At 33.7% G+C, this 288358-nt stretch overlaps 8 protein-coding genes across 17 annotated transcripts; 3 read left to right on the top strand and 5 right to left on the bottom strand.

Moving 5' to 3' along the window:
* The first annotated feature begins 51206 nt into the window (after positions 1-51206).
* LOC129004356 (hemocyte protein-glutamine gamma-glutamyltransferase-like) lies at positions 51207-85592 on the top strand. Its single transcript, XM_054432921.1, is given in 15 exon segments — positions 51207-51230; positions 60937-61146; positions 68654-68784; positions 70825-70963; positions 72307-72533; positions 73631-73808; positions 75430-75566; positions 77484-77604; positions 77818-77986; positions 78828-78925; positions 80056-80222; positions 81250-81373; positions 81638-81798; positions 84398-84534; positions 85120-85592. Coding segments are annotated over 14 exon segments (2136 nt in total). The 5' UTR covers positions 51207-51230; positions 60937-60944; the 3' UTR covers positions 85265-85592.
* A 949-nt stretch (positions 85593-86541) lies between these two features.
* Positions 86542-91461, bottom strand: LOC129003013 (syntaxin-18). Of its 3 annotated transcripts, none has more exons than XM_054431204.1 (3): positions 91285-91461; positions 88918-89653; positions 86542-87393 (listed from the first exon to the last, which is right to left on the bottom strand). In XM_054431204.1, the coding sequence occupies exons 2-3, from the start codon at positions 89644-89646 to the stop codon at positions 87142-87144; spliced, it is 981 nt and encodes a 326-aa protein (XP_054287179.1). In that variant the 5' UTR covers positions 89647-89653; positions 91285-91461; the 3' UTR covers positions 86542-87141. The 3 variants fall into 3 exon arrangements, with proteins under 3 accessions (XP_054287179.1, XP_054287178.1, XP_054287180.1); XM_054431203.1 differs by having other exon boundaries at positions 91300-91461; XM_054431205.1 differs by having other exon boundaries at positions 91317-91461.
* Positions 91462-103883: 12422 nt separating this feature from the next.
* Positions 103884-173293, top strand: LOC129001961 (excitatory amino acid transporter 1). Of its 3 annotated transcripts, none has more exons than XM_054429411.1 (11): positions 103884-103979; positions 112987-113054; positions 138813-138980; positions 139650-139961; positions 140322-140364; positions 140687-140756; positions 142088-142271; positions 143598-143831; positions 144454-144648; positions 145596-145730; positions 165295-173293. In XM_054429411.1, exons 2-11 carry the CDS (start codon positions 113026-113028, stop codon positions 165467-165469), a joined length of 1545 nt encoding a protein of 514 aa, XP_054285386.1. In that variant the 5' UTR covers positions 103884-103979; positions 112987-113025; the 3' UTR covers positions 165470-173293. The 3 variants fall into 3 exon arrangements, with proteins under 3 accessions (XP_054285386.1, XP_054285385.1, XP_054285387.1); XM_054429410.1 differs by lacking the exon at positions 165295-173293 and adding an exon at positions 152125-152684; XM_054429412.1 differs by lacking the exons at positions 103884-103979; positions 112987-113054 and adding an exon at positions 125070-125160.
* On the bottom strand, positions 165948-169994 carry LOC129003348 (uncharacterized protein K02A2.6-like). The gene is made up of 2 exons (XM_054431641.1): positions 167481-169994; positions 165948-167378 (listed from the first exon to the last, which is right to left on the bottom strand). The coding sequence occupies exons 1-2, from the start codon at positions 169992-169994 to the stop codon at positions 165948-165950; spliced, it is 3945 nt and encodes a 1314-aa protein (XP_054287616.1).
* A 6953-nt stretch (positions 173294-180246) lies between the features above and the next one.
* LOC129004141 (immediate early response 3-interacting protein 1) lies at positions 180247-185051 on the bottom strand. Its single transcript, XM_054432578.1, has 3 exons — positions 184820-185051; positions 181070-181171; positions 180247-180425 (listed from the first exon to the last, which is right to left on the bottom strand). The coding sequence occupies exons 1-3, from the start codon at positions 184908-184910 to the stop codon at positions 180370-180372; spliced, it is 249 nt and encodes an 82-aa protein (XP_054288553.1). The 5' UTR covers positions 184911-185051; the 3' UTR covers positions 180247-180369.
* A 4348-nt stretch (positions 185052-189399) lies between these two features.
* Positions 189400-231603, top strand: LOC129002460 (proteoglycan 4). 6 transcript variants are annotated; one of them, XM_054430282.1, is made up of 14 exons: positions 189400-189507; positions 195725-195777; positions 212428-212503; positions 214991-216601; positions 217292-218434; positions 220625-220829; positions 222089-222275; positions 223172-223297; positions 223787-223954; positions 224465-224707; positions 226718-226855; positions 227106-227234; positions 229851-230168; positions 230871-231603. In XM_054430282.1, the coding sequence occupies exons 3-14, from the start codon at positions 212473-212475 to the stop codon at positions 230922-230924; spliced, it is 4353 nt and encodes a 1450-aa protein (XP_054286257.1). In that variant the 5' UTR covers positions 189400-189507; positions 195725-195777; positions 212428-212472; the 3' UTR covers positions 230925-231603. The 6 variants fall into 6 exon arrangements, with proteins under 6 accessions (XP_054286257.1, XP_054286262.1, XP_054286260.1 ...); XM_054430285.1 differs by lacking the exon at positions 189400-189507 and adding an exon at positions 192952-192973; XM_054430283.1 differs by lacking the exon at positions 189400-189507 and adding an exon at positions 193036-193162.
* A 2088-nt stretch (positions 231604-233691) lies between these two features.
* Positions 233692-241406, bottom strand: LOC129004269 (uncharacterized). Its single transcript, XM_054432785.1, has 2 exons — positions 241270-241406; positions 233692-234578 (listed from the first exon to the last, which is right to left on the bottom strand). The coding sequence occupies exon 2, from the start codon at positions 234567-234569 to the stop codon at positions 234303-234305; it is 267 nt and encodes an 88-aa protein (XP_054288760.1). The 5' UTR covers positions 234570-234578; positions 241270-241406; the 3' UTR covers positions 233692-234302.
* On the bottom strand, positions 238506-241217 carry LOC129004268 (methionyl-tRNA formyltransferase, mitochondrial). Its single transcript, XM_054432784.1, has one exon. The coding sequence runs from the start codon at positions 241001-241003 to the stop codon at positions 239837-239839; it is 1167 nt and encodes a 388-aa protein (XP_054288759.1). The 5' UTR covers positions 241004-241217; the 3' UTR covers positions 238506-239836.
* Positions 241407-288358: the final 46952 nt, after the last annotated feature.

Below are 288358 nucleotides of genomic sequence, written 5' to 3'. Positions count from 1 at the left end.
TATGGACAGAGTTTGTTTTACTGAAGAATGATGTTTAATCAGATTTCAGTAGTTATTGGTCAAGGCCAATAGCTCATTGTTCTTGCCTCTGTTTATTATAGAATAATCTTCTGCTTAACAAGATCATAAAGGTTGTTAATACTTATTATATGATTATAAAAGTAATGATAATTTTAGAAAATTGTTTAAAAATTTAATAAAATAAACATAAAAGTTATTTATGCGTCCCTAGGTAATATTATGTGAATAATAAATAAACGGTATCAGCATTCTGACACATACTTTCTCCCATAAGATTGTCAACAACCTTTCTCATGAGTAAGCGGTGAGAGTATATACGGAAATGGGATTTGTACAATTTTCTTCAGAATTTAAAGGACTATAACATACTAAATTTTTATCAAAATCGTTCTAGCCAATTTTGGGAAAATTCGATTTTCCGTTATTTTATGGGGATTTTTATGGGAAAATAACATAATTTACCATAACTTTTGAACCGTAATTTTTACAGAAATGGGATTTGTACAATTTTGTTTAGAATATAAAGGACTATAACATACAAAATTTTTATCAAAATCGTTCGAGCCGTTTTTGAGAAAATCCTATTTTTCCAGTTTTTTATGGGGTTTTATGGGAAAATCTCCATTAAAAATAAAATTTTCTAAAAAATGGCAAAAACTATCAAAATTGTAAGGATCATAACATACTCTGTTAAATCAAAACCGGATTTTTGTCTAAAATCCTATTTTTCGTTATTTTATGGGGGTTTTATGGGAAAATAACATAATTTACCATAACTTTTGAACCGTAATTTTTACAGAAATAGGATTTGTACCATTTTGTTCAGAATTTAAAGGGCTACAACATACTAAATTTTTATCAAAATCGTTCGGGCCATTTTTGAGAAAATCCGATTTTTTCCGTTTTTTATGGGTTTTTATGGGAAAATCCCCATAAAAAATCTAAATTTCAAAAAAATTAAAAAACGCCTGGAGATACCACGGATTAGAACCTACATACCAAATTTCATTGAAATCGGACCACAGGTGTAGTCCCTAGCTCTGTACACATCCAGACACACAGACACACAGACACACACACAGACACCCACACACACACACAGACATCACTTCAAAAACCACTTTTTTGGGTCCAGGGGGACCCAAAACGAATATATCCACTCAAAACTCAAACTCGAAAATTTTGACAAAAACAATACTTTCTCCATATACTATGGTATAGGGGGAGAAAGTAAAAATTGACCATCCACGAGTTTCTGTAAACAACCACGTTACACATTGTTAAATAAACAAACAAATTGTAATTTGTCTCTGAAATTAACTATTATTTAACACCGTTAAAATATTTGTTATATAGTACAAACTGTTTCAATGTACATCGCAAATATTTATCTATGCTGTAAATTTTTATTCATAAAATATGGTTCATCAACATATTTTTATTCTGAAAATATGTAAAGAAAAAACGTAAACCAAATATGTATTTATTTATTTATTTATTTATTTATTTATTATACGGTAAACACCATTTTTACAAGAAATAATACATGAGGGCAATACAATAAAATATTTATAAATATATATAAGTCAGATTCAGATTCATCTTGCTGAAAAAAAAGATTGCTAACATGAAAAAATGACACCAACAGAATTGTCCAAAAATGCTTTAACAAAAATTGGATCATGCGTTTTATAAGTCCTAGTTAACAAGCATAAACATTTTTAGAGAAAAATACGATTACCAAAACTAGATAACAATTGATAAATATTTCAATATAATAACAATAACAAGCAAAAATATAAATATATTTGACAGACAAGACAAAAAAAGAGAAAAAAATGACAACAATTAATAACAGTGACGTAAACTAAGTGAAAAATTTTAACAGTGCAATACAAATTTATCTGAATGTGCAAACAACAAACAAGGTGCAAATTCCGGACAGTGATCTCAGGGCAATTTCTCATCAACAAAATAACAATAACAATAACAACTTAAACTATGATATTTTTTATGGCTTTCAGTTTGCAGGTGAACACGTCAACATGTTGGCATGCTTGATTTCCAATTCTGTGGAGCCGTGGAATTGTACTGTGGAAGGCGTAGTTTGTAGAAAAAGAAGCTTTGTTGAAGAGTTGAATGTGCCTGAAGTGTCGAGGAACGTGGAAATTAATTAGGCGAAGTATTTCTGGAGCATCAACTTCGCCGTTCAACAACTTCCAGAGGAAAGACAGGTCTGCAGATTGTCTACGGTCACTCAGTCGAGGAAGGCCCATATCGATGCGAATATCTTCAATCGGCACTGTATAGAATTCATAGCCCAACTTGACGCCAATAGAGCGAAGAAAGCGATTCTGAATTTTTTCTACTCTTGATATGTGGCTCGATCCGATTGTTGACTGTGGGGAGTTCCCCACTACTTGAAGAGCTTCGACGTCTTTTGATGTCATGGCTCATGGACTAGTTGGGCCGTCTGCCCTGGTAGCTCAGCTACCTGTCAGTGGTTGATTTGTTTTGGTGTCTCAGTCGATCATCTGGGGGCGAAGTCGAGGAGTGGGCTGCTGGAGGAGATCCCTGATGTGGTCCCATGGTGTCACATCTGCTGTCTGTTGGAGTCTCGCTGTCTGGGTGTCGACAAACTGCCTGATAGTCGGGATTTGGGCTGAGGTCCGGATGACGATGTTCCGAACGAACCAAGGAGAGTTGGTGGCGCGCCGGAGGCTCCTGCTTTGGATTGTAAGTAGTTTCCTGCGGGATGTTCTGCAGGTAAGATGATACCAGGCCGGTGCCGCGTAGGTTATCACCGGTCTGAGTAGGGCCGTGAATAGTCTGATTTTCGTCCGGACGGGCAGTCGCTTGGCGTTGAACAGCGGGCCGAGACTTCCAATGCCTTTGGAGGCGAGCTGGCAGACTCTCTCTACGTGGGGCGTCATCGTCAGTCTCTTGTCCAGTAGAACTCCCAAGTACTTTACTGTCTTCTTCCATGGTACTGGTCGGCCATCGATGGAAAGATGGTGTCCATCTGCCTGCTTTCTGGTCCTTGTGAAGCTGATGGCTTCGCACTTGTCAGCGTTTACCTTGATCCTCCACTTTTCCAGCCAGGGTTGAAGAAGATCCAGCTGCCGTTGAACGTAGACACGCGACATCCTCAGGTTGGCGGAGGTGGCGGTGAACAGCGCGTCGTCTGCGTATAGTGACAGCTGGACTCTGGGAGCAAGTGGGACGTCGTTAGTGTACCACAGGTACAGAATCGGGCCCAACACTGATCCCTGTGGCACACCGGACGAGATGGGCCTGATGGATGAGGAGGTCTGGTCGACTCGGACGCTGAAGCTGCGTTGGTGGAGGTAGCTTCTCATCAGCTTCCAGGTGCAGCCAGGCAGTGGGGAAGAGGCCAGCTTGTAAAGAAGTCCCTCGTGCCACACTCGGTCGAAGGCCTTACTAACATCAATCAGGACAGACGTGGCGTGGAATTTCTTCTCCAGAGCTCCGGCGATAGTGTTGACTACTCGACGAAGTTGAAGAGTGGTTGAGTGACCTCTTCTGAAGCCGTATTGCTCTGTCCTGATTGAGTTGAAGAATTCCTCTGGAAACCTGGCCAGGATAATTCTCTCGAGCATCTTGGAGAGCACAGGCAGTAGGGAGATGGGCCTGTGATTCTCCGGGAAGAGGGGGTCTTTTCCAGGCTTGGGGATCAGTATCACCGTAGCTTCCTTCCAGGTGGACGGGAAATGCGAGAGGCGCAGACAGGAGTTCATGACTGCGGTGATGAAGACGATGACCCAAGCTGGCAAGTTCTTCATCGCTGGTGTCCCATGATTTGATGTGGATTCCATATCAAGCTGCCATATTCCAGCACAGGCCTAACCTGAGTCATGTATAGAGTTCTCAGAGCATTAACATCAAGTCCGTATCTACCACATCTAATGACAAAACCTAGAGCTTTAGAGGCTTTATTGCAGATTGTATTTATGTGCAGGTCTGGGTTTAAATCGTATGACATTAAAACTCCTAGGTCTCGTATGGCACTCTTCCGTGGCAGGATGTCATTATTCATCGTGTAGTAGAAGTCAATACGCTGCTCGGTACGGTGATAAGATACCACTGCAGACTTTGAAACATTGATATCCATGCTGTTATCCAGGCACCAGTTGTCGATTGAGTGCAAACATTGTTGAAGGGTGGAACAGTCTGCCTGAGATTTTATACACTTGAAAACCTTGATATCGTCAGCAAACAGCAAGCACTGAGAGTCGATACTATCCACAACATCGTTAACAAATATATTGAAAAGAAATGGACCTAGATGAGAACCCTGGGGGACTCCAGAAACCGCAGGGAAAGGGATTGACTTGGCTCCTGCAAACTTGACAGCTAAGGTGCGGTCTTTAAGATATGATTCAAACCATCGCAAAAGGCTTCCGACTATGCCATACCCTTTTAATTTTGCCAAAAGATAGTCGTGGCTGATGCAGTCGAATGATTTACTAAAGTCAATATAGATACAATCTAGTTGCTCCTTGGATGAATATGCTGTGATTATGTGATGTTGCAAAATAAGAAGATTAGTGTTTGTAGATCTACCCTGCATAAAACCATGCTGAGCCACACTTAACAAGCTCTTGAAGGGAAAACTAATTGCATCAAGAAGGAGACTCTCAAAGATTTTTGCGAGTGCAGGCTGAATCACAATAGGTCTATAGTTTTTTACTTCCTCTTTAGACGCAGACTTGTGTATTGGTACTACGAAGCCCATTTTAAATTCAGCAGGAAATACACCTGATGCTAAGCTGTCATTGTAAAGAACAGTTAGCTGGGGAGCAATGAGTTCGCTACAGTGTTTTAGAACGGATGGAGGTATTTCATCAGGCCCGATTCCTTTGTGAGATCCAGTGACTTCAGTTTCTTCAAGACATCTTCAGGGGATAAGACGCAAGATGAAATGTTGAGATGAGTGTCGAATGAATACACTGGTGGTGGAGTTGAAGGTTGTCTATATACAGAAGAGAAATAGTTTGCGAATAGATTACATGTTTCAGCTGGATCAGACGCATGCTGTCCATTGAATGTATAACTGCATGCCGAGTCTCTATCACGCTTCATTTTGTTTACAAAGCTCCAGAAGATTTTTGGGTTACTAGGCACAGAAGAGTTTATATGGGCAACATAATCAGAGAAGCATTTGTCAGCAAGTATTTTGCACCTGGCTCTAGCTCTACTGAACTCCTCGTAGTCGGCGCGTAGCAATGAATATTTGTACCGAGCATGAAGTGACTTCTTGAGCACGACTAGTTTCTTCAACTCGGCATTGAACCAACATGGAAAACGTGTGGCCCCGAGTTTCTTCATAGGTGTGAACTGTAGAACTGTAGATCTGATAGTTTCCAAGAACCAGCTGAAGATACTGTCTTGCATTCCTGGGATCCTATAGTAGACTGTACCCAATTTGTTGAGGAGACTCTGATATATCATATCAAGATCTAAAAGATATTAAATGTATTAATTAAATGTAGAAGATATTAAATGTATGTATTAATTAATTTAGTTATAAACAATTGAATTCAACTAAATTGACCTGAAAGCACAAACAATATGTCAAATAACACTTGTAATAATATATTTACACAAATACCGTTTACATACAAGATGGTATATACATATAAAAGATGGTAAATAAATAGATGGATTTCAATTGGACACTCAAACCATCATCATACCCAATAGGCGAATGATGATTCTCCTATTGGGTCACCATTAATGTTGTGTCCTCATTCGCCTGATGATGATTAAAGTGTCCAATTGAAATCGATCACTACTTACCATCTTTTATATGTATTTACCGTCTTGTAAGTAAACAGAACAAGTCAAAATAATTATTAAAAAGGTTATGTGACGTATTTGTTTGTGTTTTCAGGTTATTTAATGACACGTGCGATGCTTATAAAGAAGTTATTTAACTAAATTGTCGCTGACGTTAGTCAAAGAATACTGAGTATATTTTTTGATAGAACCGACGCTTTTGCATCAACCTTAACGTCACAGTTTTACTCGTAGTATGTTGATGCTGCTTTGTTGTCAGAAACTTATATCTGATAACAGCTACATTACCCATTTTCAGACACGTCTGGGTTGAACAGTTTAATTTTATCAGCTAATAAATATTTGATAAGTAATAATACCTGTAATAATACATTTGCATTACTTACCAACAATATTTTGGAATAGCCCATTGACAGTAGATCCCACCGTCCCAAGAAAGTTCAAATTAATTATTACGTTGTTATTTTTATTTATTTTCATTCATTCATTCATGCATTTATTTATTTGTTTATATATCCATTTATTTACGGTTACACCATTTTTACAGGGTTGACATGCTGACATTATATTACAATATTGTAAGAATGAAAATATGGATGAAACAAAAAGTGAAATATGAATGTGAGTGAAATGTCAAAGGATAACATAATTACTTAGCCTAATTAATTTTGCTTCCCTTCTGCCTTTTTTTCATGTTTTTTTTTTCTTTTTTTTGTTATTTTGCGTAATTTATTGAGAGGCAGATAAAGGACTAACAACACACGCTAATGGAAGGATTTGTTTGAATAGCAAACTTAACAATAGTTAGAAATTTGGTAACAATAACAATCAATAATATACTACAAAAAACATGCAACTAGATAACAACAAAAGATAATACATCATATTTCACGCGATTGAAGTAAGAAATGAACGACTTGATGAAGCCAATGCACCTCAGACTAGATTATAACGACTTTGTCTGCATCTTTAATTTTGTTTTATGACAAGCAGACAGATAATTCCTCGGAGACAGTTGTAAATAAGAACATAAACTGAGATGATCAAATGTCATAAAGTTTTAACGAGAAAAAAACTTTCGCTTCGTTACTATTACTAGATAATAGAATACTTGAATACAATGTATAGTTAATACCTACAGTATTTCGAAGATGGATGAAATAAATATTTGCTAGACCTCGATAGTGTAGTTTGAGATAGTACAGTTTATAATAATATAGTATAATATAATACAGTTTATAATATACAGTACAGTACAGTAATTACATAGTACAGTAACAAATACATATATTTGTAATAGAGTAATGCTATCTAACAAAAAAGCCAACTTTAGATAGTAACCAGACCAGTCTTTGGACCATCCCTTCTAAATGCTACAGGCATGAAAGCGCAAAACAACTCTACACAGTCTTATAGGGGTTATTTTAACTAAAACTATATTATACAGCCGTAATTTTACCCAAAAGGTTATTGTTGATTTTCCAAACGTATTTAAATGAAAAAAGTTACTGATATCTAAACAATGCATACGAACATAAACAGTGTTTCTATGCATCCTAAAAAGGCAGGGTGTTCTTGTACCTATGTCTATAAGGAATTCGTTGCAGCTAGCTACCTACAAGAAGAGCGAAAATGATGAAAGTCAAATTGCATCAAAACCTTGATAAGTTACACTGATAAAAGATATTTTTGAGGTAAGCTAATCATTGATCTACTGTGGAAAAAATAACTTCTTTGTAAGTCATAAAAGGATTTGTTCAAAGTTGAGGTTAAGTCTTGTTCGACCACCCCTCCATAACGTAAATTGTTTTCTATCGAAGTTCACTAAGTTTTTAATAACCCTAAGTCAACAATGCTTTGCCTCAATTTATTGTTTTTGATTCTTTTGAATCAACTCTTATTAGTATTTTATTCTTGATTATTAATCAAAACGTTTATTCATATTAAGAGCACTGGCAATAAATGTTGGAAAAAGTGGTCGTTTCAATGAACGCATTATTGCTTTTTCATAATGATGTAGTAGACATAAGCAATTTTGGTCAAAGTCAAAGTCAAAGTCCTTTATTCAACCAGATTGACAATACATTGCATTGGCCAAGTCAAGAGATTATTAATTTGTATTGGTATTATTAATTTTAATTTTATAAAATATTCATTTCATTATATTGTATATAGTACATTTCATTCGTTACTTAAAATAGTGATTGGTATTATTATTAACAGGGGACGTTCCAGGTTTGTGAAAATATCATAATATTATAATTATTATAGTACGAATTTAAATAATGTCTGACAATGAAAAGAATTGGTTAAAATTTTTTTCACAACAGTTTATGATAAATCCTTAAATTTTTAGGGCTCAAACTAATTTCTTGAGTTGATATTCAAGAGGTAAATCAAGTTAAAAGCAAGTCATCTACTAAGTAGTAGCATTAGTCAAAGGTAGTGGCCTCTTTTAGTGGCTGGTACTACACATTGGACACATTTAAAACATGTTCAATTACCTTTTTTGCATGTATGTATTTTTCAACCGTGCTTTTCAGTTATGAAATAGCATTTTAGTTGAACATATTTCTAATATACTGTAAGTGTACATTAATTGACAGTCTACAGAATTGATTTATTTAAAGTTCGACTAAACTATGAATTCTTTCTCCTGGATGATAAGTTATATAAGGGCTAAACGGTAAATTGATGAAACAAGATATATCTAATGCCTAAGAGTTTAAAATTTTTCTTTACTAATTAAAATGTTTCTTTATTATATTGGAAAATTAAAAAGGTTTCATTATTTTATTTACTGTTCAAATCTCAAGTAATATTACAAAACTTAATTTTTCTCCTACTTTTAAGCAAGTCAATAAAACTGCCAGTTCCTTTGGAAGACAAATTAGAGAACCCATTAAAAATAAAATAACTAAAGCAAGCCTTAAACGTATCAGCTGGTATAAAAACTATTTCACAAATATTCGTCCAAAGTTGGGTAATGAGGGCTAAGATGAAATAGAATATCTCAGTACTAAAATTTCTTATTTAAGAAAGTAAAATGAGAAAATAGAAACTGTGATGTTGCAGCGTTGGTGAAAAAGTGTTGGTTCTTAAACAATGTACTCAAAATCCTTTGAGTAGTGTCTGCGTTTGTTTTAATGGTTTTAGATCATTTGTAATTTAAATCTTCAAATTAAACGCTTTATATTTTACTTAGTACTTTAAAGATGGGCCTACATAGTTTTGATGAAACAATAGTGCTTTTAACTGCATATTTTTAGCAGTTGATAGCAGTTTTTTTAAACTATTTTGATGTTGTTTTTCTTAGTCGTATTCCCTTAATTTGTTTGATTTAGAAAAGTTACCTGATTAAGCTGCGATTCTTAGAACAATGAAAAAAATTTGAACAAAATTAAGTTTAAAAATTTTATATTATCAGTGAAGATTAATAAAGTTAAAATGTTATTGCAACGTTTCCAGAGGGAAAACACGTTTAATTATCGGATAAATTTACTAATAAAACCACCGATAAACGCTTGGGGCTTCTGTATCGTCAAAATTTGCTTGATAATGAATTCATTAGTGGGTAGAGAACCGTGATGTACTTTGGAATAATGTATAACATATTATCATATTATTATGAACATACTATCATTTGAAATTATTTTCACAGGTTCATACAATAAACTTTAACCTTGACAACGTTTTTTCGTTTTTTCGTTTTTTTTATTTGTTTAAGGCTGTGGTGAAAGTTAAAAACCAAAAAAAAATTACTTTAATTGTTGTTTTACTCCTATTATCATGTGGTTAAACATATTTTGAATAGTATTTTACACCACATATTTATATCTATAATTGTATTGTGCCCACAATTACACAATAATCTCTTATTGAAACGTAAAACGTCATCAATTTTAAGCTGACGATAGTGGTTGAATGTGTCAGTTTTAATTTGAGCAGGTTTTATTTTTTTCTTTAATATACGAAATTAATTTCAAGATTAAAAAAAACTTGTAATATCTTGTATTGATCTGAAAGAGTTATGCATCTCTTACAATATAATAATACTCGTCATACCTTTCATTACAAAATTAAGTTAGCCTAGATTAAAATCTTAACTTGGATTATGTTTAACAGAAGACCAGCCATTTAAAGCTAGGCTGGATTTATTTTTTAGAAGAATCGGCTGTACAGAATGTCTGCAAACAGTGTTAAAGATGTAATTTATTCATATTATAATGTCCATAATAGTTATGTTAGAAAAGAACATATGATGTTTCCTTGGCAACAGAGTTTAGTTGTTTGTTATATTTTGATGAAGTAAGATGTATACACAAATATAAGTTTTTCATTCTATCAGTTTTACTATTAAATTAACTTAATTTTTGATCCACAAGACGACTTGTTATTTTAGACGATATTTCCAACATGGTAGCAGAACAGAGTGGTTAAATTAATTGAGAAGAAGTTAATAGAATAGTGAATGATGAGTAATGAAAAACAGATTGAAAAATTAAGAGGGACTGAGAATTTCACAACATGGAAAATAGTCATGAAGGTAATCTTAGAATGTGAAGGAGTTTATGGAATTGTTAGTGGAGAATTCGGAAAACCAACAGCAGGTACACCAAATTATGACGAAAAATTGGTAAATTGGACAAAAAATAATGCAAAAGCCAGAAAATATATTGTTTTATCCCTTGAGACGAATCCTCTACTTAGAGTAAGTAATTGCTCTACAGGAAAAGAGATGTGGGAGAAACTTGTCCACATTTATGATGTCAAGTCAACTGAAAATATTGACATATTGAGAAATAAGTTCCATAACATTTCTTGGGAACCTACCCTTGGGATGAATGGTCATCTGGAAAAGTTTGACGAAATCCAAAACCAATTAACAATATACGGTAAGCCTATTAATGAAGACGATTTGTGTGCTCGACTCCTTCAAACTCTACCAAAGGAATATGATCACATATATGTGACTTGGCACGACTCACCAAGGGAGGTGAAGACATGGAACATTCTACAGAAGAAATGTCTCAATTTTGAATTACGTCTAAAGGACAGAGACGAGATGGATGTAGCAGTAGCCATGGTTTCCAAAATAAAAGTAAGTTCAAAACAGCCAAAATATATGGGAGCCAAAAATGCCAAAAAGGGAGACTTGCAAAAATTAGGAGCGATAAAATGTTTTTCATGTGGCAAAAATGGTCATCTATCTAAAAACTGTCGAACAGGTGTAATTTGTTTTAAGTGTCACACAAAAGGACATAAATCAAATGAATGTACCCGTGAGATACAAAATGCTGCAATGATGACTCGATCAAATCTAGAGGTAGGCCTAATTGATAAGTCATTTTTCAGTGAATGTGACAACTGGCTTGTTGACAGTGGTGCTTCTCACCATGTGACAAACCGAAGGGACTGGTTCGCCACTTACAAACCATTTGATACTCCTAAAAAGATGGACAGTGCTCGCCAAGGTGTTCATATTCAGGCTTTGGGGTCAGGAAAAATAGACGTTATGGTTTTTGATGGTAAACAGTGGACTTACAGGTATTTCGATGATGTTTGGTACTGTCCTGATGTTGCTTGTAACTTATTCTCTGTGAGGAAAGCAGGTGAAAAAGGCATTCATCAGACTGTGAAAAACAATGGGAAGTCATGGGTGTTTTCTCAAAATGGAACAATCATTGCTTTGGCTATATTTAATACAGCTAATCAATTGTATAATATGGTTGTTAAGGTCATTCCACCAAAAGAATCATGTTTTATTTTGAAGAAAATAAACAATAACGATGATAAACACTACTTTAACATTGAAGAGAGTAGCAATGATATCGAGCATGATCCCCTTGACAGTAGGCAATCAATTCTAAATGATGAGACCAGAAATCAGCTTGTTGACAGTAATCAGGACAATATATTCCATGAAGAAGAGCAAGATATTGTGTATCCAGGAACCAATGATACTGATGAGCAAGACATGTTGTGTCCTAGTGATGATAACACTATTCCAGGTGATATATTACAAGAGGAGACTTATAACCTGAGAAAACGTGATGGAATAAAAATACCTATGAGATATAGAGATGATTCTGTCATGTGTGTCGGTGACAGAGATAAAAATGAGCTTTTAGCTTCTGCAATACTTACAAACGAAGTACCGGAAAATTATGATGAAGCAATTAGATCTGAGCATGTCGTCGATTGGAAATCCGCTATGGATGAAGAAATAAATTCATTAATAAAAAATAAAGCTTATGATTTGGTTGATCAACCAAAAGGAAGAAAAGTCATCGATAATCGCTGGGTATTTGCACTGAAAACAAATTCTGAGAACGAGATCATTCGTTACAAGGCGCGTTTGGTCGCAAAAGGATTTACTCAGCGTCCTGGTATTGATTATGGTGACACTTTCAGCCCTGTAGCTCGGTTTAAGACGATGCGAACTATGTTAGGCTATTTAGTTCAGTACAACCTTGCTATCAAACAGTTTGACGTTAAAACAGCATTTTTGAATGGCAATCTTGATGAGACTATTTGGAAGAGTAAGCTTCAACGGTGTGTTTCCCAATCTTCAATGGAAGCAGAATATGTTGCCGCTAGCGAGACCTGTAAATCCCTTCGTCTTGTGAAAGAGATTGGCGCAATTGAAGAAAAGTCTATTCCTATACTACATGTGGACAATCAAAGTGTGATTAAACTTATGAACAATCCAATGTTCCACGATCGCTCTAAACATATTGAGACGAGATACCATTATGTTCGACAGTTGGTCTCTGGGAAACAGATCACTGTCAGATACATTCCAACAGAAGAACAAACCGCTGATATTTTAACAAAGGGCTTATCATCATTGAAACATGTTAAAATGAAAATTTTCATTGGGATGGTGACCTCTTAACTAAAACTTATTTTTCTAAAATGTATTATGGACATTACGGGGGTGTGTTAAAGATGTAATTTATTCATATTATAATGTCCATAATAGTTATGTTAGAAAAGAACATATGATGTTTCCTTGGCAACAGAGTTTAGTTGTTTGTTATATTTTGATGAAGTAAGATGTATACACAAATATAAGTTTTTCATTCTATCAGTTTTACTATTAAATTAACTTAATTTTTGATCCACAAGACGACTTGTTATTTTAGACGATATTTCCAACAAACAGAACAAACTACGTTAAAATGTATGTATATAATGGTAATTAAGTATGATTTACCCTTAGTTTACATAGATAATATGGTTTTCTATTGACGACAATCATACTCACCTGACACCATTATGCCAAGTACTATAAAATCTGACAACGTATGATCTCTAATTTACACACAAATTAAACACCAACAGCTCTATGTCTCCTGTAATGACAAAGGTAATCACAGCTGGCTCATTACAGGATAATGGCTAGTCATTACACACTGTCCAGTGATCGTGCTTTATAATCCTCCTATTGTTATATAGGTACTCAGTCCAGTTGTGTGTGGACAGTGCTAATGACAATTGTTAAATTATACGCCTCTATGAAAATTGATTGTTAATTGATATCAGTTTCAATTTATACTGCGTAATGAGTTAAGCCCTCATTTTGTATTGCAAAGGTTTTTTATCGATTGAGTATTCTTTAGATGTATAAAATGTGGATAAAGTAAGGGGTGGATTGAACTAAGAAGAATTGGAGTCTTTGAGGACAATCACAAGGACAATGCCACCTTGGCTGTTATGGTGGTATATTTCAGACTGTTTTAGTGATTTACATACTAAACAGCTGATAACATGATACGTTTAAATACCTACGTATAATTAATTTAACTTGTTAAACGTAATATTAAATACCTATGTGATACAATACCAATGTTTAAATAAAATTATTTAACAATTTTAATTTTATAGGGTTTTGTTACCCAAACATTCAGTTACCTCATAGTTTTTTTAATTACCAACCATTACATCCTAGGACGGTAGGCCCTAGTTCTAAATAAAATCATTTTGCACATTATTTCTGGCTAGACTTTGAGAGTAACGGAATTATCACGGAGATAAATTACATTGGAGATTAGCGGTATTTGAACCCAAAACCTCGAGGATTGAGGTCCGCGCTATACCATAGACCAGTTTGCTTCCACTAAGTGAATTATGTCACTTATAATACACTTATAATGTCAGTCATAAAACTAATTTCATCTTTATGAAATTTCATATATATAGTACTTATATATTTTAATCCCTCATGGGTGAGCTGAAGACGATTGGAAAGTTAGTACCAATCAGTTTAATTAAGATAATTTTTTGATCACTTTTAGTTTTTGTTTATACATGCATTCAAGAAGTATATAAACATCCTAAAACTATCTATTAATAGCTATATATAAACATCCTAAAACTATCTATTAATAGCTATAGTTTATCCTATGTTATAGCAACCAATGAGTATATTACAAACCATAAATGTTTTCTTTGAAATAAGACAAAAACTTTTAAGGGACATTGATGCACTCAGGCGTATCTTAACATTTTTTTTAATGCATTATTTATTTTCTTATGGTATTGTGACTAGCCCAATAAAAATTATTGAAATAAGTTTTTTCACTATTGATAAACTTTTTTTCAATTATGTCTTTAAAAAATATAAATCTAAATATTATATGATTCAAAACCATGCATAAATGTACATTTACATAAAATAATGAACTATTACAAATTCTAGCTTTAATAGCCCTAGTAGACTAACAATGGTATGATGTATTTCTGTTTTTACTGCCTTGACGGTGGCTGATAAATATTCTATTGTTCATTGCTCTAGTTTAAGAGGGTTGCGTTTTCACTATTTGGCCATGCAAATTAAAATTTATTAACAAAAAACGAATTATGATTTATGATAGCATTTGTTAGAATGAATTTCTTGTATATTAAGTATAAAGTTTTACTACAAACTGTATCGTATTGAAGACTTCTGATTAATAGGCTACATGGACTGACTGAAATCAGGGTAGTGATTAAAAATCATTCCAATTTACTAGCAGAAAAAATTTAACACAGATTTTAAAACCGTTGGAATAACAATAATTTTAAAACTACTTATCACAGTTTTAAAACTGACTGTAGTCTTTTCCATAATTTCTTCATAATTCCTGATATTAAATTTTTATTAAAATATAATTTACCTTATGAGCCCAACATAAGGACTTTTAATGGGATATCAATAAGATGAATTTGAAATATATTTTACTGGTGGTATATCTTGAATTTGTGTAGGCCTACAAGAAAATGTCTACCTGAAAAAAAAATACTTGCCTGGTTTTGAAATTAGACTACTTATATGGAAATAGAGACATATATTTAAATAGAGGAAATAAGAAATTACATTTACATTTTGTATACATGCAACTATTTAATTCAAGCAAGTGGATAGTTATAAGCAAGCTTGCTTTAGACATATATATTTTTTTTATGATTTGTGTGTTATCTTATGACACCTATTTATATCGAGTTATTTTATTGTTTTACATTTCAGGATTTCAGATTTCCCAAATAGTTGATTTAGTATTTTACAATATGCTTAGTAAGAAAAATATTTCTATCCATCGAAAATAAATCGCAACACTAAAATCAAACTGTTTTCTACGTTATCTGTCAATTCGTTATTTATAGACTTGTAGTTAAATACAATTCTGTTTATATTGATAACAATGGCTATCCATCACTAACCAGTTTGTCATGTAGGCTTAACTTACTATATATTACCAGTGTAGTAATGTATGGTTGGTTACTTTAAATTGTGTTATTAATGAGCTTAGTTGTTTTTATTAAAAGTAATCTAATTGAAACTAATGAGATGTGTATGGCGTTTGAAACATTTGTAGGTTCATTGATAATCTTGTTTACCATATACATCTAACATGCATAATATCAAACACATGTAAAACTTAAATTATGCAGTGTCTTGCATTGTATATAAGTTATAAGACATGCAAAATGAAGCAAATACAATAATCTAATACAGAATTTGACAATTACATCATATAGCGTGCACATTGTACAACCTCATACTTGTAAAATGTTCATATAAATATCAATCTTTTTTTACATTCTCTATAGTTTTTTTGTGCTTTTCCTTTGCATCTATTTTCTAAACATATGATCATAAATTTTAGTTGTTAAACTTTGTCTTATGATTATCATATAAAGTCCTAAATAACAAATGTAAAATTACAACTGAACATTATTTAGCACTGTAGCAAGCAAGCACAGTATGCCATATTGTTTCATGACTTATAAGGAAAAGCGTATGAAAAAAATCAAGATGTCATAAATGCGTTATATAAAAAAATATTAAGTTTGTTATTTTAAAATGCAATACATTACCTCGGAGTGTATTCATTGATTTCCAAGTGTATAAAGCACAAAATATCAATTACCCAACAAAATATTAATTAAAACTAAATATTTTATTCCGACATGATTGCCTTAGGGATTTACTGATTCGTTATTGGATGGGTTCAATAACAATATCATGAATTGTCGCTTAGGGCCTCTGTTTCAATGTTAGCTCGCAAATGAATCTCTTAATATGGATTACATTTAGAATTAAATTTTCACGTTTACAATTGTAAAAATATCCCGAGGGCGTGGATTGATGGTTCTATTTATTTTACAGCGCTCTTTAAAACATTGTATCAATATTTTATCTTAGAAGGAATAAGATTTATATTGGATATATTTATAAGAGTAAGTATATTCTTGTAGATGGCAAGATACTCATATCAAACTTAGGTAGAACTGATTTTAAAATTTGCTAGAAAAAGTCGAAGAAATTCAATATTTATATTTGAGAGAAAACCTTTTTATAATACTGTTTAATTAATACATATAATGGTCAACTAATAATTGGTAGGTCTACAAAATATCTAAAATGATGTATTTAAATCACCCTTACGGTTGACTGTATCAGATTGTGCAGATTGTGAAATAAATTAGAAGTTCAATTTACTAAATCCCAACACCAAATACACAACATACAACCCGTTATGGAGATAAATTTCAGTATGTTTAAGAACGATATAATTTAGCTCTTGCTGACTTTTAAAACTATTTGGTAATATATTGTCAAAACACAAACATAGGTACAGGAAATTTTTGGACACACATAATACTACATTTATCAGTATTTTCCCCTCTTTATTAGGCTATTGTACATATTAAAACCAGGATTTCACTAACTGTATTGTTTATGGTCTTTCAAATATACATAATCTGCTAATATACCGTCGTACATTTATAAAACTTAACACTCTGATCAAAACATCGTCTATCTCATTACACCTGTATTTACGGATGAACATGAGACATGAATTGATTCGGTGTAATGGACAAAGGATGTGAGTACATTATGCGATTTCACTTAACCGATTTGTTCATAGAGTAAACATAAGTTCTCCCGGATTTGTGTAAATCGTAGTTTGAATACTGGGCTCACAGTTATTGGAAACATTGGGATTATTGTGGTTGAGTTATCGTTTTGAATGGAGTATTTAATTTTACATGACGGATTTTGCATTAATCCGTACCTAAAGCGACGATTGTTGATTCACTCAGTTTGCACATGCATTATGAGAGAAAAATTAAAGTTTTAAACCCTTGTTCAAGAAAACCTGTAGTTGTCTAATTGAATTTGAGTTTAAATCAATTAAATGATCAAGTTGAATTTATTTAGCTCAAATTCTGACTCACCACCCCCCCCCCCTAAACTTTTTAGCTCAGCATCCTATTATATGTTTTCTGTCATCTAATTGTTTAAGATAACCGATTAACGGTAGTACATGTTTTACACTCTTGTAAGTAATTAAACCGTAGTCGGAGGCTCAATTTTTTTATTGTAGGCCTTACCTTTTACGATTTTTTAATTGTGTTTATACTTCTTAAAACGAAGAATGTTAACATTTGAAATAGCTGTTTTCACAGCGTTAATTAATTTTGTAAACCCCTTCTTGGATTTCTAAATGTATAAAACAGTTAAATGAAACCGAACTTATAAATCTTACAAGTTAAAGTAAATAAAGCGTTCTTCAATGCTCTGCTTACAGCAAAACAGACTTTGAGGCTAGAATCCAGAAAGGTGGACAATTGTGTAAGAGTTGAACAATTTCACTTTGTATAAATTAAAAAAAGATGTCCTTTTGTGATGAAAACCCTATTACTTTTCAATGTCATGATCATGTTATTCTGTTGATGATTTTTTCGTACAAAAGGGTTATAAAAGAAAATAAAAAGTTAAGTTAGTAACTGTTGTAACTAAAAATGGACGAAATTAATCCCAAATGGGTGAACCCGTTCGAGGGAGTAAATCGTATAATGCTGTAAAAGAAATTAATCGGAAACCTTGAAAACATGGAAATAACAAAGAAACTTCTAATTACTGGAATGATTCCACAGTGCTAGCAGAATCATGACAAATGACATTCGAACATAGAAAACTATCAGATTAACCTCCACCAACCACTAACCACCGAAATCACCCCCCCCCCCCTACCACACTTAAACACCGCACACAAGCACACGCTGTATCATCTGTCCCCTACTGTCTGTAAACAGAAACTAATAATACATTACCAGCATCACTACCAATGAATGTGAACCAGTGGAAGGTTGGAGTAAATAATGTATGCAACGTAGTAGTAGTTAGTTGCAGAAAAAGTCTTTGTAAGTCCGGGTAAGCGTATACTTTGGCCAGTGCATGTTGAGTATTATGATAATGGCGTGGACGACCAAAGAGTTCTCATAGTGTTTGAAAATAAACTGTGAAACAGTTCAAATGAATAGTTGTTTTATGTTAATGACATTCATTTCAGTAGAGAGCTTCCGAAAGGTATTGCCTTTGATGAGCGCCGCTTTTATAATTGCCTTTTTTACAAGAGGTGCGATATTGTTGTACGCACTGCCCTAGACAGTTATCCCCCTTAAGTAGTGACAAAAATTAAAAATATGCAGTTTAAATTCTATCTATTAAATAACATTTGTGAGCTTGGTGAAAAGCAAAAGCCAACTTTTTGCCTAAGTATGATACATAATCTGCCCATTTTTTAATAAAACACAACTCCAAGATACTTATGATTTTAACTCCATTAATTACCGGACAATCACAATTATTTCAGAATTTTGCTCACATGAATTGATATCGTTACAAAGTGTGTCAACTCAATCTCTTGAAAATGGGAGATTTTCGCTTTAGTGACATTAGCGTTAAATGCAATTTAATCAAACCATTTCTTAAATGTTTGATACACCTCATTCGGCATTGGCAAACACTGAGTCACAATTATTATTCCCTTGGAATAAAACTAATGTATCGTGAGCAAAAAGGTGAAATTCACTCTCAATATTTGATTTGATAAGTATATTGAAGAATAAAAAAATAAAAGGGCCCAATGTGCTACCTTGGACCACCCCAATATCGAAATTATCAAAGTTTCCATTGTTTCCATATATATATATACAATACGCTGTCTATCATCAATATAAGTTTGGAACCATTGCAGAACTACACCTTTAACACCTATCAGTTTTAATATTTTTAAAGGAATGATCTCTTAACCTAGTCTTTGTTCTACACCCTTGGCCAAGTAAAAAAATACAAGAATAACACGCCTACCTCTACTTATGATTAAATTTATATATTTTTTAACCTTGAACAATGTATCTATGAAGTTTTTTTTTCTGAAACCAAACTGATGGGGTGTTAGAATATCGTGCTGAATGTACAATACACGCTATGAGAAAATATTTTATTTTTATTTTGACAGTACATTCTACCACAACAGTGATAATTGTAGTCATGCATATTCAATAGCAAATCCGCATTTGATAAAATTTCTACACTCAATATCATTTCCACAATTCCCGTTGTGCATGTATTGTTAGTTATTTCAATACAATTATCAAGTGAATATCGATGAACTAAAACTAAGTTATATATTTAATTTAGTCACAAATAATTGTAGGAATAGTTATTAATCCATACTGACGGCTTCCATAGACCGTATGACTTATTTTGGATACAGTTTTCATGTCAACCGTCGAAACCCAGGGGTTGAAGTTATTTCTATTAAATATTAGGTCTCGTATATATTTTTTTTAAGCGTTGAACCTTCAAAATTGTTTCACCATAAGGTTTCACGTTCACATTTCACAATTAGTATAATTTATATATTTATAATGATGATAAATCCCCACCAAGGTGTACAACCCTGATCAGTTAAGTTATTGTTTTTATTTAAGCAAGTCTGTTAAGCGTGTTACTTATAAATAATTTAGGCGTATGCGTTACTTTAAAATGCTTCAAATACTTCATAATATGTTTGTTTTTTGTACAACCAAATTGTCTAATGTACAGGTTTAATGAACAATAAAATCATAGGTAAGTAAAATACAGAAAATTATCAGTATTTTCGGATTGACAATACGTCGATGCAGACAATAAATTTAATTATATTCACTTTGTGAATACTATGAACTTGACAACCCATAATTACAACAATCAATGTTTTGACGTTTATGTTTGACAAGATAATTCTCTTTTCTGTTATTACAACAAAGATAGAATAATGTAGAATCATTTTTTTATTCCATAATTACATCAAATAAATGTCAAGATCTCTTGAATGTAGAATTAAATTTATTTGTTTACTATCGACATTCAGTTTCGAATTATTTTCCAAAACTGCATATTTTACACCAAGAAATTTTATTTCGCATTAATTTTAAATGTTCCTGTTTTCACAAGAGTGGAAAAACAAAAATTATTATTACTTATGTAGACCTACTAAATAATACAAGTACATAATGTTTCTTCAATGAAGATTTATATTGCTATTAACTTAATCCTATAAAACATAATCTACCTTGTGGATAGCTAAATACATTTACTGTACTTATAAATACATTATTTTTCTGTACAAAATTTTATATTACATTTTTGCACCCTTTTCAAGAACAAAAGCCCTATGTAACATGTTAATTTACACTGTCTAGAGCTAAATTACAACCAGACATATGAATTTTATGCATGTGCCTTACTAAAAGAACCCTTTAAGAATTAGCACAGTAGACATGAAACGGAACAGGATTTTTTTTCTTTCCTAGCACTCAAGCTTCTCAGTTAATTTATTGTTCAATTTGTCTCAGTAAAGCTTACTCACTAATGTACTCCAAGTATACACTCCAAGGTTCTCTGAGGTTTTTATAATTCTCTTTTCTTTTGGAAAGCCTGCTTATTTTTTTACTTTCACCACTGTGCCGATCCTTAACTTTTTTAAGTTCATATAAAGTTTTAAGTTGGATCAGTAGTGAGCTAATTAAGAATCATAATATACTCATTTATAAAGTAAATACAGTACTGTTACCATGGTTGATCAAACTGCACGTATCTTTTCTTAGGAACAGTTAGTAAAGTTCTTAGTTTGTAAAGTATGTTTTAGTAACAATTTCATTCACGACAGATACAATAGTAACTTTTAGACTAGGTGAACTTTGCTAATGTTTTCTTTCTCTTGTACTTATTTCAGTTTAGATAGGCTCAGAGCCAAGTAGTGCCGAAGACGAACGGCTGTTTCCAAAGTTCCAGAAACTTTCTTTTGTTGTAGAAAGTTAGTTCTGCGTCACTTTTAATCATATGTTTTTTCTCTAAGAAAAAAAGAGTCAGTTCTACTGGAAGTCATTCCTTAGATTAAAAACATGAAATAGTAAACAAATAATTTAAAATTTAGTGATAATACAGTGGAACCTTGATAAAAAACCCTCAATAACAAGTCACCCTTGATAACCAGTGTAATTTTCAAACTCCCTAGAATCTATTTTACCCTTTAATTACATGCTATTGCAAACCTCGATAAGAAGTCAACCTTGATAACAGGTCTTATTTGATAATCCCCATGAGAGTCTTGTTATCGAGGTTCTACATATAATATAACGATAAAAGTTTATCTGGTTTTTTTAATCGGGGCATTTTAGAAAATATTTTTTTGTAAGCTCTTTCGTACAATATAAACACGTAGTGGAAAGAATTTTTTTACACAACAAATGAATTCCTTGAAAAATTATCAAACCGCTAAAAAGCTCCAGGTAGTTTGTTCCTTTGTGAACGAGCTAAGAAATCAATAATACCAATAAAAGATTACAGATTTATATAATCGATACTTTGTGTCATCCTTTTTATACATACGCTATGACGTGACGAAAACCTCATTTATAATTGGTTGCATGTTTAATCTCAGGTTTTAAGGGCGAAACAAACAAGCCGATTGAAAAAAGGCTCATTCAATTAAAAATTCATTTAAAATAGCGCCGTCAACTGCATATTATAGCAGTAGTATAGAGTATATGAGTACATAGTATATTTAATGACAGTACTAGTAATTACCTATACTTACTTTAAGCTCCTTTAAACTCTCCGAAGTACTTTTGACTTGGCAACAATTGACAATTGATTATGCTTAGAATTAGTCAAGAGTTGCCTCCAAGATCTCTGTATAAACCTGATCAGTTAAGTTATTGTTTTTTTTTTTAAGTCTGTTAAGCGTGTTACTTATAAATAATTTATGCGTATGCGTTACTTTAAAATGCTTCAAATACTTCATGATATGTTTGTTATTTGATCAACGAAATCGTTTGGTGAACATTTTTAATGACACATAAATTCATAGGTAAGTAAAATACAGAAAATTCTCAGTATTGTAGGATAGACAGACGTACGTCGAAGCAGACAATAAATTCAATGATATTCTCTTTGTGAATACTATGAACTTGACAACCCATAATTGCAACAATCAATGTTTTGACAAGATAATTCTCTTTTCTGTTATTACAACAAAGATAGAATAATGTAGAATCATTTTTAACTCAATATTTATATCAAATAAATGTACAGAACTTTCGAATGTAGATGGAAGTTTATTTTTTTACTATCGACATTCAGGTTGGAATTATTTTCCAAAACCACATTATTTTACAGCAAGAAATATTATTTTGTATTAATTTAAAATTTTCCTGTTTTTACAAAAGTGGAAGCACAAAAATTACCATTACTGATGTAGACCTACTAAATAATACAAGTACATAATGTTTCTTCTATGAAGATTTATATTGCTATTCACTAAATCCTCTAAAATACAGTCTACTTTGTATATACAGTAGCTAAATCAATTTACTTCTAGATGTTTACTTTTGCACTAATATTCATATTACATTTTTGCATCCCTTTCAAGAACAAAACTCCTATGTAAAATGTTAATTTATACTGCCTAGAGCTAAATTACAACCAGACATATAACTTGTATGCATGTGCCTTACTAAAATAACCCTTTAAGAATTAGCACAGTAGACATGAAACGGAACAGAATCTTGTGTCTTTCCTAGCACTCAAGCCTCTCAGGTAATTTATTGTTCAATTTGTCTCAGTAAAGCTTACTCACTAATGTACTCCAAGTATATACTCCAGGTACTCTGAGGTTTTTATAACTATTTTTTCTTGTGGAAAGCCTGGGATTTTCTTTTAATCCTACCACTATACCGATCCTTATACAAAATTTGATCACTGATTTCCAACAATAAATATAAGAACAGGTTTAACTAATGGCGTACCTATTACCTGGAATAATCGAACTTATATATTTTTCAATTAATTAACAATAATATGCCTAGCATTATAAGGGTCAGACGAGTTTTTTATTATGATAAAAATAACTGAGTGAACTAATGAATACAAAATGTATTCATTGTATTTATCTTAGGTGGTTTATATCACCTATAAAATAAAAGCTATTTACTAAAGCAAAATGTTTTGCTATCAACGGTTTTCTAAAAGTAATATTTGTTATTGTAAAATAACAAAACAACTGCTTATCACGTGGACCCTTTGTATCAATTATCACTAAAAAAGTATTTTGTTGATCAAAGAATTCATATTAGGCATCAGGAACGATTAAAACTTCACTTCTGTGAATGGTTTCAGGTCATAACCAGTGTTTTCCTTACAACAATGTAAAAACAAATCAAGTAGCAAGAGTATGTTTTAAATATCAAAGTTTACAATTTGGTTTTTATATATGGTTAAGTTGGTTGGAAGATATAAGGACAGCGGTCAGGAATTTAACCAGGGTAATTTTTATTGCCGCTTGAGAGGACTGATTAAGTCAGTTTTCTGGGCATACTTCAAAGGGAAACAAAGCTTTTTAACTCTTACTCAAACAGCTGATAAAATACTGGAGACCAATTAAGTAGCCTGATATTGAATTATATTTATAACGACTAAATAATAATTTTTTGGACAAAAGATCTAATACAGGATTTAAAATCTATAATTTATGATTAACTGCGTGAACTGGTTAAAATAGCTCATCACAGGTAAAAGGAGTTGGATGACCAACAGAATGTATAGACTTATTGTTAACAATCTGCTGATCGAAAGTGCTACTGATAGTGTTTTGTAAGTAAGTGGCAATTCAAACAACTTCAAAACAACTTCAGATTACTAATTAATAACAATTTAACTAACAGCTACTAACTAATTAACGATGTAACACTATAATAAGGTAAGGGAAAGCCATTGGTCAGAAAGGTTCAATATAAGAACTATAAGAATTCTTATTCACAACATAATTTACTTTTAGTGAGGATTGAAAACATCACGTTTTCTGATGAACAAATAAAGTTGCAGCGTATTTAGTAAATCCTATGGCAACCTGTTTCTTAGAATGATCATATATCAAAGCTCTTTCCTGGCTTGTTTAAGCAAATACTCTTTAATGAGTTAGAAGTTAAATTGTAAAATTATATAATTTCTATTTATGTTCTTTTTTAATTCTTTTGTAGAGGTATGTCCCACCAGGAAGAGGGATCGAGAGAGAATAAGGAAGTTTTACTAAATCTATTACATAAAAAGTTGAAAGACCATTATTCATTTTAGAAAGAAAACTTTACAATTTAATTAAAGTAAAATCATTTGATTTAGTTTCTGGTAAGTGGCGTCAATTTCCTAAGCATCCCTAATTTCCTAAGTATGGTGTGTAAAAGGTGCTGATGCGAGCTTAAAACTACTGTAGTAACTATAAAATTAATTTGATAATATACATTTGTTTTAAATATACTTACTGCCTTACCCCTTCGTGTGTCGTAAGTTATCCTCAACACGTTATGATCAAAGTTGTAAGGTAATTAAGTATCTTAATATACTACATATATTTATAGAGTAAATACAGTACTGTTACCAAGGTTGATCGAACTGCACGTAAATATTTTTTATTAGGAACAGTTGGGAAAAGTTTGCAAAGCATTTTTTTCAACAGTTTAATTCACGACAGATACAATAGTAACTTTTAAACTAGGCGAACTTTGCTAATGTTTTCTTTCTCTTGTCCTTATTTCAGTTTAGATAGGCTCAGAGCCAAGTAGTGCAGAAGACGAACGGCTGTTTCCAAAGTTCCAGAAACTTTCTTTTGTTGTAGAAAGTTAGTTCTGCGTCACTTTTAATCATATGTTTTTTCTCTAAGCAAAAGAATTGTCAGTTATACTGGAAGTCATTCCTTATAAATTACAAACATGAAATAGTAAACAGATAACTGAAAATTGAGTGATAATATGTAATCGTTGACTTAAAGATAAACGTTCGTCGGTGTTGTTTTAATCGGGGCATTTTAGAAAATGTTTTGTAGTAAGCTCTTTCCTACATGATAAAAACGTTGTGGGAAGATTTTTTTTACACAATAAATGAATTCCCTGAAAAATTATTAAAAGGCTAAAAAGCAGCAGGTAGTTTTTTCCTTCGTGAACGAGCTAAGAAATCAATAATACCAATACAAGATACGGATTCATATAATCGATACTTTGTGACATCCTTTTCATACATACACTATGACATGACGAACCCCTCATTTATAGTTGGTTGGAGGTTTGGTCTCGGGTTATAAGGGCGAAACAAACAAGCCGATTGAAAAAAGATGACCATTCATTGGAAATAGCACCATCAACTGCATATTATAGCAGTAGTATAGAGTATATGAGTACATAGTATACTCAATGACAGTACTAGTAATTACCTATACTTACTTTAAGTTCCTTTAAACTCTCCGAAGTACTTTTAAGTAGTTACTTGGCAGACAATTGATTGTGCTTAGAGTTAGTCAAGAGTTGCCTCCAAGATCACTTTAGGCAAGTCAAATTTCGAGTTTAGAGATCTTGTTCCGAACAACTATCTGGAAAGAATCACAAAGCAAATACTACTATTTACTAGAAAATATATACTAAAGACGTTTTTAGTCTTTTAATTCTTTGGGTCAAATGAAACATGTGTAATGTTGTTCAAAGGTTTATTGCGGACATTTTCCATCACAATGGTAAAAAAATACACAACGTTTCGGGATCTGGAATCTGATCCCGTCCTCAGGTGAAAAAAACTTAACAACTAACAATACACAAACGCCCAACCTAAGTTGGAATACACTACAGAGAGTAGCAGTCAAAAAATATGCACCGTATAGCAGTCAAGTCATGATACAACATGCAAAAAATAACCAATCACAAAACACTATAGTCTACAAAAGGTATAGGGTAAACAGCTCACACAATGTAACACTAATCACGCAGTTCGCAATGACTCCACCAATGAGACTGAAACCATTGTGACCATTGTAGGCCTAAAGGTAAATGTCCGCAATACCTTTGAACAACATTAACTCACTAACACCAACAATGAACTTCGAACAAAGAAACGTGTATGAGATCCATAGTAAAGGAATTATTGGTTACCAATTTTTTCTCCCACAACACTTGACCCTCCCACCACCCAGAATTCCCAATCAGGTCAAAAATTATGGTATTGTACAATATTTCTACCAAGTATAACAAGTAGGATGATACGATGCAACATTATTGTGTTTATGCTGTAATACAAACATATGTTCTCTGGGCTTTATGTAAATCGATGTTTGAGTTGCGGGTTTACAGTTATTGGACACAATGGTATTACTGAGGTTGCTTTATCATTGTGAATAAAGGATTCGTTACCCCACGTGGGGGTTTCAAATTGATAGAATCCATCGTTAATCGTTAATCCTCTCGATAACGTATTTGTGCGAGTAAATGTAAAATGTTTTAAACACTGGTGTAGCAAACCTGCAGATTTAGCGGGGTTTAGTTATCTGATATTCTTTATAATTTAAAGGCTATTTATTAATCGAACTTTTATTTAAAGATAGTAAAGAAAATGGTTACAAAAGGATGTTAAAAAATTAAATGTTGTCTTAACAAATGAATATATGAAATGTGGTAATATGTCGGATTGCTTGGAGGTTAATTCCGGAGTGCCACAAGGATCAGTGATTAAACCATTGCTGTTCATTTTAACTATAAATGACTTAGCTATAAATGTGATTGATTCGTCCACTGTTATATTTGCAGACGATACAACATTTTTAAGTATTCACCCAGATTCTGACTTGTTCAGATCAAAGGTAGAACATACTCTAGACAGAGCTAAAATGTGGTTTAGCTCAAACAGCCTTCTCTTGAACATTGAAAAGACTCAGAATCTACCATGAGAAAATTCTCTGGGGAAATAGATGACAAGTGAAGTTGTATTAATAAAAAAAGGCTCTTAGAATAATCAATAAGGCGTATTATACCGATCATTGTAAACCGTTGTTTAGTAATAGTAAAATTTTGACTGTGATAAATCTGTATATATTATTCGTGTAGTACATGTAAAAAAGATTGTAGTTAAAGTTTTTTAGTTTTCAGATCAGGCTTACATGGTCACAATACCTGAAACCAATCCTGGCTTGAGTTACCATACACTAGGCTAAGTAAATGTCAAAGTTATCAAAATATCAAAGTAGACATAAAACTGAACAGAATCTTGTGTCTTTCCTAGCACTCAAGCTTCGCAGGTAATTTATTGTTCAATTTGTCTCAGTAAAGCTTACTCACTAATGTACTCCAAGTACAGACTACAGGAACTCTGAGGTTTTTATAATTATTTTTTCTTGTGGAAAGCCTGGATTTTTTTTTAAATCCTACCACCATACCGATCCTTTTCTTTAAGGATTATACAAAATGTGATCACTGATTTCAAAAAATAAATATAAGAACAGGTTTATCTAATAGCGTACCTATTACCTGGACTGATCGAACTTATAAATTTGTCTAATTAATTAATAATAATACGCCTAGCATTATTAGTGTCAGACGAGTTTTTTATAATGATAAAAAGAAATGAGTGAACTAATGAATACCAAATGTATTCATTGTATTTATCTTATCTTTATATCACCTATAAAACAAAAGCTATTTACTAAAGCAAAATGTTTTGCCATCAGGGGTTTTCTAAAAGTATTATTTGTTATTGTAAAATAACAAAACAACTGCTTATCACGTGGACCCTTTGTATCAATTATCACTAAAAAAGTATTCTGTTGATCAAAGAATTCATATTAGGCATCAGGAACGATTAAAACTTCACTTCGGTGAATGGTTTGAGGTCATAACCAGTGTTTTCCTTACAACAATGTAAAAACAAATCAAGTAGCAAGAGTATGTTTTAAATATCAAAGTTTACAAATTGGTTTTTAGATGTGGTTAAATTGGTTGGAAGATAAGGACAGCGGTCAGGAATTCAACCAGGGTAATTTTTATTCCTGCTTGGGAGGACTGATTAAGACACTTTTCTGGCCATACTTCAAAGGGAAACAAAGTTTTTAACTCTTACTCAAACAGCTGATAAAATACTGGAGACCAATTAAGTAGCCTGATACTTAATTATATTTGTAACGACTAAATACAAATTTTTGGACAAAAGATCTAATACAGGATTTCAAATATATCATTTATGATTAACTGCGTGAATTGGCTAATAGCTCACCACAGATACAAGGTGTTGGATGACCAACAGAATGTATAGACTTATTGTTCACAATCTGCTGATCGAAAGTGCTACCGTGGATTATAGTGTTTTGTAAGTAAGTGGCAATTCAAACAACTTCAAAACAACTTCAGATTACTAATTAATAACAATTTAACTAACAGCTACTAACTAATTAACGATGTAACACTATAATAAGGTAAGGGAAAGCCATTGGTCAGAAAGGTTCAATATAAGAACTATAAGAATTCTTATTCACAACATAATTTACTTTTAGTGAGGATTGAAAACATCACGTTTTCTGATGAACAAATAAAGTTGCAGCGTATTTAGTAAATCCTATGGCAACCTGTTTCTTAGAATGATCATATATCAAAGCTCTTTCCTGGCTTGTTTAAGCAAATACTCTTTAATAGTGCGTGGAACAAGCAACATATTACCTATTAATCTTTCACTTCCGGAGACCAGCACCATACTTTGGGAATCGACTAAATACATGTAAAAGAGTGAAAATCAGCCGGGAGGCAAGCTTAAAAATAATTAGGTCACGGGCAGTGACGTCATCAAAATGGCCGCTCAGCCAATAACAATAATGTCGCATATCTCGTATACCGCGTAACCGATTTTGACGTATGACATCTTATTTGAAAGGTCTAATCATTATCTATAAAAAAGGTTATTACACCTTTAGCGGTTAAACCAACGGTTTCTTTGTATTTTAGAAAATATTAATTTTTTACGCCCCACAAAATGGATTTTTGCATTTATCATTTGGAAAAATTAAAATAATCAAAATTTACTTTCCACCGTTGAATCCAGCTTTAAAAGATGAACAATTTAGTATTTTGAATCATCACTCTATGTATATTGGTTACCGAGATATTGTAAGTAGTAAACACAGATCACTCTGTCCCCCATGTTATCCTTATGGGAAAAATAACATTCTATATCTCAGTTATTTTTTAACGTATCTTAATACAACTTGGTATGTGATTTCACCTAGTTGAGCTACTTGATAATGACTATAAAATATTTATATTTTACATTTACAGCAAACCTACATACTCATTTCCCATGTTATTCGTATCGCGAATTTTTATGCATGATTATTTATGAACATATGTTGACAAAAACTTGACGTTGAGCTTAATTTTAATTAATTATCTAAGCATTTGAAATTCACTGAGTATGCAGGTCTACTGCAACGGGGGTTTTATAAATATTAGTAATTTTATTTTGGGAAATATTTTTTTCCTGGGTTGGTCAGACTGATAACCGACAAGATATCTGATAGCAATTTGTCGCAATTGTTGAATAAGAAACGTGATAAAATCCTTATTAACGTGTTGTTTTTGTTCTTTTGAGTTTACATTTTTCTAATAATTTTCATATAGGGTTTGACGTCTTTTGTGCTTTTTAAAACATAGTTATTGATCGTTTAGATTTTTAAAGTGGTTACCTGAAGAATATAATATTCATAGTATTTTTTTTTTTGGTAAAAATCTTTTGGGCTTTTCAAAACATAGTTATGAATTGTTTTTATGTGGCTACCCTACCTGAAGAATAGCGCATTTCAGGCTTTGGACTGTGGATTCCTCACTTAAACATATTATTACATATCATTAGACTGTTTATTAATCTTTGTATTTAACTGAAGAATAGTATGAAATACGGCTTGGCGTCTCTGTTATTTCACTTTAACAAATTAAAAAATTATAATACATGAAGCCGTTTTTGTTAACACTACTCCTCCCTTATTTGTGGACCAATTTCAACGTTTGAGGTGTCAAAATATTTGTCTCAATTTCTAAGAAAAAACCCACGCCTTGATATTATATGCTTGGATGAGAATCTCCCCCAGACAAATTCCGAAAATAATTCAGACGGAGGAACGAACTATTTCAAGGCAAGATTAAGCTGCACTCCATTTGATATAAAATCCACCTGCAAAATACTAAAAACTTGCATACTCAGGGAATTTCAAATACTTCGATAATTAATTAAAATTACGCTTAACGTCAAGTTTTGACAGCATATGTTGTAATGAAGTGTTTAAGAAGGTCAAGGTTGGGTGATGTAATATGGGCTAAAACACCAAAGCACCGAGGAATGGTGCTCAGTGACCCGAGGGAAAAGTACTGAGGGAAAGTGATTAGGGACAAGTGCCCAGTACTTTCGGCCGGGGGCGGATACTGGGTACTTACCCCAACTCTCCAAGCATCTTACGGGTTACGACCCTATATAAGGAGCATTCTCGGGGGACTTCGACATGTTGGGCCTCCGGGCCCGACCCCGTCGGTAGGGGCCACCGGTGGGGTATGCACTAGAAGCGTTTTGAGCCCCGGCACCCCCGCACTAGAGGCGTGCTGAGCCCGGTACACCCCAGTACTAGAGGCGTGCTGAGCCCTGGAACCCCAGTACTAGAGACGCCCAGTAATGGTCAACATTGACCATTGTTTAAATAAGTGTTAAGTTTTTTATTTTAGCAGTACCTATGTATTTTATTTTATGTGCAAGTTAGTTTTGTATATGTTGTACATATGGAGGTAGACTATTATGTAATTTGTACAATAAAGCACTTTTTTCATTTCATTTCATTTCCCAGTACTAGAGGCGGGCTGAGCCCTGACACCCCAGTGCTAGAGGCGTGCTGAGCCCGGTACACCCCAGCACTAGAATCGTGTTGAGCCCCGGCACCCCCGCAGTGGAGGCGTGTTAAACCCCGGCACCCCAGTACTAGAGGCGTGCTGAGCCCGGTACACCTCGCACTAGAGGCGTGTTGAGCCCCGGCATCCGTTTTATTTCAGTTTAAGTCCCCGGTGGCCAAAAAAGCTGCCTCCCGGGACCATGGTTCCGTCTGGAGGGGGATGAAGAGGCACACCTCCACTATTTAAGAAGAGAAAGAGTTGTCTGGGAGAGACGGCAGTCTGCATCTGCCAACGGAACGGGCAAAACCGACTGTAGCTGCTGCGTTTGGGATAGTAACCCACTCAGTATTTTCCGAGACGGAGCCAGTTGAGGACTGCAGGAGCCGTGTCGATAGGATTAGCCGACGGGACAGCGTCAGGAAGGAGAACCAACGTGGGGAACCCAGGATAGCAAAACAGGACAGAGGGGTCTCGAGCCGATCGACCAAGAGGTCAAGGGACCGCCTAATAGATTGCGCTGGTCTATGGGGTTTCGAAGTAGAAGTCATTTGTCAATAGTTTTTGTAAACAGTTCTGAGAATAATAAATGTATCATATAATTCCTACAAGTGTTCAGTAAATCTGAGTCCTGAAAACTCCCGAAAAGGTCTAAAGCTGTAAAGTAAGGAAAAGCTGAGAAAGTACGGTACAATGTTCATAAATAATCATGCATAAATATTTGCCATATGAATAATATGGGAAATGAGTATGTAGGTTTGCTGCTATGTAAATGTAAAATATAAATATTTTATAGTCATTATCAAGTAGCTCAACTAGGTTAAACCACATACCAAGTTGTATTAAGATACGTTAAAAAATAACTGAGATAAAGTATGTTATTTTTCCCATAAGAATAACATAGAGGACAGAGTGTTCTGTGTTTACCACTTACAATATCTCGGTAACCAATATACATAGAGTGATAATTCAAAATACTAAATTGTTCATCTTTTAAAGCTGGATTCAACGGTGGAAAGTAAATTTTGATTATTTTAATTTTTCCAAATGATAAATGCAAAAATCCATTTTGTGGGGCGTAAAAAATTAATATTTTCTAAAATACAAAGAAACCGTTGGTTTAACCGCTAAAGGTGTAATAACCTTTTTTATAGATAATGATTAGACCTTTCAAATAAGATGTCATACGTCAAAATCGGTTACGCGGTTTACGAGATATGCGACATTATTGTTATTGGCTGAGCGGCCATTTTGATGACGTCACTGCCCGTGACCTAATTATTTTAAAGCTTGCCTCCCGGCTGATTTTCACTCTTTCACATGTATTTAGTCGATTCCCAAAGTATGGTGCTGGTCTCCGGAAGTGAAAGATTTTTACACTTGTTCCACGCACTATAATGAGTTAGAAGTTAAATTGTAAAATTATATAATTTCTATTTATGTTCTTTTTTAATTCTTTTGTAGAGGTATGTCCCACCAGGAAGAGGGATCGAGAGAGAATAAGGAAGTTTTACTAAATCTATTACATAAAAAGTTGAAAGACCATTATTCATTTTAGAAAGAAAACTTTACAATTTAATTAAAGTAAAATCATTTGATTTAGTTTCTGGTAAGTGGCGTCAATTTCCTAAGCATCCCTAATTTCCTAAGTATGGTGTGTAAAAGGTGCTGATGCGAGCTTAAAACTACTGTAGTAACTATAAAATTAATTTGATAATATACATTTGTTTTAAATATACTTACTGCCTTACCCCTTCGTGTGTCGTAAGTTATCCTCAACACGTTATGATCAAAGTTGTAAGGTAATTAAGTATCTTAATATACTACATATATTTATAGAGTAAATACAGTACTGTTACCAAGGTTGATCGAACTGCACGTAAATATTTTTTATTAGGAACAGTTGGGAAAAGTTTGCAAAGCATTTTTTTCAACAGTTTAATTCACGCCAGATACAATAGTAACTTTTAAACTAGGCGAACTTTGCTAATGTTTTCTTTCTCTTGTCCTTATTTCAGTTTAGATAGGCTCAGAGCCAAGTAGTGCAGAAGACGAACGGCTGTTTCCAAAGTTCCAGAAACTTTCTTTTGTTGTAGAAAGTTAGTTCTGCGTCACTTTTAATCATATGTTTTTTCTCTAAGCAAAAGAATTGTCAGTTATACTGGAAGTCATTCCTTATAAATTACAAACATGAAATAGTAAACAGATAACTGAAAATTGAGTGATAATATGTAATCGTTGACTTAAAGATAAACGTTCGTCGGTGTTGTTTTAATCGGGGCATTTTAGAAAATGTTTTGTAGTAAGCTCTTTCCTACATGATAAAAACGTTGTGGGAAGATTTTTTTTACACAATAAATGAATTCCCTGAAAAATTATTAAAAGGCTAAAAAGCAGCAGGTAGTTTTTTTCCTTCGTGAACGAGCTAAGAAATCAATAATACCAATACAAGATACGGATTCATATAATCGATACTTTGTGACATCCTTTTCATACATACACTATGACATGACGAACCCCTCATTTATAGTTGGTTGGAGGTTTGGTCTCGGGTTATAAGGGCGAAACAAACAAGCCGATTGAAAAAAGATGACCATTCATTGGAAATAGCACCATCAACTGCATATTATAGCAGTAGTATAGAGTATATGAGTACATAGTATACTCAATGACAGTACTAGTAATTACCTATACTTACTTTAAGTTCCTTTAAACTCTCCGAAGTACTTTTAAGTAGTTACTTGGCAGACAATTGATTGTGCTTAGAGTTAGTCAAGAGTTGCCTCCAAGATCACTTTAGGCAAGTCAAATTTCGAGTTTAGAGATCTTGTTCCGAACAACTATCTGGAAAGAATCACAAAGCAAATACTACTATTTACTAGAAAATATATACTAAAGACGTTTTTAGTCTTTTAATTCTTTGGGTCAAATGAAACATGTGTAATGTTGTTCAAAGTTTTATTGCGGACATTTTCCATCACAATGGTAAAAAAATACACAACGTTTCGGGATCTGGAATCTGATCCCGTCCTCAGGTGAAAAAAACTTAACAACTAACAATACACAAACGCCCAACCTAAGTTGGAATACACTACAGAGAGTAGCAGTCAAAAAATATGCACCGTATAGCAGTCAAGTCATGATACAACATGCAAAAAATAACCAATCACAAAACACTATAGTCTACAAAAGGTATAGGGTAAACAGCTCACACAATGTAACACTAATCACGCAGTTCGCAATGACTCCACCAATGAGACTGAAACCATTGTGACCATTGTAGGCCTAAAGGTAAATGTCCGCAATACCTTTGAACAACATTAACTCACTATCACCAACAATGAACTTCGAACAAAGAAACGTGTATGAGATCCATAGTAAAGGAATTATTGGTTACCAATTTTTTCTCCCACAACACTTGACCCTCCCACCACCCAGAATTCCCAATCAGGTCAAAAATTATGGTATTGTACAATATTTCTACCAAGTATAACAAGTAGGATGATACGATGCAACATTATTGTGTTTATGCTGTAATACAAACATATGTTCTCTGGGCTTTATGTAAATCGATGTTTGAGTTGCGGGTTTACAGTTATTGGACACAATGGTATTACTGAGGTTGCTTTATCATTGTGAATAAAGGATTCGTTACCCCACGTGGGGGTTTCAAATTGATAGAATCCATCGTTAATCGTTAATCCTCTCGATAACATATTGTTTGTGCGAGTAAATGTAAAATGTTTTGGTGTAGCAAACCTGCAGATTTAGCGGGGTTTAGTTGTCTGATGTTTTTTTATCATTTAAAGGCTATTTATTAATCGAACTTTAATTTAAATTTAGTAAAGAAAATTATTACGAAAGGATGTTCAAAAATAAAATTTTGTGTTAACAAATAAATATATGAAATGTGGTAATATGTCGGATTGCTTGGAGGTTAATTCCGGAGTGCCACAAGGGTCAGTGATTGAACCATTGCTGTTCATTTTAACTTTAAATGACTTACTTTTTAATGTGACTGATTCGTCCACTGCTATATTTGCCGACAATACAACATTTTTAAGTATTTACCCAGATTCTGACTTGTTAAGATCCCATAGAACATACTCTAGACAGAGATAAAATGTGGTTTAGCTCAAACAGCCTTCTCTTGAACATTGAAAAGACTCAGAATCTACTATGGGAAAATTCTCTGGGGAAATAGCTCTCATGTTAGTGAAGTTGTATTAATAAAAAAAGGCTCTTAGAATAATCAATAACGCGTATTATACCGATCATTGTAAACCGTTGTTTAGTAATAGTAAAATTTTGACTGTGATAAATCTGTATATATTTGTTTGTTTAGTACATGTAAAAAAAGATCATAGTATAGGTTCTTTAGTTTTCAGATCAGACGTACATGCTCACAATACCTGAAACCAATCCTTGCTAGAGTTACCATACACTAGGTTAAGTAAATGTCAAAGTAGCTGTAATGTTGTTAGTCTTAAGTTGTTTGATAAGCTGGATAAAATCAGCAAATTTCTGGACCAAAAAGAATAAGTAAGTTTATATGACTGGCTGTGTAAAAATCCCTGTTATAGGCTTATGAATTGCATAAACTGTTAGAATTTAAACGTCGACTTTACCTATTGCTTAATTGTAATGCTGAAGGACAATAAAATCTTTCTGATTCTTACTCTGATATATCACTCTAATACTGTATACTAATGTATTTTCACAAAATGCAATAATTATTTATTTTTTTTTTCCTTTAAATTTATTTTATTAGAAGATAAAAATATTTTACTACCCTCTTGGTGTTTAATGATAAATTACTTTAATTTGATGAAAAATTTAATATATATTATACAAATTATTATAAATTCAATTCACCTCTTTCTTCTGCCTACAGTAAAACAATCTTTGTCGTAAGCAACGAGAAAGGTGAACGATTGTAGAAAACTTCCCTAAGTTCGCTTTGTTGAAGTTAAAAAGAAAGTTTGTTTCTGATGTAAACACTTAATACAAGAAGAACACTTTGTATTTTTTTTTTTATACTTTTCAAAGCAATATCATATTGTTGAGAATGTCTTCTGTAAAGGATGGTTTATACTAATCCTACAAAGTATGCCATCCTGATTTTGTAAAAGACAGTACCATTAATGCTAGATAATTTTAGCTTTCTTCTAAGAATATTTTACTATACCAAGTTTAACATTATATCCCAGGTATGTTAGTGTTAAAACAGATTTTATAGGAGATTATAGTTTTTATAGTCTTTATAATAAAATATATATGAACAACTACCAGTTCTAGATTTCCTGGAACGGAAATCCCTCACCATTCAAATTGTTAAATGTGTTACGTATGAACCCCAGCAAATTCAGCTATTAGGCTGATAGAGTATTTTAAAGGGATTTTACAACTAAAATATGGTTTATTCTTGTTTGGTGTGTTTTATCAGTTCATCACCATTAAAGTCACTAAAAATACTTATGAGAGTTAATTCAAGAGATTTTATTTTTAATCTACACCTTTTAATTTTTGAAGTACAGAAAGTGCTGAACACAGCCCAATGTCACACAACAATCTTACAGACTAAATCTTGTAAAATTATATATTTTTTATAAATGATTTAAATATTTAATCAAACGTATACTGGTTGTATTTCGTGTAGCAGAAAGCATTAGTGCTTCGCAACCCTGTGGTTCTTTAATTGCGAGTACATCACGTGTTATAAAGATTTTGTATGATTTAAAACTCAATATGGGAAATATTAATTGTTTTTGGGTAATTAGGTGTGTTACAGCTTGTTACAATATTTATCGAAATTTGTATGTTTATTTTATTAAGGTATTGAAGATTATAGAAGGTTTAAATCTAGGTTGTGTGATTATCCATTGGACTTTGTGAATATGGTGGAGGTTGTAAAATGCGGTAACTCAAACAATATACCATCAGAAATGTTCGTGTGTACTTAATTTCATTTGTTTTCATCCCAACCTGATTGTAGTGATAAATATTTAAAATATTATTCGTGTTTAATTAAATCACTACCAACATGTAGTAGTGCAATATTTGGATTGAACATTTTAAAGAAATTTATTGTTTCATGTGACCATCAACATCCATAAAGTAATGCAGACCTTTATGAAAACTGTAAAATTTATATTTGTAATCCAAAGTGCTCATAAGCCTATAACGCAATTATGATTCTACAGTATACATATTCACCTCTCTCCGATCACTAGGCGTTGTATACAATTATTATTTTGATTCGCTCACCTGTGTAATAACTGTGTAATTTTGTAATAACTGTCATAATGAATGATTCATAGTTAAGTGGCACTGTCAGGTTTTTTTTCAAATAAACCTAACTAAAGTTATTTGAGGATTTAAAAATTATTAATATTCAAGGTACGAGTTCATGTTATGAAAAGCATATTTTAATTAAAAGGGTTTGCTCTTTTGTGAAAATCGGAAATATATATAGGGAATAAATTTAAATAAAAATATTTTTTGTTTGATCTGTTATAAAGTAAACGTAATTCCATTTCAAGTTAGACTACAATTGGACCAGACTTGACTTACCAATTTGGTACTTAAATCTGATGATTTTTTTATATAAAAAAATACCTTAATAGGTTATGTTATGTAAATAATTATTACGTCTTAAACCAAAATAAAGCAAGGCATGTACGACGTATGGGTATAACTCTTCTGGTAAGAATAAGACTAAGAAAGGAAACGGAACAGGATCTTTATGTCTTCAAGTCTTTCCTAGCACTCCCTCTACGGTTAATTTATTGTTCAATTTCTCTTGGCAAAGCCTACTCACTAATGTACTCCACGTAATAATGTACTCTATGTGCGACTCTACACAGTCAGTAATGTACTCTATGAACTAATGTAGTCCATGCACTAATATACTCCATATGTAATGTATTTCATGCAAGTATGTAGTCCATGCACTAACTTAATCTATGTATGAACGTACAGGACAAAATCCCTGTACCTCTATTATTAAAACTATTACATGTAAAAGGCCTACACTACTACACTACCCTTAGCATTTCCATTATTCTGTTTCTTTTTAAACACTGTAAGATTATTGAGATTATTGAGTTGAAGGAATGATTATTTTTTCAATGTGAATAAATTGTAGTAAGAGTATGGCAAATATTTGGTTAGGTAATAAATATACTTTAATTGAGTCTGTATCTTATTAAAAAATTTATTTGTATTTTTATTCAAGACAGACAGTTATTTTATCATAAAAATTCAATAACAAAACAATGTTTTGGATCATTGTAGAAATTTGTGCAATCCGATTCTGAAACGTTATGAAAAATTGTCTTTTACCTTGTAAGTGAACGTTAATTTAATTATACCTCACACAACATAAACTTACCACATCCAAAGCTCAACTCGAAACAAAGAAAAAATATGTGTTTAGAAACATGTTCGTAACTCAGGGTAAGAAAATGTGTATAAATAATGTGCTTTATAAATTGCAGATCTACCAGGGGTATGAAAAACACTACTTGCTCAAAGACTTTTCACAAGTTTCACAAGTTCTACTTGGAGTACTGAATTTTTGTATTTGTACCAGCTTGTTTTGAATTCTGCTATCACTATTACGTGTATACGTGTACTTATAAGCCTACTCTCAATGAGATTTGCAGGCAACAGGGCTTACTAAGTATTACAAATGAATAATTGCTATTCACGATTGTTGTTGAAAATTATCTTTGTTTCTATAAAAAAGATAAAATCCTACACATAATATAGGCTATTTCTAGGAAAACTCCATGAGATGTCCAGATATAAGATCAACTTTTAGTTTGGGACCAAGCGAACGAAAGATTCCGATAAGATTTTCTGTACCATTTTCAGTATAACTTAAAAAAAAGTCGAAAATAAAATTACTGGTACAAGGAGATTGCTCTTTGACAGTTCAAAGACAGCCACAGATTAGTTGAGTCTCTGTGGCTGACCACATTGTCGACAACTCTCCTTCGACACTGTTTTGTTCTTGTTTGTCTTAATTAAGCTAAGCTACGCAATTTGACTTTGTCAAAATGATAGAGTCCTTAATAAAAACGTACTTGAGTCTAGTAATAGGTGGTTGTTAGTTTTTTGTTATACTTTATCTAATTAGTCACAGTATTCTACTAATTTCTTGGATATAGTCCCCCCCTTTTTAGATATAGTAACCCTTCTTAGATGTAGTCCTTTAATTGAAACTATCGAAGCCAAACATAAATTATTAAAATATTATAATTAAATTGCAATTTCGTCATTGCATTTAGTTTCTCAAGATTAATACTGTATTAAAAATTAGCCATTAAAATAGTAACTGTCTGTATGTAAACAATTCTTGCGAGCTCTTTGTGCTTTATCAAGCCATTCGCCTTCCACCATTGGGGTGAAAATTTATGATTTATTCTAGAATTAAAAATCCCCTAGGGCTCTTACTTTTGCATATCTCAATTACTATTAACTTCATTTGGCCCCTTAGCCAATGATAGATTTACATCGGTTTCCATGGGGACAGGAAAAGTTACAATTTGTTTTCTAATGCTTTTTACTGGACTCTTTCAAATGTTTGTTTGATAATTAAATTAATGGTGATCAATACAAATTCGATCAAATAATTGGTTTAACTATTTGTTGCGTCTTTTCAATTAATAATTTATTTGATCAAATAAGATATTAATTATATAATCATTTATTGACCCTAACATTTGTAATAAACCTCTTATTCAATATTTTATTTATCCATTATGTAGCCCTAAACTGTTTAATTACCTAGTTAACTTGTTAACTGTTTAACTATAGTTAATTAACTAATTTTTTGGATTAAAGGTACAAAACATATTACGTAATATTCTTTTGTTACATCATGGACTAAACCAGATTTTTCACTGATAAAATTCCTTAATTGCTGTTTTTAACTTTAAACCTATTAAGTTTTTTAATTAATCTTAATCACAAAAAGGATGGAAGGTAATTATGTTTGTACTGCAATAAATTTTCCTAAAGAATGGATTACTTAATTCAATTACCTAACGAGCGCCGAAGGATGTAGAAAGTTTTGTAATATCACTTGAGACTTGAGCAATCTTCGCGCCAAGATAAAGTGATGCAACATTTTTAATTAATTAAAAGGCCTTTGAAATAAGGTGAAGAAAGGCAGTATCTACAAAGACAGCCGCTTCTAGTTGGCTTTTATTTAAAAGTTAATTTGTCCAGAATTTGGAATATCGGTTTTTGATATTTTAACTTCTTTGTTTGAAGAAAATGAGTAATTAGTGTTTAAGTAAGTTTAGTTTAAATGTAACAGGCAAAAGTTTGTGGATAGTGTGGAGCGCGGGACTTCGGGCCTGGCACCCCAGGATCAATTTTTCCAAAAGCCTAAAGCTTTTAACTATGAGATATAGCCATAACTCAGTAGCTCGTCCCAATGTAGCCTACATATCAAGACAAATAAGTGTCTTATGACTTAACGGAATAAATGGACAATGAACTTAACCTGTATTGGAGAATAAATCGTTTAATCATAACTGTAAACTAGCTTTAAATATTATTTTACACTTACTACTTACAAATAACTTTGAAATTGGAAATCAATGTCAACTGAGCATAGTTTTTTTATTCAAAGTAAACATGCTGTATATTATCGCATTTTTAAATTGAATTGTAATGTTTGGAAACAACTTGATTGCGTAACGAATTCCATATTTTTAAAGAACACATATTGTCTTTGTACAAGTTTTACTATGACCATGCGTACATTAAAGTGTAAAAGATAACGATTATCTTCACTTGTAATCGGCATATGGCTGAGATGCACGAAAATCGTTGATTTCCTTCGCTGACCGAACAAATTATGGTCTGCTGACTTCACTGGTCCCAAACATTATTTTACCAGTCAAAAGCAAATGATGTTCCTGTTCAACTCAAAAAGAGGCGATTATTTAAAATTACTAGATACTAAGGACATATGTTACTAAAAAAAAACAAGTTTCCAAACACTTGTAACCGGACGATAAACTGTTTCCAAAATATAACATAGGAATAAAGGGTTTCTAATATACTACCTTGGGAAACTATTCGCATCAAGATTAAAATTATCATTCTCTACTTATCATTAAAATGTGTTACTTTTGTGATCTCAAAGAATTTTAAAATTTACAAATTCTTTTGAGATTACTTGTGATTTCATTTTTGTGAAATCGTGAACTATTTTACTTTTAAGTTTACATTTACCAAATCGGGTTTCGTTACATTGTTGTCATTTATATCCTGAATTTTAGTTCTGATTTCTCAAATGAATGCCACGCTCTCAACAAAAAATATATGAAGAGGAATCATGGCACACATAGGTACCAGTTTTATAAAGAGTATCCGTTTAAATTACAAAACATTAATGAAAAGTATGGTTTAGGCTTTGTACTCGTCTCAAATTTGTCATTTTCACGACATCCAGCCAAACGTACCAACTCCTGGGTAAAAAAACAAAATGGTTGTACATGTGTAATTTATTTGTATCATTTCAGCAATTTACCCTCTAAAAGCGAAATATCAGTGTTGGGGAAAAAAAGAATAATTAAGATCTAGTCGGAAGTTATGGCTAACAATAATAAAAGCAGTTCTTAGAAAAGAAAGTTTATCTGTTTGGGAAGTGGTCTAAGTTTAATAATCAATAAAGAAAATCAATTACCCTTGATTGAAAATAAGTTTTCCAAACACCAATCTCCTCAAGATTACTTGCTTAAAGTTGGCTAAAATGTCTTTTAAAGTTAGCAAAAGAAGTTAAGGGTAGCGTTACCTCATTAAAAGTTTAGATTGAAACTTTATAAAAACTAACTAACCCTAAGCCAATACAGGCAGCATAATATACTTTGAGATTGGGATGAATTTGTACCTAACCAATTGAACATAAGATTTAGTCCGTCTTAGAAAAAAATCATTGTTGATTTGTGTGTCAGCTTCATTGTTTAAACATTGTATGTCTGAATAATGGCTATCAAATTACTGTTAATCGTCAATAATAAAATTGTTATAGGGCCTTTACGGTTAATAGTAAGCCTGCTCTAAATTTTTAAGTTTGTTTACCCACAACCATTTTTTAAAGCTAGCCGTTTAGTTCGGTTCTTCGAATTTAAAAGATTCACTTAACAGCATTGTTTACTTATAACAACGTAGGTAACTAGCCAATGAGGTTCAAGGATTGAGAGAGAAGAAATAAAACTCTTATAAGTTAAACATCAACAAAATCAGCTTTTTAGACCAATTTAATTGTTGAATGGTGCAATTAGTGTTTGGTACAATGATTCGTTGCATCACTGTCAGTGGTAATGAGAGGTTATAAACAAAAACACAACCTCTCTTAGAAGTTATGAGTAGTGATTGTTGGTAATTAAACATTTTCGTAGGTAAAGTAGTGTTCGCAACTCGCGTAAATAGTCTTAACGACACTTTATTTACGCGATTGTTGAGTAAACTACTATTTCGTGCGTGTGTAATGTGTGTTTATTTGATTGCAATTCACTAATATAATTTGGATTAAACATTCTTTTAAAGATCACTTCACTTGACAACGCCTGAATAAGCGAAGCGTATCATGAGTTTGACCAAACTACTTGTTGAACTGTTGAGGTAGGCTTTAATATTCATCAATAAATAACCAAACCATGCTTATAAAGCATGTTTAGGAATAAAACGTATATCACGCTTTAATTTAATTATAGTATTCATCATTTTAATATTGTAACTCCTAACATCTAATGAATAACTGATTTCAATAGTTCTATAAATCTTTTTTATCCATTATTGAAAATTTTGATTACAGTATTAGTGCGTTGGTAATCAACCTAATTTTGGTAACATTCAGCACGGTAACGATAATTTGGACTACATGCGTCAAATTAGTTATTGATCTCTTGATTTTTTTAACTCAACTAACCATACTTATTTGGTATTCAATAAAAGAAAGTTTACTCTAAAACTTCTTTATATATTAAATCAAAATGCCTCTCTAATTGTTGATAATTGGATCCCTGTGCTGCCACATTTAAAATAGAACCGCAAATCATTAAATACACAACAGCCAACATGGGTATAAGAATATTTATTGTTATTTAAATTAGCTTAGTATAAAAAATGATTATTGTTATTATGCTTGAGTTCGAAAACAAGCCGACTCGTATTTCAGAACATTCATAACAGGTAACAATAGAATGAAGGCAAACATGAAAATATTTTGATGTTTTCGTTTGTAAACAGAAGAATAAAGCCTTTGACAGTGTAAGTCATGTAATTTTACGACGTACTACGTTTCAGAACCTTAACTAAACAATTCATTTTGTTTCTTCACACATTTTCTGTCTGTTGTTACTCGTCCAGGTATTTGTCTTTCTCAAAATATAAATTTTGCAGAGAGAACCTGTCTATTTCGTGGTTTTGATAGTATTCTGACACGCTAATACACAATTAGTAGAAGTAACACGTACTTCTAGTCGCGCTTTAAAAAATAATTTACCTTCATGGTAAACAATTAATTAATTCTAACATTTTCATTTTTATATAAGTACTAGCTGTAACCCGCGGGCTTTGCCCCATTTAACTTCTTACTTTTCAAGATTATCTCGTTCGCATGGCTCAATCAGGTCCTGGTTGAAGTTGGTTCGCTACGCTCACTCACCTTTAGGTTGGAGCTCGTTCGCTACGCTCACTCACCTTTAGGTTGGAGCTCGTTCGCTGCGCTCACTTGCCTTCAGGTTAGCTCGTTCGCTACGCTAACTCGCCTCCAGGTTGAAGTTCGTTCGCTACGCTCACTCACCTTTTGGTTGCAAATTAGCTGTTGTCATAAATGTAAAAGAAATAATAGTGCTGCACCCTGTTGGTAATCCTTGTAACTTTAATGCTATTGAACATCATAGAACAGAACCAACTTGTTTAATTAAAACAGCTGTTAAGATTCAATAATTCCATTTCTCATAAGGTTAACATAGGAAACTCCAGAGCCACTGAGGCGGAGCCCGAAAGGATTTTTGAAATAAGAATATGCCTATATGTTAATCGGGAATGTGAGCTATCATCATGCCAAATTTCAGCCCAATCCAACCAGTATTTTTCGCGTTCACTTGTCACAAACATACATCCATACATCCATACATTCATTCATCCAAACTTTCTCATTTATAATAATTAGTAGGAAGTAGGATTCACAAAAAGGCGTAAATATGCTTTTAATCTAGTATTTTCATTAGTTTGTCCGATCATTCTCTAAAAGTAATTTAAGGATGGACAGCCACATATAAATTTAAAAATATATACGTCTAAATGCTACGGTACTCATTGAAGTGATTATGTTTTAATATTGGTAAAAGATTTTTCTATGAAATAAATATATTTAATATAAATATTTACGATATGCTTTTAATCTAGTATTTTCATTAGTTTGTCCGATCATTCTCTAAAAGTAATTTAAGGATGGACAGCCACTTATAAATTTAAAAATATATACGTCTAAATGCTACGGTACTCATTGAAGTGATTATGTTTTAATATTGGTAAAAGATTTTTCTATGAAATAAAAGGTCCACAAGGATACTTTTAGTGGTAAATCGTATACCACAACTCATTTGCTTCATTATACTAAAACCCAACCTAAGTGACTTAGAGGAAACAAAAATAAAACATATTCTTGATTTTAAATACATTTTAGTGAACAGTTATAAAAACCTTGTCCTTTCTCACTTGAGATCAGATTCGATATTCCAAAAAATCTTAAAAATTGTTTTCACTCATCTATATAATTAATACGCTACATGAAACTTTGTCGGTTGAACTCCTCCGCCATTTCTTAACCGATTTTATCCATTGACGTCTCATTGGAAAGAGCGTGTCGCGTAGATTTGCAAACTGGCCTTACATTTTTGAAAAAATCCCTTGGGTTCTGCCCCAGTGGCTTTGAAAGTTCCCATGTTATCCTTATGAAGAACATAATTGTTTACATTTTGATCAGCTGTATAGTTTAATTGCTGTTATTTATTTTTCAATTCAATGAAACGCATTGGGTGCTATTTCGGTGGGACACACGGGAGGGACTAAGGCTAACATATCTTGTAGTGTCAGCGTTCGCCGCTAGAACCGCTAAGTTGAATTTTTTTTTTAGTTATAAAATTAACTTTTTAATTATAAAATATTGTTTTAAAATTATAAAATAAGTTTTTAATTTTTAAAATAAAACTGTCATAACATAACCTAACCAACCAGACTTGCTGATAATATAAAAACTGTATAAGATAAAAATCTAATTAATGATTACTTTAATTTTTAATTAATTATTAAATTAATTTTAAAATTTAGTATTATAAAATTAAACTGTCATAACCTAACCTAACCAACCAAACTTGCTGATATAAAAATTTGTTGACAAAAAGTTAGTGCTACCACCGGGATTCGAACCCGGGACCTCCTGAACACCAATCCGAAACGCTACTAACTACTGTAGGCGAGAGTTAAGAAGTCCTCTGAGCCAAAGCGAACGCAGCAATGTTTGTATGTTGCCGCGCGGTATTTGCAGGTGTTCTTTAGGTTTTAACACAGTGGATGTGAGCCCTGACTGCCGCGTGGAACATGAGTTAACCCGCCCGGCGCGCCTAGACGTCGAGTAGCAAGCGCCTGCATTTTTAGAATAGGCCAGGACTCAGAGGACTTCTTAACTCTCGCGGACAGTATGTCACGAACATCGCTGAAAACCAATTGTTTCGTTACGGCAATCGTGTTGCCTCAAGAGTAGACATTAGCCACTAGATATATGACGTCGCTACACCTTTAGCCTTAGTCCCTCCCGTGTGCCCATTCCATTTGCTTACTATTTGAGTTTGTGTAAACATAACCCCCAAGACGGATCGTGTTAGTATGGGTTTATCTTAAATTTGTGTATTTATGGTTGTTTTGTGTCGCTATGACGGATCGTGTTAACATGATTCTAACTTAAATTTGTGCATTTATCGTTGTTTTGTGTACCTATAATTTGTTTATTTGTAGTTTTTTTTCTTTTAAATGCCTCCGACGCGACGAAAACGAAACATAGACAGGAGGGCCAGGAAGGGTAATCGTGATAACGACCGCAGCTACAGAACAGTGGCGCGTATTAACTCCTGGACAATCTCAACTATTAGGTTACAAATGCGCCCTAACACTACCCCAAAACGACTTTTCGTTCTCAATTGGCCCTCTATTAATGACCTGTGTTGCCTGTACAGCGAGGCATTTAGAGAAGGAGAAAACCGGCCGGAATGCTTTAGGTTTATCAATAACGAAGATAAACATGGTCTGAGTTACACAACGGCAATCTTTCAGTTGACTCTTTTAAACTCATTGTAAATATTACTGTTATTCGTTATGAAGTTATTCGTTTTGAAATAACTCCTGTAATACATTGCAATTGCTCGAATTCGAGCAACATGTACACTAGTTTTGTTGGAAATGTTCTACAATAACCTCTCAAAAACCTTAACACAGTAAGATTACTTTGCCTTCTGTTTTATTGAAACCAGGCTATGTCCATAGTACACATGCCTGTATATGAATGGCTAATAACCATGGTGATTATTGAAATTCAAATTCCAACGCTTATTGCTCATTGGTTTGGTGTTCCATGTGTTTGTGGACCGGAAGTGGTGCATCACCACCGGAACTAGAGCAGTCCGACACCGGAAGTGGACGTTGACACAGCGGTTCACTAGCCTAATTGTGCGCAACCACTTCCACGTTTGTCAACCTTTTACCAATCTTTCCTGTCAATTACTTTTTAGATATCTTGGAGCCTATCGAGTTTGGCAATTCGAGTTTTTGTGTCCAAAAACATTTAGATGTGGTTAATGCCACATTTTCAATGGTTATTGCTTTTATATTGTCATGTTTAGACTGTTTTATGCGTTAGTTAGTAACAATTTTCATGCATAAATTGCCTAATTGCAAAAAACGTATTGTAACGTCATATCATTCAAAAGGAACCTACGTAGTCACTGAAATTGATTTTAAATCATACAAAATACTATGTATATTAATTACAGATCCAGAATCGCGTTGAAAAAATAATCTGGTTAAACTGAGTAATAGTTGCTAAATATACTTTTGATGTAATGGACTGCAGAAAAGTCAAATCTGTTAGTTAACTTTTGGAGTTTTTGCGAAAACAGCTTCACAGACAAAAAATGTTTTTATGATTTTAGTTTTGTAGGATATTTCACTGGTGTAATAGTAAATTCTACATCACCGTGAAGTTTTGTTTCGACAAACCTTTAATGCTTAAATTCAGACTAAACTTGTCAGTAGTCTTATAAGTTATTACATTAACAGTTTGTTTAGGTAGTATAGTAGAAATCTTATTACAGTGTATATGCTGCATATTATGTATTATGTGTATATGTATGCACATTATGTGTCAACGATTTTAGACGGAAAGTACGTCACTCCTGAACTCACATTATCTCATACATAAAATATAATTTTTTTTTTATTCAGGAAAGATATACCTATGTATTTAACATTAAGAGTAAGAACTCTACATCGTACTTAATAATATTTTAATACAGAAATCGCTATTTATTTTTAATGGGAATTTCAAATGTTTCAATTCATATTAACACTTATTTTTCTATTGGCTGTGTAGTGAAAACGCCCAACAAAGCACGGACGAAATCTTCCACGCAGGAACTACACTCTGAACAGTTTAATTTTATATTAAATTGCAGAAAGTGTTGAGACACGCTAGTTATATTAAAAACGGGCTCAACCAGACGAATTGCATCACATTGGTCCTACAGTATTAAGTCTGGAAAATACGCGTTCTCGTTAAACAGTTCCATTTAAATTTATGGCATAAGTAATCAAGATATTCGTTGGATCCTGTGAATTGTAATAGTTTTTAGAGTGTATATGCATTAGTAGAATGTTCGTTATTTTATTTCCATAAATAGGCTACTTTACATAGCTTTATAGCTGTATGTTATGAGTACTGTTTATGTTTTTTTGTTTTTTATTTATCATAATATTGTATGAAAAAGTGACTTAAATGCATTCAAAACTATTTAGAACAAGCCTGGACAACACAATTGGTCATCATTTGAGACCTACTGTATACGAAGTTATTTCTTGTGTAATAATCTATTGAATTTGATTTAGTATTTTCCCGTTGTCGATTTAGGCAGATGTAACAGGGGAAATTTTCTTTCGCTGTGAAAAATGTTCAAAACGGTGGTAGAATAATTAAAAATGGAGGTAAATGTTATACTTTAAATGATTTTTAGATTTCAAGTGGTTGGATGGATATCTGTGTATGCTAACACTGGTTTATTAATTCTTATTGTATTATAAAAAATATATTTTATTAGGATTCGTTCAACGCGATTATGTAAAGAATCGTCTATCTAATGACATTATGAAAGAATTATTAACTTTTTTATTTTAATAACTTTTTTAATATAATTTACCTTAATTTTTTATAAACAGTTTATGTAATGCTTCTAGACTATCTTGTATACTTACTGTGGAAATAAATTAGATTTGATTTGAATATAGTTTACTAAAACGAACAATATCTCTACAATTATAATTTAACAATTAATCAAATATTACAGTTAATTGTAGAAGTATTTCTAAAAACTTTTAAATTCATTTAGAGTGCTTAATCCAAATACATTCGCAGTAAGCTACAGCCGCTGGGCCCAAAGAGTGTGAAGACTATGAGAACCACGCCACATGTGCTCCAAGTGTTATGTTTTGGTCACATTTTCTTTGTTGACCCTTATTCTAGATGTTTAGAGTTTTATTTTTAGTAGCTACGCTGTCTATGTCGTATTCTAGCTATGACAAACCAGGTAAGCAATACAACTGTAAATTTTCTAAAAACTTGTTTTTATGTTGCCATAAGACAAATTTTTCTCACAATATTTTAGCTCAAGATAAGTATTTCTTTATGTATTCTTAAACCCAGAGTTATTAAAATGTGCATTCACACCATACATCTGTGAAAATAAAATGGTATAGGTTGCAGGACAGAATAATGATCTTAAAATATTATATTGTAGGCTACGTCCAAAACATTTATTTGGGTTGTCAGATAAGTTGTCTAAAATTATACATTTCGTACCTAGGGCCGAAAATGAGGTTTTGCCGGCTCGAGATAGTTTGAAACTATCAAAACCTGAAAACCCATTTCGGTCCGTGGTACGAACGCTATTTTTCACCACCACTATTACCCACAATAATTAATGCAGACTAACAGTCAACACAACTACAACTTTAAGGTTGTGTGAATAGATGATTTGAGGAATCAACAAAAATAATAACAAATAGTTGCTAGGCAACGGTGGCAATAAAACAAGTCTATTTCAATGCTATGGATACTGATTGTATATATACAGCTGATTTTCAGTCCTAGGGATGTAAAAATCTGCTCGGTCCCCAAATGATGATGACAGCTAGCATATACAGAAATACGTGGCTTTTCGCCTCCAACAAACGTTTGTAAAACTGCTAAAACATCGTAGTGTGGTGAAAATAGAATTTCAGTGGGTTTCTTCATCGTAGAATATTGTTCATATGCATGTATAAAAACATATAATATTAGTATAGTAAATTTATGCAAGGTAACTGTACCACATTTAAATGCATTTAAGATAAGTGATGGATTTTTTTTATCTAATAAGATATGTTTTAGCTCTTCCTAAACTTCTCCAAATGATGTCAGTATGGATACTGAAGTTATATATGATTTATTTTTTGGTAGCAGCTTACTAATCGTGGTCCTTGGTTACGAACAATGACAATACAGTGACTTGTTTAAAAATACAGTATACATAAATAAATACATTTTCATGCAACAACCTATAGTTTTTTTTTTTTTTACTACTTATTTACTTTGGCCGAAAACATAGTATTTTTTGTGTATCACATGTTAACACATATTTCATAATATTCACCAATTAGATGTGACTTCGTTTAATATTTAATAAACAATTATTGATATAAATGGTATTATAATTGCAATAATAAAACACTAATTAATAACTAAACATTGATGGCTTGGGGACTATGCGTGCACAGTTTTAATTTAGAAAGTAAATCAACTGTTATCCCAAATCGGTTGTTGCCGCAACATTGATATTGGAATGAATATTATTTATTAGCAATTCCTGAATTGGTATGCAAAAAAATTTAAAATTTCGTATAAATTTCAATTTTTGACTACACAAGGCGTATTACTTAAAAATATTAAAACATGTTTTGGGAGTTTTAAACTATCCTCCCTTTTACTACCCAATCTTTTATTTTACTTTTACAAGGGTTTGATAATTTAAATATAACTCATTGACTTGTATACATTGGCTACATAAAAAGTTACCGAATAGTGTTTTTGGCCTCTGGGGTTACCAATATGAAATAATTAATCGGTCCTGTGTCTAGGTCTTCCCTTGCCACCTACGGTAATAGTTTCTAAGGTAAAGCGTTATTGAATAATTGTTGTTTGTAGAATCTGGTTCTCCAGAGCCCTCTACATTTTTGTGACATTCTGGATACTTAGTCTGGTCCCAAAATAGCAGAATTTTACTCACTGCACATAAATTTAATTGTTTTATTTTTAGAGTTTAGAGAGCAGAGTATGTAGTGTCCACTTAATCTACACTTTGTCCCACTTACACGTATCACCCTGCCACTTCCCATGACCATGTACTGGGGTTGCGGTTACTCCCCACCACAGTACAACTAGAGCACATCTGTAGTCTTCCTTTAGTTTAGTTGTGAGTGTTAAAGATCCTGTTACATCCGATACACTGGTAATGCTCAATTTTACTTATCCATAGTTTAGTCACCGTAAAGTTGTATTTTTATAAAAATTTAGACGTGTCTTAATACTTAAATGTATTTACTATTTGGTTTTATTACTATTTGTACGTACTATTGGGTTTTAGAAGAAAATTAAGCAAATATTTTACGGTTTTAAATGATTATAGGTATTTGTGCAACATCAAAGATAGTATAATATTAGTTGATTATTTAAACATTTGATCAAGTAATTTTAACTCCAAACACATTTTTTTGTTGAAAGAAGAAACTTTGGTTTTGGTACTATCCAAAGTCAATTGGTTATTATAAATCATCACTAATTTATGAGTCGGGCGCCGCTAAAATTTTAGAGCACGGGAAGTCTATAGACTATACTAGAATTCTAGAGACAGTTTGACGGTTTTCATACATTCAATCACCAATAAGTTTTGTAGTTGAAATAATACCATGAGCCTTAATTTATATAAGGTATCTTATTGAAGAGATAATATGAATACTAGAACATAAACCGTCATGTTACTGTCCCGAAAGTAAACAATATTTAACATTCCTTATGGATCTTTCTAAAATATTTTAATGTTATTAGTGTAGGATCCGGGCCGATTACGTAATTTGATAATGTTTATGATCTATATCACTTTATTGTAATATTCATGAGAGATGAGTACACTAGAGGCCATATATCTTAACGGTTTTAATAAAAAATAGGACTAGCTGTTTCATGGTGTAAATAAAACGGACTAGCTGTAATAAAAAAAACTGCAACCGGCTCCAGAAGATAACTGTTACATTTTAATATTAAATTGACAATATTCTAATCAATAAATCCTAATATATCATTAAGCATATTAATTAGCAAACGTAGGCTAGTAATTGATGAATTAGTGTCCCTTGATAAATTTATTTACATTAATATCTCCGATCAATTTCAATGTATCAGCAGACAATATTTTTACCTACAGGTTTTATATTATAAAGCCTACACGTTTACGTGTTGAGTCACATAAACAAGTATAGACTTTTAAAATACACTTGATACAACTTGAAGTTTATCCATGCATGAATTCAAATCAATAAATTAACTTTTTTATTATTTTACTCAAACAGACTAAAATGGGTATAATTAAAACATATGAAAATAGAACAGGTTCATCCTACCATCTACTTAAATTCTTGTAATCATTCGATGTATAAAATTCAGCAAACTGTATTAATGATTTCATAGGGTAGAATAATTTATTTTACACACCCGACCTATTTTAGTCAACGCCTTCATCCATTATTTTCTCCTCAAACATGGAAAGTTTGGAAGCAATTTGGTCCCCGCTTATTAATGCTATAATATTTCATCGCAAAGTATGCATCACTAACTTAGAGACTAAGTTTGACTTTAATTGTTAGTTGAACAAACCCAAGACCCAATCAAGTTACCAATCTTGCGTAAACTAACTTTGATTTATTTAGTTTTCTGAATGTTTGTAAACTTTAGTGTTGCTAATTATTTTAAGATTTTTTTTAATGCCAGTCAGTTTTATGTTTTAAATAAGTAGTAATACATTTTAAAAATAATAATATTTTTTTATTAATCCAAAATTGCTACATTTAACATTGACAGTCCTCTTATAGTTAATAGAATAACTCTTGTAGTTGAATGTGGTTAAATTTTAATGACGTTGAACGTGTATAGGCCTATATAACTCAACATATGTTTATGTTTAAATGCCATTCCTTTAAGTCAATTACTACAACGTAATAAAAAGACAGTTTGTATTTTTTCCTGAATTCATATGTATTTGAGGGCAAAAAAATAAATGTAATCTTTGTTGATTCTATTCGTATACCTACCTGTCACCGTTGGTAGCACTACCACAGTGCAAACGAAATTATAATAGACACTAATAAACACGAAACATTGCTATTTATGATATATTACCTAAATTCCGAGCAAATTATGAATTACAATTTTCCAATTAATAACGAAAAAAATCGTTTAACCATAATAAGTTATGTCAAAATTGTATATTTAAATTTGTTACCTAATAAAAAATATGCTAATAAAACTTAAACATGTACTCTACAGTTTAAAATTGTATAGAGAAATACTTTACTGGCACACCTGCAAATCATTACAAACCCTTGATGTTTTCCAATGGTAAGTTATTTGACTTAAGCATGAACAAATTAATTTCGGAATCGACAACTTGAAAAATTATTTATTTATGTATAGATCATTTTAGAAAATCCACATATTACAATAAACACTGCTCAATATATAACAAATAACTAAAGACCTCTAAAAAAACCACGGTGACAAATCAGGTACATTTTCAACCCGAAATATAAACGAGCCATTTAGCGGGCATCTCCCAATGCACTTAACAATATACTGTTGCTATTTATTACAAGGGAGCTTTGCCTTCAAATGTTTGCTTTGGGACAATTTATCCTCAGAAGCTTTTAAATCCACTCTATTATCCCAACATTGTGTGTGGTTTGAATTAAGTGCTGCTTTTATGAGAATAAGTCAGAATAATTTTATCTTGGGTGTTGAGTAAAAACTAAAATTTGGTATTTAAATATTTCTGAGTGGAATAACTAAGGACATTACTTTTTGATTGAATCAGCACACTAGTTGGTAGTTAATCAAATTCAAGTTCATTTATTTTATTACAGGACTAATGCGTTTTTAACGTATTAAGATAATAATATTTTCCTTCTTGCAAAGTGTTAAAACAAAAATTCGTACAAATAAGATTAATAATCATTATATCCTAGCTCTATTATAAAATATTAAATTAGTTAAACTATTAGTATTAGTTAATAAATGTAACTTTGACTATACAACCATTTCAACAAACGAATAAACTATTCTAATTTGGACAGTTGTTTGAAGTTATAATCGTTTTACTGTCATATGTTGTCCGATGAATATATTGTGAAGGAATTATATAAATCTTATTTTCCCAATGCAATGGCCTAAATTCACTTATTTTGGTAAACTTATACCACTTAAAGTATGCCGTTTATGTTTGAAGTAAATACTATTTACACCACTCTACACTATTTTGTCGAACTTCCCACGCAAGGATTTAGTCCAGGGAACAGCTGTTTGCCACCCGATTAATCAAATGGGGTTTCATTACGTACTACTGTACTGTAATGAGTTTTTACCGGACACCAAACCGCTAATTATACTGTATTTGGAAATGAGTGGTTATAAACAAAAACATAACCTCTCTTAGATTTTATGACAAGTGGTTGTTAGTCCTTTAGTTGGTGGTAATATATACGGATTTGTACAGATTTAGTAGTATGGCGTAAAATATCGTACGTCACTCGTCCAAAATGTGTTTACCGTATGTTAATCCCGAACTCGACTTCGTCTCGCACGGGAACGACCACACTCGTCCGGCATACACCGATCTTCTGGACTAGTAACGTAATATAATGTTACGGTTGATAAAATATAAAGTGTAAATACTTCCTTTAAATATTTAGATTAGATTTAGATTACGCCGTTTCTTATTATTACATGACGAAACATGAAAGCTACATTCATTTAATTATCCATGGTTAATTTATAAACATCAAGCTGCTATATAATTAGATAAATAATATATTTATGTGGTATTAATGCTTTGTATGTGAAAAGTTTTTTGCAAACAATTCAAAAGGCCGTTTCCCATTGTACATTAAACAACCTAACATCAAAGTAATTCTCCCAGGGAAAACACATTATAAATCATGTAATTAGTATGTATGCAATGTGTAACTTCTGGTAGTGTCTTAAGCAAGATATATCAGTTATTTATTGTACTACAACAATAAAAGTGATGTAATTAATTGTTGCTTCAAACAGTTCAGTAAGACAACCAGTAAGTCATCTACTTATACATATTGTTTTTACATTACATGATCTTAACTATTTGAATAAAATATTTTTTGTGAAAAAAAGTTTAGATAATTCACATTTTGTTTCAATTTCAGTTTATGTAATCGTTTGAATACAACAACCTTCTTTAACCAATCAAAGCAGGATAAAGTTGCTTGAACGAGCTCCACTCGTTGAGTCAAATGGCTGACTACCAAACTTTAACATATGTATCTGCGACTATGAGTATGGATTACATGGATTACATGTGACTATGACCAATGAAAATCTTTCTGTGAAATTTTCTCTCTGATTCTCTGATATGTGACCATGGCAATTTGTGGTTCTCATACTTTCTTTTATCCACATTGAGTAAGATGTACATTATCTGGACGAATGCCAATCGTGGCCTGTAAGGCTGCATGACTATGCTATATGACTGTACCTAGATCCGGAGGGAATCCCGGAACCGTGACACACAAGACGGTCAAGGCAGCCTGGAGTCTCTAGGCTTGCAGAAGTCATTCGGTAGCACTACCGGATGCAAGACATTATATATTTATATCTTCTGGAATAGTTTCTTAGTTTTATATCGTGAACGGGTCGAGGTAGGTGTACAGTACCTTTTTTCATTAATTGTTTTACTAAGAGTTTAACTTTTGGATATTTAGTTGACCCATGTGGACCAGTTATAGAAAATGTTTTAATTGGGTAGAATATAGGCGAAAATTTATTATTTCTGAGTATGCTACTAATTATATTAATTCCATTAGCTTATGTTACTGCGTTAGTTGGTGTGAGATTGAGGTTGCTATATTTTCCAACAGGTTGTCCTTTAAGTTTGGTTCAGTTGATAAGTTCTAAATAATCAGTAATTTATATCAGCACCCTGTCGTTACGTATGTAAACTTGTTTCCTTTACTTGGATTTATAAGCTTTATTCTTTCACTTTCACAGACAGCGAAATTACAATTATTATTATAAGAACGGGGTGTCTAATATTTTTAGTCATTTGAATTTATATGTATTACTAATATAAATTATGTTTTATAAAATATGGTCGAGTAGTTAATTTTATCATTATTCATTAATTTTCATGCAAAAAGATTATTATATGTTATATTCTTGTTAATCGTGATGTTAGTATTTTAGTTCTCTTTACGATTGTACTTTGTGGAGAAAACGTCGTTTGCTAAATATTTCAGTTGCGATTTATTTTATAACATTAGTTCTCACAAACATTGTCTTCTGGCTAAATAAATATGAAGCAGGATATACTGTACCACGTTTGGAATTATATCAGTTTTATGAGGCAACTCGTTGATTAAAATATAACATGAAAAAATGTTGTTACAATAATATTTATTAGTCCAGTCAACGAAGCTGAATGAGTAGGAAAAAATGGTGTAGTCCCGGATTTTTGCACAGTTGTAGGGGATACCCTCCTGAACAACATACTAAAAGTCCTGACTGATGGGGTGTGAGCTATGGGGGGGAGGGGGGTGTAAATGCACAATTTTTCGATTTTCTGTAAATATCTCAAAAACGGTGCCCCCTAGCGGTAAAATGTACTTTTACAAAAATGAAGAGGATTAAATTTCCAACAATAATGGTCATTACATCGTGTTCCTAAAATCAACACTTAACGAGATACATGGGTCATAAGAAAAAAACATTTAGAGAAACTAGTATTATTGTGGTAAAGTGATTGTTTTATACCACATCAAGTTATATAAACTGATAAAAATATGCTAAATACTCGTCTATGCAGTACAGCTGTTGAAAAAATTGAGGGGGGAGGAAGTCAGGCCGGACTGGAAGCTGAGAGACCAAACAGTGGTAACCATAATAACATACTGTAATATTAAAGCTAAAATAAACTGTTCAGAAATTGTTATTACACCTGTCTTTTGGGATCCCTTTTGTACTGTACTAACAGCTGATACGTTTATGTTTACATTTTTTAGTAAAAAACTTAGATTTCACAAACAACCATCAAAATGCTGTTGATTTATTGTTTATTGTTTGGTTAAATTAACGAGCTTATAATCTCATTGATTTAATAATAGTATATACAGTATACAGGGTGATCAACTCAAGGAGGCCACCTTTGGGATATCGGAAACGGTAAGAATTAGAGAAAACTTTAAATGGGGAACATTTCTTTATTTTTTGTGGCAGTTAAAAATATGATTTACTTTTTCAAAATTCAGCCGCCATTTTCAAAAATGGCGGCCAACTTTGAAATTTCTTATGAAACACCCTGTATTTTATCATGTTTTCGGATAGAACATACAATTTAAAAACTTTTTTATTCTTGACATTTTTTCGATAAACCCACTCGTTTAGGAGTTACAGCCTCGGAAAAATGACTTCCGGTGTACATTTTACATCATGTAGCTCCAAAAAAAATAGGTTTATAGCAAAAATGCGAAGAGTAAATAAGTTAAATAAGTCTTAAAATTGCATCCACTTTCCAAAAAGTCCATAAAATTCGTCAAAAATATTAATTCTATTATTTAAAAATGGCGGCCATTTTCCAAAATGGCGGCAAACTTTGAAAAGTGGAAAACTGTGTATTTTATGGTCTTAATGGAATGTGGGTGCAATTTTAAGACTTATTTGACTTATTTACTCTTCGCATTTTTGCTATAAACCTATTTTTTTGGAGCTACATGATGTAAAATGTACACCGGAAGTCATTTTTCCATAGGCTGTAACTCCTAAACGAGTGGGTTTATCGAAAAAATGTCAAGAATAAAAAAGTTTTTAAATTGCATGTTCTATCCGAAAACATGATAAAATACAGGGTGTTTCATAAGAAATTTCAAAGTTGGCCGCCATTTTGGAAAATGGCGGCTGAATTTTTAAAAACTAAAATCATATTTTTAACTGCCACAAAAAATAAAGAAATGTTCCCCATTTAAAGTTTTCTCTAATTCTTACCGTTTCCGATATCCCAATGGTGGCCTCCTTGAGTTGATCACCCTGTATAGTTCCCTCTGTTTGGTCTCTCAGCTTCCAGTCCGGCCTGACTTCCTCTCCCCTCATTTTTTTCAACAGCTGTACTGCATAGACGAGTATTTAGCACATTTTTATCAGTTTATACAACTTGATGTAGTATGAAACAATCACTTTACCAAAATAATTCAAGTTTCTCTGAATGTTTTTTTTTCTTATGACCCATGTATCTCGTTAAGTGTTGATTTTAGGAACACGATGTAATGGACATTATGGTTGGAAATTTAATCCTCGTCATTTTTGTATCAGTACATTTTACCGCTAGAGGGCACCGTTTTCGAGATATTTACAGAAAACCGAAATATTGTGCATTTACACCCCCCTCCCCCCATAGCTCACACCCCATCGGTCAGGACTTTTAGTATGTTGTCCAGGAGGGTATCCCCTACAACTGTGCAAAAATCCGGGACTACACCATTTTTTCCCGCTGAGGGACATATTTTGAGCTTTGTTGACTGGGCTATATACTTCTTGACAATATTATCCTCAAAGTAAGCAAACACCGCTAGTCCTATCGTTAACAGTTTACTTCTTAGATTTATTTTAATTGCTGGCGAAAGTAAAACCATGTTGTTTAGTGAAACTCAATCACTCCATAAATTTGACATAATGTTGAAGTCAATTATGCAAAGCCTGGGTGGTGAATAATGTTTTAATCGTTGCATTGTTGATGTAATTATTTTCAACTGAAGAAATCTTTTAGGCTAGTGATAAATTAAACCGCATTATTGTAGTCCTAGTGTTTTATTTCAGTCGATATAACATAAAACCGCACTTTTCATCTTGTTCAGCTATTCTAATTATTTTGTTCAGCAAAACAATCCTTTATATGGACCTTTAATAATATAATCTATCTCTACCAATCGTAGAGTACAATTATTTTTAATTTATTTCACTTTGAAATTGTTAAAACTTTAAGGATTACAATTAACTTTAATAATATTATTGGTAAATATTTTCAAGGAAATTTCAATTTACGCATTCTGTTTTGAAATTATAACTACGAAATATATTTATAACACGTAATTTTTCTTCCTCGGATGTTAACAGTTGTTATGTTTAATTAATATAAAAATGTTGCCACATCTAATATTTTTAAAACTGACAGACCAAAACCCCAGATGACCTAAAACAAAATAAAACACTACAAAGAAAGGCAAATATAAAAAATGGCAAATAAACGTTTAGCTTAATCACCAAATTCATTTTGGTTAAAGTGCTTTGCTTTCAATCAGCAAATGCAGAGCAGATGCTTCAAGCAGAATGAATTAGTGGCCCAATTAACTCTTTTAAACCTACGTGAACAATAATAAAAACCAGCCAGCGTGCATTTGTTAACTTGTTTTATCATCTAATTAAACATCCAGCTACAGTCGAGTTCAACACCGCTTTGCTTAGCAGCAAATTCATCGACTTGTACCACGCTTTCTTTTTTCTTTTAATTATTGGAGTATTTAAGCCATTTATAGGTAAACTAGTAACTTTTGAGGTACCGGTATTCAATTTTAGGTAAAAGACAACTACTCGCAGATCCCTAGAGTAAGAAAAGAATTTTTTTAAGGTGTTCAGTGTTCAATTCTAGCCCAAAATGCTACTAGAACCCATAGTTTAGGAAAAACAGCACTCTTAACACCCTTGAGAAATTTCACATTTTAAGTCCCTAAAATAGGAGAGCGTTAATGAATTAAATGATAAATAACTAATCATATAGTTTACACCAAGATTTATAAAAATCATCCAGACATCTCAAGTTTGTCGGATGACTGTATCTTCAGCTGACAAGGAGTCCCTATCATAAGGTATATTATTCTAGTTGGCCTTTGAAACTGATCACTGACGCCGTCGCCCTCAGTGTTCTCAAGCCGGCTCCAGCAGTGGTAATAAATAAGTACAAATTTGTCACAGGCCTGTTTTCCGTCCGCGAGAACTATGTACTTCTATTTTCATCAAGAGGGTACCACCCGCCGGCTGGTTACCACGTAAACATGGCCCTACAAAAAGAACCTCGTGACTTTAATAAAGTGTTTATCGAGTTGAAATAAACTGTCAAATATTAACTTAGATCCAAACTATGCCCTGGCGTAACTGTTTCTTTAAGTATTTACAAAATCATTTTGACAATCCGTATATTAGTCTTTTTACATGTGATTTTAGCTTCTAAATAATAGTATTTACTATAGTCAATTATAATAGTTAAACATCAACCATATATTGCAAGCTCTAAAATGTTAAGAGCACAAAAAGCACACAATCATTGGAAACAAATTTAATTAGTTTTAGAAAGTTGTAGAGACATGTTTAGAAATATTAGCATGTTTAGCCGCCATCTTGAACTGACCGGGTGGAACCCTCTTAATAATGTGCGTTTCCTGGTATGTTTTTAATTTGTGTTCGTGTAAATATAACCACTTAGACGACTACGAATTGGCCGACTATGTGATCACATTATTCGATGAAGACTGTATTTTTTCCTCTTAGTTAGTCTAACACGTGAGACATTAGTTTAAAAAAAATATTATTTAAATTTGTTGTTAACGTTCTGTATTGTGCATTGTCTTGAAATGAAATTTATTTACTGGGAGAAAACAATATTCCTTTTCTTATACATATTCATATTTCTTGGCATGGTACCTACGTGATCATGACGCAACTAGCGTGGTAACCTTGGTTGTAGATATACCTACAACTATTCTTGACCTGGGAATAAAATAAAAGGTAGATAGACTACTACATCAAAAAGTAGTAGACCTATTTTAATTGAGTTTTCTTATCTTCTACCATGTTTTTATATCATTTTGTTACAGATCTAGCTATGGGGACTCTGGTAGTAGACTCTGTACATCTTTACGAGAAGGAAAACGCCAAGCAACATCACACGGACAAGTACGAGGCTGTACACAACTCTCCTCCAACACCCATCCTGCGACGAGGACAGACGTTCTACCTGGTGGTCAGGTTCAGGAACAGAGGATACCAGGAGTTCAATGACATCGTCAAACTCATCTTCAGCTACGGTGAGTGTAGCGGAACTTTATTGAGAGCTGAGTTCAATACTTTACTTGAAATGGCGACCATACGAAAGTAGGTACTTTAAGTATAAATGGAGATGAGTGTATGAGTGGTGCAATCTTGAAGTCTTGTTGACTAAGGCTGACATGTTCTTTTGACAGAACCGTTGCCTATACAGCCAGTGGCAAAGGGACCTATATAGTGGGTTCCGAATCACATTTTTCTTGTTACGAATTGGTCAAATTATCAGGATAGTACTGCAGATAGCCATAGTACTCACTAGTTCGGACGTAAATCCACACCAAGGAGTATTGCATCCACAGATCATGCCTATATCTACAATTCGTGACTTCCAAGTAACTGGATTACAGAACGACGCCATGATCCCAGTCTTAAGTTGTTACACCTGTAGTGCTTGCCTTCAAAATAGATCAATCAGAATCATTCATGGCCTCCCCTTAAAACATACTTTTAGGGCTGCATTTAAATTACCCACTGTTCTAGAATTTTTCTGTATATATCTATTCTGGAAGCCCTCACTTTTCTAAAGTAAATTACACGCGTTTTCACACCACAATCCACTCATGTCTGCTTCGTAAATTTCAATCTGAGAATTCTAGCTCATTAAATTACCTTCTTTGAAAGACATCTTATACCATGATTATGCTATTCAATGCTCTTCCTCTTCAATCAATTCCAAATCAGACCCGGGATACTTCAAAAGACTATTGATAGTAATTTCTCGAGGATAAAGGCTATTATAGTTTTTGTAAATATTTCGTTGACGGACTGGACCAAGAAATTTCAATTTTAATTATAACATGATAATTTATAGTTGATCTGGTAAAGTTGACTTGACTAATGGATGTAAATTTTCAATTTGGCTTAATATATGAGTTATTGAGCTACAATCAAAAAGACGTTGGTTTGATTCTGCGAGAGAATAGAAGCTTTTTGATGGTTCAAAACTTGTCTTGGTTTCCCGAGGTGGTAATAAGGAGTTGAGAGAGGATAGAATCTTATGGTTCAAAACTTGACTTAAATACCCGAGGTAACCATAAGGAGTTTTTAATGGGCCTGACAAAAAATGCTGGTATTTGTCAGTAACGACGCAAAAGGTCATTCCACTCTATTTTAAATTCACGTTGCACTCAAAATCAGCTTAAATTACACCCCTAGGTGTTTAACGCTGTCTTAACAGTAACACAATATATGCATTTATTTGTTTATGTATTTTTACATACATTATAAAAATGTCAACGAATAGTGTTTTGGCCTCTGGGGACATCAAAATGAAAAAGTAAATCGGGCCCAGATAGAAAAGGAGATAGATAGTCTAGGTCTTTCTGTGCTACCTACGATAGCTACTTTCCTATAGGGAAATGCACTATTAATACTATTTTTCTGGTTAGGGCAGTTTATTTTTTTAGTAAAGTAAAACTGAATTTTATATGAGCGTTGAGAAAAGGAGGAGAATAGGACACGAAAGACTGTAAAATCCCTGGATGTTTACAATGGGGATCAATTTAAGGCACACCGGTCATCAGTCTCAATCATAGACCCAAGTTTTCATATTTTTACCGTTTCGTAAATGTATACACAGTTTGCTACCAAAAATGTTGGAGGACGTATTTTATTACATCAGTGTGGTTTAATATACCGATGAATAAATTTCATTAAGTAGATTTTGACTGTACGAAATTTGGCCCAACTGTCGGGAACTGTCGTTGATCTACTCGTATAGGTTTATGATAAATACTCCTGGCTAAAGATACTGGTTATACAGTACAGTATACTGTATATGTCCAGAAATAAAATACGTACCCAGACGTATGCCTATGTCTTAAAAGTAACAAATAATCACACAAGTACTGTTGAATAAAAGTATTTATTTATAAGCTTTGAAACAGGAAATTTTTTTAATATTTACAGTAAATAAGTATTAACCTTCTACATATTTTAGCACACGAGTTGCTAAAGTATCTTATAGGCCTACCCAAGAAGAAGGAAATAGATAGATCCCATCATATTTCCTCAGATAGAACTAAATCAACTGGAAAGTTTGTTTTCCGTCCTCTAATATTCGGCGCACATAATGCTCGGATGATACGTCTGGGAGAGATTACGGCTAGGGAGGATGAAAAACGTGCCTCAGAAAGATTGGAAAACTTGTGGTCATTTGACGCCTTCACTTCTTCCTGGCTTAACAGTTTTGATATCATATGAAACTGACTCGGAAGAAATTGCTTATTGCTAGAAAGACCAAAGTTAACTCGAGTCAAAAGATTGCTTGACCTGCTGAAAAACTTATTTTGATACGTATTTTAACATGGGATTTAACTGTAGGGACATTAATGGGTAATGTTAAATGTTTAACGAGTAAATATGGATTAAGAATGTGTGTCAACATATACATTTTCTATGGGTATTCGTAAAATAAAATGGGAGATAAAATTTTTTTATAATTAAGCAAGATACTGTTTACAGCTTCGTTTAGATTTTTTGCAATAGTATCAAAATATAACATGTTTTATTACACTTTACAAGAATGTAATTTCCGATAAAAATTCAATAAACGTTATCAACTTATATTCTCTAGTTGTTATTGTATGGACATAATATTAAATGGATGAAGTATTTTAGTTATGTGAAACTTGGAAAATTATGTCACTTGTAGTCATAAGCAAATCTTAACGATGAATATGAATTAGAGATTCGATATTATTTTATTTGTGGGAGATGTTAACCACTGAAATTGGCTATTAAAATAATCCATCGGATTTCAACGATTTATTATGTTATTTAAAAGCCTCAGATAAACCCCTTGATTACAAAACATTACTGTTAACAATCTGGGTTTAATCATAATTGAAGCTTTTTCAAATAAGTGAATATTATATTTCAAATAGTTGTTTCAGACATCCTTCTAAGTTGTAAAGCATAACTATACATTACACATTGTATACATTGTATACATTCTATACATATATATATATATATATTCTATATATTCTATACATTGTAGCATATATCATTACTATACTTTTATTGTAAAACTATGGCTCATAAGATTACCTCCCTCTGATTTTCCTTAACAAAACTATTTCTGAAACGTTGTTTGCCATAAACTGTCCGTTAGTGTTTTTATGAGGGAAAAGAAAAATGAGCTCAAGCATTCAACTGCAAAATGAGTCATGAAGGAAGTGTCATAAACTTTTAGAAGAGAAGAAACTTTATGTTTTATTTTGATGCATTATCCCTGAGCCAAGCCATTTTATTCAGATGTGACTCGTAAATTGCAAAACCTTGTGTGTAAACTGAATATGTTGTGGTTTTATGGGCCCGTGTCTGAATATATTTCTCACATGGAATATAATTGTTCATAATGACCAGGTATTTTTACTTTATCAAAATAAATTATTTTCTAACATACCAACTCGCCAAATCGTGTACATTGAAAATAAAAAATGTATCTATTTCAACAAGTTTTATCGAAAATTACTGTTAAGGTTTTATCAATAAACGATCCCATACCAGAACATCCACAATATTTGATCAAATGTTTATAATTCATCATAAAAAATAAAGAATTGAGCAAGTAAAATGACAGTCGAAGAAAATCAATTTATATTTTAATAAACAAAGAACTTTTCTTTTACAATAGTTTAAACCCATTTTCAGCTGTTCCTTGCTGGATACCGTGATTTACGATTTCAACAGGTCGTAAGAAGATGATGAGAGAAGTTAGTTTTTCCTTTTAAACTTTATGACATTTCATTATTGGAGTTTTTATGTCTTTATTTACAGCCGTCCCCAAAGAATCATGTGTCTTCCGATCATAAAACAAAACTTTTGCTAATTCAGCTCTCGCTTTTATCTGTTATTATGACTACACTTCTTATGATGAAGGCCTATTCTTGTTTTCGGTGACGGCTGTAAAAGTTTTATAGTCTTGTGAAATGGCCAGATGAAAAGTGTATAATACTGATTTGGTGTAAACACTTTGGTATTTTACAATCTGTTCTTGTGCTAAACACATGTTGATTTGCCGCTGGAATGCCATGAAATGAAATTATAGATCATGTACGGAAATTGATAAAATATGTATACAATGATAAATAAGTACGGTACCGGTATTGTATACAGAGTGTCCCGGAACTCTCTGGCAATATTTTAGGGCATTGTTCATGAGTTCAAAAAACATATCTAGGCTAAATATCGTATTTCATTATTGACTCACATAGCCGCTATTTTTCTGTTTAACTTATTAACTCTTCTAAAAAGTGGTTAAAGATACTAAATTGAAACTTTACACAAACATTAATGATAACTATACAAAGCTACAAAAGGGTTATGAAAATTTTTCAAATTCATTAAACAAAATGGCGGGTGTTTAAATTGTTTTCTTAAATAACTCAAAAACCGTTGATTTTACAAAAATTATAAATGGCCGCTATTTTGTTTTAAGAATTTGAAAATGAGTCATAATTTTTTATAGCTTTGTCTAGTTGTCGTAATAATGTTTGTGCAAAGTTTCAATTTTGTATCTTTAACCAATAAAAAAAATATCATAAGTGAAAATACTGGCTGGGTCTTGAAAGTAGAGGTTCAAGGTTCAACAGTTCAACAAGGTGTTTGCTCAAAATTTTTTGATCTCTCAAGGGCCTTCGACACTGTATCTCACAGTGTTTTACTAGGCAAACTAAAGTCATTTGGTTTTTGTGATAATGCTGTGTCTTTGATTGAGTCATATCTGAGCAACAGATTCCAGGCTGTTTATTTCCAGGATTCACTGTCAGAACTTAAACACACTCCCCACGGAGTGCCACAAGGGTCCATTTTAGGCCCCCTACTCTTCATTATTTATGTTAACGACTTACCTTTTAATGTCCAAAGTAATGATGTTTCATGTTTTATGTATGCAGATGATGTGTGTTTGAATATCAAGTCTACTAAGTGTATGCAGGACAGTGTAATTTCTGAGTCTGTTAAAACAATGTCCGACTGGTGTAAGGCCAATAAGCTGTCTCTTAACGTAAACAAAACTCAAAATCTGGAAATGACCTATGGTAACTCTAAGAATTCTCAAACTCCAGTCAAATTCTTAGGTGTGATGATACAGAGCAACCTAAAATGGTTTTCCCATATTGATTTTATCGCTCCAAAACTCTCCAAAGGAATTTTTATTTTAAGAAATTTAAAATCAATTGTTTCTCCAGATGTATTGTTAACTGTGTATTTTAGTTATGTTCATTGTCATTTAGTATATAGTGCCATTCTCTGGGCTAATTGTAGCCATGCCAACATCTTGTTTGTTTTACAAAAAAGAGCCATTAGACTGTTAAGTAATGCTCCACCACGTAGTCATTGTAAGCCTATATTTAAGAAATTGTCTGTGATGCCCTTAACCTGTATTTATATTTTTCAATGTCTGTTATATGTTAAAAACAACTGTGATATTTTACTTTGTAATAAGGATGTGCACAAGTATGCCACAAGGAATTGTAATAATTTAAGAATAGATCAGTGCCTTTATGCCACCACTCAAGCTAGCTTCAAATATACCGCTACCAAATTGTACAACAAGTTACCAGTTAAAGTTAAAAAGTTACCATTAAATGTTTTTAAAGTAGCCATCAAGAGAATTCTTCTAAAAAACTGTTTTTATAAAATAGAAGATTATTTTGCCTCAACCTTAGATTAGTTTTAAGTTGTATTATATTGTTGACGCAGCCTATACACTATTGTACTTTTCACAATTTGTGTCTATGGAATAAAGATGATTTGATTTGATTTGATTTAGAGGTTTGAGACGTTGGGGGAAGTACTGAAGTACTGGCCGACGCACGACTTTTCGAATTGCAGATTGCAGTAATTCACCTACAAGCAATGTACAATTGGACTTACGGCAAAGTATATTCATCAGTTCAACGTGAAAGGCAATTTTCTGAACACCAAGATTATATCTATCATTCTATTTATTTCCAAAGATGTACAAAAGTTTGATCATTTGCAGAAGTTATGTGTCCAATAATTTTACATTTTTCAAACCAACAAATTAAGATGCAAGTTCACTTTTTTGTTAATTTTTTTAAGGTTATTTAAATCATAATCCCCAGTTAAGTAGAACTCGATTGCTTAACAAATTATTTTGATTAACAACTTAAAACTTGATGTTACAACTAACCGCATTTATAATGTATCAAGTTACAAGCTATGGCTGTATAAAACTAATCCTACAATTCGTTTGGAAGTCATTGCCGTTGAATAAAAGTAATGCGAGTAGTTCGGACTTGTTTTAAGCTTTATGACAGTTCTTAATCACAATTTTACTACTCATTTTATGTCTCGCTGCCAGAGACTTCATTTTTCCCCTGCTATAAAACAAAACTTGGGGACATTTACCACCAATGAACAAAGCTACAGCAGTAATGATTTCATATCTGGGACTAATTTACAGAACCATTCAACTTTTCAATTCATATTCAATTTTATCTTTGCTACAACCGTTTCTTAATGTGTTTCTCCAATATTTATAAGAGCAATTACAATAACATTAAAGTGGAGCTATGAGAAGTAGTCAGTAATATTAAATTAGAAAAAATGTATAACAGATGGATGAATAGTACGTGATAAAAATAAAAGTATCTATAATGTAAAAAGAATCATTGTTATTTATAATGATTAGCCTTTTCTGTGCACCTTTTTGATAGTATATTTTAATTAGATTTATTTTAAAATTTAGGAAAGTTTTCTGCAGAAAAAAGAAGCTATACGTACTATAAGGGTCATTTGCAGGACAAAGTGATTTTATTTTATATTCTGTAAAATTGCGGGTATTTAATGTTATAAAAATAACATATAATTTAATTTCCAAAATATGTTTAGTTTACATGTCATTGAGGACGAGATCTCATATGAAAATTATCATATAAAAACGAATGAAAATTATCAGTGAAGCTCAAATAATTATAAATCTGGTGGAAAGGAGCCCCAAAATATGGGGCTAGGACTACTTTTCAATATCTCTGTTTGTTTTAAGATACAAATACAACCCAGAAACTGCGTTCCGGGAATTTTTGGTTGTTTCAAAATAAAGACAGACCAGATTAGTCGGGTTGGTTTCGGAGGTTCACCGCTTTCCCACTGCATCTCCTTTAACATTGTTTTGCTCTCACTGTCCTTAAGTAAACAGCTTAATTAAACAGCTTCCGCAGAGTTTTGGTCTTCTTTAATTAAACACTTTAGTCAAATAGCACTATTTTTAGAACCAGTTGTGCTAAACATTGCTAAGTGCTGTAAAACACTGTAAATATTGGTGAATGTCGTCAATTATATGTCATTATTAAATAATGGTATTTAATTAATGACATTCACCAATATTTACAGATAATTTTACTTTACCAATTTTTTTGTAAAGTCAATTGAGATGAAATATTTTCAAATTTCATATATTTCATGTGTGTCCTGCCCCAAAATATTAACCCCTAATAAGAAAAATATATTTTACAGGAGACAGGCCCAGTGGACTGCAAGGTACCCGAGGTGTGGTCTCCCTTAGTCAAAGAGAGATATACACAGGAGACACCAGCAGATGGGATGTCAAAGTGACAGGCAGTGAGAGTGACACACTCTCTTTGGAGGTAAACCTATAAACTACAATGCTTAAACCTTTGAACAACAAAGTCAATAAGACTCAATAAGACAATAAGAATTTATAGTCTGATATACTTAGCACACAAATGTAACATATTAACCAAGGCTCCTACTTCCTACTAACTATACAAAAACTCAACAGGAAAGGCTGAAAGGCTATAAATGTTGCGAGTCCTGCAACCTATAGGAGTCAAATATAGTAATAGACCCTACTATGCTTGAGCTTTTGGTTGACTAGTGTAGTGAAGTACAAAATGATCAAAGTGCCAGCAGACGACTCTGTCACACAATACTGTACTGCGGGAAATCAGTGGTTATCTGGACTTAGATCATTGTGCACAAGTATTGTCTAAAATTTGATTTGTAATTGGTATTTTTTATCTCATTTGTTTGAAGCTTAAAAACAAATATTTTATCAATATTGTAATCACCTTTAAAATTGTAAGAAAAATTAAAAACTATAATATTTTTGTCAGTATTACTCTGTTTTTCCTTATTTTAAAAATTATTGTTTGTGGAGCTTAGATCATTTAGTAACAAAACAATACATAAACTTTACGAATAAATAATATTGGTCTCTCTATAAAATATACAAGACTTTTAAAATCTTTTCAAGTTTTAAACATTTTTTATGAATTGGATTTTATGTTGGCAACAAAGGTGTTTGAGTAATTTTTAAGTTATTAATTATGATTTTATTTCAATTTGCGAACGATGCACTAAAGATTTATTTTGTTAACATAAAAAGCAGTTTGTTGTTTGGAGGTGCTATGTTAACGATAAAGGCCGGATATTATATTGATTTATAATATCTGGATAATACTATACAAAAAGAACATTTAAAAAAAATGAATCCTTGAAATATATGAAGTCGAGTCAGGATTTATACATTAGTGTTCAAACAAAGCTATTTCCTTTGAAACGTAATTTAACAAACTTTGGAAAGTTTATACATCCAGTAAGTGTCTGTTTTCTTGCTTTATCTCAACTTTTCTTGGCTAGACAAAAGACAAATTCCAAAGTTGTTCCCATTCATTAACTAACAATGTTGCTTTTTATGAAGGCAAAATATGCTAAAACTATTTCAATGAAAATACCACCAAAATTAATCAGGTTCCAAAGTATGAAAATGAGAAATTCTTCTTGAACTATGAAAGGTCATGAAGCAATGAATTGTAGTTTGGTCCCTGCATTTTGACATCCTTATAATTTTTATCCTATGTGTTTAAATGAAAAAGTTACTTACCTTTATTGATAAAATCAATAATTTTTTTTTATTTTTTGACAGGCTAACAATTTTTTGTATCATTATGAGTCTATCATATAGTTTATGTATGTTTAATTACAACATTTCACAAACTAGATGGTAGTCCCTTGAAATAAAAATGTAACAAATAAATAGCTGCAAGTAGTAATATAATTAACCCGTCAATTGATCAATTGGATGGACGAGTTGTGTTTTGTTAATTAAGTGTTCAATTTGTATTTTAATCAGCAGTTGAAGTTCCAATCAACCTTCGGTGTCTGTTAATGAATGGCACTAGTACATTACTCTTGTACGATTGGTACAGTTGCAAAATAAAATCAAACTACTATTATTTTAATTTATCATCTTTTTCACTTTTTATTTAACTTCATTGTAGGTGTTAGCCTACGAATTGCCAAATAATATTAAAAAAGGTTCAAATACCTGCTATTAAGCAATCCAACTCCAACTGGTGTGTACTACTACAACAACGTTAGATTGCTTAACAGCGGGTATTTGAACCTCTTTTAATTTTATTTAACTGTAAAAGATCTTCTGTCATGTTTTAGTCCCGGATATATCATCTGACTCTTTATTAACACTGTAAATAAGTGTTTATTAGTTCATGATATAATATATTACCTAAAAGTAAATTATTGTGTAAAAATTTTCAAATCCTTTTTTTAAGCTTTTCGCAGATTTTTTTTTACTTTCACTATTTTCTCTTAAAATTTCCTCCCACACTTCTCCATGCTAACCCATTATTAATTAACGTTGACAGGTGCTCAGCCCAGTGAATGCTCCTGTAGGAGTCTGGACCTTGGAAGTACAAACATCAACTAATCATTCTCAGAGTGATGTATTCCTGGTTTATAAACATCCTGATAACATCTTCCTCCTCTTCAACCCTTGGAACAAAAGTAAGGAATATTTGTTAATACAAAAATTTGGTTAGCTGAGGGGTTATAGGGCTTGCCTGGTAACAGTGGTAACCAGGTCGCTAGTGCATTCCTGAGAAACGTCAGTAGCTTTTTGATGGTTCGAAATGGAACCCAGCTGTTCTTGATCATTGGACTTTTAATATTGGTCCTGGCTAATGAAACAGCTGATCTTAACCAGTAACGAAGCTAAGAGCATCTCACATCATTCTACACTCATCCTTCACTTATATTTGAGTTTATTTACTCCCAGTTGCGTCTCCGTTTCTATTGGTTATTAAATCTAATTTTGTTTACCTCTGCAAGTCCATAGTATTGACTGGTTAGCTGAGTAGTAGCTTGCCTCTAAATCGGATTCTGGTTTGAGACTGAGAAGTATTGACTCTGGACCCAGTTGCCGTGTTTGTAATTGTGCTAATAAGTATATAATACTTTCTAGTTTTGAGTTGGTCAGGTCATGGATAACAACAATGGTTTGTGTAGCTGTCCGACCACTAAAAACAAAGTACATCTTTACTCCGTGTAGCAAAAACTAAATGTTTTGTCACCAATACTAGCTATTGGGATCACTTTGTACCTAGTGCTTTGATGGTGAATACTTTCAACTAAAGAGCAACCCTAGCATTTCAACTTGTAATAAAAGAGTGAACGGCGATTCCTTTGTCTTTGAAAACCACAGAAGCTAAAAGTACCTTTATCCAGTGAAAACTCTTCATCAAAAGGTTTAATAAAGACCCTTTCAGTCACCAACTTTGGTAAAGGAAGCTTTACTGCGTTGCTGTGTTAAAAAAGTGGATTCTCTAGGTTATGGATGAAAGTAAATTTAAATTTCCATTTAGCAGTGTAGTAGTTACCATCTGGTCGATCAATTTTTTTTTGTTTTGTGTCTGTTTCTTGTCATGTTTTGTATTATTTCAAACTTCTGACCAACTCCATCTTGAGGAATTTGTAAATACTATTGACTTGCCAACGCTTTATTATCATAGTTACTTTACAGTTCTCCATGTGGTTTTTGTTTTAAGCTTTCCAACTTTTGCTGGTTTGTGTACTTACCTTTTTAGGTACTGTGGCCTATTTTGTTACATGGGGACAAAATCAGATTCTAGGTCCTGAAAAATAGTGAACACTTGTGGTTTTACTGATAGTGATGGAAAATATTTAGCCTAAAATAATCGCTCAAGTAACATAAGTGTACAGTGTGTAGAAGCCCCATTCACATCCTGGGTTATATTCTTGCAATAAACTGTATAGTTAAAGCATAGAAGTAAAATGTGATAAGGCTAAAACTATTGCATACTGATTCTAGTTATGTTTACTCTGTTCAGATGACGCAGTGTACATGCCAGAGACCCAGCTCTTGGATGAGTATGTGTTGAACGACGTAGGCAAAATCTGGGTTGGTCCGATGTCCACATCCAAGGGCAGGGAGTGGGTGTTCGGGCAGTTTGATGCGGTTGTGCTCCCAGCGGCCATGTTGGTACTGGAGCGGACAGGTCTGTCGGGTCTGGCTCTGGGTGACCCGGTCAGGCTGACCCGGGCCTTCTCTAAACTGGTGAGGAAGATAACTATATCACTACAATTAACTGACAATAATTGGTATATTGAAAAGCAAACCATTGAAGGAGGGATGTGTCAAAACTCAAAACCAAATCTCAAAACCATCAAAACTTTGGAAAAGTTTCGGTTTCGAGATTTGATAGACGAGTTTCAAGATTCAAAAGTTTCAAAATTGGAAATTTTGGCACTTTTTTTTAAATGCTGACATTTTTTTTTTCTTTATTATTGTTTGTAGCAACCCTGTTGTTTACACACAAGCTGGTAGCAATAGAGCAAACACATTCCATTAATACTAATGAAACAAATTTTTAATACTAATAAATTGTATTCTGAACTGAACTGCAAAAGGCATCTTAAATACTGGAACAGCTTACAATTCAGTTTCATTTCAATATTAAAAATTGTTTAAGTAAAAAGTAATATTCAGCTCTAAATGTTCTAATTAATGTTATATTCATGTTTATTTCAATGTCAAGAGTTTCATTTATTTTTTAATGTTAACTTTGTTGTTTATAAAAAAATATGTTATTTTGGGTTTGAGGTTTATCCGCCACATTTATGTTATTATGTCTGGATCAGAAGTCAACAATCAAATATCAAATATCTTTCAGTTTTGACCACATAATCATAATGAAAATGTTATCATTATAGTAGGCTACCTGTATTTGACAACTTGACTAGTTAACTAAAATGTTTACTTTCAGGTTTTGAGATTCGAGATTCGGGATTTGATTTTCTAAGTTTTGGTTTTGATTTCGAGATTAGAATTTTCTGGTTTTGACCATAGGTATATTATATGAGTCACATCCCTAGAAACTATATCAGACATCCTGACCAGCACTGGATTTGAAATCTCTCTCAAACCCAAACCTCCCTTGGTAAAAAATCCACTGTCATTGGGATTGATGTAATCTTTTTTGTATTGTGTGAAGTTCCTAGCTGCGTTTCCTGTGCCAGAGAAAGGACGCTTTCATTAACCTCTTCCTATTCTCACCAAAATCCTTGAAAACACTTTTGCTTTGAGCACTGTTACATTCTTAATCTCAAACTACTTCAGCGTCTACCATGTTTTATCCTATTTCATGCTATCAGATCAACAGCAATGATGAGGACCTTGGTGTGATATTCGGTCGCTGGGACGGGCAGTATGAGGATGGCACTTCCCCCTCTGCATGGACAGGCTCTGTTTCTATACTAGAGCAGTATCTCACAACTAGAAAGGAAGTCAAGTATGGCCAATGTTGGGTGTTTGCAGGGGTTTTGACCACTGGTGAGTCATTTTTTATGTTAAAATGTATTGGTTTAGTACGTTCTTTGTTTTACATTTATTTTTTACCATAAAGTATATTTCAAAATCAAGGGTCCTCCACCTACAAAATTCTAGCTCAATTATGCTTAATTTCTTAAAATAATAATGTCTAGAGCTTGTCCCGTGGTTGAAAACTCGACCAAAAGTATGTAGGCCTATTGTGCAAACTTCTCTATTTTTACCACATGCTGTAAATAAAACATGTGATTATAATTCATTCCATTTGTTTTGATTTTCTGTTTGAATTTCTTTCGTTATTATTTTTTTTCATTCATTTTTTGTGCTTTTTTTAGCCTATTTTAATTTATAACGGGATTCTGCACATCTACAGGCAAATAGGCCTACATTTCAAACAGTATGCATAGATTTTCCCTCCAATGCACACTAGCTGAGAAAAAGGTTTTAAAGAAACATGCTTGCCTATTCACATATAGATTGCATTTATAGCTATACTGTTGATTTCAGCAAGAAGATTTTCACATTTGCAACACTATTCTCTGAATTCTAATTGAATTAAAATTTCATTTAGTTCAAAATATAATATTATTTTATCAAACTATTTTGAAATAAAAATGCATGGTGTTTATAATTATGAAATTGTGAATAGAGTCTTGGTTATTAATCTTTAGGGTAGTTGGTATAAATATTGGTATTCATTTTGAGCGGATCAGAGCACCAAAACCCCATTTTCTGAATTCACTTTTCCTGGAAATACGTCAATATCATGTCAATCTAATATTTCAAACTTGTTGATGAAAAATACCCAAAAGTAATTGAATACCCAAACAAAATCATAAAACATTTCAAATTTGTATGTCCTAGTTTATTTTGAACCGCGGGTACAATGCAAAGTTTCAATAGACAGAATCAATAATGGAATGTACGTAATCCGATAGTCCCCATTCAACCCCACAACGCAATCTGCAGGTTGTTGTCTTTGGATAATGTATTGCCTTGACCTGAATGTTACAACAGATGGTATTACTACACTCAGATGATTTAGCTAAGCCATACAACCTAGGTGTCATATTTATAAAACAAACGGTATCAGAAATCTGACACATATTTTCCCCCATCAGCTTGTCAACAACGTGGATAAGCTGTGGAAGTAACTATGATATTTTATGGGGAGATCACAAAATTTGCAATAACTTTTGAACCATAACTTGTAAAACAATGGGGGTTGTACAGTTTTTTAGAGTTAAAAGGACTATAACATACTAAATTTGAATTAAATCGGTCAAGCCGGTTTTTCTAAATCCACTTTTTTTGTTATTTAATGGGTTTTTTTTTAAATCACATAAGTTGAAAAAAAACTGTTGAAACTTTTTAAGTACCTTAAACTGAAAAAACAACCACGTGTAAACTATAGCATGAGGTCATATAAAATATCATAGTTTCAAGATCTAAAATGGAATTTTGACTGTACAAAACTCTATGAGTTGCTCATTCAACAAATTTTTTATTGTAATTAAAAAATTCTACTGGTCGATATATGCAGGATGTTCACAATGGTTTGGTATCTGAAATTCGATGGTTGTATACAAAACTTGTTACAACACTTGATCTGTGTGCCCCACAGTCTGTAGAGCGCTGGGTATCCCGTCCAGGGTAGTCAGTAACCTTGTGTCGGCTCATGACGCCAACGACTCTCTAACCATCGACCGATACTACTCTCCTGACAATGAGGAGATACCGTTCGATCCTCGCAATCCTATGGTAAGACGAGTTAATATTCAATATCCTATCCACCAGCCTTTTTGTCATGTACCTATTATTTTATATGTGTAATAGCTAAGACTTCATACATGACACTAATGACTAATAAGTAGGATTCTGAAAATTGTCTGAGTAGCTAAGAGGTCATTCCATAAAATATTAATGTCGCTGGTTTGAGTCCAAGGGAACTATATATTGGATTTGGATGCCATTCGACAATGTGCTATCAATAAATGATGGTATCGAAGAAAAAGTTAATATAACACAACAACACATAGCAAGGCCAGGTTTTAGAACGCTTTCCTTATACTATTTTTTGTTAATGCCAATGGCACACAGTAGTATGGGCTAGGCATAGACAAGAAAAAACAGGGATAACGTACTCATGGCAGCGGGTTCAGCTGTGTTGTAATTTTGTAGCAGTTACGCTCAATAAACCACTACAAACTGATCAAATTCACAGAAAAAAATAACACACACTTCTGACAAAGACAGTTTTTTGGTGTGCGAAAGGACGCTTAGTGCAGAGTGGAAATCCCATGAACCGTAACTGTGTATACACCTGAAAGTATTCTATGAATACTCCTTTTCTCTAGTAAAATTAAAGCTAAATTTTGTTTTGTGGAAAATAGCTACATTTAACCACTCCTTGCAAACATTTTCATGATCAAACCACAGCATTTTTCTTTGTGCCAAATTTGCAGAAAAACAATGAAAATGGATTAACTTTTAATTATAATAGGGTACTTACGTATTATACGGAGGCCACCCTTACACAACGCGCTGCGGCGGTTAGGTTTGGTCATCATGAAGCTTTTATGACTTGTCTGGTTCGATTCATAACGAAAGTAGGAAAGTCCTACAAACATATTTATAATAGACCAACCTAACCTAACCGCCGCAGCGCGCTGTAAAATAAGTGGCCTCCGTATAATACGTAAGTAGGTACCTATAATAGTGTGTAATCTGTGGCTGAACAGATAAAGGGTCCACAAGGGACAAGGGAACTAATCTTCTAGGAAGGTAGCGCCAATGTATCAATAGTACCAGACTAATCAAACCTACTCATCTCAACAAACCAACCAAATCTATTGATTGTTGCATTGTAATCAGTCTTGTGCTTTTTGTAACAAAAACTAACACTATCATTCTTTTACAAAATGTATCTTTTAAAACTAAAAATTATGTAATTAACAAAACTAAAACCAAGGATCATAACTTTTATAAGTTCTAACCTTTGAATCACAAAGCAACGCTTAGTTTTGAAATATATACTTTGCTTAACGTAGCGTAGCCCAGATGTTGTGTTAAAACTGGTAAAAGTAATAAACTGTTGCATGATAGCAACACCAAGATGATAGAGAGCAAGAAATTACAACATTTTATTTTGAATATTGTGAAACCATCTTAATAAAGTAAGCGCTAATCTAATGTTAATCTATTCTTTGACAAATTTGCACCAACTCTAGGAATAACTGCTCAAGGCTATTTGGTACAGAAACTATTAGTCTTGGTTTGCGCTATGGTGCGGGGTGTAGGAGAAGTCTTTATTGGTCATGGTCATTTCCAAAAACATCTCCACACGGCTCAAGGGTGGTTCAGCTGTCTTCACGGCCAGGCGAGGTGGGGGGGGACCACTGGCATTTCACAGGACGGCTAGTAATGACGGAACCGCGCGCCCAGATTGCTCTTACAGTGCTGAGGTAGTCATCCCATCCAAACAAACCAGCTGTCTCAAATTTGTATACAAAAAAACTAAGTTGTGTGAACCAGTCAAAGAATCTGCTAGTGTCTACTTTAGTATGTATTTAAAGAAGCCACTGCTATCACAATAACAATCCTAAAAAACCGAGGTCTTAGTGCCTCATGAAGCATTGGCAATCTTTTCAATTCATCAAATATTTTTGTTCTGTATAGGGAGAAGACTCCATCTGGAACTACCATGTATGGAGTGATGTTTAGATGTCCAGACCAGATCTTCCTTCTGGTTACGGTGGATGGCAAGCAGTGGACGCTACACCCCAAGAGACTAGTGATGGTAGAGTACTTCTTACGCTCTTACAACTAGAATAAACTTTGCAAAAATAATTTTCACAATTGACAAGATAAGAACTGAACTACAGTTAAACATAATGGTAGCACGACATATTGCATGATTGGTAGGAATTTAGGAATACAATTGTGTTATTTGAGCAAACGACCCCACAAGATATTTCTAAATTAAAAACCTAATTAAAATGAAAACTTACAGGTTTCTACCAGTGTGGACCTGCCTCAGTGGAGGCTGTTCGTAAGGGAGAGGTAGGTCTCAAGTACGACGTAGGCTTCATGGTGTCATCTGTGAACGCAGACCTCGTCCGATGGAAGGAGGACCCCAACGCTGAAGACGGCTTTTCTAAAATTGACTGCAACAAATACCAGTAATATAATTTTACCTTAAATAAGAATTGTTTTTTTAAGAGATTGACAGCCTTTTTGCATTTGCCCGTTTACATGGGCCTCAGAGACCTGTGCGTAGAATTTATCCAGTAAAGCAAGGGGTGAGACGGTACAGTATAATGGTGAACTGTACTGATAAAAAGTAGTGTTATGTACCAGGATCCGAAACTACGACAGCACTGCCATGGACTTGAATTCTGTGGCGCTACTGACTGAGCTACCGACTCACCTAATAGTATTTATCCAAATTAATAAAAGTTTGTACCTCAGAATTTCATTAAGTCATCATCAGGCTAATACTGGATGTAAAAGATACACAATTTTAAGGTCAAAGCGCCAAACACACATAAACATAACAGACGTAATAAATAGAATGTTCCTTTAGTTGTCTGTAACGATAAGAAATCTAGTAGTACCAGAACGCTATCTACACAATAGGCTAATGAATTCTTGAATTAAAAAACTAGTTGTCTTTTTGTTACCCTTGACTGAGATATGTAAATCAGGCAGTCACAACTATTACTGATGTTTTATCTACTATTTATTTAGGTCATCTTATTACAAATTCATTGCAACATATTTTCAAATATTCTACAATTGAGTTTTACCTTGTGTTTAATAATAATTAAAATTAAGGTATTTCATTGATTTTACAAAATTCAGTAAGCATATTTTGTTTAAACAGTATTTCTATTCATAACTTGTCCATGGCAGTTATTAATTATCTACTTTGATAATTCTGAAACATCTTGCACTACTGTTGAATATTACAAATTTGAGAATCGTATATTTTTCTAAACACTTTCTATGTTAAAATTTTAGTATTGGAAGAATGCTGCTCACCAAACATCCATTTGTATTTGACCCCAACGGAGACACTGATAAAGAAGATATAACAGAGCAGTACAAGCCATCAGAAGGTACGACAACTTATTTTAATTGAGCATGAACTTTTATAAATGTCAGATATTACAAATATAATTCCTCTCAAAACAGTAGGGTTACAAATCTCAAAGGAGTCTCTTAAAAAGACAAAAGTTTTAAATTAAACCAGAAGCAACATTGTACATCACTCTGCAACTTGACCTATAGCAAAGATTTTGCAGAGTGATGACCGTAGAACTACGTAGGGCCATGAGAAGAATCGGTAATACTTTTTTGGCAACCTCTCCATTGGATATCAGCTCTATGAGAAAATATTGCTCCCATCGATTTAGGGAACCAAAAACCTCTTTAAAGAGTATCCTAAGATTTTTTCCCAGCCCCACAGCTTCCTCTCTCCAACTATTTACCCTTTGAGGTTGAAAGATAGAGATTCTGTAAACCACCTCTGAAAATACCCAGCTGGAAGTAGCCAACTTTTTTCCTTGGGATGATTGATTTTGTCATTAGATTCTTTTTGAGGTCAACACCTCTACTGCTGAAGTAGGTAATAAACCTTCTTCGAAAGCAGTTTGCTTCACTTAAACGCTTTCACACAAGAGATTCTTTGGGACTAGTTATTTGTGCAACTAGTGAGAAAAGTGAGCAATTGACTCGCTCGAGAGAAATCCTTACTCACGAGCCGCAGGCGAGTGAGGAATGGTTTCTCGAGTAAGGCAATTGTACTTTGAACTCGAGTTGCACATTATACTTTTCCTACAGTTACCATAAAACAAATAAATTGGTGAAGAAACATAACCTATTTTTACACAGAAGTGAACTTTTAATATAACATTTAATGTGAAGTGACAAATACAACAGTTCAACAGCTGACCAGCTGATTTACAGCCAGTGCTGCCAACGTACTTCGCGCGCATACGACGTTGCCTGCATGTTACGCGCTCACTATTTCGTGCCTTCACGTTGCAAATCTGGAGTGAGACAAAGTAATTAGAGTGAGACAATGTTAACATTGTCTCACTGATGAGCGAATTGGCCACTTTGCTTTCTCAAATCAGTGAGAGAACATGTACATTGTTAGGTAACTGTAGGAAAAAGATATTTTTGTATGTGCCATGATTCAGTGAAATATCCTGTGCCATCTATTTTCTGAGTATCTGTTTTACAGGCAGTAAAGATGAAAGAGCTGCCTTCTACCTGGCAGCACAAGGGACTCATCGAGCCAAGAGGTTTCTTGATGTGCCTGACGCAGCGTCTTCTCCTGTGTCCTTTGAGCTGCAGGAACTTGACAAGATCAATATTGGAGAGAACTTCGTCATTGCTGTTAATATCAAGGTAAGGAGAGTTTAAATTGATTTTGACAATAATATTCATCTTTTAATGGGTTTCAAAAACTTAAGCTTATACAATTTAGCTTCATAGGTATGTTTTAAGATCTCTGTTCTCACTAGACGCTGTTTAAAATTTATTTATTCCGGAAATATTGCCGAAAAAAAAGTTTTACAGTTTTTTCATTAACAAGACCTTCACCCTCTCAGCTTTCTATTTATGTGAGCTCAACAAAAATATCCTCAACTGTACCATGTGCTACTACATTAAATGCAAGCAAAGGACTTCTAGCTTCTATCCTAGATGATTGGGTTTGCCTGTATATTGTTAGTAACAGTAGACGTTGATCAATCTCCAAGCAATTTTATTTAAGGCTTTGTCTCCCAGGCACGCTATGGGTGTATCTAAGTTAGGTTTGTTCGGAGAAACTCGTGTGGATCTCACCTGTCCGTGGTAAAACTACCTGACACGTGCTGCACTGGGAGTCAAGTTTGAAAACAATGATGCTTGGGATTTTGGTTGTTAATTGTGTGTTGTTAGTAAGTTGAAGGTAGTTGTAGTGATGTATAATCTAACGTTTGTTTCGTAAGTAGTAAAATCAATGTATGAGAAGTCTAAGGCATTGTCACCCTTGGCAAGATACAGCAAGTTTGATTGAGGGTCTGATGTTCAGTCAGGTCTGGTATGAAAAATAATCAGTTAGTTAACAACAAGAGCTTGGCGAGAAAGAGTTAGTAAACTTTGGAAGGGATCTTTGTGATTTGCATCCAAAGTAATTTTTCTATCCTCTATCTGTCTTTGCAATGAGTTCAAAAGATGAGGCATAATGTAATCAATAAATAAACCCTGGAGCTCAAAGGATTGAATGGGAACTATAACTGAAACCTAATTTTGTATTCATCGTCGCATACAACATCGTCATGTTTGTTATTCTGATTAGAAGGTAATAAAGGGTTTCATTGATTGTCAAAACATTGTAGTTATGTTAATAGCTGAGTGCGGACTGTGATATTCAAAGCTATATTGTCCTTAGAATGACAGCGATGAGGTAAGAACAATCCAAGCATCACTGTCTGCCAACTCCATGTACTACAACGGAGTCAAAGCCAACTTGATCAAGAAGGCATCAGGGGTGTTCACTATGCAGCCAAAATCTAGTAAGAATGTTAAAGCATCTGTACAGTTATGATGAATTTTTGTTTGTTTTTAAAATGAATTCAATTACCTTCAGATTAATTTTTAAACTTATTATTTTCAACCATTGCAAAATTAGAGCAGTAGTTAAAAATATCCATGGCAAACAACTCGCATCAAAATAGACATCATGCCAAAATTTGTAAAATGGCCCTAAAATGCAGTAGCAGTGATGTAAGTGCAAGTTTGATTATTTACATTTAACTCTCACATAACTTTTAATCTAGGTGAGTTCTTGCGACTTACGGTCAAAGCTGACGAGTATTTGGACAAACTGGTAGAGTACTGCATCATCAAGTTCTACACAATAGCTACGGTGATGGAGACTAAACAGACATGGGCTGGCGAGGATGACTTCCAAGTCATCAAACCTTCCTTGCAGATCATTGTAAGTTTAAATACTTCAGAGATGATCGGTTTTGTTAGGTTCAACCTGAAACTACTTTTATTTTGTTATCCAAAACACCAGAACTTGAATAGATTTGATTAAATTTTTTATTGTTTCCTGTGTTCTTGATAAAGACGTGTGTCACCCTTTGCATTTCGCCAGCTTGTGTGTCATCTTCAGGGTGTTTTCTTAAGTTATCATCACTAACACTATAGACTAAATATTTATAAAAATATTTGACAGCGTGAGTGGCCACGAACAATGGTGACACACAAAATCTTACTCCAGAAAACAGGCAACAAAAATGATAATCTAATTTTACTTTTAATTATTTCAGTTAAACTTAATAGTACAGTAAAAATATTTTTTGACCCCAAAAAAATTAGCACAACCGGGGAATTTGGTACAGATGTTGGGTGTACCTTCCTTTTGAACATACTAAAAGTCCCCTAAAATTGAAGCTGTGCTACGGCCGCCATATTGGAAAATGGCGGCATATTTCTGTATTTTTCGCTATAGTGACTTTATTATTAGAGATACAGGAAAAAGCTAAATGTACAAAATGTAGGTCATCTAAAAATACACATTTTTTGTATTTACCATCTTTCTCTAAACCTAACGGTTTTTGAGTTATTTGTTATTAAGTATATTTAGTTTTTTCTATTTATCAAAAATAGGTGAAACACATGGAAATTGACCGTTACTTTCAAGGATTATGATAATTTATCCTATTTAGTTAAATAGTGTGATACTATAAAATCTAAAAATTTAAGCTTATTTTATGAATAAAAAAACTCCGCCACAGCAAACCTGCAGACTCAGCAAATTTCCATTTGATTAGATGTTTTATTAAAAAATGTATATAAATAAAATTAGGTTCAATAGGTACCTAGGTTTGCTGCTACAGGTAGGTTATTATAGTGTGTTTTTTTAAGTAAAATATCAATACCTTACTATAAAATAACTAATTTTCCAAGTTTGGTCAAAATATATCTATAAACAAGTAAACTGCAACAGTTAACTAATTCATAAGAATAGCATGGGAGTTTTAAATTTACAATAAACAAATATTTGAGTATACAAATTTTGGTCGTGTTTACTAAAAAGATGGCGAATGCTCACGATTAGAATATTAACCAAATGGGTTTTCAAAAGGAGATGGAGCCTGTTATTTAAGTAATATTAATTCGCACCGAAAATATTGTATGCAGTAAGGTGATCTACCATATTTTGTAAAGTACGCAATAGTCATATTAATATTTTATCTTCATTTTTTACCCATTTAATAGTTAACATTTTAGTATTTTGATGGCACCACCACACTAACTAACTATACTTGACATCCCATTGTAAATTTGGAAGGGTGTTTTTCGTGTCTAGTTCATGTTGGTGACTAATTAAGTATTGTATAGTTAGTTTTATTTATCAAAAATCGGTGAAACCCATCGCAATCGACGGTTACTTTCAAGGTTTACGACAATTATTCATCCCACTTAGTTGATATCAGAGTGATAGTGGTAGTGCCATCAAAATATTAAAATGTTTATTTATTAAATGGGTAAAAATGAGTATAAAATATTATTGCGTAGTTTACAAAATATGGTTGATTTCCTCACCGCATACAATATTTCCGATACTTGGTACGAGTTAATATTACTATAGATAAAACATACTGCTTAGTCTATGATATTACAGTACTTAAATTACTTGCTTCTTCTCCTTTAGAAAACCCCTTCGGTTAGTATTCAAAACGTGATGAATAATCGCCATATTTTTAGTAAACACAACCAAAATTTGTATATTTAAATTTGTAAATTGTAAATCTTAAGCTACCATGCTATTATTATGAATTAGTTAACTGTTTCAGTTTGTTTGTTTATAGATTTATTATTTTATGCTAAGTTATTGATATTTTACTAAAAAAAAAAAACACACACTATAATAACCTACCTGTAGCAGCAAACCTAGGTACCTGTTGAATCTAATTTTATTTAAATACAATTAATAAAACATCCAATCTAATGGAAATTTGCTGAGTCTGCAGGTTTGCTGTGGCAGAGTTGTTTTACTCTAAAATAAGCTAAAATTTTAAGATTTTATAGTATCACACTATTTAACTAAATGGGATAAATTATCATAATCCTTGAAAGTAACTGTCAATTTCCATGTGTTTCACCTATTTTTGATAAATAGAAAAAAACTAAATATACTTAATAACAAATAACTCAAAAACCGTTGGGTTTAGAGAAAGATGGTAAATACAAGAAATGTGTATTTTTAGATGACCTACATTTTGTACATTTAGCTTTTACCTGTATCTTCTAATAATAAAGTCACTATAGCGAAAAATACAGAAATATGCCGCCAATTTTCCAATATGGCGGCCGTAGCACAGCTTCAATTTTAGAGGACTTTTAGTATGTTCAAAAGGAAGGTACACCCAACATCTGTACCAAATTCCCCGGTTGTGCTAATTTTTTTTAGGTTTATGGAATTTTTATCTTATTTTTACTGCACTATAACTGTTAACTGAGTAAACATGTAGGTTAGGTGATCAACAATCTGTTGCAACAAGATAACATTAATTTACTTTTTCCAGGTGAATCCCGAACTTTCAATGGGACTTCCTGCCAGAATTGTCTATCAGTTCAAGAATCCTCTGAAGAGAAAGCTGACCAACTGCAAGTTCTCCTACGAAGGACCAGGATTGTGCAAAGCTCAAAAAGTTCCCTACAGGTAATTTGGGAGAGAAGTATAGTGTTGGGGAAATAGCTAATGAGTTAGACTCCGTTCAAAAAATTTAGGCGGTTTTAGGGGAAGAAATCTATCTTCTCCGCTTGAACCTGCCTTTAAAATAGTAGCTAAACAGCTGAGGTTTGCCAAAACATAAATCAGCTGTGTCATATATATATTAAGCAAAAAAGTAGTGGAGGAACTTCTCCTCAAAGCACCTAAATTTTGTGAACGGAGTATATGTTGGTACAGTATGTTAAAGTCAAAGACTAGGAATTGAAATGTTCCTTTTAAAAAAATACATTAAAAGTCCTATGGACCTAGGAAGGAACACAATTAAGAAGATACTAATTTACAAAACTTCCTAACCTAACCTGACAGGGCAGAGGGGTTTTTCCCTCCTTTCTGAATTCTTGTTCAGGTGCTGGCCTAACATGCTCAAAGCAATTAAGTATAGTAAAATTTCATTCTCATTCTGTACAAAAACTATTCAATTGGGCCTATTTTTGTTTCCCTCGTATCGTATGTGATAGTTTTGTTTACATAATTTGATAAGAGTAACTATTACCTCTCGTCTGATTTTTGCAGGGATATTGGAGCCGAGGCAGAAGCTAGGTTGGAGATTGTTTTCACTCCAATTTTTCCTGGACCCCATAAACTTGTGGCTACTTTCGACTCCACGGAGCTCAAAGACATCACTGGCTCCGTCCACGTGGACGTCCTCGAGGAGTGATATCCATGCAGAGCAAAAAAATTTATCAATGTTTGTTATTTTCAAGTTTAGAACTATTTACCTCATACAAATAGGAAAAATTTTTATAGTTTGTCAAACTAATGTTGAAATGTGGTTCTTGATATCAAAATAAGGGCGTTTGTGAGCCCTATAGGAGATTTAAGAGTGTTTTATACAATATTTTGCCTCGATGTTTTTTTCTTGACATTTGTGCTTGATGTGAGTAATCATTGATTACCTGTTGTAGTGTGTGATTTAAATTGGAATAAAGTTTATATTTTGTGTGTGTTTGTTTGATAACGTTTGATGCGTAAAAAAAAGTAAATATATGTTGTTGAAAAATTGTCTTTCATTAAATATCCCAAACATTAGCCTGACTTCATAACATTTTAGAAATACAGTAAATCCTAAAATTCAGCCAAGCACTTACCTATTGCAGAGTTTTGACAGATCGTATTTCAATTTTCCAACTGAAAAAACAACCTTCAGACATTATTATAATCCTCTTAAAACACTCTCCTACAAACCTTTTCTAACCTCAATTTATTTTTTCCACCTGTATCATTATAGTTTTTATTAAAAAAATAGTACTAACTAAATTTCATGAACCGGCTTCAAAACCATTGGGTCTCACGTTGTGTAGAAGTAAAAGGCCTGGCCTAGGTAATGTATTAATTGAGATGGGGACGCTACCTAGATGCGTATTTCAAACCCAAAAATGAGGGATGACGGAAGAAGTGTGAGGATCTGTGTGGCTTTGTAGTAACTTTGTGTAGCTTGCTGACTACAATCAGCTGTTTCATTAGATAAGATCATTCTTTAAAAGTCCAATGACAGCTGGGTAAAGTTACGAGCTATAAAAAAACTACTGACTTTTCTCAGCACAGCAACTGATTTTAGACAAAAGTTTTTTTTCCAACCGTCTAAGTTGCAATGGTAAACCACAGGAGTGAACGGAACATGCCACATCAACCACTCATCAACACCGGTGAAATGCTGTTGAGCAGCCGGCCTAGATATTGGCTGATTTTTTACCGACCATACAAAATTGGTATGTGAATATCTTTCAACAGTTAAAACTTGAATGCCAGTTAGTGGAACTAACCCAGTACATGTATTTTGTTCTGAATTAGAAAAGGCATATTTAGTAGCAAAGCTTTAATTAGATACTAATTAAATATGTACAGGGTAAACAGTCATCGACGATTCATAATAAATTCATTTATTAACATAGTTCATTATTAACAGATATTTACAAAATAAATAAATTTGAAGCGTTTCTTGAATGTTTATAACAATTTAGTTGAAGAATTTTCACCGTGGTGGAGTAAACTTTAGTTAGTTTATCAAAGGAGTAATTGGAGATAACTTTTATGTTGGCACTGGCTGTTAAGTACGGTATTTGAATCTAAAAAATAGTTTTAGTATACGAACTATTGTATTACATCCTACATAATAAAATGTAGTTCTCTGTAAAATATTTCAAATAAAGTTACAAGGATTAACATATTTTAAAGTGTTTAGGATTTAAACTTAAAAGCATTTAGGATTAAAATTGTACAGTGAATGTACTCAACAGGAACCCAAACTGCACTTCCAACACAAAATTTCTGTAATTTTTTGTAAGATATTGATTATTAACTATAGGCTAATTGAATTCAGTGAAAAATTATTAACCTAACTAACATAAAACAGCCAAATGTTTACAAATTAGATGTATTCACTTAAATTGTACTGCTAAATCACATTGTTGTATCAATCTGTAAGTTTTACAGTCAAATATCGTTCAACGTTCCATAATCCACGTGTGACAAACACCGAACATGTGAACCTTTAATGAGGTGTTAAAAATAAACTCTAGGTTGGCAGTTTCGGTGTCAGTCATTATACCAATCAAGGAACAGCAGTGTCAATGACATCACTAATAAGAAGAAGATAACGTAGAACCGAAGACTTGCGTTACTTTGTATTGCTTGTCGTATTTGCGTGTTGGCGTCCCTGAGATTCTCCGTTGTGCCGACGACAGTGCCGAATATCCTTTCTATGTCCTTATCTTGCTCAAGAACCTTCTCTGCAAATACTTCCTGAAGCTCAGCGATTTTCACGACTTTAGTTTCTATTTGTCTAACCTAGAACAAATAGATACATATTCAATCAGGACTAAAGGATGAGTGTAGAATGGAGTGAGGTGCTTTGTGCAGGGTTTTCAAACTGAACAGCTGTTTCTTTACCAAAGACTATTTGCATCGCCTCCTTTAATACAAGCCACGGTGAGACAAATGTGGCAACGCTGCAGTCCTGGCCTACTGAAAGAGCTGTAGCACCAATTTACATGGACAGCGTTGGATGATACAAAATTGTTGGGCACGGCATTGCATTAGAGAAAGCTAGGCTGATTGTCAGAAGCCAAATAAACGTAAACCAGGGTAGATATGTAAAATTTCAACTTTTAAAAGCTAGGTACTTGTAAAGATTCTTATCTTGAACTGGAAAACTATGACGATTAATAGGTTTTCACAATATCTCACTCAGCTACCCAGCCATCGATCACTCAGAGGTCATCCACAATCACACAACACCAAACGACTAAGCATATGATAGTTCTTGACTTAGCATCTCTGTTACATGTAGACTACAGCATAGGCAATGCCTAGGTATTTATTTTAGCAGTTTATTTGTTAATGTCAAAGAAATGTGTTGGTTTGAGTTTTGTTCAGAGCCAATATTATCTGTAGGCCTAAGTAAGGTTTGGAGGGTTTGTTCTGGAATTTCCCATATAAGAAGTAAGCCATTAGCTATGTAAGACCTGGACCCTGGACGATTTACTTTTTCAGTCTTGATGTCCCCAGAAGCAAAAAATACTATTTTGTACAAATTTAAATATGAAGTCTATAAACTTGATATGCTAACTCAAGTAATTTTAATCTGATTTTATTAAAATTTGGCATGAATGTGTAGGGCTGCATAAACTTGATTAAGTTCACCAACCAGCATGATCGGGTAATGGAAAAAAGGTATTAAGCGGGGTTTACATGAAACGTTCCCTACAGCCTGCTCTCGTTTCTGGTCCCAACCACCCTCGACTCATTCTCCCACCTGGTTGAAAGAGCATTGTATTTGACCTATACTCTGCACCCGATCTGATCTCTGAGTGTTGCTTTACTTTGTTGAAGAGCCATTGATAAATAAAAAATTTGTTTTTTGAAAGTTTTTAAAGTGTACCTAATGTAATGGCTCCCCATTTATTGAAGGGACAAGTTATTGGAGTAGTATTAACTGCATTGGCAGCGTGCAAAAAAAAATAAGGAAAAAGAGGATGTGGTGGGTATACCTCCAAAGACCTGTATTGACTCATGAAAGACTTATGGACGTATTGAATGCTTAAGACCTCCGGAATTTCTCGCGTACATGAAACATGCGATTTTCACCGATTTACTAAATTTGGTGACCAGGTGACCTCATACCAAAAGATAGTAGGCTACAGTAATGCTTAGGCGTTAAGCAGTAAAGAATTTTGTATCCTAAAAACTTATCAACATCATTATAAACTTCAATAAATCAAAATCATCAGGCTATGAAATATAGCCTACATGCAATAACCGACTAATTACATATCCTACTGAAAAGATTGATTTACAGAATAAGCAACTTACATCACTAGTAAGGCTGTTCAGATCGTTATACAGTTCTTCATTCTCTCTTTCAAACATCTGCATCTCCTCAGGTGACAGTTCGTCCTCTTGCGTAAGAGAACTGACCACTGGAGGCTCCACTGTCAAACTCGAAGGCCTAACATTAGTGTCCTTCACAACAATGTCCTCACCAGTTGTAGTTAGCTCACTCTTTGATGGACTTTGAACACTGTTAATGAGACTGTTATTGATTACGTCTGACTCTAACCTTGCCATTTTTTGCGCTTCCATATTTCTCTTCACTCTAACACTTTTTTGGTCGTAATATATCTTGCTAACAGTTTTGAGATACGCTTCCAACAAGTCGACAATCGCATTCTGATGATCGACAAGCTGCAAAGGCCCATCATGCAAAGTTGGATCTCGCTTCATTTCTAAAATGGCATTGGAACATGTTTTTACAATACGCTGAGCACCTGTGTCGATTATATCTCGCTCCGAATCACTCATTTTAGGAATCGTCGAGAGGTGATTGGAGAAGTTCAAGTACGCTTTCCTATGTTCCAAGAGGAAATCTCTCAACCTGGTTATCTGACTGAGCACATCCTTTGCTTTCACGGTAAACTCACTGTTTTTTATCTTAGTCGTGAGAATTCTATTCTTGTCCAACTCCGGTAGAATCAGACCAAGAGCCTTGTTGCGGGTGTGTACTGTCTTTACACAGGCTTTAAACAAAGCTGTTATCTCCATTGTGTCACTGAAAAATTAAAAATGCATTACTATTGTAACTAATTAAGGTAAAAAGATAAATAAAGAAATCCTTAGCATAGCCTCTTCTAAAACCAGGTGTGCTGTTGGTGTTTGGCAACATAGCACCAGCCTGCCTATAGCCATGGTAATAACAAACGTGTTTAAACATAAACATTGCTCAAAAGCTCCATTATGAAATAAATTGCGACCGATGTTTCTGTAGACTGGCATTGCACGGTTGTCACTTTTGTCTCGCTGCAGCCTTGCATTATAAATGGCCATTTTGGTACGGTATATGTAGTCTATCACATGTCATATTCAGTGAGCCTATAATAGCCTACATGATTCCTAATACAAAACCGTGTAGTTTAAAGGCAACTCGAGTGAAATCTTGTGCCGGTCTCATGGTTTGTTGGGTAATGGTAATCATGTTAGATCAGGTTAGGAAATAATATTAGGTATACCGCCCACCACCTGGCTATCTTTTCTTGCAGCAGTGACCCCTAGAGACCAGCATATCTACCGGCGACAGGGGAGGGAGTAATGAAGTGTTCAGTCAGTTAAAAACTTTTTTAAAGAATTTTAAAAAGTTTTACATAAGGCCCTCGTGAATAGGCCACTATATTCTCTGGGGGAGCTGAATGAGGTACCACTCTTCCCTTCACAATAAAAACGTCCGCCATACCACCAGTTGTAAATATTAGTTTTATTATAGTAACTTATTTAAAGAAATAAATCAAGTCTTTACATTTTTAAAGACATGACACGATCTATCTGACATTGTCAATCAAGGATTAAGAATACAAGTATTCAAGTAAGTAAGTAAGTAAGTAAGTAAGTAAGTTCAGAGGTAGCCATTGTTAGCCTATTGTTTGTTATTTACATCTTTTCGACATATGTAGTACTGAAATGTTAACATTTTGCTGTTCGCACAAAAGAATACTTATATACAGTGGTTATAACCCCTCCTCAGATGCACTTTACTTTAGGTACTACACTCATTCGAATGAAAATATCGATTATTTGATTGCTTCATTCGATATACCGGTATCGTTTGGTTAGTTAGGTTAGGTTAATCTAATACCTTACCAACCAAACGATATATCGAATGAAACAATCGATATATCGATCGATATTTTCATTCGAATGAGTGTAGGACCTTAAGTAAAGTGCAGCCCCCTCCTCCCTTCCAAATCCAACACGATATTAAATATCAAACTAATATTTCATCGATATATCTCTGCGGTTCTCTGTGGAACTGTACTTAGGCCTAACTAAGTTAAGTTAAAAACTTAATGTGATTATTTGAAAGACAAGATATAAAAAGCAATAAAATAATGGCAATAGCCTGTCATAAACTAGGCCTAGGCCTATATCAATGATTGCTTGTCCAGATTGTTTTGATTCTCTAAGGTTTGTCCAAAAAGTAAGTAGACCTAGCCTAGGCCTAGTTAAGAATCATCAGTAATTTAATTCCCTTTGTGGTTTTCATGAAACTAATATTGACTATAGCCTTAAATGTGGTTTGGCTAAAAAGTCCCTCATCATATGTAAATTTAGTACCGTAAGTTAGGCCAATTATTTAATGTGCAAGTTAGTTCTAACCTAAAATGTGTACACAAAGAAGGCTTAACTTACCTAGACCTAACTTACCTTAAAAACTTCCTTACTTTAAAATATATTCAAGTACATTGCGATGCAAATTATATCACAATTTCAAAAAATTAAATTAGTCCTAGGCCTATATAATTTTTAGTGAATTTTCTTATCAAACTAAGGTTCTAGTCGACAAAATAAGGTTAGAGGCACGATACGTTGATGTAAACAGAGAGCAGAAGCAGAACAGATTGAGTTGACTGACAGATCCGATCTGACACATCAAAACCAGCTGATATCCGTTGTCAGGTTTCAGGAAGCTAGAAAAGTTTTCAAGTCGAGTACTATATAAAAACCATCAATTCTTTGACAAAATCTATGCACCTTGGGTGGTGTCAAAGACTAACCAACACACAAGTAGACTTCTCTTTGGTGACACTGACTGATCGCTGCTGTCCATAAAATGTAACGTGAAATTAACCCTAAAATAATAAATAAACTTTATATATTATTTTAGGGATAATTACATGATTTTTGCTTTACTGTTTGGTTATTTATTTTATGTATTTGTTTATTTATTTCGACGGCAAGCAGCCAATTTACAAATTACTTGTTATAAATTACAGTTTACTATAATTAGTTATGTTATAGACTAAGGAACCAATTAGTTATATACCTAAGGGGACGATTATTGTTAATGTAGAGCTTTTTATTTGGCTAAGTTTTCAATGACTGAAATAACAAGAAACAAATTGTATACAAAATTACCCCTGCGAGCACCGGACGGAAGTAACAATAACATCATTGTCTGTAGCTGATACCCTGTTACTTTAGGAGTTTTTTATATAACTAGCGGCATATACAAAATGAATTAAATTAAATTCCATTTTTAAATTATTAAATTATTTTTGTCTATGCTAGCAGCTATCTTGGATAGTTTCAAACAGCTGCTGAAGAGTTAATTTATCGTCCAAAAATAGTTTTTTTTTTCTAAACACCAAAGTGATTAAAATTGAAATATCTAGTATAGGCCTACTATGAGATTAGAAATGTTATTTGTAGTTTTGAATTGTTCTCCATAAGGGAGTCTATGGAATGCTATGACGGCCATCTTGGATGTGCCCGTCATAAGAACCATGTTAATTTCGTTAATTTCAAACAGCCGCTAATAGAGTTATTTACCACCCAAAAATATTTTTTCAAACACTAGAGTGATTGTAATTTAAATATAGAGTATACTGTGGGATTATAATTTTTCTTTGTAGTTATTTCATTGTTTTGCGAGTTAACTTCTAGGCTCAATAGACAATTCTTTATTCCGTTAAACAATATACATTGCAATAGGAAAGTTCAGTACAATTTCAACACATTTAAACTATTTCAAGTACTCCAAAGGACTCTTAAAGATGGGAAATCTACCATTGGAGTATGTTTTGTCTATGGTATGTATAATAACCACGGCCACCTTTCAGTTATTCCAGCAGAGGCTATACATACAACATACAACTCTTTGAAAATAAAGTTCCTGGTACTTACGTCATGCAAAGGGTGAAATAAAAACAGCAAACTCGGCAAACCAATCAATCACAAAATAAATAAATAAAAATAAATAAGTAAAATAAGCTAACATAGTTTAGGTACATGAGGTATCGTAAAGTTTAAATACTACTCTGAGGTTAATTGTAAGAAAGAACGATTTATTAGCGTAAAGTTCGATTATTATAGTACCAATTTGTCGTATGATATCCGAACTTTACGCTAATAATATAAATCGAAACCTTACGTCAACTGCTTCGATACTCAGGCAAGAAAAGGGATGCGTGTAAGATTTTTTGGTGACATAGTAATAAATAATAAATAATAAATACGGTTAGAGCGTTGTTTTACTTTCTGTAAAAACAAGCACAAATCGGCTATACCATTGAGAAATAAAGAATAATGATGTATGTGAGTGCTGCTATATCGTAGGAGTATGAAGGCTCATAAAAATAAACATAAAGGTTAAGATAAGTTTCCACATGTATAACAACAAAATAAGATATATTTTTTACCCTTCTCTGTGTAAGAAATTATTATTAGTGTGGTGGCTTAGCAAAATGATCGTGACCTGATGGATTAAAGCTGCAGCTTTTGCACATTTCTTCCATACCCTAAATACAAACAATTTATGGGGGGGTGCCCGATTTTGAGGTCCGCCATCTTGAAATATGACGCCATCCTTGTTTTCTTTAGAGGAATTGAACTATTCATTGAAAATGGCCTAAAATCACCCAAAACGACACATTTACGCCATTTTGTATATAACATGTTTTGTTCACAATTAAATTTGCTATAAAATGAGATAAAAACCACTTCGATAACTTAAATAGTCTTGAAGATATAAACTGTTAAAGTTGAAAATTTGATATATTCTTCTACGCTACATGTAGTTTTTGCTATATATCACCCAAACGGTCAACGGTACGTATCTGTTATTATTATATATTTTATTCGTAATTAAATTTGCTATAAAATGAGATAAAAATCTCTAAATTAACTTAAATAGTTCGGAAGATATAAACCGTTAAAGTTATAAGCCTTTTTAATTTCTGTATGCAATAGGTCGGTGTTTCTTAAAAGTCCCCGCGCTTTGTTTTTTCTGCTCGTATTGCGTCAGAAGACTGCAGATTCACACATCAATACTGGACCTAAAATAGTACTTTTTAAAGTACTTCTTCACTTTTTTCACCCAAGGGGGGTCGGCCCACAAGGAGTAAGTTGAAAATCTTAAATAAAAGTATAGGCCATGATGCATATCAAATTAAAGAGATTTACCTGTAGATGATCAACAAGAATAAATGTATAACAAACTTATCAAGAATTGAATAAAAAAGATGTCAATAAATCTGGAATTCCATAAATTGATCGGTTTAAAGTGACAGTATTTAAAAAGTCTATCAACATGCATCAACATTTTAATAAATATGAAAGCAAACAAGAAATGCAATAACAAACTGGATCATAGGATGACCCTACTGTATTATGGACCACCAAGGATTATGAGAAACAATCAAGCAGCTATTTCCTAAAAGTAATAAAACTTGAGGAGAAAAATTCGAGATTTTTAGGAATACTGTTTCCCAAACGATGTAGTCTTGGTAGCGTGCTGTTGTAGGCAAATGCTGTAGAGTGATATCCCATTTCAAATAGGTCCTGAGATCAGGATGGTCTGGAGCAGCGAATCAAATCAGGAGAGTCAAGTTCTGCAATGAGATTCTTCCTCAGGAAAACCAGGTCAGCAATACGCCTTCGAGAACTCAAGTGGTTTAGCCGAAGATGCTGTCGAAGATCCTCAAATGGGTACAACCCTGAATGGGTATCCCAGACGAAGTCCTACGATTCTAAAACAAGAGCTGCACTCTTTCGATGTCCTGTGAACGACCAACTGTATAAATTGGGACCATACAGGAGAACAATATTCCAACAAGGAGAGCACAGCCCACACAGACAACCCATTTCTGGATAATCTCAGAATGAAACCAAGGGCTGAGTTTGCTTTCCTTGTTAACCTGTTATCTTGATCATCAGGGTTGAGATATGATGTAAATGATACTCCAAAGTCGTTGACCGAGGTGGATCTAACAAGTGCGTTCCCATTTATTGAATAGTTGAAAAGAGAGGTTGTTGAGGTCCTGTTGAATGAAACTATCATCCAATAGAATTCATTCAAAAGCATTCCATTTTGCATAAACCACATTGAAATTCCATTGATGCCCTGCTAAAGGCATTTCGATTCTGAGAAAACTTTTTACATGATTTGCGTTTGGGCAGAGATAAAATTGTTCACACAGCCCATTTTTGGAATTTAAATAGAAATTTATTTTTTTAAATTTCATAGTCCCATATAGGTATAGCATACGCTATAGGAATAGGCTATATCATACGCTAAATGTGGATATATTAGTCCGTAATATACGGATATTAGAACTTCGATGGCAGATGTGTTCTTTAAACTACGTAGAACAAAAATTCCAGAACTGACTTTTGTTGAAACCTGCTTAATGTGATCTGAGAAATCAAAATGTTTATATAGTGTCAGTCCCAGAAACCTAACACTGTTAGTTGGATGAACTGTTGTGTCATCCAGAAGTAGGCTGAATCCATTAGAGAGTCTCTTTGAAATAGAAAAGTGCAAAAGTTGGGTTTTTTCGGCGTTGACGGAGAGAAAGTTGGAATCAAACCACTCGATTAAGTTACTGGCTTCCCGAAAGGTAGTGAGCTCCAAGCTTTCGATGTTGCGGCTGGAAATGGAGAGTGAGGTGTCATCAGAAAAAAGTGTTGGTTTGGCAGTTGATATGCAAGATGGAAGGGTGTTAATGAAGAGCAGGAATAGGGTAGGTCCTAAAACAGAGCCCTGAGGCACCTCTCTCAAAATGGTGGTCTTATCAGAGGAATAGGAGCGAATGAACCCGGTTGTCAAGAATCTTTGACAACGTCAGCCATATATTAATGAATATTGGATATAAAATTGGTCCCAGTAGAGATAGATCCTTGAGGTACACCAGAAGAAGGTTCTATCTTACAAGACTTCGCTCCAGCAAATTTCATTGTTAAAAAGTCATTCCACAAATAGTCCTCAAATCATACGAGTATGATTCAGTGATCCCCAATCCACCAAGCTTTGCCACGAGATAAGTGTGACTTACACGGTCGAAAGCCTTGGATAGGTCCAAATTGACAGAATCGTCCTTATGGTTACGAGAAAAGGCTTGCATTATGTCATCCTGGTACGGAACCAAATTGGTCGAGGTAGATCGCCCTTTATTGAAGCCATGTTGATAGGACACGATGACATTCTTCAAAGAAAAAGAGAGTCCATGCAGTAGAATTGCTGGAAATATATTAGCCAATGTAGGTTGTACCACCACTGGACGATAACTTTTGACGGACGGGTCACCTTCCTTGAAAATTTGTAGTACATTACCATTTTTACGACCCCCGAGGGAACTTTCCAAGCTTCATCAAGATGAGATGAAATGGTGTTGACCATTAATTAATAAATAAGCAAAACTATAAAACTGTATAACTTTTGACCCACATGTCCTTTTAAAGTGCAGTTTGTGGTAACGCGTTCTACAGGTAAATCTCTTTGATTTGATATGCATCATGGCCTATACTTTTATTTAAGATTTTCAACTTACTCCTTGTGGGCCGACCCCCCTTGGGTGAAAAAAGTGAAGAAGTACTTTAAAAAGTACTATTTTAGGTCCAGTATTGATGTGTGAATCTGCAGTCTTCTGACGCAATACGAGCAGAAAAAACAAAGCGCGGGGACTTTTAAGAAACACCGACCTATTGCATACAGAAATTAAAGAAGCTTATAACTTTAACGGTTTATATCTTCCGAACTATTTAAGTAATTTAGAGATTTTTATCTCATTTTGTAGCAAATTTAACTACGAATAAAATATATAATAATAACAGATACGTACCGTTGACAGTTTGGGTGATATATAGCAAAAACTACATGTAGCGTAGAGAAATATATCAAATTTTCAACTTTAACAGTTTATATCTTCAAGACTATTTAAGTTATCGAAGTGGTTTTTATCTCATTGTATAGCAAATTTAATTGTGAACAAAACATGTTAAATACAAAATGGCGTAATTGTGTCATTTTGGGTGATTTTAGGTCATTTTCAATGATTAGTTCAATTCCTCTAAAGAAAACAAAGATGGCGTCATATTTCAAGATGGCGGACCTAAAAATCGGGCACCCCCCCATAAATTGTTTGTATTTAGGGTATGGAAGAAATGTGCAAAAGCTGCAGCTTTAATCCATCAGGTCACGATCCTTGCCGATATTGTCGCTAAGCCACCACACTATATATCTCCCTACCCCACAGAAATGGTATTTTTTTGTAAAATAAAACCATGGACGATTCAATACATCGAATTTACTTATCACCTCTATGTTTACCATTCAAATATTTGTTCTATTTTGTATATACTAAATTTTTTATAGATTCTTCAATTATGTGGAACTCATTTAATGTATGTATGTATATATATATATATATACAGTCCAACCTCAGTATAACGAATCTGAAGGGACCGAACTGAATATTCGTTATATCAAGGATTTTGTTAAAACGAGGTTCGTTATATAGAGGTTAGGTTTGCAGGAATTTCGCTAAGTCGAGGTTCAGAACCAGCATCAGTCAATATAGGTCGGGATTTGACCTCATTACACAATACAATTAAAGTAGCATAGGTTACGCTACAATACTTTATAGTAAGTTACAGTGTTTACATTGTACAGTAGAACCTAAATTATCCGGCAAAATAAAGGGGAGGGATCTTGAATATTGCGCAATCATGACAATGGCATTGACCTTGGTACAGGTTAAAACGGTAAGTTTAAAATCACAGCTTGTTCTAACCCTCCTAAAACCTAGCCAAACACTGTATTGCGTAGTCATAAACCATGTAAAGAACAAAACAAAACAGTAGAAAGTTTTGTAAGCTACTGCTCGTGATAGGCCGGTAGGCTACTTACAGTACAGGTACTGATTTATCACAACAGAGGAATGTCAATAATAATCATTAACTATAGCATTGGTGTTGCTAGTTGAAACAAATCGTATTGAAAACAATAAATTATTAGATAAGTCATTATAAAAGTGTATAATCATAGCCAACTTAAGGATAATAAAAACACTTGTAAAAGGAATGTTAAGATAACGATGTTGCTATTCTTTCTCTTTGGTTTTGTTTTTTATTTTTTCTTAGTTTTCTCTATATCCAAAAATTGTACAATTCACCATAGTTATCCCATATCGCCCAATCACAGCTTACTAAACATTACGTCGTCATCAGTCCTCAGTGAATGAAATCAGTTCTCAGTTGCAACATAGCGCGCGCAGCGACAGCAGACAAAGATGTAAAACGGAGCAGACAAATGTTAGCGCAAGCGATGACGTGACCTTTCCATTTCATTTGATTAAGAAACAGATTTTCCCAAAACAATAATTGGGTGGGGGATTTGTTATATCGAGGGAAAGACGTAGATAATTCGTTATGCAGAGGTTAAATTCGCAATGTAGAGGTTCTGACAATGATAAATTCGTTATATTGAGGTGTCTTATTTTAGCCGAAATCACGAAAAATTTGTTAAATCAAGGTCGTTGTTATGGTTTATTCGTTATGTAGAGGTAAAATATACATTGTGTCTTATGGAGAGTTCTAGGGGATAAAAAAAAAATCGTTATATCAAGGAATTCGTTATATCGAGGTTCGTTATATCAAGGTTAGACTGTATATATATATATATATATATATATATATATATATATATATATATCACGCTACATAAAAAGGATGATAGCGCAGAGTTAAAATACCCTCCAGGTTCTTAGTGCGGTACGTTACCTACAAAAACCTATTTGGTATTCCAGGCAATGTTTAACTACATACTTAGTATCCAAGACGAGTATATACTGGCTGCTGATTGGATCGATGATACTGTCATCGCTTTAAATACTCAATTGACAACACCATAACAAAACAATCTGCCTGCCTTATTAAGGTGCGCTGCATTTCGTGCTCTTCGTGAGACTGATGAAGAATTTAAAACGTGAATCTCCTACTGAAGACACCTGGCTTCCTTTGAGTCCGTCTGTTCATCGGCAACAATACATTCAAAATACCCTCAGCTGTTCCAACCAAATAAATTGTCAGATGATCATCTATAGTAGTATAAACACTGAATTTTTTTCCTGAAATATATTTTCAGTACGGTATGTCTTTTGTTCCTAGATTGTATTGCAATTTAATTATTTTGGCCTCTATTTAATTGGCATCTATTCATGATATTTTTTGTTCATATTAGAGTGCAGTAGTGTAATATTTTCATAGGTTTTTTTTATGCTCATAGTGTTTAGCGTTATTTATTTAAGGAGTATGCCTTATTTCGTTGCAGTAGACTATTTATTTGAAAAATTAAAACTAATTCGTCACAGCATTTTTTTTTTAACCAACACCTACACATCAACTATAGTACAAATAAATGGGCAATTTGTGCCTACATCCATAACAAACTCCCTTGTGTTGCTTAGTCTATGCTACATCTCATCAACCTGAACCAGTTGTTTTTTTTTTTTCAAAATCATTTGCGTATTCAAATTGTGCTGCTGATAGCTCATACGAGGCACATATGATTAAACATTTTCACAATATTTAAGATTTTAGGTATTCATAATACAATTTTCATGTATTCATTCAGTATTAACTCTTATCACTATCTGATAAGACATCGCAGGTCCGAACGCCCACATGAATCATTTGTCTACCATTAACTTTACCACACGCACTACGAACGTTACCTCTTAGCCTAATTAATATGCCTAATAAACAGCTGACGCGTGACCCTGGTCTATCCGGTTGGAACCAGTAGCGATGGAGGAACACGTGGAAAAAAGGGATGAACCACATGTCGTTATGTTGAGACCACAGAGCAATAAGTCATAGAGTAGGACGACTTGATGGCAAGATGTGTTTTGCATGTGTTGGGAACTATCTAATGCAGAGGAATGTTTGTAATCTACTTTGTGTATTGTTTTGTTATGAGATCTTAGAAAAGTGACATGACTGAACAGTTTTATTATGCATTTATCTTCAGATAGACAACCATCAGTACCGTTTAATAGAAACTTGAAGGCCAGTAAATTTACCACATGCTGTAATGTTGTGTTATAACATTGAATATATACCCTATGGTTGTAAGCTGAGCTACAGAGGTGTAATAAGTAGTGTTGGGTCAATAGTGCCATGACAAGTTTCTCCATTAACATTTAAAAGTGCAAGTAATAGACTCATCTTATTGTTAAGATATGACGCTCGGTTTTTAGTGTTTTACTTTTGCACCGTACTACGTTTTAGAGCATTTAAGCATGGTTTAAATCAAATAACATATGCTGGTGTGTATTTAAAAATATTTCTTAATACTAGGGTACAAACTATGATTAAAAACCATAGTTTATAAGTTAATGTATCTATAAGAACTCAGGCAACAAAAAAGGTAAAATCTAATGTAATTCAAGTCTTGAAACTGGGCTGGGCTAGCAAAACATAAATAGTTCCAAAGTTGAATAGACAACCAGAAGCAAATAGTCCTCTATTATCTGGACAGAAAGATACTTTAAAACTGTCCTCAGCTGATCCATTAAGATTATAAATAGAGAACATGTTTGATTTAAACTATAGTTTCTCAAATGTAGACAAATGTCGTGTAGGCCTGTGATCAATTTTTCGTAGGGTCGTCCATATGTTCGAATGTTGAAACCTCCACAGAGTAATAACTCAAGAAGTCATCAGCCATAATTAACGGCGTGTTCAGATTTGCTAAATTTAAGTTTTTATATTGTTTTATTGGAATCAGTCCAAAAACATCAGTTTGCCAGCATAGATATTTTATTTGAAATTTGTGTGGTCTAGCTTAACACTACACTGGGATTTGTTTGTAAAAGCAGTCTAAAACATCAATTAAACACCGTTATCAACTTCTATTTTAGGCAATTTACGACTCATTTTTCATAACAACTTTTCCTGAATGGTTCGTGGTAAATTTTCTAGCCTGCAGTGAGGATTGGTTTTTATTTTGTAGCTCTACTGCTCGCCTGGTAATCAAAAGGTTGCCGGTTCGATCTTGAGAAAAGTGTGTAGCTTTTAAATGGGTTGAAAGTGGGTTACCAACTGGTCGTTGATCATTGGGCTTTGAATAAAGTGATCTTGATTAATGAAACAGCTGGTCTTAGTCAGTAACTAAGCTACACAAGGAATCACACTCTATTATACACTCATCCTTCACTCATATTTTGGTTAAAATACGCATATAGGTGGTTGTGGCGTCCCCACATCATATGCTAATGGTGATGGTAATGCACAACCGATGCACATTCTCAACCATAGTAGGCCTACACAAGTCTGATTTGTCATCACTGAAGTATGCGCTATTGGTCAGTTGGATGATGGCCAATAACTAGCCCAAGACCAGATAAATTATTGGAATCTTATCACTGACCTGCTAACCTCGTTCTCTACTGAATGGTAACCAAATGAACCAGTGCTGAACCAGTTTTGGCTCAAACTGACCACTTTTAAAGTTTTTATTCATCTTGGCTTTCTAAATTGGGTTAAGGTGTAGCCATACCTAATGTACAATTGCAGAAAATCTGCGATATTGTAAATTGGCATTTTTTTACATTACTTGATAGTATACAGTAGTACAGTACATTCATATAACTCGAAAAGACAATCCCTTTACATGTTCCTAGTCCTTTGCATCCGCCACCCTGCATCGTCACAACGGACCCCACGTTCAACTTTCATCAGGCATAGTTGACAACAAAAACGTAAAAATATTAAGGCATTTACTTCTTCTCAGTGAAGAATCGTATAGAATTAGTTTAGTAGAAACAATCCAGTTTAAATTTAGCAGATATAGATTTCCCATTTACGAAACAAGCTATTGCCGTAGAAGAACCTGACTGACCGTTTGCACAATATCCATGTATTGTAAAAGTAATTCGATTTCGATAGCATTTCGTACAAACGTGTAAACCTGTTTATTCAAATGATCAAACGAGGTGTTATACAGACAAATTTTGGTTTTTCCGCACTTCGCAATTTTTTTAGACAGATTTGTAGGGATAAAAATGCAAATAATTTAGTATAATGAAGCTTTGTTGTACGATTAATGTTTACGAAGAAAGTGTCATAAAACTGAAGATAGGCCTTATAAAATTTCCGTGTTATCTTTGTAAATAATAAACTGTTGTAGTTGGCTTGTTTTTATGTGTATTTTAATGCAATATGGCATATCTATTTATTTCACTCTGCTATTGAAATGACACTAACTCCCCCCTTATAATATTCCCTATAGAGGCAAACTTAAAAACTCGTTAATCCTACAGTAATTTGGTATATTCTAACAGTGAATAAATCAGAAATATTTAAGGAAATATTTGTAAAAATCCAATCAGGCAAATGAAAATTCGCTTTGTCTGATGATTTGTTGTGATGTGGGTTTACAATTTACAACATTACTTGATACAGTATACTGTATTGTCAGTACGTAACGGCTTGGACGAGTCTAAACAAATTAAACATCACCGTGCATTTGTCGGTCTCATAATACTTGTATTTATTTGGTGTAAGATGTAGGCCTAGTTAAGAGCAAAAATAAAAAGTACCACAAAGCCACTTGATATTTGTAAATACCACAAAACACTTCCTGTAAATGACTCTAATTTTCAGGTGTGACAAATGAACAGTTTTGGGAGGGGTTGTGTTTTTAATGTTGCCGTGACCCATTCCTTATCTTCTCTTATCAGCCATACAGACTCATTCATATATGCAAACTGGATGTAGCACGCTCAACTATGCATGGCCGCACTCTTGTTTTATTATCACTTTACTGTCAGGGAGTAAATAGTGTGCAAAAACAACTAGGTATGTAATGAAAAGTGGTGACTTTGAACCAAGTGTACTTTATGTAGTTTTCTTTTCACACATTTTGTTTGTTATTATCTTATTCTTTAGGTAATGCGAGAAAACCATATAAAATGATTACACGTTTGAGAAAAGTATATGAAGTAATAGGGTTACCTGTAATTAATGCAGTGTAATAAATACAGCCAAATACTCAAAAAGGTGTATGAAAATCGACTTAAAATTCAGGGAAAGTATTGCAAACTATTAAATCCATTTGCAACAAAGGTTTTTGATGTAGTCAAATAACTAAACCTTGTCAGTAATATTTTTTTCTCAAAATGAATGTAGTGAAGTAAATAGTTGTTGTTTGAAAGTGTTCGCTACTTGTCTTCCACCTTCAGTACTAAGGTTTTAGTACTTATGTCGTCTAGATTCGCAAGAGTATTTAAATGCGTAAATTGGAGTTGGAGCGTATGTTGAATGGAAGGGCGACTACGAGGTGGCCCTAGGCCCTTCTACTGGATTATTATTGTTTATTGTGCAATTGCTAGTTTTTAGGGATTATAAAAGTATTATCAAAGGAAATATTTCCTATTTTTGGTTTATTTTATTTTATGCAAAGAAGGGAGGGTTAAAACGCCCAACCTCCTGATTATGCCTTGGAGATAGATTTAAGTACATTACTTATGGCCCTTATGCGAGGGCAAAGCAGAACTGAGGCGATTTTGTTCGCATTAACATAAGTAAGGTAATCTATTCCTTATTTGAACAATATGCTATTCAATATTTTAACTGACGATTTCATCGCCATTGAAAAGGGATGTACAATAATAACTAAGTTACATTACTTATTTACTAAACTCGAACATGCAAATAAATTCTAATTTTTTAACAAAAAATCATGAGTAAGCTAAAACACACATAAAATGTAATGAAAGAAAAACTAAAACTCAAAATGATGCTCAGGAGTTTCTGAAAAGCATACAAGACAATGAAAACTTTTTGATAGTCCTCAACGGTGCAGCATCACTGATCCTTTTTAACCTCAAAATCTGTTAACTTGTATGCAAAATTCGTAGCCGCAACATTGGTAACATTGCACCACAGGTGTGCCACTACCACCGCATGTTCAACTCAAGGTCAGCCAACTCAAACTTTTCAAACTCTACCACTTGGTGCGGGCCCGCGAGAGTGCGTTATCCGCGTTGAAACTCACGCTTACGCGCTACGCCGTCTACGCGTGTGTACAACTGGATACATAAAGAGTAAGTTCAATAATATACGTTTGAATTGAGGGAAAATATTATTGCCTAAATTAAGTTCCTTACACCAATGAATTTTGTGGTTTTATTAGACATGTTTGTCAAAAAAAAAATTAATAATAGAGAATGTTGTTAATTGATTAACTAAATGATTCGGCACCAATGTTTTTTATGATGATAAACATTTTTTGTATTGTAGTGTAGAGAAAGCACGGCAAAGCAGGTGACGACAGTATTTAAAAAAAATAAGTGTTATCTAAAGTAGAACAATATAAACGCTATTGGAAACAAAAAAATATTGCGATCCTAAAGTAGTAATGACGAGAATAATGGGTACGAATACTTTGTTAGGACGTTTGTCTTATCCATTGCAACTGCAAATGTAATGAAAAATAATATATTGTTAACAAGGCGTGACCACAGAGAGCTAATCATTATCATGCCTCTGACCAGTTATAATTTTGGTAAAGGAATACTTTCGGAAAACGCTAATGACATATACGAACCTCTATTCGTTTCGATTACTGTAATCTTAACACCTCCTGAATCATATTCATTTTAATGAGGTTTTTTGGAGCAATTCAAGCGATTAAAAGGAGGGCGTTTTTATTCGATTGATTATATCCAAATTAGACTTTTCTTGTAGAAAAATATTTCGTATTTTAATCATGGGATTTACTAGTAAGCATATAAATCTTCAGTTCATAATATATAGCTTGGTATTTAGTATATTTTATTGTTTATTTTGCCATTTTTGTTAGTACTGGCCAATAAATCAATAATACCAAAATTACACTAAATTATCTACACCTACAGCCCCAATACATGACACATAATTAACTTTAAATAGATTAAATTAACATTCCACTTCTTAAAATGAACTATAGAAGTTTCTTTCAGAAGTTGAGAAGTGGAACCATAATTTCTCACGATTTTTATTTTCTCACACATTAAAAATTCTGCACATCATGAGAAACATCATTGTCCATTATTTGGTAATTTCACATGTATTTCATGTAAAACTTTCACACATATTTTATTCAAAACACACAACATATAAAAATCTTAACACTCTTAGCTCAATTCGATTATCTTTGAGACTGATTACAGGTCATCGCTAGAAACACTATCGAATCAGCTGATTGTTGTAAAGCGGTGAATAGATCGCATAATTACTTAACCAGGCCATTGTTGAGACTGAATGGACCGTACCATTTGCAACCATTACAGCACCCAGCTACACATTGCTGTACGTTGCGAGTTTGTTTGGCCAATGTTTACATTGTATCCGTGTCGGAATTATGTTTTACCAACAACACGTAAAGTTGGTTTTATTGCTCACTTTTCTGAGCATCTGCCGGTTTGTTCCCGAGCAAGGTAGCTTTTTCTAGTACAAAAGTTATACGTGGTACCTTGATCATTGGGATTGAAATTGATTGTTGTATAAAGAAATAGCTTTAAAACAGCTGTTGCACCAATAAAGAAGCATCTGTGCAATTTTTTTTGTTTACATATATGTTACTAGCTGGCCCGACAGACGTCGTCCTGTCCTAATGTGGTTTTATGTCAATGCTCGTTCATTTTCAAGATGAGCTCCTTCGCATGGCTTAATCACGTCCTGGTTGAAGTTCGAGAGCTCGTTCGCTGCGCTCACTTGCCTTCAAGTTAACTCGTTCGCTACGCTAACTCGCCTCCAGGTTGAAGTTCGTTCGCTACGCTCACTCACCTTTTGGTTGCAAATTAGCTGTTGTCATAAATAAATAAAAAAAATAATAGTGCTGCACCCTGTTGGCAAACCTATTAACTTTTTAATGATATTGAACATCGCAGAATCAAATTGTTAAGTTGAACCAGCTGTTGAGATTCTTTAATTCCATTTAAATATGAGTACTCATAAGGTTAACATGGGAAACTCCAGAGCCACTGGGGCGGAGCCCTATTGACGGATCTGCACCAAACTTCACACAAACCATCCTTGAATAATGCTTAATAATGCCTAAAAGTTTCATTACAATCTGTCTAGCGGTTTTGGAGCCCATAAAGGACAAACATACAAACATACATTGGATTTTATATATATAGAAAAGAGGTGCGGTGAATGGACAGTGAAGCTATTTGTAGCTGTTTGATACAAGTGAGTGATTAAAGGTTTTTGAAACACGATAAATATGAGATTAACAAACCATGTATTTTGTTCGTTCCAAGAGGTTGTCACCAATCTTTAACAGGTCGAAATTTCATTGATAGGTATTAAAATACGTATTAAAGTATTAAAGACGTCGTGAAAGAGAGCGGCGAGTTCAGGTACAACCGTACCCACCTCGGCCACCTTAGGACGTAAGGTATGAAGGTTCCACTGCTTTTAACATCCTTTCAGATAACCATTTCTCGAACTTGGGCCCTTTAAATGAAATATAAAGTAAAAGGTGATTAAATTAATTTAACGGTGGCTTATGTACACCCGTGAATTCGTGGGTAGAACCTCTTGTAGAATATTAATGATAAGCACATGTTACTAATATAATGTTAAAATAGTTGGCAACTACAGGAGCTCTAATCTTTAAAAAATAACGCTAGGCCTATATAGTTTTCAAATCAATGATCCAGTAATGTAAACGATTTATCGTACATCTCAAACTTCTTCAGACCGTATCATTCGAATCTTAAACTCATAGAAACACTACATGAAGTCAACTTGAATTTATCTATTTTGCAAACATATTCTTTTATGTTTATTTTACAAACCACCTTTTGAATCATGAAACTCAAAAAATCGCTAAAACTCTGGATAAAACGATTAGGAAACAGGTAAAGTTAGGCTAAAAGCACTGCCCACGTTCAACTAACACTTATAACCTTGTATCATATTTACTAACTGATAAAAGGAGTACTGTCGCAACTGTACATTGATTCTGCACTTAAAGCAATGCTGTTTTGACTCAGCACTCAAACAACAGAAGTGTTTATTAAGTGCACTTGTTTTATCACTACTTGATGTTTATATTTAAGCATGCTATTCATGTACATGCAGTGATTACACTACAGATTATTAGTGACTAAAGTGAACCTTAGTCATTGAAGATTAGGATAGTGCAGTCATGTTTATTTTTTAAGTATTCATCATAAAACATTTATTTTCTTATACTAACTATGCCAAAGTCTTTATTATGAGTATTTCGCTCGTTCGGGTTTTAAATTAAAATACTAAGACTGTCGGGAATCAACCCAAGGTTCACTAAGTCAGCAAACTATAAATCAGTGATTATAACCTCATATAAGGTGCATACTTTACTAGTCTAACAATAAGTACATTTTAACACCAGGGTCTAAGCTCATGTTTAATGAATAAAGCAAAGCATACAAGGTTGGGAAGTGAACAATTGACGAGAAGATACTTTGTATCTGTGACATTAACTATAAGTTTCGTCTTGCCGTGCCATTTTTCTATTCGTCTAGATTCTAGCTCGGTTTTTATTCTACATTAGCTAAGTCTAGGGGGCACAGCATGATCACTTAAATAAAGTCCATTGGTGATTGGCGGGATTTGAACACGGTATCTTGAGTACCGAAGTTCGGCGCTCTACCACTACCAGCTCACTCCCCAGTGTAGCCTTAGTAGGGCTGTCTAATTCATACGACGAAAATAGTGTATAGTTTATATCTTCATAAATTAATACCAGAACTTGTTGCAACTATGTATTGCCTTGTAGACAAATGCTGTTTCTAAAAGTATTCAAGTAATTAATTTGCCTTTTTTGATAGTTTAAACTTCAAATAAAGTCAGCTGCGTCAGATATTACTCCACCAACTCAATCGAAATTAAAATTCAAGTCAATGTACCGTGTTATTTTTTTAATTTGCCTAAAAATATCAATTAAAGGGATAATTTATCCTACATAACCAACGATAAAACAAATTGAAACAAATTCGAAAAACTGTATGATACGATATAAAAATGTCTGTTGTTTTCTAAGAATGTATTATTTTAGGGTGTGATACAACTTTATCGGTTACTGTATAATACTTCGACCAGAGAGAGACGGGTTCATTCTTAAGTATATATTCTAAAAAAAGTTTGACTGATCAATTTCTTTTACACGTCTTTGGTTACTTTATTCTTTAAAATGCCCCTACAGCAGACCAAAAAAGCGGTCTTGCAAGACTTGTTATGTACGACGAACGTTTGAAATTTTAATTTATAAATCCTATTTATAGTTGTGAACAAGTTTGCCTAACGATGACGAAAGTAGACATGAGTAGTAGCGCTCCTAGCAAGATAACACGTTCAGTTGAGTTAGTTAACATTGTTTACATATGTTTAGTATGTCTACTCTTCGCTAAGTGTTGTTTGCATTTGCAGTTGTTGCCAACATCTCGGTGCGGTATGAATGGCCTAACGTGTTGTTTTATAATATGATGTATAGATAAATATATGTTTATTTGATCACATTATATAGCATGCAAAAGATCTTGTCAAAAAAGCTTACTAGCAATGAAAGTTTTATTTGTTAGAGCGAAGCGTTGGTGATCCAGAATACCTACACGAGTTTTTCTTACGATTTTCCTTAAGATTATTTCGTCTATCTATTAAACAATGTTTCAAAATCTAATTAAATAGTTATTTGTGTAACTAGTGTGCGAAGTGACATTTTGCACTCGCGTTACACATGATATTATCCTACAATTACTATAAAGCAAATAAATAATTAGTCTTTCAAACACTATGCCACACGTTTTTAGGTTACGTTCAACATTGAACGAAATGGCAAACGCTGCACTCAACTGATCGTAGTCGTAATATTTTTAAGGGTTGCCAACTTATTTTCAAGCGTACACGCATTACGTGCCTAATAAAAGGACATGTTTGGTGTTGTTTGATTGGAATACTGGAGTGCGGCAAAAAGAAGAGTGCTGCAAAATAAGTGAATACAGCAATTAGCTACTTGTCGTGCTATAATCAGTGCAAGGAAGCCCACTTTGTCAGGTAACTGTAGGGAAAAAACCTCTTCGGTAATAATAAGTCATAATGTACCCTACCACCTTTCATGGAATGAGATTAATCTCCGTACCTGGTTCATAAATGTAGTTAGGCTCATTTCTGACATTTAAACACATTGGAAATTTGCATTTGTCAGTTGTAAAATTAAAAAAACTCAAGCCTAATAATAAAAATTTGAACGAATGGTGTTTTTGGCCTCTGGGGACATTAAAATGAAAAAGTAAATCGGTCCCGGGCCTAAGTCTTACCATGAGACCTACGGTAATAGCTACTTCCCTATAGGGAAATTCGCTAAAATATAATAAAATGGTAATCAACGAAACACAACCTACAAGTGACTAAGAATTGCTTTAAATCGCATTTAGCTGGTCTATTTGACACGATCCTCGATCATATTCCGTTAGAAAAAAAACATGTACAGTTATTTTGTTTTCTAGAAGAAATAGAAGATTAATGATAAAAAAGCACATGTTACTAATATAATGTTAAATTAGTTGGAAACTACAGGAGCTCTAATCTTTAAAAAATAACGATAGACCTATATAGTTTTTTTAAACAATGATCCAGTAACGTAAACGATTTATTAGTACATCTCAAACTTCTTCTGACCTTTTCATTCGAATCTTAAATTCAGAGAAACACTGCGTGAAGTCAAAATGCATTAAACGATTTTGCAAACATATTCTTTTATGTTTATTTTACCAACCATCTTTTGAATCATGAAACTCAGAAAATCGCTAAAACTCTGAATAAAACTAGTAGGAAACAGGTAAAGTTAGACCAAAAGCACTGCCCACGTTAAAGTAACACTTATAACCTTGTATCATATTTACTAACTGATAAAAGGAGTACTGCCGCAACTGTACATTGATTCTGCACATAAAGCAATGTTGTTTTGACTCTGCACTCAAACAACAGAAGTGTTTATTAAGTGCACTTGTTCTATCACTACTTGATGTTTATATTTAAGCATGCTATTCATGCGCATGCAGTAACGTATGATTAAACTACAGATTATTAGTGGCTAAAGTGAACCTTAGTCATTGATGATTAGGATAGTGCAGTCATTTTGAGATACTGTTGTCATGTATATTTTTAAGTATTCACCATGAACCATTCATTTTCCTGTACTAACTATACCAAAGTCTTTTCGATCGTTGAGTTTTAAAATAAAATACTTAGACTTGTTATAAACTAATACGAGGGCCATACTTTAATACTAGTCTAACAATAAGTACATTTTAACACCAGGGCCTAAGCTCATCTAAGGAATAAAGCTAAGCATACGAGGTTGGGAAGTGAACAATTGACGAGAAGATACTTTGTATCTGTGACATTAACTATAAGTTTCGTCTTGCCGTGCCATTTTCTATTCGTCTAGATTCTAGCTCGGTTTTTATTCTACATTAGCTAAGTCTAGGGGGTCACAGCACGATCACTAAAGTCCATTGGTGATTGGCGGGATTTGAACACGGTAACCTGGGTTCCGAAGCTCGGTGCTCTACCATTACCAGCTCGCTCACCAGTGTAGCCTTAGGCTGACTAATTTATGCGATGAAAATAGTTTATAGTTTATATCTTCATAAACTTGTTGCAACTGTGTATTGCCTTGTAGACAAACGCTGTTTCCAAAGTATTCAAAAGTAATTATTTTGCCTTTTTAACGTTTAAACTTCAAATAAAGTCAGCTGCATCATATATTACTCCGCTAACTCAATCAAAAATTCAAATTCAAGTAAATTAAATATTGTTATGTTTTAATTCGTCTAAATATCAATAAAGGGATATTATATAACCAACGTAACACGATAAAACAAATTCAAACAAATTCGAAAACTATTTCATACGATATGAAAATGTCTGTTGTTTTCTAAGAATGTATTATTTTAGGGTGTGATACAACTTTATCGGTTACTGTATCACTTCGACCAGAGAGAGACGGGTTCATTCTTAAGTATATATTCTCCCAAAAAAATTGACTGATCAATTTCTTTTACACGTCTTTGGTTACTTTATTCTTTAAAATGCCCCTGCAGCAGACCAAGAAGGCGGTTATGCAATACTTGTTATACGACGTAAGTTTAAAATTTTAATTTTAAAATCCTATTTATAGTTTTGAACAAGTTTGCCTAACAATGACGAAAGCACGAATATGACATGAGTAGTAGCGCTCCCAGCAAGATAACACGTTGAGTTAGTTAACATTGTTGACATATGTTTAGTATGTCTACTCTTCGTTAAGTGTTGTTTGCATTTGCAGTTGCTGCCAACATCTCGGTATGAATAGCCTAACGTCTTGTTTGGTTTAATATGATATATAGGTAGATGTATATTTATTTGATCACATTATAATGCAATAGATATTGTCAATAATAGTAGAGTATGTTAAGCAATGGTAAAGACACATGCAAGTAAGCTACAGCAAAAAGTCTGCTTGCAAGTTCATTTAACTATGTGATAAATTACAAGCCTTAATAATAATACAGGCAAGCTTACTAGCAATGAAAGTTTTGTTTGTTAGAGCGGAGGGTAGTGTTCCAGAATACATGCACGAGTCTTCTTACGATTTTCCTTAAGATTATTTGGCCTATAAAAAAAAAATTATTTGTGTAACTAGTGTGCGAAGTGGTATTATGCACTCGCGTTACACATAATATTTTCTTACGTCTTTCAACCACTGTACAACACGTTTTTAGGTTAGGTTAAACCCAAACCTTGAACGAAATGGGAAACGCTGCACCATCTGATCGTAGTCGTAATTTATCATTGTTGCCAACTTATTTTCAAGTGTACACGTATTACGTGCCTAATAAAAGGACATGTTTGGTGTTGTTTGATTGGAATACTGGAGTGCTGCAAAAGTAAGTGAATACACCAATTAGCTTCTTGGCGTGCTATAATCAGTGCAAGGAAGCCCACTTTGTCAGGTAACTGTAGGAAAAACCTCTTTGGTAATAATGTCATAATTTACCCTACCACATTTCATGGAATGAGATTCATCTCCGTACCTGCTTCATAATATAGTTAGGCTCATTTCTGACATTTAAACACATTGGAAATTTGCATTTGTCAATTGTAAAATAATAAAAACTCAAGCCTAATAATTATCTGAGGTAAACGCCCGAGATAAATCGTTTGAGAGAAACCCCTTCTGAGATAACAAACATGATTCCCACTCTATTTCCACGCTTACCTTTGTTTAACCATCCAAAAGTTGTTTAAAAACTAGTAGTTCTCCCCATGCCTCGCCACGAGGAGAAAACGCAGAGAAGATATGGTGGATCTTCACCACCATCCAATGCTGCTGGATTATTAGGAGCTTGTTCTTGATGTAAATTAGTTGATCAATGTCCATGTCACAAGCCAAAATGCTCTACAGATAAATATATAAATACAGAACTAATAAGTAAACAATTGAAACAGAATTCAAAGGAATCAAAAGGTTAAGTCAAGGAAAAGTAAACAAACAAACAAACTAAAACAAAAACAAATCCAACAGCTGGTGTGTCTTCAATATGTGGTAAAATGCATGTCTTTAATTGAGGTTCCTGTCTTTAGATGAGGGGTTATCGATAAACTGATATTTTTCGGGTAAGTTTCACATCAAGACCTTTCATTCAAGTAGGTTGATAGGTGTGTGCGGCTTACGGTTTTCTCAAAAGTTCAAATCCATCCTACCTATATATAGATCCAACTTAACCTGTAAAAAAGTGTAACTATGATCATATGTGCGTTACAGCTGTTTGTTTGTATGATTGTTTGTACGTCATAATCCCAAGTGTTCGTGAACTACATACATAGCAAGGAGAAGGGCTTAACCGGTGTGAACCGCTTTTCGAACCCGAGACCCAACTTTGATCACCTCCCTCAGTCTTCTCTAGGTACTCGACGTTGCGGGTGACAAGGTTCGATCCTCGACGGTCGCAACAAAGCCACAATTTAGTTTATAGAGGTAGTTTTAGGATAAATTATAACCAAAATAGTTTAAAATAAGAGGATTTTATTTTCCAGGAGCTGTAGACTTCGAGGGGATCTTTCTCACCTTCGGAAATGGGTATTGAAGAAACATCGCACGAGCTGTAAGTTGTTTTATATTTATACACTTTGATGGTGGAATAGGTATTTTTGGAATATAAAATATATAAAAACCATATTATTGTTTATGGAGTCTTTTTAGGTACGATTTCGTGTTAGAAACATCTTCGTATTGAGATCGAGCAACATTAACTGTGGAATATTGGTCATAATATTACACAAATTTTCACAAATAGGACAACATTATACATACCATAAAGTAAAAATTTCATTTCAAATCTATGCTAAATTACGGTTTTTGAGATGATTTTCTAGTCTAATATTTTAATAGTTTTGCTACCCTTGAGAGCATATTTAAATTAAAAGGTTCAATTTGTAAATGCAGTTGATCACTATAAATTAGTCCATCCGCGTTATGATCGAATCACCATCGATTCAATTTGGAACTTTTTATAACGTTCTTCATCTATTTGTACTCATACCATATTTTTTAGATTCTATATTTTGTTTAGTTAGTTGTTTAGCTAACAGATTTTAACAAACAAACAAAACTAGAAATTATTATTGATTTCTTTTATAATTCGTTCCTTTTAGGTTCGTTCGTTGTTATTTTCGTGACGGTGATACTAAATTAATCCAGAACTGAAATATGAAAAAAGTGATTAAATATTTGTTTTTCTCTATCACATAAAGGTTGATATTAACTTAAGAGTTTACTAAGTAACGACGTTGCACTTCTTTAAAAAATGTCACATAAAAATTAAATTCATACGTACGGTTATAAATAAGTTTCAAAATGTACTCGATGTATTTATACTCATAATGGACGGTAATTACAGAAAAGAACAACATAAAACGATAAATTGAAAGTCACGATTGCAATTGATTTCAATTGAACAAACATGTCGGTCGAAATTAATAGCCTTATTATCATATTACGTATATTTAATTTATATAAATACACACACGTTTACAGTTTAGGTGTAAATGTATCAAAATGATTAGAAAAACACGTTTTACCGACTCTATTTAATATCTTCAACGAGTAAAATGCTACTAAATGAATTTCTTAACCATACTATTTTACAATGTTCAAAGTAAAGTTATTAGCTAATTATAATGCATTTATAGAATGGTTAAACGCTACGAGATGTTCGATTAGTATAGAACACGTTATGCATTACAAGCTATTAATCTTTATTGCCAATATCTTGGATCAATCCGCGAACCCGGAATCGAGCTTGCCTTGTATGTATATAATTGGTCGTGGGCGTGCTTCGTAGACGCGTAATAAAATAGCACCCACGGGGATTGTTGATACGAGCGATTGTTGTAGACCTTTTATAATACGCGACCTTGAAGGATAAACATAACCTACAAGTCTTTGAATATTAAAATAACAAAAGCTAATAGATCGATTAAATTACAAAAACTTAGAAGATTACAGTTTTGAATATTGTATGACTATAATTAATATAAATATGACAAAAAGTAGTTCTTAGAGCCAAATTGTAAATATTGAAGCAGGCTATTTATGGAGTTTTGCTTAGAGTGAAATTACAATTCCAAGAAAGTTTGTAAATATTTGCACCAGAAAGACGGTACCTATTCACAATGCTATAAGCATATTCTGTGTACTTTGTTCAGTTTATATACTTATTGTGGAATATACGTTTATTGTTAAAAATTTAAACCGAAATGTGTCAAATAACAAGTTAATGTGTTTTTAGGTTATAATAGTTTTAAAACTATGTTATTAAAATACAATATTTCACGTAAGCCTTGTTCAGCTGTTACCAATATGAATCCAATACAACCAACATGACAAAATATTTTAATTTAATTAAATTGAAGCAGTTAAATGTAATATGTATTCAAATTTAAAAACTTGTATGTACACGAAAATATTCTATAAATTTTTATATTTGGCTTGGACGAAATATCACTCCATTTAGCTGAATGTGGAAGGAGGTAATTCGTAGTATTGAACGCATCAATGCTCTTCATATTTCCCAAATTACTACAACCTATTGAACCTGACTATAGACTACTCTTAGACACAATTTCTTTCATAGTTTAGAGATACTTTTGGAAATTTTTCTCAAATCATTTAAGTTATAAAGAAGAGGTTCATAGCACAAAACTTCATTAAATCGGCATTTCATATTTCAACAATTTGATACTTTTTTATAAATATTAATGCATCACATTTACATATTCATTTGGTAGGGCGCTATACCTTCAAGATCCTTGTTTAGATGAAATGAAACCGGTTCTCTGAATGTGTTAGAGTATTCTCTCCTGGTTTATTTTTGGTTTGACTATTTCCAAGGTTAGTAATTAGTGTTGAAAGACAAATGTACAGCAATCATTTAGATATTCTGAAATATATGAATCATTACATGCGTATTTATTAAATAAATGTTTGCCATTAAGTTTTCCAACGAGTATCAAAAAATCTCCATAGTTTTGTACCGTAAAACAGTTCTAGAACAAATTTAGAAATTCATAAATAGTATGAAATTAATAATAATGGCTTCTTATCTAGTCGTTGGAAGTAATAATTTGTAACAGTAACTTAAACGACAACTAGTTGGTTCTTAGGAAGCTGCTTAAAAACCACACTGAGTTAAAAAAATATGAATTACCGTACGACTGAATATGTCATAAGGTAAAGAGAAAACAATATTTGACAGCTACATTGATATAGACAACTTACATTATGTTCTTCATTAAATTTCTATGTGTACTTGGATGTTTATTTTATTAGCAGTTATTACTTATTACACACAGATAATTTTCATCCTGTAGCATGAATATAACTTGTTAAGTAATTTGTCATATGATTTAAACCTTATCTGTGTCCCTACACTACAGAGTGAACCCACCAGAAAGAAGTAATTACATTAAAAATTTAGTAATAATTTAATTTAAAAGTCCAATTTATTAAATGAGCTCTGTTTAAAAGGTGAAATTTTAATTTGTAATACGACCGGGACACGCTAAACCAAAATTATAAATCTTTAAATCATTCTCATGCACTTAAATATTTCTTATGTTTTATCATTACTATTTTATTATATTGTCAATTATTGATATTGTATGGTATGATTAATCTATGACACAAGTTTATCAACATTATTTAATTATATTTATGGAAGAAAAATAAAAGTTTATTTTATTGAGCCCAACTGAAAAGACGATTCCAATAATAACATTTGACCAAAGAACTAAATTAAATTAGAACAGTCATAATGATTTTGTAGTTTCTATTACAAAAGAAAATTCAATTGAATACCCAAATTACAACTCAATTGGAGCTATACGTGGAGTTTCAGTTCGATTAACTTTATTTAAACAGGTACCAATATTCGTTCTGATCCACAGTGTACCATTTAAGAAATAACTATTCGTGTGAGGAGCGAATGAAAAAGTTGTGAGGATCACAAAAAGGGCTGTCCTTGCGCTAATTCGTCTCGATTTCTCATTCAAAAACTTGTAACCCCGAATTCCATTTTATCTAAACAGATATACTTTACTTCTAGATAAATAAATGCTCTGTTTTAATGTGTATGTTTAAATAGATGTACCTCTAGACCATATTTATGCCAAAATATCAAAATCATTGTCATATAAAAGCCCATGTAAGAAAAGTTTAAAGAAACGTTCATTTCTTGCTTGAAAGAACGTCAATCCGGTTTGTAATCACGAACTAAATTGTTAAGTTTTTTTAATGTCCTTAAACATTTATTTATGAGATACATTATCTTCTAAAGATCATGGAGTTCATAGAGTTAGTTCTCTTTTTGAAGACGCGTCAATTAGAGCATTCGTCTAAGGGAACACGGTTATTTAGACGTTCTGCGTAGCCTAAATTCTGTCGAATAGATATCGATAGGAAGATTTAAAATGGAACCTTATTGATTGTTAATATAGTAGGAATTTAAAAAAATCCCTTTGCTTTGGTGGGTACCCTCCCCCCCAACAAGATAGTTTTCCTAGTAGAATTTCCTTTATCTATATGTGTCTCTCAGCAGTGACCTGGAGGCCCAATGTCTACGTAGGTTTAGCCTCTTGAACTCTCCGACTCCAGTTGATCCTGTATGTTGGACGCCGCTTTATCTTTTCTGCAGAACGGCGGACGACCCTAACCTAACCTTCACTGGCCGGTTGTAACCGGTCCTCGCTGAAGCTTCGTCATTATACAATACATAAGGTGGGCGTTCCACATCTACCAACTGGTTCCTCCCCGCGAACTCTCGCTGATGAGCAAAGCGTTCTAGTCTGAGAAAACCATTGAATATATTATATTCAATGTTATAATCTAGAAACAGAGCTTGTCAAGAACAATCTTAACCATTTGTGGTAAGGAAAATTATTGAGGGGTTTGAAATTTCCAGAATCAGTAGGGGGGGATGTCTTAGGGTTCTTCGAGATATCTGTTCAGAAAAGTCTTTAACTGGCTGGAAACAATTGAGCATTTAAACACGGTGATGAATTCAAGAAAATAGTTGTAATAGTTAAGATCAAACTATACGGTAAAATAATGCATACTTGAAATAATTAGAGGGAAAACATAGCTTCTAGTTTTAGAAAAATTAAATGTTAATCTTTCAATCATCATGGTAGTCCCACTCATCATCATGACCAGGGCTTCGCCCAGATATTATAGATCCTGACTTTTAGTAGATACAACCCGAGTGAATAGTCTGATGGTACTATCTACATTATATTTTCAATTGCCCATCATAAACTGTAATGTTCACTTTAACAATTTTAATATAATTAAATGCGCTTGACATAATTGTTTGCCAAGGTCACGATTTTTTTTTTTTTTTAATTAAGACAATTAACCCATTAGTAAACCCTCATTAATCCTAACCATATTAATATGTGTTGGTTGACCCAAACTCCCATTAACAGTTGTTTGCAAAATTTGTACACATCTGCGTTAGGCCAGAGTAAATTAAGCATTTTGATGAACAGAGTTACAGGATTACTGAATTTCAGAAACTTTATATAAGCTTTAACAAGCAGAAAGAATCTGATACCCTTGAAGATGCGAGCCACAAATTCCTCCTCGGAGAAACCACAAGATATACGGGTTCTGTACACTTCAACGCCTTTCTACACAAAAGTGCTTCTTCTCTATGAATGAATCTCAGTTTTCGCTGCAGCATTCCAAGGAGTTACGCAATGCCTTGTACCCAAACAAAGAAATCCTTTCATTGTTTGGGTGATTGTCCTTGAGCTCTAGGTCTATCGGTTGACCAACTGCCAAACCTGGTCGGTTACAACCGGTTTTGACTGTGTTATATGTCAATTCTTTTGTAATTTATGTGTTAATTAGAATGCACTAAGGCCAAGAGTCTTGTGGAAAAATTCCAAAAATGGAAAGTAGCCAATGATGTATAGCTATAGCATTGTTTTAGTGTAATGCTACTTCAGGGATAGTGTAGTGAAGTGGTCAGAGAGTCGGAATTATGTTCTTTTACCAGATGCATAAGTTCAAATCCTTAATGTTAGATTTTGAAGGCGAATAGAACTTACTCTCCACTAAGGTATTCTCTGCTTTAAAAGGAATCTGATTTTTATTTGATAATGATAAAAAATGTAAACATATTTTTAGTGACATTTTATTAAAATCTGCAAAAACAAATAAGTTATTTTGATAAGATAATAAAAATTTAACTATTTAAACAAGTATGAATGTTCCTCCACATCGAGCATTAAAATAGTTTAATTTCAATGTCAGTTTTTTCTTATAAACTCAAATAGTGATTCATATTAAATCGATGTGTTACATTTTGAACATTCTTGTTTGTAATTGAAATGAAATCTTATATATCTGGATCCATTCAATTTTGGATGCCAGGATTGATGAAAAGACGAGAATATATGTTTCGTATCTTTTCTTGTCGTCTATCCTCTATTATTAGATACAGAGTTTCGAGTCTGGTTGTAAGCTTTCGTGCATTCGGTTCGGTTTCTGAAGTTCGTTTTGTTTGACCGGCAACGCGATCATTTTCTATTTTTTATATTTATTATTCATACAACTTTATTTATTTGTTAAATATTTTATTGTGGCGATATGTGTTTTTGGCGATGTTATTAGGTTTGATAATGGATCAATAATGCTCCAAAACTAGTCAAATACCGAAATAACAAGTATTGAATTTAATTTACGACGACAAATGTACGTATCTATATTGTAGTCACTACTCTAATGCAGTGTTGGTTGAATTGTTATTTGAAGTGCTAAGGAAAACTTAAGACATTGTTTTTTCAACCTTTTGATAACCTGACGCAAAAGTATTAACTTTTCAAACGGTACACAAACAACATCAATTATGTAGGAATGTAGGAAATGTAGGAATTGTTTCTGTCCCAAAACACCCTCTCCTAGTGTAGCCTATTAAATAACTGCTTTACCGTAAATGGTCAAATTTATACAAAGGGTCCATTCGATTTCAAATCAATCCCATTTTGGTACGTACTAACCACCTCCTCCTATAATACTGTACATAGTTTCAGAAAATGTTGTACCCGCTGTAATTCTTTATGGAAGTTTCCTACTCCTATAAATTTAACATTACTTATTATTTTGTTCAGTTTCATAAAGTGGTCTAGGTTTATTATTAACAGGAGTTTAAGTGTGCGTGTATCATTGATTAAGCATATATTCTGCAACAATATAGTATGAAGTTGAATAACCAAAAGCTGGCCTACCTCTTGGCTCACTCACTAGTATTGTTATAGTTTCATTGTTGCACAACTTAACGATCGACCAATAATTAGGTTATGTACATTTATTAGGCTTGTTCTAATTTTATTGCCACTCCTTTAATATTTACAAAAAATTTCAACAAAAATGTTTGCAGCCAATTGAATTTAGGTTAATAAAATATCAGATACCTGAAAACAAATCCTAAAAAAATTATTATATTTTAACTTAAAAAAAATTGTAGTCCTGTCAAATGTTTCTGTTACTTCCGGTACATTACCACTGGTTTAGAACTTAAAGGATGATTTTGAAGTCTAACATGAGGATGTTAAAAATTCTTTTTCAACACACTATGATGTTTTTGGCTGTATTACATACGTTAATTGGTGGCTGAAAGCACAGAAAACATACTACTATAGTAGTATGTTTTCTGTGCTGAAAGTTACGTTTTGCTGGCCATGCCAGCTGTCATCGTAATTTGGGGACCGAGCAGGTTTTACAGCCCGGGGCCGCAAAATCAGCTGCCTGCTTACTTACTTAAAACATGAATGCATTTTAAATACACAATCAAAATCCATAGCATTGCAATAGAATTGTGTTATTGTCACAGTTGCCTAGCAACTATTTATTTTTATTTTTGCTGAATCCTCAAATTTTTTCTTCGCATAACCTTAAAGTTGTAGTTGTGTTGACTATCAGTGTGCATTATTATAGTGGTGAATAGTGGTAATAGGGTAAAGTGTGGTGAAAAATAGCGTTCGTACCACGGGCCGTAATGGTTTTGCAGCTCTCGATCGATTTAAATGCAGTGAATCTTAAAAACTATCTCGAGCCGGCAAAACCTCATTTTCGGCCCTAGGTACGAAATATACTATTCTATCTTTACCATCAGCCGATTACACCACAAGTCATCAATAACAACATTAATTGGAAACAAAGTTGTTAAATGTTTTTCCTTGCTTTCATGTTTGTGTATGTGCATGTGATAACTTTTAACAACACTAGTTATGAAGAGGGATTTTTGTTTGTTTGGTGTCCGACTTGAAAATGGACCTTAAATTTTTAAATTAGTGATCGTCTAACGGAAACATCTTACAGTAGTTTAGTTATTTTAACCCATTTTATTTATAAATTTTAACTTTATCCAGAGGCTAAAAAATATTAAATAAAATTTCGATATTCTATCAATAAATTTGATTTTCGTGTATAACCTAGCAATTCAAACACCTAAAAGATTTTCTAAACAGTATACATTGACTTAGCTACACTATTAACTCATCTACATGTTAAAAACCAAGTACAAACAAAACAAATATTTCTGCCACACGCATATAAAAACTAGTGTAAACTTGTCTAATTGGGATGTACAGCCTAGAGGAAACCGACTGATATTGTAATTAATTGATATTTCCTGTGCCATATGGGATTACATCATTTAGCTGTTGGGAATGTTGGGGGGGGGGGGAGCGGAATGTAAAAAAGTGTGAATGAAGCCCTATCGGCCGTGACATCTCGACAAGCAAAAACACGCCTTGCAAATGTTGTCTTCAGAGGCAATATGAAAAAATGTCATGGGGATGGTTTCCTCTCTGTTTATACACTACGAATGCTTTTACTTGTAAACAAGTGACGATACAGTTAATTATACAACATTTTTGATGCAGTTTTGTTGTAGTTTTTAAACTTAAAATTTCTTTGGGATATTGTTTACAAATATGATTACAGATATTTTAAAGGAGGAAGGATTTACTTCTTTATACCCGTAAACAATTTGCAGAGTTGAACGTGTAATACATGGAACATGTAAAAATAAATTAAACTTAGAATAAGGCTCATTTAACATGCAGCATATCAAAACTTTGAACAGCCATAACTTTTTTCAGGGTCATCCATTTTTCATTTTTATTATGTCGTTGTGTATGTTTGTCTCATTAAGAGCTTTAAAATGATATGCATAGCAACCCATGCTTACATTAAGATTTTTCACCGACTCCTGGCGGGCCGTCCCCCAGAGGTGAAAATCAGCCATATTATAAAAAGTAGTTTTTTATACCCATAAACAATTTGCAAACTTTCAATTGTGTAAGTGGAACCTGGAAAAAGATATTGGGTTGTTCCGGGAATTTTTGCCACCCCTGTATATTCTTCATTAGTTATCACAAAAAAAATACCGACTAATACAAACAAATTTATTACAGTACTAGCATGCAGCGTCACTTCGTGATTTCAAAATATGCAATATATTTTATACATAGGTAGTTGATAAGGGTGAAAACGATTATTTCTCATCATATCCCTATTATTTTCATTGAGTGTACGATCTCTTTGAGGCATCTTAGAACTATTACAAATACTAATGCAACACTATGAAAACACAAAATCTAAAGTTATTTTCTTCTTTACATTTTAAATACATAATATCACAATATTTTACTTGAATTTATTAAAACATCAATTAAACATATAATACAAAATCCTATCATAACACGAAATCTAACGTAAGTAATTTTTTATTTACATTTTATAGGCTACAAATAACATTACAATATTTTAGTTGAATTCACTAAAACATCTCCAGCTGTATGATAGCCCCATTTTCATATGGATGTAAACAAAAGTGTATTATAGCCATCTGTTTTGATGTAAGCAAAATGTAAACTTAAAAAATTTCATATGATTGACAACGGAATTCAGCACAAACTCTGAAATTTAAAAGCCTATAGGACGAAGGGCTTTCACGGGATTTAATCCAAACCAGCAAAAGGCACTTCTAGAGTATAAGAGCTTTAAATTGATACCCAATATGCCAATAAAACAGGTATTTAGGGGTCAATTTGCTGCCCACAAAAATCCAAAGAAATTCTTTTAATAATATAGATTATCATGTGAATACATGTGGAAACTATCGTTATGTATTGTATTACTTGTTCACACTGCTTACTTATAACTGCAACAATGTAAGGTTTTGAGTATTGGTCAAACTAAAAACTGAATAATTTATAAATGTTGTAGATGTGTTTACGATGTCCATGGTGTGAAAGAAGGGTTTTAATACAATCCACACTTTTTTTACGTTCACAAAGTTAAAATGTCCATTTCCTTGGTGGCTTTTGTATAAGTGATTTTGTAAGTCACTTTTAAGTACAGAGAGTAAATATTTAATTATAATAAAAAAAGCAGTATTAATCATTTTAGTACCTATCACTGTTTAAAATGAATATACATTAAAAATATTTTATTTTCATCACGATATATTGTGACATATTTAGAGAGAATTGATAAGTTAAAAGTCATGACTAACCACTGCAAACGGCTTTTAAAAGTCTACTTTAACAGACAAAAACATTTAAAGTTAGAACTTTATAAAAAGTTAAGAACTAGAAGTGCAGTTAAGAGTACAGTACATAGAATACAATTTAAAGAATACGCAGTCAAAGACTAAATTCAATTAGAATTATTATTTCTATATATACTACTTTTAGAAACAAGTCCTAAAAAGTATGAACAATAATTAAAGATTTGCGACGAGAAAGTGGTAAATAAGACTATTCTGTGCAATATTATTTTGAAAATGATAATTTTGATTTGTGGAACAGTATTCTTCCCCAAGCATATCTTGAAACGTTGGTATTAAATGTAGTAATAATAGTATTATTGAACAAGTCCTTGTTGACAGGCTTAACATTTTAGCACTTTAAACATGTAAAACTCACTAATTAGGAAATGCCAATTATTTAACTCTCTCTCGCCACGTTTTAAACCGGTCTCATCTGGAATTAAACTTGTGTAAAAACCATATGTTTTGGTCCAAACCGGACTTGACCAACGGTTAATCAGCTGATCCTAAGTCTGCAGTTCTCAGGAAGCAGAAGTTCAGTTGGGGTTCGTAGTTGGACTGTGTGCATGTGCTTGACTATTCTGACTTTAACTTTTTAACTGTTTTGTAACTTTTTATTTTTTAGTAATTGTTTAGGAAGTACTCTAAAACAATAAGTTGTGTTTGTTAGTAAGTGGTTGGTATTTATTGCTCTGTTAGTTATTCCTTGTTTTAGGATGTTGGAGTAGTTTCATATTGCTTTTACTGTTTAAAACAGTTTTATTAACTAGATAGAATTACTCTCTGAAGTATCCTTTAAGTAAGAAGTTTTCTTTTTAAAGATAACTTGAATGTTTATTCGACGAATTCGAAATTTGTCAGTGGAACAGTATTGAGATTATTTTACTATAGTAACATTTAGAACCAACGTCAAAATGATTTTTTGAACCTATTTTTTACTCTTAAATTTTATTTGGAAAGTTTCTATTGAAGCTATAATCAAATACGATTAGTTGTAAATTAGGTAAAATTTAATCAAAATAACGTCTTACAATAAGGATATTAGAGACATTTTTTAACATTGTTTTGACTTTATTTTTACTTAACCTAATTAAAATTTGTATTTCAGTGTGTGATGATTAACCATTAAATACTGGTATATAGTTATACGACTTGCAGAAGTTTAATCACTAGTAGTAAATTAGCGTGTATATTAATTTGTTTCTTAGGAAATAGATTGATGCGCACAACGGGATTCATTGATTGGATTTACTGAGTGTTTATATTATCAGATGTAAGAAAACATGTTTCCTGACAGGTGATTTGTAACACTAAACGAGGTAAATTCCATTTTTTATACTGTGATATAACGTTTATAAGTCATTAATTATAACGTTTTAGATTACTTAGACGTCTTTGGGTCTTCAAACATAAATTAAAACACAACTTAAAATATTTTCAGAAGTTATACTAGTATGAGAAGTACACATTTGCATTTCTCAAAGTCTATATGATTAGTTGTGCTTCTGAAAATCACCATTACCAAATGCATTATACAAACAGACCTTCTAGACCTTCTGCCGTATATGGCATAGGTCATCAGGAGATTATTTGTAAATCCCGATATCCCAAAGCAATTAACGCGCGCAACTATAAAACATATGTTTTTATCGTGCACAAGAAAACAGTGGTACCAACTTAAAATTGTAACCTCTCACTGAATTCCCTTTAGCAATGCATCAAATACATTATTTTTACATTCACACCCGCCATAACTAGGATGTCCCGGGATTAGTCTTAAATCCCCGATATCCGAACTTGGGTGCATCCAGAAAACTGTGCTACCAACTTAAAATCGTAACATCTCATTGAATAACCCCTTGTCAATATTTCTCACATACGGTATTCCAACATTTCCTGCCATATATAGACACACATCCCGGGATTCAAATCCCAATATGACGGGATTGACGCGCGTGTGATAGCTACTGCGCGCACGTGTAGATCCGCTGTACAGTCAGTTCGCGCCGTGCTTCGCCACTGTACACTGTAGGTTGTGCGGTCTGTAGTGGTTTACAGCGGGGACGTGATCTCAGTAACAACTTATACGGTATGTACTTTCTTTACCAGTAGTTGTTATTGTTTGCTGTAATTTTGTAGTTTCTGTGTTGACCATCGATTATTTTATGACGATTATGTATCGCAGCAAATTATAAAAAAATGTTTCACTTTTATCGCAGTAGAGTTCTTTTTTATGTCGTAGTTTTGTAAGGCTAAAAATTTAGCAAATCACGATTTTTACTTCAAATTCGTTGCACTTACATACTCACGGAGACGGAGTTGTTTTTATAGCGTTTCAGATATTAGCCTAACTTGTAAGCCATCGCAAATCACCTTTTTTGTGTTATTACCCAATCTACAGTCTCTAAATATTATTATTTTTAATGTATAGGACCACTGATTTTGTGGTTATAAGACCACTGATCCTTCACCAAAGTTATGACTTGGAAAGCTACGTATACCAAAGGAGGGCACTAAAATAGTAAGGTTATATACATGGAAAGAGTAAAGCCAGTTTCATATTGTTGAGTAAAAAAAATCGTACAAGCGATTTTCGTGTGTTTGAGTGCGAAGGGTTCGTAGCATGCGTTTGTGTAAGCACGTGTGCCAGATTTATTTTGGTAATAACTGCTAGGTTTTTGGTATCAATAATTACTTCTATACATATTTAGGTACAGTCTGAGGTTTCGGCGTTTTAGCACCTATACTGAATTTGATATATATATATTATTGTCTGTAGAAGATCGATTTCCATTACATTTTGTAAGCTATTGGTGCTTTTTCAAATATCTTATAACTAACTATTTGCAATTGTTATACGTGGAGATATATCTTAGAATCACATGTTTTCCCCTCAAGTAGAAATTAAAAGTAAATCGTATGACTGCCGAGCAAAATACTCCCTAATTCATTCGTGAAACACGTAAAATGAGTTTCGACATTTATTTAAAGACATTTAAGACAACTGAAACACTTTTTTATTTTACAGGAATTCGTTTTAAGTCAAACCGGTCTTCTCAGACCATTTGGCACTTAATTCTCGTTGGGTTTCCTCATTCTGAGTTCCCTATGTGCGTTTTGCTAACGCAGAAATACCGTAAACGTGATTGTCTCAAGGTCTCTGCGTAACGTGTCTCATCACCCGACTACCAGCACGTCCAGTTTATCAATGGACTGGCAGATTCCTGACATATATCTAGATTTCTCAAGTAAACGTCACAATTGTGCGTATAAGTAAAAAAATTCACGTATTATCAGGTAATTTTCCATTTAAAGTATACAGGGTGTTTCGCCATATCCTTGACATATTTTGTGGGTTTTAATAGGACGATAGGACCTAACTTAGGAGCAGTTTGGTAATCCTTTTAAACTGCGTTCCAACCGAATGTGGGTGGAAAAAACTGAAAACTTGGGTGTTTGTCATATGAGTTTAACAAACAAGGTCTCGTTTGATTTGGATTTAAATTCTCTATCTTTTTAATATAAAAACAATGTTCTTAATTTTTACGATTTTCTGGAAATTTGGCTCTAAAGGTTTTAAATGACCGCCATATTAAAACGGCTTGGGATATTGGAACGATATTTTAAAGCTCTTTTTGCCTTCTAAACTACACATTTATACCAACTTTGAAGTTTCTATCTTAAAAATTGCTTAAGATATAAAATAATGTTAAAAAATCACAAACAGACCGACAGACAGAAATCTGAAATTTTAGACCCATAAATATGTGGCACTTTATGTTTATCCTAGCCCAAGGGAAAGGTCCACAAAATATGTCCAGACAATTTGGAAACATCCTGTATTTAGTCCAAAAGATATAACAAAATTTAAAAGGAAGGCGTTGGATAGTCAATATAGGGGCTGCAATGATCAGCAGGTTTAACATCATACCCTTTGAAGGCACCTAAGGATAGGGCTAGGTTAAACGCCGGGAAATTAATAAAAGAATTCTAGTTTAACATTAGACCACATTAGTACCATTAGAAACCCCCTTTTAAGTCTCGACTCTTTTGTGTAGTTTTCAATCGGTTTTGGAAAACTAATACGATGGTGGAAAACTCATGGTGCTTAAAAAATGCAGGTTCGTGTGAGAAAATAACAAGAACTACGATTGGAATCCGTTAAAATATGCAATATGTGAAATATTGTATTTTAGTATACAATTGAAAGATTCAAAAATATACAGATAAAGTACAATATAGAGATAAAGTGATTGTTGATCGTTACTAAACAATTAAACCACAACACGAAAACTAAAGTACGTAACAGACTCTGAAAACTTAGATGAAATCTAAATTACCATATTTTTCCAAAAATTGCTGTATTGTCAGCTTCTCTATCCCATGTTTCGTAATATAAAATCATAGGTGAGAACTACAAATATTAATAGACTTACTTAGTGCTGTTACAAGAATCTATTTCAGCAGACTAAGCATAGATAACCACCAACATTCCTTCGCAGTCTAAAACTGACTCATGTCTGTTGTATGAGTAACTTCTTACCTTGTCAGTTAGCCTATCACTAAATTCTGAGGGTTTTTTTATATTTTTTTTATCCAAGCCAGTGGAATTTTCTATGTAAATCTTTGACCGCGGACGTTAAACCATGTTAACCTTTTAAATGTTAGTGTCAATGTCTACCTGGCTTAAAATGATATATTGGAGTGATTCTGGATAAAAAGGTTTAATCCCGTAAAACATACGTTTTTTTATCTAAAATTAACTTAAAACACCACGTAATTTTGTTTATATAAAGTTAATCCAGACCATTATTATAAGTTATTTGGATGGCGGTTGGTCTTGTGGTAAGAGCTCAAAACCTCGGTCACGGGTTCAAATCCCGCCAATTGTTCGCCTTATCTAGAATAAAAAAGAACTATATAGGCTGAAGAAAACTGTCTTTCCACTTCAGAGTTTTCTCTATTAAAACCTCTAATTAATTTCTTTTATTTACTCGGTAAAGTTCTGATAAGTTCATCAGTTGTATGCAGTAATTGCCCAAGACTAATTCAGAAGTGGAGGAAGTTAAGAAATCTTTTAGCCGCGGTTTTGAATTGAAAGTTTTGTAATTCTTTTCTCAGTTGTCAGCGTGTGGTGGTGATTACAACATGCTACACTCACTAACATTACTTCCAGAAGCACATTGTACAACACCTTCTGTCTGCCTTTTCCTTTACAAGCCTTAAGTTCATTTTTTATTTTTACAACCTTCATCCTTTAATTTTACTCACCAAAAATCCCGTACTTGTAACATTTAAATCAGAAAAATAGTCATCGGTGTCCATATTTTCTGTTCCTTGTATATGTTTAGCGTTTTTAAACTACTTTCATCACTTAAGTGAATTTTAGAAATCGAATTAGTATTTCTAAATGTTATTCATATATGGTTTCTAATAGTTAAATTTATGTTTACATCGGTGCATTGTGGAATAATTTGCATTACGTTCACTCAAACAGTGTAAATAGAGAAATATATTTTTTTTTTAATCAAAAGTTTTATCTTTTTGTCTAGTTGTGGTACTGAAGTTATTCTTCTGGATGTGTGGGTGTGTCCTGGTCTGTGTGAGTGTATCTGTGTGTATCTGTCTGTCTTAGTGTGCGTGTCAAATGTCGTTGATTGTTGATAGACACGCGTCAGACAGTTCTGGTATTTTACTCTTCATCTGTCAAGTGGTTTATAAACATCGTACTATATCATTTCAGTCAAAACGAAGTCTAAAAGAATTGATTAAGCATTTCTTCATAGCTTTCATTCTCATGGACCAGCTGAAAACAGTTTTATGGATGGTTCGGGTTTGTTTGTGTGGAGGGCGTTTTGTTCTGTACTACTAGTTATTGGCGATTTCACCGATTTTAAAGCAATTTTAATTCAACAAAACGTTCTTTTCACAATCAGTTGCTTACTGGTAGCTAAAGAGTTAAGCCTAAATGGTGACATCGTAAAAATCATCAGTCTGTTTTGAAGCGTGTTTCAATACTGGTGACGTTTGAGTGTGCTTATGTCAGCTGTGTTTTTATTTATGTAGGGCAATGCTATATTGTGTGCTTTATGATTTTCTACTGTTACCAGAGGATAAGCAATAGCGTTTGAATATATATGGTCCAAAAAGTTTGTAAAAATAAACGATAAACAAATAGCATTAATCAAAACACAAACGTTCATTATCCTAACTAAACACTTTGCTTATTATTCCATAATGATTCAGCTGAAAACTATCTTAGAATATTTTCTTCGTAAAGATTGATTGCGTCTTTTCTTATATACATTTTACTAAGATCAGCTAACATGTTTGAAAGCTTATGCTAGACCTCTCTTACTATAACTAGAGCCTCCTCTAATTCACCTATGCTATAACCAAAGAATAAAATGTGTATGTGATATTCGCCGTAAAAAAGATTCAGTTCCCATCCTCACACTAAACATCACCAATAAGCGTAAAAAAACCCCTCAAATACTCATCAAACAAAGGTTTATATTTGACAACAGAATAAAGAGTCTACGATCAGTATCCAAAGCTGATACCATGACATTGCCCGTGATGTATGGTGAACCGGGTGAACCTGAACCAACGATCACAATAACTTGAACCACAATGTCCACAACTACAATTGTTTTGTTTTGATTGTTGGCGACAACATTGCGGTGGCAAATGCAAATGCTTATCAGCTGTTGTTGGCAGAATTGTAGACCACCCAATCTCGCCGACCTTGAAATCTGGCGGGAGATGTTTTAGATTTCATTCCCCTCATGTGTTGCCAAAAACCACTGTCTTAATAGTTAGATTACTGAAGCATTTTTCTACATCCCATGATAAATAATTCCCTTATACCCAGAATTTGTTTGCTAATGTAAATAATTTACCTAGACGTTGACATGCGATTTTTTGTATATTTCGTCAAACTTGCATTTAAAAGTAATAACAACAATTAGTTTATCTGTTTACTTATTTTTCACTCAAATACTCTTAGTAGTAAGAACATTGTTTTCATGTTTACATTACACATAAGGTTTGAACGGGGAGTGTATGTGGTGTTAGGATTAAATTAGTCTCATATATGAAACTTATATCACACATTATGTGTTAAATTATACCACTTTAAATTAAATTCTTTTAGTTGAAACAACATTTATGATAATTTAAAAATGATTTTTTTTCCTAAAGAATGAAGTTATATCTGGGGCTGAAGTTTTATAGTTTTCACTGTAATGTTTAAAACAAATTTGTGAAAAATTAGAAAATTAAAATATTTTTGTTGATAAAAGTTTAGCAACAAACGGAAAATCATAGCAACATACACACTATACAGCATGCAGTGTACTGTATAGCAGACATCTTGATATGTGGTATGTGGATGAGTGAATGTGTGTGACAGATTAAGTGGGACATCTGGCCTACGCATAGTTAGTGATGAAGTACTTGATACTGTAATATGCCTCATTTGTACATTTCTCATTTATATCTTGATCTCCACAACTACATAACCTTCACTGTTTAAAAAAGGTGCAAATGTGCATGGTTTTCATTTGAAGCTTGATTATTTTATAAAGAATCCTTTATGGAGGCTCATCTAAAATTTTAAGTGTTTCTTCGGTATTTAAAGAAAGTATGATTTCTAATTGACTTCAAATACTGCAGGTAAACTTTGTATTTTATTCTAAAATCCTCACGGCTTTTATTTTTTTGTACGCTAGAGCGTAAAGTGACTCTTTTCGATATGAACTTAAATTTTACGGAAATATGAGCGATGGTTGAAAAAGACACTTTTGTTCGTGTGATGAACTATATTTTACGTCATATTGCATAATTAACTAATCAGCTAAGTTAGAAAACTAAAATCCTTATCATGCAAACTACATGTAAAACTTATCTTAAAGTGACTTGCTGCTTGATTTTAGTTCTGCTAATGTAAATACAGTAAGCAGATGTTTAGTAAGTGATTCAATAATTTAGTCGTGTGACTTACATTATACCATAAATATTTCAAACTATTGAAAATAATGCAACAACAAGCTAAAACGTTATCTAATTTATCAAGCAGTGGATAATTTCGATCCATGCGACTGCTACAATCGAAATTTACAATTGTTTACAACAGCTGATCTTTACCCCCCAGGGAGTAAAAATTCTACTTTAGATTTTTTATACGCAACGCATGTATAAAAAAGGCTGTTTTTGCTGCAGTATGAAGTAAAAAGGTTTTTCACAGGGTTAATAAATATTTTTTATTCAAGTGTAAATTTTGGCAACATCACTTTTTACACTTGTATTGTAATTTCAGTGGTCAATAAATTAATTGCCTAAAAGGGCTAGTTTATTTCGTTAGAATGATTTTAAAAGTTGGTTAAATAATAAGTAACCTAAGCCGAAAACATATAGGCACTTAGAGAAAACTCTAAACACAGCCTACATCTGATCCATGCTGCCAACTTTATTAAGGAGAATGTTCGATATATGATCTTAAACAGCTGATAGGTTATTTATTTATCAACAGTATCAATGTGTTCGTACGTTGTTTACAAAACAGTAATAGTTAAATTGGGAGCCATAATTTAATTATTTAATTCCTTTTTCAAGAAGACGTATAGATGACTGGTTCTTTAAAAAGGTACGTTATTATCAGATAAACATATTGTAAATGTAAAACAAGTAATTTCGTGTCAATAAATGATAACTAAAAAGAATTATTTCAAGTTCAAAGCATCAGCATGTATAGTTTTTACTAGATTAGAATAATTTGAACGTCAGTATACGTACAGTACGTACGCAACGTAATTTATAATTTGTTATTACTCAAATTTAATAAAATGATAAACCCTTGCATAGTTTGGAAAGTCCTAGGTTTACCTTTCTAAGATTACGCTTGTTTAAGAACTGTCTTTTAGTATGTTTATTCGCTTAGTAACTGTACTAAGCGAATAAACATACTAAATAATATAAATTTGTTAATCGTTGATTTGTAACCCGAGTGCTGGTTTACCTACCTCAAACAGGTGACAATTATCACTAAATCTAGGCTGTTTAAAATTCCATTTGCAACTGGTACACAAACCACAATATTTACATTAAAACCACTATAAAGATGGACAACATTATCGGATCTTTGAAAGTGCACTATAGATATAAATTAAACATTTGGGGAGAGGGGCTGGATTATAAATTAAACTAATTCTATTTAAATTGGGAATAAATGTCATATTTTTATGGAGACATTTTAGTGTAGGCCTAAATCCAATCAGGCAAACGGACATTCGCTAAGTTTGCAGGTTTGCTGCGGTGGGGGTATATTAATTATATAGATATGTCTTAACACTTTTTTATACATCTACACTTATGCTTAAGCGTTCAAAAAGGTGTGTCGAAGTGGTGAAAGATTTGTTTTACATTATTACCACAAAACAATTCTAATCTTAGCCAATTCGACAATTACTAAAACAAAGATTAACTGATACAAAACTGATTCTGATTCCGGAGATGAAACACTATATAAGTAAACACAACACAGTATCCCCTCATGGACTATCTGTTAAAATGACAATAATAGCAACCTAATGTCCTTGGTCTAGACCTTACAATCGGTGCCAACTTCTGAGGAGTCCAATAATAAGTTTTACGCTATCACTACTTATATTTCTATTTTTACATTAATTTGGAGCTGGATACTCCCTGACAGAATCTCAAAGATGTCCCGATGAATTTTATTACGAATGTAACCAGGCATGCGTTTAGAAAACCTGTGTAATTTAAGGTCTTTATGGCATGTATTTGCCCTTTTAGACCATATGCTAATGAGTCATTTAACATTTTGTTTCCATGGAAACAAGAACAAGAAATAAGAATAAGAAGCCACAATATACTTTGGTATTGTTGTGGGGTTTCCACGAATATTAGAGCAGAACCGGTATGGATCATAAGGTAAACAAATTATGTCACTGGCAAATTATGTCTGCTGGGTATTAAACATGATTTGATTAAAATTATATGGAACTATCAAACCAGCTGTTACAGCTATTAGGGACAAAAGAGGCGTCATTTGTTTATGTCGATGATTCATACCATATACTGTTCTATCATAGGCTCTAATACAAGACCACGGCATTAGTGTGTGGCAACCAAAGTCATGTCTATTGCCATGGTAATAACAGATATAACAAAAGTGTAAACATAAACATTCCCTATACTGGCCATTATAAATTAGTGAAACAGCTTGTATTTGAGAAAAGCTATGGTTCTATATTCCTGGGGATTTCTATTAATTTTTATTTTAAGTTGTTAGGCTACACATATTATTGAGACAAATTGGGTAGACTATTCTGTATAACAAGTTTGTTTATTTATTTTATATCTACATTAATGTTGGAAAACCTGTCAAATTCTATTTACATAGGCAATGATAGCTGTATTTTGTAGTTAGTGTTACAGGTCACATTTTAAATTATCAATTATATTAATTATTACCCAAATATGAGTGTAGGATGAGTGGCACGATCTTGTAGCCTTGTTAGTTAAGGCCGAAATATTCCTTGGACACAGCTGTTAATAAAATAGGCCATACAGTTAATGGCAACCAAGGGACCTACAGTTCTAGTGGAATCCGAACCACGGTTTTCCCCTTGTAATTAACGAATTGGTCTAAATTATCAGGATAGTACAGCGGATAGTCGTAGTACTCACTAGTGTGGACGTTAATCCACACCAGGGAGCATCTCATCCACAGTGCCTATAAATATCCACAATTATTGTTCTCCTAGTTGGCCTTACCCAAGATGCATGAAGTAAAAGCACTCGATACATCTTGGGCCTTACCTAACTGGATTACAGGACGACGCCACCGTCACAATCATTTTGTAATAATAACTTAATCTTTTAAAACTTGTACCACATTGCGAACCGCGGGTAAAGATGCTATACAGTATATTATACTGTCTGGTGGTCATCATCTAATAATACCAGTTGTTGTGGCTGTCGTATCAAATCACAGAGTCAAGGTTCAATTAGATATCTTGCAGCCAACTTCTGTCGCTCCACTCTACCACCGCAATAATCTATTGTCTTCGCACTTTGTTGACGATGGCACATGCTTAATAATAACACATACGGTAACTGTTAACACGTGTCTTGGATGGTAATATTGACTAAAGTTTTTATTAGTTTTTATGTTGATTTATAAATTTACTGCAACTGGAGGTTATCCAGTGGTCAAAAACTCGACCAAATATATGTAATGTACAGACTTCACCGTTTCCCCCCTTTGTTGTAAAGAAAAAATGTGATTGGAATTTATTTTATTTGTTTTGATTTTCTGTTTATAATACGCTGTTATTTTGTCACCAGCATGGCAACCCATATGGGCCATGTTATTTTTTTTATGGAATGATAATTTTGTGTGCTTATTTTTGAGCATATTTTAATTTATAAAGGTATTCTGCACATATACAGGGAAATATCTTTCTAACAGTATGCGTAGACTTTCCCTGCGATGCGCACAAGTAGAGAAAAAAGGTTTTAAAGAAACATGATTGCCTATTAATATATAGAAGATTCCGGTCCCACAGGGATGTGTATTTTCAGGGGGGGGGGAAATGTGGTTGGATGAACTCAAAATGTTACTTTCCTTTTTCTGTGAGATTAATAGGATGGTTCCAAGAATAAAATAAAGAAACATGATTGCCTATTAATATATAGATTTCGGGCACACGGGGATGTGTATTTTCAGGGGGGGGGAGGGGGGATGAACTCAAAATATTACTGATCTTTTTGTGTGAGATTAATAGGATGGTTCCAAGAATAAAATAAAGAAACATGATTGCCTATTAATATATAGATTCCGGTCACACGGGGATGTGTAATAAATAAAAACAGGGAGCTTAAATTTCCCGTTCTCCCTGTGAACTGCCACCCTGACAGCAGTCGTGGCTTACGTCCCCCAGCTTATAGCCATAATAACATTCGTGGCTTTCGGGAGGCAGCCGTATTTTCAGGGGGGAAATGTGGTTGGATGAACTCAAAATATTACTAATCTTTTTGTGTGAGATTAATAGGATATGGTTCCAAGCATAAAATATTTATTCTAATACTATTTGTTCACCATGTTAAGAATTTGTTAGATACCGTTTTTGAACTCTTTTTTATGCCACAGTTTGCTTTAATAAACTCTTAGTATTTTTTTTACAAATTTCTTTGCAACCATCATTCTGAGGAATTTCAAGATTATTTCTACCCAACGTAATACATGGATTAGGAATTAGTTGGATTTGCATGTCAGTCGTCAGTCATAGACGTTGGTGTATATAGATTGTTCATTATTGGTATAGCTTATGTTCTTTATTTGCCAGAGTTTTAAAAAGTAAAAAAAAAACATTTAATTATTGTGGTCAATATTTATTTTTTTTTAACACGCATTTTAATAAGTTTTACAAACAATTGGAGTTGTAGCCATGTTATATTGCTTACCCTAATACAGAAATTATTCGTTTATAGCCTGTAAAGATTTCAACTCCTTAAGCCGGTTTAAAAAGCTTACCTTAATCAGTTTGCTTTCAATGATCCAAAACATCAGCTTATATTTTTTGGTGTGCTAATTTTCAGTTAATTTAATTTTTACTCAGTTCACCAACTATCCATGGAATGTGTTTGCAATGTTTTCCATCAAGATTAATATCACATTAATTTTTTCAACGAGCAATTTAAATTCTCCCAGTGTGTAAAGAGGAAGCGAGAGTAATCATATTGAACTTAGTTGACGCCCAACAATTAGCATGAGCTCATGGTCTAACTGAAACTGTCAACTATGTACTCACAAACTAATGAAGCTTAGCAAGTTGTTTTGTTTACTATTTGATGCTTTGAACTAGTGCACTTGAATTGCAGTTGATGAAAATAAAATCTAAATTATTTATAGAGTAAAATGTGCGTTTTAAAGATTAACATGTGGTAGTAATTGAAAGATTTCTCTGAAACTATTTAACTATTATTTTGGGGTTTACAAAATGCTGTTGGATTTTCCCTAGTGCAATTCAATTTGAGTTCAAAGACAGAAGATTCATTTAAAAAGGGGGGAAATATGTTGGAAATTATCTTGTATTTACTTAGTATTTTACTGTTGGATAATAGCATACAATACTCTGCAAACTATTTTCCCTTTTAAGTTCTAGCATAGTCTGTGTAGGTAACTGAATAGCAAACTTATTTTCCTTAGAACAAAAAAACAATCATACAGTGACTAGGCAAAACCTGATATAAAATAACTCATTCAGTTGTTCATCTTAAAGCGTATTGTGTAGGAATGTTTATGGATTCAAATTTTTGGGATAAGATTATAGTTTGTTCGAAAAAAGTGTTTAACTGCAGGCAAGAAATTACATCACTGCTTCTTTCTCTCAATACGGACCAGTGCACGCTTTCATAAACATTTTCTTTTACATAAATTAATCAAAATTACTTAAACCCATCCTTAAAGTTTGCATTGTAAACCAGCATGTCCATATAAAGAAGCCGTGGCAGTTTCAATGAAGACACTTCGCAGCCCATTCACAAACCACTTAAATCAGATTGTCAGCCATCTTGACTCATTGTTGTGACTGTCGGAAATGATTCATTGTCCAGTCTAGTAATAGCAATGGTAAAAGTGACAAAATTCAAATGCATCTCTTGCTGCTAGTTGACAATATTCATTAAAAAATTGCATAATTTTAATTTAATAAGGTTTGTAATTTATTATTCCTTGAGTCTATAAAAAAATATTTACAATTACATTTTTATTAACCTATGAGTTCTAGATATTCATCACTAAATATCATTAATATAGAGGAATATTGATGCTGAGTTTTTTAATTCAAGGTTTTGTTAGGTCAATCCTTTATAATTTATTAGAATCCATGTTTTAGCCCGTGAGCTGTATAATAACTAAAATAGGATTTACCTTCGCCAATACAGCTCAAATATTGGTGTAATGTATTACAATGCCATCGCCAGACTACAAAATCTCGGCTGAAGTAGCGTCGTTGAAGTTAAAACACATAACACACACGAACAATGCGAATATTTAAACTGTTTAAAAATTGATGATTGTCGTACTAACTGCAACGGTTGGCATGTTCCCGTTCCAAGCAAAACAGTATGTTTTCTGTGGCAAAACGCCGACTCACAAACGAAACGGCTATAACTTAGTTACACCAATTTGAGCTGCATTGACGAAGGTAAAGCCTATTTTAGTTTGTAATTTAGATTATAAATTTTTTTGGTCCCTATATTTAGGCTGCAACTAATTGTAGTCACTGAAAATTCCATACATATAAGTAAAAGGACTTCTTTCCAACAACATCACTTTGCAAGCAATTCCAAAAAACTTGCAGCCTTATTTATTGGAGAATAAAAAAATCATAAATATGTAATATTTCTTATAAACTAACTATATTACTCCCCTCTCTTGGTATTTACTTATTTGGGTTATTATCCCATCACACAAACATTTGTTTAGGGTAAATCTAATGTTATTTAAATGGGGAATAAATATGTCTTGTTTATATAAAAATATTTTATATCCAATCAGACAAATTTAAATTCGCCAAGTCTGTGTTTGTTGCGACATTATTATTGTAGGATACTATAAAAATACTTCTCAACTGTACATTTACTGGTAGTACAGTACTCAAGGTTCGATGGAAGGAGTTGAAAGCCACCAAGAGGGCCATTATACCCCATTGTATGAGCCTCTCTGCGGCTTACTACGGCTTACAGCTGAGACAGACCTAGTAGTCGCTAAAAGTCACTTTTCTTACAAGCAATACACATAATTAACCCTCAATTCATACTTTCAACTAATAATTATTGTCTTTGTTTTCACCCCAAATAATTGTATTAAATTTGGTTTTGTGTAATGATTTTCTTAGTTGTTTAAAATTTGATTTTGTATATTGCTTTTACACCATGACCTAAGCATGTCTTTTAGGCAGGGTAAAAAACGTTTAGGAAAGGGTTCAATAAAGGGAATTGATGACAAATTAGATTCTTCAAGAATAAATAGCTCCCAGTTTAGAATTTGTTTCAACTAGTTGTCAATAATTAATGAAAGAGGGGAGATGTAATGTTAAGTTATACCATTGACTATTGGATACTCATTGGCAATAATATAACAAAATCTAAAATTTGTTTGTAAAAACTATAGTAGTTTTTGAAAAGTAAATCAATGTACAAAATTAAATTTCGAGGTTACTATAAAAAAAGTGCTTGGTTTATCCTGTTGGGGAGAAAATAAGAATCCTTCCCTCAGTGATCCTTTCTGATGTTAAGTGTTTTGTAAGATCCAGTTTTACTAAATCCCTTACTGATTTTCTACTTAAATTTTAATTTAGCGGAGTAACTTATCAATTTCTATTGTAACTCAGATTCAGATGACTTACTATACTTCGTTCACAATATTTAGGCAGTTTGAGGGGGAATTCCCCCACCACTTTTTTATTTAATGTATGTTGATGCTTAATCAGCTGTTGAGGGTCAAGTAGAGAGGATAGATTTCTTCCCCTAAAACCGCCTAAATATTGTGAACGAAGTATAGTAAACTAAACTTTCATTGTTAGTCTTTCATAATTTAAATTTTACTAACAAACATATTTTGCACATCGTTGGTTCACTAAGAGAGTATATTTTTTTATGAATAAAATAAACCACTGTTTACTAATATGTGATTTCTTAACATTCCAGAAGACCTCTGTCAGGGGATCCGCAGCCTAGAGCCATCAAGATGGCGCCACAGACTCGAGCTCAGAAGATGAAGAAGTGCTTCGGTGAAAACCTCCTGACCATGCTGACTGTGGCGGGTGTAGTCGGGGGAGGTGTTTTGGGATTCACTTTGCGAGCATCTAAACCTATGTAAGTTTTAAATTATACATTCATCATTTCATAAATACTCTCTAGTTCATTAACTAACAGGTGTTATTTTAGCAAATTATTTGGATGTGGGAAACATTACTTGTAATGAACTTTACTACACCACCACAAAGTGTTATATTATGTCACATTTGATCACAGCAGATCTTTCATATTGTGAACTACATACAGATTATTTTTATTGAGTGCAATAGTGAATAATATGGTTTTAGGGGTAAATAGTTCATCCAAACATTTTGCTATGCACAACAAATTAAGAGCCAAATTTTGTCATAAGCATCTTGAAAGCATTGAAAGACCTCTAGTACTACTGGTAGTTAAAATATTTACAGGTAAGATAAAGATTACCTAACATAATATAGAATAATATGAATCAAAGAAAAGTTTAAAAAGTGTAAACCATATATATCAGGAGGAAATGCTATAAAACAGGTCTTAAGGAATCTACAGCAATGCAATGTTAAAACATGCTACACTTTCCCAACCCCCTCCTCTTCTAATAACTCTCTTGGTTCAAAATCCAACAATTTCCTACAATTATTATCAATATTTTCTTATGATTAACTATTTTATCAGGTATTCGCAACTAATTGTGAACATAATCCTATCACTAATACTAAAAAGAAATCTGATAATCATCATCTGTTTCAGATGGACGCCCAGAGAAGTTATGTACGTGCAGTTTATCGGAGACTTGTTCCTCAACATGTTGAAAGGTCTGATCATCCCATTGTTGGTGTCATCCATCGTTGCTGCCATCGGTTCACTGGACCTTACTCTCTCCAGTAAGATCGGCTTCCGAGCCATCACATACTATGTCGCGACCACCACACTGGCGGTCTTCCAGGGTATTGTACTTGTCAATGTGATCAAGCCGGGGAAAAACCAAGGTTCGTCCAACATTACCAGGACTGGATCATCTCGTAATGTGACTACTGCTGACACTCTTATGGATCTTGCAAGGTTGGTTTGACATTGTAACTTGGTTGTAGTAGTAGACATAATCTTACACGGGTGACGGTGACAGGGTAATCTTTCTGAGGTTGGTGGATCTTGACTTGTGTAGGACTGTAACTTAGGACGGTGGAAGAGGCTGTTACTTTGGCAGGATTATAGACATTATAGCTTTGGAAGGATGGAAGACACCTAGGATAGAAGGTACTGACATTTTTAGAGGGTGGTAGAAACTGTAACCATGGGAAGATGGAAGACAAGGAAATGTTTGGACTAAACTTAGTGTTTTGCATATAATATAGGTACTATAATTAATTAATCAAATTGTAAATTTTTCCTGTTTTAAATTGTTTTTTTTTTCCTTTACAGAAATATGTTCCCACCAAATCTTCTTCAAGCTGCCACACATCAGGTAAAATAATTATTCTTTTTCTCTTTTAATGATAAAGAACATTTTGTTTTTTTAATTAATCAATTTAAATTTACAATTATTTATAATTGGTTTTTAATTTGGATTAAAATTAATTACTTTTATAACACCGAGAAACTACTCAATTTATTTAACTGTTAAATTTATTTGTAGATTTGCACAAAGTTTGGGCTAAGCGGTTAATATCATAGTAAAAACATAATTTTTATTTAATTCAATTGGATTACCCGTTGAAATTTGAAATACAATTCAATTTCAAAAAATTGCTTTCAGAAGTTATATATTATTTGTTTTATTGTTTCAGTACAGAACAGTGCTCTCATATGATCCAAGTAAAAATGATCAAGTCGACCCAATTCTGAGGCAAGACAGATGTAAGTATATTTTTTATTTTGTGTGTACTTACGCCAGTGGCATTTTTTACATTTTGAATGGGAATGGTCCAAACCCTGGTCTTGTTACTATCTAACATTGACCTTTTTTTAATAAATGTCAAATAATAATAATCATCTTATAATATAATAATATTATTATATGTTAAATATTAATATCAACTTAGAAATATCATCATTAAATAATTACAAAATGTTAAAGAAATATTTAGCGCCTTTGACATGATCACAGCAACACTAAAGTGCCTTTCTCATAATGTTAATATGTGGTATTGTAATGAAAAGCGGAAATCTGTCAGGCAGATGTTTAGTAGAACTCTAGTTGATGCCAAAGAGAAAAGGGCAGTTTCAAGTAGTTTGGGATAGTAGTTGGAATCTATACTGTAATTTATAAATAATAGTCCTTCCCCACGTGTTGGAGGGTGGTAAATATTCTATACCAATTCATCCTGTATGTGTGCAATCCAGGGCATAAAATAACATGTTAACTGGGCGACACTTTTGTCGCACAGTGCTGAGATTTCGTCGCCCAGTGGCTATGGGTGGTGCCGGTTTTTTTTTATGATTCACATTTTAAATGTATCGGAATTTAAAAAAATACATAATGTAAATATTTTTGACTATTGAGCTATAATTTTGTCCCAAGAGGTTGTGAAGGGAGCCTTGGCCTGTTACAATGTTCTACAATACGTAATTAAGGGAGATTATATGGACTATTTACAAGCAAATATAATTGAAAACATTTATTAAAAGATACATAGAAATGTGTGATTTTCACTTAAATGTATGCAAAAATTTCCGGGGGGGGGGACCATCGAACCCCCCTTTTTGATTGGGGGTTTCCAGATACCCCCAGACCCCCCGGAAAGTCAGGCGCCACTGTCGCCCAGTGGAAATACCTTAAAATATGCTCTGGTGCAATCCATATTAAGCTAACTAATGTGTGGCTTAGCCGGTGGGAGGATCCATCTTATATAAACAGTGTCCGACTTGGGTGGAAGTTAATGGCATTAGTGAGTTATAAAGTGGTTGCACACAATATATACCGTATTTAGTTTCTTTTTATATGAGAATAGAGGAGGAGGACTCTGATTTTTCTTTTTTGGTTTTGATTTCGGTTAATAAATGGTTACATCAAGTTGAATTAAATTTAAACGAAGAACACAACACAAAATAACCTTAAAAAAATACTCTATAGAGTCAACATTTTTATCCATTGTCAAAAAAGTTCTGCTTGAATGTAAAAATTAACATGTGTAACATTACAGACTGTAAATATCACAATTTAAGACAACAAAATTTGTGAATTTCAGACAACTTGTACTCTTGGAATATTGATCATGAGTTCACGGAAGGTTCCAACGTGTTGGGACTTGTCGTATTCTCCGTGATTCTTGGCATCGCCATTGGTCGAATGGGAGAGCTCGGCAAACCTCTGCTCAAGGTATTCGAGTCCATGAGTGAAGCGATGATGGTCATCACAAACTGGGTTATTTGGTAAGTCTTCTATGTATTTTATCTTTGAGTCCCAAAGATTTATATTTTTGCCATAAAAGGGACTGGGCATTATAATCCAACTGTCCATGCTAGCTTAGCTTGACTAAACTACTGAAAGCTGATGTACCTGACTGTAAACTTTTTATATTGTTGAAATATAGGTGATGACCTGAGAGTAATACAATTTGTCTCGGATATAGTAGTGTGCTAACCTGTGAAATGATTGGTGGTGGGGTTTGATTTGTTTTGTTAAGAGAAATATAGTACTTCTGAAAATACATAGCCATACAAATATCATCTGAGCAGCGTAAAATAAAGAATGGAAATCACAAGTTGATACTGTGTATACACAGCACAAAAACACCAATAGTGTTCTTCCTCCACTAACTCAGAAGCAGAAGCTAGTCTATTCTCAGACATTCTTGAGGTTATTGCTGCTATAACTATAAATATAAGACTCAGTTTCCATTGTCTTTGCAGCTTGCTTAATGCTTCCAATATCTTATCCTAGAATTTCACATATATTTAAAAAAAGTAGACTACGTATTTTCAAGGTAAATCGCTATAAGATTACTCTGTGTTTGTCCCATAAATTTATATTTTAATTGATCCACTTTCTTAACACGCAGGCGAAGTTTTGGGAAAATTAATTGATATGCATTAAAGATGATTTATTTAAAATCCGATAAAATAGGGGAATCCATATAGTGTAATATAAAACAATCACTAACCAACTTATTTTATCTATACTGTATTTTATTTATTGTCTGGCTATCTACTATCACACAGGTAGCTCTACATCAAAACGCACAATCAGACATCAGTCTGAAACCAACTTGGGCTCAGGGTGGGCCAAAAATGAATATGTCCACCCAAAACCCAATCTTGAATATGTTGATGGAAACAAAATTTTCTCTATATACAGTAGACTCCCTCTTATCCGGACTCCTCGGGACCGAGGCCAGTCCAGATAACGGTTTTTCCGGTTAAGCCGACGTCCCCAAAAACTCGTTAAAACGGACCGTTTACGGTGATATTGGACTTAAATTTAGGAGAGCATTGTATTTATACATACGATCACTGGTCTCAAATCTGTTCCATGAGAACAGTCGTTTCAGTCCCGCCCACTTCCTGCCGATCTTGTCCGGTTAAACCAATGTGCTGCTAAAAATTGTCCGGTTAAAGAGATGTCATTTCCATCGAGTGTAGTCCGGTTAAACCGATGTCCCGTTAAAAGGTGTCCGGATAAGAGGGAGTCTACTGTACTATGTATAGGGGAGGAAAGTTAAAATTCAGTTTCTTCACTTCCGATTTCTCTGTTTCCAGGATGTCACCTGTGGGAGTTCTCTTCCTGGTCTCCTCCAAGATCCTCAGCATGGAAAGCATCGGCACTGTTATCAGTCAGCTTGGACTCTACTTCTTCACCGTTCTGCTGGGTTTGTTCTGCCACGGCTTCATTGTCATTCCGCTCATTTACACCGTCGGTACTCGCAAGTCACCCTTCAAATTCATCGCCAACATGAGTCAAGCCATCGTTACCGCTTTTGGAACAGCTTCTAGGTAATTTTGTTTATAAAGTAAGCGATTAAACATCTTTGACCATGCATTTAACATTTTATTTAAATTAGTTGTAGCCAGTTTTTGGATTAAAAAGGAAAATATATTAATTGAGTCACAAAAAAAGTGCTGTTAAATTACTATTTTCTGTAGTGTGGTTAGCACTATTTTCTGTTGAATATGCCAACTTATTTACCAAGCCAATCTGAAAATAACTTATTACAAAGTATAGCAAACTTATGACAGATTTTGAAAAAACCAAATATTAAACAGGCCCTCAATTTGCACAGAGCATGTGATCTTCCATGCGTCCACAGGAAACCTTTAACCTCTTGCACCCCTGGGCTTGGGCCCATTTACTTAAGTGGCCCTGACTAAATAATGACAAACCTAGGGAGAAAATATAATTTCAGACTACACACTGTGAGTGGCTCATTCAACTTTGTTATTTTGAAATGAAAAATTGGCTACAGCAGTTCCATATAGATGTGATGTTTATTGCAGTCTCCAAAAGACAATGGTTATCTTTTCAACCACATTTATTTTCAATGTAATAAGGTATGAAAACAATGTATTAAAATTTTACAAAAACAATAAAATTAACTGATTGATTTCTTCTTCACAGTTCCGCGTCGTTGCCAGTTTCAATGGCTTGTCTAGAGGAGAAGAATCACTGTGACGAGCGAGTCTCTCGGTTTGTGATGCCTATCGGAGCAACAATCAACATGGACGGAACTGCGTTGTATGAAGCTGTCGCTGCTCTGTTCATCGCCCAAGTACGCAACGTAGAGTACGGCTTCGGCAACATAGTCGCTGTCAGGTACGTGTTTTGGATATTATACAGTTTCGCTAATCCAGTAAACCTTAGACCACAACACAATCAATTTTACATTTTGTTGACTTTAAATATTTAAGGACAAAAATACAGTTCAATTTTTTCATGAAGTAACATTATGGTCCACCTTTGTACGATTTGACTATCCATCTCAACATTTTCTTTTTATACAATCAAATGAGAATTTTTTTCAGAAAGCACAAAAGGCCCTTATCATATTTTACTCTTGAGTACTTAACTTCAGTACGGCTAAAGACATTTCACACGTATACAGTATTCATTCTGGTTATTTGTGAGCATGGGCCCCAAAATCTTCTATCGAGGGTGCCCACAAGAAATCTTCTCAGGGGGGGGGGCATTTAAAGAATCTTGTTCTAGAAGTCAGGAAAAGGACACTTCCTCCTTTTCTCTTACTTTATTATGTGTATTATATTACAAAATTTAGTTATTATTATTACATGTATCAATCATTGCTCCCTGCAAATGCATATGTTTCTCATCCCTCCACAGTTTATCTGATTCTCTTTTCCTCTTTCTCCACCATCTCACCTCTCTCCTCCGGATCTATCCACCTCCTTCTATGGTCTTACTCTTGCTTTCTTTCCCATTATCACCATCCACTCCATTTCTCTAGGAATGTTCTCTTCCCACCTCCTTCTGTTCTTCCAACACCAACATTCTAGTCTTGCTTTTCCAACACTCCCAGGATTGTTTGAAGTTGTCTTCAAACAATCCTAAAGTTATCATATATTGTGTTAAACTATCTAATCACTGTTTCATCCCTTTTAGTGGGATTTCCATGTACACATTCAAATTACAGTAGTCAATCAAATGCCGTGTAGCTGAGCAACACTATATGAACTTTTTTCAACCTTTGTTATTGTTTGAAACGCAATGCCCCACCCACTATGTATGTATGTTGTTTGTTGCAGCATCACAGCGACGATGGCCAGTATCGGGGCAGCAGGTATCCCCCAGGCGGGGCTGGTTACCATGGTGATGGTCCTGGACACTGTGGGGCTCCCCGCAGAAGACGTCACTCTCATCATAGCTGTCGACTGGCTGCTGTAAGTATACTGTTGTGTGTGTTTGTTAGTCATAGTGCTCGAACTTGTCTTGGTTTTTAGGTGTATTTATGTTTAAGTATTCAAGTACTGTTGATAATTCATTAGGTATATAAAGCATGGTAATAGTAAGGCTTTAAGGATTAGTGTGAACAATAAAAGCAGTTGTGCAGGCAGTATTGGGTGTGTCCCAGCTCCCAGCCCCCCAAGACCAGGAACGCAAAGCCCCAAGTCATAATGCCCCTTTCTTCAAGCCCCCACTAAATAATCCACCTGCTTTTTCCCTTACCAAAACTTAAATTAAAACAATTCACTAAAGTAAAGAAAAGAAGAGCCAGCTATTTAAAAAATGGAACATTTGTTTACCAATAACAAAATTATGAGGACAATGAAATAGTCACGATATTATGGTAATTTTGAAAAAATGAAATCACGATGCTCAATAAAGAGAATATGGGTGGTTCTATTCTAAAGTTGGATTTTTTGTTCTCTCTGAGACTGTGGGCTTCTATCTGCCCACATCATAATGTCGTCATGACAATAATCCGTGATTGTGGCCTCACCGAGATCATTTCCCGCTAACACGGTGTTAACTTCTCCTGCAATAGCAGCAAAATTGAGAGCATCCATGGATGTATAATAACTAATAGAGTTATTATACATCGATGAGAGCATCTCGCACTCCCACAACCAAGAAGTCGTCATCATCACCTCCTGTGATCGTGGCAACATCTTAACAATCCTCCGCAATCTCAAAGACAACATGATATCCCGCTACTAGTGAAATTAAGAGCATCTTTCACAGTCGCGAAGACCTGTTGTTGTGATAAACAAATGTTAACTATGAATGATCATATTTAATTGTGTTGCAAGTGTGTTGAAATTTGAAATACACTTTTTAGGGATACTTAACTTTATAAATCATCAATGGCCCCCAAAATCCAAGTGGCGCGAGTGGGCTTCTTGGCACCCTTGGTTGGGATCCAGTTGGTGACACCTCTTGCATTAATAGTGAAAACAATCTCCCCATCTATTGAGTTAATTTCAGCATCTGGCCTGACAAAAATACTGTCTTATCTCTTCATTTGTACATAAATTATTTAAAAAATTTTCACCCTGAAGATTGTGAGCAGCCTCAAAATTTTGAGGACTAGTGGTGGAAACCAGGTGTGTCTTCATTATAGTTTTGTTCATGTATTGCTAAGTGTATAGTCAATTGTATTACAAAATGCATTTAGAAAGTTACTTTAGCACAAGAAGCAATTCATTGTATGGTAAGTATGGCAGGAAAATAGAAAATAAAGTAAAACGCATGCTTGGTTTATGTTTTTGAATGTCTAGTTACGTATATATCACAGGTGTATTGATAGGGATTCAAACATTAATTTAGATATTTGAGGGAATCCTGAACAAGGGTGTTTCCAGCACACATAGATTGGATTCAATAATTTAGGTGTATATAGGTATTAGCGGTAGCAGCAAAATCAACAGAAAAACATTAACAACAAATTAAAGGAAATGCACATAAAACATGATTGGTTTTAAATTTCATCGTGATTTTACTCATCCATGCAAAACGTCTAGAGCTAGAGCAATGGATATGGTTTGTAGTACAAACAGCTTGACTGGAGTGACAGTCAATGAATTGATAGGTTAATGGTACCGTACCTAAAGGCCTTCAATTAGCTCAGCTGTTTTTAACTCCACTCCAAGGTAGGTCATCGCTCAAGATATTTTCTGGGATGAATTGCTGGAGTGTTACATGAAACCAACCCTCTGATTTGGGGTCGCACATTTTAAATCGAGAAGCATCAAGAAATATTGCATCAATTTACCTTATTTTCCCATACTTTTTATACCCAAAAAAATTATTAGTTGCTACTTGTATTTATAAGATTTTCAGCTTCAACCCCAAAATATTATTGGGAAGGGTGGATAGTGTATTTCTTCCGATCTTGACATCCTGTAATAGTTTTATATGGTTTGGTGGGTCATTCTTATTCTCCTCTGCTATTAGGGCTGCTTGTTTGTGTTGGACTTACACTCTAATAGTTTCTTATGTAGCATTATTGCTTGGGTATACCGTAGCTAGGCTTCAAATTGCTTGGTTAAAGATTAGTTTCTGCATCTAGCAATGGGAAGTGTTTCACTGTTCAATGTTAAAACAACAGGAAAAGTTTTCCTCAAATGATTGAGATAGTTTTTCACTCTTTACACCTTTGGCTAAAAAAACAGAACCTTGTTTACACCTTTCCTGACACTGTTCTAAATGTGTGAATTGTATTCTTTTGAATTCTTTCTTTTATGTTTATTTTTAATACTTCAATAACAAATAAAGCACAAACAAATTCAGCTTGAATCAGATATTGAAAATTGCAGGGTTAAAGATACATTTTGCTGAAGTAATGAAGAGTATAACCTTAACAAACTGTCTTTCATAGAACTAACTAAATGTACAAAAACTACCAATAGTACCTGCAGGGCGGAAGCCAAGAAGGCTTTGACAACCGCCCCTGTTTCTGGCCCGTTAAGCTTCTGTTATAGAACTTGTTTGAATTAACACAAAATTTTGTATTCAGTAGTGATCTGTATATATATTGCAGAAAACTGTGAAAAACAATGTATAAGCTATTTAAGTGTACAGCCTAAACTCATCCTTTACACCCATGTCCTTCTCTTCATAATAACTCAGAAAATGATTAAAATTAGATAATCATACAGTACAACTCTGGCACAAGTGCAACCAGTTAAAACAGGTAAGGTAAGTTATTTTTAGTGTCTTTTTTAAGTGATGTAAGGATTGAAAGACAAAACTGAGTTTGCTTTACAAGTGCTAAAAGTGAATTTTAAAAAGCTAAGTCTCCAAATTTGAATGTGTGTGCTGTAAAACGCACCAGAACGATAGGTTTTGAAGCAGTGTTTAAGGTGGCGATAGACTTTACCTACATTTGTTTTGCAAAAAATGTTTTTGTTGGTGATCAGGTTTAACTGACCTAAGTAAAGGTTTAATTCAAATGTGGCCCAGACATTTCGCTTTTTGTCAAGATATTCATGATGCTGATAAACTAACTAATAAATAAAGGATTATTTTTAGATTTTTCACAGTTAATTTTGGTGTCATCTTATATATTTATTGTGATATTGATATTAAAAAACAACTACCGGTATTAGTATTAATATAGTCATAGATAAAACATACTCCCTTAGTAGATTTCTCATCCTTATGGAACAGCTGAAGACAATTTTATTGTTAGTTCTGTACGGTTTATGTAGAGGTCGTGTTTTGTTTACAATTTGTTTCCCGTTATTACAGCCATTTAAAACCTCGTTTAACCAAATAATACGATCTAATCATAAACAATAACTTGGTCCCCTAGTTATATAACCAAACAGTAAAGCACAAATCAAGAAATTAACCCTAAAATAATAGAAACAAAATTTTGTCGACACTAGCGCCCAGTACATGAACTAGACATGAAAAACGAGCTTCAAAATTTACAATGGGATGAGAAGTCTACTTATGTTGGTTAGTCTATGATATAGTGTAAATCATTATGCTTTTTTTGTTTTTAATGTTATTTATAATGTTTTAAGATTATTTCAAAGCACAAAAATTAATGTAAATTTTTTATTAATAATATAAATACATTTTATAAGTAACCCACATACTTAAGCATTTTTTGTTTTGTATGGCATATTGATAGGTTTATCACTTGCTAAATGTTTAAATGTTTAAGGTGTAAGATATTTAAAATTTGTATTTAATTACTAAATTTGTAAGATGTCAAACACTATCCAATTTCAAACAAATACAATTTTACCTACACTTTGTGTCATCATCTTAAGATGTTTTCTTATTTGAATTGTATAAGGTTTGTTTATAGTGTAAAAGATTTCATGTCATAAAATAGTTATAGAAATAGTTTGTAGGAATAGAAATGGTTTGTAACTTGATTGGTACCGGCACCAAAAAGATTTGCACCTGGATAAGTATAAGGCAGAGATTATCAAAGCATTGTTTGAGATATTAATGTCAGCAATCACAAAAGTCAAATCTTGGTAAAATCTAAATTAAAAAGACAGTATTGCCTTTATTCAACATCCTCAAGAATACATTATTAAAATCTACTAGTGTTAAAAACAGCTTATAATTATTTTCTCGCTAACCCGTGAACTCCGTACATAATATTTTGAGTAAAGTACAGTACACTTAATTTTTTGTAATTCGTGTGTTGAACTTAGAATGCACTCTAAACACAGTGCTATTCATTGTTTTATGAGAGTTTTATAGGTAGATAAACGGTATTTTGACTTTAAATTTGTAATTTCTAATAAAATGTTAAAAAAACTCAATTTTTATCATTGATATGGGATTTTTCATTGTATAATATTTAAAGCAGATGCGGTTTATAATACAATGCCGTTTAAAACATGTTTCTATTGTGTCTAGTTCACGAGATATGAGCGATGTTCTAGAACGCGCCTCAGCGCTACTTCACCTCCTCCCACCAAGTTGTGCACCTGATGGAATAGCGACAACATCGGTTTTTGTCATCTCCAAGGTGCCCCCAACCACAATCAAAAGTCAAAATGCGTTACACTTTCGGTACATACCCAATTTTTACAAGTCTGTACTACACGTTGATTTCTGCCGCGCAGCGGCGTCACCCGCGTCACCGTGCCGCTTCATTGGAAACCTCGCATAGCCTTGTAATATTTCGATATAATAAAAGTCACTTTAGCGTGTAAAACATATTATGCACAATGAAAAACTGTACTTTTTGTTGTTTTAAAGGAGTTTCAATGGATAATTTAACGTTTTTTAGGGGTTTTTTATTCAAAACTTTAAATAAGTTGTTAAATAACTCAACTAATATCATTAATACTGGACTTTTCCTGGACACTTTTTTAAAGCAGATGAAGTTGGTAATACAATGCCGTTTAGAGCTTGTTTCTATCGTGTCTAGTTCACGAGATATAAGCGGTTTTCTAGAACGCGTCTCAGAGCACCTTCCCCCCCTCCCCCCCAAGTTGTGCACCTGCTGGGAGGGCGACAACATCGGTTTTTGTCATCTCCAAGATGCCCCCAACAACAATCAAAAGTCAAAAAGAGTTACACTTTCAGTGCATACTCAACCCCCTATAGATGCTGGACTATTACCCAGTTTCAAGAACTTTTAAACTCAGATCCTTAGTTTAAAAAAATATTTTAAACATCACAAAAACAGTACTTACACAAACCCAGCCTGAGCTGGAGAAAAATAATAAAAACCACACACAGAACAATTTAGTAGTAAAAAAAAAATACCGTAAACAACCCTTTCCACAGTAACCCTGTAATATAAGTGCACGTACACACACACACAGTAGCAGTATGAATGATTATATGGAAGTCAGATTCAAAGTAAACAAAAATTTGGAAAACAATTGGAGATGATTGCAAGAAACCACTCAAGTGAGACTGACTGAGATCTCCGACCGCCCATCAAATGGCTGAAGCAATGGGACGGGATCCGAAGATGGCACCAACTGAAAGGAACAACATGACATAAAAAGCCAACAAAGGAAAAAATATTTTTCTTTTGACCGTATTTATGTATGTTCCTGATTCTCACTTATTATTTCACTTAATTTCTTATAATCATAATGGAAATTTCCACAATTCTGTGTTAAATAATGAAAACTCACCATCACTAAAAAATTAACATTGAACAAAGAAAACTAAAGTACCGGTATCAAAATATAGGTATTAGTTTCTAATACACACGAAACCGTAAACTAAGTGTGGGGCCTGACTCCTGTAAGTGGGTTTCATATATACACATAGGAAAAATTAAGTTCCGTAAACGCATAATTAAATTTCAGTTGTACCAGGCCCTGCTAGAGAAGTGTGTGCAATCCAGAGCATAAAATATTCAAATTTTGAGTTGAGATTGTAAGGTAACTTTTATTAACAGTAACCTGCTTAAAAGGTGGCAAGGATAAATTAAGCTAGTTTATTCAATGCTATTATCCTGACCTTTCCAATGGAAATATTATCAATATGGGTGGAAGGTTAGGTCTTTATTCTGTGGTGGGGACTTGTGTGGGAATAATTTATTTCAATCAATACTTCTATGTGTCACCACAAAAGTTGCTTTTAATTTCAAGCTTTAACTCTTAACTATTTCAGATAGACGTTTATTGTATGCAAATATATTGCTGTTTGGATGAAGGGTTTCTTCAAAACAAATCTTACGGGTTGGTTATGTTGCTTACTTTTTGTAAAATATTTCAACTCCACTCAAGCTCACGCTGTTGTATTTGTCACTTGTGTTGTTTGACCTTCACATGGGCTTCACGGTCGTCTGCACAGTGTTCGCCTCAAACTTCAACTCACAGCCTTTCTTGATTCCAGAGATCGTTTCCGCACGACAGTCAACGTTTTAGGTGACGCTTTAGGAGCCGGATTGGTCGAACATTTGAGCAAAGATGAACTCGATGCGCTTGATGCACTCGGAGAACCAGAGAGTGTAAAGAAGAAAGCATCGAACGCCAATCACCAAAATGAGTGGTGCAATACGCCCATGTAGGAAGAAATTAAAAAACTCTGCAAATGTGATGAACTATCCATATGGTGCCTTGTCTGACAAACAACTCACAAGCTGTTCTAATAAACATAGAAGATGTGAAATGTGACTTCAAAAGATCAAATGGATGTATGGACAAATAAAGCTTTAAAGAGGTTTTAAGGTTTTATATGCACTTGTTATACAAAAATGATCCCTAAAATCAACTGAAAATGCTAGTCATTTAAGTACAAGGAAAACACTTTCTTTGGGGTTTTCACTGTCATGTGGATGATATGTAGCTTTAGAAAGCCATTTTTAGAAGTTAATACAGTATATTAAAATATATATAAAGTCTTTGTGTTATTTAAGTACAATTAGAATGGTTAAGTTTTAGATACAGTATCATAAGAATGGTTTAATTTATAAAACCATATTATAAATATTATTATGTAATGATCAACAACACAAACTAGTATAATGATATTGTTTATTACCATTTTAACAACAATTTAATGTTTGTAATTTGTATTTGAATATATAGTCTGTTTTTGTGAGTCTACTTTTTCATCCCTCCCACTCATCAGATCTCATAATTTATCAGAAAGCAAATATTTTTTTACCATGCATTTTTTTGTAAAGCATGCAACAAATAAAAATTGTGACCATTTTCATCAAACTGAATCCCATTTTTGTAAATGTCAAAAGTGTATCTTGTAGACACTAAGAGAGACCCCCTAATTGTGATCGTGTTAACTTAAGAATTTAAATTGTTAACTTAAGGCATGAATCTGAAGAACGAGCTGGTCTAGTGGTATAGCACAGGACTTCGGTCCCTGAGGTTCCGGGTTTTATCCCGCAAAATCACCAATGAATTTTATCCAAGTGATAATTCCACAACCTTTATAGGTCTAGCCTGAAGTAACATGAAAAACAATCCCGTGCTAGAACCTGTCTATAGCGCCCTAGGACAAAAAAAGACAAAGCATTAAATGGATAAAAATTATGAATAAGGCTTCAAAAGCTTACAGCCCAGATAAGGAAGTAAAGGAGCTTCACCTGCTTCACAGAAATTTTGTTTACATATGCATACCAAAGAGCCATGCAATTGCAGAAAAAAGTTATGTCTATTTTGCTAAGCGTATACTGATCTCTGATGCAGTTAACATAATTATGTCCTAGAGTTAGGTTTTCAAATATATTTAAGTCTTGGAAAAAACCATTGAATGGTGGCATGTGTTTAAAGACATAGCCCAGTCAAATTAATTTAATCAAAAAACAAAAAATGGTATAGTTTTGCAAATTGGCTTAAAATGTCAGTTAAGGCTTCTACTTTATCATACTAAAAGTCCCCTAACGTGAGACTTGAGCTTTCGCCGCCATCTTGGATTTTAGGTACAATTTTCTGGATTTTCTAAATTTTCTTATAAATTATTAATATTTTATATACCACATGCAATTACAAACTTAAAGTACACAAAATTTACTACAAAAATTGTATTTACAGTTTTCTTGTAACTGCAATCGTTTCAGAGAAATATGAACTTAAATATGTAATTTTATTAATTTTTAGGTACAATTTTTTAGATTTTCCAAATTATCTCAAAAAACTATTAATATTTTACATAGCATATATAATTGCAAAGTTGAAGTTCACACATTTTTCTACAAAAATTGTGTTTATTACTGTTTTGTAACTATCCGTTTTAGAGATATATGCACATTAATATGATAATTTAATTTGTTCGTCATTTTACCCTGTACGTGGGCTATTAAATAGTATGTGGAAACTTTCTGTTATAATAGAATTCATCCTCTGATTCAAGTTTTGAGAATATTAGTTATAAACATTATTGTATATAAATAGTTTTAGGGTTGGTTGAACATAATCATTATTATTACTATTTGTAGTACTTTATAGTACTTTATTACTATCGTTATAAAGTACTATTTAATTTTAGCTGTCGGAAGTTAACAAACCTGTTGAAAACCATTAATTATGGATTTTTTTTAAATTATTTAATCATTTGTTAGTTATCATCTGTCATTTAGTCCCTTGTCTTGTTTAAGATGTATATTTACAATGAAATTATATGCAAACAAGAGGTTCTACCCGTGAATTCCATGGGTGTACAATTCAGAAGCCTCCATTTATTAATTTTACCCTTATATTTCATTTAAAGGGTCCAAGTTCGAGAAATTCTCATCAGAATGTTAAAAGCAGCGGGACCGTCATACCTTACGTCCTGAGGTTGCTGAGGTGGGTACCGTTGTACCGGTCTCTTTTACAAAGACCTGTTTTAAATCCACGACAACCTCTTGGAAGACTCTTTATTTGATTAATGGTGTTAACCATTAAAAAAAAAAATATTGTATCACTTTAATAATCTTGGAAATCGGCCTGTGGGGCAGAGCCCTAAGAGAGTTTGTTTATACTATTATTTTTTTGGCAAATCAACACACTCTGAGCTTCATTTTGATATGCCATATTTAATGCCTATATTTTTAATGCCTATATTTTTATTTGCTTTAAGGCCTTAACCATTTACATAGAATTGGATTGTATAACTTTAATAATATAATAGATTACCTATTTTCGAAAAATTTGAAATAAGTATATCATTGAAATGTGATATTTGTGATCAATGTATAGTGGACGGCGAGAGTTATATTAAAGTTGGTGCGAAAGGTTTGGCAGGTTTGGTAAAAGCTTGGATATGAAAATAAAGTGCAAGAAACAGCTTAGAATATGAATAAAAATGGGGGGACGAAGTACATCTACGTATCAAATGTGTCACACTTAATAATCGGGATTGCTATTCGACCTTTTTTGATGCTCGAATTTTAAAATCGCAAAAAAGAGAACGACCTGAGGGAGACGACATTAGTGGTGCTGTTGAAGAAATAAGTAAATTTATTGTATTTAAATGAACGATGATTGTCAGTTTGCTATGGAAGAGTTGATGAAGGAAATCACTGGACCCACTGTTGATAAGCGTACGATAAAAAGTAAAGTGAAAAAATATGGTGAATCGACTAAATCAAATCAAATCAAATCAAATCATTTTATTGGGCCAAATTAACAACTATACAGTTTGCATTAGCCAGGTCAATACAAATATGCTATACTATACATCAATTACTAATTCTAATATTTACAATAATTAGACTAATAGGCCTAAGCACCCACATGCCACCATCCGTTCCATGAATGACTAAAATGCAAGATATTTCCTTGAAACTTGTTTCTATCTTACAAACTTCTGTACACATAATTTATTTGAAAAGTATTTAATTACAATTGAAATTAAGCTGACTAGTTCTATGAAACTAATTTTTATTTGAACTGCTCCAATATTAGTTATAATTGGTTTACTAAACGTTAACACTAAATATATCTATATCTATAAAAGAGGAAGGATGTATGTGTATACAATATGGACTCCGAAACCGCTTGGCAGATTGTAATGAAACATATTAAGCATTATACAAGGAAGGTTTGTGTGAAGTTTGGTGCAGATCCGTCCAAACGGCTTCGCAACTAGTGGCTCTGCAGTTTCCCATGTTGACCTTATTATGAGTACTCATATTCAAATAGAATTAAACAATGTTAACAGCTTTTTAAACTTAACAATTTTATTCTGTGATACTGAATAACATTACAAAGTTAGAAGGTTTGCCAACAGGGTGCAACACTATTAATTGTTTAAATTTATGACAACAGCTCATTTGAACTAAGCAACGTACAACAAAAGCTGTGATGAGAAGGTAGGATTTCAAAGTAGGATTTTTTTACAGTTATATACCTATATATTTTTTCAAATTTAATAATATTGTTTGGATCTGTGCGAATAAGGCGTTTAATTTGTTAAGTGCATAATTCATTAACTTATTGACTTTCCAAATCTATTGTGTTTGTATGGTTTATTTACACAAAAATAAGGTTTGGGAAACGGATTAGCCGGTCAATACTTTTAGTGGATTACTAAACTTTTAAAAACTACATAAAACAGATCTTTAGAACGTAATAATTATTCTCTTAGTTGTTCTCTTCCCGTTGCGAAGCACTGTTATGACGGCTAGTAAAATTATAAAAAGAAAGGTTTGACAAACGTTATATAAATTGTTAAATTAAATTAAATTGTTTAGAACCACAAATTGCATCATAGGGTAAATTATGATTTATTAAAGGGATACGGTAAAAGTATCAAAGTATGCAATGATTGTAATTTGTAACTTATAACAGAAAGTTTCTATATAATATTTAATAGCCCATATAGAGGGTACAATAATAAACAAATTAAATTATCATATTAATGTGCATATATCTCTAAAACGGATAGAGTTACAAAACAGTAATAAACACAATTTTGTAGAAAAATGTGTGAACTTCAACTTTGCAATTATATATGCTATGTAAAATATTAATAGTTTTTGAGATAATTAAGAGAAACAAAAAAAATTTACCTAAAAATTAATAAAATTACATATTTAAGTTCATATTTCTCTGAAACGATTGGAGTTACAAGAAAACTGTAAATACAATTTTTGAAGTACATTTTGTGTACTTTAAGTTTGTAATTGCATGTGGTATATAAAATATTAATACTTTATAAGAAAATTTAGAAAAACCAGAAAATTGTACCTAAAATCCAAGATGGCGGCGAAAGCTCAAGTCTCACGTTAGGGGACTTTTAGTATGATAAAGTAGAAGCCTTAACTGACATTTTAAGCCAATTTGCAAAACTATACCATTTTTTGTTTTTCTTTACGAATTTTAAAGCTAATTTGACTGGGCTAACATCTTTAAAAAGAAACGCCCAGTATGCTAATCTAATTTTTAAAGTTGATGCATGTTCTGATATGTGTAATAAGTCTTAGAAGGTAGTGGTAGGGATATAATAATGGTCCATTTTTAAATGTGAGTCTTTCCTCTTTTGGTTGGAATATAAGAGGACAAGCAAAATTTTACAAATATAGACCTATGTTTTATTTGGGTATCGTAGTCTTTCAATTGGGGAAAATAACAAGAAATAATAAATCTTTGCATACCTACAGAAACCTACACTAGATTGTATTCAGCAGACCCATAATAGTGGTAAATCTAGAGAGGTTGACCCATAACAATTATAAATTTAGAGAGAATGTTAACACATAGGTAACAATGCAAATCTAGAAAGAACGTTCAGTATAATTTTCCACGTTCTACTTATTTGAATATTAATTGTCTAAATCCAATTTGACCCTAGTATTGAAACAACATTATTCAATTAAAAATTTAGGTAGTAATTAAATCAAACTCATAATTTATCATGCACTTTGGGATAAAAAATACCCCCGCCGCAGCAAACCTGCCGACTAAGCAAATTTCCATTTGTCTGAATTGATTTTCAGTTAAATATATTTTAATAACATTAGGTTTAACGAGTACCTAGGTTTGCTGCTACAAGGAAACTAATAAAGTGTGTTTTTGAGTAAAATATTGATAGCTTAGTAAAAAATAAATAAATTTTCCAAGTTTGATCAAAATATATCCATAAACAAGCAAACTACAACATTTGACAATATTCTCCATAAGAATAACATGGGAATTTTAAATTTAAAATTTTTTTTTTATTTTCTTCGTTGCTAATAATAGAACAAAAATACTTTTATATACTAAATTATTAGTTTTTTTAAGCTCTTTAAAAAGGTCTAAAGAGAAATCGGGAAATTTTGTGTTGGTCAAAGTGAGAAAAACCAATTTTTACCCCATAAAACCCCCCGTAAAGCCCCGTTCCCATGGTCCGATCGTGCTGGTTCGCGAACTCATTCAAGTTTATCCCGCTTTACACCTTTAAACCAAATTTCATCAAAATCGGACAAAAATTACTCAAGTTATCGTGTTCACGGACGTATATATATATATACAATAAGTCTATAAGTATATACATATATAAAAATTTGAACGAATGGTGTTTTTGGCCTCTGGGGACATCAAAATGAAAAAGTAAATCGGTCTCGGGTCTAGGTTTTACCGTGCCACCTACGGTAATAGCTACTTCCCTATAGGGAAATTCACTAAAAACAACTGAAGCTTCATATACCAAACACTGATATGGTTATAAACTAGACATTCCATCCCCATAGTAAAGTTGTTGCCAGAATGTTAATGAAAGTTGTCGGTAGTTGGAGTGGAACCTCCGGCAGATTGTGCTGATGTAAACCACTGATTTCTGTTGAGTGCCCAAACTATTGTACCAAGTCAAACTGATAGAAAGACTTACAGTAGAACCTCGCTAATTCGAACCTCGATAATTCGAAAACCTCCATAATTAGTAATGTTTGTCTGTTCTGTTCCCCTCAGAAAACCTGTAAAATTAAAATTAAATAATACACCGATAATTCAAAGTGATTTTTCCTCTACAATTTGAATTTGCACATACTCGAGCCCCTACAATTAGAATTTTGTTGCCGTAATTCGGATTATTACCTCCAATATTCTAAGTCAACATCTACAATTCGACCTGTGTTATTGTAAGCCTCTGTAATTCAAAGTTAGGAGAAAAAACACACTTGTTAAAACATGAAATGACGCTCTTATTGGTGTTCCTACGATGTGTTCATTAGTCTCCATTCTCTCAAACTCTCTACACTTAAAACTGGGACCTCCAAAATTCAAATTTGATTTATTCTGACTATAATTCAAAACTCTCTATATTTCAAAGTTCCTATGATCCCAAATATATTGTATTTCCCCTGAAATTTAAATTTGCGAGGTTCTACGGTATTGTGAGCTATAGCAACTGACATGACCTATCAACTATGTCAATAACAAAAAATAAGGTAGAGAATAGAATTTTAGACACTGGCACACATCCTGTGACTGGCTTGTCATTACACTCCTTCGTTCATATTCAGGTTCAAAAACACCCATAGTTGCATGTGAATCTCAATTCATAATGTAAACACATCATCCTTATTAACAAGCAGCTCCAATAAAACATACACAAAACAGTCTTTAATTTCAAAATGGCTCCTACTTGGTCTATGACTATTCCTAGAGAGAATCTGATAGTGTTTGGCCTCAATATAGTGTTGTGCACAGTAATATCTGCATGTCTGAACAAACAACTGAAGTATGAGGATTTAATGGATCTACCCCTACGCGTTTACAACAGTGGGCCCATTGCTTGCATAGTTCTTTGTGCTTAGGAAAACGATGATAAACTATTTTAGGCCTGTCACTATTATATGTAAATCACGGGTTTTTACCCGACTATTGTTACATACCGCAACAGCACATCGCTCACCAGGTCAAACAAACTAGTTTAATAAAGAAGAACCATTTTGAATTTCTTTAGTGAGTTTTATTTTTTTTTATATGATGAACAACACATCAGAATTAAATTAACTTTCATGAGCTTTTTTGACTGGCAACATAAGCTTTGGGTTAGGTTGAAAAGATCAGACTGTGTGTTAAGTGCTAAATTTCTTAAATTCAAGGTCCCAAGACTAGAAAGTACCAAGAGCTACAATATCTACCCTCCATCTTCTATATCATGATAATTGACCAGTCCATTCGTTTAATAGCGTAAACCTTGGAAAGTTTTCAAATTCCTCTAAAATAATTTATTTGCTATCACAATTAAACAATCAGCACGGCTTTGTATGTCTTATGCAATGACAAGATCACAAAAAAAGGATACATATAAATATAAAGGAAGGAAGCTTTAAATATGAATGAAAGATTGAAAGCATTTTTTCTTGATGTCTTAGCCAGAATCATTTTTACAAGGTGGATTGCAGCACAGGAAGTAATTAAACACTTTTAGGTTCTGGTAATCCAACACATCCTTCCCGCACTGAAATCCAAGACCCTACTAGGCTAACAACACACCCTAGTTTTGGCTGAAAGAAAACTGGAAATTATGATAAGAAAAAGGTTGAAGATGATTGCAAGTGTCATAAACACAAAAATCCCTCAAGAAGAACATAAACACTAAAAATTATTCTATTCAACCGATTCCCAAACGTAACAGTTTTTTATACTTAACAATTAATTGGCATCCTGAATTATTTTTTTCATTTATCAAACACTTTTAGAAGCATTAGTCTCATTACGATGTGACCTCAAAATGTGATTTTACAGTTTTAGTTTAAACTTATCAGTCAAAATTAATCTAAACAATTTCTTTCTTCTGGTTATGGTTATTCATTCAACGGCAGTTCTTATTTCATTTGATCATTTATCCTATCAAGGATCATACACTTGCCAGTGTATTATTTATTAAAACTTTTTTAATTTTACATATTAGCTAAGATAACTTCAAAACACCATATCGTTGCCAGACCTGGGCCAGGCCCTATCAGATTTGCCGTAGATAGTCATAGACCAAGCAGGGACCGTTCTAAAATGTATTAAAGAAGGTTTAATGTATGTTTGATTGGAGCAGCTTGTTATCAAGGAAGATGTATTTACGTTATGAGATTGAGATTCGGATGCAACTATGGGGTGTATTTGAACCTGAACAAGAATGAAGTGTATAAGAATGGTGTGAGATGTCTCGAGTTTTGTCAGTGAATAAGATCAGTTACATTTGTTTCCTAGCCAGAATAAGGAAGCACAGATGATATGTTCTAAAAATTACAAAAAGATTTGAATGAACAATTTATACAGTTAATTCTGCTTATTACAAATTTTAAACATAATACAAAAACAATCTTATAAGTCCAATACGTAACAAGCTATCCAGACCAAAAAAATATACTCTAGCTATATAGTGTAGCTGTCTTCAACCCAGGGCAGAAGCAAATATTTTAGCTGAGAAGTGTATTTATTTCCCAAGAACTCTTCTAAAGTATCTCATTACAGACTAAAAAAATTATGAAACGTAATTGTTCCATAATGCCATATATCCTTCTCTAGCCAAACAAACTGGATTAAAAACTATATTATAACTTGTACCAGGAGATCCTTTCTATTCTTGTTTTCATTAACTAATGGGTTAGAAAAGAAAGTAGATACAGTACATCAATTACAGATTATGTATCATTGTAGATTATGTGAGAGCAACTTATGATGCTAGTACAAGTTATGCTCTTAGCAAAGTTTTCTAATTTCATACAAACCCATTTCATCTCATTGACTCAGTGCTATTTGATAGAGTTGTTCATTCATTTCTTAATGTAGTATCAAATTAGAGCGAACTTTTTTAGGCAACAATATCAAAGATGAGGTGTCTCAAAGTCTAGTAATTTTTACTATCGCTATTCAATGTTTACACTAAAGAATCGCAAAACACTTGTTCTTCATTAATTTTGACGATACCATGATAGTATTTATTACCTTTGATTGCCAATACAACTGGTATTACCCTTCCGTACAAGCTTTGACTATTGATACAACTAGACATTCCATCCCCATGGTTAAGTTGTTGTCAGTTTTTTAATCAAATTTGTCGTTGTTGGTGTGAGCCACCGACAGATTGTGCTGATGTAAATTACAAATTTCATTCAAAATCACAATGTGTTTTACCAAGTTAAACTTATGGAATGACTTATTATGAGCTATAGCAACTGTTATGACCCATCAACTATGTCAGCAACAAAAAATAAGGTAGAAAAAAGAATTTTAGACAATAGCACATTCTGTGACTGGCTCACACAACTACAATCTTTTAGTAAAAAATTGGCAACAGCTGGTGTATACAGATGGATGTCCACTTCTAAATCCGGTAATTTTGTATTATACGGAGGCCACCCTTATACAGCTCGCTGCGGGGTTTATGTTAGGTTGGGTTATCTATCATACATTTTTTATGACCTCTCTGGTATCGTTCGATTCCTAACGAAAGGAGAAAAGTCCTAGAAACATATTTATGATAACACAACCGCCGCAGCGCGCTGTAAAATAAGTGGCCTCTGTATAATACGAAATTACCCAGTCTGAATCTAATAGTCAATGGTACAAACACATAGAGTTAGAGCAAAATGAGGTAATACCTCAAAATCCTTTTATTAATGAACCTGGAAGCCAAATACTTGATCCAGCCAAAGCTGATCATTTTTATGTTTGGACTAATCAATGTAATTAAAAGTCATTATATTATGCTTGTATTTAGACCACCCGACCTTGGGCTGGCCCTAAATCAAAATTACAACCGATTAAAAAAAAAGATGAACAAATTATCTCCTTGCTAGGTCTTTATATGGCGTCAAGACACCAAAGTTCTGTGTATTCATTCTCTCCCCCTGCTTTAATACTTTTCAATGAAATGGGGACCACACAAAGTAGGTATTTTAAGCCAAGTATGAATGGGGATGAGTGTAGGATGAGTGACGCGAGTGATGAGTGATCTTGTAGTCTTGTTAGTGACTAAGGCCGACATATTCCTTAGACACAGCTGTTGAATTGATAGCTTATACAGCTAATGGCAACTACGGGACCTACAGTTTCTAGTGGAATACAAACCACATTTTTGCCTTGGTAGGCCTATTATCAAATTGGTATAGTTATCAGGATAGTACTGCTGAATACTATTCTCCCCTAACTGAAATAGAGCTCATGTTGAAAAGATCAATGTTCAAACTGTCTGGGTAGCTGGGTTATAAGTTGCAGCTGCTCTTTAAATCTGCAGAAGGATGTTGGAATGATCCTGAGAAGGATCCATTATGGACTCAGGTACCATTCGCAATATATATCAACGCTGAAAATATTCTACCAATGGAACAATCTGGATTTAGGAAGAACAATAGTACATACTGCTTTATATTCGATGATCTGTTCAAAGCTAAAGAGAAGGGAAAGTGTATAGCACTGTTGTCATGCTAGACTATTCACAAGTTTTTGAATCCCTCAATCACAGCCTTCGCTAGCGAAAATGCACTACGATTGTTTTGACAGAGAAGTAGAGAGTTGGTTAATGTCATAAGTCACAGAGCACAGGTTGCAATAGTGAGAACTGAAAAATCTGGGTTGTTGACAAAGGAATGTGGTATACCACAAGGCAGCTGTATTGGGCCAATTTTGTTCAATCTGTTTATATCTGACTTACCTAGTCATGTACATCATTGTAGAGCTCATATAAGTGAGCTGATGATTGTCAACTGCAAATTGTCATTCAAGCCAGAGATGCACCCGATTTTGCCATTGACAGCAACAAAGACAACCTATTGTTGCTGTCATTGCAATAGACAGTCTGTTGTACTGTCTATTGCTGGTATGTAGAACAAGGACTCATGTTTACCAAATGTAAAAATGCAGTGCAATCCATGTAGCACACAATTCTGTACAATCCCTGAGTGAGAGAGCTATCATGCTATACATTCAGCAACTCTCACAATACTCTGCGTATCACCCTTGACAGAGAGCATTTGTTCTCTAACCACATCAGTCATACAATCCAGCGTGCCATTGGTAGGTTGAGGGGACTAAAGAGATTCAGAAACCTGTTGCCAGAAGCAGCAAAGATTCAGATAGTTCAGTCTCTAAATTCTGATTCTATCAGTATTTCAATATTGCTATCTCAGAAACCAATGGGTAGGATTCAAGATTCAGACAGCGCTGTGAGATTTGTATTCTGCCTTAGTCACCTTAATCATGTGTCACCTTTCAGAGAGGCCTTGAGTTTACTCCCCAAAGATGCCAGTTGAAGAGTTCTGATCTGTTCTTTGGTCCACAAAACTCTCGTTTTTGGAGAGCCTCCCAGTACCTCTGTGACAAGCTCTCCCTTTGGCAGGATGTGTTTTAGAGGAAAACCCAACGAGAATAAATCTCCACATCCTGAGGGTTAACCGTGAGGTTGGGAGAAGGTGCTTTGCATATTTTTGCATATAACTCCCAAGCGGTTTCAAAATTGAATCCTGTTCAACAACCAAAATGTTTTTATTCCACGTAGATTAGTGGCTGTGGATTGTTTTTCCATTGCATTCAACGGCATGACATATTGGAGAATTTAATTCCATATTTTAATTTTTTGAAAATGTGCTGAAGTACCAATTCCTGTGGTTGGTGTGATAACTGATGAAAATATTGTAGAACTTACTTAATTATATAGTAACCCTTTAATAACACACATAAACACTTTGCAGGTACCTACTGTATAATTGGTTTTCTTGGTAAATGATCATTGTTTCAGTTAGTGGTAGTTTCCATGGTAACTGATTGTAATGTTTCACCTAACCCGCCATGTTAAACTTCCCTATCCCAAGCGTGATGTATACAACTTCTTTACTTGTAAAGTTGATGTAAAGTTAAAAAAAAATCACTCGGTGAGGTAATGAAACCCATTTAAATAACATTTGAGTGTTTAACTTAAAAAATCTCTATGGAGCCAACGACGTTCAACGCTATAAATCAGCTGTGCGCTTGAATTTTGTTATGTTTTGAAGAATTTTCCTAACCTAGCTTTTGTTTGTAAATGAACGTTACTGTTAGAAGATGAGTGAAATGGATAATGAAAAATATTGTTCGTAACCTCCTGTATATCGGGTCAGGTAAAATCTTGTACGTTACTCGTTACGCAAGAGCGTGTTTACATCACTTAGGAGAATTAAGCAACTCGCTTCCGCTCGTTGCACAACATTCACCTGCGTGATGTAAAAACGCTCTTACTATTGTAAGGTAAATAGCTATTAAGTAACTGAATGACGATTGGAAAATAAAATTATCCATGGTAATTACTTGATGGATTGCAGGCATTTTTTAATAAAAACTTATTAAAATGAACAGTGTAGTTGTAACGGAAATAAATCTTTCTGGCATAATTTACTTTTTATGTTAAGTAATTACAAACTTGCTTGTATCATTCCCCTGGTTTACACAAAATGCTGCATTGTTCTTCCCCGAGATGTTTAAAATGTTACAGGTAGGCCTGCGGTTGGCTGGAATATTGCCGGTTGTGTTTTCTTAGCAGCTGGTTGAAATTTCTCAGAGATGGTTTGATACTAAACTGATTGTAACTGCAGAAATTATTTCTTTGCAACTAGTTTCCTAGTTTTCATGGGGTGTCACCTTACTGACCGGCTGACTTTTTCAGGGATCGTTTCCGCACAACCATCAATGTGCTGGGAGACTCCATGGGAGCAGGTCTGGTCGCGCATCTCAGCAAGAATGAGCTCGATGCTCTCGGTGAGCCTGAGACCATCAAGCTGAAGAAGCGAACATCCTCAGTCGCACAGACACCTGAGGGCTGGAACGCATCTCCTCTCTAGACTATCTATGAAGTAATTGAGCTAACACAAGATAGAATTTGACAGAACAGTAATTACATGGACAAGATATTTGATTAAGGTTGGAATCGTGCGTAGAATGGAAACAATTACATTTTCATCTCCATGATTGAACAGCCTCCGGATTAACGATAACTATCGAAAGTGCTGTAGCTGGTTATTGACCATCCCTTAAAACTGCCAGCAACTAGTTTTGGTGAATTGGAGCTACCTTCAAGCCTGTAAATGGGCATTGTATTTTGTTACTTCTGCTGATGGCGTCATATTTTAAATACTGTAACAATAAAGTTGTTCTATTTCTTATACAAGAATATTATTCACACATCTTGCTTGAACAAACTCTATTTTCAAACTAACTAATGTTTACAAAAACATCTGACAACAAACATATTTAAACACATGATAAAAAGACAGACTTAATACAACATCCCGCCTCAAGATGTCCACATCTTTATGAACCTCAGTACCGCCTCGGTTTCTTAATGGACCTTCCGTAACGGGTTACTGTACCAGCTCCTGGACGATCACGTGAGTTGCATGGACGATTAAGGACCATGGATGAACAGTTTGAAAGAATTCCATCTCCTCCGTAGTACGGTGCAGGAACTAAGAACTTCCTGTTTCGGCGAATAGTTCTCTTGTCAGTTTCCACAAGGTAGGAACGTGGTTCGTTCAATTTCCTGACTACCTTACCGTGTCGACGTAGATCTGTGATCCATACCATGCTTCCAACTTCTAATTCACTTAAACCACTCGCTCCATGTCGTTTATCAAATTGTATCTTGTACTTATTCTGGTACTTATTCTCCCTCTCAAGAAAATTCTTATTTTCCACAGGATTTCCAACCAAAGTAGATGGAAGATTGTCTCTTAATTTCCTTCCAAACATAAGTTCAGATGGGGAAAAGCCGGTTTCAAGAGGTGAGGTCCGGTAAGAAAGTAGGGCAAGTTCAAATTTATCCTTGTTTTTCTTCATTAGCCCTTTTGCTACTTTCACAGCTGCTTCAGCTGCCCCATTTCCCTGATGGTGGTGGGGACTACTTCTGAATGTGGAGAACCCCCACTCCTTTGCAAACAATTTAAATTCACTTGAGTCAATATGGTGAAATTGTGTCCCACTATCTGAATAAACACGTTGAGGAATTCCAAAACGTGAAAATGTGGTTTTGCAAACCCGAATCACATCTGAAGCCCTCATTCGATGCATTTCCTCGACTTCAAAGTATCTTGAGTAGTGATCCACGATAACCATATACCACTTGTCTTCGTGTTTGAACAAGTCAACAGACACATTTTGCCACGGGTAATCCGGGACAGTTCTCGGAATCAATGGTTCACTGTGATTAGTTGAGTTCTGAATACACACTGGACACGATTTGATTTTCCTTTCTATTTCTTGAGAAATTCCAGGCCACCACATGGTTCCCAAAGCACGTTTCCTTGTTTTTGTGATTCCCAAGTGTCCACTGTGAAGCCTCTCGAGCATTTCCGCTCGTAGTTCTTGAGGTATTATCATCCGAGTTCCTCGAAGCAATAGCCCATCAATACAACTTAACTCGTCTTTCACATTAAAGTACTCTTGAATCTCATTAGGTAAACTTGATTTTACAGGCCATTCGTCTAAAATTTGTAACTTAAGTTGTGCACAGATTGGATCTCTCATTTGTGAGTGAAGTACCTTTGTCACATTTTCATCTGTAGTGTTTATACTAATCAGACTGATTTCGTGGACGAAGGCTTCCACTTCTTCGGTCAATTCACCATCTTCGTCAGCCGGAATAGGACTTCTTGATAGTAGATCTGCTATGGCAAGGTCTTTTCCTGGGGTCCAGGTCATGCGATAATCGTATCTCATCATACGCATTCGGAACCGCTGTAGCCTCGGTGAGAGCTCGTCCAAATTTTGTGTTTTGAAAATTGAGACAAGCGGTTTGTGGTCGGTCTCAATTGTGTACATTTTACCCATCAGGAAACATTTCAAACGGTCACTTGCCCATGTGCACGCAAGCGCTTCTCTCTCAATGTTACTGTAGTTTTCTTCAGCAGGCGTTAGAGTCCGAGATATATATGCCACAGGTTTCTTGTTTTCTCCTTCAACTTGAAGTAAAACCGCTCCAAGACCTTTTTTTGAAGCATCGCAAGAAAGAATCGAGGGTTTTTGCGGATCGTAAACAGTCAAACATGGCTCTGATGATAAAATCTGTTTTACTGTGACAAAAGCGTTTTCTTGAGCTGGTCCCCAAAGGAAATCGTTTTTAGTCTTTAACAAGCTCGTAATTGGCTCCAAAATCTCACTGCGGTTCGGAATAAATTTTGCCAGAAAAGTGATCATGCCCATGAATCTTTGTACTTCATTAGCGTTTCTTGGAGCTGGTAAGTCCACAATCGCTTGTACCTTGCTTGGATCAGGCTTGATTCCGTCCTTAGACAGCACAAACCCCAGAAATGTCACAGTCTTCTTGCAGAACTCCGACTTCTGCTTATTCAAGGTGATTCCATTAGCTTGCACTCTCTCTAGAACGGCCCTAAGACACTCGTCGTGTTCTTCTTTCGTTCTTCCCCATATCAGACAGTCGTCAATGTGCACTAAACAGTTCTTTGCCCCTTCTAAAGCTTTTGACATGCGGCGCTGAAACTCTTCAGGAGCGGACGTAATTCCAAAAGGTAACTTACGGAATTTATACCTCCCAAAAGGGGTGATAAATGTTGTGTAATCTTGTGACTCCTCTGCAAGGTTCAGTTGCCAGAACCCGGAATTCGCATCGATCTTGCTGAAGTACTTGGCTCCCGCGATCTCGGCCAATGAAAGTTCAATCTTTGGGATAGGATAAAACCGACGTTTCACACTGTTGTTGAGTTTGGATAGGTCTACGCAGATCCTAACCCCACCTCCCTTTTTTGCGCAAACTACCATTGGTGCGCACCAATCAGTCGCGTGTTCAACTGGAACAATCACTCCTTTCTCAAGCATATCGTCTAACTGCTCTTTCACCTTGGTTTTTAAAGGTATTGGTACAACCCTGGGGGTGGATATAGCGTAAGGAACTGCATTCTCCTTCATTTCAATCTTGTACTCTCCTTTCATATTTCCCAGCCCTTGAAATAAATTAGAATACTTAGTAGCCCAGTCAATATCATGTGAATCTACAGAAAAAATTCTCCTCACCAGGTTCAGCTCTTCACAGGAACGTCTGCTAAGAAGTGGAACAGTGATCTCCTCAGAAATATACGCAAGATCATAAACTGATACACCCTTATGTTCAAGCTTTAGCCTTAAAGTTCCCAAAATATTGATTCGTTCTTTCTTCTTTGCGCTAAACACAGGGGATTTGCACTTTCCTAGAGGCAGAGTCTTAATAAAATCACCAAGAACTCCTACTGGAATCATGGTTACATCAGCTGCTGTGTCAAGTTTAAATTTTATAAGACCTAAATCTTGGTTTCCACAGCTTGCTTTTACCTCCTGGACCCAGGCTTTGTCACTGCTGTCTATATTCCCTATGAAAATCTCAGGAACCTGTTGATAACCACTGTCTGAATCTTGCTGTTCGATTTCCTTAACAACGTTTTTGTTTTTTCTCATCCACTTTTCGCGGGAGGGACAACATCGAAAAAAATGTCCAATCTCGGAACATTTGTCACATTTGGCTTTCCTAGCAGGGCATTCGGCCAGTGATCCATGCCAGTTATAACCACATTTCCTGCACTTTTTTCTCATAGCATCCTCGGTGAATTTCTGTTCACCAGCTCTTTCAGACAGATTTGTTTTACCGACTTGTATTGACGTTTGATTCACCATAAAAACATTAGTATTGGCGAGCTCACGTTTTTGGCGTTCTAGCTCCTCGTGTTGGCGCAAGGTATTAATCGCCTTCTCCAGAGTCAATTGAGAGTCCAGCTGGAGTCTATCACTTAGAGCCTCATCTTTCATACCAATAATGAGGACCAGAAGCACCATCTCATCGTTCAGTTCACCCCATGCACACGTTTTTGCAAGACCATGCAAATCTGTTATGAATTTTTCAGATGGATCACTCCCTTGCTTGTGTCTCAGAAATTTTGTTCTCTCATAAATGATATTTCGTCTTGGCACAAAGTATGCATCAAAGGCCCGAAGAGCCTCGTCATAAGTATTCGGTTTTGGTGAAAACGAATCGAAAATATCTTCACTCCTACTACCCATTGTAAACAAAAGTACATCGATTTGCCGAGCGTCGGAAGTGCTATCTAGACCGCACCCCCGTCTGTACCTTTGAAAGCGATTCCTCCAGGAATGCCACTCATTCGGAGTAAAAGAGAAGGTATCTGGAGTTGGTAACGTCAGATTTATCATAGGAGTAGGAGTATTTTCTCGGTTTGTCTGTCCCAATGCAAAACCTAGTGACTCACCTTCAGTCTTTCTAGAATCCCTTTCTGACATGTAGTTGAATTCACTTTGGGCATCCTCCTCATTGTCCTCATACCTTTGCCTACGAGTATTTCGTTTTTTTCTGCCCTTACTTGACATCATGCGTGGTTTTAGACTTTGTTCGATAAAAAATCCACTAAGCTGCCACCATGTTCTATTTCTTATACAAGAATATTATTCACACATCTTGCTTGAACAAACTCTATTTTCAAACTAACTAATGTTTACAAAAACATCTGACAACAAACATATTTAAACACATGATAAAAAGACAGACTTAATACAACAAAAGTGCATTTGTGTGTGGTCTTCAGCAGAAGATGACAAAAAATTATGATAATATACAGCCTGAAGATAGCCCAATTCGGGGCCAAAGCTATTTCCTCAATGCAATTATAGCAGGTAAATTACCCCTTTCAGAATTAGATGGTTGCTTTAATAATATCATTTTGGGTTTGGATATCATGGATTTTAGTCAATTATTGTGGGATATTTAATTGTTTGCCATAAGAAATACCCCCACATATACTAAAGGATCATTGTATTGGTATTTCCTTCCCGGATAAAAAATCCAAAGGGCTTGATTAAATGGGCTGTCAGTTTTGAGATTGAAATCACGTTCAAATTTTTTTATCAAATTTGTAGACTAATTGTATTAAAAAAAAAAAAACTGAAAACTAAAAAGTTAAGAGGTCTAGCTAAAATATCCGTATGATTTTTTTATTGATTAGACATATTTAATTTATCAAATTCAAAATGAACATCAGAATTACATACCCTTAATATCGAAATGTATTTTTTAAACATTGACGTCTGGTAAAGAAATGAGAAAACATATTGAATAAATTAAGAAAAAATGCATTGATTTGCTTCAGGTGTTGATACAATTGTATTGCATTGTGATGTCATGTGTTTAAGACAGAGAACTTACATTAAAATGTTGATTATAAAATGTAGTTTTTGTTATAGTCTCTAATAATGAGTAATGAATTGTTTATGGATTTTTAAGTAGTTATTACATTAAACTAAACTGGCTAAAGCCAGTTTTTTTTATCAATGAAATCATAGTTAATGAATACTTATTCAAGTTCTGTTTCAGTTTTCTGTGTAGTTTACGAACATTACACTCATTTTTTTGTTTTTGTATATTGCAATATGTGTTAAACTGAAGCTTTGAAATAGTTATTCTATAATATTGTAAATAAGTATAAGGCTAGTTGATATTACCAGCTACTAGGTAGGCTAAATTAACAATTAGTTTAGTCTTGATTGAGATTTATGAAGTCAGTTCATATGTAAAATGAGGTTTTCAGACACCATGAAATTCCATACACTTGTCAATATCAGTTTGTTTAAATTTTTTCCATTGTGTTCAATTTACATTACAGTAATTCACAATTCACGATACAAATGTTAACTTAAGATTGCTCCTGTTATTTTTAGTACAAATAGTGTTTGTAAACAAAATTATACCTTAATTTAAAATTAGGTAAGTACATTAGATCCCCAATATTATAATCCTTGATAGAAAATATTTAGCAAATTGCTGAAATTCTCTTGTTGAATTTGCAACAATATATGCTTCTAGAGTAAAATACCTCAATAAGAAGAGCTTTAGAACTCATAGTTGTACGAGTCTGGCTAACAAGGTTCTACCGTAATTGTTGTAAAATGTTTGGGTAGATTTCAATTAGTTTAAAGTATGGTAGTGTAGTTTAGTGATATTTTTTATAAGGACTTAAGTTCCGTAGTGATTTTTATTTGATATAGTTCAGCATCACCTTTTTTATTTACTTTAAATAAGTAATAATTTATTGTATTCCCTTTAGAAAAAATCTTATCTGTTCTTATTACTTTTTATTTTAGTTCTTTGTACAAATTAGCTTACGGTTGCATTGAAGTAGTACATTAGCTTTAGCTAAAATGTGATTTGATGTAAATAAGATTTAATATTGGCTTGTGAAGCCATAGTAAAAGAAGTTTGCTGGTTTTTAGCTTTACGTTTTATGTCAAGTCTTTAAGACAATAAACAATTTAGTTTTAATGGAATGTTTAGATGTAGGTTTAAGCTTTAGAAAATATACTTTTCTTATACAGTAGAACCCCTCATATCAGGGGACCGTGCCCTTGGTGGGATAACGATCTGATTGTATAAACCATACTATTATAAAAATGAATATTTATTTTTTTAGATAATATCAATTTCTGTACAACCAACAGAACATTTATTCATAAATTATTGTGGTTAAGTAAGTAACATAAAAATATTAAGATTTCATATAACAAAAACTAATATTTAATAATGGAGGTAAAAATTACTTGAAAAATCATTGGAGCCTTAACTAGTAGCCTGGGTAATTTTATGATTAACTTTCTTATTCATTGTTTTTTTACGAAATAAAACAATTACAATGCTGAACGAACCACACTGGAAATAATCGACAAACTGTTTAGAGTTTAGGCCTACTAGCTCAACTGAGCAGTGACACAGTAAAATGTAAAAAATATATTTAAAAAAAAAACAGAAAAATCGTGAGAATGTTTTAAGCCTTGAAGACCAAGTGCTTACAGTGCAACTACTATTATATGAGCCGAGAAAAAAATATTTTTGATGTTATGGCTTCCAAGTAGAACAGATAAACCGAGGCCATATATCGGGGTTCTACTGTACTAGTAAAGAGACTTTATGCTTATCCCAAGAATTAAAATGTAATGAAATACTGTACATAGTATAAAGATTAAATATTTTAACCTCTCAAACTGCACACATTTCTGACATGAAATTTACAAATTAGTACATACAGAGCAGTACTTATATTAATTTGTTCACAATATGACAATCTAATTCACAGTAGTTGTAGGTATTAGTGGTTTGAGCTTTTATTCTCTTAGCATTGTATATATTTGATCTTAACTATTTTTATAACCTTTTCAGTTGAAAATATTGACAATCTTGTCAATGAAAATATGAAATACCTACAGTGCCATTTAAGGAAAAAACAATAAAATATATTCTAAACCAATAGAATTAAAGGACAACGTAAACTCAATCAATTATTATTAGAGTGAAAGACAAAACAACTCAGATTTGTCAATTATAAATAAAATAGCAAACGTGAGATGAAATATTCCGACAGCAATTTATTTTTGTGTATCACATTAGGATTACGGGTATATTAGCCTATAATAATGCATCTTATTAAACCTGCTAAAATATTTAACCTTAGTATTAAAATAAGTTTTAAACGTAGTAAAATTAAATTTGTACTAGTCACAAATTTACAAAACAAGAGTGTTCAAGAGTTTTAGTTTTAAAGTAGAGAAATTTGTTGTTTTCTAAAAACAAATGTATAAAATACATTGTGCATTTACTGTTTTAATAAATAACTAATCGCTTAGTGTATCTATCATTTACCTTTTTAAAGAGGGTACCCAATACAGGGTGTCCCGTAAGTAAGAACAAAGAATTCAGGAATGAGTTTATTGGCTCAAAGTCAAACGAAAATCAAAAATAACATTTTTTACAAGATATCCGCCAATTTTTTTTTTGTGTTTAAAATTTATTTCTTAACTTTTTACCATACCTTTATAAAACTGGGTATACATCTTTATCCCCTCTTTGCGTATTAACAAAAAAATGTTATTACTAAATATTTGTCAGTTTCAAAATGGCTTAAATTTAAAAAAGGCTGATTTTATGAAAAACCCCTAAGAATGCTATTTTATTTAGAGAGTCCAAACAAAGAAAAAAAAATTGTAAAAGATAAAAAAAATAGCTAGGAAATCACCATTTTTGGCGCGAAATGAGGCATCAAATATTTTAAATGGCCGCCATTTTGAAACGGTTGATGATTTTTTTTAGCATAATTTTAACCAAAATAGCTTTGAATAAGATAAACATGTTTGCGAAATCTCAACAGTGTATCTCAAACGGTTTAGGAGTTGCTAATTCTTTTATAAAAAACACATAAATACAGACAGACGGAAAACTAGGCACCACAGACCCATGTTCCTATGGTGAAATGTGATTGTCTTGACCTAAGCGATAACGTTATATACATGTGTCCAGAGAGTTATGGGACACCCTGTATTTAAATAACATTACGTTAAACGAGTAGGCCTACCTAGGTTTGCTGCTACAGGGAGGCTGTTAAAGTGTGTTTTTAGTAAAATATTAATAGCTTAGTATAAAATAAATAAATTTAAATTTGCCAAGTTTGATCAAAGTATAACAAGCAATCTACAACATTTTACAATATTCTCCATAAGAACATAGGAATTTTAAATTTACATTTTTTAAAATTTTTTCTGCAATTAATAACAGCACGAAAACACTTCAATAGGCCTATCTAAAATATTTGTCTTTTTAAGCTCTTTAAAATTATCCAGAGAGAAATCGGGAAATTTTGTGTTTTGATGGTCATAAATGAGAAAAACCAATTTTTACCCCATAAAACCCCGTTCCCATTGTTTGATCATCCTGGTTCACAAACTCATTCAAGTTTATCCCGCCTTACACCTTCAAACCAAATTTCATCAAAATCGAACAAAAATAACTCAGGTAGTTTCAGGCATTCACAAGCACATATCTATGTATATAAAAGTTTTAACGAATAGTGTTTTTGGCCTCTAAAGAGTACTCATAACACAAACTGATGAACACATACGCATATGTTGAATGCAAAGTTTAACACTCACTTTACTTGAAACTTTCAATTGAAATGGTTACCATACAAATTGGTCTATGCCCTTTATAAATAAACTAGTGAACCTGTGCGGCTCAATGCCCTGCAAAAACATATGAATTTAGAAAACAAATTCATCGTGTTATATATTGACTCGTCAAAAATTAAATACAGTAATAATAAAGCATTAGAAGGGAAGCAATTCAGCCATTTTCTAGCTGTATGCGTATTATATTTAGTAAATTAATAAGTGTTCAAGTTCAAGTATGTTACAGGGTAGTTATTTTTTTAAGACTTTTAAAAACACATTTAACAAAACATTTTATCATATCAAACCAATAGGCAGTGAATGTAGCATATTTTGAGGGTCATAAAATGCTGCTTGAAGAAAACACTTTTAAAAATAAACACTAAAAAACAATATTTTTTTCTCAAAAGCACTTCCATAAATACTACGATTTTAGTCTTAAAATTACCTTCAAGAATATTACCCTGGTCAGAATTTTCCGTAATGAATATGCTTATCCTACTATTAAAACAACATATAGGCCTACATATACAGTATAGCCTATAGTTGCTCATGACTGAAATTGGTCTGACTAAGAACAGTGCTGCTCTTTCATTAAAGTGCTTGTGCTGCAAATGCCAAAGATAACAGAAATTAGCATCTTTCCATTTTAAAAGGTAACTTTGTTTCAGACGGGCAAATTTGTTATCCTCGAAATCAAAATATGTCCTTACTCACTTGTTCCATGTTAGGACTTTAGATTCTACTTTACATTTTGTTAACCGTTCTGATCACATGAAGCCTTGTGCCATTAATGAGACCCTTTTTGAAGTATTAACTTAATATCAATAAAACCACTGCCTCATTTTATTTGTATAATCTTTGTCTTGGCAATCCACTGACCTCTATATTTAAAAACTCAGTTGGATTTTCTAGATGGGTGCCTCTGCCTTCGACTGTTTTCGAGGACCCACTCTTCCCCTTGGCATACTGACAATTAATTACCTAACTTGTAAAGTTCATGTAGTAATTCATTAATACTGTTAGTTTATAAAGAAAATTAGATAAAAGGTACTTGGCTTGGTGCTTTTCTGTGTCTTGGCAATCCACTGACCTCTATATTTAAAAACTCAGTTGGATTTTCTAGATGGGTGCCTCTGCCTTTGACTGTTTTCGAGGACCCACTCTTCCCCTTGGCATACTGACAATTAATTACCTAACTTGTAAAGTTCATGTAGTAATTCATTAATACTGTTAGTTTATAAAGAAAATCAGATAAAAGGTACTTGGCTTGGTGCTTTCATAACTGCAAACTCAAAATACACCCACAAGTAAAAGATAATCATGTTATTGGTTAAAAAAACTATGTTTGTGTAAAAACATTATTCACATGAGGTTGGCTAGATGATTTGTTTGATTTCTCGATCAGCTGTTTCGTTTCTAATGAATTAATAATGTCAAAGATTTGTGATTTTAAATACATCAATTAATTATTATAGTAAAATTTTCTAAATATGGTAACTTATTCTCAACTAAATTTTACTATTCCCAGCATGAAAATAAAGTAGTGAGATCCATTATGAGTAAAGTTTAAGGCACACAATCCTTGATTGAAATGTAGTATACATTAACAGTCATAATACACAGCAAATATTATGTAGTAGACTTTGACTATTTTCAAGTAACAAACATATGTTTCTGTAAATAAAAATTATCTTCCTTGTTATCCTTATGGAGAAATACAAAACTTTAAAGGGCCCCAGGGCCTCACTCTCTAATTATTTCCTTAAAAAGAAGGTTTCCTGCACAACTTCACGTTACGCTCTTTCCAATGACACCAAAAACATGTCAATCGGTTCAGTAGTTTCGGAGGAGTAATTGTCACAAAAATCGTGCTTGCGTATTAAATAAGTATATATAGATTAAATACATCAATTATTATAGTAAAATTTTCTAAATATGGTAACTTATTCTCAACTAAATTTTACTATTCCCAGCATGAACATAAAGTAGTGAGATCCATTATGAGTAAAGTTTAAGGCACACAATCCTTGATTGAAATGTAGTATACATTAACAGTCATAATACACAGCAATTATTATGTAGTAGACTTTGACTATTTTCAAGTACCGGTAACAAACATATGTTTCTGTAAATAAAAATTATCTCCCTTGTTATCCTTATGGAGAAATACAAAACTTTAAAGAGCCCCAGGGCCTCACTCTCTAATTATTTCCTTAAAAAGAAGGTTTCCTGCACAACTTCACGTTACGCTCTTTCCAATGACACCAAAAACATGTCAATCGGTTCAGTAGTTTCGGAGGAGTAATTGTCACAAAAATCGTGCTTGCGTATTAAATAAGTACTAGTGTCCCTGTTGCTCGAAATCGAGCAATTGCTAAGTATTACAGGCGTTATTTTAAAACGAATAACAGTCATATTTTTTATGACTATAAAAGATTCGACTCAAAGATTATGGAATACTCAAGATGTACATAACAGATCGATATAATCAACATTTCTTGTAAATATCTTATCATTTTTCAAAAGCTGATTTTGTTTTTTAGTCTTTATAACACACATTATTTCTATTTCTTCCCCTTGGTGGTGTTCTATGACTTTCCTATGTTTCCATAGTTTGGAAATCGTCTCTTTCAATGATTACTAAGAAATGCAGCACAGTGTTAATTCAGTTTTCTTTTTAGTACCTATATCAATTTATCCAGCCTCTCTCGTTTTTTCCCATTGTAATAATTACGCCAACCCAAATAGTAACTATTTCATTTTCAACCGAGTAAGTAAATGTTTGTGGCAAACTAACTGTTAAATTAGCAAACTTATTGACTGTTTACAATTAACATATGTTCTTCTTCTCACTTTTAATTTCTGACAACAGCTGGAGTTTCATAACAATATTTGTTTCCCATGTTAGTCTTATGGAGAAATACGAAACTTTAAAGGGCCCCAGGGCCTCACCCTCTAATTATTTCCCTAAAAAGAAAGTTTCCTGCACAACTTCACGTTACGCTCTTTCTAATGACATTAAGAACATGTAAATCGGTTCAGTAGTTTCGGAGGAGTAATTGTCACAAAAAACCTGCTTGCGTATTAAATAAGTATAGATATAGATATAGATTTATCGGTTTTGTGTAAATAATTAAGTTAATTTTAACCATAGGCATTTTTATGTCAATGAAAAGGACAGCAATCAATTTGAACAAAAATGAAAATCCATACTTAACCAATTTTTGGTGGATACCAACACGTATTCAGTATTGATAAATAACAAGTTGTAAAATTGCCTGATATGAGCTGTTTCTCACAAAGAATACATTCATCCCATCAACTTCATCCAAGACATCCACCTTATGTTATGTGTTCCTCGGATCCTAGGCCAACAATCTCGCCACCATAGGGCTAGTTTCTCTTGAGTCGCACACTAGATTGGATCGAGAAAACATTCACCTTGCTATGGTGATGTACTGTACCTTTGACTAAGATAGAATTAGACAATCCATCCCCACACTAAAGTTATGGCCGTTTTAAAATAAAAATGGAGATAGTTCAATAGAGCCACTGACAGGTTGCGCTGGTGTAATTGTTGATTCCTGTCAAATTCACCAACTTTTTGAATTTAAGTCAAACTGACAAGACTACATTGTACGATATGCAACTTTTATATCACATCAACTATCTCAAAATGAGGAGAAAATAGAGTCTTAGTTGGTAGCCCAGTCTATGACTGGCATATTCAACTACAGTAGACTCCCTCTTATCCGGACATCGGTTAAACCGGACTACACACGGCGAAAATGACATCTCTTTACCCGGACAATTCTTATCTGCACATTGGTTTAACTGGACTAGATCGGCAGGAAGTGGACTGTACTGAAACAACTGTTCTTGTGGGAAAGATCTGAGACCAGTGATCACGTGTCTAAATACAATGCTCTCCTAAATTTAAGTAAAATATTTGGGTTACATAACAAAATTTTGGGGACGTTGGTTTAACCGAAAAAACCCGTTATAAGAGGGAGTCGACTGTATGACCATTTTGAAATAAAAAAATTGGTGACAGCAGCTGCTGGCCCTTATAGATGGGTATCCAACTAGCCTACAGTATCCAAAAGTTAATGACTGTATTCAATGACAAAGCTTTTTTTTTTTTTTTTTTTTTTTTTTTTTTAACAGAGGGCCAGGCTTACAAGTTACCATGGGATTGCATCGCAGCTAGAACAGCTTATTGTGCACCCTCGTTCACAGGTCCTCATTCTCCGTCAAATCCCAGGTCCTTGGTGAACCATGAGAGCCTCTTGACTATGGTGACCTGTTCTTCCCTTTGATCTCCCATCAATAGGCCAAGGGATCTCATACACAGACCTTGTAGGGCTGGGCACCTAAATATACCTTCACAGCTTTCACAAGGTCTCTGGCTGGGGCAAGCCGTAGCGAGATTTCCCTGAAAGGACTCAGCTCCTGAACTTGCTTGACCAGCCAATCCTTTGTGGCTGCGTCAGCACAGCCTCCACCTTTCTTCCTGGGGGCTTCATTAGAGTCAGCTTTGGGGGTACCACCCTTGCCCTGCTTTTTCCCAGCATCCTAGTTCCCGGAGGAACTGGCTTTGCAGGCAGCAGAGTTAGGGTGCTTGGCAGCCCACACCAGCCTCCTCTCACTTCTGGAAAGCACCTTTTCGCCTTTGGCTAAAGCATCCGCTATCCTCCGTCTTTGCAACTCACCCCTGGAAAGTCGTTTTTCGTACAAGGGATCTCATACGCAGACCTTGTAGGGCTGGGCACATAGATATACCTTCACAGCTTTCACAAGGTCTCTGGCTGGGGCAAGCCGTAGCGAGATTTCCCTGAAAGGTCTCAGCTCCTGAACTTGCTTGACCAGCCAATCCTTTGTGGCTGCGTCAGCACAGCCTCCACCTTTCTTCCTGGAGGCTTCATTAGAGTCAGCTTTGGGGGTACCACCCTTGCTCTGCTTTTTCCCAGCATCCTAGTTCCCGGAGGAACTGGCTTTGCAGGCAGCAGAGTTAGGGTGCTTGGCAGCCCACACCAGCCTCCTCTCACTTCTGGATAGCATCTTTTCGCCTTTGGCTAAAGCATCCGCTATCCTCCATCTTTGCAAATCGCCCCTGGAAAGTCGTTTTTCGTTCCTTTCCGGTTTCTGCGAGCTTGTCGTCATCGTCAGATTTCAGTAGACCTTCCTCCTCCATTTGGGTCAGACTGTCTACATTGTTCTCACGAATACCGGGTATTTAAGTCCACCTCCCCAGTGACCCGATTAGAGAGGTCGTTTCGAAGGGGTGTGTACGACTGGGTTACCCCTGGTTCCCAGAAGGCTCCGTTAAGACACTGAATATTAGGCCCCCAGTGCCACAAGACTCTTGGCACGGATCGCATTACACCTTAGTCTAGGGTGACAAAGCTGGTCACAAGCTGGTGACAATGACAAAGCTGGTCAACCCAACATCTTACAGTGTACCTACTCGTATAGTAAACCTACAATGTTGTAAGCTTGACTATTACTTATTATTTGTTAGGTTATGCTTGTAAATAGTGTACTGTGAGTGAAAGTTTTCAAAAGATAGACTCAAAACATATAACTTACTAAAACTATCTAGAGCCCACTAAAGGAACAGGAACAAAATCCAATGTTGATTTTAAAAATATATATTTAAATAGCTTATTATTTACACTTATCAGTTGGCAGGTATAAAGTTTTAAAATGTACATCAAACCATGTCTTTGCTTGAGGGTGTTCCTTCTTTGGTTCTCGGCTACCCCAACACCAATTTCACTGCTATCGTAACAATATTCAGAAATATTAGTGGTACTGAAACAAAAAATGCAAAAAACAAAAATTAATGGATAACTATGTAATACAATGGAAGAAAGAAAGTTACCTCTATTTTATTAACAATACTAACTTAACAAATCTCTTAACTCAAAAATAATTAAATGAAACCAATTGAATGAACTTGTTACTTGAAATAATGCATTAAAGAGTGTTTGTAACAAAAATTGGAACTTCTTACTCATTAACAGTTTAGCGTAGAAATATACATACAAAAATATTTACATACCGTATTCAAAAAGGTTGTAGAAGTCTTTTGTCACAAAATATGTCTCATGAAGTGAAATGTTTAAGTAAATTGCAATACATAAATTGTTGATAATAACATTGGTTGGCCATATCTTGAGGAGAGCTTGTTGAAGAAGGTACCGAGGGGATATCCGAGGGGAAGGAGACCAGTAGGAAGACCAGATTCAGAGGAGCGAGAGAACTGGTAACGAAGTGTAGGCGAGGCCAAGTACCAGCTTGGGTACAAGTGGCCATGGCAGTATTGGTAGTAGGTAAGTAACATTGAGTATGGATAAAAACAAATAAAAATAGCTGACCATAGTCTACGCTTGTCATATTTCACCATGAAACATTAAGAAAGAGAGAGGTTTTAAAATCAAAATTACGTTACTTACTTCTCATCACTGTCCTAATGGAACGTATCAGATTTAATATCTGTGATTTAACAGTCGGTTGTTCACCAAACCCTTGAACATTGGCATTCACTCCCCATCCCACTGGAAAACAAACAAAATATGGTTATAATTACACCTAAGATGTTTTCATTTACCTACACCAGTATTTCTAGTCAGCGCTTGTTCATATTTAAACAGTAAAAGGTGCCATGAGAAGTTTTTGACTGTAAAAACTGTGCAGTTGTAAACGTACACAATTTCAAGCACAAAGAGTTACGTAGCCAAGTCATAGGACTCAATAAAGACTCAAAATGTTGCTGGTTTATATTGATAAAAGGCAGTAGCTGTTTGATGTTATTAAGTTGGACCAGTAATGATCATTCGTATTATTGGCTATAGAAACTGCTGGTCAGTGAAAAAGCTACCGATGCCACACTCATACAGTAGACTCCCTCTTATACGTACTCCTCGGAACCAATGCCAGTCCGGATAACAGTTTTTCCGGTTAAACTGACGTCCCCAAAAACTTGTTAAAACGGACCGTTTACTGTGATATTCGACTGAAATTTAGGAGAGCATTGTATTTAGAAACGTGATCACTGGTCTCAAATCTTTCCCACGAGAACAGTCGTTTCAGTAGGCCTACTGCTCACTTCCTGCCGATCTAGTCCGGTTAAACCAATGTGCTGATAAATATTGTCCAGTTAAAGAGATGTAATTTCCGCCGAGTGTAGTCCGGTTAAACCGATGTCCGGTTAAAAGGTGTCCGGATAAGAGGGAGTCTACTGTAACTGTATTTATAAGGTTGAAATATGTCTTAGTTGCATAATTATCTGAAATAGTAATTAGTAGAGTAATAGGTAGTGAAAAAGTAATTACCACTACCACTAACCGCAATGAGACTTCTTTAATCAAATAAATGCATTACAAATCAAAACTGTTCTAATCCAACACCACTGTTGCCCTACACAAAACAAGTGGCAGATATTAGATGAATCCTTTAATAGGCTTTGAAGCTTGACCCAATGTTGGTTTGACGAAATAAGTGTAAACATGTTTAATAGGCTACCAGAAAATGCTCGACATGTGTTTTAGCAGATATAAAAGCACTCTTTAGCCTACAGGTTTTTAGTATCCAGGCAATTTTATAAAATCAAAGAGTTTTACGAGGTACCTTCATCCGAACTAAAATCAGTTTTCTGTTCAAATAGGTACTGTAGGTTTTTTAAGTTTTTAGGTAGTTTTTCACATGTTAAGTTAATGTTCGTGTCTAGTAATCTTCATGTTTCATTCCTTTGTATATAGTATATTAGCAGCTTAAATGTTTCTACTTAAATCTAGTCAACCAAAAATGTCTCACTATGTACCTGATACTGAAAGCAATATTTCATGTACGGTAGCCTTACTTAACAATCTGTCGTGGTCTATTTAACTGTATGTATTATTTTTCAATTGACCAAATAAAGTATCTTGTATCTTGTATCTTTTAATGACGACAGAGACAAGCAGACGAGAATTACAGTAACAAAATTAATAAAAGCGAACGAGGTTTATTAAGTTTTTGTCTCCGCGGGAAAATTTGTACACCATTGTTTTCAGATAAAAATCTTGTTTCCGGTGATTTATAATTTACAGATTCCCATGGTCACCTTATTAAGTTATGCATTATTTCCTGACTAAGATATGATGATTTCAGTGGGCCTACTGGTTTTTTTGCACCTGTTGTAAAATGGCTGAGAGGACATACAATTTATACAACGAAAGAACTGCTAGTTATAGCACATCAAGCCTAAATTATCCTACAAGCAGAATCACAGTCTTTAAGTTAGACTGTGAGCTAAAATACCTATATTTATAGGCCTACCGGTAGGCTAGTGAAGTTTTTAAGTTAGCGATAACAAGACTCAACGTCAAAAAATCACATCTAATCAAAGTTAGTTTTACCATAACCAGGTGATGTTTAAACAAACTTACAGAATTTTCAAGACATCATACCAATAACATTTGTTTGAGAGAAGTGTAAACCAATATCAAATGAATGTCAGATAATTATCAAATGAGACGCCACCTAGGTGGGTATTTGAACTCAAATATGAATAATAACCTAGATGAGAGTAAAATGGAGTAGCCTAGTTGATCTGTATAGCTCTGTTAATGACTAAAGGTCCAATTCCTATGCAGCAACTGATACGACTCTTATCGCGCGGCTGTAGACGCACGCCTAGAGCCATACGGCTCGAAACGCTTGTCTTAATTCCTATGCCGCGACTCCTGCGACTCTCACGACTAGTGACTACTGCAATTGCACTCTTGACCGTCATGGAATAAGCACAGTTTGCAGCGAATATATTACTTGGAGAAGATGAGGAAAAGGAAATATTAATGTGTAACTTATGGTAAAAAACAATGAACAACCTAATCCATTGTTCATGGTACAGCGAAAAGAGGGGTTTCAGGGTATTCTTATTCAGAAACATCTTCTTAAAGTATTGGGGGTGCTTGGGGTTGAAAACGTATGGGTGGTGACGAACCAGTTCCATCAACTTTGAATCATCTATGAAGGTACACACCTTAAACTCCGTATATATATAAACTATAAACTAGCTGTTACCCACGGGCTCCACCCCGTTTACTACATAAGTATTAATAAAACTATTGATTGGTTAAGTTAAGCTGAAATAAACAAAACAGAACAGTAATGATAATACAAACAAATAATAACAGCTGAGGTATCTTTAACATTAGGTACATGGAAAGTTCCCTTTGGAAAGCAATTACGACCTTATAGGGCAATTTATGAAATAATGGATAATTTTGCAAGGTTTCTCGTCATGACGAACATTTTAAGTATATGGTTTATGGGGTGTGACTTGTAGTTTTCTCAAAAGTTCATGGGTACTTTTGGCTTTAAGTTAGATAGATTCATTCCAGACGCGCGGCTCCAGTAGCACGGCTGTAGGCACTCGATAGGAATGGGTTGCATTTACTTTGCATTGAAGCAGTCAATTTTTTCAGCCGTGCGGCTAGAGCCACGCGAGTAGAGTCATAACAGTCGCAGGATGGAAATTGGACCTTTTGGCTGCCTTCCTACTAGCCTAATGATCAGGAACAGATGGGCTCAGTTTCAAACTAACCCTACGAAAAGATACTGCCTTTTCTCAGGATCGATCTGGCAACCTTTTGCTTGTTAGGCAAGCACTAAAATATAACTGCACAGCTACCCAACTAATAGGCCACACACTATTGGGAATAAAATATTACATAGCCTAGGCTAGGCATGATAACAATGCTCGTTAGTGTAAATGTGCTGCACTTTACTTTAGGTCCTACACTCATTCGAATGAAAATATCGTTTGTTCAATTGTTTCATTCGATATATCGTTTTGTTAGTTAGGTTAGGTTAACCTTACCTAACTAACAAAACGATATATCAAATGAAACAATCGATCGATATTTTCATTCGAATGAGTGTAGGACCTAAACTAAAGTGCAGCCTGTAAATGGTTTTGAAATCCTGTTGCTAACACATCATGTTAGGCTACGTTACAAGTTAACACTTTTTAGTTATTTTCAATAATTAACTTAGGCCTAGGCCTAGTAAGGTGTAACGTGTAAAGTGATTTGTTTTTAACGTTCAAGGGAGTAATTTTTGTTTGTGACTCTAGTACAAACACTACACAGAATAATAACTGATAAGTTAACAATCCTAGCCCTCAGAGTTAAAAACTTAACCTAATAAAAAAAACTTACTTTTGGCTAGAAACCTCTCTTCATGCAAAATACAGACTGCATTTAAACATAAAAGCGTTGCTTCAAACAGATTCCATAATGTAAATGCCATCTTACACAGTAAATATTAATCTAAAGTTATCTTTCTTTATCGTTTGTATAAAGGTATTGTGTGGGTGTATTAAATAAGTTAAGTTTATTAGTTTATAACCTAAAAACCAACTCTCACTCTCACTCTGTTCCTGTTGTGGTTGTGTTGTGTTGATGATTTTTTATGACATTTATGATTTGTTTTCTTTTTTTGTAATAATTTGCCAAAGGGTTGCGTGTTGCGTGTTTCATAGTCAGTTTCAGGCTGGCTGAAATTTGTAAGCCATGCAGCCTCAAGGTAAATTCCATCGTGGCTGCCCATTGCTTTTGTTTATAGTTTTCTATTAGGCTTATTAATCTTTAATGAAATAATTATGTGACTGGTTTGTTGGTTTTGAATAGTTACTTGGGTTCCAAGGATTATTAAAGTTAGTTTGTGTTTTAATTTGACCTGTTCCTAATTATGTGGAAAATAATACTCACAATTACTACTATAAACATATATTTACGGCAAGAAGAATGGGTGTGTATTTTCATGGTACTATCGACCAAATAAATAATCTATGATGTTTTTCTATGGGCCTGGGCATGGCCCCCTTTAACTCCAGACCGTGGCCTTCAAAATGGCAACGTCGTAACAAAACATACTCCTCTTGAGGAGTATGTTTTATCTATGGTCGTAAGTAGGGTTGTCCTTCCATTGGGTCGCCGCAAGACTGTCCCCCGGACAACTACCCCCCCAAGCATGTCCCTACGTCATGTTGACGTCAGAGATCAAGGGTGGCAGTTTTCCCGTCACCGATACTCAAGTTTCGTTGTCATACTGTTCTAAACTAACCTAACCTAACCAACCAAACTTGGTGTAACATTTCAAAATTCTGTATAATATTCCCCACATGCCTTTTCTGTTTTCAAACGGAATTACTTGAATTAAAATTACAATTACGTAGCATAACATTTTGCTAGTGGGGTAGTATTCCAGTCGTGGACACAGCCATGGGACACGGCTACCATATTGGTTAGTTGGCAGATTTCATGACGTAATTTTCACCAGGGGGTGGTTTTTCGGGGGGGGGGGGGGGTATTATTCCACATCCCCCTTCCATCATGGTTGTAACAGCTGTTTTGTTTGTAGGCAGCTAAAGGTATTGCTTACCCTAACAGAACCTTTGACTATTATACAATAGTCAATGACACAAATACTAAATCACATTCGTGAACCAATGATAGAACCAAACTAAAACATATACTCCCTTATAGTAGATTAGTCATCCTGGATCACCTGAAGACAACTTTACTTTTACAGTAGTTCCGTCCGGTACTGAAGAGGGAGGTTGTGTGTTTTTTTTTTTTACAATTTGTTGTATTTCAGTCAAACCTTGCCAGATAAGATGATCGAATCATAAACAATAACTCATCCCCTAGTTATATAACCATATAGTAAATTACAAATAATGAAATTAACCCGCCTAAACTAATAGAAACGAAATTTCGTCGACACTATAGCGATCAGTGTCACCAACATGAACTAGACAAGAAAACGAGCTTCAGAACTTACAATAGGATAAGAAGTCTACTTTTTGATGGTTAGAGAACTTAGCAAAACATCACTTTTTACAGATGTTTTGAACAACATATTTTTTGTACAATTTCCCTATAATGACTTTTTGGTACAAGTGTAGCAATGTGGCATGGATATTTTACTAAGTAAATCAGTTAGAAGATGTAATAAAAAGTAATAAACCCCTCTTGTGGCATAAATAACGGTTTAGTTTTTATAAAGTAACCGCTAATATAATAAGAAACCCGGTAGTAAGTATATTGCTGATACAATATAGTAACAACAAACATGTTCATCAATGATTTAATTTGTATTTAGCCTTAAGCACGAGTTTTTAAATTATTTAGGTATTTATAATGGAATTCCCTGAAATCACTGTCAAGATAAACGAAGACCAGTTCTGGTATTAAATGCACCATTGACTTTGGTACTTGCACTTTCCCTGACTAAACTGTCTGTTTCCTGATTTTCTATTCTTAATTGGTTACGTGGCGTTAAGTTATTCAGAGGCAATAGTCAGCAAAATATGCAAATTACTTTTGCTAAACCACAGAGTAAATACTTTATAACGCTGAGGTTATAATAATAGATTTAAATATGTCGAATCTTATACGAATAGACTAATCATTGAACTATAGTGTAATTTAATCAATACTTTACCATTTGGTGAGTTATTCGGTTATTAATAGGAAAATTGGGGATCGTTGTAAATCGTCATATTTCCAAATTCATCTATTTAATAAGACAATGGGTAAAAAAATTCCCAATTTTTTTATGAGCGTTGAGCAAATCTTCAGGGCTTCAATCTACACAGTTATACACGAGAAGAAAAAACTATATCAGCAATCTGACACATGCTTTCTTCCATTAGATTTTCAACAACCTTCATGGGTAAGCGGTGGGCGTAGCTTGGATATTTTATAGGGAAAATCACAAAAGTGGCAACAAATTTTTAGCCGTAATTTTTACAGCAATGGGGGCTACACAATTTTTTTAGAATTATAAGGACCATAAGATACTAGTTTTATCAAAACCGGGGTTTTTCGAAGATCTGATTTTTTGTTTTTTAAAGGGGGGGTTTAATGGGAAAATAACATTTAAATTACATTAACTTTTGAACGGTAATTTTTACGGAAATGGGATGGGTACCTTTTCGTTGAGAGTTCAAAGAGCAAACATACTAAATTTCTATCAAAATAGTTTGGGCCATTTTCGAGAAAATTCAATTTTTCCGTTATTTTATGAGTTTTATGGGAAATCATACCATAAAAAATTTAAATAAAAAAAATCCTGGAGATAGCCTACCATGGATTTGCCTACATACTAAATTTCATCGAAATCGAACTACAGGTGTGGTCTGTATCTCTGTACACATCCACACATGCAGACTTTCACTTCAACAAAAACCCTTTTTTGGGTTCAGGGGTGCCCAAAACGGATATATCCACTAACTCAATTAGTCAACAAGGTATACATTTGTTGTATACCTTGGGCTTGAAGACACGGTACACTAAGTTAATTAAATTAATCTAAAAAGTATATACCCGACCTCGACCAACCAATTACTTAGGAAACTTTGAGTTAGGCATATGTCTGATTGTACACGTAAAAAAACAGATTGTGTAATGTATAATCATTTTTATAATTTAAAATGAGTGGAAGATAGTATATATTTAGAGGGACTCCTAAAAAGGTTCAAAATTGGGTTGATTTTTAAAATGTTCATTGATTTCTTTAAAATTGCATAGGCTGACGTAGTTATATTTTGCTTAAAACGTTGGCGATTTAAGATTATGTTGAGATGAGTTTTAAAAATTAGCATTTATTAGTTTATTGTTAAATATAGGGATTATTATGGTCTGTAGACGGACAACTTTTAAAACAATTTAAACAAAACGAATTTAAACAGTAATACATCTTTTGAAATCATCCCTATATAAAAAAATAATGATAAGAAGGAATCGCTTCAGCATCAATCTTATCGGAGCTAGTAATACAAAACTACATTTATTGAACTATTTATAATACATAGCAATATTATATCAACAAATGCTTGGCCTTTACAAAAACGCAATGGATTTATCAATTTTATGAATTAGCTGGAATTTTAAGTTATATTCCATGTATACTTAGGTCCTGAAACAAAGCACGCCTATGTGTATTATATTTATTTACAGGTAATAATGCTAACTTAAAATTATTATATTCTAAAACAACGATACATTTTCATTCTACTGCTGCTTAATCCGAGAGTATTGTAAAATTTAACCTAAAAAGAGATAGAAACAATATTAGTTTACATTAATGAACATTCCAGATCAAGCTTTGGAATTCCAGATATGATGAGAGGTTTATCCTAAGTCAATGTTATTAGTTTGCAAACAGATTGGAATGTCAAGTTGATAACAGTCAGATGATAAGTTGATAACAGTCTTATTCTGTTGCTCAATGCGTTTCTATAGCCTTTGACTAAATGCTTCTTAAACTTAAATTCGATTAAAATTATTCAGATAATCTACGGGACTAAGAGGGGAAGATTAGCTAACTTTCATCCCTCTATTCAAGGACAAAATGTAATTATTGCAATAGAATGTTTTTAACTTAATTCTTTTGAGTTGACGGCTATTTATTTTCTGCAATTGGCAGTTCTGCTGGCAGTAACTGCTAATATACCGTGATTTAGACTAATGGCTGCAAAGCAAAAGCGTGCCCCCCCTTTTGCTATGTAGAATCATAGACTAACATTGAGAAAAAGAAAATTAAGAGTGAATTATGTAATAAAATGTCTTTTATTAAATAATTTACTCTTAATCACTGGCGTCACCGGCATGGCAGCGTTTAAAAGTGGTTCAAAAGAGCGCCTTGGTCAGCAGTGAGCATTGTTCTCGACAGGTGGCACCACTGCGTCAATGACGTCATCAACATGGCGGCTGCATTGTTGGTCACACAGGTGACTAGTTCAGTTGTCCAGTTATCCTAGTGGCCGCGGTCAGTCAGTTTCGTGTATACAAATTGTGCGTCTGCTGTTGTTTATTTCGTCGACTTTTGTTGTATTTTGGTAAGTTGATGTATGTTTTTTGTTTGGTTTTGGCTTTCTTTTATTATTTAAATATTGCATCCGTTTCTTGGGGAAAGTTTTTGTTTAAATTATAGGCCTACAGTCGCCTGGCTTCTTTGTTATGTGTTGCTCTCAATGTGTAGAAAATTGGGACAGGTTTGATTACATATAGTTTTTGTTTTTATGTTTTTTTGTTGTTGGCTTGTTTTTTTGTTTTCTGCGATTATTTTTGCTTGCATTTAACAGCCGTGACCTGATTACTACCTGTGTTCCCACCATTGGCAATTGTGCTACCTATCGACTTCACTTTTAAAGTAACCCGCATATAGTAAATAGATCACGAGTTTAAAACGTAATTTTAGTGGTAAATTATTCATAGCGAACAAAGATCGATTAGAATAACTGCATTTTGGCCGTGTTTTTTCATGAATAGATTTTAATTATTTCTTTTGTAGTTGAAGTTTGAGGTTAACTGAACTTGTAGTAGTTTAAACAAAATAAACAAATGGAACTTTGGTTTGACAAGTAGAGTAGGATCTTATTTAACTCACGTAGATTTAAGTTTTAAAGTTTAAGATAACGTTTACTTAATACAGGTCATTCTAGACCCACTGTGTTGTATTTCGAGGGTATCAGGAGCATTGACATGAATGTTGATTAATGTCTTCTTCATTGTTAGTTGATGTTTGAAGTTCGGATTACAAGTGGAGCTGTTAATGGACTTATAGTTTGTCAACAACGTGATAATTTCTACGTAATTTATTAGCGGCCGTACTTTGCATGTGTCGCAGGTATTTACATAACACGCATGTCCAACGGAAACAATTGGTACGTTAAGTATTCAGTGTAATTAATCTAAGGAGTAAAAGCCGCATTAAGTTATTGGTTGGCATAATTAATTGGTTGGAGGAGAACTTTCGATTTCCCTTAACAGTATTAATGTAATGCGGTTTTTATGGATTCAATCATTTGTGTGTTATAATTAATCTGCATCATTGCATGTTATATTATTCTATAGGGATAAGATGTGCGATTTTAAAACATTTTGTAAAGAGAGTTCCGTTTAGTGGCTGCAGTTCCGTTAAGAGCCTACGATTTATTAATGTACGAATAACGATATATATCAAACTATATAGATTTCTATCCGGTTTGATGATTATATATCATAATGATTTTAATTGTACCATATGGTATAAATAAAAACATCAACAATAAATAACATTTCATTGTTAATCAGTTATTCATCATATTGTAAAAATGAATATTATTTTTGGGTTCTTCTTGTTAACATGGCTTATTAATTTTCGATATCAATTGTCATATATTACACACAATCTGGTTGGATTTTGAAAGACATTTTCACCGTCGCCATTTAGAAACTGCGATTTAATCGATCAATCGATGTTGATAAGATAATTTGTTTACATACGGTAACTTAAATTTACTTTTTCATATGGCCTTGATACCAAAAAGATCTCTCATATTTTTTTAAACCGTTTTATTTCAAAAATAATTTCCAAAGCCCATGTCTTCCCCTACACCCGACACCGGCTTCTTCACGCCCAATGCTCACGAAGCAGTACAGCTACTTCTGCTTCTTTAGTTCTGTACAGCAAAGTCAGTGGCCTCGTTCTGTTCTGTCTGTACGCAGGACGTCAATGTACGTTTCGGCAGTTAGCTTTCACTGTCTTTCTGTCAGTAGAACGGTGACAATGGCCAATTTAGTACTGACTGATTGTTGTGTGTTTTCCCTATGTAGGTCGCCTTTTGAGACGATATCGCATGAAAGCTACTTTCAACCTGACTGCAGAAACAAATGTTTGGTGGTTTATGGTGATACAAAAGTGTCACCCCCTTTCCAAGACAAGTGCTATAACAGGTACTGAATTTGTATTAAAACGTACGGTACTAAAATATCAATATATATTGTTTTGTTCTGTATACTTTATTACTTTGAGATTTAGGTACCATCATAGATAAAACCATAGATAAATCATAGTCCCTTAAAACATATATTCCCTTAGTATGTTTATGTTTTATCTATGGTATAATTGTGACTAACGTTATTCTTTTAAAATACAAATTCGCAGGTCTATGTCTTTAGATTCCCTGAAGACAGCTCCAATTTATGAATAGGAACTTCTTGAAGACTGCGTCAGGCAGGATTTGGAAAGTGTTTAGTACAGGTCTCGAAACATTCATAATAACCATTGATGGTTTCTATAGAGAAAAGGTTAACGTCAACAAATTTAGGAACCACCAAGGGGGTATTGTTTAAAACATCGCCACAAGGAGTTAACTTCAATTTAAAATGAGAAAGTGACGCATGAGCCGTGAGGGCTTCTGGCAAGTCAAGTGAGGTCAGGTCCAAGACCGAGTCTTTGTGGGGATGAATCTGAATCAACGTGAATGATTGTCCTTTACGTATTCTACCACCAGTTGGATCAGCTCAACTCCACAAGCCATGTGTCATAACGCTAACTTGGGCTACAGATAAATTAGCTTTGTAAATACATTTGGGTGCCGATGTTTCTGCAAATCTTTTTGAAACTTGAATTGACACGTACCACTTGAAGACGGATATTTAAATTATAGTACAATGCTTGGTTGGTATATTGTAGCCGCTTGATGTCTAAGTTAGTGAGTGACATTCGATATCGTATGAGTCAGCCAGTGAATGTATTGCTTGCGAGTTTCGGCGGTCGCCCGATGTCACCGTCATCATCAGGTCATCAGGACAGGGGTTGATGATTGCTGAATGATGACAGATGACTGATGGCAACTACCTGTACAGACAGCAACTACAACTAGTCTAGTAGACTCTGGCATAAAGTTTTGACGATGATTACAATACAGTGGAGCCTCCGTAAGACCCTCAATAACAAGTCACTCTTGATCACAAGTGTCATTTTCAAATCCCCGTGAATTTATCTTACCTCAAATCACATGTTATTGCAAACCTCGAAGATGAGCCAACCTTGATAACAAGTCTTTTTTAATCCCCATGGGAGTCTTGTTATCGAGGGTTTACGTATGTTCTTGTACCAGCCTGAAGATGTCACCAACTCGCCACATGCTCGAAACTAGTTGTAAGAAATATTAACGATTACTAAATCAGGTATTTCTACCATTTCAATATATTTTCCCCTCATAAACATTGCACTGACATAACATGATCGAAATTTGTTTTTAATATTCCAAAGTACTCGTTTCGTGTCTGGTGGTAATTTGCTCTAACTACCCAATTAATATTGCATGCCAAATGTCACCTCGCTTGAATACTTTATCGACACAACAGTGTTGGCTACAAACCTGTATCGTCTGTTCTTCGCTCTTCTTGACTTTTGATGGTTTGTTTTCAACGTAGAGATTTCAGATTTGACACGGCTTTTGTCAATTGAACGCGCAAGTCTACCCACTGAGCGGAGCAAGTCAATTGCTGGTTTTTCTGTACGCGTACAAGGAGGTATGTTGAAAAGACTGTTGTGAATTATTTCCATGTGAACTCTAGTTACTTTGGTGTTTTTGGTTGTCGCTGAAGAACATTTTACTCCCACGGTTGTGACGCAAGGGCGAGTAAGATTGCTGGGCAATTCCTCGCAAACGTTAGTTTTTGTTGTTTCCAGTGCATATATTGACGCTCTTACGAAAATAGGTGAGTTATTCATATAACGATGGCAGAGTAGTTATGTTCGTATCCGAAATTGCCATTGGGCTTTCATTGGGTCCGTAGGGAGATTGTCATTAGGCTTTCATTGGGTCCGTTGGTCCGTAGGTAGATTGCTATTGGGCTTTCCAAAATATTTAATTTTTCTAACGGTTTCATGTTTATTTAAGATACCAGAGTTTGGGTCGTTCGGTTTGAATTTTGAAAAATGCCTTTGGGGAGAAAATAAACCAAGACCAATTTTACGTGTTTTTTTGCCTGTTGTCCTACAGAGTATACCATTGTAGGCATATTCATCGTAGGTTATGACTGTCATATTGGGGATGTGTTATCATGCATATTGCATACCAGACTGTAGTTATTATGTATTAAAGGTTTATAGTAGTATATTTTCTGTGATTAAAGTCAGCGTTCTTCATAGTTTCGACACTTTGTTTCCACCCCCTTATGGCTACCCATGTAGCACAGATGGTTGGGCCAACGTTGGTAAATTGTGGAGCCACACAGTTGGCCAACGGTAGAAATGTCACCTCTTTAAACTGTTTTCCAGCCAACCTTTGTCCAACAATGGCCCAACCAAAATTATTTCACACAAAATAATAAAGATTTAGTACGAAAAGCATAATTATTAGTTGAGTAAATTGATTAAATAGTTCATAAAAACAAATTTTGAAAAAAAGCTGGAACAAAATTTTTTGGACCAGACGGGTCTCGAACCCGGGTCCTTCGACTAATGAGCCTCTTACCTTACCACTGAGCTATCTGTGATTGTTGATACAGAGAGTTTTCAAGTGGTGAAAGAGTAGCCGACAGTTGCAATGGTCGCAATACTTCAAACATTTTTGATACTACACAGTATAATATGATTCTGTTAAGGCATCATAAGTAGTTTTTTTTTTTGGAGTTAGAGAGGATACTGGTATTTGAAAATAGATTAATTAATTACCGTTAGATTATTAATGCTATTATAATTGACTGTTATATGATTAATTACTCTTTCCCCTTAAATTGTTGCAAATAAGTTAAAGAATATTAATTTAAAAAATATTTGCATTATTATAATTATTAAAATTCATCGTTGTAGCCCCGGAACTGTAATATATAAAATATCTGGTTTTACAATACCTTTATCAGTTCCAAAAACTTTTGGAAACTTTTGGAACTGATAAAGGTATTGTAAAACCAGATATTTTATTATAATTATGTTGTGAAAGCTAGACCCAGAGAATGAAAGTCGTGTAAACTCAACTATGGACCATCGTTGGTCCAACAAAAGTATCTTTTGTTGGTCCAACGGAGTGAAAAACGGTTGGACAACGGTTGGCTTGATTTATGATACCCAACAATGCATATTAATGTATTTCATTAACAATGAACCGATGTTGGTCCACAGTTGTAAATATTGGTTGGCCCAACTACGAGATATACAGTTGGACAACGGTTGGTTGGTTGTGGAAGCTCCAACCAACCATCGACCAACTGTCCCACAGTTGGCCAACGTTGGCCCAACCATCTGTGCTACATGGGTACAGTATAAACTTTCAATAATTACACTTAACTAATAATTACACTTGATAACTATCCCAGGCCTGAGAATTGTTTTTCTACAAAATGTCTGGTTATTTTTCATTCAGATGTGTTTCATACCAATATAGTAATGAGTCCTTTAAAAGAATATCAAGAAGAAAACAACAATGAAAACACATTAGGCATATATCAGGGGAAGAAGTTAGTTTTGATTGGGCTAAGCTAAGTTCTTCTGAAAGCTAAGCTAATTCAGTGTACCCAGTTCCAGTTATCTAATTATTATTAGAGTTTACACAACCTACTAAGCAAAACTGACGAAATTTTAGATGTTCTTAAACTACCTTAAAACATAATCGTGATAAAATGCAGCTGCAGTGGGTGGGGGCTCGGCGTATGGAAGGGCGGATATATACCCGGCGTATTTATTGATTGTAAGCTGAAGCCTACACGCCATACGCCCAGCGAGTACCCGATGGGTTCCTGCCGTGGAAAGGTATTTTTATATACTAATGTTTACTTTGTAATATTAAAACCAATTCTATGGGACACAATATATATAATGGCGACGTTTTTTTAGTTTTGAAATTTTAGTTGTCCAAGCTTGTGAATCTTTATAAATATAAATGTTACTAAATATAATTTTTGTTACATATTATTACAAACTCGTATATGTTATATTACTAAGCAGATTAGGCTGTAAATTTATGACTGTTGTAATTCGTATATGCTGTTGGTTGGTTGGTTTTTTTTTTAAGTCAACTTTATTTTCAGATAGAAAGTACAGTACTTGATATTGTTTTAGTAACGTCACTTTTATTTTGTACTGGTTTTATTTCAGTTAATAGTTTAGTCACAGACATTTAGTTTTTTTGTTTTATATTTAACGCTAGTTTGAAGTTTTTAGGTGCACAACTTCTTTGTGTTATTAAGACCCACCTTCAGGGCTGACAGCTACCATGCTTTTGAATAGGTTTCAGTAACAGTTTTAGCTATTCATTCTTTAATCAGCTTGATTTTTTCCAGGTGGTCGAGCGATCAAAGGCTTGGAATTATAATCTTCCTTGACGCTGTCGAAGGTAAGCTTAAACCATTCTTAAACATAGTTTGTTATCATTGACTAAATATTACTATATTACTCATAACTATTCGTCGGTAAACTATTTATATAAATATATATATATATACTAGCTGACCTGGCGAACTTCGTATCGCCTAAGTTATAGGTTTCCCCTAAGACAGACCGATGGAAAAGAAATAAGCAAATCACGTCCTGGTTGAAATTCGTTCGCTACGCTCACTCACCTTTGGGTTGGAGCTCGTTCGCTACGCTCACTCACCTTTAGGTTGGAGCTCGTTCGCTGCGCTCACTTGCCTTCAGGTTAGCTCGTTCGCTGCGCTCACTCGCCTCCAGGTTGAAGTTCGTTCGCTACGCTCACTCACCTTTTGGTTGCAAATTAGCTGTTGTCATAAATGTAAAAGAAATAATAGTGCTGCACCCTGTTGGTAATCCTTGTAACTTTAATGCTATTGAACATCATAGAACAGAACCAAATTGTTTAATTGAAACAGCTGTTAAGATTCATTAATTCCATTTCTCATAAGGTTAACATGGGAAACTCCAGAGCCACTGGGGCGGAGCCCTTTTAAGAATTTCGAAACGGGAAATAGTTTACGTCCGATTCGCATACCTACAGAATTTACACACCAAATTTCATAACGATCGGTGAAGTCGTTCCGGAGGAGTTTGCAGACAAACACTGTGACACGAGAATTTTACATATTAGAAGATGATTAATTGATTATGGAAATCTAAAAATGTGAAACAGCCTAATGTAATTAGTTAAGGAAAAATGTTTTATCCATGGTTTTACATTGAAACGTCAGCATAGGTTGTACGATGCACGTAGGCCTATGTATTTTAGCTTTAAATTTTAACCGATGTTTGAAGAATTCTAAAATGCCTTTGTTTTCTCGTTGAACTTGTTAAAAATATTTAAGATGAAATGTCTGGATGGATAAGAGTGACTGATTGACATTGAGTGGAATCATCACCTTTTATACTGTGAAAGTTAAGGTAATCTGTTGTCGGCGCGATTGTAATCTTCATTTGGATTGGTATTTTGTTCCTTAAAGTAAATCCTCTTATCAAGCTGTTTACAACGGTTGCGAGTGGTCGAGATATTTATTTCAGATTGTGATAGTGTTCGCAACCATCTCCGGTACAAAGTGAACCTAGAACCCTAGAACGAACATGTTTCAACACCAAGGGAATTGTTTGCCTTCGAGGAGGGTTATACATTGTTGCAGGGTAAAATGCACATTTTTTTTACTTCCCGGTTAATTTGAACGCACCAATTTAGATTTTTTAAAATTAAGAAATACACCTATCATCAATTTTCGTTTCCCAAAGTTGGATCTAGTAGACGTACAACAGTGTAGGGTAAAATTATAATACTGTAAGAAAAATTACGTTGCCCAAAAACCAATTTGAGGAATATACTGATTATTGATTAAGCTTCTTTTGCCACATTTTAGCATACACACAACAGCGTTGGTCCTGAAACAGAGCAGGGTAAAATAAGATATTTTCCTTTTCACTAAACAGTTTAACAATATGAAACATTTCAATGTCATTCCATTCATGACACTGACATAACCTAAACCAGGATGTTTTAAGACAACGATGAGCAAAGGATGAGCGTTGAATGAATGAGAAGACATCTTTGTCACTAAGCAAGATCAGCTGGTTTAGTCAGGACCAAGGTGAAGGTCAAGTTTCAATCCATCAAAAGTTACTGCCGTCTTCATGGATTGAACCGGTGACCTTCTGGTTTCTAGACGAGCAATATAACTGAAAGTGGAATATGTTAAACACGGGGGCACACAAAACACCAGCTATAGTCGGAAAGTAGTCGAATAACGCTTCCATTGTGAATTGCGACCTGGCAGACCCACGTCATAGAGGCGTTATATGACGCGACGAGGCATGACGTCAGCACCGTGACGACCCTAGAGGTGTCAGGACACCGGAAGTTGACTCAACCTGTCCTGGAGGTCGTGGACCGTCTACATGCCACACATTTTAGATACTTCTGGGCTGTAAAACCAAACCCTGTCGGAACTAGTGTTCTATAGTCTGTAAGATGGAGCCTGTCTCATGTCTTCCAACTGAGGACTGGCCGATGGTTTAAGGACAGGGTCAGTCCCAGGTAGACGGAGGATTAGGAGACAGCTTATATTTTACAGACTATAATTCATAGCTTTGGTCCTGAAAATTCCCTTTTCAATGAGGGTTGACATATTTGCTTAGATTCTTAAACGAAACCTATATTGACATTTAAGCATCGATAACATATTAGGCCTATGCACATTATCATAATTCCAGTTCATTTTCAAATAATTAAATTAGTTTATCCACCTCTGAACCTGAGCAGCAAAACACGACACTTCGATTCCTGCGGGAAATCTTACTCTCTAACACAAGGCCTTGATCAGTTGGCAATATTGAGTCTCAACATTTGTTTTGGAGCTCCCATATATTATAGTGTTGAGGATATGAACTAAATTCAACCAATGATGGTTCATGGGGTAAAAATGTTGTAGTAGAGACGGATCAATTAGATTAAAGCAAAATAACATAATAATATATTATCAAATACGAAAATGATACCTGGCTATGTGCCTTATGCATACGGCTATATGCATACGTTATAGTGATGTTTTCAAACTATAATGAGGTAGATAAATGCAGGGAAGGAAGTCCCAAACGAATCTTCTATCAATATAACTTTTACTAAAAACTAAAATGTTTCTATTTTAATCAATTCTAGCATATTAACTTATTGGGACGCATTGGGGTTATAAAAACCAAATTGAGCCTACACAATATACATAGTGGGAGACTCTTAACACGTTCGCGGCGGCATGGGAGCGATCGCTCCCGTACGGAACCCTAATGCCATCCTGGTGGGTGCGATCGCTCCCAAGCTGCAATGCAGTACGAAATGATTTATTTTTAAGCCAGGATTAGAGCTAGAAACTTGAAATCTCGCACAGCACTGCTCAATAGTATACTGTATTTTGTTGTGGTGTAGGTTGGTAGTAAATTTCCCCGTAAAATCCCCGTCTGGCAATCTCAAAATTCTACTATTGTCCCGTCTTTTTCCCTCCATTTGGCAATACAATTCCAATGGGACCGGCTACATTACAAGCAGTGCTGCTATCTGTTGGTGTTAAGCGAACTACGTGGACTCTCGTTGTAAAGCAGGACATCCTCGCACGTTATTTGCTATTTGTCAGACCGAAATTGGAAAGCCAATCACACGCGGCAATCGGGTTTGTTCGATGCTGAGGGCTGCGCCGCACCTGGGATACGCCCGCCATTTGACGTGCCGCCGCGAACGTGTTAAGATGGGAAATACTGTCAATGAATGTGGTATCTTCTGGTTCTAAGGTACAAGTAATGACACAAAAGCTAATGTATCTTTCGTAAAATAGCTAAACAACGTTTAAATTCTTGTGTCTGGTGCCCCAAAGAATTCTGAAGATTAGCCTACTAGTGCCCCAAAGTAAATAAACCTCATTGAATATCTTGTCACTGTTATAATATTGAAAACGTAGCTATCTACAAATAGACATGGAATAATTTGACATTGTAAAGGTCGTTCATTAACCCAATCTGAAAATAGGTGTGAATTTAAAACGATCGGCGAGTAGAAATGTTTCAAGTGAAACGCAAGAACAAAATCATTTACAGAGAAACGAAATCTGTGGGTATAGTTAAAATTGTCGTTGCACTTTGCACTAATGCATTGTTACCATAGATTAACTCCTATTATCTATGTTAATACTAATTTAACTAGCTTTTACCCACGGGCTTCACCCAAGGCACCACTAGAAATAGTGGGGCCTTGCTTCACCCCGTTTGACTTCACAAGTATTAATAGAACTATAGATTGGTTAAGTTAAGCCGTAAAAAAAACTTAATACAGTACTACAAACAAATAATCACCCCTGATTTTAATAAGGTAATAAATTAAATAAATAACATACAAATAAGTAGGCCTACAGATATTTTTAATAAGGTAATAAATTGAATTAAAAACATAAACATAAATAGAGCTGAGGTATTTTTAAAATTATGGAAAGTTCACTTTAGAAAGGAATTACGACCTTAAAGGCCAATTTATGATATAATGGATAGTGGATAATGGATAGTTTCTCGTCATCGAACATTTTAAGTATATGGTTTATGGCGGTGTGACTTGTAGTTTTCTCAAAAGTCCATGGGTACTTTGGGATTTATATGGATATTGTTGTGGTAACTTTTAATTGATCGTCAAAATATGCTGTAAATCATCAAGTAAATGTTTTACAACTAGTATCCAACTTTTGCCACTAATTTGATTAAAGAGTTTCAAACAATTTTAACCTAATGGCACAGAATAAAGTGTCTAATATTTATTTTGTGCTAGTAATAACAAATCCGTCTTTAGAATCTTTAATCTTGTTTAAACAACTGGCTTCCTTATAAATTAACTCAAAACCTTATGAGCATAGAGGACAAATCTTGGAATAAATTTTAAAGTAAGAATAGTTAACGTATAGTTTTCCTTAGCAAGTAGATGATGCGGATGGGACGGCAACGATCAATATATACGTCTGTCCCGCCGCATATGCGTGTGGGCCTCTGCATATATACGCTCCTGCGCGCTCAGTAGATCAATACATACGTCTCACATATGCCATATACTATATAATTTGTTTGATGATGAGCTATTTTTCAAGATACAATTTAATTTGAATTGCTTAACACAAATCAAGCCATCCAGTAATTAGCCCACTTTATAATTAGTATTGAACATAAGTAGAAAATTTACCAAAGATAAATTTGAGTAATACCACTCAGTAAAGTTTTAAGCCTGAATAAAAATTTAAAAAAAATGTAGTACAGCCAAAACTTCTGCCCTCTTAAAGGGTTTAAAGGATTTAAACAACCCTAAGGTTTTGATTTCTAAATTTATTATTAAGATTTTCTTGATTTGCTTTGCATTTTATCATGACTCGTTATTACTTTACGAAAATGTTTTATATACTGTATATAGTTAACTCAATAAGTTTCGTACCTCGGGAATTGAAGGTCATGTTTATAAGTAAGTACTCTACATCGCCAGCTTTAGGATAACCAAATTTAAATTGATTTACTAGAGTCTCACGGTTGAAGGGGCTGTAAAGACAGGTCGGTACCGGTATTGTTTGTTGTTGTATGATGACAGCTGGTTCTGTGCAAGTAGTAACCAGAAGTGGGCGGATATGGACGATTGACACAACTGTCGTAGTGTGTCAGTGACAGGACATTATACACACCGGGTCCTAAGGTCTTCAATGCGCTGTATTGGTCTTTTGTCGCACACTTTACACCAGGATACGTGACTGTTTCACATGCAAAATACTAGGTTGCGCCACAGTCGCCGCCCCTTGCAAAGTGCAATAGTGCAATGTAATCGTACAATGACTTCATGACAAATGATCACGTCGTAGGGTCATAGATGTTGTTGATTACTGTTGGGACATTTACAATATGTTTGCGGAACATTTTGTAATATATAACCTGTAGTCACTGCAGTCTAAAGCATTTTTGAACTAAGCCAATTTTTACAAATGAAGAAAATTGGCCAGCTGGGTTGCAGTTGTGATTTAACGAAGTTAGTGATTTAAATTTGAGGTTATCCTCTTGATCTTATTTTTAAATGTCACTATCACTATATTCTGGCAAGAATCATTGACCCTCAGATGTCTTAGGGTAATGTTTTTAGGACTATTCACGCCGAAAGCCTTCGTATATAAACAGTACAAGCTATTTAGCTGTATATGGCTAGTTTTCTGAAAGGTTTATAATTATGTGAACTTTTTACAATATTACTTTAAGAATCTTAGTGTGCAAATTGTGAGCTATCTTAACTTGAATATTAAAAATGCATGGTGATTGTTTCATGCTATGTTGATTAAAGTAATGTACATTGGATAGAGTACGGCTCGGTTCGGTCGAAAACTGATCTTTTTAACCCAACGATGTAAAGAACTACCGAGCTGTTTATATAGTTGTTTTAACCTACTCATAATCTTTGGGAGCATAGACTATTCCAGAAAATTCTAGCTTATCTGCATAATTGAAGACGTAACTTGCCATACAGTTTCAGCTGTTAGGCGAAATGCCAGTCATCTTTGGTCCTCCTCTCTCTGGTTGGACAACTTCCTGACTTTTGTTTTGACCTCGCTCGTGTACGATAGCTTCCTGCGCCGATATGATGTAACGTGTGTCACTGGCGTCCGGTTTTGTGCAATAGTTTTTGATTTTCCGACACATTAATGCTTGAAAACGGTATTTCAAATTTTTTAACACTTTTTGCTGATCGCAATGGAAAAAGTACGCAATATTCCCTGAAATAACATAAACGCCCTATCATTAGGTAAAGAATTTTGCATACGTACGATGATAAATACATTATTTGATGTAATAAATAGTCTTAGACAGCGAAAAATAAATTAATACAATGGATGGAATAGAGCTGTCAAATTATACAAAACAATCAGTCTGTGATAAACAAGGTTAGGTTCTTGTGATTTCTTAACAAACCTTTCCTTAGTAAAAAATGCCCAAAGTAAATGAAATAAGAGATAATTTAGTAACAGTCAATTTCCTCATGTCAAAGTTTACTCGATCCTTCACTCCTAAACTCGTGCTGAGGCTGTAACCCGGATTTAGGTTCTCATGTTGGCAGCAATGTTTCTGCACAACAATGTCCTTCTCAGCTGACTTTCACTCCCAGCGTGTCTGATCACCAGGTTCGCCAACTTACAGTTGCAAGAGAAAAATTATGGTACTTTGGTAATTCATGTTGAAAACTATGGTACTTTGGTAGGTTTCTCTGCGGTTTTTGTTCTAATTGTGATTCGTAGACTGACGTGATCGTAGACTACAATAATTTGTCAATTAATTGTTTACTTTGTGTCTTTGCGTCTGAGTAAAACAGGTCAATTATGCCCAAAACTGGCTTCATTACTTGTATATCCAGAATTTTGTGTTGTAGATGTCTAAACTCATGTTCCTGATTTATTGATAGCTTCTAGATGGAAATGTGAAACAGTATCGATGTGCGATGGAAGAGTATTTACTTTATGAAGATGAATAAAATATTTAAAATTATTTACTAGGTCAAGATTTTAGTCCAATACGTAACTAATGATGGATCAAGGTACTGTTGGACGACCCACAATTCCTGATCCATTGGTTCTATTCTTCAACTGAACCGTGTGAAGCCTTGCAAGAAAATACTACTTAAAGAGTCTCCGTTGTTTTAAATGGATAATGTCTTTGATACTAGATGTTTTTTTTTCAATTCGGCACTTAATTGACGTATTAATTAATGATAGGATTTTATAGTACATTTTACATGAGTTTGACTGTAGGATGAGTAATTGTTGGAAACTTACTAATGGACATTTACTTGTAAGGTGAACCATTTTTTTCAGACTTTGATGTTTAAAACAATAATGGAAAATTCTTTATAATATTTGTTACGATATCTGTTTACGAACAAAGTAGTTTAGTGCATTAACTCAGGATATTTTGCAATAGAGTAGTAAATATCTTATTGAACACTAGAACAATGATCATTTTGTTATTGTTTAAAACATTCGTTGCAGTTTTATTAAAACAAAATCAAATGCACGACGATACTACACTACGTAATAATATCATTTCAACCATCTTTAACTCATTTACTCTTGTTTCGTTGGAGTAAATAAAACCTAACTACTGATAAATGATAAAATAAGGTTTGATTGTTGGCTAAAAATAAATACCGTAATGTAGACATTATAATTAATGGCACAATTCATTCCTAATTTGTCTTTTAAATCCTAAAACCTAGAGGCACGCGAAAGGAGGAATTCCACCAGAGCACACAGGGCTCCGCCCCTGTGGCCTTCGGTGTTCCTACGGTATACAGGACAATGGTGTACAATTAATTATTTACTGTCAAGTCCAAATTTTGTCGAGGAGCTAAAACACCATCAGTTTAACACTGTGCAGTTATAATATTAGTTTATGCTTCTAAATTACGCAGTTACTAGTAGAACTACTACTTTGTAGATGGATTGTAAATTGAAACTCTTAAAATTACACTACACTAAAATTTAGAAGCAAGTTGTTAAGAGTTGTGTTAGAAGTATCCAATAAAACAATATTGTGATTTTAGGTACCTTTCATGTTAAATTACAGTATTTAAAATAATGCATTATCAGTTAACTGCTCTTTGAGATTATTTTTAGGGTGTACGGGTTTATGATATACATTGTCTTCTATCGTATACAGGGTGTCACAAAATTTCCGTAGCGGGCTATGCAGAAGCGGATTCTACATACAAAAAAAAGATGAAAATCAAGAATAACATTTTTTCCAAAAATCGCTTTGTTAACCAATTCTTTAGTAATTTGAATGTTTTAAATTAAAACTGCTGTAATTTTGACATTGTATTGGATCAACATAATATTTTTCTCACATTGGTCTATTCTACCTTATATACAAAGTTTCATAAAGATCTGTTGGAAAATTCAAAAGATAAAAATATTCATTTGAAAAATACAAACTGGCGAATATCTTGTTAACGAAGCAATTTTGGGGGAAAATGTTACCGGTATTCTTGATTTTCATCTTATTTTTGTATGTAGAATCCGGTTCTGCATAGCCCGCTACGGATTTTTGTGACACCCTGTATAATGATGAAATGTGTCTGTGCGTCCGTCATGCAAACTGTTCATCCGATTTACGTTGAATAAAAAAAGAAACAGGTTGTTCGATCGGTATCGATGGGTTTAGGTTTAGCTTATAGTAGTTCATATTAGGTTAATAGGTTCTTTGTAGTTGGTCGGGTTGTTGCTGTTGTTTGTTGTGGTAGGTTAAGAGCTTTTATAGGCACCGTTGTTGTTATGAATACTTTGTATACTGCTCCAGTAGACTCCCACGATTGCCGCAGTCCTGGTGTAAAATTACAATTCCGTCATTCCTTCAGCGCCAGACAGCCATTATGCGCCGCCCACGAGCGAAGCGAGCTCAATTACAGCCTTGGAGAGTAATTTGGAAGTAATTAGCAATGCTGGTGTAACTTGGTGACCTCGGGGTCAACTCGGGCAAGAGGTCGAATAGGAAGCCCAGAAGTTGCCAATTATAGAAGATGTAACCAGACATTGATATTTTGTTCAGCATTGTATATATTTGTCATAATTGGTGCGGGGTGTTTAGAGATTAGGCACCTGATTCTTTCTGGGACTTTAAACAAAGAATACATTTTAAAATCCATACCTACATTAGCTTGAATTTTGGATTACAATTTTCAAATCCTTAAAAACAAACAGGTAGTCCCTGTTGCTTAAAGGTGAGCTTAATATCATACTTCTAGATGTTCTGTTTTCCATTTTTCCGTCCTGGGAGTCAATGAGTTACAGCCACGAAATCATCTTTCCTATTAAAATATACTTTTCTTTCTCTTAAATACATGGTATAAAATTGGTGCCCAAAATATTTAATCCGTCGATTCAAAGGGGGAAAATGCTAAAATAAATAAGTCTTTTCATCGGAATTTTATTTTAGTGTTATCATATTATGTGAAATTACAATATTAAAAAAAGTGAAAATGACTTGTGTTGAACTAGAGTATAAAATGAGTACCTATGTGCTGTATTATTATTATGTTGGGTCTTGGAAGCACAGTAGAGGAGGCACAACATGTTAATACTTATTTACAAAGTTATCCCCAGTTAACAAATTGGCAAAATGATTTAAACGTTAAGTTTGTTAATCCAAAGAAGTCCAAGTTATGTATTACACACTGATACTCAATATAAATACCAGTCAAAGTCGCAGTACAGTAGTTCTACATAGTTGGTTGATGAAGACCTGATGTTTAAAAGATAATTACGGACATTTCCATCAAATTAAAGTACATTTCCATCTCTTTGAGTAAAATAGTTCACTAGGTACGTTTCGAGATTTGGAGTCCGACCCTGCTTTCAGGTAGGATCACCTAACCAACTTTGGACAAAAGATTGAAGAATATATAGCTCGGTTTCAAAGTTTAAAATCAACCACAGACATAATTTACCGCACGGTAAACTTTCCAAAATTGATGTCAATACCTCATCCGATAGTTTCACACTATTAAATTTTCACAGTCTGCAGACGCTGTAGAATGCAGCTGATCTATTGCTGCAGACAGAAGATTACTTTCGCTGCAGGGGAAAGCCCCAGTTACAAGCCTAATTGAGATCATTGCGGGTCTTCAGGACGGACGAAGGACTTCTTCGCCTTCCTTAACTGCCAAACAACCCATTACTTAGAAGTGAAAGGACAGTTTCCTTTTAACAAGACATTAACGTAAAAGTGAAGATGATGTCTTCAAAACGTTTTGATAAATAATAGGTCTATCTACAAGAAGTTAGGTAGAATGACTGTACTTTTCTTCCTTGTTTGCTTTCATAGATTTGGCTTCAAAGGCATTATTTAGGATTTCAAGCATCACATTATTTAGGACAATTTTATATTGTGAACTTTGGATTCTTTACGCGATATGAAGGAATGACTCCTTCAGCATCTTACTTCGAAGCTACAATACTCGACCACTCGTACAGACTTCTTGAATGAAGGTTGAATTTTAACAGATGAGTTGGGAATACCCAGCAACTCGGGATAATAAGAATGCCTTGCAAAACTACGTGCAATGTAATATATTCAACATTTTATCTACTCCAGCTCGTGACCAAACGTAGCAAAGGTTCAAGTCTCCTTTCCCTTCTTAGTTCAAGGTGTACCGGGTTGTTGTGGCCTCGCTATGTAGAGTGCACTTGCATGCTAAGATGTTTACTATCCGATATCTCAGCAAGGATATTAAAGCAGGAAATTGTTTAGAGCGAATCTTTGCCACATGCGTATTTACCGATATAATATTCTAGGAAGGATTTGATTTGCATTATGTCGCCCAATGCTGATCATAAGTTTTGTATAAGGCTTCGAGTATAAAAAACATGGTATGGTATTTTATTTAGTGAATTATTCGTAAATACCTCTTGTGTATCGGGAGTTAAACAATATTGAATGGCCGGCATACAAATTTAAATTAGTCTTTGACATCATTACCATACCAATTTCGTATCACTATATCCCATTTTGATAAATATACTGTAACCAGATTTGTAATGTCCACTATTTCGTTTCATCTTTGTAGTACTTAGTGCGTTATTAATAGTTTATATTAAAGTACTGTTCTGAACTCAACTGATTCGTAACTGAAGGTTCACTAGAATGTTTTATTTAAGTAGGTTTATTAAAGTAGGTTTAATTTCAAGGATTGTCCTAATTGTATGTTATTCTTGTTCCTTGCGATTCTTAGCAGTTAATTATTGAAGACACGAATTTGCATTGAGTGTATTTCGTTGTACATAGCGCAATGCTATCATATATATTTTGGTCCTTCGAGCCGGATACTTGACATATCTAATATAAATTGATTTTACAACATCCTATATAAAAAATAAACATGAACAGGTCCTTCCTCCGGAGATCCAATGACAACTCATGAGAAAGGAAAGCCTGAGAGTCGAACGTGCGATTCCCACCACGTTGTCCTTTGTCTATTGTTTCCACAGAACCCTTTGTTTTCCAACAATGAGATTGGCTATCAACAATAGTCAGTAGTTGAGATATCGTCATTACTAACGTGCCGCTGGCACGCCACCTGAGACATAAGTAATTCCTAACAAGATAAGTTTAAATATGTACGACTACGAGTATGTTTAGACCACACTAATAAATTATTTTCGTTGCTTTATACGTATTAAGCGAAGAGTACAATAATCAGCAATATAGTAATTTAAACTAGTTGTGGCTCAGTGTCTATAGTGGTAATTCTTCAAAATATAATACGAGACTAAAACTATTTACAGAAATGTCGATCCTTTTCCTGTTGTAAGCAATGTCTTGCTCTCTTCCAAAGAACAGTTTCATCTTAGTAAAGTCGAGTTGGCCCATCTGTGCCCACAAATGGTAAATAGTTAAACCAATAACATTTCTAACCTTCCAAGTTACCATTTATCCCATCATCAAGTAAACTGCAAAGCAGAAGCGAATTGTGGGAAATATAAAAGCTATAAAGTTTTATACTGGTAATTGGAAGTAACGTTGATAAAACAGCTGATTGCGTCATATGTGCATGGATACATTGTTATCAAACAAGGGGGCGTTTGACCATGTGGTACGAGCGATAAGAGGACGCAACTGACAGTCTAGTGTGGGGTTTATACTATCTGATTACACTGCATACTGTTAGTCTGGTGTCTACTGTCTACTGTATTGGTAGTATTTTGAAGATGATCGCCAGCCACTTCTCATGGCCTTAAGGTACGTAATCCAATTGAAAGTTTGGTGCAATTATATTTGATTTTTTGGTGGTACAGACTTGTTTAACAGATGTTTTCCAGTTAAGGTTGTTTGCAAATGGAAACCGGAATATACAATCTACCTGTTTATGTTTAGATGAAACATTTTTTTATGCTATGCAATTAATTACACCACAAATCACTGTTAGTGATACATTCGAGCATTGGTTTTTGACATCATGAAGTGAAGATTTAATAATGAGTATAAACGTTTTAAACATATTTTCTAACGAGACCATTAAATTGTTTTCAGCATAATACGAGTAGCCCGAGTTCAAATATTTTGCTTATGGACGATGCTGGGGTTGGTGCTTTACTTCAACTTATATTCCGGTTTTATTCATTATCCAATTCTAATATATTTAACACTCAAGCAACTAAGACCTAATTAAATTAGGAAGATGATTTAGGCCCTATACCAGTTAATAAACACAACTGTATCATCCACATCAAAGTACTGTACATACAACTCTAATATAATTCAAAGTATTTGTTCAAAACACTAATATGTGGCCGCTGTATAGATTGGGTCTTCAATTAAACTCAGAACTCTGATTACGATTGAAAGGTCAAGCAAGACACTAAATAATCTGATGACTCATACCATTGACTTCTAAATTGATAAGTGTGCAAAAACTACTTTGGTTTTTGCAACGACTGCCAACCTAAATGTGGTGGCTAATTTTACTGGCATTCTATTACTGTATAACGACGATACATAGATTTGTTTTTATTGATCTCTTTGCCAAGGAGGTTTGCTTAGTTAATCGTATTACTCTATGGCTCACGTAATTGGAGTTCATTAATATGAGTAAGTTATAATTTACCTGATTGCCTTTTCGCCAAACAATTTTTGTATACTCCAAAAGGTCGTCTCTTTACAATGCAAGATTCTGTTTTCACAAAAAAGGTTCTAGTGTCTCGTGTCTTTTCTTCTGTAACACATATCTTTTCCAAAATTTAACATACCTAACTCTAGAAGACATTTATTTAAAATAAATATTTTACATTCACCTTATGTAATTCTCGTAGCACGCAAGTTTAAAATCAAGCCGTGCAATATCATAGACCAAAAAATTGTATACAGACCGCCAGCTACGGTTACCATAGGTTCTGGCGCACACCGCTGGGAGTGTCATCTAGTTACGGCGTACGCGATACATTACTACTCGGTGCTCCTAGTGGTGTGCGCCAGAAGCTATGGTAACCATTGTAACCCCAATATGGCTGACAGTCTATATTTAATTATTTTTGTCTATGGTAATACATAACAAAAGTTCATCTGATGGCTGAGATTGAAATAAAAAAAAAATATGATCACAATAAAAATAAACTCTATCGGTATTGTATAATCAGAGTTTTGTTTGAAAAAATATTAAATGTTTAACCAAGCCAAACTTAAACTATGGCATCATTTACGTAAAATAACCTATCGACTTATCAACCATGTAACGAAAACTTTCCACCAACAAACCCAATCCTTTAACCGCAAACACACCGAGAACAGCAAATCCAATGCAACTAACACAAGTTTCACGTACTATTCGGTCATCTGTCCACTGCCTCCACGATTAGCATGGTCTAGAAAGTTCCTAATGAGGGAAATATTACGCAACGCGTTATCCGAGTCACACAGAGTAATCAATCAATCAAGCCTGAAGTTTCGTTTGCGGTTGCTGCCTCTATGTGCAGCTCTGTGCAATCTACTACACTCCTGCATACGTAACTGACGATGACAGCTGACTTCCTGCAATGCATGCCGGGTAGGTAAACTGACCTAGTCATTCTAAATCAAGCAAACAATGGGTTTTAAAATTTTTTAAATTTAAAATTATTCTTTTTAGAACTAGTTTTTTGAGTGGCCGTAGAAATTACCACTGTGGCACTCACGTAGGAATTGAGTTGTAATTCCTGGACAGAATCGAGTGATATTGTACATTTCATTGAGGAATAAAAATGATTGGATTTATAAGTGTCATATTTAAATGATTACGAATTGTTCAAGCTAATTTTGCATTGTCCCGAGTCACCACCTAGACTAATTCCGCCGATTAGCATTTACAGCGTTAAAGTGGGTTTACGAATCACAGAATACCTTTTCTCGTTTTTTTCATATTGGTTTTACATACGAGACATAATCTAGCATGATACATTGTACGATGTAAACATTGCTCGGTTTGTCGTTAGATTTTTTCAAAATTAACCTGAAACTCAAAAGCTTGTAGGAAATAATAAATAAATTTAAGAAATTGGTTTAGGTAGAAACATTTGAGGAATATTAGACTAATTTAAAGTCTACAGTCGTTAGAGAACGGATAGTTAGTGTCTACAATCTCCAATATAGTTACTCAATGCTCATTGGTACCTTAGTTAGGTTCTAATAACAAAAAATTAAAACTAACTCTTTTCAGTTATGTCCTAACGAATGGAACTTTAGAAAAGCTTCATGCGTTGTTAGCGTAAGAAAATCCATTTCACGTAGTAGTTCCCAAATGCTTCATTTTTATCTCCTTATCTGTAGTTTTAAAGTCCAGTGATTTACAAAGTCAACTTGACCACACTCAGTGTTGTAGGTGTAGAATGTTAAGTCTCCATGGCTACGTTATGGTTACACACACAGACTGATCGATCAAGTTCAAGTTTGTAGTGATCCACTTAGCTGTCTGCGTCATAATGACGCGCTAATTTTAACTATTTCACCGCCAATATTCGACGAATTGTTTCCTGGGTTCACGTACACACTTAAGTTTAGTCTTTGTTTTGCTTCAAACCTTAAATAGGTTCAGTTGGTAGTACTGGTTCTATCAGTTAATAAAACATTGTCTGTACTATTTTCAGCTCGGCTAATAGGTTATAGCATAGATTAAGCATACAGTACTGTTATGGTCAGTTCACAATTAAGGCGGTTAGGCGAAGTTCCCAACTACTTTATTTTGCTTAATGTATGTTGCAGCTACAATCTCCTCTTGCAGCTACAACTTGTTGACAAATCTCAGCTGTTGAGCTATGTTTTTAGGATCAAGCAAGGCGTGGAGGGGATAAATTAATTCCCTAAAACCGCCTAAATTTTGTGAATGGAGTTTAGTAGCCTACTGTAAACCCTACACTAAACTTTATTTGCATCTTTGGAAAATTGTGGACGTTTTTAAAGGCAAAATTGAGTGAAAGACGAGTTTTGAATGGATTATAGATTATAGCTTTGTTACTAAGATTTAACAGCTACGTAGCTTAGTGTTCAATATGCTCGTCTATGATCAAAAGATCGCCGGTTCGATCCTGAGGACAGAGATTTTTTATGGTTCCAAACTTCCAAACTCATTGGGCTTTTGATAAATGATCCTGACTAATGAATCAGCTGATCAGTAACAGCTACGTGGATCGTCTCCCATTCTACACTAGCCTTGCGTAGTTGAAAACATGCACCCAAAATTATGTGGTTGTCTCAAAGATAATTGATTCGTCAACTGTTTTTGTTTAGGACCATTTATTGAATGCCCTAATGTCCCAGGGGAGCTGAGTCCAGTTCTATCACATAGGCTATAAAGACATAGTCTGTGGTATCCATAAAAATCCAGACTTTTCTTAGGACTTAACTGGCAATCATCTGATCAGTGTGCCAATTTGCAATATTTCATATTGAACTAAGAGAGCTGGACAATCTAAAGACTAGAGTTTTCGTCATGTAAGATAATTTGACACAACCCCTTACTGTTTTCAATGAGATGTCCAACGATCTTTTAGCACAATTAACTTTAAATTGTAACCAGTCTATAATTTCACTTTTCAATCGATACCACAGTATCCTTATTCTAATTATTACAACCAAAAAGCTGGGCAGGCTAGTAATTTAAAGTTAATTGTGCTAAAAGATCGTTGGACATCTCATTGAAAACAGTAAGGGGTTGTGTCAAATTATTTTACATGACGAAAACTCTAGTCTTTAGATTGTCCAGCTCTCTTAGTTCAATATGAAATATTGCAAATTAAATGGTTTTTATTTTATTATAGGATTGTTGAAAAGGGTGGTACAGACGCATGTAAGGGTAGGAGGTCCCTTATATCATAGATTAAACGTACTCCCTTGTTTAATCTATGCTTATATAATACCCGCCTCTTGTAAACATAAGAAAATTATGCTACACCCACCCTTATCTGCCAACACCTAGGTACAAGTTGCAATCCAAACAGTTTTTTTAAAACTTATTTTTGTAATAATTTGCTTTTTTCTGTTTCAGAGGCGCTAGGATGAGCTCAGCGTGTTTGGGGATTGATCATAACACATGAAGATCTTAAACATTTTCATTCATGCAGGTATGTTATGGCATATGCCATTATGGAAACGTTTAAGATAGGTTGGTAACATTAGGTAACATTGGACAGGATAGATTAGATACATCCTATTAGCAGTTTTTAAGATGCGATCGAAGAGCAGTACTTGTCAAAGCGCAATTTCTAAGTGGCGATCGACTACAAAATCTAACATAGCATTATCACCCAAACAAAAGATAATATTTCCATGCAATCTCTGATGGTTATCCTCTTTCGCTTGGTAAATATCAAACGAGAACTGATTAAAAGAGCGAATTTGTTCCTGTGGAGCAACACAGGACTCGATCAAGCGGTCCAAGGTCAGTGGAAAGATGCAAGTCATTACGATCCTTGGTCTTCTTGCCACCAATACAATAAAAACTCACAATCAAGTCAAGCTGTGTGCAAGCAAGAATTACTCTCCTTTTGTCCTTGGCCTTGGGCTCTCAATTAATAATTAATAACTAATTGATTGACAAATGCCCTGTAATTTTACGATGTAATGGCATTCTGTAAATGAATAAAATACGTAAATGAATATAATAACTCATTCAAACACCAGATTGTTGTTATATTGGAACAATACTATTTTTTACACAGTGCTTTACAACAAGCTTTGAATAATGTTATTGGCATTAGTGAACAAAATACCGGTACACTTTATTTTTTGGGAGGAATTAATGTTGGTGACTGAAAGATTAACGAGAGAAGTAGCTTAGTTCATTAAAAATTAATATTTTGTCTATGTATAATGAGTCATAAAATCAAAATACCGCCGCGCGACCCCACGCTATCCGTGGACAGGCTGAACTACTAGGTCAAAACTGGTTTCCTTCCAGAGATCTGCAGTAGAAACCGGTTTTGTTGAACCCCTCAATTTGAATTAGTTTGTTATTGTATTGATTTGGCCTTTGAGATTACCTGGCAGTTTTTTGCTGTAGCTCTGGTTAGCAATTTCCCGGCTCAAACTTTGATTATTGTGAAGGAACTAGGCTGGTTCCTTTTATTTTTAATAGTTTTACATTATGGTTCTTGTACCAAACCTAAGTTTTCTTTTAGCCTACTGTTACTCATATTTAAACATTGAGCATAGTTTTAGTCTGTTTGGTAAAACATTCTGATTGTAGTAGATTTTTTAATTCCATATTATTGTTTATAGTAGGCCTATGTATTTTAAAATTATTTCATTTAATGTGTTTAAGTGACTGATTTTAATTTATGTTTTAGAGGACAGTAGTTGAGAGAGAAAACATTTAGGCAAATCATAAATTTAAGCAATTTCTTATTTAATTTCATAAAAAGATATACGGTAGCAGGTATCTATACTATTATATAAAAATCTAATGGTGTCTGTCTGTATGTGTGTTACTGATAGGTGCAAAAACTAATGAACTGACTGGGCTTAAATTTTACAAAAATATAGCTACCATACCGAGGACTATTATAGGACTATTCACATTTCGATACTGACCGTAGGCTTTGCCCCTTTGGCTTTAACAGTTCTGAGGTGAACATTTTAAAAGTAAATATTGATTGGTCTCCATGGCTGCGGTGAGAACACTTAGACCCAAAAGTTTACTGCTTGCTTGCCCCTACAATACTTCTTTTCCAACCCGTGCAATGAACGGGTACGTAAGCTAGTAATTTATAAAATTAACTTTTATTATTCTGTTGTTTAAACAGCTTTCATGCAGCTACGGTTTCTAAGATCACGCCGGGCGGACAGCGTGAGTGGACAAGCGTGATTACGTAATCAAGTTAAAATTAAAGCCATGTTTTTATATGGGTGCGGTTTCCAAGTGCGAACGATCACGCCGGACATGAGTTTTCCCGCCATCTGTCCGGCGTGAGTCCTGAGCGTGGCACGCTGGAAATGACCCAAGTCATTTCTGGCATGCACGCCGAGCTGACAAGTGTAGGACTCTGTGAATTCTTGTGAAATGTAAAAATCACGCTTAGTTTCTTTCGGTGTGATTGTAATAAAAGTACAATTTATTTAATAACACTGTAACTATAAATCATCCTACATTGATTTTATTCTTTTCGTTGGTATTGCAATAGAATACAATTGCTTTGAACAAATGGTTTGTTTTTTTTATTTTAACCAAAACTAGTTTCATGGATCTCCTTGTTTCTAGAACCAGATGGTTGAGCTTTGTTTGGTAGTTATTTTACTTATTTTAAGTAAAGTTGTTTTAATAACTCTAAACTCTGATGTTATTTCAAACAGTTTTGATGTAGCTCCAACGGTCATCACGCTGAACAGATCACGCTGGCGTAATCTTGGAAACCCTAGCTTTACCATGGATCAGAGATTTTATACTCACGCTTATAAAATTTTACCAGTAATGATATCCATCCACAATTTTGTTCTTACACGTTATTACAATTTATTTTGATAACAAACCCTAAAAACATGCAAATTCAATTTAGGGATTATAATCCAAAAATATAAGCAATATACTTTAAAGATGATATTTTTTGTTTCAGTGGTCCTCTGGACCTTGGTCGAGTGTAGGAATGTTGGAAGATTCAAGAGATCGCTGGATGTCGAAGACAAGGGGAGTAACTTGACTCAGAAACAGAACTTGGGAGCAATCCACTCAGAAGGTCTCCAACATTTCACCTCCCCCCCTCCACCCACCCCTGGACATTCCACCCCTTCCCTGACCAAAGACCTGCCCTTCCTCCCAGAGGACATCAACATTCAAAGCCTGAAGAATGACGACCACCTTCGTGTATCATACAACAGGAAAATCTCTATTGCCAAGGAGAACTCTGATGCAGATTCTTCCCAGGAACAAAAGAAACTGCAGAAGAGTAATACAAACGATGAAATCTACTTCAAATTTAACAAGACAGGAGTGTCCTCGTCAACCGCATCAGAATTGGTCATCTCACATACGTCTTACGACCACAGTTCCTCATCTGTCGTTTACGACGAGGAGAACAGTGATGAGCAAACGGAAGCAATCAGCTCAACCTCAGAAACGTCCAAAGTAGATTCCGAACGGAAGAATTTGGAAATTAAAAAGAAGGAGAAAGGGAAAAAAGAGATTCTAGATTCTGTAACAGTTCCTACTGACTCCGTCGGGGCTGGGAAATTAGAAAAGCCCTTCAAAGACAGTTTACTTAATAGTAAATTAAAAGATAAAAAAGACTCCACTTCAGAAGCACTTGATGACAGAAGAAGTACAACAAGTAGAATAAGTAGTAGTAGTAATATTAGTTTAAGTGAACATGACAATAATAAACTCAGTAGTTTAGATTTGCTTAAGGTGAATCCGCCCAGTAACAATAAGGAGGCAGCCAACCAAAGTGTAAATTCTGTGATAAATGTTAACGGTGTAAATAACGACTTGTTGAAGAAGCCTAAAGTGAAAACACCTTTAAAGAAGGTACTAGATGATGGTAGCAGTGGTGAAGTCCACAATGCTGCTGCTAGTAGTACCCAGGTTGTAGAGGTAGCAGGAAAGAAGATGGCATCTACAACAAATCAAGACATCTTTTCAACCGCTACACCTGCAGCTTCTATTTTACCGAACTCTGAAATACCAACTGACCAGAAACTAAACCCAACAACTAGACGATTCCAACTAGAGGATTCCACTTCTTCAAAGGTAGATTTACTACCGAAAGTTACGAGTTCTTCGATGTCAACAGTGATAAAACCAAGTATTGCTTTTAAGCAGCAATTGGCAAACAAACTAAAAGGTTTTGAGCCAGTTCCTACCGCACCTATGGCTCCCATTGAAGAAACGGATGAAGTTCAAAGTAAAATTGGTGGAAAGTCTTCCAGCAAGTTCATTCTCAGGAAGAAACCAACACCTTTGAAGCTAGATCACGCTCCTCTTCTGGAAATTAACATTCCTCCAACTGCTACAGCCTGGACTTTGGCATCATTGAAGTCTTCAACAGAACCTTTGAGAAGCTCTCAGAAACCAGAGTCTGCTCCAGAGTTGCCACCATTAGTTGATGCAACTCCACAATCACAACTTACCACTTTAACTCCCGTATCGAGGGTGAGGAGTTTTGTCCCTTGGTCTACAAGACTACTCAGGAGCAGAAGTACCAAACCACCTGCCACTCTCCCTGTTGAGGGTAAGTTAAGCATCTAACACATTTTGTTATGCTAACCTTAATACTAGCACAGTTCAATTTTAAAAATCTGAAGTTTTTATCAGGGACCAAGTTTGTTCCCATATATAAATTTGTTTTAAGTAAAAATCTTATAAGTATAGTTTTAAAAGTAAATCTTACTTCTTATTCACAGCACCGTGATGAGCACCGTGGGTACGGGGTTAATCCCCTTTCTTACAATGGTTTCTGAGAGGGCATAGTTTGCAAGGACTTTCAGTATAGCATATTTGATTGCCCTCAATATTATAAAGATTGGTCTCAATATTTTTGTATAGGTTTTATGCAATAGTTTTCTATTTATTTTACTGAACTTAGGTGACCTTCTTGACCATTGAGCTTTGACTAAATGATGATCCTGACTAACAAAATAGCTTATCTTAGTCAGTAACAAAGCTACATAAGGCATGACACTCCACGTAACACTCATCCTTCACTCATATTTGGGTCAAACACATAAGTAGTGTCCCCATCTCATACAACAATGATGATAATAATTAATGATGATAATTATTATTGGTTTCAGCATTTTGTGCATGTACTACACATACTGTATAGATTTGCTGCCCAGTTAGTTATAGCTCTGTGTGGTCATTATCTCTCTGTGTGATGATTATTTAACAATGAATGTTACCCTAATGATTATTTTTTCAGTTGAGAAAGAAACCACTATGTCAAAACCAGACCCAACCACTTCATCACAAGTAAATTCAAGTAATGCCTCACCAAGCTTTGACACAAAAGCACAATCATCCACAGAAGAACAAAGTATCATCAGAACTACAACGGAACTAGACAGAAACCATTCAGAAACTTCTATTAATATTATTCAGGCAATTACTGATGATGTTATGATAAAGGACCAGTCTTCAGCAAGACCCCAACATGTTGTAAAAGCAGAAACTAAAGCACCAGTGATAGAAACATCCGAAACAGACAAAGAAACTCCAGCAGTTCAATCTGTAAACGACAATGAGAGCCAAGTGGTGGAAAATGTGATAGAATCCAAACAACTGCTTGAGGAAAACGAGTCTCAAAATAAGAAGGAGGAGAAAAACTTGGAAAAGCTAGAAGAAAGTGGACTACACAACACAAAAGTCTTAGAAAATGAAGCACATCAAGACATTGTAAATGAAAACGTGAACGAGGTAAAATCTAAAGAAAGTGATGGTAAAAAACAGGAAAATGTATTATTGACCTCTAAAAATAGTTCTGTAACAAATATTGACACCAAAGCAAAAAATGTCAGCGAACACTTAGATACAGCGGTTGAAATGGAAAACCCAGATGACAACAAATCCGGGGAGGATAGTGAAGAAGAAGAACACCAAAACCAAACTACAACTCTGCCTCCGATATTTGAACCGTTTGAAACAACCACGGTAATGGATCTCGACGAGGATGTGGATGAAAACGACAGAGATGAGGATGAATTTCCCTCACTTATGAATAAAACAGTCGTGCTGAAAACAGCTACGACAAATAAACCGAATGAAACAAACTCCTCTCCGAGTTCAAATACAGGGTCATCAGATTCAAATGGAACATATATTACAAGCATTGACATAATCTCCAAAGATAACAAAGTTCATACAGTTACAAGCAAGCCTTCTGAAGGTGACATCAACTGGTACAATGTGGAGACGAAGGTAAATAACGAGTCTGTGGAAGAAACTAGCGAGAAACCGAGTCCTGTCGAGGTGACTACTAATGTACCTGAGACTACGAACGAACCCGAGACGACAAAACTGACCGAGCTTCAGACCACTGAGCTACCTGACAACAGCTCCGACACAGGTGAGTTTTAAATTTCACTGTACAGAGTCAAACTTAAGTCGCAGGGACAGAAGATGGCAATCTGAAATCTGTGTAGGAGAAATATTTCTAGCATTTCAATGACAAAGTTGCTTATTCCAACTGAGCTTACATTTTTTTAATGGATTTTATGTTGCCATTGCCACTGTCCATGTTGGTGGGGGACAAAAGTTCATAGTGGAGAATAGAAAGAAGAGGTCATACACTACTGTAGGTCCAGTTCCTCAATTTTTGAAACTAAAGCACTAACTGTAAAAAATAAACATTAGTCTATCCACCTACTAGAATTATAATTAGTACATTTCTAAATTAGTTACCTTGTCAAGTAATGTTTTTAAGATGAAACATACTTAGATTTTTTCCAATCTTCAGTTCATTTTACAATTCTAGTCTGAACAGTTCTTGATTCACATCAGTGCTTGTCTTAAAATCTGGAGGCCGCTGGTTCGATTTAAGTGTGATCATTTCCAGACCCAGATACCATTAGTCATTGGGCTATGAATTAATGTTGCTATCTAACAAAAACGTTGATTGTGAAAAGATCAGGGTTTGGATTGTTCTCTGTCAAAACGTAAAAATGTGTAGAAAACACACAAAATAATAAGTAAAGTAACCTAAAATTGTTTAAATAAGTTAAATTCAACTGAAACAAATTAAATTGGTATTGAGCTCCTGAGAGTATTTTATGGGTAAAATACATCCATTGAACATTCATCTAGCATAGTTATACTCTTCTCATACATGTAAACTACATTAAAATTTATGAGCAAAAGTTTTAAGTAAATCAAACATAGGCTATACATGTGGTAAACCATCTAACTTTTAACTAAACATAAACAATAATAATTATAGGTTGTTCAAAATGACTAATTTTAGACAACACCACCAATGACTCACAATGTTAATGCCCCAAGTTTAATTTCACCGTTGAAATTAAGTAAGAGTAGTACTACAAGTAGCATTATTGTTTATTTCAATTAGTAATGTTAATTATTTAACATCATCAAAATTTCCTATTATTTTAAAGATGAAAGTATATAACATTGTTGTAGTTTTCATTAATTGAGCCCACTAAAGACACAATGTATGTCTATTTAATGTAGCTGATTGTGTAACTCAAGCCGAACTGTAAATACTGAAGATAAGCCCCAACTTAGTGACATACAGTAGTGAGTTTGTGATGTGATATAGGCCTATGTATCACGTAATACTATTTCCTCGTTTGTATCTCATTTTTGGATTATCCTCAGGTAAATATAATTCTTAAACTTCCTTTCTATGTTGAAAGATAGAAGAAATAGCTAGACACCATTAGGTTTAATTAAATTATGCTCTCTTGGAGTAACTGAGAAAATTGGATATTTTACACAATTTTTGCAGGTACTTAATATGTTAAGTATTTTTGCCATTGTGGTTGGCTGGATTTGACATTTGACTCAAGTTAGTCAATGAATTTTTTACAGTAATTATTTTATTTCAAAATGATTAATAAGGTTAATTTTATTACTAACTTGTCCCCTAATTCTTAGAGCTTTTTCATAGGGTTTATTTTTGTTACTTTATTTTCTGTTTTCTTTACGGTTTTCTGATCAGTTTATCAGTTCTATAAAATATTCCTCCATGCGCTCTGTTTTCAGTTTGTAATATTGTCACATCTTCATCAAAGCTGGACTATTGATCATACCTCATTGTTTGTAAATAGTACAACCTGCACTTCTAAATTATTATGGAAAACGTAGTAAATAATCAATTAACTTTCCCGTACCAAAAATTAACAATATCAGTGCAAGCAATTCTTAAACCTGTATATAAAAATATAACAAATTCATATTGAACAATAAAAATGGGTTATTGTTTAAGATTTTTGGTGTAAATGTGGCAATAGGATTTTTTTGGTGTAAATGTGAAGCTACAGCCATTGGTCACCTAGTGCAAGTATCTGACTCCTCACCCTCCTGATGTCAACTAATGTTTTCGCTCTCACTTTAGGGTGGTTTGAACGATATTTGCGTAACTCAATAGTTATTATACCAGATGTAACGTGAGCTGAACTTCTGCAGCGTACGCAGGATCTGTTTTTTTTGTTGTTGAAAGTTATTGGACAAACTTCTTTGGTATTTCTAAACCTATTAATCCTACGTAAATTTGCCAAATTAACCATGTTTTTTACAGTAACCACGATGATGCCTAGTACCACAACGGTCCCACCGCAGTCATCGACAGTATCCGAGACAGAGTTTGTAGACAAGGATACAGAGTTTGACAGAGTGGAGGATCCGTCGTCCTGTGTCAGAGTCATTGTACACATGTCTCCAATGAGGTTGTGTCGACAACAACAACAGCTGAGGGAGAGTATTGCGGCCCAGCTGACTCCACAGTGAGTGTTGTTTTTTTCGGTCTTATTTATAGAACAAATTAAGAAATAGACATGTAACTATATTAAGAGACCGGTTTAGTATCAGCCAATGACCCAGGGAAGTAGGTATTTTGAAGACTTCATCACAAGACCAAAAAGTCTAGGTTACAGTATACTTTTTAGGGTCCATAGAACCCAAAAAACTGTGAGGAGTTCAAGCATGTAGGATTATGAAATTGTTAACCCTTACCGCGCTGTTGACGAATATACTCGCCAAAATTCCCTTTGCTCAACACGCTATGAATACTCGCCTTTTTATTCAGAATGCATTGGCTGTTCTTGGTAGTTCTTAGTTTTGCCGATAGAGTGCAGCACCTATTGGGACCATCTCTTGTGATGGAAAATCACAATAACAACATTCAGTGCCCTCTGATTATTCCCGGGAATGTAAAAATGGTGGCACGTGTTTTGCTGGTCTCTGCTATGAGAGACCAGCGCTGTGGACAGACTTAACTCGCAAGTGTTTAGTTCACTCTCAGACTCCGCGGGAAGCTTCGTTCTTCGTCATATAAAATTGGCAAACAAAAAAAGGTGACCATAAAAAAAATTAATATCATTCTTTTTTCATAACAAAATAGTTGGAATCTCCGATTTAAAGCTTTTTTCTGAATCTAAAAGTATTTGTGATACCTGGTGTGGCAGTTGAGTAGTTTACCCTGTGGTTTTAGCCATTATTATTACATTTTTTAAAACATTATTAATTAAAGTCTATTACAAGTTAAAAGTATTGGCTAATGGTTTTCTCAAACCTAACTATCATAGTACCTTTCATGGTCTCTCAAAATTGGGATTCACACAGCACATAATCGTATGGATTAATAATTGTAGTAAAAAATCTCATACATGACACTGCAGGATTTGTTTTAAATGAAAGAATTTCCAACTACTTATCTAAACGCTAGTTCTCAACAACTACACTTTAGACAGCCTCTACATATGGTTACACACCATTATTTTCAGTATTGGCCAAACATTACTCCTCCGTCACCATGGTAACAAATAAACAGTTTGTTCTATTTAGTACTGTCTCCAAGCATCTCTAACGTGCAGGGAAAAGTCCAAATTTATTTCTTTTCTTCAAATTCGACTTTTAACTATAATTAAAATTTCAAATAATTTGTGGTCAACATTAAAACTTTTTGGATAGAGTTTAGTTGTTCACATTATTGTTTACGACTTTCGACAGACTTTTTATTTTAAATTGTGTTTTATAATTTCAGCATTGTATCCTGGGACCAAGTTTTGATTTTGAAACCACAGGAGTGTGATTCTGGAGATATTTCTGATCGAGAGCAAGATTTGAGTGTTCATGTGTGCTTCACTGGACAAGATGAACTTCCCAGTCCTGCCATTCGAAATGAGTTTTTGAAACGCTTCTCTGAAACGATAGCTGATCCTAATTTTCCTGTAAGTACTATCAAAAGAAAATATTTCTAAAGTGAAACAATTATATGTTTTCTTTTATTGGAACCCCTTTGTGATAGTTCTATACAACAAATGAAATAAAATAAAACATTTATATAATGATAGATTGAGGATGACTGAAGCAATTTAACATGTTATTTGAGATACTAAGTCATACACTAAGTATGGTTTAACTGTGTTTTTTACTGATTTTACATATACCATAAAAGCAAACAGTTTGAAATTCATGATTATGACTATTAGTTTGCAGGTCCTTAAGGATAAATTGTGCAAAAAATTAAATGCTTAAGCTTCAAGTAAAGCAATAAATTAATGATACCCTACGCTGTGTGGCGTGTCACATCATTTTGAAACTAAAGCTCTTCCGGCTTTGTCAACCTCAATCCAACCATGAAAGTAGGATGATTTAACACGTTCGCTGCGGCCCACCAATGGCAGGCGTAACCCTGGTGCGGGGCAGCATCAAACGAACCCGTTTGGCTTTTAAATATCTATGACAGGACGACAAAGATGATTTGTAAGGGTGCCAGAAAGGGATTTTACAGGGAAATTTACCACCAACCTACACCACAATAAAGCACTCATTCCTAGCTAAACACAGACATAAAATGCCCTTTTTTCCTGGTGTGTTTCTGCGCAGAAATTGAATGGAATGTAGGCGATGCCGGCACTCACCGGTGAGCGTTCAGCGTGGCAGAAAGGAACTAGAGCACTCACCAGTGAGTGGCCCGTAGTGAACGTGTTAAAAGTTATAAACACCCTGTTACCTTATTTATTTTAGACCCATTATTTGCATGCCTTGTACGTCTAACGTAATGAATCATTCTTTATTTTTTTATTCCCATACCTATTTGTTGCATGATTGTTGCTTGTGGCAGATTATCAATGTTCAGATGATCATGGACCCTCCGATGATGAACCCTGATGGTTTTGACAATGTATTGGCGGCCATCATCCTGTCAGGAATTGCAGCCATTTGTCTGGTGTTGCTGGGAATACTGCTGGTAACTACTAAGGATTAAACCATAGATTAGACACTCCCTTGGATTTAGATTAGATCATCCTAATTGATCAGTTGTAGACATTTTATTGTTAGTTCCGCCAGGGACCGCTAGGGTCGTGTTTACAATTTGTCTTATTCGTAATAGATATAATGAATAATGTACTGAGAATTTAACACAATTTTTCAAAATGGTTAAGGTCCAAAATCTGAAAAATCTTTATTTCTGTTTTTCTTTTGAAACTTACCGGTACTCAATTTTTGAATTTTTTCAGGATAGTATTAATTCACAATCATGAAAGTGTGCAGAGTTTGTGTGTCATGATAGCGTGATTCTAGTTATCAGTATTGAAAAGAAAATCATGAATCAATAATCAATTCCTGGATATCACAGATTTTTAAAGTTTCAGTTTTAAAAATCAGAAATGGCCCTTTAACAATATTTACAGTTGTAAAGCAATATTGAATTTCCTTACTAATCTGTGATGTGTAGGTGATTGTGCGTAAACGTCAAGGGAGGTTCAACTACGGCCAGCGCTGCACACCCGTCTCTCTAGATGACTACAGCCTAGACAACATTTCTGTGTACAACAGTGTCCGTAGAAAGGGAGCCCTTCGTGCCTCCAAACGCTCCTATGGCAACCCTGGCTTTGATGACCCAGTGAGTATAAATACTTTGTGTTACAGATATGTTTGATCTTAACTTGAGGTTGAGCAAAAGGGCCTGGGTTTTAAGGATTTCTGTGAAGACTGCAAGGCTTACTTGAATGGGAAAACACACAAATTAACTAAAACTGGAATACTAAAGTTGGAATTTTTGTACCTAACCCACTATATTGCTTGAATAAATACCTCTTTTTTGTATCAGGTATTAGTATGGATTATTGGACATGGCCCAATCGGAGAATGTTGATATAATCAAAAATGTTTAACTTTGACCTGTGGACTTAGTTGGAAAGGTCATATGGTACAGAAAATATTTTTTTAATCATTGTAAACCATTGTGTTATCAAATGTCAATAATGTTGAAAATCATTAAATTAGTTATGTAAACAAATTTGGCCTTTCAAGTATAATAATCTTCTCTAAAAGTACAAATTACCCTCAAGCTTGTGAGATAAAATATTTCATTAAAGAAAATACTGTTCCACTCACCAAATACTCTCTGCAGGGAGCGCCGACTCATTCTATAAACTTTGCGGGATTGGCCAACTTCAGTAGTGATCGTCGGGCTTTAGACGAGGAGTTCAACCAGATTCCGATGATCACGGTGAAGCCAGACGAGCTGCCGCCGGGAGCTGAGAGCAAGAACCGCTACGCCAATGTGATCCCTCTACCCGAGACAAGAGTTATGCTGCAAACCAAGGAAGGAGCTGATCATTTGGATGATTACATCAACGCAAACTATATCAAGGTATAAATAGAATCATTTACCAGCATTGCCATTTTTTACAATGATTTCATAAATTGCTGTTACATCCACAGTGACCACAGACCTGGAATTCGGGCAAAACCAGGAACTATGTGTAAATTTGTAAAAAGAATACAAGATATTATGCTTAAGTTAAAAATTTAATTTTTTTTGGGTAAGCCTAATTTTAGTACCATTTTGTTCAACATTTAAAACAAGTATGAGACAAATTTTAAAGGTATTCAGTGACGTACTTTATTTGCTTGAGTAAAGACTCATAAAACTCTGTTAACCCAGAAAAACCCAAATCAACAGTTAAACTCATTTAACATCAAGAACATTATTATCTGGGGGTCATAGTAAAATTGAGGTCATCTAGTGCTGATATTTCGTCCAAGTAGAGTCGCAAAGTACAGAACATTTTTCATGGTCATGACCACAATTTTCCTCACCATCGGATTGTCTCGACCCGATATTGGCTCTTTGTCATTTGGGCCCTTTGTTATCTGGAAATACCAGGGGCCTGCAGAGCTCCAGTAAAAAGATAATCTCGGCGACCGAAAATTGTGTGGACTTATCCATGATATCTGTGGCCACTCTGTAAATCTCATTAAGATTTAATATACTTATTTAATTGGATTAAGGGACATTTTTCTCTCTCTAGTACTATTATACCCTTTCTTCAAGCCATCCTAATTGACTCTACAATTGCTCGATCATTCATATACTGTGCTACTCATAAACAATTTTATAAATTTCAGGAAAAAAGTTATTGAAAACTTTTCAATTATATCAATTATTTTTAAGATGGGGACGCCACTATATGTGCATATTTTGACCCAAATATGAGTGAAGGATGAGGGGTAGCGGATTTTTATCCCCCTGGAATTTTACCCCCTGGGCAAACGTGACGTCACAAACCAGGGGGTAAAATTCCGCCTGCGAACTTTTGAGTTTCGCGACATCAGCTCGATGCATTAAACGCGGAATTAAACACATATTTTCACGGTTGTGAATTTAATCAGAACACATTAAATTACAAAAACCTAGAATGTACGGCCCGGATTTTTACCCCCGGAATTTTACCCCCTGGATTTTTACCCCCCGGATTTTTAACCCCGGAACTTTACCCCCTGGCCAGATATATAAATTAGTGAGAATGATTATTAATTATCTTCATTAGGTTTTTATTTAATAGTAAACATTTTATTATTAAGTAGCCTATCTTAATTTATCTGTAACATTAACTAATCGAACAGGTTTTCAATTTTAATTTTGAGATTCAAATATCAGGATTCGATCTTTAAAGCCAACTGTTGGTTAATATGATGAAAATAAAAGAGCAAATTCTGTTTACTTAGTTGAAATTACAAAATAAATAAATAAAGATAGGGTACTAAATAATGAAATGTTTACAATTAATTAAAAACAGAAAGGAAGAAAATCAATCATTCAATTTCTAAAATGGGCTAGGGGGTAAAATCCCGGAGGGGGGGGGGTAAAATTCCGGGGGTAAAAATCCGGCCCGTACATCTTCAGTTGTTTAAACGCTAGTTATATGGACAGGGGGTAAAATTCCAAGGGGGATAAAATTCTGGCGACCCAAGGATGAGTGGCGCGATCTTGTAGTCCTCTTAGTGACTAAGGCCGACATATTCCTTAGACACAGCTGTTAATGAATAGTCCATACAGCTAATGACAACTAAGATAGATTTTGTCTCTTAAGGGACAGAAAAAAGCATAGATCTAGTTTTAACACAAATACATGCATAATTAGAGCTTCTTATTTGCAAAAGATAATTTATTTTCTATGGATTAGTTTGTTTTAACAAAGATTGGGTTTTTAATGTTTTAATCAGTCATCAGATGATCATAGTTCAATTAATTTTCGTCCATGATTATTTTGCATGCATATTTTCCCAGAACAAATAAAAAAAATTGTCCATAACTACAACTGTGTCATTTTTAAGCTTCATGAAAGCTAAGTGTAATTTTTACAAATTTTCTTCGTAGGGTCCCAAAGGACAAGAGAAGCTGTATATAGCATGCCAAGCTCCGCTACAATCCACCATTGAGGACTTTTGGAGGATGGTTTGGCAACAACAGACAAAAGTGATCCTCATGCTTACTGCTCTCAATGAAAATGGAGTGGTGAGTATCGATTTGGGACCTTTAGTAAATGTTTAGGAATGATTTTTTTCATTTAAATATAGTGTAAGCAGGTCGATAATAGAGAAGGGGGTCATGCGACAAAGGGGGTGTGATTAGACAGCCCATATGTGCAACTGCATGTATATTATAGTTATATTTTTTCACGCACATATATTTATACCTAATACCAATGTACTCAGGTACAATATATATGTAAATAATTTGTTTCCTATTTATTTCTATTTTTCAGGAAAAATGTGCCGACTATCTTCCACAACTTGAGATCACCGATTGCCACAGAATGTTTGGAGACTTCCAAGTAACTCTGAAGAAGCATGAAGTTAGAGAAAAGTATATCATCTCCAGCCTTCAGCTAAAGGTATTTATATTATTACTAAACCAACTAAGTTACCAGTAACGTAAGGTAATAATAATAAACTTGGAAAACCCAAAAACTCAGGAGATGAGGAGCTTCGGGTGGAAATATTAGTTTATATCAGGAATCTCCAACCTAGGGGCTGCAGAATGCCAGCATGAGTGATTGAAAAAAAAAACACTGATTATCTTCTACAGCGAAAACCTGTTTGGTGGTCTAGGGGATACTGTAATCGCCTCCCAAAATCTCTGCAACACTCGTGAGCATATCTTGTTGTCTCAGTAATACAGTGATCGTATCCTGCAATATCGTCAAAACTTCTAAACATATATTGCGTTCCCGGCAATACCTTGGTCGCCTCCCGCAATCTTGCCAGTACTTGTGAGCATATCTTGCGATCTCAGCAATGTCATCATCTCCTACGATGGCGACAACACTTGTGAGCATATCTTGCGGTCTCAGCAATACCATGATCATCTTCGGTGATCTCGGCAATAATGGTTTCTGGCAATTTCCTGAAAGAACCACGGTGGAACACCAAATCTCTAAAAACCACCATTATACCCTTAATTAGTTAACAACTTTGTGGGTTTATGGGGTTTAACACGTTCACTGCGTTACATATTTTCCACCATTATTCCAATGGTGCGTTACGAGATCTATAGGTCTCGTCCGCTATGATTACCCAGGTGCGATACGAGACCCCGAGATTACGTTGCGCAGTAATCTTTTGCGCATCATAACCTCGTAAAGAAAGGCAAGAGAGTGTTTGTTTATCTGAACCAGTACAATGTTGACAATCTTCAGCCAGCCCAGGAAGTAAATATGACGTCATTGTACGAGACCCCGAGATCTCGTACCGCACAGCTGTAATAGTTCATTATTTATTTGTATTTATTCTTTTCCTACAATAACAAATTAAGAAAAATATATGTTAACGGTTTATTTACGAATTCCTTATAATCGTAATCGTTATAAAAAATATATTTTTTCTTTCTTTTATCATATTTATATTAATGCGTTTCCTTACGGCTGATTTCAGGCTAAATAAAATACAAATGGAAATGAAATATGTTTACAAATTACTGTATTTATTTTGTTATAATTTTGGGGTTGGGCTATGACCTCGAAATGAGTGCGTGCCAACAGTGAGTCGAGTGGGCGGGGGGAAGGGATGGGTGCAACCTTGATTGTATTGCTTATGTGTATATTTAGACTTGCACCACTTCCCTAAAGGGCTGGGAAAGGGATCCCAATCGCAAAACAAAAACTAATGATACAAAGTTGTTTATCGGAAATTTCTTGTCCGGTTTGACGATTATTTAGCATTGATTTTTGTATGATTTAGTAGGGACCAGGAGAAATATTCGAATTAATGTAAATGATTTGCTTGTTTACATCAAAATACAACATTGCACAATCGTGATATTTTAGGTCATTTACCAGTGACCTTTATTACGCACCCGTTAGTGCTAATAACAGTATAAAAACGCCATTATTCTTTCTCTTTGTTCTTGAATTATTTCTTTGGTTTCCTTCCTTCATCCAAGCATTCAACAAAGGTTACCATGGTTAGTAATCACCCCATCAGCCTCATGTAGTGCTTGGAACAACTACTTTTGATACGAGACCCAGGGGTCTCGTATCGTAATAAAGTAAAAGTTTATTACTTCAGTGCGTTACGAGATCTATTTATCTCGTTCATTTCATAGTTACTAGTTGATACATCAAGAAAAATGCATTATATATGTACAACTTTCATTTCTTTACGATAACTGTACGCCGAAATATCAATGTCGTAATTTTTGGAAAGAAGCCAAATTATGGGTCCCGCACTACGGGCTAGGTACGATACGAGACCTCGGGATCTCGTAGCGCAGTGAACGTGTTAAACTTTCTTTTATTCTCTGTATTACACAAATATTTCTAACCCAGCTCTCCTTCCCTCCAAATATTTACAATGTGGCCCTCGAGGAGATAGTAATGTTAGTAAATTTGAATTTTAAAACTAAATCAATCATCCTAATAGTAGAAAGTAATATATCTAATTAAATTAAGAGTGGTTTCAATAAACTTTTAACGAGCGTGGCAAGTGTGAGGCCGAAAGGTTGGAGACCTTAAGGTTTGGATCTTATTTTTGACCTGAGTCACTTTGTTGTATGGGAAAAATTTAATTTCTGTATGAGTGTAGGGTAGTAGTGATTCCTTGTCTAATTCTAATTTTCTTACAGACCGAAACTAGCTAATTCTCTTCAAAATAAGTTTATTGACAGCTCAACAATAAAAAGAGATCCGTCTCACACTTGGTAAGCTTAAGAAATTTCTCACATGAAAATTGGCAATCTCCTGATACCAATCTAACAATTCTACTCCCATATTTGGGGTCAATTAGTGCTAACTTTTGTTATCAATGGAATTTTATATTGCCAAACGTATAGCGCTTTCTCTGAAGAGCCATGCTCAGTGGCTAGGTAAACTAAGTCAGAGGTGTTGGTCCAGGTCTATTTGAGGTTAGGTGCAAGGTGATTTGCCTCTAGGAATGCAGGTATGCCCACTTGCTCTAGATGTATGTGTTTTTTCTTGTGGTATTTGTATAAATTAATAATCAATTTTTTTCAGAACCTGGAGACCAACCTGTGGAGGGAAGTTACTCACCTCTGGTACGTCAGTTGGCCCGCCCAAGGCGTTCCGGACGATTGCAGTTCCATGATAGCGTTCCTGATAGAGGCGCGTTCGTACATGCGCGGTGCACAGGGCCCCACCGTCGTACACTGTAGTCCCGGCACCGGTCGTACTGGTACCGTCATCGCCATAGACCTCTGCATCCGGGACTTTGAGACTCTACGCAGCGTTGACATACCCAAGACCGTCTACGCTCTGAGGAGGGACCGGGCTGGATGTGTGCAAACCAAGGACCAGTATTCTTTTATCTATCAGGTATGGTTTAGTCTTTTAGGTTAAGTTTGGGGGGTTACTGAACAGCCGTTCATCATGATGAAGTTTAGGTACCTGGAGTCTGATCTTGTAGGAGAGAAAGATAATTTTATAGAGCTAGATAAGTACACAATCCTTTCTCCAGTTGGAAAACCACTAAAGAAAAATCACATATAGAACAGTTTAGTAGCTTTTCGACTAGACATTCCATCCATATTCATACTGGTTATATATTTTTTTAAATTGAAATTGTTGCACAGACACAGGGTGCATTGATGTAAATTAGTGATTTCTCAAAGTCAACTGATGGGGCAACTAATAATAGTGCCATTGCATGAATTTTGCTAACAACAGTTGGACAAACTAAAAACATCTAATTTGAATATAAAATTATTATTGTGTTGGTGAAGTAATACATATTATATCTAAATCTAAAAAATGTTTATGTCAGTTCATATTAGAAAGCCAGTATTAGTAGGACCATTTTGAAGACTAATTGATAAATGCTGAATAATTTCAGATAGCTCAAATAATGGTTCAGTATTACAAAAAATATAGTTCATCCTACGGGCATGATCTCGACTTTGCTTTACTCGTTAAACTAGACCTTGTGCCGTACACTGAAGTGATGAAATTCTAATTTAATATCAGGCATGATAATATTTTTCTACTTTTAGGATGAATTATAATCCTCATTGTTTGCAGGTGCTGAACTTGTACGCTACCAAACTGACTGGAGGTGCTCTGGATTCTATTTGAATTGTTAATTTATGAACCGACTTCTTGCCTGATTCTTCCCTTTTTAGAACATTAGATCAGTTTTGTAACCAATCTTCTAGTTTGCATATATCAGTAAAATCCATTTATTTGACAAACTATTAACATCTTACTCTGAAACATTTTTACCTCTTTAGTTTCCGAATTAATATCATATTATTTGTATAAAGTATATCTATTAAGTATTGTTTATATTCTCTCTATTAATCTTTAAAATTTGTACATATAGGACTGTAAATGTTTTAATTTTTTTTTGTGGACATTTATTTATCATTGTTTGACAAATTTGTGGATGCTAGTTTATATTTTGACATTAATTTTAACCAGTTTAATCAAAATTGAAATTGAGTTTATATATAAAAAAAAAATGACTCAATCAGTATTACTCATTAAGATCGTCTCTGTAATAAATCATTGGTGTTCACTGTAGTTTAATATATTATTTGTTAATGTACATACCTAAATATTTTTGTAATCAGTTATACGTCCCTGTTGTTTATATTTATGTAACCTATTGTATATTCTTAAATGTGATATTGCTGTTTTTGTTTTTGATGTTTATATTTCTTGTTATACCATAATATTTGTACCCTACCCATATCCTGAAGTATGATTCACGTATGTAATGTTATGAATAAATATTTTTCTTTGTATCTTTGAATTTAGCATTACTTTTTTATGTTTTAACACCATCAAACTTTTATATTTCAATCAGTTAAGCTGTTTTTCACAAAGCCAGTGGACGAGCAGGTTACATGTCTCAGGGAACTTGGAATACATTAGAGGCAGGTAATCTGCTCTATAACCTGCCAGCCCGGGTCGCCGGAAGACTGTCCCCCGGAAAACTACCCCCCCAAACAGGTCCCTACGTCATATTGACGTCAGAGACCGGGGGGGGGGGGGGGTAGTTTTCCAGTCACGGACACTCAAATTTAGTTGTCAGTTCTAATCTAACCTAACCTAACCAACCAAACTTGCTGTAACATTTCGAAATTCTGTTTTATATTCACCACATGACTTTTCTATTATCCAATGGAATTACTCAAATTAAAATTAAATAGCATGATTTGTCTAGGGGGGGGGTAGTATTCCAGTCTCGGACACAGCTTCCATATTGGTTATAAGTTATAGTTGGCCGATTTTGTGACGTCACGTTTCACCTGGGGGGGTAGTTTTCCGGGGGATAGTATTCCGCATCCCCGCCAGCTCTACTGGTCTCATGTAAACGCAGCTTAAGTAAAGAGATTGACGATGAAGCGTAGGTTAAAAAAAGTAAAGGTGTTAATTTTCATTCATTGCGTTTAAAAATGTTATTTTATATGATTTTTGAATACCTATTTTTGTTTTTTAAAGGTCTATATTTATTCTGAAACTTGCTTTCAAGATTTGCATAAATTGATTTCCTTAAAACATATTCAAGATTGTTTTGACGTCTAAACCTGTTAAATGTTATTATTTTTGTAATTTTCTTCAAGAAATATTGTAGTCCGTGCTCCACCCCACGCAACTATAAATGTTCTCATTTAGGTCCCTCAGCAGATCACTTTTTAATATTAGCATTAACTAATGACATTGTGACTTTTTTTCACATTAAATTCAGAAGATTACATATGATAATGTTAAGAAGTAAGATATTTTTCCTACAGTCACTCGACAAAGTTGGCTTCCTTGTACTGTTTATAGTACAGAAAGCTGCTAATTGCTGCATATTTATACTTTGCAGTACGGTTTATACTTTGTCATACGGTTTATACTTTGCCGCACATCAGGATTCCAACGAAACAACACAAAACAGCGTACTATTATGCACGTAATCAGTTTACGCTTGGAAATAGGTTGGCAACACTTAAAGATAAAAACACTATGAGCAGCTGATTGACTATTATAACTACGATTTAACCTGTCATTTCGTGTTTATAGTTTCGGTATTTCTGAACTTTCTGGACTTTTCTTTTAAACGTTTTTAAAACATTCCTACGATCTTAATAAACAAGAAAATACCTTTAAAGCATTTTTTTAGGCGTGGAAACCACTTCAAATTACAAAAACATACGGAACTATATTCTCAAAACGCGGAGCACATTTCTTGCCGAGGAAAAATAGCGGAGTGATACGGACCGGGTACTACTTTCTCTAGGGCACCTATTTGTGTTGCCAGCTGAACCTAAAAACGTGTTGTATAGTGTTTGAAAGACTAATTATTTATATGCTTTATAGTGACTGTAGGAAAAATATAATGTGTAACACGAGTGCAAAAGGCCTTTGCTGCACTCGAGATCATTCCACACCCGCCTGCGGCTCTAGCGTAAACATTGCTCTCGTGTGCAGCAAAGTGCCACTTTACCCACTAGTTACACAAATAACTATTACACTCTTGGAATTGAGAATGATGAAAATCAACAGACCCAAGTACTTATAATAAACTTTCATGTAATTCAGTCTTTATCAGTATAAAATCCACACACACTAACTTAAAACTATATAACTTAGGGTTTACAAATATGTCAAGAATATATTACAAACATACATATCTTTCATGAACATAGTAGATACTCTCATAAAAAGCCAAATGTACAAGGAAATTAACAACTTAGCCAGCACCTTCCGGCAACCTCTTGAAATCACTAAAACAATTACAGGGGTAAATAAATACTACAAAATAAAAAAAGCTTATCATTCCTCAGCAAAACAGAGTGGTTCTATTCATTAATTTAAATATACAACACACTCTATATAATTAAACAAATAAAGATAATATTTAAAAATAACTTAAATATTTCTTCATACCCTTTCAAGACCTGAATATCTTGCAAACTGCTGTTCTACAAGTCTTTTCATTGATTTCACTCCAGCCCTGACCATTTCACACACTCATTAGCAACAGTTTCTCTGTCTAAACTACAGCAAAACCCTTTAATTGCACCTTGTTTAACCTAAACCATAATATAAATTCAGATCAATTGGAAAACTAGCGCAATGGGATAAAACTAGCGCAATGGGAATTGTCCGACATGGTGCAGGTAGTTGGCCCGACTTTGCTAATGTAATGAAATACAAAAAACAGATCTTTATATGATAAGTCGGATCTCAAACTGTTAAAAAAATGATAAACAATAATATTTAGCAATAATATTTACAGTTCTGAAAATAATTAATGTGAAAAACTATTGTACTTCTCTTTGAACCGAATTAGGTAATAAATTCCAAAATATGATTCGAAACATAGCATACGGTACCGGTACTTAAATGTTTCCCTTTATTTCAGTTAAGCCTAGTTGGGGCTTTACTGTATTTCGACTCAAGACCTGTTCATTTGACTCATTCCCAGGTAAATTTTTACAAAATTATACTTTTTTATACTCATGCCCGGATGGTTGGCCTAGCCAGTGTCCACATAGGTTGCACCATATCTCCTTGGCAAGTACAGGTCACAACTCTGTAGCCAAAGTAGTATTCCAGCTGGTTCAACACGTACACCACCGAGTTGTAGAGCGTGATCTCGTCCTTGGTCTCGTCTTTGCCGGTGAGCCTCAGTCGATTCTTGATCTCCGTGATCTCGTGGTCACTCAGTCCGTAGACCCTGGTGTTAGCCATGCCGAGGGTGCCTCTAACGATGATGTATGGCATTCCCGACACCTACAAGAATTGAAGTATAGATTTCATTGATTGAATTTCCTATTTATTTATTTATTTATTGGGTTACATGTCAGTACATCATAATAACAGGACATATTGTCAATGGTTAAATAAAGATTTAAAACTAATACATCTGTATTTACACAAAATCAACTGAATCTTCCCAAAATACAACATTGTTACATGACCAAAAATTGAGCTAGTGGGAAGGTTTATTTATACCTAATTCCAGCAGTCCTTAGGCTAAAATAATCTGCCAATGACAAAAAGATCTAGTCTTGAGCCAATCTTTTAAAGAAAGTCTAAACTTACAGGGATTTTCTAGAGTAATTAAACTTGTTGTTAAGTTATTTATGATTTTTGGACCAATGTATTGTGGTGATAACTTGAATATTTGTAAATTATGAGCTACAGGTTTGATAATACAGTATTCTTTTTTCTTGTATTGTAAATATGTTGAGTTTGGGTATCCATAAAAGTGGAGAGGTTTCTTTGGACCCAGCATCCTATTTCTAAAATATAGTGATCGTAAAAAGTTAGAACTTTAAAGTTTTGAAACAGTTTTTTACTAGGGGTTCTAACTTAGGGAGAACTTTGCCAATAATTCGTATTACTTTTTTTTGTAATTAAAAACTCTTTTTTGAATAAGGAGAGCTACCCCAGATCAAGATACCATATGTTATTAATGATGAGAAATATGCATGATATATTATTAGCTGGGTTTCTAGATTTGTTTGTGAGATTATTATTATTTAAAAAATGCAAGGGTCTATTTTTTTACTTACATTTTCAATTTGAGATGCCCATTGCCCAGTTAAGATTTTTATTTAAAATTAATCCGAGGAATTTTACATTTTGTTGTGGAGATAATTGATTATTTGAAAAGATAATGTGATTTGAATCATCTTCCCTGTAGCTAGCCAAAAAGTTTATAGTTTGTGTTTTTTCCACATTTAGGGCCAGACCATTTGCCCGGAACCAGTTACCCAGAGCAGAGAATTCTTTGTCTATGACAGTCTGCAGGAAGTCAATAGTGGGTCCTCTACACAAAAGCATTGTGTCATCTGCATATTGAAAAAAGTTTCATCTTTGTTATGTTTGGCAGATCATTTACATAGATTAAAAACAAAGAGGGACCCAATATTGACCCCTGTGGCACACCACATTGCACTTTATCCCAAGATGAATTTACTTGTTGTCCATTTTTGCTAATTTTAGTTCTCTGATATAAATTAGTTTAATAGGAAGAAAACCACAGTTGCACTTTTCCTACAACTAAAATTTTGACTAGCTTTTCAATTAAAATTTTGTGGTTAACACAGTCAAAAGCGCTGGATATGTCGCACAGTATACCCGCAGCTTTCTGCGACCTTCTGCTATTTAGAAACCCACACTGCAATTGTAATCTGTTTTGATCACCAATGCATCATTCAGAAGAGCTTTTAAAGAAAGGTTTTAAGGGATTAATCCGAATAATTCTCAATAATAAAAATGGAACAATTATACTATTGGATTAAATTTTAGAAGAAAGGGAAAGCAGCTAGCATACATTACAGAAGAATTCCAGGTAGGCCACAGTACACACAAAAGACAAAAATCACAAAATATATTGTTTCTGGGGACTTCGTCAAGTTTTTTTTCCCAACATTCAAAAGCTATACTTGATCATAGTAGGTACTTAAATCCCAATAACATTTTAGGTTCCTTAACGTTCCTTGTGTCCAGATCCACTGACGTGTGTTTCGCGACCGGAATTATTTACGGTTTTGCATGGCAGAAAAATCAAACTGGTCTGAGGGCATTGGCAGTCCGGAATCCGCCAGCGGAGAGGTGCCATCAATTATTGTGACGGTGCATTTATTGCAATTACATCATGTATTGTGCGTAAAAAGAGGTGTTGATTAGCGTTAGAGGTGTTTAGAGGTTAATTAGAGGTGTTTGTTCTTATTTTTGAACGCATTCAAAGGTTGTTTGTCGCAACATTATTTACTCAGTCTCATGAACCAACCCTTGGGGTTTTGCATGGTGTAATTTCTGCAACGGAAAATTTTGTACCGCACGCCGAAAATTCCGCAGTCTGCAGAACCATAGCTTGAATGCCCTAATGAAGATTTCATAGTAAAAAGACACAAAAAATAACATTCAATTGGAAATGTAATAGATCATTGGGGAAATTGCTTAAAAACACCCTTGATAGCTGAAGTAGGTCATCTAAATGCACTCAAAGCAGATTTACTTTGTAGAGGTTTACGGGAAACTCAGATGGAAGCATTATGTTCCGAGTTGTTGTCACTGATGCTCCCTTATGTTTCCATCTCTCATAAAAAAGTCATGGAAAAAGACAAAATGTTTAAAAATTACCAAAAAACTTGGGAACACAGATGGTCCTATGCCTTGCTTAATTCACTTGCTGTTCAATCACTGATTGTGGAATTTCGTGCAATTAATTCTAAATTTTTAAAGAGTTAAGTAAAGTTTGGCGATAAATTGGATAAGGGCAAGAACTGTTTGTGCAGTACCTACCAAGGCTAACTCGAACATTGCTGAGAAGATCAAGAAGGGATAGCAGAGCAGTCAGCAAGAGAATTTGAAGCTGAGGATTGGATTCCAACTTTTTTTAGTGTCAAAAATATTGTTGATTTCTAACTATTTTCTAGACCAGTTTCTATCGAATTAAAAATATTTGAATGATGGGATTGAGAACTAAAGATGGAGCTGGGATTCCACCTTTTTAATCGTCCAGATTATTATTGACTCATAACAGTATTTAGTTCTAGACCAGTGTCCGTCAAATTAAAAACGTCCGTTCAAGTTAAAAAAAATGTAAAGTTTTATATTTTGCGTCTTCTTGTCCAACTGAATTTCAAATATGCAAATTTGATGGGAAGCTGCATAGTAAGTGGATAATGTATAAATTGCATTAATGATATGTCTTCTTATATTAACCCATCATCTTACTTATCTTATTTACTTCACTTTAATACCCTAAAACTCTCTTACTTTTGCCCAGTCAACATTACAAAATTGATTCAATAAAAAATGTGTGTTCAAAAATGTTCAAAAATTTGTGTGTTCCGTTTGTGTGTAAATATAATTTGTTGAAACATTAATGTTAAAATACATTTGGTCGTTAATTGTGATTATTTTAGCATTGTTGTATCATTTTACATCAAACTGTGAGTTTAATTGATTAGATAGCTTATCAGTAGGCCTACATAGAGTGTATATGAATCACTTTTAAACATAAACCTCTTTAGGCACCTTGACAGAACCTTTTGGAAAATTTAAATAACATACAATAGGTACCTTATACCGGCATTTGTTTTATTCACTAATAAAGGCCTACACTACTATTTTACTTTTATGAACAAAAGAAAGATTAGATAAGAAAACATTATTTATTTTCTTGAAAAGCTAAATTGCTTATTATGGTTATTCTTCTCTCTGTTCTTTTTAGCAAATAGATGTAGGGACCTATCTCATCATTGTCTATTATCTATACCCCGTTCACAACATGTTAACGGTTAAAGCGAAGTTCCTCCACCTCTTATTTTTGCTTAATGTATGTTGAAGATGATTGAAGTTTTAGCAAACTTCAGCAGTAGTCAACATGTTGAGCTACGGTATTATTATAAAGGTAGGAGCAAGTGGAGGGGATGGATGTCTTCCCCTAAAACCGCCTAAATATTGTGAACCGGTGTAGTACTACTCACTTGAGGAAAACACACACCATGAAAAATTGTCAACTAAAATTATACACAAAACCAGTTTAAACATTTTCAAACACCCCTCTTTCTAAAGGTCTAGTTTCAAAGTTTTAATACTACTAGGTCTAAAGTATATTGCATCAGCATTCAAAATTGTTATAACTTATTCTTAGTAGACCAGGTTTAAAGAGAATAAAACCAAGCAAAACTATTTCACTGTTTTAATATTTATTGTTAATACTCAGATCATAACAACAAACCAATAGCAAATTCATGAAGACTGAAAATCTAATTGTTTAACATTAATGCAAAGAACTGTTGGTTATTTTTTTAATTACTGTACCACGTTTTAAATCTAAACATAGCAACCATAGCCTTTAAGATTGTACATAGCCTACAGAGTTGAGTGTGACGTCTGGTAGGGACCGTGTTACGATCAAACTGACAAAATTTGTTATAAGTAAATTTAAACTCAGGGCAATCTAGAGTACAGTACTGCTAAAATAACTTCTAATACTTTTAATTTTTAGTACCAAGTTTGACTAACAAATTAGTGATTTGAGGGTCAGTCTTTTAAGGAGCTTTTAAATAAAGCCGTTCATAATTTTTGTTGTAAATCCAATGATTTTAAAGAGCTAAATGTCTACATCACCACTACCCCATACAACAGTGTTACTTTTGATTTATTATTATTACCGTACACTGTTCTAGCACATTGAAAAGGTTTTCCATAGGCTATAGCTAAGTAGCTTTTGTTAGGCTAGTTGTACCTATACAAAGAAACAGAGACCTAATAACATAAAACAAACAGCAAGCCATAAAATATTTTTTTGACACTTTGAGAAATACTACGCTATGGGTATCAACTGTTAGGCCTAATGTCTTTCCCAATTAACAAGTCAGTGTTTAACAATAGGCTAATACTGTACTGCACTACAAAACTTTTGAAAACCAATTAAAATAAAGGATGCTAATCAGATTTGAAAGGTAAATTTAACTATAAGTCTTGCCTTTTTGACTAACTACGTACAGTATTACTTAAAAACAATACATACTGTTACAGGACATTATACAAATAATTCGTTAAGCTGTAGTAGGCCTATGAAGGTATCTCTACGATCTGTTTAAAAATGCTCGTTGATAGAAGCCTATTTATTCTGGCCAGCCGTAATGAACTAAGGTATTTATTGATGATTTTTTTAAACAATGAAAATAAAAAAAAACTAAGTAACATAACTTGCATAAGTTACCGGTATATGTTCATTTCCGCTAAGATTAATAGGATTACTAGGCATAAATGATGTTAAGTACCGGTAACAGAAAATATTTTTCTCTAAGTTAAGTAGGCCTGCATTGTGATATCTTTTAATGGTTTTACAAAAACCAATATGACATAAGTTAATGTTTACCAGCAAATATGTTTAACATAGGCTCTATTTAAATTTAATCTAATGTCCAGAGACCTAAACAATTTGTAGACTAGGCCTATGGTAATCAATGCCAGATGGATTTTAATTAGGCTACCGAGTTTAACACATGGCTCAAATCAAGCTAACTAAAGTACCATTTAGATTTATCTACTTTTGTCATATAGCCATTATAAAAGTCGAGCGGTGATATACTATTCTTTCCACCCAATCGCAAACTTCCACAACTCACGCACAATCCGTCCGCACACTGAATTTTCATTGTTTTGTTCAACTTGTTATAATATATAGTTCCAGGCGGGGAATTTGAAGAATCAATTGAATATTGAGGAGTAGTGAATTGTTCATTTGAATTAAGGAAGTCAATGGCAGATTTACTAGAAGACTCTAAAGAACTGTTTTCTACAGCTCGTTTCTTGGAATCAAGTTTGATATCCAAGAGTCGCACTTGAACTCCATGCCAGTTTGTAGTGAGGGCATAAAGATGAGTTATAGCTCGATGAAGGTCGTATACTTGCTTTGCTGTCAATTTAGTCCAATCAACAACTGAGAGTTTCATTGTTACACGAGGAGCATAAGTGATTCCTTCTTTTGGCTGTGGAGCCGCCATTTCCAGGCATCTAGGCAAGTCTCTAACACACTCCATGAGAAGTTTTGCTCCTTGTACGGACAACCTTTCAGTTAGTTGGGGAGTGGTTTCATCAGGGCCCACGGCACAGCGATACTGCCTAACGATTGATCCAGTGTCAAACTTTTTAGGCTCAATGTTCATGATTGTAACCCCAGTTTCAGGATCAGCGTTCATGACAGCGTATAAGATGGGAGCAGCTCCTCTCCATCTCGGTAATAGACTACCATGCACATTTAAAATACCAAGTGGAATAGCTTTAATTATGTCCTCTGGTATTAGATGTCCAAATGATACAACTACACCAAGATCAAACTTATTTTTTATGACATCACTTTTGAAAGGCCATTCTATGATGGGAAGCTTTTCCGATTCTGCAAATTTTCTTACCACAGATCCTGGACGAGCAACTACTGTCAGATCACTCATTAAGGTCCCAGTTCGAAGTTTTGCACACAAAGGCTGTACACTTTTGACAGCAAAGTCATCAGTTCCAAAAAATATAATTCTCCAGGGTGGGCCAGCAGATGTAGTGTAGTTCAATTTATTAAGATGACACTGTTTTTGAACCTCAGCTCGAGAACATTTAAAAATTGATGCATATTGGTTGAAGAATGTAGCATAACAGAAGGTTTTAAAATACAGCATAGGCCTATTCTGCATTGTGCACAACTAGATTTGCATCAACCTTGAACTATGTTTTACTGACAAAAAAGGTTACATGACAATAAATAACAATAATATTTGAACGAGTTGAAAACGTATGCTTAATCACTATTAGCCTACTAATTTGGCTAATCTCACAAATACAACACAGCCCGACCAAATGAAACCGACTCTGACTACCAACGTCCAACCAACCATGGTCGGACTAGCTTTGGCCGAGGCTTAGGCTAACTAAGTAAAATAATACAGAATTAACACCTTACCTAAGTAAACAGATAGCTTGTAAATTTCAATTTCGCTTGATTTATGTTGGAATACCACACAATGTTTCCCTTCTATAACAATTAAAGAAATAATTAACTTAATACTCTTGAAATCATACTATTTGAGGTTAGTAAACATGAAAACATCAAAATGAAGTTTCTTGCCTGGAACATAGAGGATACGCGTCCGGTAACCGGACGTGGATAAGGCGTACGGCAATGACGTCATGGGGTTGCGGGAGCCTGGAACGCCTTTACCACAACAATACAATGACGAGCCATCGGTGTTCGTGGTGTGGTGGATAAGGTGCTCGGCTGATATGCAAGAGGTCCAGGGTTCGAATCCCATTGATGACTTTAACTTTTTGTCGAAGAGTTTGCATTGAATACCATTTATTCTTAACTGTACATCTTTTATTAGAATTTTTGGCATTTATAATTTTTTTTATAGAGAAAGAATTTCACCTTAATTCGATTTTTTCACTATCAGCAAGTTTGGTTGGTTAGGTTAGGTTATGACAGTAATTGCCGGACGTCTAATCCACGTCCGGTTACCGGACGCGTATCCTCTGCCTTCCTGGAAACATCAGGCACAGCACAGCTGGTTCTGAGCTGGGTAAATAAATACTTCATGTGGCGCTTCATTCAGCCGTCGATCACGTAGGCCTGCTTTAGATGTTGTTATTGTTTATGAACCCGAGAATTGGAATGACAATGAGCAAGCGATTACTAAAATGTTTTGTAATAAAAATTGCAATCAAAGTAATGAAGTTAATCTTTTCCGACCCCCGGTAGCAGTATCCTCCCTCCGGATAACAATAATAAATGCTGTACCAATTAATTAATTGCGATCTTCTTCGTGATGTTCCAGTCCACTGAGCTGAAAACCTGACTGAGGCTGTTTTAGGACTTTGTCCTCATTATCATTAATACTAATACTCATTAATTGAGTTGGGGACGTGACTAAGCGTATGTTTAACCTGAAAATGAACGAAAGATGAGTTAATGATATCTTTGTGTAGCTTTGTTATCGACTATCATAGTCTCTGTATTCAATGTGTCTGTAAAATGATTTATCAAAAACATAATCAGTCATGGATCCTATTTCAACCCATGGAAAAGATATTCTCAAAATCAATTAGTTTGAAGACCAGCATCGAAAGGTTTTCCCATAGGTCCATTGCATCGAAATTGAAGGCCCTAATAAAAGTCGATCTATATGAGGCACCAGCAAAGCCCTTCTCTCCCAAACCACCTACTGACTTATATCAGGTGCCTTTTTTCGCTGCTTTTAGACTGTCCCTGAGAAGAACAGGAATGCTATGCTATATTGCAAAAGCTTCAACGTACTGAGATCAGGCGATTCATAAGCCAGGACCATTTTAAAAGGCTGATAATCAGGAACAGCTGGGCCCAGTTTCAAACCATCAAAAAGTTCCCATTAGTTTGCCCTATATCATATCATCATCATCATCATCATCATCATCATCATCATCATTATTTCTTATTTATCTCATCAAATTTCTCAATAAGCCCCTCCTCCCTGTATTTTTAATAATATAATTCATTTAGAAGTCTTGGAGATTTTCAAAAAAGTAAGGCTAAATAAAATCAAATAAATATTTAAGTTTTTAGGCGTACCGTACCTACCACAATGTGAACACGCAACAACATACAGCTGTCCGTGTGAAAAGCATGCATTGTGCCTTATTATGGTGATTGCGAAAGCAAGGTGCAAAGGAAATTATTGTAGTCGCTTGAATTCCAAGGGCAATTCGGATGAAATCATAGGTATTCTTGAGATTAAGACTCTTCTTTATACTTACCACTGATGATTGTTGCTTCAATCAAGTTTTGTGTCATTTTTTAATTCGTCAGTCTGGTTCCTTTGCATACTCGGTAGCTTCTGTGGATTTAAGTTTCGCATTAGTATTATTGGAGTTCCTTCTTCAAATGTGTAGTGGGTTAATGACAAATTGGGAGGCATTTCAATACCTGAGATAGCACGCACGATTATTATTCACTCAATATTGTATGTTAGATTTTGTGGGTATAGAACAAAATAATATATAAATATTAAGGCATTGCCACCCCTTATTGTTTATAATACTTTGAACAGTGTTTACTTTTAATGTTTTCATATTTAATATTGGAGATTTTAAACGTTGTTAAGTGTACCTAAGGTGTTTGCGATTGGGGTTTAATAAATTTGGACTTATAAGTAAAATAGTTTTCTGTGGTGCATTCTGTGGAAACAGTGTGACACTATTTCAAATCATGACTAATACAGAATGTTGTGATTATTCAAACCTACAAAACTGTTGGTGAAAGTAAACATCTGCTTTTAAATTATATTTATTTGTAAATATTGTAGTTCCAAAAGTCTGACATTGAATAAAAAAGTTAAAACTTAAAACAGTTAATACCATCTGGGGCGGAGCCCTTTTGACGGATCAGCACCAAACTTCACACAAACTACCGGTGAATAATGCTTATAATACCTGAAAGTTTCATTACAATCTGTTGAGCGCTTTCGGAGTCCATAGGGTACATACTCCCTCTTTTTATAGATATAGATCATGTTTTTTCCTTCCACCATGGATATAGATATATAGATTCAAACAACTTTATATGAAAATATTGAAAATATAAAACAAATGAGGAGAACAAAAATATGGTTTTGAAAATGGACGAGCTCTTGAACAATCCATCAAAGCTCTTGCCTGTCAAAAGCGTCAAATAACGCAACTCATCTCGGAGCTCTAAATAATGACTTTCCTTAAAATAGGCCTAAGTAAATGTTGAAGTTTATATTGTCTGATTTAATAACATTGATTTTTTTATAAACTTTTAACTATCGTTATTTGTTTTTTGCTTATGATGGTCTATGCTTGCTCTATATTTTTGAGGATTTTGTCTTTTAAAATTCTTTATTTAAACAATTTTTCTCTTAGCTTAAAGTAGTAACAACATTGACTTTGGATAGCTAGCGCAGCAGAGATGATACTCGTATGTACTAAAATTAGTTGAACGAACATAGCATCTACTGTCCTACTATTATTTTTTTGTGTTTTGTGTGTTGTGAGCGTTGATGGTACTATGAACATCGACCACAGTTAACCGTCATAAAAGTTCTAAACATTGGTTGTATGTACTTCCATTTTGATACGATAGAAAATTACATTATCACACCCTTTTCTTAGTTCCATTGAACCAATTTATTTTCATTCGTAAGCTTTTGCAACCGGCATCATTAGATTTTTGGTCAACCACTTTTGTCAGTTGGAAATCTCCCAGTAAGCCTAATCTCATGGTGAGGACTGAGAAAGCCTCTTCAAATTTAAGGGGGAAACGTCTGCCAGTAAAATGTAAAATGGTTTATTGTACAAAAGGGCAAACCTGAAAAGCTTAACCTTATTTTACCCCATTTTTACAACTAAAAATCGTAATATTTAAATTATTTCTTATTCAATCTTTTAGCGAAATTCTCCTATAGGGAATAAGCTCATGGCCTGGACTCGGGAACGATCAACTTTTTCGTTTTGAGGTCTCTAGAGACAAAAAAAATCAATTGGTTCAGATTCAAAAAAGGTATATATATATATATATATATAGGCGCGTTATTATGCGCCTACTGGTTACGGAGAAAATTCAAAAAATCTGTAAATTTTAAATTCCTATGTTTCTTTATGGAGAATAAGTTAACTTTTGTAGTTTGCTTGTTTATGAACATATTTTGATTAAATTTAGAAAACGCATTCATTTCATACTAAACTATTACATTTTACAAAAAAACACCTTTTTACCCTCCCTGTTGCAGCAAACCTAAGTACTCATGAAACTAATGTATTTAAATAGGGAAAAAATATGATACTTTTAAGGAGACATTTTAGTTTAAATCATGGAAATTCGCTTAGTCTTGCAGGTTTGCTGCGGCAGGGGTATTTTAACTTGGTATCGTTGGATAGAAAATTAAAAATTCTAAATAAATTAGTTCATGAAATTTTTTTTAAAATGAAGCCTTTTTAAACAATTGAAGTTTAAAGATATAAATTGGTCGTCAGTTTGAAAATAAACGCCGGAAAAATATTTTTTTTTTGATTTGGAAATTTATCCTGTAAAGCTCCATACCAAATTTTATTTTGATATATTAATCCATTACGGAAATAGAAATGTTAATGTGAAAAAACAAAATGGCGTATAGCGGCTAAACGAAGTTGAAATCGAAAAAAAAACTTAACTGAACATTTTCGATTAATTTTCGTATGTAGAATATGGTTATGCATATCCAGTTCCGAATTTGTCTGACACACTGTATATTTAGTGCTGTATATCGAACTGTGGTTGTTCACTTACAAGTTATCTAAGATACAAATAATAAATAAAATAATCCCCATGTTAATATTGCAGGTAATAGTTTTACTGTTGTTGTTTGTTTGGAAGGCTATACTGTATTTTGATAAAACTCGTAAAATGTATTTGTTTCATACTAAGGTACTAACATTTATTTTTGTTACCTTCCCTGTAGTAGCATACCTAAGTACTTATTACAACTAATGTTACTTAAATAAGGAATAAATCTGACATGTGTAGGGATATACTTAAGTGAAAATCCAATCAGAAAAATTGAATTTCGCTATGTTTGCAGGTTTGCTGCTGCGGGGGTATTTATCATAGCTTTGAGTCATACTATGCTTAACGGGTCTATTAATAAAATTTGCGACACTTTATTTATTGCTAATGTTACGTATTTAGTTCGAAATAATATTCTTATAGAAATTTATGTAATTCCAAATCAAATTAAATCGGCTAGAAAACAAAACAAAAGATAGTCTAATAATATTACTGAAAGAAACTTTCAACTGTATCAATTTAATTCAAACTAACGTAAATATTTTCCATGAACAAATCATCAGCATCGTCTTTAAGGTTAGATGAACCATAAATAGTTCATTTTATTTCGTGACCACGTTAGTCCGTTTAGTTACTGAAAGTGCTAGCAAAATTAGGCAAAAACATCGTATAAATGTGATTTTGCGTCTGTGATCTTAAAATTAAAATAATAAAGCTATAATTGAAAATCCTAAACTCTTTCTGTGCTAGCTTTAAAATATTTTGGATGGCAAACTTTATTGTTTGTTAGATAAACCCTTTTTAGACAGAAAGTAACATTGCTAATAATGCAATGTTTAAGAATTGCAATGTCTAGATGTAGACAAGAGATTAAAACGGCTTAAGATGAAATATATTTGAAAATAAATAAAGATATATAGTTGAAATTTTCAAAACATAAACTTACAGAGTTGGGATTAAATTTAAAAAATCGAGCTTTACTTCTCGGATAATTCGTCCAAAACTAGACAACTATTGTGTTTGATTCGATAGTATTCTCTAAATGTATTAAATCAATCACGAACGGCTTACCCAATGAACACATACACTACTTCTTTTATAGGCAGCAGTACTACAATATCAACAAAATCATTACTACTCACTAATTTCGTCATTTCATAATAGACATTAAAGGCAAAATCCATTAAACTACGAGTTTATGTTGGTTTTTAGATTAAAGGTAAAATCAAGTTGAATCAAAGTGTCGTATTTATATGGATTTAAAATTCAATGAGAGTTTAACTAACAAATTCATTATCCATGTATTATATTATGTTAATAGATATCTTAATTAAATTGACATTTGAATATTACAAAATTTAAATACGTGTACTAATGACTTGATTTATTACTAATCCATATCAGCCTTTCAGGTGTTCATTGTAGTTTTTTATTTGATGTAATATATACTCCTATAAGTTATACGTATATTTAAAAATATATACAGTAGTTGCATATCATTTTTAACTCCAGTTCATACAATAAAAAAAAAACAAAGCGAAAGAATTTATAAAATATTGGAAACAAGGCTCCTTACTACAATCTTGACTCTTCTGAAGAACCCAATTAATAATTCTAGCAAAGTTAAGCTGAACTTTGACACCTGGAAGTTCTTCTTCCAACTAAATAAATCATTGTTGCTTAAAACTGACATTTCCGCTAAATCTCTGATGTGTAAAAAATAAACTAAGGTTGGCATATGTCATACACATATACACATGGTTGGCATGTAATTAATTGTCGTAATTTATTTTGTTTAAGCGGAAATTTACAAAGCCTTTTTTGTTGAATAAAAAAGTGATGAGGAAATGTACTTGATCATATTGTTATAAGAAGAGGATCTCTCAAACTAGAATAGGCTGTTAATGCTTAACGTTAACTTAGAGAGCAGTTTGGGCTGCTTCTGAAATCAAACAACAACTTTGAGGGATCTCCTTTATAACTCAAGGCCAACCAAAACTCAACATTTGTTTTGCAAGCTAGATTATCAGATCCCTGCATGATCAACGTTTGCTATACAAATAAAACAGACTAGAGTTCATTATTAAGAAAATATTTTTTGAATTTTTATGTTATTTTGTTATTTTTATGTCTGCCCCAAAATCCCTAAATAATAAAAAATAATATATAAAACTAGATAAAGGTGAGATAAATTTTAGGTAGAGTTATGGGATCAAATATGATAAGACTTTTACATACAATATAATATGGTGTTTTTTTACGCAATTGAAATTACAGTTTCAGTGATCTCTTAAGTTGGCAGCGATGATTCCTCAATTGCAATAGGTACTGTACCGATCAGCTGATCGTAATTTAATGCATTGACGCATTGTTGCATTCCAGGTATTATATAAATTGTGAGTATTTAACACATTTTTCTCAAAGACGCAAACGATTAATAGTACACATATGGAAAATATAAGTATTCCATTGTTATCTATCTTTACAGTTTATACAACCTGTAGTTGATATTTAAATACATTATTGAACACTAAGTAACCTTTTAAACATTATTTTATTAAACAGTAATTGATTTAAAAGTAATGAAATCTCACTAAAAACCTAATTGTGAATACTTCTTGATGTAAATTGGATCAGTAAATACATTCGTCTAAAAACTTACTCACCTACGTTACTCAAATACTTTGGCTTAGGTGATAATTAAAGTAATTTTAACAGAACAACCATTAACAGTCATTTAATAGGTAAATGGTATCTTAAGATTAGTTATTTAGACCGTTAAAACATTTTATCGGTTTTTGCAGACGAATATAAAGTTTTATATACATTTTTTACAACAACCCACATTTATTAAAGATGTTTTATATTTCACCCTCTGAAAAATAGGTTATACCTTAAAACGCAAATAAATACAAATCAGAAAATCTTTTGCCGTTTTACGTAATGAAAATAATCTATCTATACTTATTTCATACGCAAGCAGGTTTTTTGTGACAATTACTCCTCCGAAACTACTGAACCGATTGACATGTTTTTGGTGTCATTGGAAAGAGCTTAACTTGAAGTTGTGCAGGAAACTTTCTTTTTAGGGAAATAACTAGAGAGTGAGGCCCTGGGGCCCTTTAAAGTTTCATATTTCTCCATTAGATTAAAATGTGAAACAAACATTGTTATGAAACCCCAGCTGTCGTCAGAAATTAAAAGTGAGAAGAAGAACATATGTTAATTGTAAACAGCCAATGTGTAAAAAAGAAAACAGAGATACCTTTTTACACAAAGATATAGTGTACAGGGATATCCATCTTGACAAATAAATAACTTGATTCGTAGTTTGTTTAATTATATTACAATAAGTTGTTTTAAATTTTAAGCTTTTTAGGGACAAATGTCCCTATATGCCACTAGTAGTAATAATTTCATGAACACTACACTTTTACATTTAGTTTAGTACCACTAACATTGTTACAGGAAGGGAATTTATTCTTTTGGTTTATATTTTCCTCCTTCACATGTGAAGCTAATGGAATGGATGGTATAGCGACGTTCTCTCAATATATTTTCACAGTTCAGATAACTTTCCGCTACGTTTGATAGGTGAAGGCACTTGCGATGATGAAGTTGAAAAATGTTTGCTCGCGAGAAAAGCAATCAAATACTCCCCGGTTACTAGAGGGATAGTTGACTTGGAAAGAAATTTAAAACTAAAAGACATTTATTTTATGTAACAAGTTTACAGTATAAAAAAATGAAGGGTTTTAAGATGAGTGTGTAAAATAATATTTGATTTATTTTTTTTACAATGCTAGATCATGGTGAAAGTGATTGTAAAATTACCGCAATAGTAAAATTATGCATGTATACACTTGTAAATGTTACTTAGATTCCCTAAACTGGGAAAATATTTTCTTTGTTCTTTTTAGGGTATTTTTACTTTTAGACATCCTTTGGGTGTCAGGGATTTTATGTTTCGTCCCAAAAAATTGGGAAATTGTTTGTGACGGCATGGGTGATATTGATATAAATATTGATCCGAGTCGAACTTACTTGTTGCGATTTGATTAACTTGTGAACATCTTTATCTTTATCATACACGTTTTTGTGGTGCCTTGAAAACCACTTGGATGTTATACAATTTTGAATTTATAAACCCGAAAACACAGGAAAGTGTTTGTGAATAAATTTTAAATTGAGGGATTACAAGAATACAATAATTATTTGTGTAACTCGTGTGCGAACGGGGGAAAGTTTCTCGAGTGCATCAAAGCACATGTTTTCTGTGATCAAAGGCACTTTGCACTCGTGTTACACATTATATTTTTCCTTCAGTTAATATAAAGCATAGAAATAATTAAGTCTTTCAAACAGTAAATAACACGTTTTAGGTTAGGTTAAATCCAAGCGATCAACGATATAGAAAACAACTGCACCAGCTGATCGTTGTCGTAGTATGTTTAAGTGTTGCCAACATATTTTCAAGCGCACACGTATTACGTGCATAATAAAAGCACGCTGTTTTTTTGTTAGAATACTGGTGTGTATAGTAAGTGCAAGGAATCCCACTTTGTCAGGGATTGTGATATTCTTGCATTTTAGAATAAATCAACTTTTTGAAACTCTAAACTAACCAACTTAACCTTAAGAGGTGATTAGGTTCTAATGGTTTAATGCTATAGGATGTTCTTTAAATTTTAAAAATGACACTATTACTTATTTTCCACAAATCTAACATTACATCCTCAAGTAAAACTATTGAAGCACCCAATCGGAACAATGTTGGAAGAAAAATACGTACATCGTAATTTATTTTTAATATGGCCTCTTCATTTACAATTCGATTAACCTTTGATGAAGCAGCATAAGGTCAGGGAAGGTGGGGAGGTTAATGTAGTCGTTGTGGTTTCTAGTGTAACACGTTACACGTTCATTACAAGGCTTTGTTGTAACTGACAGAGACAGAGAGATAGAACTTGTCAGAGAGGTGTCTTATTACGTCAGAGAAGATCAATGAAAGGTTTGACTCTTGTGAATTGTCGGTTTCGCCAACAACATAACGAAATATAACCTACAATAATTATTGATAATAGTGATCACTGAAACGTAAAACGTTGTTATAGAGACTAATTCCAAATAGCAGATAATGTCTCCATGTCTCCTAAATGAAAAAAATTCAAATTGTACCGTTGTAGAGCTATTATTAAATTTTTTTAGAAGATGAATTGTTCAATAAAAACAATTATGATAGAGTTAAATTGTAGGTAACATTAAACAATATTATATGAAAACTTAAGAAGTATATTCAACTTTGAATATTATTCTTGTGATGTCCTGCATTAATGTCAATTAAACCTTCACATGTACGTTCAAGGCTGCACTTTAAACTTGGTTTAATGCTGTTAGATTATTATTTAATTCCATGACTAATACAATATCTCAAACTTCTGAAGTCATTTTAGACATTGAAAAATTATTTTGAATTCATCAGAGTTTTCACTCAGCGTGGAGTACGTGCAGCCCCAAAAAGATCTTGGTAGCCATAACCAATTTCAAACTTTTTAATTAAGTGTTATTATGGTACCTACTTAGATTTTCCTACTATTTTTAGTCTAGAAAAAAAAAACGTTATGAGGTATCGATATATTACAATGGTATATTTCATAACTAGGGTGAAAAGTATCTCCTTTCGACCCGAGCTCAAGTTTCATGACCAGGGCAAGGTAGGCAAATGAGTTTAAGAGTTTACCTTTACATTAAAAGTATGTTCGTTATCTCACTTAGTTTGTTAAATAATGCTGCAACATGATGACAATATAGTTCATCACACGGGCAAAAAGTGTTGTTTTAATTCGAACACCTTTGATAGTTGAGACAGAGATTGAACATTTCTTAGAAAAATTATATTTGTAAAGATAGTTTTTGCTTTTATGAACACATTTGTTTTACCCTATGAGGCGATTCGCTAATAACGGAATTTGAAATATTACTGTTGTGAGGTATTGGAATTTTAGTTTTTGATCATCAGCATGTTAATCTCTGACACACATTGGTATATTTACGTTTTGCACGATCACATTCATTACAAAGGCCTAATCGTTAAATTATTACATATTATAAATAACCTATATATATTTGCATTTTAGTTTTTTAATAAATTTACCCTAATGCATGCAGACAACACCGATCAATCACTGACACAGGATGTAATATTTCCCAAGGCTCTTCCGATCTCACCCGGATGCAGCTGATGTTATACCAGGAGTTACGCGTCCATTGATCTTACTTTATCACAAAACTATCGCATTTTATTGTGTTGTATATTTAAAGTAACTGTTATCGTTACATTTGCAATTAATTTGGCAGAACACTTATTTTAAGACTCAATTGGTGGTTTTGATCACGACCTTGGCTGTTAAATCGGTCCTCCCCTGTATGGTGGAGAAGATCCTAAAATTGTTCTATTTAATTCATTATGCTTGTTTATTGAAATATTCACCATGCATTTAATGTCTTTACAAATACGGGATGGTGTCTACTAGTAGGCTTGTCAGCAATGTCAGCAATACAATATTTTATTTTATTTGGCAATTTAAAAACAATGCATATTTCTTGCTATGTCCATGGCTCGGAAACTACATATACTAAAGAGTAGTGAAATATAATTAGTTCATAATCAAAGAGTTTGTTTTACCTAGAAGGTGATCTCAAGGGTATTGACATCTGGAATCTAGTGTAAAAACTATTTTTTGTCGTAATGTTAATGTAAAAGACAAGGCCTTTGGTCACACACAAAAGATTTTTTTGAGATTCAGTCCACGAGATAGGTGGTATTTAATGAAGGAGGGAAGAATCCTTTACTGAGTTTGAATCTCTAATCATTCCTAGATATTTTTCCAAGCTCCAAAACTAATTATTTATTTTCCACTTAATACCTTGATACTCTTCATTGAAATGGTGACCATACAAAGTTGGTATTTTAAGCCAAGTATGAATGGAGATGAGTGGCGTGATCTTGTAGTCTTGTTAGTGACTAAAGCCGACATATTCCTTAGACACAGCTATTAATTAATAGCCCATTCATCTAATGGCAACTAAGGGACGTACAGTAGAATCCGAACAACATTTTTTGCCTTGGTATTAATTAATTGGTCTGATTATCTGATTATAAGGATAGTACTACGGATGGTCATAGTACTCACTAGTGTAAACGTTAATCCACACCAGGGAGTATTAAATCCACAGTGCATGCCTATAAATATCCACAACTAGTAGCTCGTTCGTGAACTCATTTTAGCTACAGACTGTTAGCTATTAACTAGTGGCTTGTAGGGGCAATAGCCCCTATTATTCTAGTTAGTATTTTGTACAAATTATTAGTCTCATGGGTTATCCTCTACCTTGAATTATTGTTTAACATTTTTATTTGTTATAATATGTATGATAGATAGTCATTACATAGCTGCATAAAGCATTTTGATGTCTGCTCTGTTTAAAATAAAAATTCCAAAAGACTGTTCATGCAGTGTGTTTATAATATACAATTTCTAATCATAATACAACTAAGGTACATGTTCAATAGTAATTTTCATGACTATTAATTAAATATATATAAATTTCTTTGAATATATACAAATTCACTTCGAAAAAACTCATAGAGGTAATGTCATCCTCCAAATTGTAAAATGCAAAATCACCCGGCTAAAAGTAACATAAAGTTGACCACTGGGTAAACACTGTTTTTTTTTTTTATAATTGCCAACTTTTGTGAAGGTTTGGCCTTGCGCTTTATTTATAGTAACAGCGATGTTTTAAGAGAAAATTTAAACTCGGATTGGTTGATATTAGTTTTATTTTTGGCATGAAAAATATGTTCCCTTTGCCTACTCTAGTAATTCCTTCTTACTTTACACTATTTTCGGACATGCCTAACACAACCAATCGTACTCCATTAACTAATCCAGACCCTTAAAATTGGGAAAAAGTATATTTAAGCTTTATAATAGTATACAGAGTAAAAAAACAATAACAATCAAATCCAAACAAATACATACTAATTTGACAGTTACAATCAGGTGATCTTTTGTTTGCAATCCGAGAGTGACGTCAGAATATGACGGGAATAGCACACCTATGTTTTTCCCTTCCACCATGCTAAGTACATATTATAAATTACCATATGCTTTAAATAAAGTTAAACCACATGTTTAAACAAAGCAGACATGACTTAGATTCCCGTGCTATTTAAATGTGAATTAATTTATTCCGTAATAACCTTTTGGTGCATAATTAAGAAAAATGAATAATTTTCCCCAAAATTCCATACCCAGACCTTTAAAATGAGACCTCTTCCAGCTTTCTACGGCCTTTCGTTCGCTCACAATTTCATTGTAAAATTTTGGGCTTACGGAATTAGATATATAGATAGGGCATAATACTCTATACACATACATTTTTTATGAAAAGGTTTTAATTGCATAATGATATAATGTATACCTAAAATTGATACCTGTATTCTTACACTGTTAAATGTAAAACTGTTTGTTGATAGAACAATCCATACAAATCGTATTTCAATGTGGTGAATTTTAAACTAATTTATAATGTTTAAAATACAAAAATAGTACTGCAAGTACCAATATCTAGTATTTGGAGAATGTGGTAAGCAATAAATAAAGCATTTATATTTATAACCATACTTCATCTTTTCATCCAGCATTTTTCATCCATTAATGTTAACACAATTTTTCTACAGTAAATTAAAAACTCCTAAAAATATCACAACCTGTGCAGATGATTTTGTGATAAATGTGTCACATATTTTCCTTGGGCAGAATATAGACCAAGGTATGAGATATTCAAGTGGCACATATTTTATCACAGGTAAAATATCGGGGCGCTACTTAGGATGAATAAAACATGAACTCATGCCTAGGCATAAACATGTCCCTATCTTCTCTCGTGAAGTTAGGAGACCCTTTATAACCAACCATATTATGTGATGTGTTATAAATACTGTAGACGTTTAATACACTAGCAGCAAAACCCGGCAATGCCCGGGTAAAATTATACAATGTACAATAAGTGGTTATATGATTAATTTTTCTTTTCTTTTCATAGGTGTACACATATCTTAATCACATGGCTTAATCTTAAACGTGTTGTAGCACACGTTTCCTTAAATAATTGCAACTAAATGTAAACAAATATGTTCTTCGTAAGGATAACATGGGAAATTTAAAAGCCACTGGGGCAGAGCCCTAGGGACTTTATCAAAAATGCAAGATCAGTTTGCAAATCTACTTACCTAGACGACATTATGGTATATAATATGTAGGTATAATCTTAAAAGAAAAAAAGGCTTATTGTTTAAAAAGTTTCTCGTAGCGAATTTATAATATAGATAGATGGATTGGTTTTATTATTCCACGATAGTATCAACATTTCTGCAACCTCATTTTTTACACTGTAAATTTTGATATATTTTAGAATTTATTTACTATTTAAGTATATGTTTTTAAAAACCATACTTACTTCAGTCAGCTTATGAGGGCTTAAATATTTTGAGTAACAATTGAATATTTACTCGTATATCAAATAACTGGATGTATCATACCCTACAAACATTGGCTAACCTACATAGTATTAGGTTGCTATGATCAAAGATATTGATATAGTACGTGTATATTTGATATGTTCCATGAGCCGATCTGGATATGTCTTAATCATATGTCTCTGTTTATAGCCTATGATACCTAAAGTATAAAACAGATACTTTAACTTATGTCATAGGCGTTGGGTCCGGTGCTTATTAACAATTTGTAATCTCTGAGAGGAAAATGTAAAATTTGCAGAGCTTTGGACTAGTTGTAATGGGGCAATAAACTAGTCTATGTAATAAATGTGTTGATTTCTACAGAAACAATTCAAAATGATTAATCTCGTTATAACATTGGTAATGGGAATAAATGAAATACATATATAGCTTTTAAAATTACTTTTTGGTATGACTGGAATAAAACAAATAAATATTTTTATCACACAATCAAATAAATATAAGTCATTTGAATGGCATATTTGTGAAACGTATTTAAGTGGCCATACAGAAATGGATATACAAAACAGATTTTGTAAGTTAGTAAGTTATTTATTTAGATTTGTGTTTTTTATAAATTTTGTTTGGAAACTTATTTTGACATTTATTTTAAAATGTTATTTACAAAGATATGGTTATTTTGGTTTCAACAGGCATTAAATAATAAATAATAATATTAATTTCAATGGAATATTGTGTTTTCCATTACCAAAACTTCAGCTGGCTCACGGCTGTTTTATTTAAAAAGTCGTATCTACAAATCACATGACGGTAAGTTACTCGTAAAATGTGAAAAATGATATAAGATTATTACAATCCATACGAATGTGCTGAGAGATTTAGAGTGAAAGATATGACGAGGATTATGACTTAATTAAGCTAAAACCATATCACCAATGTAACCATATCTTTGTAAAGATGATATTTTACATTTTCAGTATCCCATCACGTTTAGACAGAGTTACATAAGATAAGATTTTCAAGGGTGAAGCTGGGTGTTTTACTATAATTAATTGTAATAATTTCTTGATTAATCGTAATTAGTCTATTTCTAATTCTACTTCATAAGATAACTTGCGTTTTTATACTTTTATACATAATTGATATTTTTATTTAGTTATAATATGCCGCAACCTGGCCATAATCAGTGAATACAATTTGTATTCATTGCCATAACCAAGACTGAGATGAAAAAAACAAAAACATATAAATGCTACTTACTTACTACTCAATACTACTTAATACTAAATAAAACATTTCTTGACTTTTTCATAAAAAAATGTTGGGTTTAAATTATAAAATTTAAAATGGCCGCCATTTATTTTCGATTGGACCAGGATTTTTCTATTTCATTGAGGTATGATTGATTAATCTACAAATATGCAAAGTATTGTTATAACTTCTTATAAAACAACGTTAAAATACCTAAATTAATTTGTATTTTCCAAATACTTTTATAGAACTAACTAAAACATTTATGGAACTATACAGAACTGGCAGGGAACTAACGATTATGATAAGAAATTGAGGCTAAGCAGTTTTGAGTAGGCCTACTTTACATACCTCATGGTCCACAATAATCAGTTCCAACTACCACATAGTATATAGCATACATTTAAACCAATTGGTTTAGTTTGCAAAAATCTATAATATGAGTATTTAGTGGCTGTAAAGTAAAACTACTGAGCAATAAAGCATAATAGTATCGAGATAAGAGATGATTTACAGACTCATTACATCCTGCTCTGCCAGCTGTATCCGGTAGGAAGCGGAAGTAACTTTAAGAAATTTACTACCTATGGTGTTTATTGATGTATGTCACTTTACATTAGTTTAAATAAAAAAATTATAATACATTACAAAGTTTAATTTGACACCCTTTATTAAAAATAAAAGACTATCGTAACAAAAGCCTAGAAGTGTTTTTTTTTTTTTAATTACCGTGGTCTTTGGGATGTTTTAATGCAATAAAAACCGTTACCACACACCAGTTCGGATAAACAATGTTTTATCAGTATTAAACAGTGCAGAAGTCTGAAAGTGGCGTGGAACGAGTATCTGGCAGAACGCATCGGGAACGAATTATAGTAATACTTCAAATAAGACACTGGCATGCCCAAAGCGGAATCAAACACGACACTCCGTTTAATATAGTTCATTCTACAAGGATATTGGGGCAGTTTGACAGTTCCTTTATCACTGAGCTTGTAAAATTGCTCATAGACATGCAGGTGATCACACTATCACTCTAAAAGCTACGCAGGCGTTTTAAGGGTGTTTGGTCAAAAATTTGATGTCTTATTTTTTGTTATTGTTCAATTGTACTAAAAATTAGAGATACAAATATATAAGAAAAAATTATTTATTTTGAATATTAAGCGAGATATGGAGCTTGAAAGTAGTAAATTTTCAATCTTTGGTACCAGTTCACAGAGAGAATGGGTAATGCGATTCTCACCAAAATTTGCATTCAGGTGTGGAAAAATAAGATAATAATCACTAGCTATTTAAAATTAAAAAAAATAAAAAAAAAATTATTTTTTATTTTTTATAATTTTTTTAAAAAATTAAAAAAAATTTTAAAAAAAATTAAAAATAGCTCTTTGTTTTTGGGAAAAATGTATCTGTATGTTGGAATAAAAAAAAATGTGATATGTTAACTCGTTTGGGCTGTGAATTCGTACCTTTGATGCCTTGCGCTGTCGGAGCACTACTCGTTGAGAGTGTGTACACTAACACCGGGGCTTTAGAATACAACGATAAACGTATTCTTTCAATGTTAAAGGATGTTAATAATTACGTGATGTTAGAGTATTCTAAAGCCCCGGTGTTAGTGTACAAACTCTCAACGAGTAGTGCTCCGACAGCGCAAGGCATCAAAGGTACGAATTCACAGCCCAAACGAGTTAACATATCACTTTTTTTTTTATTCCAACATACAGATACATTTTTCCCAAAAACAAAGAGCATTTTTTAAATTTTTTAAAATTTTTTTTTAATTTTTTAAAAAATTTATAAAAAATAAAAAATAATTTTTTATTAATTTTTTTTAATTTTAAATATCTAGTGATAATTATCTTATTTTTCCACACCTGAATGCAAATTTTGGTGAGAATCGCATTACCCATTCTCCCTGTGAACTGGTACCAAAGATTAAAAATTTACTACTTTCAAGCTCCATATCTCGCTTAATATTCAAAATAAAACATTTTTTCTTATATATTTGTATCTCTAATTTTTAGTACAATTAAACAATAACAAAAAATCAGACATGAAAATTTGCGACCAAACACCCTTAAACGATTCTACTCCCATTCTTCACCGATAGCTTGAAATTGAATTATTATTTGGCTATCTAAATTAAATGAAAAATGTTATATTTGTTTCACAGAATGTGAAAACGAATACCAAAATATTAGAGAGACAATTTTCAGCGCTTATGAACACAATACAAATTTATCTACCTTCAATTTCCCAGGTGATAAATTAAACCAACCAAATTAATTGTTATTAAAAATTTTGAAAACAATGTTTTTTAACTAAACCCACAACTTAAAACCAAGTAGAGTGTTTCAATGACTCTACTTACAATCCTTGTACCTGCTACGTATCGTAATATGAAATTGAACAATGTGTTTATTTGTATAGGTCCTCATTTCCATAAACAACTGGCCTTGCTAAACTTTGCTATTTTAGCTTCGGATAACATACTAAGGATCATGATTTAATTATGGAACTTATTAATTAACTCATTCACTGAATCGCAAACAAAATGTCATAAGCGACTCTGGAAACACACGTCTCTCTTAATTGACATGAATACGTTTAGGGAATCAGAACGGGTTTTAATAAAATAATAAAATTCAAAATGATTGGTTCGCACAAGACGGTTGATACTATCTTTATAATGGTTTCATTTTTCATTTTTTCACGATTTTGTAGCTAAACGTGTATTGCATTTAACATTTTTTACATTATAAACTTTTCAACTTAAAATGTTGCCGGTGTAGAAAGTTTAGTTAAATACAGTTACATGGGTATGCATATTAATCTAAATGTATATGTAAAAAGAAAATGTATAATTAGTATGGAGAAATTTACAGTTTTGTAATACTTTTTATACTCTCATACCATCATACCCTGATTCATACCTGTAAAATAAAAATTCCCAGATTTTAAAGTTATTCTTGATACCGTATCTCTAATATAACTCAGAGTGTGAGAAAACTATTTTCAACTTCATCATAAGAAGCACCTCCACCCATCCAATGTTACGGAAACTTTTTTGCACCGTGAAAATATAGATCTAACATGTTTCAGGGTTGTATTATTTTTAAGTGGACCATTAAAACAACTGTTACAGAAGAACCTGAAGTATAAGTGTCGGTCTATTAATATTTTAAGCCCATTAAACCACCAATAGACATATTATTAAAAACCTTCATTTCTTAAACAGTTTTCAAAACACTTTATTGGTTGTTTTTGAAAGAAATGGTTAAGAAACCAATTAATATCCAGTTCCTTTCTCAAGCTACTCTGCGTACTTTCCTAATAACACATTACAGTTTTCTTGAATAGGTTACCAGCAAAAAAATTATATTTTAGTATCTTTCATATTAAGAATTAAAACTGCAACATTTTTTGATGTTGTTGGTGAAAGTATAACTATCAACTTTTAAATTCATTGCCAACTCGACTACTTAAATATTATTATAGAATGGTTTAAAGAGACTTGCAGAGTAGGTGCCGATGTATTAAGAAAACTATTGTTTATTAAACAAATGGAGTTTACAGTTCTCAACAATTACTCAATCACTTGCAGTGTGTTACAGTATTTTGAATATTTTGTACCCCATTTAGTGAACAATCAGGTGTGGTTCATGTTGCAGCTGAACAATATTGGTCAGCCACAAACGCCGCTTCAAACCTAAACCTCAGGTCATTGCATTTCCCATTATAATAACAAACACTTTCTTTGAACTTTTAACTGCTATAACAGTTTTAATATCATACTCAATCACAAAAGTATGCACCGTGTTACATGCAGTATGATTTAATCAAGGTCTTTCACAATTAAAGGTTTTAAAATAAAAATAAACCGTGTGTGGTTTTTATTTTCAAATACGTACATAATATGTACGTAATATATACGTTATGTGTTCATAATATGTATGTTATTTGGCTATATTGTTGTTTATAGTTGTGATTTAGTTCACCCAAAATAAGTATTCCCGTTTCAAATGACGGTTGAATAATAAAGATAACTTCACTACTGTTTATTACTACTGGTTACTGATTCCCAACAATGGTTACTGATTACTACTGGTTTGTTACTAAGAACCAGAGCCAATATAAACTAAGCTTTTACAATCGATTTGCTGTTGGAGTAGTTTAACGATCTATAAAACGTTAAACACTCTTTGGCTCTGGGAAAGTTCTTTTTTGTAACGATATAGTATCGCTAGACAATTTATTCATTACTGACTTAGGCTTTGAGATGGAAACGATGACATCAAGCCAAAAATATTCTGATTGTTTTACGAAATAAAAACATATTTAGTGTGTTAGTTATCTCAACATACATAGCCTACAACAGTCTTTCATTATCTTAATTTTACTTTGATAACATTTTTAGGGTAGGTACATAATCATCATGAAGAAGAATTGACTTGACTTAAAATATTATTTCTAAAAACATTTACCCAAGTTGAACAGATTACCATATTTATGAGCATCATTTTGGTAATTAAAAATATATAATTAATCGAATAAAATAATTAAACGTATCTCTTAATTTATTTATAATGACGATGTCAACTTTTTAAAATAAAATTATGACTCTCTAAGAGACTGAGATTGAGAAACCTGGTTTTCAAACTAAATGCTGAATGATGTTGCAAGTAATAAGGAAAATGTTTGAATTGCGTTTTTATTAACCGGTAACTTAGCAATAAAATCAAAACACCTCTCTTTTAAGCTTTACTAAGCAGCTTATACGAGTTTTTTTAGGAACTTAACTTTGAATTCAACCCCCCTTTACAAATATTAAATAGCCAATTCATTATGGTTCAGACATGTTTGCAGTCACATTTAATCGATGTTACTTTAAGGTTTGCCACACAAATCCAAGAATATTTACCATTTTTATTGCGATTGCTTCATATATTAATGTTCTTTGTATGAATTGACATCAAGAAAAGCATTCATCGTTGGACAAAAGATACTTTAATGGAACTATTTAGAAATGTTTTGTGGGTTTATTAGGTAAAATGACCTAAAACAAATAAGACCAAAAACCCTAATGTATCCCACACTTCAGAAAATCATTAGTGTTAATTAATTATGCCATCCAACAAATGGTTGAGGTAAATAAAATCAATTCCTCAATTTTGACAGTCTCTTTAATATATGAAATTGCCAATGTTGCAAATAAACAAAACAAATATATACATCATTTTTATTTGTGTTTGAAGTAGTTCTGAAGTTGCTCCAAGCAAAGTATTACCTCTTGTTCTCTGAACAAAATAAATACAAAGTGTGCAAATAACAAACCTTTCTCTGCCAATTATTGAATATACAATATTTCGTAAAATATGAACTAAGAACATCTTTGGAAAGTACTTTTTTAATACTGTTTACTTTAAATAATAATCATCTTTTTACAAAAATATAGTTAAAACTTAATATAAATATAAACATAAATGTTTATAAAAAGATTATCACTAGTAAATCCGGTGACTTTTATTTTTAATAACAGCTGCATATTCCACACTAAAAATAAATGTTTATTCTTTTGAGGTTGAGTCGCATTACTGTTAAGGAGCCGTTTCAAAAACTAAGCAACCATTATAAGAATAACTACTAAACACATTACATTCTGATTCATTCATGTATGAAAACCACATAATACTCGTGTCAGACATAACCACATGTATCATGTCACATACACTACACATCTATATTGTCTGGCCTCCATTATGTGTGGTCCGACAACCAATGTACCAATGTAATTGTGCAATCAGACAATGTAGGGCGAGCTATCTACCTGTGTCTGTGTCATAATACACGTGTCAGATATAACCACATGTATCATGTCACATACACTACACATCTATATTGTCTGGCCTCCATTATGTGTGGTCCGACAACCAATGTACCAATGTAATTGTGCAATCAGACAATGTAGGGCGAGCTATCTACCTGTGTCTGTGTCATAATACTCGTGTCAGATACAACCAGATGTATCATGTCACATACACTACACGTCTGTATTGTCTGGCCTCCATTATGTGTGGTCCGACAACCAATGTACCAATGTAATTGTGCAATCAGACAATGTAGGACGAGCTATCTACCTGTGTCTGTGTCATAATACTCGTGTCAGATATAACCAGATGTATCATGTCACATACACTACACGTCTGTATTGTGTTACCTCCATTATGTGTGGTCCGACAACCAATGTACCAATGTAATTGTGCAATCAGACAATGTAGGGCGAGCTATCTACCTGTGTCTGTGTCATAATACACGTGTCAGATATAACCACATGTATCATGTCACATACACTACACATCTATATTGTCTGGCCTCCATTATGTGTGGTCCGACAACCAATGTACCAATGTAATTGTGCAATCAGACAATGTAGGGCGAGCTATCTACCTGTGTCTGTGTCATAATACTCGTGTCAGATATAACCACATGTATCATGTCACATACACTACACATCTATATTGTCTGGCCTCCATTATGTGTGGTCCGACAACCAATGTACCAATGTAATTGTGCAATCAGACAATGTAGGACGAGCTATCTACCTGTGTCTGTGTCATAATACTCGTGTCAGATATAACCAGATGTATCATGTCACATACACTACACGTCTGTATTGTGTTACCTCCATTATGTGTGGTTCGACAACCAATGTACCAATGTAATTGTGCAATCAGACAATGTAGGGCAAGCTATCTACCTGTGTCTGTGTCTCTGATTGTATTGATCAATACACATTTGGTCACAATGCTATCTAGTAAATTAAGCTCGTGTATGGCTTTTAGAAAAACTGTTGTTTCATTTACCGTGTAAACAAATACAGAACTATATTGTCGCTTTATCAAACTATATTTTTCAAACAATTCGGGAATTGATTGTTGTTTCAAAGTAAACTTATTTTAAATTTTTTGAGTGTACAAACTACTACATAAATAAACCTGAAATCTGTAAAGTAAGGTGGTAAACATTCTTAACTTTAGTTTAGGACTTGGTCAACTAAAGAAGTGTTTAAATACGATTATTATAACAGAGTACACAAGTCAAATAAACAAAAATAGTTTACTCAATAATCTACTCTAATGCTAATCAATATTACTTAATACAGTATATCTTAAGTACCTATATAACAGTGTTTAATAATACTATCCGTGCATTTGATATATAAAAATAACTCAACAAACTTTTGAAACAAATCAGGAATATAAAAAATGAGGTGAAGTGATTGTGACAACTATTAATTACTTTAGACAAAATGATATAGTTAAGATTGCCTACAAAATAATAGCTTATGGAATTCAATTTTTAAAAACATATTCTTAACTAAACACATAAATATATTTATCTCAGAGAAAGTTTAACATTTATGGAAATAGAATAAAACATGGAAGAATTCAATTAAAATAGGTAATGAATATGCATTGCAAAAACAACGTGTTACATATTATATCAACTATTACATAAAATAGTACCAAATCTAAATCATCCAATTATGATAAAAAGCAAAATTAAGGTATATAATGAAAAAGGAAAATATCGTAAACAGTATATAATTGGAGTTAAAATAGACTAGAATCTGAACCAAGTTATTCACAATACCATACGTTTTATATTTACGTATTGTATTTTGATTACTTATGTTTACTTTGAAAATGACCATCACCTAAGTTTTCACTTAACAACTTTATAGTTTTATAGGATAAACAAGGTACTCAGTTATTTAATGTTTAAACTTATCCTATAACCTTTCGTACTGTGTATTACTGCACAGTAGATACAACGGAACTTCCTAGCAATATAGGGCCACGCGTGTGCTGCGGGGATTGCGTCGGAGGAATACAACGGCGCAGCCTCGAACGTATATGCACGCTTGAACCCCATAAGCACAAAAAAAGATCCAATGGTCATCCTGTATAGCTTATTGAAGCCTTATAATAAACTCTGATGCTAAAAAAAGCTATACACACATACCTTTACATTTGCACACATACAACAAATCTTTTGTGTATTTGTAGATTATATGTATATTTTACAACTAATAAGATTCTGATTACAGTTTGGATGCTGCTTGAAATCATCAACATCAATCATTACGCTGATCGATATAAACTTGAGACATTCAGAATGTAGATGTTGTTTAATTGATGACGTCACTCTAGATAAAGTCAAACTTGATCATGGATTTAACATCAAGCATTTCTTGAAAAGTTTTCAAAACACTTTATTGGTGGTTTTTGAAAGAAATGGTTTAAAAACCAATTAATATCCAGTTCCTTTCTCAAGCTACTCTGCGTACTTTCCTAATAACACATTACAGTTTTCTCGAATAGGTTACCAGCAAAACATTATTTACTATTTATTATATTAAAAATTATAACCGCAACAGTCATTGTTATTGTTGTCGGTGAATATACAACAGTCAGTTTTAAAATCATTGCCAACTTGGCTACTTAAATATTATTATAGTATGGTTTAAAGAGACTTGCAGAGTAGGTGCCAATGTATTGGAAAAAAACTATTGTCCATTAAAATTGGAATTTATAGTATACAAAAATTACTCACTCACTTGCAGTGTGTTTAATACTGTACTCAATTTAGTGAACAATCAGGTGTGGTTCATGTTACTGAACAATATTGGTCAGCCACGAACGCCGATTCAAACCTAAAACTCAGGTTATTGCTTTCCCCATTATAATAACAAAAACTTTCTTTGAACTTTTAACTGCTATAACAGTTTCAATAACATACTCAATCACAAAAGTACGCACCATTTTACATGCAGTAGTGTTCCATCACGGTCTTTCACAATTTAAGGTTTAAAAATAAAAATAAACTGTATAATTAATTGTTGTTTTTATTAACATAATACATAATATGTACGTAATATATACATAATATCTATGTTATTTGGTTATATTATTGTTTAGTTATTGTTGGTTAGTTGTGATTTAGTTTACCCAAAATAAATATTCCCGTTTCAAATGACGGTTGAATAATAAAGATAACTTCACTACTGTTTATAAGTACTTACTAAGAACCAAAGAGCCAATATAAACTAAGCTTTTACAATCGATTTGCTGTTGGAGCAGTTAGACTATCTATAAAACGTTAAACACTCTTTGGCTCTGGAAAAGTTCCTTTTTAAAACAATATAGTATCACTAGACAATTTATTCATTACTAAATTAAACTTTGAGATAGAAACGATAACATCAAGCCAAAAATATTCGGATTGTTTTACGAAATAAAAAATATTTAGTGTGTAAGTTATCTCAACATACATACAACAGTCTGTCATTATCTTAATTTTACTTTGATAACCTTTTTAGGGTACATAATCATCATGAAGAAGGATTGACTTGAGTTAAAATATTATTTCTAAAAACATTTACCCAAGTTGAACAGATTACCATATTTATGAGCATCATTTTGGTCATTTAAAATATTTAATTAATTGAATAAAATAATTAAACGTATCTCGTAATTGATTTATAATGACGATGTCAACTTTAAAAAATAAAATTGTGTCTTTCTAAGAAATTGAGATTAAGAAACCTGGTTTTCAAGCTAAATGCTGAATGATGTTGCAAGTAATAAGGAAAACGTTTGAATTAAGTTTTTATTAACCGGTAACTTAGCAATGAAATCAAAACACCTCTCTATGTTAAGCTTTACTAATAAGTTTGTAGGATCTTAACTTTAAATTCAACCCCCTTTTACAAATATTAAATATCCAATTTATTATGGTTCGGGCATGTTTGCACTGAAATTTAATAGATTTTACTTTAAGAGTTAATGTGATATATTAACTCTTGAATCCCGGCTTGATCGTGAAAAACAACAACGACAATGCGATCTAAATGCTTCCTTTAATGAACTGGATGTCATCCGCGAAGAAAAAGACAATGCTTTAAAAGAAAAATGTATCATGTCCTCTAGTCTAATTAGTGTTAAGTCTAAGCTAAATAACATTACTGATGAATATTTGCACTTGAAGTCTGTTATTGAACTAAATGATAAAACTATTGCTAAGCTTAACGTAGACTTGGAAACTAGCAGGCTTCAAAATTTAGAATTGACTGATCTTGCCACAAAACTAAAATCCTCAGTTAAAAAAGCAGAGGAAAATTCCTGGCTTAAAAGTAGATGGGTTGAGGATGCTATTCTTGATGACTATTTTCAGTCCTTTAGTGAGAATGATGCATCTTCCAGAGTATTGTTTATGGGCCCCTCTGTGACACAAGTAGTAAAACATGGAACTACTAATGATGTAAAAAATCTTCTAGCTGACTTAAAGTTCCATCAAGTAAACTATGCTTTTTTATGTATTAGTAATAACTTAGCTACTCTTCAGGATGACACTGGTACGCACTGGAGTCTATTGTTTGTCGATATATCCCGCCAGTTAGCATACCATCTAGACTCTCTCCAAGTTACAAATTCACTTGCTGCAAAACATGTAGTTTCTAAACTTGGATTTAAAGATAGCTGTTTCCATGAGTTGAGTTGTACTCAGCAAAAAAATCAATACGAATGTGGTCTAAGTGTTCTGGTGAATACCAAGTTCATTTACGAGGGTTTTTGCACAAACCTGACTTTAGGGAAAGAGTTTTCATTTGTTGACTGGTATAAAGGCTTCAACGAGGTATCTTGTAATATTTTAGCTAATGACAATCCCTCGTCATCTGAGTCCCAAGCAAGTGTATCTAAAGTACTCCCTCTTGTAGAACCAACCATTGGAAATAGTGTTAACGGTGTTAATGAGACTATCTCAGACAGTGTCAATTGTATTGAGACATCAATGAATGCCCCTGAAAAATGGAAAAAGGTAAAAAGAAAGAACAGGAAACAAAGTAAATTCAATGTTAAAATGTCTTCTCACAAGCAAACCGTTGTCAACTGTACTAATCGGTTTAAAGTTCTTGATAGGGAAAATAATAATGTAAATGTACTAAAACCTCTCCACCCCCTCCACAAACCTATCTCAAAATCTAAGAAAAAACAACAAAAGGAGAGTAAGTCAAAAAAACAAAAAATAATAAATACATTTGTAGTAGAACCTAGTACCTCTCTCCTGAGCCCTAGACCTGAGCCTAATAATCCTTCTCACGAGACCTTACCACACCTGAAAATATATAGTGATAGTCACGGTAGGGGTCTCTCTTGGATCTTAGAGGAGAAGTTAAAAAGTAGGTTTAATGTGTCTGGTACTGTTAAAGCTAATGGTAATATGGAACAGGTACTAGCTGGTATCGATAAAGACAGACGTCTAGGTAGTGGAAATGTAATTGTTATTATAGCCGGTACCAACAATTTTGATGTGACTGGACGCTGTAACAGTTTTTTGCCGGAGCTAGATTCTTTCTTAAAAATTGTGTCAAATCCTGAGATTATTCTTGTTGGCCTACCACCTAGACATGACTCTCCTTCCATGAACCCTGTTGTGGACAGAGTAAATAATGACCTCTTATCCCTGTCAAATCATCACCAACATGTCTCCTTTGTATCACTGCAGTCTCTATCCCGCCACCAGTTCACCAAACATGGGTTACACCTCAACATGAGAGGAAAAGTAGCCCTAGCCGAACTATTAGTTGCTTCCTTAACAATTCCACCTGGAGTACGTCCCCCAATCACTTGCCCCCCTCCTGCTACCCCTACCTTAAAGTCACAGAAAATCCCTTCCGACACAATTCCTACTAATAATAGATTCAGTTCTTTCCAAGCCCATAGATCATCTACCAAACGTGTTTTTGTCAATAAACATTTTTTAGGGGAAGCACGAAAACCACCCGAAGTCCCATGGGCAACCTATCTCAGAGGAGGGTGGGGTCCTCGCACACAAGTCTTAAGTTCATACATCAAAATATAAGAGGATTATTGAGTAAAATAAATGAGTTGGAGATATTTGTAGAAGATGAGTGTCCAGATTTTATTTGTTTAACCGAGCACTTCTTAAAAGCAGAAGAAGCTGAAAACTCTACAATAAACGAATTCACATGCATAACATCGTTCTGTAGATCGGAAATGAAATGTGGTGGTGCGGGCATATGGGCCAAACCAGGTCTCAATTGCAAGCCCCTTGATTGTAGTGAGTTTTCCAAAGAGGGCACTTGTGAACTTGCCGCTGTGTCAATAACCGTAGACAATAATGAGAAAATTTTGTTATTGGCAACATACAGACCTCCTTCAAATACGCACACAGACTTCTTTAGTAGAATAACTGAATGTATCAACAAGTATTATAATCGCCACTCTGCAATCTTAGTTATGGGTGATTTAAACATCAATCTTGCTTGTGATACACTTCTCGCTCATCAGCTTACGTCATACATGGCATCATTTGATCTGCATAATATCATAAAAACCTATACTAGAGAAGTCAATGGGTCTCGTAGTCTCATAGACCACGTTTTTACAAACATAAGCAACGTCAAGGGGTCTGTAATATCTGCAGGCTTATCAGATCACAGCGCTCAAACAGCGACTCTACATATCAATACTCCCTTAGCTCCGAAAGCCTGTTTTAAGTATGAAAGATTGTTTTCAAGCTCTAATATTGACTTGTTTACATACCTAATTTCTAAAGAAAATTGGGATGAAGTTTTTAATGCAGCAGACTTGCAAACTAAGTTTGACGAATTTCTGTCCAAGGTTAAACATTCATTTGAAATTTCCTTCCCAAAAAAGCACAATAAAATCAATAAAAATACGTATAGTAAAAAGATTCAGTCGCCTGAGATAATAAAATTGAAGGAGCAGCTGTTTGCCCTATACAATAAAACAAAAAATCTTGAATCTTCTCACTACCTGGTTCACTATTACAAAAATTTAAAAAATCAGTATAGACGCCTAATAAGAAAAACTAAGTCAGAAGACACTCTACGCAGAATAAACAAATCAGACAATAAAGCTAAGATTCTATGGAATATAATAAACAATAAACGACCATCAGCCAAAAAAAGTTACACCGAAATATCTCTTAAAACTGATAATGGTGAAGACATCACAGACCCTAAAGACATTTCCAATGAGTTTAACCATTTCTTTTCAGATACAGGCAAAGACTCAAAGGCAGCTTCATCCAAAAATACAGATATAAATAAGAAATATTTTAATTCAATCTTTCTACATCCAACTACCGAAAAAGAAATTTTAGATGTTATCAAAGGCTTAAAAAACAAAAAGTCTTCAGGGGCTGATGAAATATCTCCATTTTTACTAAAAAAGGTTGCATCGTATTTGGTAAAACCTCTATGCCATTTAATTAATATGTCATTCACCAGTGGATCATTTCCTAATGCGCTGAAGGTGTCAGTGGTCAGGCCTATATATAAAAAGGGAGATCCAAAGCTCTGCAACAGTTATAGGCCCATATCAGTTGTGTCTGTATTTTCAAAGATATTCGAAAAAATCATGGTGATTAGGCTATGGGACTTTTTGACAATAAATAAGATTATATCCGAAAACCAGCATGGATTTACTAAGGGTAAATCTACTACATCAGCGATGTTTCAACTGATAAATGAGGTGGTTTGTGAATTAGATGCTGCAAACTACTCGGCTGGTTTGTTTTTTGACTTGAGCAAGGCGTTCGACACAGTGGACCATAACTTATTGCTCGATAGGATGAGTAATGTGGGCGTAAGAGGATCGGCCTTAGATTGGGTCAGGTCATTCATTTGTGGCAGAAGGCAATACGTAGAAATAAGAGCAGTTGATGAGGCTGGGTGCGTTAGAGCCTACCCTTCTGCTGAGAATTCTGTTGCTAGGGGGGTACCTCAGGGCTCCGTCCTGGGACCAGTCCTTTTCCTTCTTTTTATTAACAACCTCTCTTCCTGCATAACCTCCTCAAAGTTATCCCTGTTCGCCGACGACACCTCTCTCTCAGTTTCTAGCTCCAATTTTCTAAATCTGGAACAAATTAGTTTTTTGGATGCAAACGCTATAATTCAATGGTTTGGCGACAGTTTATTGAAAATCAACACAGACAAAACACAGCTCATTAACTTCCGTTTATCAAATCATTCAAACCGATCAAACAGTGGGTTTAGTCTCCTTCTGGATGAAACTGAGGTCCACCCTACACCAAATGTCAAGTTCCTTGGGTTGATCTTAGACGAGAATCTTAGATTTCATGACCATATCAATTACATTTCAAAAAAACTCAGTTCTGGTATTTTCGTTCTGCGTAACCTCAGGAACAATGAGAATCTGGAGATATTGTTGACGGCATACTATGGGCTAATTTATCCTCACTTAGCATACGCCGTTCCTATTTGGGGTTGCGAGTGCCAGCAGACTAAAATGTTGTTTAAACTCCAAAAAATGGCTGTGAGAACTGTTTTCTCTCTAAAAAGGCGTAAATCATGCCGTAAATATTTTTTTAATTCAAAAATTTTGACATTCCCATCTATTTACATTCTTGAATCTTTAACATTTGTGAAACAAGAATTTTCTAAATTTGACTTTTCTGTAAAACACCAATACACATTGCGCAATTCACACACATTACCAATTCCTAAACATTCAACAACATTTTTCAAGAAGCACTTACTGTACAATGGCATAACACTTTTTAACTCACTTCCACTTCCTCTTAAACTTGAACCAAACCTGCTAAAATTTAAAAAGCAATTAAAATCTTTGTTGATAAAGTTTACCTGTTACAGCGTCCAAGAATTTGTAAATAAAATCAGCTCAATGAATAGTGATGTAGCTTAAATATGTATATAGAACTGTATAGCTTTTAGTACTGCATAAGACCTCTGTAAATAGTTGTAATGATGACTTAGCCAATACAAATTGTATAATATTTTGTTAATTCTGGCTTAATAAACGATTTGATTTGATTTGATTTGAAGCTTTGTCACACAAATCCAAGAATTTTTAACATTTTTATTGCGATTGCGTCATATATTAATGTTCTTTGTATGAATTGACACCAAGAAAAGCATTCATCATTGGACAAAAGATACTTTAATGGAACTATTTAGAAATGTTTTGTGGGTTTATTAGGTAAAATGACCTAAAACAAATAAGACCAAAAACCCTAATGGATCCCACACATCAGAAAATCATTAGTGTTAATTAATTATGCCATCCAACAAATGGTTGACGTCAATAAAAAAATTCCTCAATTTTGACAGTCTCTTTAATATGTGAAATTGCCAATGTTGCAAATAAACAAAACAAATATATACAGCATTTTTATTTGCGTTTGAAGTAGTTCTGAAGTTGCTCCAAGCAAAAACCCCTCTTGTTCTCCGAACAAAATAAATACAAAGTGTGCAAATAACAAACCTTTCTCAGCCAATTATTGAATAGACAATATTTCGTAAAATATGAACTAAGAACACCTTTGGAAAGTACTTTGTTCTTATACTGTTTACTTTAAATAATAATTATCTTTTTACAAAAATATAGTTAAAACTTAATATAAATATAAACATAAATGTTTATAAAAATATTATCACTAGTAAATCCGGTGACTTTTATTTTTAATAACAGCTGCATATTCCACACTAAAAATAAATGTTTATTCTTTTGAGGTTGAGTCGCATTACTGTTAAAGAACCATTTAAAAAACTAAGCAACCATTATAAGTATAACTACTAAACACATTACGTTCTGATTCATTCATGTATGAAAACCACATAATACTTGTGTCAGATATAACCAGATGTATCATGTCACATACACTACACGTCTGTATTGTCTGGCCTCCATTATGTGTGGTCCGACAACCAATGTACCAATGTAATTGTGCAATCAGACAATGTACGGCGAGCTATCTACCTCTGTCTGTGTCATAATACTCGTGTCAGATATAACCAGATGTATCTTGTCACATACACTACACGTCTGTATTGTCTGGCCTCCATTATGTGTGGTCCGACAACCAATGTAATTGTGCAATCATACAATATAGGACGAGCTATCTACCTGTGTCTGTGTCATAATACTCGTGTCAGATACAACCAGATGTATCTTGTCACATACACTACACGTCTGTATTGTCTGGCCTCCATTATGTGTGGTCCGACAACCAATGTACCAATGTAATTGTTCAATCAGACAATGTAGGGCGAGCTATCTACCTGTGTCTGTGTCATAATACTCGTGTCAGATATAACCAGATGTATCTTGTCACATACACTACACGTCTGTATTGTCTGGCCTCCATTATGTGTGGTCCGACAACCAATGTACCAATGTAATTGTTCAATCAGACAATGTAGGGCGAGCTATCTACCTGTGTCTGCGTCATAATACTCGTGTCAGATATAACCACATGTATCATGTCACATACACTACACGTCTGTATTGTCTGGCCTCCATTATGTGTGGTCCGACAACCAATGTACCAATGTAATTGTGCAATCAGACAATGTAGGGCGAGCTATCTACCTGTGTCTGTGTCATAATACTCGTGTCAGATATAACCACATGTATCATGTCACATACACTACACGTCTGTATTGTCTGGCCTCCATTATGTGTGGTCCGACAACCAATGTACCAATGTAATTGTGCAATCAGACAATGTAGGGCGAGCTATCTACCTGTGTCTGTGTCATAATACTCGTGTCAGATATAACTAGATGTATCATGTCACATACACTACACGTCTGTATTGTCTGGCCTCCATTATGTGTGGTCCGTCAACCAATGTACCAATGTAATTGTGCAATCAGACAATGTAGGGCGAGCTATCTACCTGTGTCTGTGTCATAATACTCGTGTCAGATATAACCACATGTATCATGTCACATACACTACACGTCTGTATTGTCTGGCCTCCATTATGTGTGGTCCGACAACCAATGTACCAATGTAATTGTTCAATCAGACAATGTAGGACGAGCTATCTACCTATGTCTGTGTCACAATACTCGTGTCAGATATAACCACATGTATCATGTCACATACACTACACGTCTGTATTGTCTGGCCTCCATTATGTGTGGTCCGACAACCAATGTACCAATGTAATTGTTCAATCAGACAATGTAGGACGAGCTATCTACCTATGTCTGTGTCATAATACTCGTGTCAGATATAACCAGGTGTATCATGTCACATACACTACTCGTCTGTATTGTGTTTCCTCCATTATGTGTGGTCCGACAACCAATGTACCAATGTAATTGTTCAATCAGACAATGTAGGGTGAGCTATCTACCTATGTCTGTGTCATAATACTCGTGTCAGATATAACCACATGTATCATGTCACATACACTACACGTCTGTATTGTGTTGCCTCCATTATGTGTGGTCCGACAACCAATGTACCAATGTAATAGTTCAATCAGACAATGTAGGGTGAGCTATCTACCTATGTCTGTGTCACAATACTCGTGTCAGATATAACCAGATGTATCATGTCTCATACACTACACGTCTGTATTGTGTTGCCTCCATTATGTGTGGTCCGACAACCAATGTACCAATGTAATTGTTCAATCAGACAATGTAGGGCGAGCTATCTACCTCTGTCTGTGTCATAATACTCGTGTCAGATATAACCAGGTGTATCATGTCACATACACTACTCGTCTGTATTGTGTTTCCTCCATTATGTGTGGTCCGACAACCAATGTACCAATGTAATTGTTCAATCAGACAATGTAGGACGAGCTATCTACCTCTGTCTGTGTCACAATACTCGTGTCAGATATAACCAGATGTATCATGTCTCATACACTACACGTCTGTATTGTGTTGCCTCCATTATGTGTGGTCCGACAACCAATGTACCAATGTAATTGTTCAATCAGACAATGTAGGACGAGCTATCTACCTATGTCTGTGTCATAATACTCGTGTCAGATATAACCAGGTGTATCATGTCACATACACTACTCGTCTGTATTGTGTTTCCTCCATTATGTGTGGTCCGACAACCAATGTACCAATGTAATTGTTCAATCAGACAATGTAGGGTGAGCTATCTACCTATGTCTGTGTCATAATACTCGTGTCAGATAAAACCAGATGTATCATGTCACATACACTACACGTCTGTATTGTCTGGCCTCCATTATGTGTGGTCCGACAACCAATGTACCAATGTAATTGTTCAATCAGACAATGTAGGGCGAGCTATCTACCTATGTCTGTGTCACAATACTCGTGTCAGATATAACCAGATGTATCATGTCACATACATTACACGTCTGTATTGTGTTGCCTCCTTTATGTGTGGTCCGACAACCAATGTACCAATGTAATTGTTCAATCAGACAATGTAGGGCGAGCTATCTACCTCTGTCTGTGTCTGTGATTGTATTGATCAATACACATTTGGTCACAATGCTATCTAGTACATTAAGCTCGTGTATGGCTTTTAGAAAAACTGTTGTGTTTCATTTACTGGGTAAACAATGTGTAAACAAATACAGAAATATATTGACGCTTTATCAAACTACATATATCAAACAATTTGGGAATTGATTGTTGTTTCAAAGTAAACTTATTTTAAGTTTTTTGAGCGTAGCAAACTATTTCAGAAATAAACCTGAAATCTGTAGAGGTAGGTGGTAAACATTCTTAACTTTAGTCTAGGTTTTGGTCAACTAAAGAGGTGTTCAAATAAGATTATCATAACAGAGTACACAAGTCAAATGAACAAAAAAAATTTACTCAATAATCTACTCTAATACTAATCAATATTACTTAATATATCTTAAGTATATAACAGTGTTTAATAATACTCTCCGTGCATTTAACATATAAAAATAACTCAACAAACTTTTGAAACAAATCAGGAATATTAAAAATTAGGTGATGTGATTGTGACTACTATTAATTACTCTAGACAAAATGATATAGTTAAGTTTACCCAAAATATAATAACCTATGGAATTCAATTTTTAAAAACATATTTATTCTTAACTAAACACATAAATATATTTATCTCAGAGAAAGTTTAATATTTCTGGAAATAGAAAAAGACTTAGAAGAATTCAATGTAAAAAAGGTAATGAATATGCATTGCAAAAACAACGTGTTACATATTATATGAACTATTACATAATGAAGATGGTACCAAAACTAAATCACCCAATTATGATAAAATAGCTACAGTAAATTAATAAATATCATAAAAACGACAAATACCATAAAGAGAATATAATTGGAGTTTAAGAAGACTAGAATCTGAACCAAGTTATGCATTTACAATACCATACGTTTTATTTTTACGTATTGTATTTTGATTACTCATGTTTACTTTGAAAAATTACCAGCACCTGGTAAGTTTTTACTAAACAACTTCATAGATTTATCTTGACTAGTTTAAGCTTCTTTAACCTTTCGTACTGTGTAGTACTGTATAGTTTGCCACAGTAGATACAACCATTGACTTAAAAGTCAATGATACAACGGAGCTTCCTAGCAATATAGGGCCAGGCTTGTGCTGCGGGGATTGCGTTGGAGGAATACAGCGGCGCATCCCCGAACGTATATGCCGCTTTAGTTAATAGCTATTTTAACGCTATAAGCACTAAAAAAGTGATTCAATTGTAATCCTATGTAGCTTATTTAAGCCTTAGAATAAAATCTAATGCTAAAAAATACTGTGAAAGTTATACACACTGGGTTTTGACAAACGAACAATTTTACAAATTTATCGATTTAAAACATCAACTATTTATTTGAAGGGAATATCTTTACATTTGCACACATACAACACATTTTCAAATTCGAAAATATTTAGAGAGTTGTATTTGCAGATTATATGTATATTTTACTACTAATAGAACTCTGATTACAGTTTGTATGCTGCTTGAAATCATCAACATCAATCATTACGTTGATCGATATAAACTTGAAACATTCAGAATGTAGATGTTGTTTTATTGATGACGTCAGCGTAGATAAAGTTAAGCTTGATCATTGATTGAACATCAAGCTCAAGGTTCAAAACAAGATTGTATTCTACATGAATTCAACACATAACCATTTACAATGATTTTAAATGTCGTAGGTCCAACAATATCTCTACTAGGCCTACTTGGTTAAGCTTTATAATTAAATATTTACGCCAAACAATTTCAAACACAAAAATGCAATTTGACTGAAAATAATAAAATCAGACATGTGTGGCTAACACGACAAAACAAAGTTGCGCCTTTTTGTTGAATAAAACATGGTCTTTTCTCATGCATATTCCGGATTATTTTTTCTTTTCGGTCGAAACTCAGATTTAAAATAATTGGATATCTCACTAAAAATGACAAAAAAAATAATTCTTCAAGTTTACTATTTTCTATACATTACCAGTTTCTAGAAATCTTTATCTACCTTTAGAGGTTTACTTGTAAAAATGTATAATAGTGGATGCGAGGACTATATTTTGAAACGTCATTTCGTTAAATAGTACTTTTTATGTATTCTTATTTACAACAGACCAAAAAATTCCGTTCCCCTTTTATGAAAAGACTAATTCATAAAACCACAGACAAAGGAATGCAATGTCCTTCTTCTCATAATGGAAGAAGTAAACAACACGCAACAAAAACTTCTCGAAAAAAAAAATATATAATATATACTAAACGTTTTTTATATCAAGCCCTTTTCTATAGAACAAGAGTTATTGTATTTAAAATCGAAGTACTATATTATTTTATACGTAATACTTGTAACATTGTACTAAAGCTAGATACGTTTTGCCCTCTATAAAAAGATGAACGTGCCAAATGGATTTCTGTGGAAATCGACTTTCTAAACGATATTTCATTTTTCTCTTCAAATTCTTTTGCTGAACTTTGTCTGCAGGGGCTTACAAATACACAAGATAATTATTCGCACAGTTTCTTTTACAGAAATATATTTACAATATATACCTAAACAGTATATTCATTATTCAAGTCTCAACGTTTTAGGTTTAATATTGATGAGCTGGTTAACCTGAAAAAAAAAACATTGTCTTACTGATGCATAGCAATCAAAATGGCCCTACCAGATCTTTTAGGATTGAGGATATCACGTTTGAATCGTATAAAAACTGGAATTTCTCAGGATTAAACCGACAGCTATTTTCAGTTATTTTCAGTTAAATTTTAGGTTTAGGCATATTTTCTTTAGAATATTAAGAGTATCCATTGATATTTAACTCAGTTTCATCATAGTTTTTAGTTTTCAAATGGTTTACAGTTTGGCTATTTATCTTACTAACGTACTTGCTAGGGGTTGATATTCCTTTAAAAATAGCTTTCTAATGCCATACACAAGACAATATATTTAATAAAGGGGGAAGGGTGCACGGAAAAAACGATCATAGTCAAAATTTTTTTTTTTTTTAGATATTTACATGACAACAATGCTTTTGCATTGCACTATCACACAGCAATTTCAAAAACCAGCGAAAAATGATCATTGTCAGAGTAAATCTCATTTGAATTCTAGCTATACAATGGAAAAACGATCATAGTCATCTAAAACAAGGGAATATCGATCATGGTCTTTGCGTGCCAGGAAAAAACGATCATAGTCGTCCATGTGTTGGCACTACTGTTTTGCAATATAAATTATTATTAGTGAGTGAGTTGTTGTTATTATGCTGTTCTCATTTTGTGGTTATCAAAGTGCTTTTCATTATTTAAATAGTATTTGATTGACTAACTAACAATAAGTAATTGATTAACAATGCCGAGTGAAAAAGCAGATGATCCTGGTATTCCAAGTCATTTTATTTAATTTTTTATTATTTCTTCACTGTGCCATATCAAAACGCGGTCTATATTATGGTAAGAACAACGTATTAAAGGTGTACAGAAAAAATACTATGTAATTACTGTGTAAAATGGTCTAGGTGACGTTGTTCTATTGCTAGTATAGGCCATGTTGTGGAAAAATGACCATAGTCAGATGACTATGATCGTTATTGCATTGGAAGGTATGTATTTGTTTGGGGTTTTATTTTTTTACATACTATTAATAAGAATATGATTTTAAAAAATAGTACATAAATGTAATCACTAGCATATTATGTGTCCTGAACTTGAATAAAAAGTAGTTTTAGTTTCTTAACACTAAATAAAACCTTAAAATCGCATTTCTGGAATTGTTTTTGTGACTATGATTGTTTTACCCGTGCGCCCTTCTTGTTGGATTATCAAAAAAAGTATCAAAACAATAGCACAACAGTTGCTTTGACAATCTTACACAAAGCATTCATTAGAAAACGAATAAAACTTTTTAAGAAACAATAATAAATACTATACTTTGTGAGAATAAAACAAAACGTCAAAACAAAACATTCTGTGACAAAGTTTAATAATTAAAGGCGTAGGAAAAGCTAGGAAGCGTCTTGTGATTAAAATTCTGCAACTGTAATGAAAGAAATATTATCTTATTTTATTTTTTGTAGTTTCTCGTTTCTCGTTTGTGTTCACAATTTGTTAGTAAAAAAGCTTGACTTTGTTGTAAAATATTTGCACACAGGAAAATTGTGAAATAAATTCATCATGTTTAGCTAGTAAATCTGAAGATAGCATTTTATACCATGTTGGAAGTACAACATTGAGTTGTGTACAGATACCTAAAACCACATTTTACTTAAAAAAACTTTCTTTAAAGAGTACAACCTTTTAGTTAATCACTAATTTGGCTTTAGATAGGTTATAAAAATACGCCCGCCACAGCAAACCTGCAGACTAAGCGAATTTCAACTTTTCTGATTACATTTTTACTAAAATATTTCCATAAATAAGACATATTTATTCCCAATTTAAATAACATTAGATTTAACCAGTGCTTAGGTTTGCTGCTACGGGGAAGGTAAAAAGTGTTTTTTGACTATATGTCAATAGTATAGAATGAAATAAATAAATTTTCCAAATTTTATCAACATATATCCATAAACAATTCTTGTGACGCTATTATACAGTTTTTTTTGTGCAAAAATAAAGATGATTTGATTTGATTTGATTTGTCCATTTCTGTCTATAGTTCAAACGGATTTTTTGCCCCTATACATTAAAATATCGATATGTATTCTAAATGTAGGCGTATATATTTAATTAATGTAAAAGGGACAAGAAATAATATAAAGCAGAAAAAATATTTTTCCTACCTGACAAAGCTGGCTTCCTTGCGCTGATTATAGTAAAGAAAGTTGCTAATTGCTGCATTTACTTACTTTTGCCACTCTTATTTTTTTGGCGCACACCAGTATTCCTACCAAACATGTACGTAATCTGTGTACGCTTGAAAATTAGTTGGCTACACTTAAAAGATACTACAAATATGATCAGCTGTTTCCCATTTTGTTCAACGCTTGTATTTAACCTAACATAAAACGTGTTGTTTAGTGTTTATTTAATTAATTATTTCTATGCTTTATAATAACTGTAGAAAAAATATCATGAATAAAACGAGTGCACATTGCCTACTAGTTACACAAATAACTATTGTAATTGAAACTAATAATTAAAGAAACCCCAATCGTTCTGTTCTTTTATCACTGCCAGAAAAATGTAAAATATCATTTCCGTCTACACAATGTTTTGTTGCAGAGTGAAATAATGATAGATAAACCATAGTTATGTACACAGAGTAATTTATTTTGTACACATTAATTTCTCAATAGAGCGGAAGCATATTGGCGCATATTTGAAGGATAAATACCACACTTGAGTTACCACATATCTTCATCTACTCTGTCTCGCCAAACATTCCCAGAAGTGTAGGTAAAGTAAAGTTATAATAAACTATTTTCTAACATCACTGAATAAATCTCAAGATATTGGTAAATGTAATCTATAAAATGATCCTAGGTATTGTTAATCCTTAAAATCCACTCGTTTACATTTTTCCATCCATTACTTTTCAAAATCTCCTTAAAAGAATAATTAAGCTTGCAATTATAATTTGATTGAAGTGTTAAATTGAAATGTCCACAAGGTAGTGAAGTTTCGTGGCTATTCAGTCTGATTCAGTTAGCCAAGTTTGTGGGTCCAATCAACATTGGTGTACCGCAGTGTTTAGACCTCAGAAAGCACTTTGAAAAGTACTCCTACTTGATAACATTCTAGGAAATTAAATAATTTTTATATTTATTTCTGTCGAACAAACTCACATTAAAACAGATACAACCTTAATTCAGGATCAATTAACATTACTTTTTTCTCATATTTTTACATGACTAATACAACAAAATTTGTATCATCTATCAATAAACAAGTTTTTCTTTTAGTTTATTTTTTAAGATATTAATGGTAAAACTATACTAGTTTTGAGATACGAAAATCGTTGTAAATTTTAGTCGTTATCATCATTAAACAGTGTTAAAATTTTATTTCATTCAATTGTAGCAGCTTTTCTGATACAAAAATGAACAAGAATATGTAGGCATAATATAAACATAAATTTATATTTTACTGAATGACTATATTCATATGTCAGAGACCTTACCAGTAAACATGCAATTGTGCTAACTAATTTATAATTGGAATGGGAAGAATCCATAAGACATGAGGATGTAAAGGTACTGTAATATATTCTTTTGTGTATTAAAGAAGAGCAACATATGTCTACAGCGATACGAAATTGAGGAGGTAAAAGTAGGGGTAAGTGGGGGTAAAAGTAGTTTTCCATCTGGTAACTGGATTAAGGCCACTCCATTATGAAATTGGACAGCTGGAGCTCAGGACTGTGGGGGGGTAGGTGAACAAAGGGGGTGAAAAGAGTTCGTCTTACATGTCGTTTTGATATGACAATGTTTAAAAAACAAAAACTATGGAATTTAATGATAGGGTGAAAAGCGTACAAGCTAAAAACTAGTTTTAATGAAAATACCAACCGAATGTGCTTAGTACTTTTTATCCGTGCATGACTGAAAATACAACAAACTTTATGGAATTTATTTATCAGTCGTAGTATTTAACTAATTATACGATAGTATGAAAAAAATCAACTCACCACAGCAAACTTTCAGACTTAGTGAATTTATATTATTGTTCGATTAACATTTTACTGAAATATCTACAAGTTTAAGTTATTTTCATATCAAAATCTTTAACATATAGAGCTGTGCAATCAGAAAATAAAGATTTTAAAGTTAATATAAACTTATTTCGATCAAAGCAAATTATAATGTGTGGATTTGCTGCAATGTAGGGTCCTCTTAAAATAAACGGTGTCCGAAAATCTCGAAATTTACCTACTCGTATTTAAGAAAAGTTATTATTTAGTGCTTCGAGTTTATTGAAGTTATTTAATGCTACAACAGACAACTGTTGGATGAGGGTTTCCATTATCCAATCCAATGTTTGTTATTAAACGGTTATAACATTTAAAAATGTTAAGACTTGTTTAACACACGAGATAAACAAGCTATTAAAGAATTTATCTGAACTCGTAAAAAACCGTTATCTGATTTATTGTTGACTAAGAAAATAAACTGCATTGATCACAATCCACACAAAATGAACTGTCTGTGACAGAGAGTAATAAACTATTCCGAAAGGATATTTCTCGATTGGATAATCTGTCTTCTTCAAGTTTGAGTTTCTTGTGTGACTTTGGACTTCTTCGTCCATTAGTCATCTAGCTTTCGAAACTTAATCGACGAATCATCCAAAGAGAAACAGTTATCTAACGCTATTAACCCTGTTATCGTTTTAGTAGCTTATCCCATGTAATCGCAAAAAACAAACTCAGGTGCAAAAGGAACTTTAGTGTTTTGTTAAATGTTTAGAGGGTTATAGTATTTACAATGTCGAATTTATTTTCGGGTGTATTTAGGGTAACCAAAAATAGTATAATATATAGATTTGTTTTATAAAATAATAATTCTCACTGGTTTTTAGAGCATTTTGTAGTGTTAATTATTATACTTATTATCTTAGTTACTAGGCCCATTTCAGTAAGTATCAGGTATGTAAAAGAGAAACCCCAATCACAGGTTTTAGAGCGTAATATACATACGAAACAAAACAATAAAGTGATTTTTTTAGTAACAAGTTATTTAAATATTTAAGGTTCACGTACAGCAGTAAAAAAAAGTGTTCTCCAGTTTGAAGTTTTAATGACATTATTTATCAATATACTATTTATCTAACATTATAAATATGTTATTTTAATAATTAGTGCATAGCTCAACTTTCTTCCATTGCTTGAACGGAACAGACAAAAATCATTTGAAGGATCTATCAAATGATTGTGAGAACAAACCAGTTTTAAAAGAAGTGCAAAACACAAAAGGTGACGTTATGATTTGATATCACAAGTACAATTCTCTTACGAATGACGAAATCTTCCACCACATTACCCATAAGTGGAGATGTGATATTGACAATTCAACTGAGTGTTGTTTTTATACACAATATTAGATTAAACAAGAAATACAAAATGTTAGTCAAGGCTTTATTTGTGTGTTAAGCCATAAACACATAATGATATTATATGTCTTTGCCTTAAACATTGTTGCTATACGATTCATGTGTTTTAACGAATTTCCTTCTTAGAGAATTTTCCTAAGACATTACCGTAGGTTTGATGGCAAAACCTGGACCAGGACCGAATTTATTTTTCGTTTCAATGTAACTAGATGCATAAAACACCATCCGTTCGGACTCATAAACATCATAAGTTCTAATTTAAATTGTATGACAACGGAAAATAAGTTGAGTTGGCGATTCATTCTTTTTTTTTGCATTTGTACACAATATAAACTTGTGCAGAGATTATTTTCCTAGTGTAACACATTGAAAGTTAAGATGTGGTATCCATATTTTGCCTAACCTTGTATTACTTAAGCCTGAAATCGGAATCATGGCATTTTGGCTTCATAAAACGAAAAGGAAATCGATCCTGGGTCCAGGCCTTTACATGAGACCTATGGTAATAGCTTATTCTTTTCATGAAATATTTATTAATCATAGTATTGAATTAAAATTCGACTTTTTGTTAACGTTTAACCTTTGACTATTAATAGTCAATGGTTTATTATTAAACTAAATATATATAATAATAGTTATATATATATATATAATAAATATATATATTAATAAATATATATAATAAACTAAATAATAGTTTGTTATCAAGGATCATAGTTTGTTTCCCTGTTTCTATATGATTTTGTCGCCATTTTGTCATCATTATTACACCTGGGGTAGTTTTAAAATAATTTTTGACAACACTTTACTTTTATTTGTTTGTTTTCCATTTTTTATTGAAACATAATATCAAAACTAATTTTAGAGATTCAATCAGTCTTGTTTTCGTGTTAGGTTTCATTAAGTCACCTTTACCACAGAAACTCGTTAGCTCTAATTAAGTCACCTGAAGCAAGCAATCAGCAGAAACCTATGGTCTGAATGTTAGTTTAATGGAGTAACATAAACATGTTACAAGGGTGAAGGAACTTATGTACATTTTCATATGTGAAAAAGTTATGTATATGGAATATATATTTATTTTTCGTATGTAATACTGTGGTATATACAGGGTGTTTCGTAACTCTGTACCAACCTTTTAAGGTATTATCTTTGACTATTTATCCAATAGTAAATAGTATTATATACAGGGCTAACAACAAATTTACATATCACAGTTGAATCGTTTGTATGTTAATGGTTAGTCTCAAATCCACCATTTTGTATTTTTGATTGCTTTTTTTCTTACAAAACCATGAAACATAAAACACTAAAATTTGACAAGGGTCGACAAACATGGGGGGATACAAACATGAGTAAAAAAAAAAATCTACTAAACAAATTTAATTGCGGCCATTTAAATTTGTGTAACAAGAATAACTTCAAACCCATAGATCTAAAAAAAAGTACAAGAATATTATTTCATTGGGAATGTAAGACAGGCGCAATGACATCCAAGCATTGAACATTTAATGAAATATAACCGAAATATATCTTTCGTATTACACACCGTACGATCACCGAAACTATATGCTGTTTACATGTATGCACACCACAAACAATGCCATTGGTTATTTTTCATTGTATTCTCAATGTTGATGTAGCATTGCGTTTTTGCAAACTTCCAAGAAGTTTCGTATTTCCTTTGTATTTTTAATAAATTTCAACATAATAGTTCTTCTTGTAAAAAAAATAAAACAAATGTACGTGACATTGAGATCAATATTCAATATTCATCAATATCAATATCAATGTTCTTGCAAAATGACAAAGTTTAAAATATAATGATTATTGAGAAAAGAGCAAAGTTTGAAATATACAATCTGTGAGTAGCCATTGCCTTACACCAAATTTAAATGTCACATTTAAATTTGTTATGAACCTGAAATAACAACTTAAAAGGTAAAGAAAATATCCTCGTTCAATGCCTTGGCCAAGAATCACATTAAGCTTAGCAATTGGCTTTAGAATGAACAGTAGAATTATGACTGTCTAATAAATATTTATGATTTAAAATATTACGTTCTGTTTGTTTAATATTTACTTTGTGCTCTTGAACACATGAACTTTGAATTAATCAAGTCAAATAGATGGACTTTTTAACCATTGCCTGTTATACATATCAACAGTGGGTCTGAGCCAGTTTTAAACCTCCTGTAAAATATTAACTTCCATAAACTTAATTAATTGAACTAAAATCTTTATATATATCAATTTCTTTTCTTTAACAAATAAACTTAAGATTCTGGGTTTCCTCTAAAATATTTGGCATCTCAAAGATTAAATGTATAAAATGAGTTTTCTCTACGTAACCTAAGCTGGTAAGATTGTGATTCCTAAGACGCAGGAAATTTGAATATGAATATCAGATTAACCCCTCACTCCCCCCCCCCCCCTACTGCTGTGTCTGATGATAAAACATCAAAATCCAATCTTCTCAAAATATATTAGGACTTTCGCTTAGTGATAATGCTTGCATAATTAAACCTATGAAATGATAAATAATAAATATTGTGGTTTAACTGAACATCATAATACGTTTAAATCGTGCGGACCAGTGAAATATTTTGCAAATATTGTCATTACAAATAATTTTAAATAACTTCTTAACGAGCCAGCCTTTTGAAGAATATAGGGTACATCAGATTTGAATAACAAATTTGTTATGTAAACATGTTCAACACACTTTACGATGTACAGAACCTACAGGCGTCAAGTTTTGCAATTTATAACAAGGACAAATAAAGTATGAAATAGTTTTCTGTGGAAATTGACTTATGAACGACATTTCAATTTCCTCTTTCACAACATGAGGTACATATTTTGACTGCAGGGGATTGGAAATTTGCATATAGAAACATATTGTTTCCACATTGCACTTCTATCTACCAATTTAATCAGGTTCATAGTTTGTTTTAAGTGAGTGTTTTAAGTTAAAGAAATTCGAACAACTTATAGAGGTAATTATTGTTCTGATCTGCCGAAAAAATGTTTATTGACATCTTACCTAATATTTTACTGTATCTTAACAATATTGTTATCCCTCATTTGGGTTAGTGAACAAGTAAGCTTGGCTAGAAACCAATCAATTAACATTTAACTTTAAGCAGGATGAACAGTTTTACCGAAATGAAATAACTATGTATTTAATTATTGTTGAAACTAAAAAGTACAAACAAACAGCAAGAGAACGTTTATCGTTCCTCCAATACGCAGTGCAGTTAAAAAAAACGAAGCGAAACCAAGTAATTACTTCCCAGAGAGAGCAACGTTAATATGAATGTAGGTTTAGAGTAGCATGAGATTATATGTGTAGCATTTTTACTAACCAAGATCACCAGTTTCTTAAGGTAGAACTATTGTAAATGCTAGAAGACCAAGGACTTATTGGCTCAGTTATGTATCATATAAAGCTAGAGATATTTCTAAGGATCGAATCTACAGCCTTTTCCTTGTCAAGCGAGCATTAAAAAAGCTTAACGACCTTGATACAATAAGTTATACAGTATAAATAATAAAACACATAGTAAAGAAAGGTTATCGTAGAGCATCCATTTACGATGGCATTTTTTTTGCAGAGCGGGAGTGTGTTAACTCAGCACAATGAATGAGGAGGATTACCCAACGTATGGTCTAGCCCTAAAACCAGCTGGCCTTAATAAGTAACAGCTGGTATTAACCCTTACTCCGCCTAAGGCAGCTCTCTGTTGTAATCACCTTACTTTAACCTCTAACAGACTTATATTATCCGTTAATCCACAAAAATATGAAATCATAAAATTAAACTAAACCAGTTATTTATATGCATAAATAAGGTATGATTACAAAGAATTATATTTTTAATTTTGTATGAATAACACTTAACACATACAAATACACCCTTAAACACACTCCTTGTGGCGTATTTTATAAATTCATATTAATATTTTTCTGCACTAAATTAGCAGTTGCCCAAAGGACTGTCTGTTGGGCTGTTCGCCTTCATGTTATTATTATACTAACAACTAGTGGCTGTACCCGTGCTTTGCAAAGGGAAGATGTACTATACCGCATAATACAAACATTTGTTAACTAGTTCAAATTTATAAACAAAGAGCCACCAAATCCAAACAAAAAAGTATGACCTGCATTTTAATTGTCATCCTGTTTACATTTAAACACACAAAAAGTTAAACAACAAAAGTTTCCATAATCAATGACCTAAATAAACCTATCACTTAGTTGTGTAGTGTAAAATATGTTTTATCTATTGTAAAATATTGTTTGGATCAGCTGTCTGAAACTGTGAAATAAGCATTTAGCAGTTCTGACTGTTTACATTAAAATGTCAACGCAAAGTTAAACAAATATTGTGAATTTTCCCATGCTTCCATGGAGACCAATTAATATTTACTTTTGAAAACCTCACCTCAAAACTTTGGACATCCAAGGGGGCGTAGCCCAAGAGGAACTCAGGGAACTGAATTGACCAATGACATTCCTAGATATGTGGACCATCTTTGTACTTAATGTTGGCTTAGTATTTTAGTCGTGGCAGCCGCATAGACAAACAGACACCACCTCAATTTTATAATAGTATAGATAGATATACCCCCTACCCTTTTCTCCCTATTTCCTGATGCACGTAGGGATGGCAAACAGTATGATTTTTGTTTCATCGAAGAATTTAAAGTTCAAAACTATATTATTATTAGTATTATTAATATCCTAGACTTCGCCAATCCCAATTCATTTTATTTTAATAAAACAACCTTTTGTCCCGTTTTTAAGATTTGTATTTAGATTGTTTTTGTTTGATCAACTTGATTATAGTGTTTACAAACGATCTACTAGGTTACCAGGTTACTAGGTTATATTTAATCGAAATTTTAAAGAGATGCTGTGGCAGTGTGCTTATCAACGAAGCCTGCACACTACATAGCAAGTACCCATACAAAGTAGTCGCTCTGTTCGTCCTTGTAATTAATGATGGTTCCTTTCATATTCGACCATTATATTCTGTCTTTTGTCTACAAGCAAGATTAAATGTGGTTCTCTGCGGCAGACGAATTTCCAATGTGCAAAATAAATTAGAGTTGGGAATATTTTAAAGGAAATTCATTGAAAATATCGATGCACATTTTATACTTGAACTAACTTTAAACCTATTTTATCAAAGTTTTAAATTTTATAACGCTTTATAGCTTAGTTTGAGTGTTTTACTTGTTTAGGTAGTTGCTAAGGATCGGTAACGTTTTCAACGGATTTTTCTGACATTACAATAAATAAATGTTCAACGACAACAGTTTTGAGTTCTAAACTTACAATTCAGTTATTTGGCCACAAAATACAGATCAGTTTTATTAAAAGGTATAATGTAATTTACAAAAGTATACTTCTAGCTAGTGTATACATATTTTAACTAAACAATAAAGAAACAATTTCTTATGAAAATAGAGATCAAAACATGAAAACAAAAAATAGAGATCAAAACATGAAAACAAAAACTTT

This window comes from Macrosteles quadrilineatus, unplaced genomic scaffold, assembly GCF_028750875.1.
Source record: "Macrosteles quadrilineatus isolate MER2022 unplaced genomic scaffold, UCM_ALF_1.0 Scaffold_9__3_contigs__length_116548681, whole genome shotgun sequence".
Lineage (NCBI taxonomy): Eukaryota > Metazoa > Arthropoda > Insecta > Hemiptera > Cicadellidae > Macrosteles > Macrosteles quadrilineatus.
The sequence above is the reverse complement of the archived record's forward strand: the minus strand, read 5'-3'. Positions and strand labels throughout refer to the sequence as shown.

Bases quoted from the DNA above. Each gene is read 5' to 3' on its own strand.
- LOC129003013 (XM_054431204.1), bottom strand. From the start codon at position 89,646: ATGGAGATAACAGCTTTGTTTAAAGCCTGTGTAAAGACAGTACACACC. The intron at 87,394-88,917 runs GTAAGTTGCTTA...TATTTGTTCTAG, and splicing joins TGAACAGCCTTACTAGTGAT to GTTAGACAAATAGAAACTAA.
- LOC129001961 (XM_054429411.1), top strand. From the start codon at position 113,026: ATGGGTATTGAAGAAACATCGCACGAGCT. The intron at 143,832-144,453 runs GTAATTTTGTTT...TCTTCTTCACAG, and splicing joins GCTTTTGGAACAGCTTCTAG to TTCCGCGTCGTTGCCAGTTT. The intron at 145,731-165,294 runs GTAAGTATACTG...TGACTTTTTCAG, and splicing joins ATAGCTGTCGACTGGCTGCT to GGATCGTTTCCGCACAACCA.
- LOC129003348 (XM_054431641.1), bottom strand. From the start codon at position 169,994: ATGTCAAGTAAGGGCAGAAAAAAACGAAATACTCGTAGGCAAAGGTAT. The intron at 167,379-167,480 runs GCAAGTGACCGT...AATTTGGACGAG, and splicing joins AAGCGCTTGCGTGCACATGG to CTCTCACCGAGGCTACAGCG.
- LOC129004141 (XM_054432578.1), bottom strand. From the start codon at position 184,910: ATGGCATTTACATTATGGAATCTGTTTGAAGCAACGCTTTTATGTTTA. The intron at 181,172-184,819 runs GTAAGTTTTTTT...TTTGTTTTCCAG, and splicing joins AGAGAGGTTTCTAGCCAAAA to TGGGATGGGGAGTGAATGCC. The intron at 180,426-181,069 runs GTAAGTAACGTA...TTTTTGTTTCAG, and splicing joins CATTAGGACAGTGATGAGAA to TACCACTAATATTTCTGAAT.
- LOC129002460 (XM_054430282.1), top strand. From the start codon at position 212,473: ATGAAGATCTTAAACATTTTCATTCATGCAG. The intron at 212,504-214,990 runs GTATGTTATGGC...TTTTTGTTTCAG, and splicing joins AAACATTTTCATTCATGCAG to TGGTCCTCTGGACCTTGGTC. The intron at 230,169-230,870 runs GTATGGTTTAGT...CATTGTTTGCAG, and splicing joins AGTATTCTTTTATCTATCAG to GTGCTGAACTTGTACGCTAC.
- LOC129004269 (XM_054432785.1), bottom strand. From the start codon at position 234,569: ATGCCATACATCATCGTTAGAGGCACCCTCGGCATGGCTAACACCAGG.
- LOC129004268 (XM_054432784.1), bottom strand. From the start codon at position 241,003: ATGCAGAATAGGCCTATGCTGTATTTTAAAACCTTCTGTTATGCTACA.